Source organism: Spermophilus citellus (assembly GCF_964194105.1).
Source record: "Spermophilus citellus genome assembly, chromosome: 17".
NCBI classification, from domain to species: Eukaryota; Metazoa; Chordata; class Mammalia; order Rodentia; family Sciuridae; genus Spermophilus; species Spermophilus citellus.
Window position 1 is genome coordinate 49,757,228 of NC_138199.1, and position 286,960 is coordinate 50,044,187.

General features: G+C 44.7%; 6 protein-coding genes across 26 annotated transcripts; 4 read left to right on the top strand and 2 right to left on the bottom strand.

The window, feature by feature from the left end:
- The first annotated feature begins 40,485 nt into the window (after positions 1–40,485).
- PHB1 (prohibitin 1) lies at positions 40,486–49,937 on the top strand. Its single transcript, XM_081270470.1, has 6 exons — positions 40,486–40,597; positions 42,070–42,231; positions 45,263–45,405; positions 45,563–45,679; positions 47,889–47,984; positions 49,570–49,937. Exons 1-6 carry the CDS (start codon positions 40,510–40,512, stop codon positions 49,780–49,782), a joined length of 819 nt encoding a protein of 272 aa, XP_081126596.1. The 5' UTR covers positions 40,486–40,509; the 3' UTR covers positions 49,783–49,937.
- Positions 49,938–79,959: 30,022 nt separating this feature from the next.
- ZNF652 (zinc finger protein 652) lies at positions 79,960–164,156 on the top strand. Of its 2 annotated transcripts, XM_081271645.1 has the most exons (7): positions 79,960–80,389; positions 120,638–121,798; positions 124,212–124,359; positions 124,710–124,825; positions 125,293–125,436; positions 153,436–153,472; positions 161,632–164,156. In XM_081271645.1, exons 2-7 carry the CDS (start codon positions 120,893–120,895, stop codon positions 161,976–161,978), a joined length of 1,698 nt encoding a protein of 565 aa, XP_081127771.1. In that variant the 5' UTR covers positions 79,960–80,389; positions 120,638–120,892; the 3' UTR covers positions 161,979–164,156. The 2 variants fall into 2 exon arrangements, with proteins under 2 accessions (XP_081127771.1, XP_081127770.1); XM_081271644.1 differs by lacking the exons at positions 153,436–153,472; positions 161,632–164,156 and adding an exon at positions 134,084–137,443 and having other exon boundaries at positions 125,293–125,437.
- A 20,484-nt stretch (positions 164,157–184,640) lies between these two features.
- Positions 184,641–192,189, top strand: PHOSPHO1 (phosphoethanolamine/phosphocholine phosphatase 1). 14 transcript variants are annotated; one of them, XM_081272651.1, is made up of 5 exons: positions 184,641–184,970; positions 186,296–186,385; positions 188,664–188,775; positions 189,574–189,827; positions 190,423–192,189. In XM_081272651.1, exons 3-5 carry the CDS (start codon positions 188,731–188,733, stop codon positions 191,303–191,305), a joined length of 1,182 nt encoding a protein of 393 aa, XP_081128777.1. In that variant the 5' UTR covers positions 184,641–184,970; positions 186,296–186,385; positions 188,664–188,730; the 3' UTR covers positions 191,306–192,189. The 14 variants fall into 14 exon arrangements, with proteins under 14 accessions (XP_081128777.1, XP_081128776.1, XP_081128770.1 ...); XM_081272650.1 differs by having other exon boundaries at positions 184,641–184,949; XM_081272644.1 differs by having other exon boundaries at positions 184,641–184,841.
- A 144-nt stretch (positions 192,190–192,333) lies between these two features.
- On the top strand, positions 192,334–206,223 carry GNGT2 (G protein subunit gamma transducin 2). 6 transcript variants are annotated; one of them, XM_081272661.1, is made up of 5 exons: positions 202,611–202,699; positions 202,935–203,017; positions 204,391–204,475; positions 205,416–205,521; positions 205,978–206,223. In XM_081272661.1, exons 4-5 carry the CDS (start codon positions 205,438–205,440, stop codon positions 206,101–206,103), a joined length of 210 nt encoding a protein of 69 aa, XP_081128787.1. In that variant the 5' UTR covers positions 202,611–202,699; positions 202,935–203,017; positions 204,391–204,475; positions 205,416–205,437; the 3' UTR covers positions 206,104–206,223. The 6 variants fall into 6 exon arrangements, with proteins under 6 accessions (XP_081128789.1, XP_081128790.1, XP_081128788.1 ...); XM_081272663.1 differs by lacking the exons at positions 202,611–202,699; positions 202,935–203,017 and adding an exon at positions 192,334–192,664; XM_081272662.1 differs by lacking the exon at positions 202,935–203,017 and having other exon boundaries at positions 202,566–202,699.
- On the bottom strand, positions 192,534–202,409 carry ABI3 (ABI family member 3). Of its 2 annotated transcripts, none has more exons than XM_081272642.1 (8): positions 202,253–202,409; positions 197,375–197,542; positions 196,184–196,360; positions 194,620–194,705; positions 194,313–194,408; positions 193,982–194,112; positions 193,359–193,490; positions 192,534–193,021 (listed from the first exon to the last, which is right to left on the bottom strand). In XM_081272642.1, the coding sequence occupies exons 1-8, from the start codon at positions 202,367–202,369 to the stop codon at positions 192,858–192,860; spliced, it is 1,071 nt and encodes a 356-aa protein (XP_081128768.1). In that variant the 5' UTR covers positions 202,370–202,409; the 3' UTR covers positions 192,534–192,857. The 2 variants fall into 2 exon arrangements, with proteins under 2 accessions (XP_081128768.1, XP_081128769.1); XM_081272643.1 differs by having other exon boundaries at positions 193,982–194,115; positions 202,253–202,384.
- Positions 206,224–229,620: 23,397 nt separating the features above from the next.
- Positions 229,621–258,818, bottom strand: B4GALNT2 (beta-1,4-N-acetyl-galactosaminyltransferase 2 (SID blood group); the record flags this gene model as incomplete). The annotated part of the gene is made up of 11 exons (XM_081271750.1): positions 229,621–229,826; positions 230,380–230,599; positions 234,500–234,640; positions 235,487–235,674; positions 239,868–239,954; positions 241,539–241,719; positions 245,108–245,145; positions 247,549–247,655; positions 252,877–253,014; positions 253,749–253,928; positions 258,496–258,818. 11 exons carry the CDS (start codon positions 258,816–258,818, stop codon positions 229,621–229,623), a joined length of 1,809 nt encoding a protein of 602 aa, XP_081127876.1.
- Between the last annotated feature and the right edge of the window lie 28,142 nt (positions 258,819–286,960).

Here is a 286,960-nt window from a genome sequence, read left to right on the forward strand (position 1 = left end):
TTGGTGGACATGGCACATCCTGAATGGACCTTGGCCTTTGGTGGACACAGCAGCCCTCAACTAGAGTCACTGAGATGCTGTGAAATTGTGAGAACCTCCCCCCAAAAAGAATATTCCAGATAGTGACTAGTGAGGGAGGCCAGCGCCCCAGTGAGTTCCCTGGCAGGAGCTTTCTGTGGCGGGAAGAACACAGGCTTTGGACACAGAATCCAGGATTCCTATCCCAACCCCATGGCTGTCCAGCTACTGTGGGACCTGGGGTAAGTCACTCAGTCTCTCTGAACCTGCTTCCTCATCAGCAAAATGAAGAAATACTAGCGGCCGGGCCCCGTGGCGCACGCCTGTGATCCCAGCAGCTTGGGAGGCTGAGGTAGGAGGATCGCGAGTTTAAAGCCAGACTCAGCAAAAGCGAGATGCTAAACAACTCTGTAGACTCTGTCTCTAGGTAAAATATGAAATAGGGCTGGGGATGTGGCTCAGCGGCTGAGTGCCCCTGAGTTCAATCCCCAATAATCCCCCACTCCTGAAAAAAAAAGAAATAATAATAGCTGCCTTCAGGGTTGTTGGTGGGGTCAGGACTCAAACTAGGGTCTTGCTGCTTTCAAAATTAGTTTGGTTTGTTGCCCTGTGGTATAGGTCTCACCACCTACAGAGTTCTAGAAGTTCCCCTAAGGTAGGATTAAATATCCTCATTCCTTCTTTCCGTCCATCATTCACTCATTCATTCTAAATATCTATCTAGCATCAGCAAGAGCCAAGAACCAGGGAAACAGTGCTATGGAAAAGCAAGCGGGTCCCTGCCACTGCCTGGTGGAGCTCGCAGCCTGTGGGTGGCTGGTTCATTCCACACTGAGCAGCTGCTGCCGGCCAGGCGCTGTGCCGGGCTCAGGCCCTTCGTGCAGTGTCTGCAGGGCGTTTCTCCATCACGGGTTGCTTATTCCTGGGACAATCTGAGGAGACAGGAAGTAGATGGAGTACTGCCCCAGGTGGAGACACAAACCAGAGGTTCAGGAAAACTAGGTGGAGAGCTGGCCAGGGGACCCAGAGTGCTCGCCTCCCAACAGGTGCTCCCTGCGGCCTGCCCGCCCGGCCAGGCTGCGTTCACACGCCCTGTCTGGTGCACGGAGCTGGAAGTCATTTGTTTGCCCGCCCATTGACTGGCCCCTATTCCTCTCGGAGGCTCTGACCTTCCCCCCACAAAGCCCTCAGCCATCATTCCTCCAGCCCTGTTGGCAGGGTCCACGGGAATCGATTCCTCCCATTTCAGCCCTGCGCTTGTCCTCCTTGATAGCCCAGGAAATCCTTCCTGCACTTGAACTTGCACAACCTAAGGAACAAGGCTGTTCCCTCCCAGGGGCTTCCCTGAGGAAGGCCTAGAGGACTCAGTCCTCCCCAGGTGCCAGGGTGTGAGCTCAAGGCTCAGCATAGCCTGCACCCCCAGCCCAGGTGGGGAGAATCGCTGTGGGGGGGCGGGCGCCTGGGCCAGGGGAGGAGCAGGGTGGGCGCAGGGAGCCCGCGCACAGGTCTTCCACAGCCAGTGGGGCAGAAGTTGGTGTGAGAAAGGAGGGAAAGGAATGAGGGGGTAGAATGATGAAGCCCCCCATCATTTTACTGGGGTGTGGAAGCTGATGGCAAGATGAGATTCTGGAGGGAGGTGGGTGGGGAGCGATATCACCCAACATCCAACTTGCTGACATTTTAGATGAGGGTGTTCCAGCAGGGGTAGAGAGAGGGACAAATCCAGCATTCTCAAAGCCTGCTCTGAATGTCCCCTCCTCCCCCTGCCCCTCCCCCCCTCCCCCTCCCCCTCATCCCCCTCCCTCTCCCCGCCTCCTCCCCTTCCTCCTCTCCCTCCTCCTCCTCCAGGAAAATTTCTCAGCTCACCTCCACCCCCAGGAGTATTCCCTGTGTGTCTGGCCACTTGGTCCCTTTTCTCCTCTACCAAACAGGCTACAGGAGGGGGAGGTATCTGAGGAGCACCACCCCCTGCAGCCTCAGGGTGCAGAATCTCCTTTCATGCTCCCTCCACCTGGGTCCCCCCCAATCCTGGGGCCAGCGCCTGCTCCACTAGATCCTCAACTGTTGCCTGAGGTGTCCACGGCCTCTCTGCCCTGCTCCAGGCACGGAGCCCTCCACATGGACCCCGCCTCCTTTTTCACCCCCTGCCCCCATGCTACCAGCAGTATCCCTCCAGCCCTGTTGGCAGCAAACAATGGAATCTAAATGGTGCTTGGCACAGTTTTAAGTGCACATGTTCTCTCTTCTCTGTTCTGCAAGGATATGGATGATATAGAGGATCTGGGGTGGATCCAAGGCACAACCACTGACAGAGAGAGGAAGCCATGCTCCTCTGTCAGCTCCCTCCACGGCTCCCTCCATTCATCTGTGGCCAGGAGAAAGGAGAGCTGCTTCTTCCCATCTTACAGGTGAGAAGCCTGGGAGCAGGAATCCAGGTGCCGTCCTTGATGCCATCCATCCCCCTCCGGATCTAACACCCCTCCTTCAAGCCTGGACCACCGCTATGGCCTCCTAGTAGGTCTCCCACTTTCCTTGCTGTGTTCTGCCTAGATGAAGTGTTTTTGTTTGTTTGGTACCAGTGATTGAACTCAGGCACACCTGTAATCCCAGCAGCTCAGAAGTCTGAGGCAGGAGGATCTTGAGTTTAAGACCAGCCTCAAAAACTTAGCAACTTAGTGAGACCCAGTCTCAAAATTAAACATTAAAATAGCTGGGGCGTGGCTCAGTGGTTAAGTGCTTCTGGGTTCAATCCCTGGTACAAAAATAAAATTATTTTTAAACATGACTAAGAAGGTCCTGCATGGTCAGTCTCTGCCCACCTCTCTCTCCATATATTCCCTTGCTTTCTGTACTCCTGCCTCATCCGTCTTCTGTGATTGCCTGATGCCACAGGGCCTTTGCATGTACTGTTATCCCCACCTGGACAGTTCTTCCATCCCCTCAGATTTCGGTTCAACCATCCCTTCCTGGCAGAAGGCCTCCCAGCTTCCTTGGGGCTGGTCAAATCCTCAAATATACTCTCAGGGCACCAGGTTCTTCCTTTTCTTTGCACTGACTGCACTTGTTATTCTGACTACATTTCTGTGGCTGTTTGATGTGGCTGTTCCCCACAAACTGCAGACTCCGTAAGGGGAGAGGCCAAGCGTGCTTTGCGCTCTCTGTGTCCAGACTAGCACGGTTTCCAGCACAGAGTGGACACTCCATAAACAACACTCCATTGTTTGGATGCACGAGGCCCAGATGCAGGTTCCTGGTGGAAAATCACTCAGTGAGACCTGAAGGAAGCCAGGACCCGGGGTCCAGAGCCTTGGTTCCCAGGGGTGGGAAGATGGTCGGCTGCCACGGGCTAGTTGGGGAAGCCGTAGTCCACGCCCTCCTAGAAGAAAGCACCTCCATCTCTGCGCGGGGCCAGCAAGTAGACACTATTTGAAAAGAGAACCTACTACACAGCAGGGAGCACTCCCAGGGCTAGGTGTTCAGGGGGGGCCCTCAGCACAAAGGGATCAACCACAGCTGCTCTGCTGAGCTCCCCTTTCCCTGGTCTGGTCCCGGGAGCCCGGTGTTTGCTACTCCTTTGCTAATGGTCCTCCCCAGGCTCACCCCAGAGAAGTGGGAGGCTTCAGGCCCTGCTCCGAGGGTGGACATCCAGCGGGAGAAGGATGCAGAAGAAGGAAAGAGAGGACAGAAACATCTTTGAGAAACTCAGGACAGCAGGAGAAAGGCTCTGGGGAGGCAGGATGTTGCCCCAGGGGGACACCACAATCTTCCTCTTCAGTGTCCCTCGCCTGGGAAAGGAGGGGGGGAAGAAAGGGCTATCTATTCTCCAGACAGAGCCAGGCTGGCTCCTCTGAGCAGTCCTGGAGGACTTCCTGGAGGAGATCTATAGATTTGTAGGAGGGAAACAGTCCAAGTTCAGGACCACAGGGAGAGAGAACCACATCCCAGAGTAGCTGAGAAGCAGAAGGAGGAAGGGCAAGAAAGGCAGAGTGGCCAGGGGGGAGGAGAGAACTCGAGGGCGACACGAGTTACCTTGCACTGAGTTACCTTACAACCTGGTCACTCCGCTCAAATTCTTCTAGAGGCTCCCATCTTAGAGAAGAATGAGGGACCTTCCTCCAGCCCTCATCTCTTCCTCCTGCCCCTGCCTCCTACTGCTCCAGCCACGCGGGCTTCCTTCTGGTGCTGCAGCACATTGCTCTGCCCCTGATGCTGTCCCCTCTGTCTGGTGCATCTTCCTGACACAGCCCCAAGCCCACTCCTCACCTCCTGCAAGGTGAGGTGTGATTTCAAATCTCACCTCTTCCCAGCCCCCGCTGTAGCTCTCCCCATCTCCTCAGCCTGCCCCTCCTCTCCCCCACAGGACCTATGCTCTCTCCCAGGGGAAAACAGGCTCCGCAGGCAGGAGCTGTTGGTTTGCTGGCATAACATCAGCACCTAGGACAGTACCTGGTGCTCGGTAGGTGCGGGATAAAAATCAGTGGAATAAAAAGGGTAGAGGGGACAGCGAGGCTGGGAGCCTGGGAACAGAGAGGAAAATAATTCTTCCAAGCTCCTTGGTCGGCTGTGGGGAAGGAGGCCCAGGGTGGGTGATAGCCCCCAAGTAGCCACCCACGCATGCCAGGAACAGAGCCGTGGGTCACGGCCCTCCCTCCTCCCTCCCTTCTGGATCCTCCCTGGGTGAAGGCTCTCCTGGCATCTGGCATCCATCAGTCCCTTCCAGAAGTCCTGCGAAACAGAGGGGGTGGCTAAAGTGATCCCAGATTGGGGAGGCGGGAGTGTGTCGGCAAGCTGCCCCCGTTCCTGACCCCCTGCCCAGTCCTGCCCAGAGCCACCAGCCCGTCGGCTCACTACCCCTCGCACCCCTCGGGCCAGGGGGAGGCTGTTGCCAACCACACACAATTCCTGGCTCCAGATGTGAGGAAGCAGGAGGGGGGCCGGCAGGGGGGAACAGGGGCGAGCAAATGGGATCTGACAGGGGCTGGGCACCTCGGGCAAAGAATGTAAATAAAAATCAGTAAATATTTAAGGGAAATGGAGTGGGAAGTGGGAGAAGGAGGGGTTCGGGGGCTGCTGGATTTCCAGCAACATCTGGAGGGCAATTCCCTCCCCCCTCCAGTGCCCCTTCCCACTCCATGCGGGGCTTGCAATGTGAGAGCGGGTGATGGCTCCTGAGCGTGGGGGTCGGCGTCTGTGCCGGGCTGTCTGGATGCACGTGTGTGTTAGGGGACGAGCTGATGATATGGGGCGTTTGCCTGGCCAGCCTTCACTCACACGCCCTCTCCCAGGAGCCTCTCTCTGCATGAGCAAGGCGGTGGGGATGCCAGGATGGAAAAACAGGACCTCTGCCATCAAGGAGGGTCTTGATGGAATTGGCCGGGGTGGGGGTGTTGGCTGGGGATAGAGACAGAAACGGGGGGACAAGGAGGGCTTCCTGGAGGAGGAGGATTATGAGAAGGAGGGAGGCAGGAGTGTGAGGAAGTTCACTTCCAAGGAAGGGGTAGGAGTACAGGGACAGGGACAGCCGTGGGCAAAGAGATGAAGAAGCATGGAACAGGGGCAAAGGGAATCGAAGCTACGTCTACCCCCCACACTCGACCTAGAGGAGCCTTTAGGTAGAGGCTGGTGGAGCTTCAGAAAGGAGGAGCTGGGGGTGATGAGTCCATTGTCCTTTGTCCCCACGTGGGCCCAGGACTAAAGCACCCTAAGAGTCCTGGGTTGGAGACCCCATGAAGGGAGGATCCTGGGGGAAGATTTAAAAGTGTGTCCAGCAGGGTTTGGGAGGGCTGTGACCCTTGCAGGTGCCTCCGGGGCTACTGAAGAGCAAGGACGGGCACTGACCGCCTCCGTCTTCCCCATGGGTCTTCTATGGCGAGAGGCCACATTCCCTGCACACTCATCTCCACGAGGGGAGAGGGTTCTCATAGGCACTGTAATTCCTTTACCCAGACTGCAGACTGTCCTTCACCCTGATGAATTCAGACCTCCTACGAGGGAGAGGAGAAGACCTTACCCTGGGGAGGGGGGTGCGGAATCTAATTTAAGGGCCCAAATGGGGTGGGATGAGGGACAGGTGAGGTGCTTGAGGAGGTCTCAGCCTATGTACCCCACCTTTCCTGCCACCTCAATCAAAGTCACCTCCATGTCCATACTGATCAGATTTCTGGGAAAATCTCATTCAAAGAGTCCCCAATACTATCGAAAACAAGTTGAAAACTACTGCTCTCCCAGGGAATAGAAGAAAAGTCGTCCCCCCCCCACCCCCCAAACAGAGGCCAGTGTTGGAAGAAAAAGAAAGCAGAAAACCAAGAGTGTGGGCTTCTAGTCTCAGAGCCGTGGGCTTAGTGTGTGAAGACTGAGGTCACACCCCAGGAAGGACTTCCCAACAGGTTTCCCAGCTTTTCTCTTGCCGTCCAAATTAGGACAGCCTCCCTCACCCCGGCCTCACTGCCCGCCAGCCCACCCCATGCTGGGGCCCCATGGGCAGCAGAGCAGGGACTCTAAAAAGGACCCAAGGATTGGAGTGTCATCCTTTCCTCCTGCTTCCAGACTGGAAAACAATTGGCCTTTTGTCCAACAGAGGATGCCCAAAGGGTGAGGTCACCCCCAGTATGGCTTTCTTTGTCCCAGAGCCAGGGAGCCACCAAGGCTCAGCCTGGGCTTGCTTCCCCCATCCTCTGTCCTGAAGCCCCTGGGCACCAACCCTCCCCAGCCACCACCAAGGACCTCCCCAAGGTCACAGAAAGTGGCATTCAAAGGAGCATTCAAAGGCTGAGGTGACAGGCACAAGCGGGATGAGGATTAGAGGGGATAAGCAGGGAAGGGAACAAATTCCCCAGTTTAGTGGGTGACCTTTCCTCACAAGGAGCTCCAGCCACAAGTGTGGTGGCCTAACCTACAGAAGTGGCTCCAACCCCAAAAGGAAAGGCCAAGGGTCTGAGTCTAGAGGCTCCAGTTTTTTTTTCTCAACTTTGAACCATGAGGCTCCGGGAGACAAGAACGAATCCAGCAGGTACAGCCAGAGGGAGGGTGTGCTCCAGCAGCCTCTGCCCCAGAGGTGAGGGGCTCCCCCCCGGAGATGGGGCCTTCAGGGTCCAGAGAGCAAAAATGTCTGTGGCCTTACATTACAGAGGAGCTGAGAGGCCCAAGGGCCGTCAGGAATCTCTGTCATCAGTAAGGGCTGAGGAGGGACAGGCCAGGGCAGGGATGCTCTCAAGGCAGCTTGGAGGTCATCTGGTGCCAGTGAGCACTTGACTGGGAATCAAGGGCCCGAGATCTCACCTGGCTCTTCCTCCAGCTGTGGAGGAGTCCGGCCTGACTGCCTCCTCTCGAGCCTCTTTCCCCTCCTCTGCAATGGGATTTTCCTGCAGACAAAGTTCAAATAGTCTGGGCTAATGTTCTAGGCCGCAGGGTGCCAGAGAGCGGAACAGGATGAGGGGGAGATCAGCTGGTGGGACATGGTGGGACATGGTGGAACTTGGCAGGAGAGGAAGGATTCCCCCGAAAACTGCAGCTACGAGGGAGGAAGCAGGAAAAGCTTGAGCCAAACACAACAGTCTGGGCAGGGAGAATCATGGTGCCAAAGGAGGGGAATCCGGCTGCCCAGAGGCCACCAATGCAGAGGGGTGGGTCCACCCACAAGGCTGAATGGGCCAAGAGAAGACCAAGAGGATGCTGGGAGCACAGGCCAATGACAGGACACGATCTGACCAGGTCAGCCTCTAAATGCGGACTCTCAGGCTTTGAACGCTTCTCTCTCATACCCTGTCCCCTCCTTCGTCCCCATTCATTCTGGACCAGACCCACCCCATCTCACTGGAATGTGGTGTGAGCTGAGAATAGCCCGTTGCTGGGGTCAAGGAAGGGAGGGTCGCTGGGGACTAATTGCCCTAAATAAATGAGCAATTAAGGTCGTTAGAGGAAGTATCTAGAACCCCACCATCACCACCCTGAAAGATCACCATGGCAACCCACTGTCAGCTCCGCCCCAGGAAAAGCTGAACCACTTGGTTGGCCCCCATGGCTGTCATTCAGACAGCAGAGGATGGAGAGGGTGTGGTTTGAGTAAAGAAAGCCAGAAAAGGTAGAGAAAAAAGACTGCACTGGGAAGGAGGCCGCAGGGTGACTGGGGTGGCTTCTGGCTGAGGTTTCTGGGTGATTCCTCCAGGACAGGTACGGTGCGCACCCCACGGCTACTTCATCCGATCCCAGCAGTCTGCAGGACAGCAGCCCCTGCGGTGGGGGCTTGGGGAGGTGGATCTTGCCAGGAGTAGACTTTGCCAGGTCCCCATATCCTCTCAGCACCCCCGCCCCTCCTCCTACACTTCCTGTAATGGCGTCTCCAATGGGGAGGCCATTAGTCCTGCCCAGGGCAGCGGCTAAGTACTGTGGCTGGTAAATATAACATGAGCCCATCGATTAGAATCCTCCTAGTCCTGCAGCCACTCAGCTCCCTAATGGCTCCCCCTCCCTTCAGAGCCCTGACTACCCACTACCCCCACCCCGGGCTGCTTTCTTGGCTTACTTGGGACTGTGAGGCAGGCCGCACTACAGCAGGAGTGAGGAGTGACACACAGGGCCCATTCTAAGGGGCCAGGAGGTTTTCCGCCCTGTACAAGGTGGAAGACACAGCTCCTGCCTTTGAGGGGGCTCCTGGTGACTTTAACCTTGTCACCCCACCCTTTCCTTTCTCCCTCCCTCCCCCTCCCACCTTTCTTGGTGGTACTGGAGATTGAACCCAGGGCCTCATGCACGGTAGCCAGGCATTCTCCCACTGAGCTCCATCCCCAGCCCTTTTTGTTTTATTTCAAAATAGGTTCTCACTAAGTTACTGAATCCTCCTGCCTCAGCCTGGAGTCAACTGGGATTTTAGGTGCGCCCCACCAGGCCCAGCACCATACCCTTTTCAAATCCCAGGCATCTTCTGGCCCTTGCCATATGTGTCCTGGTCCAGCTGAGCAATCCCACCCCAGTCTCCCCCAGCCCTGACACTATCTGTCTTCATTTCCCCCACGACCACACTCTCTTCTCAGATTGGGGACCCTGAGGATCTGGGACCCTCTTCCTTGTTGCAGGGGCTGGAAGTCATGAGCTATCTCTTCCAGACTCCCAAATCCAGACAGGGGACTGCATAGGGTAGCATCTCCCTCCATAAGGTGATCAAACCAATTGGGCCTTTAGACCGTCACCCACCAGAGCTGGGAGCTGAGACAGCAGAGCTTTGCACACCCCTCCCCAGACCCCTTGACGCTCTGGCAGGCAGCTCAAAGACTTCTGCATAGACAGGCCCTGGCAGGAGGAGCCCGAACGGCTCCTGCCTGGGCACCAGAGGGGGCTTAGTGGGTGAGGGGACGGTCAGGTCTGGGCGGTGAGGCTGCGGTTTCGCAGAGCCGTGTCTCCGGGTGGAGGCTGCCCACAGAATCCTCTAACAGGAAGGCTGAGCCAGGCTGGCTGCAGCCAGGAAGTTAAGCCTTAATGTGCCTCTGGCCTCCTGGCTGCGCAAACTCACCGCTTAAACAGGCCTGGTGGGGATGAGCCACAGACCCGAATTCCTCAGGGGAGGGCTTGGTGCCACGGCAAGCTGTGTACCAGGGACCCTGTTTGTCTGTGCATGATGCCGTGGGTACTCTGGGGTGCGCATCTGCCAGAGTAGCTTTGCGAGAGACCAGGGGTGGGTCTGGCCCATTCTCTGCTCTATCCCCTACCTCTAGTCTGTGCCTCTCTTAACCTCTGGTGGGCGATCCAGCAAAGAGAGGCGTTTTTGTAGACTGGGGGCTGAGGAGCCATTCCTTTTTGCCTACATCTCTAGCTGTAGAGGTGGTGGTGAGGTTTCAGCCAACCCATGTGCATTGGGTGCGGAGATAAGGATGAACAATATTTAGGAAAGTGGAAGTGTATCCACCAGGGTTCTCAAAGAAACAGAACCAATAGAGATAGAGGTATAACTTTTTATTTTTTGATACCAGGGATTGAACCCAGGGGTACTTAACCACTGAGCAATACCGCCAGCTATTTTTTATATTTTATTTAGAGACAGGGTCCCACTGAGTTGCTGAGGGCCTCGCTAAGTTGCTGAGGCAGGCTTTGAACTCATGATCCTCCTGCCTCAGTCTTCTGAGCCATTGGGATTACAAGTGCATAGCACTGCACCTGGCAGATATAGGTATATCTATCTACACACCCACCTGAAAAGGAGATTTATTATAAGGAATTGGCTCACATAGTCATGGAGGTAGAGAAGTCCCACAATCTGCTCTCTGCAAGCTAGAGACCCAACAGAGGCTGTGTGGTATGGCTCCAGTCTGCCTCCAAAAGCCTGAGAACCAGGACAATGGTAATGTGAGTTCCAATTGAACTGGAGTCCCAGTTCAATCATTCAGAAAGAGTGGATTCTCCCTTACCCAACCTTTTGCTCTATCTGGGTCCCTGATGGATTAGAAACAGTGCTCCCATGTTACAGAGAGCTGTCCGCTTGCTCAGTCCATAGATACAAATGTTCATCTCATCCAGAAACACCCTCACAGACATACCCAGAAATAATGTCCAACTAACTATCTGGGCGCGCCATAGCCCAGTCAAGTTGACATGTTAGAATTAACCATCAATGAAGGATTTCTGGAAGGGGAGTTGTCTCTGGAAGAAATGGATAGATGCGTGATAAAGGGATGTGCAGACAATGCTCACAAGGTGCCTAGCTTGGGCTGCCAGGATGAAACACCATACACCGGGTGACTTAAACATCAACAAATCTATCTTCTCACAGTCTGGTCAATCAAGATTTTGGTGAGGGCTCCCTTCCTGGCTTGTAGATGGCCCCCTTCTTGCTGTGTCCTCACATGGTCTTTCCTTGGGGCATATGTTGAGGGTGGGAGAGGGACTGGGGAGGCTGGAGGGGGTTAAGGAGCACTTTCTGGGGGTCTCTCTCTCTTCTTACAAGAACACTAATCCTATCTATCCAACATGGATCAGGGACTTGCCCTTATGACCTTATTTAACTTGAATTACCTCATTAAAGGCCTTATCACCAGACTTAGTCACATTGGGGGTTAGGGCTTTAACAAATAAATTGCGGGGAGCATGGTTCCGCCCACAGCACAAGGTGAGGAATACCCTTTACGCCCCAATCTTGCACCCGACTTTTAGATGAGCTAGCTCAGATTCCCCTTTCCAGCTGACCAAGCAAACCATCCCTGCCTCTTCTCGCCTTCTTCTCCCCAGCTTCATCTCCAGCCCCTCTCCATTCTTGGGCTGGGGTAGGGACAAGCAAGAGGCCTCAATAGCCTGAATTCAGCCCCTAGTCCAGGCTATATTTAGCTGAGGGCCTCAGACACTGGACAAAGCCACTTCCAAGGGGCTGATGGGATAGAGTTGACAGGGGGATGCCCTTCCTGCCCCTTACCCTTCCTGATATGGATACCCCTCAGTTGCCCTTCTGGGGTTACCAGGAATGCCATTCCCAGGGCAAGGGCCAGGACTTCACATGAATTGCACTCTATTTCTAGATCATCCGCTGGGAAGGGAGCTCTGAGCTGATGCCCCCAGCCTGAATGGGCACATTCTGGAGTATCCCTTTCACATCCTCACTGTGTAGCCCGTCACCTAGGAAGCCTTAAAAACTGTGGATGCCCAGGCCCTACCCTAAAGATTTGGATTTAATTGGTCTGGGCAAGGCCCTGACAGCCCCACCCCCTCACTGTTAAACTCTCCCCAGATGCTGGACACAGTGGCATGTGCTTGTAGTTTCAGCTACTTGGGAGGCTAAGTCAGGAGGATTCCAAGCTCAAGGCCAGTCTGGGCGATATAGTGAGATGTTGTTTCAAAAATAAATAAATAAAGCTGGGCACGGTGGCACATACCTATAACCCCAGTGGCTCAGGAGGCTGAGGCAGGAGGATTTTGAGTTTCCAAGCCAGCCTCAGCAATGGTGAGGCGCTAAGCAACTCAGTGAGACCCTCTCTCTAAATAAAATACAAAAAAGGGCTGGGGATGTGGCTCAGTGGTTAAGTGCCCCTGAGTTCAATCCCTGGTACCCTAAATAAATAAATAAACAAATAAACAACTTTAATGTGTAGTTTGCATAGCAAACCACTGCTCTCTACATCCTTACCACTGAAACTGGGGACCCTGGATCAGCAGCATTAGTATTGTGGAGGAGGAGGGACTTGCCTTGTTAGAAATAGAAACCCTTAGACCCTACTCCAGCCTGCTGAACCAGAATCTGCATTTGACAAAATCCCCAGGGAATTCCCATGCAGACTCAAGTTTGAGAATCACTGTTCTAGAACCTTCTACTACCATGGGCAGGACTCCAGATCTGGGCTTCTCAGGGCTTCTGCAGAGACAGCCCACTGCTCCACTTCCCTGGCAGAGCCACTTCATTCATAGGACAGGATTCTCCTTCCTTCTTTCCTCCCTTCCTTCCCCAGCCCTATTTTGTATTTTATTTAGAGACAGGGTCTCACTGAGTTGCTTAGCGCCTCGCTAAATTGCTGAGGCTGGCTTTGAACTCTCGATCCTCCTGCCTCAGCCTCCTGAGCCACTGGGATCACAGGTGTGTGCCACCGTGCCCAGCCCAGGATTCTGCTTTCTGAAGACCCATATCCTGTGGGGGATGGCTGGTCCCCTTTTCCTAGATCCAAATCTAGACTCAAAGCCTTATCTATATCCTTCCTTTAGCCACTCCTCCACTGCGCGCTCACACACGTGTACCCCGTATCTCAGTCCCTAGCCCCAAACAGGCAGGATCTCCATGACACAGAGGCCAAGTGAAGGAAGGTCCTGGAATGTGCCTTGAGTCCCTGTCAGGAGCAGCTTGCAGTCCCAGCTCTCATTTCCACCCACAAGATATTCACCATCAACAATAGCTTCTGCCATTTCTCCAATCCCAATGTCCCCAATCACCCACATTCTCTGAACCCAGCCTAAATCTTCAGGATCTGTTGAACCAAGTATATCATTGGGGAATTCATATTCTGCTTCCCCCCAAAACCCTTTGCTGGTTGCCCATGGCCTGTCTAGAAGACAAAATGCAAAGTCTTGAGAGGAGTGCAGAAGCCCTGCCCTCACCCAGAGCTCACCCTGACCACCTCTGACCCAGCACCAGAGCCAGACCCAGCACCTCACTCCCGGCTGCTCGGTCAAGGATGCATCTTTTGCACTAGAGCACTTTGCCTTTGTTGCCCCCAAAGCTGGAACGGCTCTCTCTCTTCTTTCCCTGTCTGCCTAATAGGTTTCTATTGATCCTTTAAGTCCCAGATAAGGACACCTCCTCCAGGAAGCCTCCCATAGCAAGTGTTCCCAGGTCTGTGAGTACAGGTCCCTTCCCCGACCCCTATTCCATTGTATCTATTCATGTGCTTCTCCTTCCAAGGGTCTCCTCAAGCAGAGAGGCTCAGCCCACCTGTCTGTAACTCTGGCACCTTAGCCCAGCAGCCAGCAAGCAGCAGGAGTGTATCAACAGCTAAGGCTTATTGAGTGTTGAGTGTTCCTTCTGTACTGGGCACCTGGGAGCACACATTCTTCACGATAGATTCTTTCATTAACCCATTTTTTCAATGAGGCATCTGAGGCTCAGAGAGGTGAAGCAACTTGCCTCAGCTCACAGAGTGAATCATGACAGAGCCAGGATTGGATCTTTGTCCCTTAGGCTGCAGAATTCATGTTCTTAAGCTCTGTGGCCACTGCTCTTTGGATGTACGATGGAATCGATGAATGAACAACTCAATGCCTCCTTGGTAGGAATTTCCTAGAGTTACCCCCTTATCAATGCACCCTTTATTGTTCTGAACCGCATCTTTGTATCCTCCTTGCTCCTTCATCAGCAAGAATCCTTTGCAAGGGTCAAGCAAGTAATTGGTCCTGGCACAGGTGACCTGCTGCTGGAATTAGGGTTCTAAGGCTGGGTATTTGCTTTTGGTGAAATGAATCCTGGGGTTCAGACTGCTTGGGTGTCCAGATCCTGGCTCTGCCACTTACTACCTGTGGCACCTTGGAGCAGATTACTACACCTCTCTAAGCGGCTGAGCACACTGAGTAACCATTCTAGACCTCTGTTGTCTCTATTGGGATCATACTGCTACCTACTTCCTAGGATGGTGCAAGGATTAAATGAGATAATATATGGAAAGGCCCAATTCCCAGCGAGGGCTCAGTTAACGTTGGGTTGGCTATTAGTATTCCCCAGGGCCAGAGAGGAGACAGCGCTTCCTGCTTTAGACTTCATCTTCCTTCTGCCGGGAGATCAGAGATGGCCAAGTTCCCTGCACACTGATCTCCATGAGGGGAGGGGGTTGTCATAGGTGCTGGAATTCCTGTACTCAGACTCCAGGCCATCCTCCTCCCCCATGAATTCAGGAGACCTCCTGAGAGGGAGAGGAGAATTTGGAGAAGGGCAGAGCTATGTCCCTCCTGCTGACTCAGAGGACTAGGGATCGGGAGTGCAGGGAAGGGGGCAAGGGTGTGTGGGCTGTGGGGCCACCACAAGCTCCAGCAGGCTCTCCCCTGGATGGCCACCTGCCAGACCTCCACCCCCCGCCGCAGCACTGTGGAGGCTGTGGAGATCCCACCCACTCCCCCATTCTTGGACCTTTGTCCAAGACCCAGCGACTATTGCTCCTTGGGTCAGGACCAGGCCAGGGAGCCAATGTCCAGTCTCCTCCTTTGTCCTGCTCTGCCCCATGAGGAATGTGTCTTCCAAGACTCACCAGCTCCGTGCCTATTCTGGTTCACAGAGGGGCTATGTCCTGCCAGCAGAGCCTCTCTGAAACTCCCACTGTCAGGCCACAGGGGACAAGGCAGGCTGGGGCACATCTCAAAGGCCTGAATGATCTCAGAGGTAAGAAGGCTGAGAGGGTTTCCAGGAAGAATGAGGCCAGGAGACCCCTGGCTCTTCTCCATCTGTCTGCTCTGAACCTGGTCAGGAAGAAGGATTCCCAGGAAGTGGGAAAGTTCGAGGGGCTTCCTCTGCATTTGCCTGTCTTGGGTCAACCTGTTTCCCCAGAGGGGCAGGTAGACTAGTGAGGATTAAGAAAGAAAAACCTCAGGCGTGGTGGCGCACACCTGTAATCCCAGCAGCGCAGGAGGCTGAGACAGGAGGATCACAGGTTCAAAGTTAAGTTCGGCAACTTGGCAAGGCTGGAAGCAACTTAGTGAGACCCTGTCTCAAAATAAAAATGAAAAGGGCTGTGGATGTGGCTCGGTAGTTAAGTGCCTTTGGATTCCATCCCTGGTACCAAAATAAAATAAAAATGATATAAGCTAATTTTGTAAAGTCTATTGAGGGCCTGGCATGGTGCTGTGGCTGTTGCAACCTTCATAGTTCACTTTGAAGTAGCATGATATCATTTCTGTACTACAGATAAGGAAATGGGGCACTAAGATGCTCAGGTGACCTGCTCAAGGGTACATGGCTAATAAGGGGTGCAGCCAGTCGAACCCCGGAAGGTTGATTGTAGAGCACGTGTCTCTGATGACCATGCAAACCAGGGATGGCAGAGAGAGATGGGGAAGACGGAGGCGGTCAGTGCCCGTCCTTGCTCTTCAGTAGCCCCGGAGGCACCTGCAAGAGCCACAGCCCTCTCAAACCCTGCTGGACACACTTTTAAATCTCCTCCCTTCATGGGACTCTTAGGGTGCTTTAGTCCTGGGCCCATGTGGGGGCAAAGGACAATGGACTCATCACCCCCAGCTCCTCCTTTCTGAAGCTCTACCAGCCTCTACCTAAAGGCCTCTCCCCTCCAAGTGGAAAGCACTGGTGCAATTTATTTTCTGGGGCATGAGGCCAGCACTGCTGAAGGAAATAAAGGCCCGGAAAGGAAAACATAAAATGTCACTGATGGTTTTGATAAAAAGTGCCAGGACTCCCTCATCTTCCCACATGTGGTCCTTTTCTAAGCAATCTTCCCAGGAGCCCCCAGGAGCTCTGGCTCTCCTGGAGGAAGGCAAAGCTCTCTGATGTGGGGGATGAAGTCGAGTGTGGGGGACAGCCCCAGGAGCCACTTGAATCCAGCATGGCAAGAGAGAGGTCCATCCTCCATTTGGGCAGGTGAGCATCGTTCAGCACACAACCTGACAGGGGCTCACCTGTGCACAGTGCCAGGCTTCGGGGGCTATGGAGGGGATCAAAGATGACTGAGGAATCAGGACACTTGCCTTCCAGTGAGGAGAACAAGACTTATCCTGGGGAGTGCAGGGCCTCCTGTAGTCGGTGGGGAGCTTCCCTCTCTAGGTGGCTCTAGGACAAGAGAAAGAGGCAAGGAGGGGCCATCACAAGATTCAAAATCAAGCATACCTAAGAGGTTACCTCCAGCAGGTGGCAGGCGGTTTACAAAATCCAGGATGACAACCTGGAGGAGGTGGGTTTTGCCTTGGGCTTAAAAGGATAGGCAGGACTTGAGTTAAAGAGGGCGGGAATTCTAGGTAAACAGGGCAAGCTAGTTGGTGCTCTTTTGATTAAAATAGATAAATAAAACAAACTCTAGCCTAGCCTCGCAGAGCTGTCATGGTGGCAGGCAGGGGGAGGTACTCAAGTCACTGAAGGTTGTGACTGAGAAGTCAGACCTGAGTTTGCATCTGGCCTTGGTCATTTGTGTGGCCTTGGGCATGGGACTAATCTCTCCTAGTCTCAGCTTCTACTTCTGAAAAAATGAGGCAGATCACAACTGCTCTTAGAAGCTGGGTGCTCAGTGACTAGCTCACGGTGAAGGATTCAGTTGCTGTCAGTTCTGGTGACAATGGTCTCATCTCCTTAAGAGGTTCCTAAACAGACTGAGAGAGTTCTCAAAGTGGGGTCCCAAGCTATTCTATGGAGTTATTGAAAACAGGTGAGATGTCCCTCCTGCTCCCCAGCAGGGGTAGTGAAGAAGTAGATGGCCCCTTGGCTTCTGTCTTAGTGAAACCTATAAACCCAGCCTTAGCACATGGTCCCCATGGATGATTCCTGCTTCAAATGGTCCACAAATCCTTTGACGGCTTCTGCTCCTCCTCCTTCTTCTTCTATACTAGGGATTGAACCCAGATGTGCCCTACCACTGAGCTACTTCCCCATCTCCTTTTAAAACATTTTTTTTTTTTGAGACAGGGTCTCACTAAATTATAACTTGCAATCCTCCTTCCTTGGCCTCCCAGAGTTGCTGGGATTACAGGTGTGCAGCACCACGCCCACCTGTAGATTCCCCTGACACAGCTTCCCAACCTGTCCCCTTCTCTTAGCTCCACCGCAAAAGCAGCAGCCTCTTACATGATCCGCAGCCTCATCATTCCCCTCAGCAGGATCCGCCTGGAACGGAACACATCATACCTGTTCCCAGGTCAAGGACCTTCCAGGTCCCCATGGCCTGGAGGGTAAACCTTCGCTTCCTTAGCCTGGCGCCCGGAGGCAGGCTGCTACTCCCCACCACTGTGGCCTTTCCAGCCTCCTTTCCCACTACTCATGTGACAGACTCTCTAGTCACGTTATGCAGCCACCTCTAGGTCCCCAAACAGTCCCGCCCTGTCTTAGAGCCTTCTTTACAAGTTGCCCTGCCTTTCCCTTTGCTGAGTGTCCTTTCCGCCTTCTCGGACGGTTAAATCCTAGACAAGCTTCAAGACTCCTCCTCCCTGGAGTCCTCTCGGATTCTCCTCAGCAGGGCCCCTGGCTCGCTCCTGGCTGACTTCTTCTATAACTGGGTGTGGAACATGGGGCCACAGTCTGCAGCTGCCCAGGAGGACTGCAGGGGGAACACTTCCAGGGGCAGACATTGTTCCTGAAAGACTCCACCCGCAGCCCCCTTGGAAGAGAGAGCAGGGTGGAGCCGGAGCAATCTCCACGGAGCCTGGCACGGATGCCAGCAGCCCGGATAGAGCCCAGGCGGCTGGGTTGGCATGGCTCCGCTGCTGCCGGAGATGAGGGTGCGACAAACAGCAATTAGCCAAGCACAGGTCTGGCTCTCAAGGCTAATTACCAATTAGATGGGCCTGGCGATTAGCAACATGAAAGAGACAGTCAGCAAATAGTCCTGAGGACGGCAAAGAGGAAGGTGGGGCGCTCATCTGTTTCTGCCAACAGGCCAGGTCTCCTAATGGTTAGCGCGGTCCGGTTATAGGGGAGAGGGTTTCAGTAATGGAGGGCTAGGAGGGGGCTTCAGCTCCCTTGGGGACTTGGGCAGATATTGCCTTTTTGCAGGGGAGGGGGTCCCAGAATCATCCTCAGACTGGAGCTAAGCAGCCCTGCTTATGAGTGCTTTGGCATCCTTGGCCAGGTGAGCTCTCTGCAGAACCTGGAGCAGTTTCTAGCCCGTGCCAGACGCCCAGTGGGATGCATTTGCATCTGGAGCTTTGCCCAGGAGGCTGAGGGAGGGAGGGAGGGAGGGAGAGAGGGCCGATGGCTTCCTTCCTCCATCCCAGGCTCAGCACTTCTTCACTATCTATCTCCCTCTCTCCTCCCTCCTCCCCCACTGCCCCGCCGGTTATCTGCTTTGCCTTCTCTCCCTCCCCCTCATCTCTCCGGGGCTTGCATCTCTGGCTTTCCATCTTTGTCCCTGGCTCTTTTGGGGTCTCACACTCCCTCTCCCCAGGATCCCACAGTTCCCGCTGTCACTTAGGGTGGAGCCTCCATCACCACAGGAGGAATTGAGGTTGCACAGATACAATGACTCCCCCTTGTCCAGAGCCACCCTCGGGGGTGAGCTGTCCCTGGGGTGGGAGAAAGTGGGAATGGGGTATGTGGTTCACCTTAGGAGGCTGGCGAGGGAGATCCGGGATGTGAGTGGGCGATCCTGCAATGGGGCTAGATTGCAGGAACCCACATCCACCGCCAAAATCAAGTTCCACCCAGAGTTTGGTTACAAGCCTCCCGCCTGCTGGTCCCTTATCGATGTCCCTGTCTAGCTGAAGCCAGTCCTACCGGGCCTAGAGACTCAACCTGCCAAAAGCTCCCTGAGTCTGCATGGTGGTGACAGTGCTGGCCGTGCATCGTGTGCGTCTGGGGTGGAGGGTGGGCACCAGCAGACCAGTGCAGCCAGTCTCAGCCACCGTCTGGCTCTGGACGGAAGCCTAGACCCTCTCCTTCCAGGGAGGGGGGATGCCGCCAGCTGGGTGGGGGTGGGGAGGGGGTCCACCAGGGAGGGACTCACAGAGGAAAGAGAACTCAGTAAGAGGAGGGAGTGCTACTGGGGAGGGATGTCCAAAGGAAGATGACGGCTCGGGTCTGGAAACTAGTTTAGGAAAGCAGACCTGGCCACAAGACTCAGTTTGCGACTCCCAGCGACTAGCTTAATCTTGACAGCCTCCGCCCAAGCACACCGCACAGATCAAAGTACCCCGGGCTCTCATCCCAGTGTGGGTGGGGTTCCAAGGACTGCCCTGGCCCCAGGGACAGGTGCTGCATCTCTGCTTCCCCTCTCCGTGTCTGTGTCCGGAGGCTCCCTCCCCCGGAAGGTGGGGAGATCTGCCCCTCTTGTCTGGGGAGAAAGGAAGGGAGCATCTGCTCCCAGGAATGCGGAATGGGGAGAGCAGGGGCTGTCCCAAGAGTGGGGGAGGGAAAGGGGGTCTTGCCTGGATGCGAGTCCAATTGGGCTTTTAGCCCTGTGTGTTCACCGCGCACGCCTGCCGCTCGCCCTCACAAAGTGAGTTTCCAAGGTCCCCCTCCCAGCTTAGTGGGTCAACATCTCTGGGCTCTGAACTCACCCCTCAGCTATGCCCCCACACAATGGGGCTCTTTCTGCACAAGATGGGCACGAGGGACCTTGTCATGGACTTGTGACCTGAGGGACATGGCTGCCCCAGGGCATATCTAGCCTTAGTCATACTTGTGGTCACTGGTTGGCCTTAGGCCAGGGTGGACCTTGGGGAGAGGCAGGCTCTCTGGAGAAGGGGTAGTGCTCTCTCCACTCTTGAGACAGGCAGATATCTGGGGTTCCAACTGACATGCTCTGGCTGCTCAGCACAATCAGGCGCCTGACTAGGCACCTGCCCAGAACTCATCTAGCTCCCGTGTGTCAGCACTAAAGTGCCCGCGAATAGACACCAAGCGGAGTGCTGGGAGACTGGCAGAAAAAGAAGCAAATCCAGGTCTGGTGGGAGAGGTGCCACCCAAAAGACTGGCACAGAGAGGGCAATCTCAGCCCCCAAGGTAGCACAGCACAGGGGGAAGAAAGGCACAAGATTTTAGGGCAGGTTTCTGACTTAAACCCAAAGCCCTTTCACACCCTCTTCCCTGTTCCCCTGCAGCCTACGTACACCCCTCGGGCGACCTGGAGAGATCAGTGGGGGCCAGGAAGCGCGGTTCCAGCCGCTCTGCGCCCTCGGCGGCCGGACAGCTGTTCTGCGCAGCTGCTGGGGGCTCTGGGGGCTGCGGCGGATTTGATTTGATTCAGGCCCCAAAATAGCCATTGTAGCAGGAAGCGGGCCCCCTCCCCCAGCCCCTCCAGGACACTCCATCCGGGGGCCGAGTTGACACCTTGGAGGTTCTGCCCCCTCCCCTCCCCCTGCACTCGCCCCTGGTATCAGGAGACCCACTCCAGTTTTCCTCCCTGAGCCCGCGGCTGTTCTGCGCCCCACGCCTCCCCTACGTCTCCAGCCCATCATCTCCACGTTTGGCGCCTCCAGGAAGCCCACCCTGGTCACCCCTCCCGCTGCACCCGCAACCGCTAGGCGCCCACACACGATCCCCAGCCCCGCCCCCGGCTGCTCTTGGGGGTGTGGGGGGCAGTCCAGGACCCGGGGCCTGTGGCCAGGCACGGGCGGGCTGCGGAGGGCACAAAAAGACGCGGGCTGCCCTGGCCTTTGATGAGTAATCGCTGTTCCCCGGAGCCACGATTCCACTCGGCCGCTTTGGCCCCCTGCCCCTCCCCCCTCCAGCTCCTCAAATAAGACTCGTTTTTGTTCTGAGGACACAAAGCGAGAAAATGTCACCCAGGGGGCGTGCCCCCTGGCCCCAGCCCTGACAACCGGAGCTCTTAATCACCAGGCCTCCTTCCTCCCCAGCTTCCCTCCCCAGCAGCTGGCGGAGCTGGGGGAGGGAGTGGGAGTTTGGGTGGGGGGACTAGTTACCACCTTCTGGGGCTGAGGCCTCTTGCAGCTTGAGGACTTTGGCGCTCAGTTTTCTCTCCTTGGCTTGATGGCGGCGTCCTGTGCTCAGTTATTAATTCTGTTCTCTCCATCAAAACCTGCCAAGGGGGCTGGGGCTGGAGGGCTCAGTGGTGGAGCCCTTGCCTAGCACGTGTGAGGAACTGGGTTTGATTCTCAGCACCACACATAAATAAATGAATAAAATAAAGGTCCGTCAACAACTAAAAGAAAAAAATTAAAAAAAAAAAAAAAAAAACCTGCCAAGGTCCTTGAAGCAGAAGAGATGGAGAGCAGCCCCAGACATGCACCGAAAAGCTCTAGAAGGACGTGCACATGCCAGAGAACATGCAAGGCTTTGATAAGTGCTATAAGAAAAGAAAAAGCTGGTAGAGAGTGACGGTGGGAGTGCAGGAGGCATCACCACTCCAGCTAGGATATCAGAAATGCCCACCAGAACCATCTCTGAGCTGAGACCTGGGTGAAGGGAACAGTTGGTTTGCACTGATTGGGACAAGAGACTCATGCAAAGACCTTGTGGCTGGATGATGGCATTAGGACTGGCTTGGAGGGGCAGACCCTAGAATCCCTTCATCTTCCCCCCAAATAGTCACAGTCTAATAGAGAGCCCTGGGCTTGCTATGCAAACTGGCTTCCAGACAAGTTCCCTGGCTCCCTTCCAATCAAACGGCCACCCCTAAACCTCTTCTATCTAAAACTTCTGGAACTTTCACTGCTGAGGTCGTTTTCTGTTTTGATCTCATATCTCATATACCAGCCCATCTGTCCTGCTCTCCCTGCAAAACTGTGCCCACCTGCCACTCTCCCCTCTCTCCAGCTCACACCATCCCTCATCTGTGCACTTCAGCAGCCTCTATCTGCTCCACTTTTGTCCCCATGATGCATATTCCACAGAGCAGACAAAACCATCTTTATAAAATGGAAATCAAATCACGTCACTCCCTCACTTAAAAGCCTCCAAAGACTTCTCAATGTTTGGAAAATGAAACCCAGATTCTTCCATCAGTAAAAGGTAGGAAGGATGGAAGGATTCATATGTGACACACATTTATGGGTTCTCAATGTTGACCCCCCCAGAAAAATAGTCAGGTGATGATGACAATGATGAGGATGATGATCCTGTGTTACTCTCTGAGAAGAACCTGATGGATTAAATTTACATACCTGAGATCCTCACAAAAAAAGGAAAAAAAAAAAAGCCAAACTCTTTGTCTGGATCCACAAAGCCCTACCTGATCTTGTCATCACCTGTGATCTCATCTCATCTCCTGTCATTCTTCCTTTTCCCTTGCTCTGTGGGCTCGAGCAGAGAACAGGGAAGATCGTGCGGAGAAGCCAGAGTACAAGTTCCCAGGCCATTCGTGCATGAACATATCAAGCATTTGGGTTAGATATGGAGAAACAGAGACATGGGGAAACAGGGCTTATGATGTAGGGGGCAAGTTGGAGAAATGATAGAGAAATATAAGCCCTATGATGGGAGCTAGGTACTGGGACTGGCTGTAATCACGCCTGTAATTCTAGAGAGGCAGAGGCAGGAGGATTGTGAGTTCAAAGCCAGCTTCACCAACTTAGTGAGGCCCTAAGCAACTCAGAGAGACCCTGTCTCTAAATGAAACACACACAAAAAAGGGGGCGGGGCTGGAAGTGTGACTTCCCCAGTACCAAAAATAAAAAGTGCTATAGGAATCCTGCCTGGGACATTTGGGAACTTAAATATAGAGAAGATGGAAGGATTTGTATGATATAAATGTTTGTCCTTGAGGCTTGGTCTGCAAGGAGGGGTCTATGTTCACGAAGGAAAAATCAGGGTCAGAATTCTTGGTCAAGAGGGTGATGTTTGCAAAATCAAGAAAACCCTGAGAGAACATGGGCTGATCAGAGGGTGCGAAAAAGTGGGGTGTGCATGGGTGGAGGAGCATGCTGGGAAATGAGCTCCAGCTGGGAAGCAAGGGTCAGACCATGAATGGACTTGGAAGTCTCATTAGACTTTGGATATATCTTTAGTCCACAAGGCTATGGCCAAGATTTGAGAGTAGAGATGTGCATAATCATATTTGTGCTTTAGAAAGAGCTCTCTGGCAGCTGAGAGAGAAAGATGATAGATTGGACAGAGAACAGACTGGAGTCAGGAAGACCAACTGGTTCCGGAAAGAAATGATGAAGGCCTAGACTAGGATAGGGGCAGAGGGAGAGATGAGAGAGGGACACACAAGATAAGAATGCCTGGAATTCTTGGCCACACGATCATGGACAGGGCTCATGTAACAAGACAGGGGTTGATGTTAACAGCTGGACTTCAGGCTTGTGCAGTTTGGGGGCTCTGGGGATCACCTCTGAGATGGAAGCCTATGAAGAAGAGGAGTGTGGGGTGGGAGTGGGTGGCTCAGCTCGAGGTGTGTTGGGGTGCAGGGACCTGCAGGTGGAGAGGTCTGGTTGAGCACTGAAACCCAGTCTATGCTCTGGAATTAAATGTGCCCTGGAGAGAAGCCCAGGTAATGCCAAGATCTAGTGGAAGAGGCACTCAGTTTCCCAGAAATGCTGCCTCTTGCACCCGTCAGAGGAATGTCCCCAAACTGGGGGAGGAAGTAGAGGCAGGAAGCTCTGTATTGGAAATAGCTGGCGTGTACCTGCAGAGATCAGTGGAGGCCAAGGGTAGAGGGGAAAGGGCAGTGCTAGGAACTGGTAGACTTCAAAACCCCCCATGGTCGTGTCTTAGAAAACATCTGGCTAACTGAATCCTCACATTTTTTTTAATATTCATTTTTTAGTTGTAGTTGGACACAATACCTTTATTTTATTTATTTATATGTGGTGCTGAGGATCGAACCCAGGGCCTTGCACATGCCAGGCAAGCGCTCTACCACTGAGCCAAGACCCCAGCCGCACATTTTTTTTAAAATATTTATTTTGTAGTTGTAGTTGGACACAATATCTTTATGTATTTTTATGTGGTGCTAAGAATTGAACCCAGGGCCTCACCACATGCTAGGCAAGCGCTCTACCTCTGAGCCACAACCCCAGCCCCCTGAATCCTCACATTTTTACAAATGAGAAAAAGGAAGCTCAGATGGGTAGAATGCATTTGCGAAAAGCGCCTCTCTAAGTTGTTCACAATTCGGGTTGGGGAAGTAGAGTACATATTTGTTTTATTTATTTATTTATTTAAAGAGAGAGAGAGATTTTTCTTTAATATTTAACTTTTTAGTTTTCGGTGGTGCTGAGGATCGAACCCGGGCCGCAAGCATGCCAGGCGAGCGCGCTACCGCTTGAGCCACACCCCCAGCCCCCAGATTTGGTTTTGATTAATACAAGATCTTACTATTTCCATAGAACTGAAGCCCCATGGCCACCACCACCATGTGTGGCAGAGAAGGACATGGCCAGAGCTTAGGGTCAAAGGGAAAGTGTTCTGAGGGAGACCTGGAGACCCGGGACCGCCCTACCTTCCCACCCTTATGCTCCCAGTCCCTAGAGAGGGCCACCCTGTAGTCCACTCAAGGACACTGGCTCCTCCTAGCGGCCATAAGGAGCATTGCTTTGGGTCCCAGGCCAGCTGGAAGCACAAATCCCTGAAGCATTAGACCTGTTCCCTCTAACCAGTTTCCAAATTGAAACCAGTTCCCATAACCCCTGACCTGACAGATACTCTGCTTTTCCATGGAGGAGAAATTTGCTGTCACCAGAGATGAGGCTGACCCTGCCCCCCGCCCCCCATCCAGGTGCCCTTTCTCTCCAGGTCAAACTTGGAGACTAGAGGGAAGTGCTTCCCTGGCTTAAGGTGAGGGGCTGAGAAGCCGGAGCCCATCTTCATCCCCCACCTACTACAGTCAGCCTGAGAGCTCCCTGAGGACAGGAGCCACAGTGACTTTGCTGTTGTTCCATTTGGGTCTTGCACAGTGGTGCCTTGCATGATAGATGTCTGTTGGAACTGAAAGCCCGACCCTGCTCAACCATCCAGGAACTGAAAGTTAGTTCATACCTCACTCAGAACTGGGAAACTCACACTCTTTGGTTTCAGTTCATCTTGAAGTTCTGAAAAATTCCAGGTTCCTCTGTGTGGCTTAGTGGTCATGGGGAAGTACTTCTCTACACTGTACCTGGCTGCCTAAGAGGGTCTACACCCCAGACCCAACCCTCCTGCTCCTCTTTCTCTGCCCCCTCCAGGCCTCTCAGAGGGCAGGGGTGAGCCACACTACTCCCCAGCACCGCTCAGAGCCCAGCTGTTTCTTTCTGCCAAGGTCCTTTAGGAGCTGAAGATTTTTTTGTCTGCTTGGCGGTACCAGGGGAAAGAAAGTGGAACAATTTCCCTGACTCTTTTTTAGGTGTAGATGGACACAACACAATGCTTTTATTTTTATGTGTTGAATCGAACCCGGGTCCTGCCTGTGCTAGGCAAACGCTGTACCACTGAGCCTCAATCCCAGCCCTTCCCTGACTCTTTTGTGGAAGAGTTAGTTGTGTGTGGCATCCAACTCTGGGGAAATGTTTCCTCTCTCCTGGTGGAGAAGGCATTTCTGAGGGAGCAAGAAGAAAAGAGTGCTGGGTGGGCAGGGCACCCAGAAAGGGCTGGCATGTAGTTAGAACAGCGACTGGCATTGGCAGGAGCCTTGAGGTGCTTTCAGGCACCATTTTGGGACATGAGAGATCTTTCCATAGCCCCTGTTTTGCAGAAGAGGAAACTGAACCAGACGTGTTGCTCAAAGTCACAGAATCGGCAAAAGTGACAAAGCTGGGGTCTAACCAGGCCTCCCTGTTCTCATGATCAGTGTCCTGCCTCGAGTTTAGAAGTGCGCCTTTTATACAACCTGTGACCTTTTGGGAACCTGTTTGGTGATGACCCCAGGCTTGGTAAACTGGAGAGATGAATTCACAGGACTCACTCACACAAAAGATTCCTCTCTCCTTCCCTCCTCCCTCCCTCCCTTCCAACAAATCCTGCGATCTCTGTGTCAGGCATTAGATTTAAGGTCAGGAGATCCTGGAAGGCAAGAGCATGCTTTTGTCACTTCTGAGAATTGACACTGGCATGGTGCCAGGCAGGGAGTAGCTGAGTAGTATCTGTGTAGAAGGAATGGAAGAGCCAACTCCCCAATGGCTGGTCCTCCTAGGTCACTACCAAGGAGGTGCCCCCCCCCCCGGACTTCGCCACAAGTTGAGGGCCCTCGGATGATCAGGATACTGTCCTCCCCACTCCGTGTGTATGGACGACATGTGTGTATTGAAGGATAGAACAGTGTAACAAAGTCCCTTGAGAGCTAGAACCAGGAAGGCAGGGTGGCCCCTCCAAGGCTGCAGTTGTGCCACTGCCAAAAACAGCCCAAAGCAAGGGGCAGGAGGAAGAAATATTTGGACTCCTTCCCACCCATCTCCTACCAGTGCCTCCATTGACCTGACTCACCTGGGAGCAATTGGCAAATGAGTCTAGTTGATATGGATCAAAGGGACTTCCTCCCTGCTCACAGAGCAGGGCAGAAAATGCACCTGGGGAGCTGGGGTTCAACCAAGAGGAAGCAGCACACTGATGTGCGCTTAGCAGACACTCAAGAAGTACTTGTGGGCTGGGGATGTGGCTCAAGTGGTAGCGCGCTCGCCTGGCATGCGTGTGGCCTGGGTTCAATCCTCAGCACCACATACCAACAAAGATGTTGTGTCCACCGAAAACTGAGAAATAAATATTAAAAAAAAAAGAAGTACTTGTAGGGGCCTGTGTGGTGACGCACATCTGGAATCCCAGCAACTTGGGACACGGAGATAGGAAGATCTCAGGTTCAAGACCAGCCCCCTCAGCAACTTACAGCAACTTAGCAAAATACTGAGCAATTTAGTGAGACCCCGTTTCAAAATAAACAGGGCTAAGAATGTAGCTCAGTGGTTAAGTGCCCCTGGATTCAATCCCCAATACAGAAGAAAATAACTACTTGTTCCATGAATAAATGGAACAAGGGTAATAAAACCTACCCAATGAGATGTTAGGAGGATTAAAATAATAACTCTGGGTGTTTGCTGAGTGCCTGTGCCCTGCTAGGGAATTAGAGCTGGCTTGGAATAGGCTAGCATATGCCTGGACCAGAAGATGCTCACTAACCATGTTCTTCCCCCATCCTGAATTAATTCCCTTTAATCCAACATGTGCCTGGCATGATACCCTGTGCGTGGCATGATGTGGGCACACAGGACTCTAAGGTAATCAATGTAGTCCTGGCCTCCAGGAGACTGGAGTGAGCAGAACAAGCAAGCTGAACAGGAGAATTCCAGTGCAGAGACAGTTACCTGACCAACCCAGAAAGCACTCCCAGATTCCACTGTGATAAAGGCAGGAGGAGCCAGGCGCCACACACCTGTAATCCCAGTGGCTTGACAGGAGGAAAGTTCAAAGCCAGCCTCAGCAAAGGGAAGGCACTAAGCAATTCAGTGAGACCCTGTCTCTAAATAAAATACAAAAAAGGGCTGGGGATGTGGCTCAGTGATTAAGTGTCCCCGGGTTCAATCCCCAGTACCAAAAAAAAAAAAAAAAAAAAAAAAGAAGAAGAAGAAGGAGGAGGAGGTAGGAAGAGAAGGGGCAGGAGACTTCATCTGGGTACCCCCACCAGCTGGAGAGCCAGGTGGCCAAGGGAAGGAGACATCAGGGCAGGAAGAGACCTGGGCCCACCCTTACTCCAAAGACCCTCTCACCAATCTCCCAGTGCCTTGCTTCCCTCTACTCTACCCACCACCAGAAGTTCCAGCCTGGTGTCCCCCAGCGATGCTCTGACTCTCCTCCCCTAATCTCCAATCCGCCCTTCCTCCTACATATCTGCCTCCATCCTCTCGGCCATCGCAGGGCCTCTCTGGTGCTCCTGGTTTGTGATCTGCAAACTCCCTTTTACCTTCTGCCTTCACCTCTGCCCCAAATTCCTCCAGTAAGCCCCTTTTCTGCTAGGACTTGAGGGGAGGAGTAGGCAAGGAGAGGCCTCCTTTGTGTCCATTTTCTTTTCCTCCTCCTTCCTTATTTTTTTTTTTTTTTTGTACCAGGGGTTGAACCCAAATATATATGTTTAGAGGCATAGTCTTGCTGAGTTAGTTGTTCAGGCCTCACTAAATTGCTGAGGCTGGCTTTGAACTTGCAATCCTCCTGCCTCAGCCTCCAGAGCCACTGGGATTATAGGTATGCACCGCTGTACCCGACTTCCTTCTTTGTTTTCTTTTTGCAGTGTTGGGGATCCAACTCCGGGCATTGCCCATGCTGCTTCTCTCTAAAAATCCCAGATCCTGGGCTGGGGCTATAGCTCAGTGGCAGAGCACTTGCCTAGTATGTGTGAGACACTGTATTTGATCCTTAGCAACACATAAAAATGAAACAAATAAAATAAAGTCGTGCTGTCTGTCCATCTACAACTACAAAAAAAATTTTTTTTAAATCCCAGATCATTTGAAGATCCATTTACTTCCTCCCCAACTACCTGTCCTTCTACCCTACCTGTTTGAATCTTATCATCACCAGAAACTATGGCACCTCTGAAATCTCTAAATTCAAATACCCACTTCCTGATCACCACTTCCTGTCCTTCCAGCTTGCTTGCTTGGATCCCCTGTGGTCATCCTGCCTCAAACACATAGAGTCCCCAAGTCAGGTGTTGCTTTCTTGCTGTCCATCAGTTCTTCCTGACTTGCCCCTTCTTGCCCAGCCTGGATTCTAAGGTCCATCCTTTACTGTTCCTCGATTTACCACTTCTCTTCTTTCTAGTTTCACAACCCAGCTAACAAAAGACCAGCTGGATCAAGTCTACATAGGCGTGCTCTACGCCTGACCACTGCGGAGGGTCTCACAACTCCCTGGAGTTACTTGGTATTTATGAATATAAACCTCAAAACTGGCTCAGCTCTGCCCAGCAATTTTGCTGTGTTTCTCTGGAAGTCTGGCTTCTACCACATCCCATGCCCTCTCTTTTTTCCTCAAACCTCCCAGCTCTCCTCCTCTGGCTTCTTCTCAGTTGATGACCTTGTCACATATGAATGGAGAAACTCTCTGCATGACTTGGCCATTTCTCACCACTGACCTGAACCCCTCTGGCATCCATCATGTTCCCCCTCCTGTCCTCTTTTTTTTTTTTAAATTTATTTTTATTTCTATATGACAGCAGAATGCATTACAATTCTTATTACACATATAGAGCACAATTTTTCATATCTCTGGTTGTATACAAAGTATACCTCTCCTGTCCTGTTTTTCTTTTGTGTTTTGTTTTGTTTTTATACCAGGGATTGAACCCGGGTGTACTTAGTTAGCACTTAGTTACTGAGCCACATTCTCAGCATTTTTTGGGGGGGTACTGGGGATTTGAATTCAGGGGCACTCTACCACTGAGCCACAAACCCAGCCCTATTTTGTATTTTATTTAGAGACAGGGTCTCACTGAGCTACTTAGTGCCTCATTTTTTGCTGAGGTTGGCTTTGACCTCACAATCCTCCTGCCTCAGCCTCCTGAGCTGTTGGGATTACAGGCATGTGCCACCGCACCCAGCTCCCAGCACGTTTTAGTTTTTATTTTGAGCCAGGTCTCACTAAATTACCTAGGACCTCGCTAAATTGCTGAAGCTGGCTTTGAACTTGTGATCCTTCTGCCTCAGCCTCCTAAACTGCTTGGATTACAGGCATGCACCACCATGCCTGGCTTCTTGATGGTCAAGCCTCCACCTCTGCTCTGGAAACTGTCACCTCTGGCATTTCCAAAGACTTTGCCCCCTTCCTGAACCATCTCTCTCCCAACTCTGCATTCTCACCACCATGTCTACAAACAGGATCTAGCATCTCCCCTGGGTGGGCAACTAACTCTCTTTTTCTCACATTAATCACCAGCCCCTACCTCATTTTTCTTCTCCCCTTCCCAAAAGAAGCATTGACACACTCAATTTCCACTTCCTCGCTTCCATTCTATTTTTCTTCCCCCATGCTTACAAAGATGTAGTGCCTGGAGAATTCTCATGGGAGAATGTCAAATGAAAACAGTTCAGGACATCCAGCAGCATGGTTAGTCTGATTCCAATTATTTATACATTAAAAATGAAGGAAAGCCATCATATTCCTTAACAGTAATTATTTCTGAAGGTTAGATGATTTTTTTTGTTGTTGTTGTTGTAATACTAGACCAGTAGCCACATACCTTGCCAGTTTTGTATTTTATTTAGAGACAGGGTCTCACTGAGTTGCTTAGCACCTCACTTTTGCTGAGACTGGCTTTGAACTCACGATCCTCCTGTCTCAGCCTCCAAAGCTGAGCCACTGGGATTACAGGCATGTACTACTGCACCCAACTTTATTTGATTTTTTAGATTCCAAAATAAATAATTTTATGCAAAAAATATTCTTTTAGCTAAATGTCTCTTGTGTTTATACCTAAGAAAAACATGTCTTTTATTTATTTTTTATTTTTTATTTTTTTGGTATTGGTAATGGAACTCAGGAAATCTATACCACTGAACTACAAACCCAGGCTTTTTATTTTTTTATTTTGAGACAAGGTCTCCACTAAGTTGCCAAGGCTGGCCTCAATTTACCATCCTCCTGCTTCAGCTTCCCAAATCGCTGGGATCATAGGCAAGCATCTATGCCAGCTAGATAATGTACATTCTTCTTCTTCTTCTTCTCCTTCTCCTTCTTCTTCTTCTTCTTCTTTTTTTTTTTTTTTTTTTGTTTTGGTACTAGGGATTGTACCCAGGGGTACCCAACTACTGAGTCACACCCCCAGGTCTTGCTAAGGTACTCAGGGCCTTGTTAAATTGCCAAGGCTGACTTTGAACTGGTAATACTCCTGCTTCAGCCTCCCAAGCCACTGAGATCACAGTTGTGCTCCACCACACCTGGCTAGAACATGTGTATTCTCTTAAAAAAAATTTTTTTTTTTAAGTCTGGAGTTGTAGCTCAGTGGTACAATGCTTGCCTGGCATGTGTGAGGCACTGGGATCGATCCTCAGTACCACATAAATAAATAAAATAAAGGTAGATATACATGACAGTAGAAGGTATTTTGATGTATTGAATGTACACGAAACACAACTTCTTATTCTTGTGGTTGTACACGACATGGAGTTACACTAGTCATGTATTCATATATAAACATAGGAAAGTTATGTCTGATTCATTCTACTGTCTTTCCCACTCCCATGCCCTCTCCCTTCCCTTCTTTCCCCTTTGTCTAACCCAATAAACTTCTATTCTTCCCTCCCTGCCCCCTTATTGTGTGTTAGCATCTTCATATCAAAGAGAGCATTTGATCTTTGATTTCTTGGGATTGGCTTATTTCACTTAGCATTATAGTCTCCAGTTACATTCACTTATTGGCACAATTTCATTCTTCTTTATGGATGAGTAATATTCCATTGCATACATATACCACATTTTCTTTATCCATTCATTTGGTGAAGGGCACCTAGATTTGTTGCATAGTTTAGCTATTGTGAATTGAGCTGCTGAAAACATTGATGTTCTGAGAATTCTCATGGGAGAATGTCAAGTGAAAAATAAAAAATAAAATGTGCTATAGTATGGTGATTTTAAGTCCTTTGGGTATATGCCCAGGAATAAGAAAACAGGGTTAAATGGCGGTTCCATTTCAAGTTTTCTGAGCAATCTCCATACTGCTTTCCAGAGTGGTTGCACTAATTTGCAGTCCCATCAGCAATGTATGAGTGTACCTTTTTCCCCACATCCTTGCCAACATTTATTGTTACTTGTATTCTTGATAATTGCCATTCTGTAGAACATGTACATTCTTATACTGCCTAATTATTATGTCCTTGATCTTCTGTAGTTAATTAATTAATACTGTAAGCATTTTTTCAATATACACACATTGTGAGGCAATTACCCTACTCAAGTGAGCTAACACATTCTGTAATTCTCTTTAGCAGCCCAAGAAGACAACTTTGTCTTTTAACTGAGAGTAGGATGGCATGTATATAAAGATCTGTTGTAAGGTCCTTGCTTGGCATCTGGATGGCCATCTTAAATGGCAGCCACCATCTTGAGAAAAAGTTTCGCTTTCCCGCCCAAGGAGAAAGGCTCACCACTTCCTCATACCAACCCAACCCTTCATCATCCGCAGTCTTTCCCGCTCAAGGGTGTATCACCATTCCCTCATGCCAACCCCATCCTTCACCCCATCCTTCACTGCCTGCATTAGGACCCACCGGTTCTGATCCCTGAGCCTGTCCCAGAATTCAAACCTGTTTTGCCTCTCTCTGGCTCTGACAAATAAACTCTGGTGTGTATCTCTCTGCCTGGTCTCCGTCTTCCATTTCTCGCTCACCCATCTCCTGGTTTCTCGCTTTCCTTTCTTTTTTTTTTATATTTATTTTTCAGTTCTCGGCGGACACAACATCTTTGTTGGTATGTGGTGCTGAGGATCGAACCCGGGCCGCACGCATGCCAGGCAAGCGCGCTACCGCTTGAGCCACATCCCCAGCCCTCTCACTTTCCTTTCATCTGTCACTTACTTTTGCATTTGCTTTCTTCTTTACACCATATTTCATTCTTCCTCTTTTAACTTCCATTTTCTTTATCAAAGGCATACATGTGCATAGCTGAAGATCGCAAGAGTTCCAGAAAGTGGATAAAGGCAAATAGAAATCCCCAGCCTTTCTCTCTCTGCCCTAGTTCCTGCTCCACAAAGGGGAACACTTTTCAGTTCTCCTATCTATTCATTTCCATATTCCCTTCATGTTTCTAAGCAAGCTTCTACTACTATTGACAGAGTTTTCCACTGTAAATATTTTTTTTTTTAAAGAGAGAGGGGGAGAGAGAGAGAGAGAGAGAGAGAGAGAGAGAGAGAGAGAGAGAGAGAGAGAATTTTTTTTAATATTTATTTTTTAGTTCTCGGCGGACACAACATCCTTCTTTGTATGTGGTGCTGAGGATCGAACCCGGGCCGCACACATGCCAGGCGAGCGTGCTACCGCTTGAGCCACAACCCCAGCCCTGTAAATATTTTTTTATTCCCTTCCTAGTATGAAAGGTGAAGATTTAGCCCATACACATACACGTCCTTTTCTTCCTTTCCCTTCTTACCTAGTAGAGCTACTGTCCCATATTTATGAGACTTTGAAGTGCTTACCTCATGTGACTATGAAAACATTACCCAGCTCAGCCATGTGGTATATTACGATATTATTTCTTGTCTTTTTTTTTTTTTTTTTTTGTACTAGGGATGGAACTCAGGGGCGCTTAACCACTGAGCCACATCCCCAGCCCTTTTTTATATTTTATTTAGAGACACAGTCTCGATGAATTGCTTAGGGCCTTGCTAAGTTGCTGAGGCTGGCTTTGAACTTGAGATCCTTCTGCCTCACTTCCTGAGCCACTGGGATTACAGGCTTACGCTATTGTGCCTGGCCTATTTCCTATCTTGAATAACTTCCTATCCTTAGAATTAAGCTTGTCTTTTCTTCTAAAATGGCGCTTCGTTTCCTACGTACCTTTTGCTAATTAATCCCCACACACTCCAACGGAAGTGACAACCTTCTCTTAACATGTCAAATCACCTTTTTCCCCTCAAGATGCCCTTCCTGGAGTCCTTCCTCCTTCCGCTCCCATCTCCTCTGGGTGCTTCTTGGGATCCTTCACAACTCCTTTTGCCATCCTTCTAGCCACGCCATTTGCCTCTCACTTGGTTGGGTGTCCTGTTTTCTGAATTCTGTCTCATCTTTTTCAGTTTTTCCTCTCTATTTGCTGTAACTCATCCATAAGTAGTTTTCTCAGAAATGCATGAGAGAAAATTTTTGAGACCTTCTATTCTGAACAGTTGGGATTCTAGCATTCCACTTGATCATCTGGCTGGGTATAGAACACTAACTAGCAGATCAGATCGATTTCCCTTAGAATTACCACCCCCATCACCCCTTCACCCCAAGTCCCACCCTGGTGCTGGGGATGAAATCCAGGACCTTGAGCATGCTAAGCAAATGCTCTACCACTGAGCTACCTGTCCCCAGCCCCTCCCTTAGAATTTGAAGGCACTGTTCCCTTTTGCTGGCTGGGTCCTCCAGAACAAGGTTGAGGGAAAGTGGTGAGAGGGGGCACATTTGCCTTGTTCTTCATGTGGGGAGAAAACATTCCATCTTTCATGTTTTCCTCTTTTTCTTAGTAGCACCTTGCTCTAATTCTGTGAGTGGAAGTATTTTCCTCCTTATCTGAAAAAATCAATTATTGATTGGGTTTCCTTAATTAGATTTGCTATGCTCCCTGACTTGTCTGATTCTGCCAAGTTTTTGTTTATGTTGTTTTTTTTTCCTTCCATCTATGACTTTTCTCAAATGGAATTATTATCACTTGTCTGATCATATATAAAACAAGGCACTGCAAGTTGGGTGCCTGTGATGGTGCACGCCTGTAATCCCAGCGGCTCTGGAGGCTGAGGCAGTAGGATTGTGAGTTCAAAGGCAGCCTCAGCAACTTAACGAGGCACTAAGCACATCAGTGAGAGCCTGTCTCTAAATAAAATACAACATAGGGCTCAGTGGATAAGTGCCCCTGAGTTCAATCCCTGGTACCAAAAAAAAAAAAAAAAAAAAAAAAAGGCATGGCAGATGACTGGTTTCTGCACATTTGGCTGTTCAGGTAGAGAATACACTTCCAAGCCTGCTTTGTGACTACCTGAGGTCATATAACCAAGTTTTCACTAATAAAGTCAAACAGAAAATATACATGCTGCTTCCATCTCATTTACCTTAAACAAACTTGCTGCTCTCAATTTCCTATGTTCTCTTCCTGCAAGCCAGAACATAGATTCCATGACTAGATGAAGGTCATCACTTAGGGGATTGTAAACCAGCAAGATAAAAGGAAAGTGAGTCTGCGAAAGACCTGGGAAGCAAAAAGCAATTAACTTCTATCATCTTTAGTCCGCTGTGTTTTAGGTCTCCTTGGTATACGTCCCCACTAATACAAATACTGAATAACTGATTTTATGAAAGTCTACTTGCATGAGTGACAGGTTTCACTTCGAGGGAACAGATCTCCAGGTGTGATCCAGGCAGCTCTGGGAGTCCTTGAGACACTTGCAGGGAGCATTTAAAGTCATTTTCATGATAATACAAAGTCAATATTTACCTTTTTTATTCTCACTCTCTCCTGAGTTTCCGGTAGAGTTTTCCAGAAGCCACAGGACTTGTGATAAGCCCAGCAGATTAAATGAAGGATCCAAGCTTTACAAAAATGTAAAACAATGTCACTCTTTTCACCAAATAGTTTTGGGGGAATCTATAGTTATTTTTTCATAAAAATATGTTATGAGTTTCTTATTGTTATTTTAAATGGGTCAATAAATATTTTAAATTTCTCATTTTAATGTTGAATGTATAACCATCCATATTTTAGAAAGCTCTCTTAATAACTTTTAAGAATATATTCTACTGTCATGAATAACTAAAAAGAACAAATAAAAAATTTAAAAAATAACTTTTAAGGATATAAAGCTCTCTTAAACCAGGTGCTATGGCACATACCTGTAATTCTGGTGACGTGGGAGGCTGAGGCAGGAGGATCACATGTTCCAGGCTAGCCTAGGAAAATTAGAGAGCCACTATCTCAAAAAAAGAAAAAAATGTAGCATGGTGGTAGAGTGCTGGACTACTGAGGTTTAATCCTTGGGGCACACATGCACACACGCGTGAACACACATACACACGCATGCGTGCAAAAAAATTTTTTTTAAATGTCCTAAAATGAAAATCCAAGAGCCATTGTGCCAGGATGATCTGCCTTGATTCTGACATTGTGAAATTCCAACTGTCAGCATCTATATATTTTTCTTTTGGGTTAAATGTTTCCACCAAAGAGAATTTTCTATTCTGCTTTAAGACTCTCAGGGACTTCTCACTTCAATTAAAATCAAACAAAGCTTTTAAGCCAAGTTTACAACATCCTCCAAGTCTTGCTTATCCCACCACTGAGCTCTCCCACTCGCTCCTCATGCTTTGGCCACATTGGTCCTCATCTGATTCCTCCAGTGGACCAAGCTCTTATAATACTGGTCCACTTTATGCTTTGAAGATAGCTATTGTTGTTCTGCCACTGCAATTTATTTATTTATTTATTTAAAATATTTTATTATGATTATTTTTTTAGCAGTAGTTGGACACAATACCTTTATTTTATTTATTTTATTTCTATGTGGTGCTGAGGATAGAACCCAGGGCCTTGCATGTGCTTAGGCGAGCGCTCTACCACTGAGCCACAACCCCAGCCCCTGCAATTTATTTTTTAAATGGACATGTTTCTCTTCCTTTCTCCTTGCTCCTCCTTAATCTCCCCCTCTCCAACCCGCTAATCTCAGGGGAAACAGGATTACTTTTCTTCCTCATGCTACACAGAGTTATCGGTCCTTGCCCACATACCCACCACAAGAACCAAGTAATCTAGACTTTGGGGACAGCACCTGAAGTTCTCAGAAATGACTGTCTCCCAAATTAACAAGTGAATTACAACTCCAACAGAGAACTCGCCTTTGAACTACTTGTTTCAAAGCCTCTTGCTCCCCTTGATGGGAGCAAGAGGCTTTGAAACAAGCCTTGGTTTCTCTTTTGCTAGCCAAGCAATAAACCTTCTTTTCTTTTTCTCAAAACCATGTCCTCTTTACTGGATTGGCACTGGGCACAAGGACTGAGCTTTCGGCAATACTCTGACCTGCCTCAGTTTCTCTGCACAGTAGAGAAGTGGCTCCGCCAGAGTGTCCTGGCAACCTCGAACTCCCCACACAGTCCACCCGGGCACACCTGGAAGGAACCTCAGTTGAATCTACGTCTTGGCAGAATGCCTTTCGATCCTCCCAGAACACAAATGAGGCTTAAGAGGAGTTGCTACAGGCCATTTCTAACTACCAGGAAAGTTGCCATGAGCCGTCTTCTCATAGTGCCCAGTTCTCAGGAGGTGTGAGGCTGTCATCTCATTTCCCCTGAGGATACAGCTGCAAAGGACAGCTGCATCCTGGCCCTGACTCCTCAGCAGCAAGATCACCTGTAATCTGTGTTGCAGTCCTGTGGTCCTTTTGTTTCTGTGTCACCCTGCACAAGGGCCACTAGGAGCTAGTATCTTTGGCTACTCTTTTTTCTGTGTCTATGTAAGTAATAAACTGTCTGAATCTAAGAAGGACTCACTGTCTCTTTAGAACCTATCAGTCTTGCTTTGCCTTGTGCACATGCCCTTCCCTCTGAGTGCTCTAATATCATCCTTCCTACTTTTTTCTAAATATCACCTCTTTAGATCTTACCCTAAATGTCATCTTCTCATAGAGGCTTCTTTGGCCGGTTTGTACAAAGTAGACTCTTATGGCAGACACCATTGATTGCAATTCCAATATCCATTCTCCCAGTCCATTCTTCTTCCTTTTTTTTTTTCTCCCCCAAGTCTGGGGATCAAACCCAGAGTCTCACACATGATAGGGAAACACTCTATCACTGAGCTATGCCCTCAACCCTCCATCATTCTTCTTTACTAACAAGAACCCCCATTTTGACTTGTTAAGGTGTTAGGAGATTTGTTACATTTAGGAGAGGCCCCTCCCCAGTCCCAGAGCTTTCCTCTTGATACATAGAGTCCCAACATAGCAATCCCATTCCTTTGACTACAGCCTGTTCAATCAGCCACTTCAAAGCCCTACATCATTGATTCACTCAACAAAAACTGAGCCCTTACTCTGCACCAAGCTTTGTTCTTTGTGCCAAGAACAGAATAATTAAGAGATTGGACTAAACTTCCAGCTCTCTTAGAGTCTAAAGGTCTGAGGAAAAAGTTATGGTTAGTTTGGGCAAACCCATGCTACACAAAAAGTACTATCATGGGTATCTCTGCCCATTGATTATGACAAGGAGGGATAAGAAATCATAGAGGAGAGAAATGTATGGAAGTGGAATAAATCCAATCCAGAAATGGTTCTAATATTGTTACAATTATGTGTCCCTACATCATTTATGCAGTATCCCAGCTAAGAAATGCAAAACCTGAATTTAATCATGAGGAAACATCAGACAAATCATCTAAAATGAGAAACATCCTTTTTCCCCCCAACTTAATAAAGGACAAAGTAAAGCTGAGGATCATTTTTGGATGAAAGGGGACTAAAGAGATGAGAAATAAATACAGACGGCATCCTACACTGGAAGGGAGTTCTATAAAGTTTATTATTGGAAAAACTGACAAAATTAGAATGTAGAGGATAGATTGCATTTACTCAAGTAAGAATATGTCCTTACTCTTCGAAAATACACAATTCCTTCCAGAAAAGGAGAGGGTGGAGAGGAAGGCCAGGGAAAAGAGAGGGGAGGGAAAGAGGTAGGGAGAAAAAGGAAACAAAAAATTAAACCAATGGAGTTAACTGTTAACAATAGGTGAATTTGACAAAAGATACATGTGTTTTTTGTACTATTTTTGAAACTTTTCCAAATACAACTTTTTTTTTTTTTTAATTGTGTCCAGGCAACTGTATTCTAAGGCAGCCCCCTTGCTCACTTAGGGCACGGTCCTGCACGAATCCCTTCCTCTCGGCCTGTTTTCTGGTCCAGATGATTTCTAGGGTTCTCTCTGGCTCAGGCAATCAAAGCCTCACGACTCTACGGACATTTCCAGACAGGGCTTTGGAAAGAAGACGACTCTTGGTATCCTTCTGTCCAACAGTTATTTCACAACAACTTTCTTCAAAGTGTCCAACCGTCCTCTTTCACCAGCCACAAATTTGCCCCTGCCCTGTTTTCCAGACTCTCCTTCTCAGGCCCTAGGGGCTCATCTTCTGGCAGCCACGAGTAATGTAGAGAATAGGCACGTGTATTTATCCCCAGAGCACTACAGTCCCCAAGAGGCTTTGAGGCAACATCTCACCGTTTACCACCAAAGAAAAAAGGCTTTCCTGTGTGGGTCAGCCGCCGCAGGGCTTTTTGGGAATTGCAGTCCCTCTACTAAGAGCCGCAAGAGCGGCTCAGGGCTGCAGAACACGCTTCCCAGAAGTCATTGCGCTCCTCAACACCAATCAGAGGCGCTGGTCTTGGAGGGAGGGCGGGGAAGAAGAGCAGCTTTTCGGCGCACGCGCAGTAAGTGCTGTTGGGGGAATTCATGTGGAGGTCAGAGTGTAAGCAGGTGAGTATGGCTGGGGGTGGCCCAGGCTTGTTTCTGGTGGGGGGTCTCTGCTGCCCTCCTCTGCCCTCCTGTGTGCATTTTGGGCGAATAGGGGTGCGTGTGCGTTTCCATTTTGTGGGGGAGGGGAAAGAGCTAAACCCAGGACAAGCCAGGAGTTGCGCAGGTTAAGGGAGGTGTGTATGGGGGCAGGGTGAGGAAAAATCCAGAAGTCCTTAGAAAGGAAAAGGATTGAGTCTCTGGGTCTCAAGGAAGGAGCTAACGGGCGGGGAGAGATCAAGGTAGTTCTGGGAGGAGGGAGGGGGGATTTGAGGGTCTTGGGGCGGGGCATTAAAAAGTTTAAGGCTGGGGCTGGGGTTGTGGCTCAGGGGCAGAGTGCTTGCCTAGCATGTGTGAGGCCCTGGGTTCGATTCTCAACACCGCATATAAATAAAAGAACAAAATAAGGGTCCATCAATATCTTTTAAAAAAACATTAAAAAAAAGGTTTAAGGCAGGAGTGTTTTTTTAGTTGGGTCAACTGTACTCCTACCCGTGGCCTCGCAGCCCCTTGACCGTTATGCAGAGCTCTTCCTCACAGTGCAGCGGCAGTTTAGAGACTTTCCCCTCAGTTGGTTCTTGTGTTATCTTCATCCCAGAATGTCATTCAGCTCGTCCTAATCGGTTCTCACTACAGCATGTAGAGAAGTGGCAAGGTGAGGAGTTAAACCATACCTCCTAGAATTAGACCTCTGCGTTTTAATCCTGGTTCTGCCGCTTAGTGTGATCCTGGGCGTCTCAAGTCACCTGTATGTGTTCCTCTGTTTCCTGATCTATAATAATTACTTAATAGAGTAGCTGTGAGGGTTAAATAAACTGATATAAATGATGGCAGTTTACTGTTATTTATTTTTGTTGTTGGCATCACTGTTGTAGCACGTTCTTTTGTTATTTTTCTAAACAAAATTTTATAGAACCAACCATGTAGTGTCTCTTGGGACCTTTTTGTCTAGGAAATGGGAGTGTGGTTTAGTATGGTGCGAGATCCCTATGGGTATGAGGCCCATGCCTTGTTCCCATTATTTTGAACCAAGTGTCCCAGATTCCTTTCTTTCTTGGTTGAAAAAAGAAACTGCAAAAGAAAAAGGTTGAGGAATTGATGATGGCACTTTGCCAGATGTAGAGTTATTTATTAGGTTTCCTCAGTTGGTGATTTAGAGTTGTCAGGAGTGGGAAAATAAATAATAAGCTTGAGAAGTGAATGTTATGCCTCAGACCTTCCTCTGAGGGTTTGGGCTAAGTTGTTTTATTTTGTTTTTACCCCCTTAGGTGTGAGTGGGTCCAGAAGGAAACATGGCTGCCAAAGTGTTTGAATCCATTGGCAAGTTTGGCCTGGCCTTAGCTGTTGCAGGAGGCGTGGTGAACTCTGCCTTATATAATGGTGAGGCACTGAGGTGAGGGGTGGTGGGTCACTGCCCTTTACTGGAAGATTTCTGTTGGAGTGCATAGCCCATGACACTCTTGATGGTAGCGACTGTTTGTGAAGAGGTCTTACTATTGCCATTCCCCGCCACGTGCTTGTATTATTAGAGCCTCTGTTCAAAGACAGCTTCCCAGCCCAGTTGCTGGTTGGATGTTTTTGGCTGTTCTTATCAATTTTCAGTGCTGCTGCTTCACTTGAATACTGCAGCAGAGTATCAGGGGATTTGCATTGCTTCCTGAAATGGAGATCTTGTCTGTGTCTCATCTGCCTGTATGTGGAAAAACTCAGCAAAGACTTTAGATCAGTTTGGGTGATCCTTGTCCTGAGCAGCAGCTTTTACTCTGCTAGTTTCAAAGAAAATGTCTTTGCAGTGTATCGCCCAGCTTTTAACAGGGTTTAAGATAGCTTTTCTTCCACTTTACTGTGTGGTCTTAGGCAAGTTGCTTTCACCTGTAGGCCTCAGCTTCCTCATTGGTCAAGCAGTGAGTTTGAACGAGTTTAATCTCTAAGATCTCCTCTAACTCTGACATTCTTTTACTTTCATGCCCCAAACAATTGTAGATTGCTACACACCTGGCTGTCTAACAAAAAGATTGTTTTCAGAGTGAAGATATTTGGATCAACTCTAAAGTCTAGAGATGGAAAGTAGTTGATGAGAAAAGCCTACTTGGGCCAGGCACAGCAATAACACCTGTAATCCCAGGAACTCCAGAGGCTGAGGCAGGAAGATGTCAAGTTCCAGACCAGCCTTGGCAACTTGGCGAGACCCTGTCTCAAAACAAAAAACTTAAAAAGGGATGGGGATGTTGATTAGGGTAGAGCACCCCTGGAATCCCCTATGAAAAGAAACAAGCCTGCTTGGCTTATATGGCAGCTCTTGATACTGTGATCATCTTGGTCTCAATTATGTACATCTAAACAATGGTCTCCATCACTGAATTTCTCTCTGAATCAACAAGATAGCTCTATATCCCCTCCAAGTTTAAAAAAAAACTATTATAGTGGGACCTTCTGAATTTCAGGATTCTCCTAATGAGGATGCTACTGTACTGGGTTATGGTGGAACCAGGATAGACATATTAAAATAGTGAAGATCTGAGTTGTAGAAGTTTTAGGAGATGATTCCTAGAAGTATATTGTTGGGAGTTTGGGGATGGGATGGTTAATTAGAAAACCAACAACCAGTTTTTTCAAGGAGAAAGGGAACCAAGGAACAGATCCTATTACCAAAGACCTTGGGAGGCACATGGGACAGGAAGTGATTGCTTAGTTGTGTAGCTAATTAGAAACCTCTAGAGACCAGAAGTTCGGCATAGGGAGAGGAGATACTCAGTAAATGAACAGAAAGCAACAGGGATCTTTCAAAGTCAGGATCCTTGTGGTTTACAAGGAAAGGATCTTTTTGACATGTCATTATCTTTCCTTCCTAGTGGATGCTGGGCACAGAGCTGTCATCTTTGACCGATTCCGTGGTGTACAGGACATTGTGGTAGGGGAAGGAACTCACTTTCTCATACCTTGGGTTCAGAAACCTATTATCTTTGATTGCCGCTCTCGACCACGTAATGTGCCAGTCATCACTGGAAGCAAAGGTGAGTCTTGCCTTTGTTTTGGTAAAGCACGGAGTGTGGAGGGTTCTCTCTTTTCTTGGCTCCAGCAGCCTGTGTGGGATACTAGGATCCAAAAGAGGTTGAACTTAGGACTGGGGATGTGGCTCAGTGGTAGTGTGCTTGTCTAGCATGTGCAAGGCCCTGGGTTCAAACCCCAACTCTGCCAAAAGAAAAAGAGGTTGGACTTGACATCATAATTCTCAGCATGTTTGCCCTGGAGAGCTTTGTATGGATTCATAGAAGTGTATTCATAAGATACATACAGACAGCAGAACAAACTTAGAGATACATGTGAAGGTTTATTATGGACTGGGGATGTAGCTCAGTTGGTAGAGTGCTTGCCTCGAATGCACAAAGCCCTGGGTTCAACCCCCAACACCACACACACACACACAAAATTTTTTTAAAATAAAATAAAGGTTTATCTTAAGAGTTACACAGTGATATAATTTTAAAGAAATCTAAATTATTCCCTTTGTTGATCCTTCCCATCAGCTCTTGTTCCCCAGAGTGACTATCCAAGCCTGTCTCTGGCCATCTGTCTTTGTAACTGACTTATCCTTTGCCATATTTTCCATGGCCTCTGCTCCAGTGGTGTGGACCTCACATTGCTGTCTCATAGGCTGAAGTCCTAGTGACTGAGACATTCCACCGGGTTTCCAGTCAGATCCTGACGTGGACTGCCATCACCATTCCCCCCACCACCACCCTTAGACATATACAGACAGCACATAAAATTGCACATACCCAAAATGTCACAGCTGTGACATTTCTGGACATAAAGAAGAGAGGGTACGGTGGTGGTGGTGGTATAGTGGTGAGCATAGTGGGGAAGTTAGTTTTTATTATCTGGATGACATTTGGTGTCCTCCCTGTTATTCCTCAATAGATGTTTGCTTACGGTGATTGTGTCAGTCTTGATTCTATTTTGGAGAGTGGACTAGTTCAAAGAGGACTAAAATGGTTGCTGTGAAGGAGCTCAGTCTATGCAGGAAGACAGATGTGAACAAGAAATTACAGTAGAGTGTGGGAAGGACCACAGGGCCAGGGTTCTGTTGGGGAGCAGAGAAGAGAGTAGCCTACTCCCAGCCAGAAACTGATGTCTGAGTGGTGATCTGAAGAGTGCAGAGTGTGTGAGGCAGAGAAGAGGGTGCACGGAACGTTGGAAATCTGTCTGTGGCTCCTGGCCAGGGAAATAGCAGCCTTTTGAAAAGGGGCTGTCTTGTCTGCTTCAAAGAGGAAATAAGTTGGACAGGATTTATGAAGAAATGTTTTTTTAGTTACCAATGGACCTTTATTTTATTTATTTACATGTGGTGCTGAGAATCGAACCCAGTGCCTTGCAGCTCCAGCCCCTGGAGAAACTTAATTTAACTTAAGCCTGCTTCTAAGTTTCCCATCTTTTGTGGATTTCTTTCTGTACTGTTTTGCAGTTGTTCTGAGGATGCATTATGTACCTATTCTGAAAACTATTGAAAGGTACCTCCTGAGGTCAGGGGCTTATTATGTATGTTGATAAGTTTCCCACCTCTCTTGGCCCAATCAGGACTCCATTTCCTGGGCACTTGGTCCATACGTTGATGACTGCGGATGACCTGTGTCAGTGTGTTAGCTTCCCACAGGCCTGGTGTGTCTAAGGGAAGGGCTGATTCCCCCCAGAATCCTAATAAGGTCTATGACTAATCAGATTTTTTAAACCCTCACCCTACCAATGCCTTGCGTGCCTTCTCTTTTAAATGCTTTACCAGATCTACTCACACCTCTTGGGTCTTTTGCACATTTGACAGAATGCTCTTGTATCTGTTTTCTCCTCCAGTTTTTCCTGGATCATCCCCATTCTCAGACAAGGAAGTAAGTTCAGGTTATCTAAGGCTATCTGAAGCTGCATAATTTGTAGCCAGCAGAGTGGGACCACAGCTCAGTTCTGTGGAGTGTTAGTGCTGTGTCTACCAGTCCCACACTAACTTCTCAAGGTTGACTCATAGGCATGTTCACCTGGCCTTGGAAAGGCCTGATTCTAGAATTCTTAGTATTGACTTGTTATTTGTCCTAAAATGTTCAGTCTCCTAACATTTCATGTTACCCATGAGACATACTGTCATGACCCACCTGAGGTTTACTTAGTTTCTCTGAACTGGGGCAGTGAGTCAGATTAGAATTATTAAGCGGTATGAAAAATTTAAGAAATAACGACCAGGGGCTGGGTTTGTGGCTGTCAGTGGTAGAGCGCTTGCCTAGCATGTGAGAGGCCCTGGGTTCGATCCTCAACCCCACATAAAAATAAATAAAATAAAATAAAAATATTGTGTTCAACTAAAAAAAGTATTTTTAAAGAAAAGAAATAAAGACATAGAAATAAGTAAAATAGCGGGATCCGATGGGGACCAGCTCTGATGGAGACTGGATCTAATAACAAAATGGAGTCTGCACCCATGCACTTTATTTAAATGGGTGGAAACACCAATGGGATTCAGTGTGAAGAACTTCCTGAGAAAAACCTGAAGAAGATAGCAAAAACTGGGTTGGGGCTTAACAGGTTACGCCCACCTTCTCTACTTCAGGGCTGCTGGGATTTGAAGTCAAGGCTTTTTGAACTAGTGAGTTCCATGACAGCAGAACTTCCTTATGAACAGAAATCACCATGCAAATGGGTGGGCGTTCCCTGGGCACCCTTGTACCGCATTGTTTCACTGTCCAGAGTTTCACATAGTTCAAAGCAAAAATTTATCAGTCGCCTATGACACCATACCATGGTAATTGCTTTATCTGTGGTCATTGGGACACACTGAAAAGCTGGTGTCATCACCGAATCCTTTCAGACATTCCTAACTCTCTGCAGTGCTCTATGGCTTCTCTGCCAAGGAAACCGGACATATCTACTCATTGCCTTTTAAGATCTTACTAAATACCATTTTGCATTATAGCAAATTTGGGGTGGGAAAGGTCACATAAAAGGCCATTTGTTTCCCCTATGGGTTTTATTTTAACTCCAGTGTTTGTTTCTTACCCTAAGATTTGCAGAATGTCAACATCACACTGCGCATCCTTTTCCGACCTGTTGCTAGTCAGCTTCCTCGAATCTTCACTAGCATTGGAGAGGACTATGATGAACGAGTGCTGCCGTCCATCACCACAGAGATCCTCAAGTCAGTGGTGGTGAGTGGATAGGGCCTTCACCGTGAGCCCATATCACTGCCCTGAAGATCGCTAGGTGACAGGAAGAACTTGGCCATAGTGGGTTGGGATGTGGCTGAGGTTCTTTTCTGCTTTATCATTAGCCTGACTTGCTTTCTGCCTGTCCCTCTGAAACCAGGCTCGCTTTGATGCTGGCGAACTGATCACCCAGAGAGAGCTGGTCTCCAGGCAGGTGAGCGATGACCTTACAGAGCGAGCAGCAACCTTTGGGCTCATCCTGGATGACGTGTCCTTGGTAAGATCCTTGAGGAGTCTGAGCAAAGGGTTTTGGTTCTTGTCTGGTACCTCGCTCATTTCTGTATACACATGATTAGGTTTTGCCTTCCACTTTCCTAAATGTGAGACTTGAAAACAGAATCTTCATGGGAGTGTGAGGCAGTGTCCTTGCATCTGTTTTCAGTTAAGGGTTCTTTATCTCCCTGTCTCTCACATTTTTTTTTTATAATCTCTGTTCATCCCCAGACAGTCTCTAAATCACCAAACTATGACTGTTCCTCAGAAAGTGATGTCTTCTTATTAACCCTGTTTGATAAAGTAAGAAATTGCCTGGTAGAGACCAGAAAATAGCTTGGTAGTATTTCTCCCTAGCAGAGACTTCCCAGCCTAACCCCCTAAGAATTTTCTAACACTTAGGGTTTGAAGCTCTGTGAAGTTCTGGGAACCCCCAGGGAAAGGTGATAGAGTGCTAATAAATGGTTCTGTTTCCCAAGGCCTGGTATTGAGGACAAGGGACTTCTCTGAGGTGTAAGCTAGCCTCCAGAGACATTATAGTCTGTGTATTTATATGACATTGGGTGTCATAACTCAAACAAAGCAATACAGGCAGGATAGGGTTTCAGGTGGAGGAGGGTGAGGGGAAGGGGTCGTGTTTCTAAGATTCTCTGGGAAAAATCATTTGGAGTGATTTGTTCGGGTAGTGAGGTAGAGTGTTTCCTGTTCAGTTCTCCTGTGCATCACTAGGGAAAGGCACTGCTTCCTCTCAGCATCTGCACAGCTGTTTAAACAGAGATTCTCTAAGTACCCAGCCTTCGCCCTGAGGGCCAGGGCACTGTTCCACCTTCTGTTGCTCCAAGGGAAGGGCGTGTGGCTCCCTCTGCTGGCAGCATGCCAGGCTGCAGCCTTTGGCCCCTCCACCTCAAACTCTCCCCATTTGCTGTTAGTTAACCTGAGTCCCTTGGCTGTGAAAGCTCGCTAAGTAAAAACCTGGGGAAAACTTGGCATTTTACTTGACTCTGACCACATACTCCATTCTGGGGAAATGTGGGCTGACCACAAGAAACCATATCTAAGAGGTGTAAGAAGAAAATTAGATTTCCTGGGGAATTTGCTGGCCTCAGCTGGCTCTTTTTGAAAGAAATTTTATTCCTTAATTATACATTTCATTTTTCATTTCTCAGAATTGTACTTTCTTATCCAAACTTTGAACAAGAATCCAGAAATGGATCAGGCAAAGTAGAGCAGCTGCAGTGTGAGAGTTCGCAGTATAGTGTAAAAGCTTTGGAAAACAGTAGAGCCGGGATTGACTTCTCAGAAGTTTGGGGCTGCTTGTTTTTTAAAAAGCAGACATTAGGAGAGTGGAGGAGAAAATGAAACAAATAACATTTGATTGCAAAACCATTGCTGCTCTTCTCTTTATTTCTTCTTTTTAAATAAAAAAATGAATAATGAATAAGAGAATTGCTTAAGGCTAGGCATTAGGAGCTCTGAGTCTCTTCCCATTATCTGTACTATCTTTAGAGACAGTTGTTTCAGCCAAATCTGTTACTTGATTAGGGGAGGTATATGGATAATCAGACTTAAACCCTCACCCGGACCAATGGCTTTCCCTGCCTTCCCTTTCTTTTGAACCCTTTTCCAGAACCACTCATATATAGGAATACCATGATGTGCTCTCCATCTTGCTCCATCCTCTTCCTGTTTAGTGGTGGGGATGTTCTGCAAAAGTGGACTGGTGAATCCATAAGCAGAGAGTATCAAGCTTTTGGAACCCTGGGAACTGGCCGCATCCCCGGCTCTCAGGGGCTCACTTTTCCATCTGCCCTCCCTTGGGTCTTTGAATAGGCATCAAAGAAGAAGATGCCTTGGAAGAAATCTGGTCAGTGGTGGGGGTCCTGGAACTCACAGATCTCCTCCTCTAAGGAGGTGGTCTATTGAGTGAACACCTTCTGGTGGCCATGGGCCCCATCAAAAGCTGCAGATGCCATTTTCTGCATGAGGTGGCCACAATGAGGGTGACAGAAATTTGTAGGAACAGTGTTGACAGCCAAGGATTCTGGGGTATAAACTCAGTGTGGATGAGAATTTGGAGGTGGAAGTGTGTCTCCTAGTGCCTCCAGCTGCTAGAGCCATTCCTGGCCTTTTCCTTCCAGCAGCTGGGGAGGCCTCCCAGCAACCCTGTCTCAGCAATTACACTGCCTCAGCTTGTGCTTACTCTCTCCCCTTAGACACATCTGACCTTTGGGAAGGAGTTCACAGAAGCGGTGGAAGCCAAACAGGTGGCTCAGCAGGAAGCAGAGAGGGCCAGATTTGTGGTGGAAAAGGTGAGCATTCAACCAGATGGCAAGAGCCTCTTTTCCTTTCTCCTCTGCTCAGCTTTCCCATTTGCTGGGTGGCCTGGAAATTCATCATCTGTCATCTCTTCTTCCGGGATAATCGGAAGGGGATTGAAGGAACTGTACTCCTGCAATTGGTTGCAGAGTCTTTGGGGGCTAGTCAGGGACATGTGATGTTATGTTCCTAAATCACTGAAGGGTAATTTTTTTTCCATGTGCCCAAGATCAAAAACTTTCATACAAATAAAAATGTTACTCCTGGAATATTTTCAGCTTCACTGAGAAGTCATTTTGAACCATAGTTACATAGTGAAAACTTGACGTTGATAAAATGTTGCACCAGATGTGATATGGTCACTGGATATTTTTCACTAAATCCATCCAGATGTGTCAAGAGAGTGTGATGGAACACAGTATATTGGCCTAGCAGCCTGGTCTTGCAGATGTTTGTGAAGGTATATTTATTTGCTCTCCATTCCCCACCACTAGTATTCCTATTCTAAGGCCTTTTGGTCTTTCAAATCAAGAGAGAGATTTGATTTTGGAAACTGTAAACTTCATATGGGCAGGGTCTTGCTTTGCTTTGTATCTGCCATGAGTCCAGTAACAAGTCTAGCACTTTGCCTGATGATCCTAGATATACAACATTTGTTGAAAACATCCTATCAGTTTCAAAATTATTGGACCAGGGGTGTCACTCAGTGGCATAGTGCTTGTTTAACATGTGCAAGGCCTGAGTTCGGGCCCTGCATTAAGAGAGACAAAAAGAGGGTTGATTTCAAAGAAGCTCAATCCTATACTCTCCTCCCACATTCTGAAGGTCACTTGTCTAGACAGATGTTTTCGTGTTGGTGTTGGTAGGGCAAGCCGTGGAGATTCCAGGTACCAGCTGAGCTCACAGGCAGCTCCTGGCAGTCATAGATGCATGCTTCTCCTCCTCAACTCTTTTGTGGTGGTTCTGTTTTGTAGTGCTGGGGATTCTGAACCCAGGGCCTCATGCACTCTACCTCTGAGCTACAACACCAGCCCGACCAACTGGTTTTGATGGAAGTTGTTTTGGCTTAGGACTGGAGGGAAAGATGAGCCTGAGGATTGGTTCCACCTTTCTTTTTTCCTCCATTTTCTCTGGCCTGAATCCTTCTAGCTTAAAATAGAATTGTCTGGATCAGATCACTAGTAATGAAATAAGTACACTACTTATATAGCCAATTGAAGCATATGCCTGCAATGATAAGTGGGCATTAGAGGAAAGAGGAGGTTGGGTGGACATTGTGCTTGTCGACTCTGTTAACAACAGGAATGTAAGTTTCCAAGTGCCTTCAGAAACCTATGAAGGCAGGGCTAGGGTTGTGGCTCAGCAGTTGAGCACTCACTTAGCACGTGCAAGGCCCTATCCTCGAAGATAGATATATATGGAGATATATATATATATATTTATTTTCAAGTACAGCTTTAAAAAAATAATAAATAAATATTTAAAAAGAAACTGTGAAGGACCTAGGCTGGTCCTTGCTAGGCTCTAGTCTGACAGCACCCTGAGGTTTGTCACTCACTCTCCATCTCCACTCTTTAGGCTGAACAGCAAAAGAAAGCTGCCATCATCTCTGCTGAGGGTGACTCCAAGGCAGCTGAGCTGATTGCCAACTCACTGGCCACTGCAGGTGATGGCCTGATTGAGCTGCGCAAGCTGGAAGCCGCCGAGGACATAGCATACCAGCTCTCACGCACTCGGAACGTCACTTACCTGCCAGCAGGGCAGTCCGTGCTCCTCCAACTGCCCCAGTGAGGGTGCCCTGTTCGCACCTCCTCAGGCCACTTGGGCCACAGCCCCGATTCTGAATACCATCTTTCTTCTGCCCCCACCCCAGAAATCACTGTGAAATTTCATGATTGGCTTAAAAAGTGAAGGAAATAAAAAGTAAAATCACTTCAGATCTCTAATTATCAAATGAAGCTCTTTCATTCTTCTCACCTCCATCTACTTTTTTATTTACCTCCCTACCAAAAATTGCCAAGTGCCTATGCAGACTGGCTTTGGGTCCTGCAGGGCCTGCTGGCGCTCCAGCCTAGGCACTGGCAATTGGCAGAAAAGAAGGGCAATGAGCGTGATGGATGGGGGACCTGTAGCCTCCCTCCTGCCATTTATTGAAGATTTGAGGACAATGGTACACACGGCTGAACCAGGAAGGCAGGCCTCAGTTACTTTCCAGCCTGTCCCGCACAGATGCAGCTGAAGAGGTGCTGGGGAAGGTCAGAGAGGAAGTGGTCTGTCTCTTACCATAAGGCTGATTCCCTCCAACTGCGACCAGCGGAAGCAGGTGTGTGTCAACAGGGCATGGATTGAAGAATCTGCCCCTATTGAGGTGGGTGGGCCTGATTTTGCTACCCCCCAGGGTCCTAAAACTGGGATGAACTTGGATAGTGAGGGAGGAGGTCTGGACTGAGATGTAAGTCCTGTTGAAGACTTCCTCTACCCCCCACTTTGGTCCTTCTCAAATACCCAATGGAATTCCAACTTGAAGGATTGCATCCTGCTGGGGCTAAACATGCCTGCCAAAGACGTGTGCAGCCTGCGTTCCTGCTGCTTCAGACTGCCCTTCTCGAAGGCTGTGTGCCTGTGCTTTGAAGGAAACAATCATGGGAAGAAAACAAATGTGTGTAAACTGCTATCAATAAATGACACCCAAACTTTCCAGCTGTCCTATGGCTTTGTTTTTTGTTTGTGGGAGTAGTGGGATTAGAACAGAGTGTTCTAGTAATTTTTGTGTGTGCTTGTTTGTATCACCAGCTGGGATAGAATATCCAGCAAGGCAAAAGATGCTTTGGTTTCAGAAAGCACTTTGTTCTGTGTTCCTAATTGAGACCCATTGTGAAGTGAACCTCGGTGATGTTAAGTGAAGTTTCTCATGAGGTTATTCTGAGGAGGTGAGACTGTCTTCTGTGTATTGGTATTGTAAGGGTCAGGCGAAACGTCGGAGAAAGAGACCACGAGACTAGCTTCATGCAATGGCAAGGGGGATTTATTGGATCCATTCCAGCGCGCTGGGACTCTGTGCTCACTCAAGAAGGGAGAGCAGCCCAGAGCCCAGAGCAGAGGTCAAGCAGAGCTTAAGTACACTTTTTGGAGAGGGTGGGGGGCTTTGCATACATCAGAACAAATCATCATGAGGCGCGGGAAAATTGAACAACAACTCTGATACATGATTAGTCCATTCATTGGCGGGAACAGGCTGGGCAGGGGTGATTGGTCACTTCCAAACTGGGTACACATTCAAACTGATTGGTTCGGGCCCTGTGACGAACTGCACAGGGCCCTAGGCTGAATGGCCAGTAGGGCGTTGTCTTAACTATCTCAGGAATCTGGGTGTAACAGAGGAACTTAATAGTACCTAATCTTTTACATTTTAATTCAAACTTTCCAGCTTACAAACTTTACCCTTTCAGTATGACCAGCAGAGTGGGCCTTCCTGCCGCCAGCAACACCCTAACGGGAGGGAAACCATTGGCAAGAAGTTCACTGGTCAGTAACCCTTCCTGCCCTCTAGTTTGATCTTCATACACATTAGGTTACTTGGGTGTTATTTGATGTGTCATTCTACTTTACTGTGACTGATGTGGGAATGCAAATGCTTTGGCATTTTAAGGAGACCAGATTTATGCATTTTGGATGGTGGAGGAGAGCAGACCTAGGATTGAGAAATAACTGCCAGCCAGCCACCTCAAAGGCTTTTTAGGAACAATCAGAAGCGTGCAGCCAGGTGCGGTGGCATATGTTTGATGACTTGGGAGGCTGAGGCAGGAGGATCACAAGTTTAAGACAAGCCTGAGCCACGAAGACCCTAAACAACTTAATGAGACCTTGTCTCAAAAAATAAAAGGGGTTGGGGAATGTAGCTTGTAACTCAGTGGTAAAGTGCCCCTGGGTTCAATCCCCAGTACAAAACAAAAACGCAGTAAGGCCCAGACCTACCTGCGCCTTCACCTCTCCTCCGTATTCAACCCTGGGCCCCGCCTGGCTTTAGGGACCCTTCTGAGGACTTAGGTTGTGTTCTAATCTAGAGGGCCAGGGCCCACTAGCAGCTAAGAAGGAAGGGGACCTGATGCACAAATTTGGGGTGGAAATGAGGATTTAAGTTTTCCCAACAGTCTCCAGCTCACCTCAGGCCTCAGCAGGATCTGGTCCCCTGAGAGCAGACGGCAGTGTGACAGGGTACTGACCCTCTGCTGAACCCCAGAGCTCCCACCAAAGTCTCCCTTCTGGCCTTCTCCCTGCCCCTCCCCCAGCCTCCTCTATCTAGGCCTGGGGTAGCTCTTCCGCTTGTGTTTTTGCTGTAAGGATGGCAAGGCCTGCAGATGATGAGGTGCCTGGACTCAAAGCACATTAAAGACTGGAGCAGAAAGAGCATAATTCCCAAATAAGTTCCAGACTAACTTCCACTCTGCAGCCGTCCTCCTTTCCTGCTGTTTATTGCTTTGGACACCCTTTGGGGAAAGGGGGCAGGAGGCGCCTCTCTCCTTAGCCCTCCTCCCAGGCCTTTTTTTTAAAAAGCCCTTGTGTTTCCTGAATTCGGTGGGGAGATTGGGTTTCATCCTCCAGGTGTCTGTGGGGGAGCCCTGGGCTGAAATGCTGTCCAGTACAATGTCTGGGTTCCTTCTGTCCCAGGTCAGCCTTTTGGGCAGCAGACAGGCCAGGTCTCCTGCTGGCTTTGCCATTAGTCTCCCTGTCATGGGTGGCAGAGGCACCTCCCAGTGGCAGCCCTGGCGCCTCATTCTGCCTTGATTAACGCCAAGTAATTCTTTTTACAAATGTTCAAGAGCTGTTAATGGCTTCTTAGCCCCAGAGCCCCCTGATGGCCTCTGGGTTTCTCAGAGGCTGCCACAATGGACCTTTATCAGCTGCAGTTCTCTGGGCTTTGGATCCTAAGCCATCCCAAGGAAGGGAGAGAGTGGGAAGTGTCTTCCTCCCTCTCTCCTTTTGACAGGCTGAATAGTTCCCTTGTTTAAACTCTGAAGGGTTGCATGCTAAGAAGGCAGTGGACCCTGGATGGGAGGGGAGAGAAAAACCCTCAAGGGCTTGTCGTTTACCTCATGTCTGTGACTTTTAGGTGTGCACCGGTTGTGGGAGGGTTGTGACCATCCCAGATGGGTTTATTTGGGAGGTGGAGAAAGAAGAGAAAACATGGGTCAAATCCTGACTTAGCTAATGCCATTCTAATAGGACCTTCCAGAAATCAGCATTGGGCCCTTCCCTTGACCATCATCAGTAACTGTGAGTGAAACATCCACCCTGGGTAAGGTTACAGGATATTGCACCACCACCTCTTCCTCCGTCTCCCATTCATAGCACGCACTGTTTCAAACCTCATTTTGCTAAAGCAGATCTCCTCCCACCAAGGAGGCTTCAGTGGGCATACAGATGATCTCTTCTCCCCCAACCCCATTACCTCTCCCTTGCCTAAAGAACTAATTCATATTCCCATGAGCACTTAGCACTCTCTTCATTAAATTGCTGTGTGTGTGTGTGTGTGTTTGTGTGTGTGTGAATTCTCTCCTACCCTAAAATCGTAGAGAGCAGATACCCTTCCTTTTCTTTCCCCCTGATATTTTCCCAAGCCAAACACGCCTGGCTTTTGTGGGAATTACTGAGTGGATTGGAAAAGGATCTGAGTTTGAAATGAAGGCTGGGGGTCAAGGCTCCTGAGTTCACCCATGCTGTTATGGCAAGTTACCTCAAGCTGCACCTAATTGGGGTTCTCTGGAACCAGCAGGCCAGTCACACACTAATTGCCACCCCCACACCAATTCCTCAGAATCATCCCTCTCTCCCTTTATATGGCATCCATGTGGGAACTCTCCTTTGCAGTCACCTTCCCATGGCCCACTCTTTCCTGCTTCTTCCTGGAACACCACTCTGTTCTTTCCTCCCTCCTTCAATCCCTGTGTCTGTACCCACCACAAACCCAGCTTAAAATGCCCCTTGTCCAGGAATTTACCTCTGGCTGACCCCTTACAAGCTCTGCTTGTGTATAAAGTCTCCCTTTATAAAAGAGACATCGGCTCTGGAACTCTGGCAACACTGGGATTGAGAATTGAACATAAAAGGAGTGATGAGGCCTGCCCCAGCTGGTAGGCGCTGGGTGCCTTGGCAAGGCCCAGACACATATCTGGAAGAGAGATAGGATGGAAATGTACTGGGCCTGGGGAAACCAGTTTATAGCTGGAAGGGAAGGCCCTTGCCCATGACATGGGGTGGATGGGAAGAGGGTTTCTCTCTCCACCCTCCTCTAATCAAGCTACTTCTGAAGAGAGGAAAGCCAAAGACAAGGCTGCCATTATCCTTGGAGGTCAGGACAAACCTCCTGGATTTGCTAGAAAGGCCATGATCAGTGAAAAGCTTAGACAATCTAAGTTTGGCTGCAAGAGCTACAGACACTTCTGGGGGTTTGCAAACCACAGTGAACAAGCTTACTGTTTGTTTTTGTCTAGCTAAGAATAGTTTCCATACTTTTAAATGGTCAGGGAAAAAATCCAAAGACTAATGTTTTGTGAAATATGAAAACGATATGAAATTCCAGCTTCAGTGTCTCTACGTAAAGTTTTATGGGAACACAGCTAGCTATGCTCCTGTGTACTGCAACAGCAGCACAGGGTATTGTCACCGAGTCTGTGTGGCCTACACAGCCCAAAATACTATTATAGAAAAAGTTTGCTGACCCCTAACCTAAGGGATTAGACGGTCTCAGAAAAGGAAGAACTCTGGAATCCAGAAGTCTCAGACACCAGGAGGAATGGAAGGCTTCAAGTCAGACACTAATATAACGTCACCGAGTCCTTGATTGTGTCCAAGGCCATGGTGACCTGAGAGGCAAAGTCACACTGGGGTTCTGGTGTGCAGATTTATACCACCCAATCTTCTCTGTGGCTTGTGTGTGTTTCTGTAATGGCAGAAGATGAGAAGAGGGGTAGCAAACAGGAATTATGAAAGAAGAAGGACACTAAAATCTCTCAAGGTCTGAGGATTTCCAGGTGTGGGATAAAACTACCTTTTTTTTTTTCCCCCGCCACTGCTCTGCCCTCTAGGAAGCATCTGCAGTGATGAATTCCAGAAACGGTGACTTCTGGGTGTTTCAGATTTGGCCAGAGGAGTCTCTTAGCTAAGACCATGACTGTCTTGAACAACTGGAGATCCCAAAAGAACCTACATGGGCTCTTTAGGGTGGACTGTGCCAATTAGGGTCTTTACCAAGCATCTGAGAACAGACAGATGAGCTTTCTGTCTCTGGCCAGCAATCCCTTCTTGCCTTGGCTGCCCAGACCTGCTCCCCATGTGCAATGCCATTTCCTTCTTTCTGGTCCAGCCCCCTCCCCTCCTCAAGGTCCTCTTCAGCACTTCCTTCCTTCAGGACTCCTTTCCTATCTGCACCCTACTGAAATGGCAACAGCACAATTTGCAGATCCCCAGGAAAGCTGCTTCCTTTGGGAGAGGAGTGCCATGAGCCTTGCCTGATGTCCCAAAGGTGGTAGGTGACAGAGCCCCAGAATCTGTCTAGTGCTGCTTCCAGTCCCTCTCAGCCCTCAAATATTTCCTTGTGGGAAGCACTTTGCCAGGTAAAGCCTTCCTTCCCACTCAGAGGTATGGCTGAGACCACCTCTTCATCCCTTTCCTGGGTGCACTTTTATCCCCAGCTAGACTGGAATGGGTGGGAGGCAGAGACAATGTCTTCCCTTTGGAAGGCTCCTTCATGCCAGTGAGCTGCAGCAGTGCTTGCTGACATGATGAGACTCTCAGTTGGTCTGGACTTCCCAGACTTCTCACTCTAGAAGGCACAAGTTCTAGAACTGGAAATATTTAGATCTGAATTCTGACTCTGGTGAGACCTTGCGTAAATTACCTAAATACTTTGAGCATCCTCTTAAAACCCTAAGGTTATGAATATTCATGTCCCAGTGTTGTGGAAGACTGAGATGATAGGTGTGAAAAATCTCACAAGCAGAACAGCACTTAGCTTACTAGTCTCCTATAAAGGCCTTAGACAACCGCTCACCCCCGCCCTTGTTGTTTAAGGAAGGGTTCCACAGCTGCCAAAGTTTGGCTGTCCTGGTTCTTCTCAGAATTCCTCTCATCTCTATTGTTTCATATCATGAGCCAGGGGAGGCTTTGGCCTCTCTTCTCCACCAGATGGCAGCAGCCTGACTTCTACTGCAGGTGCCAGGCTCTGGGGACAGGAAAAAGATGTTCAGAAAAATATGCTAGGGAAGGGACTAGGAGATTGTTTGCAGCAACACCACAGATAAATACACAGGTTGAGGTGATCCTCTGAAAATGACTTCCTGATAGAGAATTCCTCTGGGCATCCGTGGCTGCAATCTACCTACTGTCCTGCCTAACTACCAGCCAACTAGTGCAACCCATCTCTCCACACCGGCTGGGTGGGGATGGGGGTCACCACCCACCAGCTCTGCTTTCACTCTCTCTTAAACCAGCAAGTCTCAGGGTGCTGAATACTCAGGCTTTAGGAGCCCAAGTTCAATTTTGGGAGTTTATCCAGTTGTTAATGAATCCATACAAGACCAAAGGGACATGAGATTTTCTTTCTGCAGCCTCAGGAGTTTCCTTCCAATTTCCCAAAGTTAAAGAGGCAAAATTTAATCTGATAGGCTAAGTGGTTAGGGAGGCTTGAGACCTTCTATCCTGAGGATGCTTCTCTGAATGAACAGACCTGAAAAGGATAAGTCTGGTATACACAAGTTGTTTATTCATCCATCTGGCCAGGGCTATAAGAACCTACTGTGTGCATTTCTGGGGCTAGGTATTTTAGGGGATTAAAAGCTGAATGGGATGCAGGTAATTTTAAAAGAGACTTAGTCCAAATGACAGGGGATTGGACCACCTATTTTGAAGTATTTTATGTTATTGTTTTCCTTCTTCTTCCTTCAGATTTCTGTTCTGTATTGTTTGACTCAGGCCAATAGTTAGATAATGAGGTGATGAAATGGGGAAGAAATATGGAAAAGGAGTGGTTAAAAGGGAGCCAGAGAGGCTTCCAGCGCTTGCCATAAGGAATCCACAGAGTGGAGGGTAGAATTGGCTGTGCTATTACTGATGTGTACAGATCTTCTTTTTTGGGAGGTGTGGGGGCCCTGGGGATGGAATTCAGGAGCACTCCACCACTGAGCCACATCACCAGCCCTATTTTGTAATTTATGTAAAGACAGGGTCTCACTGAGTTGCTTAGAACCTCACTTTTGTTGAAGCTGGCTATACACTTGCGATCCTCCTGCCTCAGCCTCCTGAGCCACTGGAATTACAGGTGTGGGCCACTGTGCCCAGCCAAGATCTTAAGGCAAAGCATTTCTTCCACCTCTGTCTTCAAGTTTCCTGGAGAAAATTAGCTGCATACTGCTTCATCTTGCAAATGCATGCTGGTTCCCCTCTTTCCCTCTCTCTCAGTGCTAAGTGTCAAACCTATCTTGGCCTTATGCATATTAGGCAAGCACTCTACCACTGAGCTACATTTTCAGCCCCTGCCTGATTTTTAAAATTGTCTTTAAAATAATACTTATGGCCACACATGATGGTGCATGCTTATAGTTCCAGCTTCTCAGGAGGCTGAGGCAGGAAGATCACTTAAGCCTACGAGATTTTTTTTTAATTTAACCAGGTATTGAACCTGGGGTGCTACCCACTGAGCCACATCCCCAGGCCCCTTTTGTGTTTTTGAGACAGGGCCTCGCTAAGTTGCTGAGGCTAACTTTGAACTCATGATCCTCCTGCCTCAGCCTCCTAAGCTGTTGGAATTACAGGTGTGTGTCACTGCACCCAGCTTTTGAGCCCAGAAGTTTGAGACTAGCCTGGACAACATAGTAAGATACTGCATTTAAAACAAAAGAAAACAAAAAACACCCAAAAAATGAATATTTGTGGTTTAGTACTTTTTATTTTCAATGACACAGAGAAGTATAAAGAATAAAACAGAATGAACCATAATCTCACGGCCCACTGGCAATATTTTAATTACATATTACATCACTGTAATGCAAACAGCACAGAAAGACAAATAATGAAAAGTGGGAGCCCTCCCCCGGCTTTTCTCTCATAAGTTCTTCTCCCTCAAAATAACCACTGTTAGGTTGCTGAAATTTCCTCCCAGAACAAAAAAAAAAAGTGATCCCTTCAGGATCACATATAACTCTGAGTCTATATGTACACGTCCTCTTCCATTGTAATTATTTGCACAAAAAGGAATCACTGTACACACTGTTCTGCACCTTACTGTTTTCATTTATTGAAATATCTTGGACATCTTGTCACCATAGCACATCCACCTCATTTTTTTTTTTAAATGGCTACATTGTTTTCTCTCATGTGGATCTGGGATGTTTTGTTACCACCAGTTGGCTTTTCTTGTTGCAAACAAAGCTGCCTTCCTTACATGCTGCCTGGATCTTAAAAGGACCCAGAGATCCCTGCTCATGGTTTTCCCATAGGCAACAGGATTATGCCCAGGGTCCTAGAAAAGGACCCTGCAGTGAGGGCAAGGGCAATGCTTGGGTTCCTGGAGCTACCCAGTGGCTTTCTATTGTGAATGTGTAGCTTTGACTTCTTTGGGGAAGTTGCCCTTCCTCTTCCTCCTGTTCCTAACAAGCAGGCTCTTGGCTGCTACCAGGCCAGCCCTCCAAGCACCGGCTACCCGGGAATGGAGTCCTTGCATCTCCCAGCTGGTTGAGGGCTTGCTGGATTAGAAGGTGAGCTTCCTGGGGTTCTTGGCTCAGGTCAGGGTTGCTCTGCTTGGTTGGTGTTCATGGTTGCACGGTGCAGCTCTGAGATTCACAAACAAACAGGAAGCCAGTCCACTTCCTCCTTGCTGGGGCTGTTCCCTTGTCCTTATCAGCTGGTTAGCCCAGCGAGGAAGAAGCAGCCCAGGATTCAGAGGGCAACTTCCTGGTAGAAAGATGGGGAATTCTTGTCCCACTGCCAGGATGGTCTCCTCTCCTCTGTAACACCCTGTTTGGCCAACTAACACGATCAAACTTAAGTTCAAATTTACCCCTGGGAAGCTTTTTTTTTTTTTTTTTTTTTTTGGATAAAGCCCACCCTGTTTGGATCCCCTTTGTCCCTTGGTTTTGAGACACAGTTTTTTTGAACTTGAGGTAAGAGCTCTCTAGGTGATGGTAGTATGAGAATATTTTATACTTTTTCTGCTTTCCCAGGGTCCACCCCACACAGCAATCTCTCTATTCACGGGGGATATTTGATAAATGTTTGTTGACTGAATGACCAATTCCCAAAGGGAAGCCAAACAGGGTTCCACACAATGGGGCCAGAAAGCATTGCTACATGGGACCCAGGGGGAGCTGAACAGAAGGGAGTGGTGAGGACAGTTATAAGAGTGTGAAGCAGAGGTGTGGCCCCGGGTGGAGGCTGAGATGAGAGCTACAGATACTCAATGTGGTCAACAATCGTCCTGCATGCCACCAGGCCACATGGAAAAGTGATTCCTTAATTGAAGAGTAACTGCAGACAGGAGACAGGGGGTACTGATTTTACAGGAATTTAAATTTTAAAAACACATTCAAACATAAATACAATGCTGAACACCTCTAATCCTTTGCAGTGTGACTCACAGTGTGGATTAGGATACCGTGGTGCCTCAGGCAATCATTATGACTATCAATTACTTTAGAGAACATTAGATGTGGGCCTGGCAGCCTGCATGAGTCACTGTCAGTTGTTTTTTGAAAAAAAAAATCTGATATCAACCTGTTTAGGTGCTACTGTTTTCTTTTTCAAGAAAGCTGGGTACAGAAACTGAACTCAAACAGACACTATGAAACCCTAAATGCCCAGTTATCTCCCAAATGCAGTTGTTTGGGTATCAAATGAAAGTTTCTCTATTAAGAACATGAATGGGGCTGGGGATGTGGCTCAAGCAGTAGCGCGCTCGCCTGGCGTGCGTGCGGCCGGGGTTCGATCCTCAGCACCACATACAAACAAAGATGTTGTGTCCGCCAAAAACCAAAATAAATAAATATTAAAAAAAAAAAAAAAGAACATGAATGTAGGGGCTAAGGCTGCAACTCAGTGGTAAAGTGCTTGCCTCGCATGTGTGAGGCACTGGGTTCAATCCTCAGCACCACATAAAAATACATGAAAATACTGTGTGTTCATCTACAACTAAGTACATGTTTTTTTTTTTTTTTTAAAGAGCATGAATGCAGGGCTGAGGATATAGCTCAGTTGGTAAAGGGCTTGCCTTGCATGCACAAGGCCCTGGGTTCAATCAAGAGGCAGGAGAATTGGGGAGCCCATGTAGGTGAGGGCGGAGTGGGGAATGAGGAGGGGTCAGTCTGGGGGCACAGACCTTCTGGATGAGAATGTGTAAGGAGGCTCTGGAGAGGGAGTATGGGAGTATGGAGCTCTCTGAGATTCATCTAAAAGACTGGGACAGAGCTGGGCCCAGTGGCACATTCCTGTAATCCTAGCACTCTGGAGCCTGAGGCAGGAGGATTGTGAGTTTAAAGCCAGTCTCAGTAAATCAAGGCATTAAGTAACTCAGTGAGACCCTGAATAGGGCTGGGATGTGGCTTACTGGTTGAGTGCCCCTGAGTTCTATCCCTGGTACCCCCACCCCACCTGGAAAAAAAAGCCAGCCTCAGCAACTTAGCAAGGCCCCAAGCAACTCAGTGTGACCCTGTCTCTAAATAAAATATTAAAAAGGGCTGGGGATGTGGCTCAGTGGTTAAGTGCCCCTGGGTTCAATCCCTGGTACCAAAAAGAAAAAAAAAATTAAAAAGACTGGGACAGGAGTTGGAGGTTCAGCTCAGTAGTACAGCAGTTGCTTAGAATGTGTAAAGCCCTAGGTTCAACTGCCAGCACCAAAAAAACCCACCAAAACAAAAAACTGGGGCAGAGGGCTGGGGATGTGGCTCAAGTGGTAGCATGCTCGCCTAGCCTTCGTGAGGCACTGGGTTCGATTCTCAGCACCATGTAAAAATTAAAAAAAAAAAAAAAATAAGGATATTGTGTCTACCTAAAACTAAAAATGAAAAAAAAAAAAAAAACTGGGGCAGACTATGAAGAAGCAGTTCTGAAAGTCCCCAGTTCCTCCAAAGGACACCATGCCTAAAATGGGGATCGGAGAGTGAACATGCCCCTGGTGCCTGTTGCTAGGATGTGTGAGGTTCAAGGTATTCCTTGCTCTTCCTCTAGCTCAATATACCATCTTGACAGCATCACTTGGAGAAGGTGAGCTCCTTACATGCCCTGAGCAGTTTCCAAATCTTTGCTTTGTTGCATGTTTATTCCAGAAACTGACAAGGGATAGCTCCACAGCAAGAGCAGGGCCAAACTGGGGCCAGGAATGAAGGAAGCAAACTGCAGCCTCGGAGGCTGGCCAGACACTCCCAGGCTTCCCAGCATGCCAGCACCCCTGCCCAGCCCAGTCCCCATTGGACAAGAGGAGATGAGTGAAAACCTCAGGTTAAAAATACCCAGTCTTTTTGTAAAGAGAAAGAGCCACAGGAAGGAAGTGTGTGAGGGGGGCAAGGCAGAAAAGAGAAAAAGCCCCAGAAGGAGGGAGAGTGAGATGTTGTTAATGGCCAGAAGCTGATCAGGTGGAGCCAGGGGGTGGACAGCCTCCAGGTATCTGTAGGGATGGTGGCTGCAGATGGGGTTTGATGAGCTTCACTTTCTTGGACATGGTTCACACAGTTCTTCCCAGAGAAATGATCTTGACCTACTAATACAAGGATTCAGATCCCTCTGAAGAGTCTTAGTTCAGGTTGTCAAGCAGGGGGCCCCCTCCAGGCAGTGCAGCCTGGGTACCCAAAGGAGAGTCTGTCATGCCTGTCACATTCTCTGGGGAGAGAGAACCATTGGGGTCATCAGACTCTCAGCCCTGGGCCGGGTGGAAAGGGTGTTCAGTTGGTCTTGGGAATAGCAGCCACTCTTGTCAGGGAAGGGAGAAGAGTGGGACAGCTGAATGCCACAGCAGAGAGTTGACCAAGCCACAGAGAGAGGTTGAGATCAAGACTCCAGGTCTGGGAAGCCTGACTCTGCCATTTTCTAGCTGCATGAACTTGCACTAACACAAAACTCTCTTATGCTTTAGTTTCCTCATCCATAAAAAGAGGATGACCACAGGTGGCCTCGCAGTATTGTGGAGAAGATTAAGTGAGCTAATATACTCACAGCGGTTGGAAAAGTATTTGCTTTTTACAAATTGGTTATTGGGGCGGGGTGGAGGGCAGTGCAGGTGATGGATGGAAAAGAAATCCTTGACACTAAGGTCAAAGGGAAGCTCTTCACAGGAGCCTGCTACCTACCAGACCTGGCCAGGAGGCAGCAGGTGAAAAGAGGGTCTAGAGATAAATAAGATCTGGGCCCCAAGTGTATTTGAACTACTAAGCAAACCCATTTCAGTGTAATCCAAGAATATTTAGCGGCAAGAGCGAAGGTGCAGAAAGAGGCGTAACTTTCTCAGGATTCAGTATTTGGAAGGGGCCAGGTAAGTTGCTCTGGTCCCAAAGAAAAGACCTGGAATGTTGTTCCGAGTAAGAGGGCACATGGTAGTTAAGGTGGCATCTTCAGGGTGGTTGGTTGGAGGTTTGGGAACAGGAAAGGTATCTGGGGGTGGCCAGTTTGGACAGGTCAGTAGGGACAGCCTTGCAATACCCTATCAAGAGTTTGTGCTTAGCTCGGTGTGGTGGTGCACATCTATAATCCCAGTGGCTCTGGAGGCTGAGGCAGGAGGATGTCGAGTTCAAAGCCAGCCTCAGCAAAAGCAAGGCACTAAGCAACTCAGAGAGACCCTGTTTCTAAATAAAATACAAAATAGGGCTGGGGATGTGGCTCAGAGGCTAAGTAAATTTAATCCCTGGTAACTAGCCGCCCCCACCCCCCAAAATAGTTTGTGTTTTAGTGTCTGGGTTGCATTCTCAAAGAGTTGCACTGTCCCATAGGCATGAGGCAAATGGAGAGACTAAAATGGGGAGAACCTGAACCAGATTTGTATCTGAAAGATTTTTTTCTGGCAGAAATGTGTAGGATAAATGATAGGGGAAGAGAACCATGGCCTGGAGGCCAACCGGTCCCAGCAGTGGTCCAGTAAGAGACAATGTGAGGAAGAGTCTTAGCAAGTGGGTTATTTAGAAGGATGACCAGGAGGAAGGAGTGCAGAATCTTCTGTGATTTGTAGTCCAGCCGCTGGGCATCTATTGGTGTCTTTAAAGTAAGCTTGAGATGACTGAGATGGCCAGGAGGGCATTGGAGGGGACAGAAATGGAAGCTATTGCCATGGGAATTAGGTGGGCAGGCCAAAGACTCCCTTCAGACCAGGTCTAGCAAAGTTTTACTATATTATTTTATATTGTGGTGCTAGAGACGGAACCTAGGATCTCAAACATGCTAGGCAAGTGCTCTCCCATGGAGTTACACCTCTAGTCACTCCAGTTATTTTAATGTGTGGATGAACACAAGAGTCAGAGGCCTTGTTCGGTATGTGAGGTGTCCTAAGGGAGGCACAGGAGAGGTGTCAGAGGGGCTGACAGGGCTCCCTCGCTCTTTAGTTCGTGGCCAGAAAAATCTCAAAGCATCTGGGTTTATTTTGCCTGGTTAAATGACATTACGGATTATATTATGTAATCTGAGCTAAATGAGCCTTTACAAAAACATGGGGTTTAAAAATACTTCTGCAAAGAAACTGCAGGTGAAGACCATCCTAAACCAGCAAGCATTAATATGCCAAAAAAACAAACAAACAAACAAAAAACCAAAACATACAACCTGGCCCTTCTCCTCACATGAGCTCTCTGTTGATCCCATTTACGAGATTAAAACAGTGATGATCTAGTCAGATCTACTATGAAGATGGCCAACATTTTTTTGTATTGTTACTATCAAGACAGTTATTTGAAACGTGGACCTCTGTGTCTTCCACTGCTAAATATGAACCTCATCCCACATCCATACTGTGTCTTGAGATACTAATGACAGCAGGTGGCTTATATAGGTTAGCAATAATCGAATATCTGTTTAGGGCATATACTCAAGTATTGTGACTGAGATGTCCCATTTGGGTTGGGGATTGTCATCTTACAAAGAATTTATTTTCGCAAAAGTTCTCAAGTCATGGGTTTTGGGTCCCAGGGAATGAACTGGTTTCCTGGTTTATCAGCTGTCCACATCTGCAATACTATGTGTTGCATTTACCTGAAAGAACAAAGGCTGCCTGTATTCTGCATTGTGGCTGCAATGGCTCACTTGTCTTTCATTGCCTTCATCCCTCTCTTCCTTCTAGAGATGAAGGAAAGATTAATTGAGCTCCCTGGAGAAAAGCTTTAAGTAAATACAATGCGTTGCCAAAGTTATTGTTACTATTATTGACAACACCTGTAGGCAGCGGTGGGATGTGCTGCTCCGGGGGGGGGGTTCCAATGCCCATCTAGGCCACACTCTTCCTCCACTTCATCCATTAACCATGTGAATCCACAGGTCCCTCTGGCCTGAGTCTTATGGACCATGGAGGCTGCTGGGGCTTAGAAAAACAGAAGCTCACAAAGGGTGGGATTGTCATTTTCTAAAGAGGAAAGACCCTACTTCCTGCTGCTCAGAGTCCCAGAGTGAACTGGATTGGTGACTGGTCGAGGAAAAACATTTCTTGTGTCAATCCAGGAGCAGAGACCTTCACTCAGGCTTGGGACCTGATCCTACCTGCAAAGGCATCTGGGAAAGGGATGGGACTTTCCTGACCTTTGCTCTCTTTTTTCTCTTCAAGAACACACAGCCAAAAGATTTTACTTTAAAATAATCATTTCTAACCGATGTGATTCTGCAATCTTTGTAATGTTTTGAACAGCCAATAAATAAATAAATAAATAAATAAATTAAATAATCATTTCTATTTTTTTCAAAGCACATCAGTGTGAGGAAGTTGACAGGGTAGGTATGATTATGCCCCACAACTTACGTCCAGCACTTATTTATTGAGCCTGTGCCTTGTGTGCAAGGTCCTGTGCTAGGCAGACGGAGACACAAAAACAGTGGAATTGTGGGGACACCAATGATCCTGTGGGCAATTTCAGATATGCATGTAACCACAGCACAAGATGGGTCCAGGGGCTTGAGAGGCTTAAGCCTAGAGGAACCACGGTTCCCCAGTGAGATAAGGATATGGGCACAGTTATGGAGGAGATGACTCTGGCCTGGCCTTAAAAGCTTGGAGGGTCTGGCCAAGTAGCAATGGAGGCAATGACATTCCCAAAGAAGGAACAAAACCCCTAAATGCAAAAGCATGGGCTATATATGCCCACCCGTGAGGAGTTACTTCTGACTGACCCAGAGGGTGAAGGAGAAACGTGGGGTTGGAGAGGTGTATTGGAACCAGACTCAGAACTACCACATGCTAAACGAGATCCAGAGTTTATCATCAGTGAGCAGCGTAAAGCCTTGGAAAGCTCTTGGGTGGGTGAGGCAACAAAGCCAAAGAAGTTAAAAACTAAACTAGGGTTGCCAGGGTCCTGTGGTGAATTAGTCTGTGGCCCAGCCAGGATTTTAACCCAGCTTTTGGATTGACACAAGCAAAACTTCTTGCCCTTGTGCTGACCAGACCTAGATGGGTCTGTGGGAAAGCGCTCCAGGCCAGGGGCGGGCAGGTTGCTTCTCTGGGAAACCCTAGAGCCTGAGTTTCCATGTAGCTGCGTGTCCTCTTTTGCTGTTGGCTTGGGTCTTGTGGAGCTGAATCCTCCCATGGGACCTGGGTGGTGGACAAGCCAGTGGCTGGACTGTGGTTCTTGGGAACCCAAGAGGGTTGGGCTGGGAATGGCAGAGTGTGGGATCACGGCAATAAAACACAGGGAGAGGAGTCCTTGCAGTGTCCTGGGGTGTGAGGCACACAGGGTGTGGGGCCCTGCATTCCTGGATGGTTAAGACGCCACAGCTGATGATTATCATCATTATTCCTGCTCTGACTTCTCTGAGCTTTCATCCTGCAGGACCCTGCCTTGCTGGGCCAGCGTCACCAACAAGCAAGGGGCGGGGAGGGCGGCTCCTGGCTGCGAGGGAACACAACAGGACCAGCTTTCTTCCCCAGTGCTGAACCTAACCTTGGAAGCACGTGCAGGAGAAACTGAGGCACAGAAGCAGGGAATGACTTGATGGAGGTGCTGTAGAAGAGACCACCTTCCCTTCCCTGCCACCACCCCCTCCTCAGTAGAACATGATTATCCTCCCTGAGTTGGGACAGATCTTAGCCTGGAGGGGAGCCAGAGAAGGTGTGGATTCTAGAAGAGAGAACTGGTCTGGGGCCAGAACAGCAGAGCTGGTACCCTCTGTGCCAGGTGCTGCGGGCATCATGAGGTCAGGCTCCTAGTTTCGCGTCTCTCTGGAAGAATCTGCCACATGGGTGGATCTTCCCCAAGCCCCTGAGGGAGGGCAATGCCGCAGACGTGCAAAATGACCAGCTCTCTCCCTTCGAGGCCAGATTCAGCATCCTGGGATAGGAAGAGCCTGGATCCCATAAAGATGGGCCAGGCCCAGGGGCAGAGAGCCAGACAATGGCGAAGAGACGGGGAAAGGCGTGTATGCATGTGTGTGTTGTGTGCACATTTGCTAACACCAGGCTTCCCGTGGTGACATGTCTCTGCTTGCTGAGATGAGATGAAAGAGAGAAAGACAGGCAGGGAATGTGAATGGCAATTTGAGGACTGGGTGAGGGGCTGAGTGGAATCCTACAGCACATTAGATCCTGTCCAGAGTGGGCACCCAGAGGAGAAGGGGGTGGTCTGCCAACTTCAGACTGAGACTCAGTTTCCTTCCTCAATACCTGCAGTCTACTTAAACAGTAGCCATCCTTGGGAACATCTTCTGACTTAAAGGAGAAGTGGGACACCCAGAAAAGTAAGAGGAGGAAGTTAGAGAAGGGAAAACAATAAGCAGGGCTTTGGTGGCCTCCATAAGCTCTCATATCTACCAGAGCCAGCCAGCCAGCCCAGCATTCATGTATCCAGAACTTACTCCGAAGCTACTATGAACAAAGCACTCTGCTTGGAGCTACAGGTACAGATGTATCAGACATGTCCTCTGCCCTCAGAGGCTCTCTGGTAAAGACAAATCTTCCTTCCTTGGTACTGAGGATTGAATCCAGGATCTTGTACATGCTAGGCAAGTGCTCTACCCTTGAGCTATATCATCAGTCCTTATTTATTTATTTAAATTTGAAACAGGGTCTGGATAAGTTGTTGAGGCTGGCCTTAAAGTTGAAATCCTCCTGCCTCAGTCTCCCGGAGGAGGTGGGATTACAGCTGTGTGCTACGGTGCCCTACTTCTTGCTGGTTTCTCAATACCCACCCAGCCATTCAGATCCCAGTCACAGAAGTCACCTCTAGCATTTGCCAGTGTGATTAGGAAATTCCAAGGCTCACAGTTCTTCCAGATCAAATATACCTTCAACCTCTAAGGCCTCTGCCTGCCTGCCTTCTGCTCTCGGTGACCTGAAGAACTTGCAGTGGTGACTCCCTGATGCTTATCAGACACAATTTGAACTTTTGGGGCTATTTTCCAGGACCCTCCCACACATTTCTCACTCTTATTACATAACAGTGTCCCTCCCCATCCCCAAGACAGGAGCATTTGTATTGTAACTCTTCACGTGTGAACAAGAAGGAACACCTGTTTGTTTGTTTGTTTTTCTTTTAATGTCTGGTATTATTTTATTTTTTTTTTAATTTTTGTAGTTGTAGATGGACAGCATACATTTATTTTATTTGTTTGTTTTTTTGTGGTGCTGAGGACCGAACCCAGTGCCTCACACATGTCAGCAAGCGCTCTGCCGCTGAGCTACAGCCCAGCCCTGCAACACCTGTTTTAAAGGAATCATTTTCATGTTTATCATTGATTTATTGAACAGCTCCTACGTACCAGGCACTGTGACAGGTACTAACACAGCTCTTTTGGTGACTGAGAGAGACAGGCCTCCTGCTCTGGGGGAGCCCATGATCTAGTAGGGAAGACAAACACTAACGATTGAAATAGAAGGTAGTGAAAAGACATACAGGGCAACATGTGGAGTCCCTGAGAGTCCTGATGAGCTTGGCTTTGGGTTCTTCACACTGTCGCAGATCATACCTTGCTGGGGAGAAATGTAGAATGTTCCAACAGGATATCCACATGGCAAGGCCCAGAAGGCACTGGTTGCCAGTCTGTTCTACCCCTATGGGTGAGGTCTCTCCCTTCCTGAATTCCTGTCCTCTGGAAGTGGCATAGAAACCAGGGACAGAATTTAGAATCTAAGAAATTCACATTAAAACAAACCCTTTGGACAATGAAATTATGAGAGGCTACAAAAGCTACTCAGGATTTCACCGTGTTAGGAAATACCAGCCCAGAGCACCTCCCCTGAAAGTAGCCATCATTCAAGATGTGAAATCTACTCTCCTCTGTTCTGACTAAACTGCGGTGACAGGTGGAGACTCACCCACGAAGAAAGCCTCTGACCCTTCGCATGCAGTTGTTTAATGGGGAGTCAGAGTTTAACCACTCTAATTGAAAAAAAAAAAAAAAAGCCTTCCAACTCTCTAACCAAGGTGAGATGCCCGAAATTCCACCCTCTTGCTTGTCTGCCATTGCCTGTGGAATGGAGAAAACAAGGCCAGGTTATATTGCCTTGTATATTCTCTACTCCAAATGCTCCATAAAAACTCTTATAAAACTGACATAAAAAGGCTTTGTGGGACTGGGTTTGTGGCTCAGCAGTACGGCGCTCACCTAGCACATGTGGGGACGCTGGGTTTGAGCCTCAGCACCACATAAAAATAAAATAAAGGGCTGGGGATGTGGCTCAAGCGGTAGCGCGCTCGCCTGGCATGCGCTGGGCACTGGGTTCGATCCTCAGCACCACCGAAAAATAAAAAAAAATAAAGATGTTGTGTCCACCGAAAACTAAAAAATAAATATTAAAAAAATTATATCTCTTAAAAAAATAAATAAAATAAAGGTACTGTGACCAACTACAACTAAAAAAAAAAAAAACCTTTTGTATGGATGATCCTCATTTTCTCAAGTGTCAACATCCCATATGAACATTTTTTAGAGGGTGGATGGTGATTGGAGAACAGATAGAGGGCTCAGACATGCTGACCCAAAGCCTCCCAGAGCTCTCCTGTGGCCCTCTCCTAAGTGGGAGTATTCTCACCCACCTGTTGCTTCTGTCACCAAGGCACATTGGCCCCCAGGTGGAACATTCCTGGTGGTGGAACTGGGATGGATCCCAAGTATGCCAGGGGAGACAGCACTATGCATATGAAGCATAGCTTTAAAATGTTCCTTTTTAGGTGTGCCTGGCAAAAGTGAAAGTGACTCAGGCTCCACAGTGAGAGGCATCAGAGAAATAAAGCGTTCAAAGCCTGCTGCCCTAAGTGCGTGGAAATTTCCTAAATCAAAGGGCAAATCTCTACAAAGCAAGAAAAGTTCTTCCTTCATCCTTTGTTTTCCTTCCTTCCTTTCTTCCTCTCTCCCACCCTTCTTTTTCATTTGGGGGGGGGGGTGCTCCTGGGGATTGAACTCAGGGGCACTCAACCCCTGAGCCACATCCCCAGCCCTATTTTGTATTTTCTTTAGAGACAGGGTCTCACTGAGTTGCTCAGCCATTGCTGAGGCTGGTTTTCAACTCGTGATCCTCCTGTCCGGCTTCCCCCTTGCTTCTTATCCTCCCTTCCTTCTTGGTTTCCTGTGTTTCCCCTTTACTCTTTCAGCCTCCACCCGACCATCCTGTCAGTTGAAGTGTTACCCACTTTATGCCACCTCTACCATGTAGTCAAGCTCCAGTTTCAAGCTCCAACTCTTTCTCTGAATTTCTACTTAATTACATCAAATTGTGCAGATTGATTATACCATGTCTCTTATTCTCCAGCTATACAACATGCATGAGTCTTGTCTCCCCAACCAGTTTGCAAAATATCTAGAGGGCTGAGACCATGCTTTATTTTACATTTGTACTGAGGATTGAACAACCCAGCGGCACTGCACCTTGGAGCTCCATCCCCAGCCCTTTTAGTTTTTTGTTAGGAGACAGTGTCTTGCTAAATAAATTGCTGATGGGTCTTATTAAGGTGTTTAGGCTGGCCTTGAACTTTTGATCCTCCTTGCATCCCAAGTCACTGAGATTACAGGCATGAACTACTGTACCTGGCCATGCCTTACATTTTAAAGTCCCTCAGAACACTGAGTACAGGGACATATACATAACAGGCTTTTATTGAGACCTTTATTTGCTTTTCTCTTCTCATTAAACTTGAGAGAATTCACACTGAAGAAAACATTCAGAGCCATAAAAAATGGACATCAGTCTTTATGGGATGGAGTAACTAACTATCCTATACATCAAAAGATTCCTTCTGGACATCCCCATCTCTGGATATGTCCATGGAAGAGTCCTCAGGGGAGTTTTAAAGTTTTAAAGGACACCTTACCCAATACTCAAGCACTGAATGTACTGACCGTGGGAAAACCTTTGCTTCAGATGATACCCAACATCAGCACACACTTTAGAGAGAAACTGTGAATACAAAGAATGTGGGAAAGTCTCCTCTAGGATCTTCACCAACCAGCACCAGAGAAGTCACCTGAGAGTAACAAGCAATCTCTATGCTGGGGACATAAAGAGGTGAGAAGCAGACATGGCTCTTAGCATCATGAAGCTTGCCTCTAGACCCGTTCCCCAGTCGAAGAGATGGAGACGTGGAGAGGAAGCACTATATACCGTGGGAACAGGTGGAATATCACACTTTGATAAGCACCTTTTTCTTCTTTGAAATGGAAGCATCCCATGTCTGGTTTTCTTTGTCCTCATGTCTCACTAGGGAAGGGAAGGGACAGTTCACTCAGGGCATGCCACTGATGGAGAAAGGGGGCCAGAGGGCAGTATTACTGGTCCAAGGCACACTGGCAGTCAGGATAAGAGCTCTAGTGCCTGAGGACCTTCATTTGATGTGCTGGGGACCATGCTGGGTATGAAAGAAGCCCGAAGATGAAAAGCATATAGTCCAGGGAGGGAACAGATAGGTCTTTAAAATATATAACTGCTGTTTTAACAGGAATAGATACAAAAATGCAGCAGGGGTACAGGGAAAGCAGTCCCAAGGCCCTCCAGGGGCAAGTAGGAAAGGTTTCCCAGAGGAGGCATTGTTTGAGCTGAGACATAAAGAATAAGGAGTGTGCCAGATAAACAAGTAAGGAGAGGTGTTCCAGGTGGAAGACACAGTACCCCTAAAGGCAAGGAAGTCAGAAAGGGCACGGTCACTTGAGGATGCTGGCGATGTTCTATTTGTAAAGCACAGAGGAGCCAGGGGAGATGAGACCAGTTAGGCAGCTAGGCAAGGACCAGATGGCACAAGGCCCTGATTGTCCTGCAAAGAAGCTCAGATTTCCTTCTAATCAGTGGGGAGCTGTATTCATTTCCTCCCTCTGCTGTAAGAAATCACCAAGAATCTAGTGGCTTAAAACAACACAAACATATTATCGTACAGATTTGGAGGTCACTCACTGGGCTAAAATTGAGGTGTTGGTAGGGTTGTTCTCCAGAGCCCTTCTGGAGGATGGGAGAGAGAATCAGTTCTTTGCCTCTTTCTGCTTCTAAGGTGGTGGTGGGAACATGCTTTTTGGTTCAAGTTCAGCTTCATCTTCAAAGTAGCAATCATACAACTTAACTTCTGTGCCTGTAGTCACATCTCCTTCTCTGATTCCAACACTCCTGAACCCCCTTTTCTAAAGACCCTTATAATTACACTGGGATCACCAGGTAATGCAGGCTAATCTCTGCATCTCTTAAATTTAAGCACATTAGCAAAGTCTTGTTAGCCATATTCACAGGTTTCAGAGATTCAGAGATTCAGGTGTGGGCATCTTGGGGACCATTATTCTGCTCACCACAGGAGCCACTAAAGAATTCTGAGCAGGAGCATGATGTAATAGAATTGGAGTGCTGTTTAGTATAGCACTGTTGTTAGAAGAGCTATTGCAGGAATCTGACCACCCAGGATCAATCCTGACTCTGCCACTTAACAGCTAGGTGACCTTATATCATTTCCTACTTACTTTCTCTGTGGCTTGGTTTCTTCATCTCTAAAACAGGAATATCTACTTTATTCCTAGCTGGAAGGATTGTATGGGATAACAGAGGCGACACTTAGGACAGCAGCACCTCTTGGTGCTCAGTAAGTGCTAAAAACCGAGACCTGCTCAGAAGATATTCATACTCAATGCCATGCAGAGCAGAACCAAGTTTCCTACGGGACTGGCATTATAGAGAAGGAGGTATCCAGGCATCAGGGAGTTTTGGGCACAGAGGAACACATGTGGCCACTCTGATTGGCACTGCACTGCTCAGGACAACACTCACCTGCTTGGGGCTGGGGCTGTAACTCAGTGGCAGAGCACTTGCCTAGCATGGGTAAGGTGCTGGGTTTGATCCTTAGTACCACATAAAAATAAGCAAATACAGACATTCTGTCCATCTACAACTACAAAAATATTTTTTAAAAAAGAAAGAAAAAGAAAAAAAAAGAACAAGGGGGGCTTGGGCTGTTGTTGTGGCTCAGTGGTAGAGCGCTTGCCTTGCATATGTGAGGCACTGGGTTTGATCCTCAGCACCACATTAAAAAATAAATAAGTAAAATAAGGGTGTTGTATCCATCTGCAACTAAAAATATTTAAAAAATGAATCAAGGGCTAGAATCTATTCTATCTATCCCTGTTTCATGGTGGGATTAAAGAGTATATTTATTTTAAACTTCCTTTCCTGAGATTTCCAAAACAACTTCTTGGCTTGACAACAACTTCTTGGGGCCAGTTAAAGACCAGGCACATCTTACCCAGGCACCCAGTGTGATGATGAGTGTGCTTCTTGGAGTCGGTGGACACCTGGCTCTGGCTCCTTCCTTCCCTAATACATGTTTTCTGTGCCCATTTCCTAGTTAGTATGGATGAACCTGTTAGTTTTTTCTCTAGAGAATTCCCAGGAGTGGGTATGAATCTCCTAGTGGTTTACCTGCAGGCAGTGTTGCCAGATAAAACAGAAGACACCCAGTTAAACTTGACTCTCAGATAAACAATGAATAATTTTAATGTAAGTATATCCCAAATATTACTATGGGTTGAATAGTACTTTGTTAGCCAGATTATTTAATTAACCAGAACATTCCATTCTCCAGCTTCTGCACTGAATACTTTACTGTGTGTTCTCTTATGCAATCAACAAGGTAGATTGGTTTTCAATCTCTGAAAGTTCTAGTTCCTTCTTACAGACGACTTTGTAATAACACAAGGAAGAGAGGGAAGGCTACGGTTCAAGAGAGATGGTGAAGATCTCAGGGCCAGAAGAGTGGGACTGGCCCCGTTCCTTTCATGACATAGGTTCTTCTGCTGCCCAACTCTGTTTTTCATGATATGAATTCAGACAAATACAGCTCCTGCTCTGGATCTCACCTGCCTCTTCATTAGTGGGGAGCATCATCCCTGCTCCCCATGATCTACCTACCCTCAGGATAGTCAGTTCTGTTGGAGTATATTGAGATTTTGTTGTTGCTCTTTTATTTTTTAAAAGGTGCTATACAATGCATGCTGTGTATTGCTGTCTTTGAAACCTGGCTAGAGCGACAGTGACAACTGTCACCACCTATGGGATGTGCACAGAAGTCTGTTCTTGGATTGGGTGCATATAATTTGTAGTAACTACTGTTTTGTTGTTGTTGTTGTTTTCAGGAGCATTTAACCTCTAAGCCACAACTCCAACCCTTTTTTATATTTTATTTACAGACAGGGTCTTCCTGCGTTGCCTAGGGCCTTGCTAAGTTTCTGAAGCTGGTTTTGAACTCACAATCCTCCTGCCTCAGCCTCTCGAGCTGCTGGGATTACAAGCGTGCATCACTGCACCGGGGTTGTAGTAACCCCTGTTATAGTCGAGTCTGCCAACCTTGTTTCTCTGGGCATGAGTTTTGCTCAGGTTTTTGCTCCCAGGTTCCTTCCCCTGCAACTCCTCCAAACTAGGAAAACAGAAACAAAAACAGACAAATAAAAAACCCTCCTCTTTTTACTTCCCTCCAGAGTTCTTTCTAAATTTCCCTCCTTGGGCTCAGAGAGTTTGAAGGCTGTCAGCCCCGAGCCAGTCACAGGGCCAGAGGTGGCTCTTCTCTGCCGCATAATGTTCAGCTGTGCTGTCAGATGGGACTTGAGTGGTCACATCAAAATTGTTTAGGCGTCTTGTGGTGGCAATTTCTACCCGCTATACTTTCAGATTTTAAATAATGCAAAAGATTCTAACAGTTTATGAAGCCCTAACGAAACCCTGAATTTTACTCCTGTGAAAAAGAATGAAGCTTCCCAGGACAGCAGACCTTGAGAACTGGCAATGGGATGCTCGGGGTCCTCAGGTGCACAAGGATCTCTTTGTCCTCTCACACCCCCACTAACTTTTTAGGAAAAGGTATCCCCTCAGGGCCAGGGGAACTAATGACTTAATGCCTAAAATCTCTAGGAACAACTTGCTCCAGATAAGGTCTCATTATCTTTAATTATTATTATTATTGTTATTATTGTTATTAACCCGACTCCTATGAAAAGCTGCCACAGCTTTGTTAATGACCTGAGGTCAGGGTTTTAATTTACTGTCTCTGAATGTCGACGCCTCAGGCACCATGTTTCGGCCCCCACATCCCCACTTCTGGGCTCTGCCTCCTCCGACTCTGCCCACAGAAGCCCTACTCTGGATGATCCTCTCAGCTCCTCCCCAAGGCCTCCATTATTCCTGCTCCTGCCAACCACTCCTCCTCCCCTTCCAGTCCCTCTGCTTCCCCACCACCTCCACAGACCTCCCCTTGACTCTTCCCTTCACTTTTCTGCAGGTACCTAGTTCCCCCACTCCAAACGGTTCTTGAAAGCCAAGACTTTTGGGGGTCGTGGAAGCTAGGAGAGGGACCCCCAAGTCCTACCCCTCTCCCAGCAGCCCCTGTTCCCACACTGCTTTACCAGGTCTGTCATCCCACCTTCATGAGAATCCCAGGGCTGTGCCTTGGGTGGTGAGGCCGGTTGGGTGGGTTGGCTGGTTTAGTGTTACAGAGTTTGGCACTCACTCCCAGCCCTGTGCAGCTGCCCTCTTTAATTAATTAATGCCATTTTTTTAAAAAACCATCTCAATTGGACCTCAGTGCATGCCTCTGGGGCATATGTCACATCAATTACAGACAACAATTAAGCGTGCTGCCTAAAAGAATCTGTGAGCGTCTTTGAAGACTCACACACACCTTGGGCCTTACTGCCTTGGATCTCGCTGCAATAGACAGACGGAGGCAGAACCCTTAAGGGAGGAACTGGGCTGCCAGCAGTTTACTTAAAGATAGGAAGATGTTCTTTCCCTCAGGTCCCAGCTCTGCTAACCCCAGGGTTCCTTTCTGCTTTTGCTTAGATATCCAGGAAACTAAGGTATTACAGGTGGGGTGATAGTGGTCTCATTTCTCTACGATGGGACTAATGTCTCCCAAATTCAAAAGTCCACCTAACTGGCTATCTGGCATGAGAAAGGATGACTTGCAAGCCTGCTAAAGACAGGATGGGTATTGAGTCCATTATTTCAGTGGAATCCATGGTAGTGCAGGGTAACTGACGCTTTCCTCACAGAGGTTTAAATTCAGGAAATGGCCGAAGATGTTGCTGGAGGGCAGAGATGATTTCTTAATGGCCTTTGATTCACCTTGTGATCTCTTACATTTGGTAGATGCTCAGGGAGTTTCATACAACATTAAAGAAAAGGAAGTAAATTCACAGTGCAGTTACAAATATTTTTCCATATGCAAAAAAGCAAGCAGGCAAAATGGGACTGGCCCCAAACCTTAGTCTTATTAACACTGTCCTTTCTACTCCCCTGGAATTACAAGAACATCAGTAGACTAGGTGAACATGCCTTGCCTTATCTATTTAGCTAATTTGTTTATTGGCATGTGTGATTCAACTGTAAATCACTTTGTCCTTTTATGTTTGCCAGCAAAAGGGTTGTCCATTTGAATCCAAACTTTCAGAGGTCAGAGACCACATCTGTTTAATTTGCTTTGTATGGTATCCAGCAAAGGGCTGAAGTATAGTGTCACAGAGAAGTCCTGGACTTGGACCCAGAAATCAAGGTTTTGGTTCTGGCCACTGACCTTTAAGATCAGACTTCCCCCCAGCCCCTGTAGGGATGGAACCCAGGGCCTGGGGCATGCTAAGCAAATGCTCTATAACAGGTCTGCATCCCAAGGCCCAGGGCTTCATTTTTATTGGCTGCTGAAAAAAAAACCCAACATTTTCTGTCCTTCCTACCTTACAGGGTTGAGGGAAGGGTTAAATGAAATAACTCAGGAGAAAAACTTGTAAAGATTGTCACATTTTGTGTGGGGGTTGCGGTGGGGGGAGAGTGAGTAACTAAAGATTGAACCCCAGGGAATTTTACCACTGAGCTACATCTCCAACTCTCCATCTCACCCCATCCCACCTTTTTTTTTAAAAAAAAAATTGAGACAGGATCTTGCAAAGTTACTGAGGCTGGCCTTGAACTTGTGATCCTCCAGCCTCAGCCTCCTGAGTTGCTGGGATTACAGGTGTATATCACTGTAGCAGCATAAATATGGTTTTCAAAAAATTATAAAAAATGCACTTTGATTATAAGGATACAGAGTAATTAAAATTTGAAGTCTGAGATGTTTCAAAGGGAGAAACAGATGCACAGGGAATACAGCTGCAGGGTATGGTCCCAGACTACGCTGCTATGCCAGCTGTCAGGAGAAGGGGGTATTATTAAGGTGGAAGGAAGCTACAGCTAAAACCAAACTTTCCACCTACATGACGCTGGCTTTTCCAACAGCCTCCTTATCTCTACAGCTACATTAATATATCCTGCATTTTTAGTGGATTCTCTTTGTTTCTTCTAGACCATCCTGGAATTTAACTTTTCACTAAAATTCAAGTGGGGCTAGTGAGAGGTGTGAGGGAACAGAGTGAAGGTACACATGGCCATGGCCCTTCAAGAATGGGTATACACATACACTGTGTAAGTGTACACGTCCACATACAAACCTTATGGCTGAAAAGACAAGAAAGTTCAGCTTTCTGAGCTGTCTCTGGACATTATCACTTAGAGAAATGAGAAAAAAGTGAGTAAAAAGGGGGACTCTAGGAAAGCTTTATCTATTCTATAAAAGCGACTGTTTACTGTAGGGAAGGGCTTAGGGATGAGAATTGAATAGTGATTCTTAGGCAAGAATAGAATTGCGATATATGAATGAACACAGTCATTCTCTAGTGTAAAATCCTAGGTATCAGATCTAGAGGATCATATAGTCCCCTCTTTTTACAAAGCCTAAAAGGTGAAATGATTGAGCAAAGGTCATGACCAGGACTCTGACTCCAAGTTGGTATTGTAGAATGGGGTGTATCAGTTGATAGGCAAACAAAGTCAGAGGTACTGTCCTTATATAAGTACAGGTGGTAAGAACTATGTTCCACCGAGGATACAGCCCTGGAAACTTAGCAATGAGGAAATGCAATGAGCAGGGAGCTTATATCAGTCTAACCAGTTAACTTTATAGGAGCCACATATCTCTGCTACTGTTGAAGTTACATGTATGAACATTTTAAGGAATCTCAAAGTGTACAGAACTTTTCAATGCAATGCTTTTAGTTAAAAAATGGGGTCTGCTGGTTTCTACCCACTGTCTTAGTGAAAAAAAGTTAGTGAAGAACTATCCAAGGCCAGGATACCAAAATGACAGAAGCCTGATCTTCCAATAAGGTCAGATGTGAGTGCTAAATGTTGATTAATGTCAAGCTACAGTGTCAACAGCTAGCTGATCAAGGGAGGCCCTCTTCCTCTGATGTGTTGAATTGGTAACACTGTTGGCAGCCCTCTCCCTGTGGTGGGTGGATGGAAAAGAGCTAGAGAACAGAGGAACTGGAATCTCTAAAAAGGGACCTTGCTAGATAGCCCTGAGGCCCAAAGCCTCCAAAAGTTTCACAGGGGCAAGAGAGAGGGAAGGAAGGGGTAAAAATTAAATAAAGAAGATGCAGAAGTAGATTTGAAAGTTAGAATTATTTTTACTATTTGTTAAGAACACTTATTTTCATTCCAAAAAATGTAGCAATTTTATCAGACCCTCTGAAAGACCAGCCCATTGGGAATCAGGAAACCCTGGTCTGGCTCCTTTGTTTACTAGGTTGGATGACTTTGGCTGAGCCATTAAAACATTCCTGGCCTGAACTTCCTTCATTGGAAATTATACCTGTCCTCTCTGACTTGCAGGATTATTAGGAGATCTGATGAAATGATAGGCATAACCTCCCTGCAAAAGCCACGAAGCACTCTTCAAATGCAAAGTAATATTATTACTATTGCAATAACTAGCAGTCCTTCAGAGAGTCATAGCACTTGGAAGGTCACTTTGTTTTTTGGCCATCACTCTGCATAACCCTCTTCCAAGCAGGATACTCTGATCTTGGTGGCGAGGGAGGGGGGCAATGGATCAAGTGTCCAAATAGACATCTCAAACATTCTGGGATCACCAACCCCCACAGGCACCAATTTCTTTCTTACATTGCATTAGAATCTCTCCTTTTATTACTTACACTTAATTCCTCCTGTTCTGCCTGATGATTTTTTTTAGCTATCTGATGAAATATAATTTTTAGTGTTAATCCAGTAAAATACTCATTACTGAAGAAAATGACCAAAAGTTGCCAAAAGTATGATCCCTGGAGTCTGGAGTTCAAGTGTAATAAAAGCCAAGCATCTGTTTTTGGAAAGGGCCAAGGATGGAGTCAGCTCTTGGACCCCTTTATTTGTAAAGTTTCAATCTCTTCCTTGACTTTGTCTGGACTCAGGTCATTTTACTCCCTGCAGGATTTTTTTGGGGGTGTTCTGTTTTGAAGAAAAGTAGCTGTACCTGTACTGAAAATGTTTACGTGTTACTGAGGTCAGCTTTAACGCAATAACATTAGTTGTGTGCTTTTAATAACGCAAGGAGTTTCAATTAAGACATGACTGGACAACTTCTGGGAATTTTGATTTATGGTGGGAGAGGGTCATCCTGACCTCAGGGTTACTGCCTTGGTCTTTTCTAACTTGACCTTCAGCTTGCCAAATCATTTCCTCTCCCTGTACCCTATACACTTTCAATTATGGACACTCTCTCTTGGCTCTGAACTTGGATAAACGCTACCTTGTTAGCTAATAGCATCATTAATTATATTAATGATTAATAGCTAATTAGTCATAATGCTGTAATACTTACAATGGAGATTTCCTTTCTTGCAGCATCTCTGGGTCTCCGGCACACACAGCTTTCCCTATTCCTGACTAAAGGACTAATGCAGCTCTAAACCTGTTTTTCTGACCACCCTGGCAATCTTTAAGTTGCTTCAGTTTTTATTAACCAACCCAGTCATCTCATGAACGATCACTACTGCTCGTATCTTGTATCTTGTTATCTCTGTCCTGTCACTAACTGCCCTCCAGTAATGAGGCCAGCAATCAAGTTTTGAATTTTTATTCTATAAGCGCTTTTACTTCCACTCGGCCCACTTTTCTATTTTTGCCCCTATTTTCACTTACCTTTCCCTAATCCCAATTTCGTGGAATCGCACACTGCCAGCACACAACTCCCTCCTACTCTGCATTTCGGCTTCCTTTCAGCAACCACGCCCCCCGACCCACGGGGACCAGCACGCATGCGCAGCCCACGCCTTTACCTGGGCGCTCGGGAGTGGGCGGAGTGGGCAAGGGCGGGGGTGGAGCGGATAGTCGGCGGTTATCTGCGCCGCTGAGCGCTCACAAAGTGGCAGGAGGGAGAAAAGGTGCGCCAGGGCCGGCCCAAGGGCTGCGCATGCGCGCCGCCGCTCCCCGCAGCCGGGATGCCGGGGGAGGGGGGAGGGGGGAGGGGGGCGGGGGGAGGGAGGTATCGGGATCCCTGCCGCGCGGGGGGGCCGGCGAGCGCAGGGGCCTCGGGCACGCGCGCGCGCGCTCTCTCGCCTCCCTCCCTGCCCCCCCTCTCGCACACACACATCCACACACGCACACCCCCTCCTCTGTCGCCCGCCCCGCGCGCCGCCCGCCCCGCCGGCCCCGCTCGCCCTCGCGCGCTCGGAAGGGAGTCGCGAGACGTCGGAGCGGCGGCCACGTAGCGCTGCGGCGGCGGCGGCGGCGGCGGCGGCAGCCGAGGCCGGGTCTGAGGAGCGGCCCTGAGCGCATACGTTGGGCAGGGGGGAGGGGCCGGCCCCGCCGGCGGTGGTTACTCGAGCGCCGCGGCTACAGGCCCCCCGCCGCAGGGATGGACCGCCGAGGCAGCGGTCGAGGCGGCGGAGGCGGAGGCGGCCGGCCCGGGTGAGTAGGGGCCCCTTCCCCCGCGCACTCGCCACCACCGCGGCGGCGCCCCTGGCAGCAGACCTTCCTCTCCGCCGCCCGCCGCGCCGGGCCGGGCTCTGGGGACCGGCTAACGCTGCGCCGAGGCAGCTGCGTGCACTAGGCCGGAGCAGCCCCCATCCGGCGGGGAGGCCCCGGCGCTGCGCTCCTCTGGCACGGAGCTTGGGCCGGGGGCGTCCCGCTCTTGCCCTTTCGCTCCCTCTTTCACGGACCTGGGCTTGGTTGCAGTATTGCAACGAGTCCGCTTGCCCTGAGGCCTGAGGGGAGGCTAGGGTGGCAAGGGTTAGCGGGCAGAGGGGAGGTTTGCACCGGTTCTCTTGCGAGCGTTCTCCTGCCCTGCAGCTGGTAGCTTGCACTCACTGCCTTCCCCGCCCTGTGGCTGCGCCCAAACCTCCAGCCCCCAGGAGTATTGTGCCACCAGGGGACAACATGCATCTGATGTACACCCGCCACCAGCAGCCCCACTCTCACCCCAGTGGGTAATGCAGACCTTTCTCCACCCCCACCTCCTCCTCCCCGCCAATCAGGCTCTGCTGAAGAGTCCCAGATCGGAGACACCAAAGGTAGTGACACCCCCGTTACTTCTCCACGTAACATGTTCATTGTCGAGGGATGCCTTCTGTACAAATAATAACTGCCCCTCCCTCACCTTGAAGTCTGTCTTAAGGATTTAAGATCCTGTGTACTCTTTTTTGAAGTGGACCACTCTTTGATCACATCTAGAGAATCCCACCTACCCACCCCCACACACATACAAACGCACACTTCCTGATTGCAGAGCAGCCCCTGTCATCGCGGATCCATTGTGAGAATGGCTTGTGCCAATCAAAGGAATGTGCCTTCGCCTTTGGAGGAGGGTGCTTTCCACAATCTTGTTACAGGATGTTCTTGCGTTTGTCGGTCTTTGATTGTCCTCAGATTGTCCCAGTGTTCAAGCATCATTATTATGGTATTTTCCTTGTGTATATCTCCTGCGGACCCGCAGCAACACCTGAGTGATGCTTTTCCCCCAGTTCATTAGATACATATGGTGCTGTGGGAATTTTATCCTTTTTGTTGTAATGTTTAACATCTATGGTCAAGGTGTAGTATAAAAGTCGGGTGATATTTTGGGATGAAGATCTCTGTTTTTCCAGAGGATGACCAGGCCGGTATTGTTCTGGGAATGGCAACTAGCACATGCTTTGTTGACAACATGTATATGTTTAGGGAAGGAAAGGTGCTGTTGCTGGGATGTGTGGTGTCGGTGCTGAAGGCAAGTGATGTACGAGTGGGGCTGTTCTGTGAGTGGTGCACTGCACTAATTGAGAGCACTCCCAGGTAGCTTAGTTAATTGTGTCTCCACTGTGCACATGTATTTGGACAGACACTGTCTTTAGTATAATTTTGCTTAAAATGTTCACTGCTAAGTTTCAGCAATTCTGGAAATGTTTCTTTCCATGGTTCCTAACCTTTCTTTGGGGTCATGGAAACCTTTAGGGCCCCTTTCTCAGTGAAATAAACACATAATTTTTTATGTGACTATAGTCATCTTGAAGCTGTTCCTGGGATCTCAGATTATGATCCACATTATGCAAAAGTGAAAGGAATTTGAGTTTTGTGTTTTGTTTTTCTTATAAGGATTAGTTACTTTGGCCCTGAGCGGTAAACTACAACAAACATATGTATGTAGCCTTGTGTTTTGTTCTTTGGTTATAGTGAGTTATGTATTATGTCTCTGTCTTCCCATTAAAAAGGGAATGTGAGTCTTTCAGAAAAAGTTAAAACTAGAGTCAAAATAATTTGTTTAAATGTGACCAATTGATACTGTATGTTCCTGGCATCTCCTTCTAAATGTAACAGATTTCAACAGTGAAGTAGTCTGTTTATAATGCCTGCCTGGAATCTTTATGTGTCGGCTAAATTAGATCTGATCTCTTAAAAGGAGGCTTTGTCATACCCATAATAAAGCACCTGCTCTACGATGAGAATTTTTTTCAACTTTGTTAAATATGATTTCATATCTTTATTAAAGGTAATAGTGCCGTCAAAATCATCCATTTAAAAATTTTGTTTTAATGGGAGGATTTTAATTGTAGTTAAGGAATTTGGGCTTCATGTTTGGAGTCTAGAGCTAGGGATGAACTTTGCACCATTCTATCAGTAAGATTGTAAATATCAGTTATTTTGCTTAAATTACTCTGTATTCAGCTTTTGTCTTTTAATAATGTTTCAATCAAGGGACATTTATTCTTGTGATAGTGTTAAGATGGGCAGTGATGTTAAATAAGCAGTCCCCAGCTCTCTAGGAGTTTATAATTTTGACAGTATTTTTCATTTTGAGGAATCTGTTTATATTTTCTTTTTGCATATTTTGGGGTTCTGAGAGTCTAAGGAATTCATGGTTTTAACTGGCACTTTGGAAGGCGAGGTAGGAATCTTGCATAAAACCTGTTCCACACACCTGAAGACTAGCATTTATTTCAATAATTATGAAGTATATCCTGTGAAATTTGAAAACATGCTGAGGTTGCATATTTGCATTTTTATTACCTAATGTAGATGCTTGAAGTGGCTTATATTACAGGTTACATTTTTTTTTGTTCATGTCACTCCTGAAGTTTTACTATCAGAAATTATTTGCCTATGCTAAACCCAAACCATTTCAAAGTTGCAAATATACTATTTTTCTTTGTCAACATAGTATACAGACAGACCATTCAAATCTCAGGGAACGTGTAGTTCCTTGGTGTTGTTTTGTAGACCCTCTTCTAACCAATCATTTTCCTAGTTAAAAACCATATGCCCATATAGAAGCTGATCCTATAACGCATGTGGCCGTGAGAACAGCATTCTCTCCCTGCCAGCTTCAGGGCTTGGAAGCTGGAAAACAATTGCATAGCAGTGAGATACTTTTTAAGAAGTAGTGGTGCCAGCAGTTCGTCCTCATTAATACAAGCAGCTTGCTTCAGTTTCTCCAACACTCCTCTTCAGACACCCTTCCCTTAGGAGGTTTCAGATCAGCAGCTCCTACTCAAGGGAAACAGCACCTACTCTTTGCGACTGTGGCCTCAAGATCTGATTCGACACCCAGAGCTGTTTCCATTTCTGCTCTAAGTATGGGAAGTACTCTTGTGGTGTGGTAAGAAAATACTTTTCAAGTCTGCAGGGAAAAGAAAGTTGGTTAATAATGCTACTGATGTGATTTTATTTTTGAGTGGCTGAAGTCTGTCAAAGTAAACTATAATGTGAATTGTTAAAAAAAAAAAAAAGTCACACTTTTCTCTAGGATTGTAGATAATTTTACCAAAAATGTGAATATATCTTGAGTTTCATTTCCCTTGTTTTAAAAAGTCAGTTGAGAGACTCCCCTCACTCCCCAAAAAAAGAAGTGGATGGTCTTCTATTTTGAATCATATCCTTTTGAACTAGTTATTCGGAAGTAGGTAACTACATCTCTTCATTGGTAACTCCTTGGTCTTGTGCTACTGTTTTAGGTAGCTATTGTCATCATTTTAGATGGTTATCACATGAATTAGCCTTGATAGAGGCAAACTGGTGTTGCAGTTAGTGTCATTAGCTAAAAGGAGATGGTTCTTTGGAGCCAGGTAAAACTAGCTTTCAATTCGACCTACACCATTTACAGGCTTTATGGCATTGAACATATCACCTTGACTTTTCTGACTTCAGTTTCTCATCAGCAGAATGAAATTTGTTTTGAGGACTTGAAATAAATGTTTGTGATCTCCTAGCATAGTTCCTGGTGTGTATTCATATTAGGAACTCAACAAATGGTAGAACACAGACACGTCAGAGTGAAACTACAGATCATTTTGGATTAAGACAAGATTTAGAGGTCCGGTGCTATGATTTGGCATTCTTTCATTTGTGCAGATTTGGGATGAAAAAAATTGCAATATTGGACTTGCAGCATACCTAAGTCTTGCAGGTGTGATGTGTTTATTGGAACTTTGATTTCTTACTTTATGGATGGTTGAACTTGGTAGAGACAATAAAACATAGCTGCAAATTCTACAGTGTTCACAGGCTGTACTTATTTTAAGCCTATTCAAAGCTTATGTGGTGAAAGAAGTGTTTTGGACGTTAACATATCTCAATGAGTTCTGTGTCTAGAGTTGAATCACGTGCAAAGACTAGTATAAATTTTCATGGTTAATGCAAACTCTAAAGTGCTTAATAGAATCAGTGAAGACATCAGTTGCTTGTTTTAGTTAATCTGTTTATTTATGTAGCAGTTGTGTATTAAAAATACTTATAAACATTTCTCTTATAGAATTTCCTTTGCTTTTTTGAGGTTTTGATAAGGCTACAGGTTTGAGTGCTTTGTACATTTTTGCTTTGGTGGGGGAAGGAAGGAAATGTAAGGTTTCTTTGCCTGTCAGATTTTATTGACTCTGTTTTAGGCCTAAAGATTGTGTTTCTAGCCACTTCTTTTTATCCTAAAGACAGTTTCAGGTAATAAGACATTCCCTTTTTCCTTTTAAAAATATCATTTAAAAGACTAATTACTTTGAAATGTACATTCAATGTATGTAGTTTATGTAGTACATACAACTTTAAAAATAGAATTTCTTTGGTTTTATGGAATTAAGTTATTCTGTAATTTTTGCAGCATTGTGATAAGTCTCTAAGCCCACAAGATTTACCTAAAGACTGTTCAGATAAGGGAGACACATCAGAAATGCCTTAGGATTTATTTCAAAGGAATTTGCTAATCCTTATTTTCTTTTACTATTGAGCTATCTAAAGGTTTGCCTATTGAAAGAATTAGTCACTAGTATTGGAAACTGATAAAGAAAGATTGGCAAACAATGGTCTTTGACTCACCTTAGAATTTGCAGTATATTTTGAAAACTTAATCTTGGTCAGAATATATACTAATTACATACTAGCCCAGAATGACTAATAAAACAAAATTTGGATGATTGGACTACATATTTTTTTCCTTAATTATAAAACAGTTTGATAAGTAAACTTTTTTGCGGGTGGGGTGCTTTTTCTTCTAAGCTTGGGGTGGCTGGTTGCCTTGTCAGTTTTTTTTTTTTTTTTCTTTGATAAACCAATGAGTGTGTGACAAGAACAGATTGTAAGGGTAGAAGAGAGAGGGAAAAAATGGCTTCTAGCCTAATTTCTTGATGTTTACTGTGCCTGTGGTATCAGAGGGTTAAACAAACATGTACAGTGTCTCTCTGATTCCTTTTGTCATTAATGCTAGTGCAAAATATAACATTTATAATTTTCAGCTTTGGAATTTGTATTCCTTTTTGGGGATTCAATGGAGCATAATTTTTTACTTACGCTGTGTGACCTACAAAATGAGAAGACTTATAACTAGGACCTTGTGAAAGTTTTTCACCCTTTTGAATGTGTCATTTTAATGTATTTAAAGTAATATCAATGACTTATGAACACTGAAACACATGCTAATTTTGGATTTTTGTTTTGTTTTTGCTGGAGAGGAATGTTTCTGATCTTGATTGAATGGATAAATCTATGTTTACCTTGGAAAAATGACTGGAATGACCGGGGACTTTTCTGTATTAATATACTATGAGATCTGGAGTTTGAAATTACCTTTCCTAAAAGTTCTTCATTGTAGGGAGCCCCACATTTTTCTCTGTTGTTTTGTTTTGTTTATGGTGCTAAGGATCAAACTCAGGGCATTGCTCATGATAGGCAAGCACTCCACCAATGAGCTACATCCCTAGCATCCCCCCATTTAAAAAAATATACAAAGTTATATAAATCAAAGTTAACTCTAAAAGTTTAAAAACAGCTTATATTCAAACAATAGGATAAATATTGCATAGCTGAAAAAATTAATGAAGACACTGTATATTGCTATGGAAAAGATCTCTAAAGTGTTCATGGAAAAAAAAAAAGGCACAGACAGTGTAGAGTGTGCAACTGTTTGTTTTATGGGAGAGTGAATATATTTGAGGATTATCCTGTATATCATAAAATAACTGTAAGAAACTTACTAGTTTTATAAGAAACTGATAATACCAGCTTCTGTTGCAAGCTAAATTGGATGATAAGGAACCTGGGTTGGAGTCACATGTTTCACACTCTGTGTGTGTGTGTATTGATATATGTTTTTTTTTTTTTAAGTGAAATTTTAATCACAGTACACACAGAAAAGTAGAGGCATCATAATTGTGCAGTCTAGTGAATTTTCTCTATATAATCAGCATCTATAATAAGAAACAGATTTTTAAAAAATATATTTAGTTGTCGATGAACCTTTAATTAATTAATTTACTTATTTATATTGATGCTGAGAATCGAATCTAGTGCCTCACACTTGTCAGGCAAGTGCTGTATCACTGAGCCACAACTCCAGCCCAAGAAACAAATGTTTGTGAGATCTCACTATGTTGCCCAGGTTGGCCTCCAGTTATTGTACTCAAGCCTCCCCTGTAGATCAGACTATAAGTGTGCGCTGCTGTGCCCAACTAGAAACACATTATTAAAGTTCCAGAGCCTCTCATGTCCTTTCCTAGTTATTGCTCTTCCAAACGGTTTTCATATCCCCTATCATCATAAAGTGGTTTTGCCTGGTTTATGGAAGTTTTTTTGTTTTTTGATTTTGGTGCTGGGGACCCAGCTAAGCGTATGCTCCACTGTTGAGTATGTCCTCAATCTCTTTTGTAAATTTATATAAGCAACATGTACTCTATATAAATGTACTGTATAAATGCAGCATGTATTCTTTTGTATCTGATTTTGTTATTAGTTTCCTATGAAATTAATAATAGTAAATAAATAATAAACTAATAATAATAGTAGAGTTTTAAATAAAAAAGACTTTAAAGTTTTAGTGCACCAGTCATCTTTTTTTTTTTTTAAACAGGCTATTTATAGTTTTCTAGTAGGTAAAACCAAATTATCTTGGAATATAGGTTTATATATATAAAAGGTATTCATAAAGAGAAATTAGTATTATTAGTTTTCCTATGAAACTAATAATACCCTATTATATGCATGTACTATATTTATTAATTCTATTATTGATGGAAATTTGGGTTATTTCTGGTTTGGGGCTATCATCAATAATGCTGCTCTGTTCATTATATGTTTTTTTTTCACTTAACAGGGTATATGCCTATTAAGAATTTAAATTTAAAATATATCCCTTAACTGATTTATAGGAAAATTTCAATGGTCCATTTTAAATTAAAAATTAAATATTTAGTTGCACAAAATAACTTCCAACTATTTTGAGGGTCTATTCTTAGATTTTCACAATATTAAGAGAAATCCCAGTGCAACCTAAGACCAAACCCCATATTCTTCTATCCTTAAATAAAGAGGGGTTAAATATGAGAGAAAATGTCTTTTTTTTTTTTTTTTTTTTTTAAAGAGAGAGTGAGTGAGAGAGAATTTTTTTTAATATATATTTTTTAGTTTTCGGCATACACAACATCTTTGTATGTGGTGCTGAGGATCGAACCCGGGCTGTACGCATGCCAGGCGAGCTCGCTGCCGCTTGAGCCACATCCCCAGCCCGAGAAAATGTCTTTAAAATAGTTTCAACACCTGAACTAGGGCATGGACCTGTAGTCCAAGCTACTGGGGAGGCTGAGGCAGGAGGATCCCTTGAGCCCAGGAGTTCAAGTCTGTCTCAAAAAAGAAAATAAAAAGTTATAATGAATAAAAAGTTATAATGCCCAAAAGATATGACTTTGTAATTGTTAAGTATTTTTTATGATATTTCATATATATATATGTATATATATATCACAATCCTGCCTGCACTGGTAATTATTAAACTATTTATATAAATTTTATAACTACACATATTTAACTTTTTTTTGGAGTTCCAAAGTTCTAAACAAGTTACAATATGGAATACTTTAGTTAAACTTGTTTTGAATATTTTAGGATTTGGTAGACCTGTCAACCAAATAAGATGGTATATAACTCTGTGTAGCCCTGCAGCTTGATAACTGTGGAGGCATCAGTGTTCCTATGAAAAACTGCATTTGATCAAAAATTTTTCCTTTATTTGCAGTGGTACCCCCATCCCCAAAACATGGAAATAATGATTAAAGTATGAGACTGTAAAGCAGTGGTTCTCAATCACAGTTGATTTTGCCTCCAGATGCTACTGGCATCTAGTGAGTAGAGGAGCAGAATACTGCTAAGCATTCTCTAGCACATGGAACAACACTTACCATCAAGAATCACCTAGAGTGCCGGCTGAGAAATCTTGTTTCAAAGCAACTAGCGACTAAGCTGAGGTACTAGGCAGGTAACAATTTTAGCATTGACTTTGTTAGATTTACACAAAACTCAGCTAATTTATCTCATTTAGAGCAGAAATAAGCTGGGTAATTTTCTAAATAGTAGTAGAATTTTAAATATGAAGACTTTAGTGTAAGTTTTAGGGCATCAGTCATCCTTTTTTTTTTTTTTAAACAGGATATTTATAGTTCCCTAGTAGGTAAAACCAAATTATCTTGGAATATAGCTTTTATGTAAAAGGTATTCACAAAAAGAAAGATTATATGTGTGTATGTGTGTATATATATAAAATATAGCAAAGACTTACTTTTTAAAAAGCAGATAATCTTCTGTGATTCTAGTGTGGCTCTTGCTTTATTCTAAGAGAAAATTGTTGGTTCTTTAACGGTTCTGTCCCCAGCACACTACACACACAAATTAAATCATGTATAATATGGTAAGTTAAGGAAAAAAAATTGCCTTCTTGGAGCAGATATTAGGCTGTGGGTTTAATCCCCCACCACTGGGGGAAGAATTGCCAAGTGAGAAAATGTTAAAATTAAATATTAGAATATTCATGCATAATAGAAAGAAAATACTTAATTTTAAATAGCAAAGTTCTTCCTGTAAGATTGTGGTAAAGAAATAAGCACTTGTGCATCCATTCCATGTTGTCAGATGTGATAATCCATATCCAGGAGATGTTTTTTTCCGCCTTCCAGTCTCTCCTCAGTCCTTTCATCACCTCATATGGAAAGTTAGATATTTTTTATTTCTTTGAAGATGACTTAGGTCTCTAAAGCCAGGTGGTACACTGAGTACTGAGAGACCCACAGCAGCTAACTGCTGTAGGATTGGGCTATTCCAAATCTAGAGATGATGTGTGTTTAATTCTGTCTAGCAGTAGTCCTAGCAGTTGGGCCATATCTGTAGAAAGAATCAGAACATGCATATACACTCTTCACTTACATTTACATCCACATCTGAAACAAAAACTTTGTGTCACTATCTGTGAGACAATATGGTAGTTTTTATTTAGTTTGGTTTCATTTAGAAAAATTGGTTGGGACAGGCAGTTTGAAAAAACATGACCTTATATAGTGTTTTTTAAAATGTATCTTCGTGAAGTAGATACTGAATAAATGTTTACTGGATTAAAAAGGGTGCAAGAGAGTGATAAAAATCATATTTATGGCCTTATTCCATATAGAGGGGTAATTCTTTAAAAACCTGAAAATCTGGAAAGAGTTTAAGTTGGATCCCATTTTGCCCAACATTTGAAGCTATGGTCTTCTCAGAGATAGTACACCTGTCATTGCTAAACACACGCATAACATCTGTGCACAGATACATGCATACACTGTCTAATGTTTATTATGTTAAGTAAAACTGGTAGAGCCAATGAATATGTAGAAAGAGATTTTCTTAAACTCTGTAGTATAACCCCCTTTAGCATCTTACTAAGATCTTGACTTGAGATAAAAAAATAAAAAGGTCTGAGGATGTAGCTCAGTGGTAGAGTGCCTGAGTTTAATCTTCATTATACAAACAAACAAACAAACACAAAAACAATGAACAGAGAGCCTAGTATTCCAGAAGGACAAAATTTCTAAATTTCTGTACCTGAAGTTGCATATGCAGTGTGTATGAATATGAATATATTTATTTAACAAACCTTTATATAGTATTTACAGTTCATTTTTCTTATAACCCTTTGAGGTAGTAGGTGTTATTTTTTTCCCCATTTTACCAGTAGGAAAAGAGAGACAAAGTGAGGTAAGGTTAATTTCCCAAGTTAAGTGTCTTTTTTCTTCGTACAGAGATTTTTAAAGAAAAGACCCATTAAAACATTTTATTTTACTAATTGAAAAATTAAAGAGAAGAAATTTTAAATCCATGAATACTTCTGGTTTTTAGAAACCAGAGACTGAGTAATTGCTTTACATTTTTAAATCAATGAATAGTAAATTGACATTTTTGTGTACATACAATTCTGGGAATGTTAGTGTATATGTAGGTTTGTGTAACCACTACTGCAGTCAAGATACAGAAAAGCTCCATCATCCCCCAAATCCCCTTTTGCTATTTTTTTGTATTCACCCCATCCCCTGCCCTCTATCCTGTAAACATTGAGCTACTTACTGTCTGTCACTATTGTCTTGTCTTTTGGAGAATGTTATATAAATAAGGATAAGTATATAACATTTCAAGGCTGGCTTCTTTCACTAAAAATAATGCCTTTGATATTTATCCAAGGTTTTTGTTTGTTTGTTTGTTTAATACCTTTTATTTTATTTATTTATTTTTATGTGGTGCTAAGGATCGAACCCAGGGCCTGGCACGTGCTAGGCGAGCACTCTACCGCTGAGCCACAAACCCAGCCCGATATTTGTCCAAGTTTTTTTTTTTTTTTTTTAAAGAGAGAGGAAAGGGGGGGGAGAGGGAGAGAGAGAGGGAGGGAGGGAGGGAGGGAGGGAGAGAGAGAGAGAGAGAGTTTATTTATTTATTTATTTTAGTTCTCGGCGGACACAACATCTTTGTTGGTATGTGGTGCTGAGGATTGAACCCAGGCCGGACGCATGCCAGGCGAGCGCGCTACCGCTTGAGCCACATCCCCAGCCCATGTCCAAGTTTTGATGTGTATCTTTTTTTCCTTTTTATGGCCAAATAGTATTCTATGATATGAGTGTATCGCTAATTGAATACCAATCATGATTTGAAGGCCATTTGGATCGGTTCCAGTTTTTGGTGATTGTGAACAAAGTTACTATAAACATTCACGGGCAGGTGTTGAGGTAAATATGTTTTCATTTCTTGCCGGTAAATACCTAAGAGTAAGATTGGTGTATCATATAGTATGTATATAACTTTACCCCAAACTGCCAAACTGTTTTCTAGTGGGTGTGTTATTTTGTATCCCCACCGGAAATATGAAAAGTTCCAGTTGATGGGGACGTTGGTAGGCATCAGTGACTTGGAGGCTGAGGCATGAAATCACAAGTTTAAGGCTCAGCAACTTACTGAGACCGTGTTGGGGATGTGACACTATAGTGGAGTACCTCTGGGTTCAATCCCCAGTACTGGGGGGGGGGGGCGGAGTTCCAGTCATTTCACATATTTGTCAGCATGTGTCATTATTAATATTTTATTTTTGTCCATTTTGCATTCTAATAGGTATATAGAAATAATTAATTTTGAACCTTGATCAGATTCTGGGTTCTTAGCCCAGTTCTGCCATTAAAGGAGCCTTGCCTTTTAACTGTGTTGAGCCTCTCATTTCCTTGTCTTTTATGTAATAGGGTTATATTGGATGCATTATGTTCTCTCAGCTCCCAAATTCACTGATACAGAAAGAATCTTTGGTAAGAGGAGGAGAGAGTTATGTTTACTTGTGCAAAAGAATCCATTGATTTATCTTTTCAGCTAAAGTACAAACATTATCAGCAGGGTGTATATTTATAAATGGAATCCATATGAAGTAACCTGATATATATCTATAGTTTGTCCTTTGGAGTTAAAATAAAATTGTGATCATGTCTATCTTTAAGATGAAATTATATTGTTAATGTTGCAGTTCACATTGACAACCTAGAATCCTTTGGCTGGTGTCTGATACTTTTATGTTTCTTAGCTTTCTAGGGTTAAAATTTACAGTAAGTTTAATAATAGATATTTTGCTATTTGTCATTAATAGGAATCACTTAAAAATTGTATATTTAGTTACTGTCCTTAATGTCTTATTTGGGTATTAAACAGATTGTTTCTAGTAACATTAAAAATTAATAGCATTATTATTTTTCTAAAAGATTACAAATGCATATTTAAGGAATATAGAAAAATATGAAAAAATGTATCCCCCTCCCTATCTTTACTGTTCTCCTGAGACATCTCTCAATGAGTATACCTATGCATGAGTATATTCATGGTTTTGCATATTGAGATTACATGATCCCATTTACACACATCCTTTTTTTTTTGTGGGGGGTGGTACCGGGGATTGAACCTAGGGGCATTCAACCACTGAGCCACATCACAAGCCCTATTTTTGTATTTTACTTAGAGACAGGGTCTCACTGAGTTGCTTAGCACCCCGCCATTCATGAGACTGGCTTTGAACTCATGATCCTGCCTCAGCTTCCTGAGCCTCTGGGATTACAGGTATAGGCCCACCTGGCTTACACACTTTAATGTTTTTTTTTTTTTTTTCATATGTGGACATATTTCTGTGTCAGTTAATGTAAATCTGTATCATAATTCAGATGGATTTATAGCATGCCTGTTTTAGTCAGTTTTTTCACTGCTGTAACTAAAGGACCTGATTAGAACAATTGTAAAAGAGGAAGGATTTATTTGAGGGTTCATGGTTTCAGAGGTCTTAGTCCATCGAAGGCTGGCCCCTCAGGGCTCGAGGTGAGACTGAACATCTGGCTGGAGAGAGTGGCTGAGGGAAGCAGTTAACGTGGTAGTCTGGAAGCAGACTCCACTTGCCAGATACAAATATATACCCCAAACCACCCTTCTCCAGCCATACTCTACCACTTCGGTTACCACTCAGTTTATCACCCATTGGGTTCAGACTCTCACAACCCAATCATGTCTCCTCTGACCCTTCTTGCATTGTCTCACACATGAGCCTTTGGGGGATACCTCACATCCAAACCATAACAATGCCTATGTCTATATGGGCCATTTTTTGTTTCAGGTTTTTTTTTTTTTTTTGGTTATAATAAATGTCCTCACACACAAATCTTTATATATTTCTAGTGGCAAATTAGTTATAACTATAATTCTGTGGCTGGGTCCGAAAGTATATACACCTTACAGGTAGGAAAATAGTGCTGAACAGCTCTCAGGAAGGTGGTTCTGTATTCACATAGTGTCATGAGACATAGCTGGCCATGCCTGTTATGCCCAAATCAGTCAGGTTATCTTGGCATTAGTCAGTTTGGGACTTATGCCATAAGACATATTTATACATGTTTGTACATGGATTCTGGTGAAAAACCAAGCCCACTTGCTAATTGATAGTCTTTACCAAGTAAACCTGACATTGCTTAAAAAATCAAAGCTTTAAAAAACATTAAAAATCAAATCTACTTTTGAGAAAAATCACCTGATAAAGACATCTGATTTTTTTTTAATTCAGAGAAAATCTTTTAAAGTAACTATAGTATTTAAAGTATCTCTAGTAGTGCTGTAAATTTTCTTTTAAAATACCTTTTGAATAATTTTAGATTTATAGAAAAGTTGCAGAGAGTAGCATGTAGTCCTTATCCAGTTTCCCTATTGATTCAGTCTTTCATTAACCATTGTTTGTTTCTTAGGATTAAGAAACCTACATTGGCATACTACTATTAACTAGACTTCAGAGTTATCAGATTTCATTAGTCTTCAACAAGTATTCCTTTTCTATTTGGAAACATATTAAGCTTTTCAACTGTATACTTAAGCTTCAATACCTGTTCACAAATTAATTTTAGTCATTATATATATCATACTTGTGTATGTACTATATGTACTGTATCTGGATGTCTGTATTTGTTTAAACAAATGTAAGTTATCTTTGACGTTAATATCTTTGAAAATTATCTTTTGACATTCACAGTTCTGCCCAAGGCAATTTTAAGGTAGGGCTGAGGAGTTTTCCCCGCCCTTTTTGTGTTCTTTGCGGAAACGAGATTTATAACATCTACAGTGTGTTTCTTGCACAGTGGTTACCCTTTTTAGCGTAGTTACAAGCCCCCATCTCCAGGACACATGGAAAATTTCCTTCTGTTTACAAGGAAATTAGCTATTGAGAGTGGTAGAGAAGAGTGTCTTATGCCGAATGGTTTCACTATCTTAATTTCTCCAGGTGTGGTAACACACCCCTGTAGTCCCACCCACCACTTGGGAGGCTGAAGCAGGAGGATCACAAGTTCAAGACCAACCTTGGCAAAGTCCAGTCTTGGCAATTTATTGAGACCCTTCCTCAAAATAAAAAATAAAAAGGATGGGGCATGTAGCTCAGCAGTAGAGCATCCTTGGGTTCTATCCCCAGTACTACACAAAAACAAACAAAAATATCTTTGTGGTTCTTGAAGAAGAAAAAGGTGTAGGTTTTGATAGGGTAATAGCTGGGTACCTTTCACTCTCATTCCACACTTTCTTTTTTTTTTTTTTTTTTTTGGTAGGATTGAACCCAGGGGCACTAAATCACTGACTCACATCCACAACCTTTTTATTTTTAATTTTAAGACAGGGTCTTAATAAGTTACCTAGGGCCTCACTAAGTTGCTGAGGGTGGCTTTGAACTTAAGAGATCCTCCTCCCTCAGCTTCACGAGTCACTAGGATTACAGGCCTGTGCTACCGTGCATGGGCTCACTCTGCACTTTCTAATGTGAAGAATTCCTTCTGGGAAAATCATCACACAAACTCACTATATTAATTTAAATCATTTCTAGTTTATGGCAAGGAAGGAAGGAATTGGCTTTTTCTTTTTTTGTTGTTTCTTGGTACCAGGGATTGAATCTAGGGGTGCTTAACCACAGGATCTGAGTTACTTAGGTACTTGCTAAATTACTGAGGTTGGCTTTGAATTCATGATGCTCCTCAGCTTCTTGAACTGCTGGGATTACACGCTTTTGTCACCATACCTAGCAGGAATTGGCATTTTTAAAAATCACTTTTCCAGGGCTGGAATTGTGGCTTAGCACTTGTCTAGCATGTATAAGGAAGTGGGTTTGATACTCAGCACTGTATAAAAATAAATAAATAGAATAAAGATTTTTAAAAATGCTTTTTAAAAAATCACTTTTCCTCACAGTTAAAGGGAATTCTTAAAGTATTCCTTCATTAGCATACCACTTAAAAAAAACTGAAAAAATTCTTTTTTGTATTCTAAGCAGCAAAAATGCAGAGCAGTAACATGAGAAAGCACACACTAGATCTGAAGTACATCTTCCTTTTGCGGAGGCAAAGAGGAAGGAAGACATGGCATTTGTCCTGTATGTCAGTTAAATTAATGAACTAGGGCTGGGGATGTGGCTCAAGCGGTAGCGCACTCGCCTGGCATGCGTGCGGCCCGGGTTCGATCCTCAGCACCACATACCAACAAAGATGTTGTGTCCGCCGAGAACTAAAAAAAAATAAACATTAAAAAAATTCTCTCTCTCTCTCTCTCTCTCTCTCTCTCTCTCTCTCACTTTTAAAAAAAAAAATTAATGAACTAATAGTAAAGTGGTCCTAACTTTTGCATGTTTCATGAGTGCCTCTGGGCAGAGCAATGCATTAGGTCTAATGAAAAAGTATAAATTTATTTTCTTTCTCTCAAAGAGCTTGTAGTGGGAGAAATACCATTTGTAGACAAACAAGTGCAATTTAGGATGTTGTATGTTAGATGACAGCTCTGTGTCACAGAAGTTTTGAAGGGGTGCTTTGTGTAGTGACACTCACCCATAATCCCAGCAACTCAGTGGTGGGGGCTGAGGCATGAGAATCACAAGTTCAAAGGCCAATCTTAGTAATTTAGCTTCCCTTGGTTCAAGCCCCAGTACCAACAACAACAAAAAGGAAGTTTGGGAGGAGAAATCCCTTCTGTGCAGGCAGTCATGCAAGGCTTCAAGAAAAAGTGCACTGGAGCTAGTTCTTGAAGGATGGCTGGGATTTTATTATAGTGATAGGGGGTTTGGAAGGTATTCTAGGTAGAAGGAAAGAATGACAAGATTTTAGAGGTGGAAAGTGCCATCGTATGCATGATGAGTAGCATAAATAGCATGGGGACATTAGGTGGGAAGGAGAAGATGAATTTTGGAACTAAGATTGGGCTCAGGTGGTAGAGGCTTTCTGAATTGTACTTTATTTCATTACTGTAGGAACCATTGAAGGTTTGTAGCTAGGGAGTTACATGATTCAAATTTTGAAAATCTCTGTATAGCATGGTTTGAAAGAGGGAGGCAGAAAGAGTATTATAATTGTGTGAATATGAGGTGATGAGGGCCTGAACCGGGGTTCTTGTTAGTAATTAGAATAGGAAGAACAGGATAATTTCAAGAAATGAAGCTTAGCTTATTGGATCATTAAATATTGAGGTAAGGGAAAGAAAGCAGTCCCAAAATGGACCTGAGGTCTGCAGCCTCACTCAGGCTACGCTTTATTTGGTTCTTTTGTAGATTTGATCATAAAATAACTTAAAAATCAATAATCTCAGGGACTGGGGCTGGGGCTCAGCAGTAGCACACTGACCTGGCATATGTGAGGCACTGGGTTTGATTCTTAACACCGCATATAAATAAATAAATAGAGGTTTATCAACAACTAAAAAAAAAAGAGAGAGAAAGAAAAGATGGGGCTGGGATTGTGGTTCAGCAGTGGAGCGCTCGCCTAGCACGGGCAGGACCTGGGTTCAATCCTCAGCACCACATAAAAATAAAGGCGTTGTGTTGTGTCCATCTACACCTAAAAAATAAATGTAAAAAAGAAAGAAATCAATAATCTCTCAGAAAAGAAGGAAAGTATGTGGCATTCTTGTTTTAGAAGTAATAAAATGTGCAAGTGTGTAGTTTAAAATAGAAGATACATGGCATTTGTTGGAAGGAATAAACCAGAGAAGGAAGGTGGGCTTACACTTGATGGGGAGTATTATGCTGATGGGCTGTGCTTTCACCTGGTTTTCCAGACCATTTTACTGTAGGTGACAGCAGTACAACATTGAATAAGAGAATCCTTGTTAACTCATGTACAGCAGATTTAGAAAACGATCTGAAAGGTTCTTCTGCTCACCCTTGAACCCTTGGATAATTGTCCCTTCACTGGGCCTAGGGAGTCAAAGGTGGTATGTATTGTATCCACTGGAGAAAAAGCAGCTTCAACACCAGCTGCTGGCAAACTGGCTGTGCACTGGAGCAGTATAGACCTAAAACTGTGCCTATGGGTAGATCTACATGAGACGTTCCACATGAAGACAGGTGGTTGGTTCCATTTCATTGTACTGTCCCTGAAAAATTAAAAGATAATTAGCATCTGGATATAATAGTTGTTACTATTTAGTATCTAATCCTCATTGAGTGATGAGAGTGAAATATAAGCTAGGCAGGAGAACTTCAAGTTTGAGCAAGATCTTCAGCAACTTAGTGGAACCCTGTCTCAAAATAAGAAAATAAAATGGGGCTGTGGATGTGGCTCAGCAGGAGAGCGCTCACGTAGCACATGTGAGGCCCTGGGCTCAATCCTCAGCACCACATAAAAATAAATAAATAAATAAAATAAAGGTATTGTGTTCAACTACAACTAAAAAATAAATATTAAATAAATAAATAAAACAAAAGTAAAAAAAAAAATAACCAAATATCTTTGGGCCAGGCCCTTGTGGGGCACGCTGTAATCCCAGTGGCTTGGGAAGCTGAATAAGGAAGATCATGAGTTCAAAGCTAGCCTTAGCAATTTAGCAAGGCCCTAAGCAACTCAGTGAGACCCTATCTCTAAATAAAATATAAAAAGAGGTTGGGGATATGGCTCAGTGTTAAAGCATCTCTGGGTTCAATCCCCGGTACCAAAACAAAGAACTATCTTTGGTTGCTCCAGCTACATACTTTAAATGTTACCAAACCCAGGCATAGTATCACACACCTGTCGTCCCAGCAGCTCAGGAGATTGTGGCAGGAATGCTGCAAATTTAAGGACAGCCTCAGGAACTTAGTCCCTAAGCAATTTAGAGAGACCTGTCTCAAAAAATAGAAATAAATAAAAAGGGCTGGGGATATAACTCAGTGATAAAGCAACCCTGGGTTCAACGTTCAGTACCTAAGATAAAATGTTACCAAAAAGTAGTGTTAGAAAATTTGTGTGAATGTGAACTAGTGTGAAAGTGCTTTGATTTGGGGGCAGGAAATATATTTAAAGATATTACAATAAAAATCCATATCATTAATAGAAAATTTTCTTTAACATTCATAGATGAAGAGGAATTAGACTTAGTCATAAATCCCCAATCTCCAGGCAGGTTTGGTCACATCATTGGCTTGGCTACCTTAACCATGCACTGCACTTGAGTTATGACAAATTTATTTTAAAACAAAAGCAAGCAAGCAAACAATACATTTACTAAGTTTTTTGACTGATTGCATCTATTTATAGACGTATGTTGTGAAGAGTTGTGGTTTTCTTAGATTAAAAAAGACGTTGTATAAAAATCATCTCCCCACATAAATGTTTCCTCCACCTACTCATTTGTCTGCAGGCCAGGAGTCTGGGCTGGTGCCTTTGCTGCTCATAGGCTCATTTTTTAGATATTCTGGTGCAGTTAAAATATAAATGTCTAATGTGTGTAGTCTTGCTAATTATTTTATAACCTAAAAGTAACTTCTTTGGAGTTTATGGGGAGATAGTGGAATTAACATATTGTTTTACATTCATATTCAGAAATATGAATGTTTGGGGCTTTTGCCTTACTGAAATATGCAGTTATTCACAATGCAATATAGAGAATGATATTTTGGGAAAAGATGATTAAGAATTCCATGTAGAAAGCTGGGCATGGTGGTTCACTCCAGTAATCTCAGCTACTAAAGAGTCCTAAGCAGGAGAATCCCAAGTTCTAGGTCAACCTGGGCAGTTTAGAACTTGTTTTAAAATAAAAATTTTTAAAAGGGATGGGGCTGTAACTCAGTGGTAGAGTACTTGCCTAGTATGTATGGGGCACTGGGTTCAATCCCCAGCACACCACCACCAAAAAAAAAAAAAAAAAAAAAGAATTCCAGTGGAAGAAACCTTTGTATATTCAAATGTCTTCCATCTGTTTTCCCAGCTCAGGTTATTAGTGAGCAATTATTGTGCCATGGAGCAAATAGCCAAGAATAATTTTGTGTGATGAGGAGTTTTTCTCCTCACACGTCATGTCATTAAACTGCATGTCATTAAACTGCCACACATTCTGTAGTTCAGCCTTGTGTTAAAATTTTAGTGTTGTGTTACCAGTAACTAATGGAGACTTGTTAATGTGATGTGTATATTCATGGGGAATATGTTTTTCTTCCCTTACAGTAGAGATATGTTGCAGCATGAAAATGTGTTGATCCATTGAAGTCCCCCTCCCCCTGCTCCCCGTCCCAACTGCTTTACCTGTTGTCTGGCATTTAATGAAAAAAAACCTTGCTCGAAAGTTACAGATCTCTTGAGGGCAGCAAATCCTACACTCAGAATGAAACTAGGTTACTGCTTCTGCAACATGCAGTGGTTTGTATCAAAAGCTGTTTTGGTCTTGTCTTTGAAATTATCCCCTATTCTTTGAAGTGGTCATATTTTTTTTTTTTTTTTTTTTTTTTTTTTTTAGAGAGAGAGAGAGAGAGAGAGAGAGAGAGAATTTTTTTAATATTTATTTTTTAATTCTCGGCGGACACAACATCTTTGTTTGTATGTGGTGCTGAAGATCGAACCAGGGCCGCACGCATGCCAGGCGAGCGCGCTACCGCTTGAGCCACATCCCCAGCCCAAAGTGGTCATATTTTGATTGGGAGTGGTTTTAAATTTTAGAATTTCCTGAATTGAACCTAAAATGTTTTATTATTTTCTTATGTGGTTGTTGTACACAAGCTTTTATAGAAAGCTTATCTCAAGATAACATACATCTTTAGTAAAAACAAAAAAATAGTTTTGAGAAAGTATTAAAGACAGTGTTTTAGGAGGGTATTAAAAATGGTTTTATGTAGCTAGAATATATATTTCCTTAGCTTTTAAAATATCTGAGTTTTATCAAAATTTTAGTACTTTGAGTTTGTATTTTAATTCTGGAATCATCTTTATATTATCAAGAGGAAACTAGGCATTTTTCCTTTACTATTTTTTACTTCTTAAAAAAAGTGTATTTGGGCAGGGGCTGTAGCTTAGTGGCAGAGCACTGGCCTAGCCTGTGCGAGACACTGGGTTTGATCCTTAGCGCTATATACAAATAAAATAAAGACATTCTGTCCATCTACAACTACAAAAAAATTTTTAAAAAATGTATTGTCTTTTTCTTTTTGGATGACATGGCTTGAAGTGAGGTGGAGTTTACAGCTGTTCCTTTATCATACTCTTTCTTCTCCATATAAGGTTTTTTCTGTTTGTTTTGTTTTTTGTTTTTGGAGGTGCTGGAGATTGAACTCAGGGGCTACTGAGCCGCATCCCCAGCCCTATTTTGTATTCGACTTAAAGACAGGGTCTCATCGAGTTGCTTAGCACCTTGCTTTTTGCTAAGGCTGACTTTGAACTCACAATCCTCCTGCCTCAGCCTCCTGAGCCACTGAGATTACAGGTGTGTGCCACTGTACCCGGCTACATATAAGTTTTGAAATCTTAAAAGTAACCTATTTTAATGAATTCCAAGATGTTTTTCTTCAGTGGTGTTGTTTTATAGCAAGAAATGATCTTTCCCTTTGACATTTAAATATGCTCAATGCTCTCCTATCTTTAAAAGCCAAACTCATACCTTTTTTCTATTTTATGTCCTTCTGCCTCTGCTGATCATCACCTTTTGTCTTGTCCTCACCACACTTAACTCTGTAGGGTTAAGTGGGCCCAGAAGGCAACCTTGACCCTTTTGCTAACTAACACAAGACTCCCATTCTCCCAGGGAGAAGAGGCTGGTAGGACAAAGGGATATTCATGTTAAGGAATTATTCTGGTACTATATTTTATGGTCATTTTTTTTCTATCCTCATTGTTTAGCAGCATTTGATACAGGTGACCAATTCTTTCCTGAAAATTAAAAAAAAAAAATATATATATATATATAATTTGTTTGTTTGTTTTTAATCACTTGTCTTCTGTGCTCTATAATTTAGTACTTTTATTTGGCCTCACTATTAATTTCTTCTCTCTTCCTTGGTAGTTTTGTCTCTCTTCTTTGGTAGCTCTTTCTCCTCTATTCTTGGAGTACACTATTGCTTGGTGTTCTGCCCATTTCTCTATTTACCTGCCTTCCTAGTCCCCAATTATATATATTTTTTTTCTGTATGCTGATGTCTCCCCAATATAAATACTATTCAACTTAGAGTGGCATTAGGTCCTGATGAACAACTCACTGTAGATTGAAAATATTATAAGCGAAACTGCATTTAATGCACCTCACCTACTGAGCATCACTGCTTAGCAACATAGGACTGTGTTGTTTCCCTTTGTGCTTGTGTGACTGACTGGGAGCTGCAACTTGCTGTTGTTGCCCAGCATTACAAGAAAGTATTGTCTGCATACCTGTAGTCCAGGGAAAGGTCAAAATTCAAAATACTTTTTTTTTTTTTTTTGGTGCAATGGGTTAAACTCAGGAGCTTGTGCATGCTAAACAAATGCTTTACCACTGGACTCCAGTGGTAATATCTCCAGTGAAATGTTTCTAATGAGTTTGTATCACTTTTGCATCACTGTAGATTTGAAAAAAATCTTAAATTATCTTTAACCATCACTATATAACTGTAATCCTGACTTCTAATTAGGAGACTCTTACATTTGACTACTTGACAACTCTACATAAATGTCTAATTTGCATCTCAAACATTATTATATAAATTAGGATGCTTTGAGCTCCAAATAATAGAAAATACAACTAAAATTTATTTGAAAACAGGAAAATTTACCCTCACCAGTAACAAGATGACTTAGTCTAGGATTGGTTTAAATTTGTGGTTTAGCAGTATAATTTGGGACTCATTCCTTCCACCTTTCTGCTTTGCCAGCTTAAACATGTCTTCCTTCTTCTGTGGTCACCTCTCATCATGGGTGCAAGATAACATCCAGCAGAAAGGGGTAGTTGTGTCTTCCATTGCTTCTTAAGAGTTAAGAAAGATTTCTTAGAAGCTTCTCAGTAGATCTACTTAAATTCCATTGTTCAGAACTTGATAATGATCCCATCTCTAAACCATTCACCCACAAGGTAAATATATACATACAATTTTCATACAAAATGGAATGATAAGTATAATAGAGATAGAACAGAAGAGTGGAAACACACATATAAGGAAGAGGTGACAGGAATTGGGGAATTTCATAAAGACCTTCCAAGATAGGTGGTGTTTGAACTAATTATTGAAGGATTAGTGAAATTCATTTGATAGCGAGGGACATAAGGGCCAAAGGGGCAGGGTATACTGATGACGGGTATACAGAAATTATATGACATGTTTGGGGAACACTGAATATATTCTTAAGGCTGGTACTTGGGGTCTATGGAGGGAAGGTGAGAAATTATGTTAAAAACATAAGGTGAGGAGTTTATTGTTTTTTTTGCATTGTTGGGAATTAAACCTGGTGGTGCTTTCCCACTGAACCACATCCCTAAACCCTTTTAATTTTTTTTTTTTTTTTGAGACAGGGTCTTGCTAAGTTTCTCAGGCTATGCTCATGCTTGCAATGCTCCTGCCTCAGCCTCCCAAGTCACTGGGATTACACCTGGCTGAGATGTCCAATTTTGAAGGAGGTTTGCTCTTAACTTTTAAAGTGGTTATCATTGTAAATAAATTTTTGCAATATTTAGCAAAAACTTTATCTGGTTATTATGCAAAAAACAGAATTAGGTATTATCTCTGAATTTGAGGCTTATCATCTTTAAAATAATAAAATAATGTGCCTTCTTATCTCTCCCGCCTATGTTTTCCCATTAAATATAGGTATGAAGTTCTAATTGTCTAAATTGTCTGTGATCCTTTTCTTTCTTCCCCGTTCACATCTAAAGAGCAGATTCTATTCATCTCCTCTTCTTGTTCTCTCTGCCACTGTCAGTGGTACCCATATTTATCAGCCTTCTAATCAAAAGTCTCTATTTCCTGTCCCTATTCTACTTTTATGACTTTATCACCTACTAATAATAAGGTGATAATGTCCTGTATGATTTCTTTAGGTAGGCCTGTATCTTCACCCCCTAAACAGACTGTGCTTAATCGTGAACATGACATCTCTACTCATAGAGTCCTCTCCTTAGCATAACATGTCTTTTAATATCCTCTCTGTCTTTTCAGATCTCTCCCATTCTTCAGGACCCAGCTCAAGTCTCTTCACATGGCATTCCATAGCATGTCCAATCTACATCCTTTATGACCCTTTAAATAATCATGTGCCACCTTTTTGAAAAAAAAATCAGCATTTGTTTTATTTGGTAATTGTGACTTTTTGTGTGTGTATAAAGTCTTATTTACCTACCAACTTTTAAGCTTGTGATACAGGGTGACTACCATAATTATTTGAAGGAATAAATTAGCAACATCTCCTGATATTAGATTCTTTGAACTTTATATTTAGATAATAGTAAAAGCTTATGAATGGATGGAGTATAGGAATTGAATAGAAAATGTTTATTGTATAAACCCATTTTATCTATAAACTTCACCTTTATATCAGAAAAGAATAAACAGTTGATTTCTCTAAGGTGGGGAGGGAAGATATGGGCATTTACATACAAGCCCCTGTGTGACTAGCATCAGTTTTAGTAACACAGTCCCATCACCACTTCTAAGACTGTGAGATTCTAGATGTCCTCTGAAGATTCATTAGCTATAGCTTGCTAGAGCCAAACTCTAGGAATCAATCTCTTCTCTGTGTTCAGCTGCACTTCCTGAAAGGTAGGCAGGATCCATTGGATCAGTTTACCAACACCCAATGTTGAACATCTTTATTTAGTACAGTTTTGCTCTGTGTTACCTATGGAGTAGTTGGGCACATTTGCATTTAATTTTGACAGTGTGGCAATGTTACCAGACTTTATTTTATTCAACCTATTATGTTCATTTTTAGAAAAGGAATGATTAGAGAGAAGTGGCAAATGGATATGCCAGTTAAGGCTTCATTTTCATGAATTTCTTCTATGCTCTATTTGGTACTTGATTGAATGCCTTTTTTTTTTTTTTTTTTGGAACACTGGGGATTGAACCCATGGTCTTGCACATGCTAGATAACCGCTCTACCATGAACAACATCCCCAGCCCTTTTTTTAAAAAAAAAAAAAATTTTATTTATTTATTTTTTAGTTTTCGGTGGACACAACATCTTTGTACATGGTGCTGAGGATCGAACCCGGGCCGCACACATGGCAGGCGAGCGAGCTACCGCTTGAGCCACATCCCCAGCCCTCCCCAGCCCTTTTTGAGACAGGGTGTTACTAAATTGCCCAGGCTAACCTGGAATTTGTGATCCTCCTGCCTCAGGTTCCCAAATCGCTGGGATTACAGACATGTGCCACCATACTTGGCTCTCAGATGCCTTCTGATTAAGGCAGAGGATTGAATAGAATCATCCAAGAAATAGTGTTAAGTGTGATCACTTCCCTCTTCTCCTTAAGAAAGTATGGTAAACCCAATATTGTTTTTGGAAAAACTTGCCTATTCCATGGATAAGGTTGTAGGCTCAATCCCAGTAGGGATCAAATTTATTTCAAGACTATGTTCTATTCCCTTTACCCAGGTGTCCCCAAACTGAGATTTATAAGCTAATTTTATGTTCAAAGAATCAAATGGAATTCATGGGAACACTTTACAGTTTAACCAAGACACTATGATTGGCTGTTTTTGTTAGTAAAGAATAAACAGTGTGGCTAAAATGTAAATTCTTAGGCAATATATATATTTTTGAGCAATAAAAGAAAGTATGGCAGTGTGAAGTGAGGTGAGGGGGAAATATGTCATAGCTCTTCATGTTAACAGATTGGGAATTACCTGTGTGGCAATAAGTGACCAGATAAAATAGGCAAGAGATTAGTCACCAATAGTCAGTACAAATTATGGAGCATTAAATGTCAGTGATGGGAGGGAATTCCTCAAGCTATGTTTGAAAAAACTGAAGGCTAGAAAGGGAACCTACCAGCAGTTTGGAAGAACCCCAAATAGAGCCTGTTGAGATCCTCTGACTCTCCATACACCCATGATGTTATTTTTCCTTCTGTCTCATTGCATCAGAGCTGTTTGGGCTAGTTTATACTTTATGAAATAGGCAGTAAATCAAGAATGTCATATTTATCATAATTTATTTTCACATAATTTAACTGCTTTAGATCACCTTTGGCCTGTTACTGTCATTTTACTTATTTCTATTGAGATATAATTCATATGCTATAAAACTTACCTTTTTAAAAAGTGTGCAGGTTTTGTGTGTATTCACAAGGTTGTATAACTGTCACCAGTATTTAATTCCAGAACCTTCAATTGCCCCCAAAGAATCCTAGAACCCATTAGCAGTCACTCACTATACCGTCCTAGCCTCTAGCCTCTGATTTACTTCTGCTTCTATGGATTTGTTTATTTGGGTCATTTCATGCAAGTAGGATCATATGATTATGTGGTCTTTTGTGTCTGGCCTCTTTCACTTAAATGTTTTCAGGGCTTAGCCATGTTGTACCATGTATCAGAACTTCATTCCTTTTTATGGCTGTTAGTCTTCAGTTGTATAGTTATACATATCCAGCTGAAGTATGTATATTTGGATTGTTTTTACTTTTTGCCTATTATGCTGCTATGAATTTTATGTTCAAGTTTTTGTATGAACATATAGTAATATCTTCAGGTCTCTTGGGTATATGCCTAAAATTGGAATTGGGTCATGTGGTAGCTTTTAACTTTTTGAGGAACTGCCAAACCTTTCCATTGTATATCATTTTATATCCCCACCAGTAATATGTGAGGCTTCAAATTTTTCTTCATTCTTGCCAATATTTGTTATTTTACAATGTTTTATTATAGCCATCATAGTAGGTATGAAATGGTATCTCATTGTGGTTTGGATTTATATTTCTCAAATGACTATTGATATTGAGATCCTTTCCTGTATCTTTGGTTATTTGTGTATCTTCTTGGGACAAATGTCTATTCAGATCCTTTCCCCATTTTAATCTGGATACTAGTGTCTAGATACTAGATACTTATCATCCAATGCTGCTGGGCAGGTTATGTTTCAGTTTTTTTGAGCCATGAGGGATTAATTCCTTATGAGATTCATTCCTCAAGGAATTCCCTTCCACCACTGACATTTAATGCTCTACAATTTATGCTGATTTTTTAATGACTAATCTGTCTAATTCATCTGGTCACCTGTTGCCACACAGTTTATGAAAATGATTTACAAAATTTTCCTCATTCTTGGGGCTGAGGTAGTGGCTCAGCGGTAGAGCACTTACCTAGCATGTGTGAGGCCCTGGGTTTGATCCTCAGCACCACATAAAAATAAATAAGTAAGTAAATAAATAAATAAAATAAAGGTATTGTGTTCATCTACAACTAAAAAAAAATTTCCCTATTCTATGTGTTGTCTCTACTTTGTTGATAGTGCTCTTTGATGCACAAATGTTTTTAATTTTATAAAGTTCATTTTATTTATATTTTTCTTCAACTGTTTCATTTCTAAAACTTCTCTTTCTTCTAGTCTTTCCCCTCGTTTCTACTACCTCATGTTCCTTGTGCAACAATGTTTGCAACAAATTTAAATTACATAAACCTCTGATCTGCCATCCAAAATTTATAACTTCTTTAGGAAAAGATCTTCTCAAATAGGAGAGGAAAAGGGAGCCAGCACTGCAAGCCTCCTCTGTAAGGAAGGAAGTGGACCTATGGGATCAGTTAAGCCTTCGAAACAGCCCTTAGAGGTGTAGGCACTCATATTTGAGTTTTATAAGGGAACACAAAGATTCCATTTATCTGTCCAAGGTCATAGGCCTGGTTGAGTAGCATATTGGGATTCATACTAATCTCTGAGGCTCTTCTATGCTTCCTCCCTAAAAACAGCATCTGCAGACCTTGTACAGACATTCCTGTTTATAGTTGTAAGCTTTTTATTCTGTTAATTCATTTCTTATTATATATGTGCTGTAGAGATACAGAGAATAGAAATATAGGGAGAGAAGGAAAAGTTTCAGTTTGCAAACTTCATCTAAATATACATCACAAATAAGGAGGGGTAAGGTCTGTTCTCTGACAGTTCTTAGCCTGGATTTTGGGTCCCTAGGGGATTTGTGGTGGGTGTCTGAAAATGGGCAAACTCCTGAAACAGCATTAAAATTTTGTGTTTATTTGTAGGAAGGGATTTGTAATATTTTTTTCCTTTTTTTTTTTTTTTTTTTTTTGGTACTGGGTATTGAACCCAGAGACACTCTACCACTGAGCCACATCTCTACTTCTTAAAAAAAAAAAAAAAATCAATAAGGTAAAAAAAAAGAATTTTTTTTTTTTTTTAAAATTTGAGACAGGGTCTTACCAAGTTGCCCAGATTGATCTCATATTTGCCATCCTCCTGCCTCCTGATTCATTGGAATTATAGGCGTGTGCCACTGCCTGGCTGAGAATTTGTAATTTTCAAAAGAATCTCAAAAAGTTTTTAGAATTGCTGCTAAGGAAAGAAACATACAACCTTTCTGGAAAGAAAATGCAAGTAGTGTGTTAACAATTTGTCCTTTCTATTAGCCATGTTTTGGGTACATTCTGGTTTGCATTAAATCTTCCCATCTGGTTTCAAATATTTTTGTTTTCAAGTATCTATACTTGTTGACTTAAGACTGTTAAGATCTTTTCAAAGTGTTACTTTTTGAAGTATCAAAACTTTCTTTGTTAGTGAGAAAGCAATAGCAACCCTTTGACTTTGTGTAGATCAACTATATCTAAAATTTCAACATTTCCTCATGTTATTCATACATCTAAAATATTTGTGATTTTTAAAAAAAATTTTGTAATATATAAGAATATAATGAAGGTGTTTCTTATTTTCATTTTCTACATGAGTTTTTAATTCAGATTTCTGATGATCCAGTCAAGATTGACATCTCTCGTGAGAGGTGATAGGCAGCCAGAGTATGAACATCTGTACCTGCCTGATGAATACATTTCAGTTCTACCCAAAGGTGATACCTCTCAGAGTTAGGAAAAAAAAAAAAAAAAAAGGAAGGGTCACAGACCTTTTAAGTCTGGTTTTTCTTATTAACATATATTTTGTCTATTAGAGTTAACAGTGATCAAGGATCATATAAGCCATCTTGAAATGAACTACTGTATTAAAAATTTCATTCCTGCCAGGCATTGTGGAATATGCCTGTAATCCCAGCGACTCAGGAAGCTGAGGCAGAAGGATTGCAAATTTGAGGCCAAGTTTAACAAATTATTGATGCGGGGTCTCAAAATTTAAAAAAGAGAGCCCTGAGGATGTAGTTCAATGATAAAGTACCTCTGAGTTCAATCCCCAGTGCCAAAAAAAAAAAAAAAAAAAAAAAGTAAATAATCTCATTCCAGAAAACAACTTTTGGTCATGTGGCTAGACTTGAGCTCTCTCAAGATTATTTGTTTTGCTGGTGCATGCATGCCTGTAATCTCATTGGTTCAGGAGGCTGAGGCAGGAGGATTGTGAGTTCAAAGCCAGTCTCAGCAATTTAGCAAGACCCAGTCTCAAAATATAAAACAAAGGGCTGGGGATGTGGCTCAGCACTTAAATGCCCCTGAGTTAAGTCCCCAGTACGTGTGTGTATGTGTGTGTGTGTGTGTGTTTTATAGATATGTTCTGGTGATTTTTATTTTAAAAAGTTTATTGTGAATTATAATTATACATAATAGTGGAATTCATTATGCTATATTTGTACATGCACATCATTTGATCAGTCTCATTTCCCAGTACTTTTCCTTTGCTTCCTCTCCTTCCTCTCTCAGATCCAGTTGCTTCTATTCTACTGATTTTCCTTCTATCATCATCATCATCATCATCATCATCATCATCATCTTTAAGGGTACTGAATTTTATTTAAGCTAGATTTTAGTGGAAAAGATCATGGTAATATACGCAAAACATTACCTTCCTTTAAAAAACAGCCCCTTTGGGCTAGGGATATGGCTCAAGCGGTAGCGCGCTCGCCTGGCATGCGAGCAGTGCTGGGTTCGATCCTCAGCACCACATACAAATAAAGATGTTGTGTCCACCGAAAACTAAAACAAAACAAAACAAAACAAAAAAACAGCTCCTTTGTTTAAATTACATTTCTACTCAAAGATGATGTTTAGGAATAGAATTGAATAATAGAAAATGTTTTGAAATGCATTGTGATCATGTAGGTTCTGCTTAGTGGTTGATTTCTTTGAGCCTGGTGGACTCATTGATGAAAGTTAAAGTTGCTTAGACTGTGTGATAAGTAATACACACAGTTTTGTTGTTTTGCATGGAAATATGGAAATTGTTGAGGATTGATAGCAATTAGGTAGTACCTAGGAGGAGCTCCTTGCTTACCCTCTTCTGGTAGCTGCACTTGCGTATTGTCAAAGAAACACAATAGCAGCCTCATTTAAATGCACATGTAAAAAGCTACAGTGAAATTTTATTTTTATAAAAGCTTTGTTTGAAACTAAAAGTGACAGGCATTTCTCAATCCATTTTTACAGAGAATGGGTTAAATGGACTGCTTAAAAATAGTTCTTCGACATTAAATTTTTATTAGATGAAATTACATTATTTTTTAGTTCTCGGCGGACGCAACATCCTTGTTGGTATGTGGTGCTGAGGATCGAACCCGGGCTGCACGCACGCCAGGCGAGCGCGCTACCGCTTGAGCCACATCCCCAGCCCCAAGATGAAATTACATTAAAATTAGTTGTTTTCAACCATTTACTGTAGGCATCTAAGAATATAGTGCTTATCCAAAATATGGCCCAGTATTGTATATCATTTGAGGGTTTTGTTTGTGTAAAGTAGATTTATGCATGTTAGTGTTGTAGCTTTCCTAGTGTATTCTAGATTGATATTGTGAACACCTTTGGAAATGAAGGACATTTATAAATAAAGCCTCTGCTACTGTGACACAGAACCTTTTTTCATTGTAAATTTTGTTTCTGTAACTTCTACTTTATAGAACATATTCAAAGCCCACAAATTTATTTTGGTTTTATACATTTTATTCATTTTGTTGCAAAATGAACTAAAACACAATTTAAATTTTAAGTCCTTAATTTGTCAAAAGTAAGCCAGGCATGGTGGTACATGCTTGTAAGTCCAGCTACTTGGGAGGCTGAGGCAAGAGGAGTGCAAGTCTCATAACTTAGCTAGACCTTGTCTCCAAATAAAAGAGCTGGGAATGTAGCTCAGTGGTAGAGTGCCCCTGGGTCCAATTCCCCAGTCTCTCTTGCACATACGCATGCTCACAAAATAATTACTATACAAAACAAACTGCAAGTGGATCAAATTGAAAATTGGCATGTATCCATGTGAACCAATCTTGACATTCAGGGCATTCAGATGAGAGGTGTGAATTCCACTAGCTGAGGATAAAATATAGACCCTTAAACACTATAAATTTTTTAAACTTTATGTTATTTAGTTTTATTTAAAACCTAAGTGGATCTTTTTGCTTAGCACTAACTGAATTAGGAGAGTATGGTACACTGGGACTAGGAATTTTCTAACCACGAGCCTTACACTTGCTCCATCACTTGCCAACAATGACAACGTGAAAATTGTTAAACTGAGTCTCAGTTGTGAAATAGAAACAACAGTCTAAGTCATCGTAGGGCATTGATACTTAAGGAAGTAAAATTCTGTGAGATTTCATTCCTGTCATTTCCTCCCTTCCTTCCTTCCTCCCTCCCTCCCTCCCTCCCTTCCTTTCTTCCTTCCTTCCTTCTTTTTTATGCAAGATGCCTACCTCGCTTCTCCCATCTATCTGACTTCTGCTTATCCTTTAAGACTATCTTCATCTTTGTCTCATCCCTGAGGCTTCCATTGACGAGTTCATTACTTTTTTTTTTTTTTTGGTACCAGAGATTGAACCTAGGGATATTTAACCACTGAGCCATATCCCCAGCTCTTTTTTTATATTTTCAGATTGGGGTCTTGCTAAGTTGCTGAGGCTGGCTTTGAGCCTGCAATCCTTCTACCTCAGCCTCCTGAGTTGCTGACATTACAGGCATTTGCCACTGTACCCTGCAAGTTTACTACCTTTTATGCCAGTTAATCACCTCATTTTCTGCACTGCCAAGATACGAGTTATATGGGCAGGTGTATTTATTTAACATTTAGAGTAGTGCTGTGACTGAGTACTCTCACATTCATACCAGTAATAATTCTATGAGGTAGATAGTGTTTATATCTCCTTTTTATAGATGCACAAAACAAGACATACATAGGTTAAGTAATTTGCCCAAGCTCCCCCACTAGTAGGTGTTGGAGCCATATTTTCTTTTGCAGTGCTGGGGATCAAATCCAGGACCTTACACATATTAGACAAGTACTTTGCCACTGAGCTACCTTTCCGGTCCAGGAGCCAGATCTATATAAGCCGTCTCGCTTCAGAGTTTTTGCTTTTAACCACTTTGCTGTTTTTTTTGTCTGTCTTCCCACATAGACCTTTGATCACCTTTATGGTGGTTCGGGCTTCTATAATCCCTAACACATAGTAGACAGTTAATAAATAGTTAACAAATATGTGATAAATGTGATTTATCATATTTATAAACTATATCACATAAATGCAAATTATTATAATCACCATATGAATTTTATAAGTCAGTAGAATTTACCAAGTCTTCTCAGTTTTGCAGTTTGTTTTCTTGGCTCTCATTTTTCAGGTTGGTAGACTACTAAAATATAACTTGGTAAAATTTAAGGATTGACTACCAAAAATTGAATTAGAAACGAACTCTGGTGCCAGCAGTGATGGCATACACTGTAATCCCAGTGACTCCTGAGGCTGAAACAGGAGATTCACAAATCTAAGCCCAGCCTGGGCAACTTAGCAAGACTCTGTCTCAAAAAATAATAATAATAAAAAATAAAAGGACCAGGGATGTATCTCAGTGTTTAAATAAAATACTCCTGGGTTCAATCCCCAGTGCCATAAAAAATAAAATGAAATTATACAGCAGTTTAGCATCTTAAGTAGTCTTCGAATATATACCCGTAGGTGTACTGAAAAGTTGCTTGTTATTAAAGATTATGTTTAAGGAAAAAAACCAGATCAGGGTGATATTTCATTCATATCAGACAAAGAGGATGTACTACATTAAGAAAAAATAAATAGGGGCTGGGGATGTGGATCAAGCGGTAGCGCACTCGCCTGGCATGCGTGCGCCCGGGTTCGATCCTCAGCACCACGTACCAACAAAGATGTTGTGTCCGCCGAGAACTAAAAAAAAAATATTAAAAATTCTCTCTCTCTCTCACTCTCTCTCCTCTCTCACTCTCTCTTTAAAAAAAAAAAGAAAAAAGAAAAAATAAATAGGGCTGGGGTTGTGGCTCAGCAATTGAGCGCTTGCCTAACACATGTGGGGGCCCTGGGTTTGATCCTCAGCACCACATAAAAATAAATAAATAAAGGTATTGTGTTCAACTACAACTAAAAAATAAATATTTAAAAAAAGAGGGGCTGGGGATGTGGCTCAAGCGGTAGCGCGCTCACCTGGCATGCGTGCGGCCCGGGTTCGATCCTCAGCACCACATACAGACAAAGATGTTGTGTCCGCCAAATACTAAAAGAAATAAACATTTAAAAAAAAAGAAAATAAATAAAATTTTACTGTGGATCTGAGTATTTAGCAGGGAAACGAAATATTTTTCTCATAAGAACACATCCTTATTTTTAGAAAGTTAAAAAATTAGAATTCATATATTTTAAATTGTCTTTTAGTCAATACTGATATATCACAGAATTTAGTATAAGAACATTTGTACTTACTTTTTTTTTTTTTTTTTTTTTGGTACCAGGGATTGAACCCAGGGGTGATTAACCACTGAGCCACATCCGCAGCCCTTTTTATTTTGAGACAGGGTCTTGTTGACTTGCTTAGGACCTCACTAAATTGCTGAAGCTGGCTGTGATCTTGTGATCCTCCTGCCTTCACCTCCCGAGTCACTGGGATGTGCCAATGTGCCTGGCTTCTACTACTGCCTTTTTAATTTTGAGACAGGATCTCACTAAGTTGCCCAGGCTGGCCTTGAACCTTCTCAGACTCCCTGAGTCACTGGGATTACAGGTGCATACCACTGTAGCTGGTTTATGCTTATTTTCTTCTACTTTAATTTTTTTTTACTTTTTAAAAAATATATTCTGTCTTGCCTAATTGTATATTTTTCTTACTGTGTTTGCTACTTTTGCAGAAGACTTCTCACTTCATTCTCCATATTAGAAAAGTTTGTTAATAACACATTTGCCAAATAACAACTATTTTCAACATCTCTGGATGGTCAAATTATTTTTTAACATCTACCATATGCAAAACAAATGGCATAAAGCAATGTGAAAGTTTAGAAGAGAGAAATAACATGTATTGGGGGGCAATCTGGAAAAACTTTATGAAGAATAGTACATTTCAGAAACACTTTGAAGGGTAGGTATTAAAATTTTAGATGGGCAGAAATGAAAGCAAACAAGTTCATTCCTAGCAAGAAAAATCAGAATGACATAATGGTGCAGGATATTCCTGAACATGTGGCAGTTTAAATTATTCAGTTAGCAAAGAATACAGGGCTTGCAGAAAGAAGAGATGGCCAGTTATTGGGGATGAGGATGCAGCTAACTGGTAGAGCACTTGCCATAGTGAGAAGTCTTCTGCAAAAGTAGCAAACCTTTTGAATAAAGCTTCAGACCATTGGACTGGAGTTTTGGCTCAATGGTAGAGCGTTTGTATATCATGTGTGAGGCACTGGGTTTGATCCTCAGTACCACATAAAAATAAATAAATAAAATAAAGGTATTGTGTTCATCTACATTTAAAAAAGTATATGTATATGAAAATAAAGCATCAGATCATTCCTATCACAACAAATAAGTGTCACCCTGTCCTTCTTCCTAGTGGATCATTCTCTTTGGAAGAACTCTGCTGATATGCATTTATTTTCCCCTCCTTGTTCCTTTTAGTTTCTTTATAGCTTTAGTTTTGGCTTGCTCCTCATGGATAGTTTTATGTTTTAGAAACTCATTCATCAGGACCAGGTTAGGGAAGGGCAGGGGTGGTTCAAGCTTTGAAAACAGATCAGTACAATTGGTTTGGAAGGAAATGGAATAAGCAGAGATAGCAGATTAATATGACTTACCAGGTTGCCCTTCCAACTTAGAAACACTAGTCCAAGTGGAATCTTTGGAAAGTAAAAGGAGGATGCTTAGGTATATATTTTAATAAGGAAAAAACAAAACTGTTGACTTTGGAAGAAATTAATTATTAAAGCTATCCAGGAAACAAAATTATTTCCCTTTAAATTTTTTTTTTGTCAAACAATGATTTTATTGCTTGAATACATAAACAAATTTATCCTACCAGGGCAGAGGAAAACCTGCTTGATCTTATGATATTGAGCCAATCAGTGAACACAGCTCTCTATCAGAATCAGATGAAATTTAGCATCCTTATCTTTTCTGTTCCTCTCAAGATGCCTTGGAACAACAATTGCTTTCTTAATTAAATGTTAGAGATTTTTAGGAAGATGAAGAGCAAGTCCTTTGGAGTTAAGGATTCTCAAGATTTTATTGCTGGTTGTAAATGCTGTGCAACATAATGTGAGCCTCTCAGGATCCCACTGACTTGTGAGTGAATCAGGCTCTTCTTGGTCAGTTTGTAAATCAGCTCCTTCGAATCATCAAATGTCAACTTCAGCTTGGTGTGGACACTGTCTTGCCTAATTGGGGCAGAGCCAACTGGGACAGGCCCTTCCCAGAAGCATGCATGTATAATGGTTGTGGTCTCAGATTCCCTTTTAAAACTAAATTTAAGTAAACTTTTTTTTTTTTGTACTGGGGATTGAACCACTGAACCACATTCCCTGCCCCCCCCCCTTTTGTTAACTATTTTATTTAGTTATCATTGGACACAATATCTTTATTGTATTTATTTACTTTTATGTGGTGCTGAGGATCAAATCCAGTGCCTCACACGTGCCAGGCAAGCACTCTACCACTAAGTCACAATCTCAGCCCACCACCAGCCTTTAAAAAAATTTTTTTTTACTATTTATTTTTTTTAAGCTTTTAGGTGGACACAATATCTTTATCTTATTTTATGTGGTGCTGAGGATCGAACCCAGTGCCTCATGCATGCCAGACGAGCGCGCTACTACTTGAGCCATATCCCCAGCCCTAATTTTTTTGTTTTGAGAGAGGGTCTCACTAAGTTGCTTAGAGCCTTGCTAAGTTGGTGAGGCTGGCCTTAAACTTGAGATCCCCCTGCATTAGCCTCCCAAGTTGCATGTGCCATTGTGCCTGGCTTCAAGTAAATATTCTTAAAGACAGTAAACTTGTTTTTTTTAGACTACTTAAAAAAATGGCATTGAAAAGAGCACATTCTGAGAAACTTTATTTTACTCTCTGCAATATACTATTGTATATTTTTCTTAAAATTGTATTTTTCGTAAGCTTTTAGAGTGCCAGAATTAGTTGCTTATCAATTTTTACACCTACATTTTACACACCACATTCTCCCACATCCCCACAAGTTGTTTATGTTAATTATAGCAAGACAGTAAGGCATGAACCACTTCATTTTGGAATTCATGTTATGATACTGAAGATGATCTGTAAGAAGAGGTGAACATGCTTTGTGTAATGCCACTATAGAGATGAGTTTAAATATCTTTAAGTTAAACAGCTCCCAATATCATTGAGGGTTATTTCTTATTTACTTTCTCTAGTATCATGTCTTAGAGCTCAATGTATTACTTAAAGAGTCTTATAAGAAACTACATTAAGGTGATCTGTAGTAAGTGGGATTGAGGATACATTGAGAAAGTAGGATCTTGGAAAATGGAAGGTCCTAATTTCCCTAATGTGTTTTTGGTTTTGTAAAGTCATTGTATTCTTAGGAAATGTTTTAAGTTTTCTGGAAAGAGAATAAAGGAAGATTATCATCAAAGCTCAAATAAGGGAAAAATTAAATGAAGAAAGTAAAATGTGGGCAGAATGTCCATGTGTTTTTATGTGAACCCTTAGACTACATCTTGTATTGTGATTGTGTGATTTATTCATGATTCTTTTGAGTTTTTCTGATTTTAATAGTATTGAGATGTTACTTTCATGTTCATGTGGGAATGTATATATGTGCTCATCCTTTAAAATGATGAATAAAGCACTTCAATTAGAATTTTTAGTAGAAACGAGTCTTATTATTTATTATCATCATCTCATTTACTTTGTTTTTTTGTTTGTTGGTGGCACTGGGGATTGAACCCAGCTCTACCACTGAACTACATCCCCAGCCCTTTTTATTTTGAGACAGGGTCTCACTAGATTGCTCAGGCTGCCCTCAAACTTGCCATCCTCCTGCCTCAGCTTTCTGAGTAACTGGGATTACAGTTGTATTGGGATTACAGTACCCATACCCAACTATTATCATCTCACTCATTAAGAAAGGATTCCCTGGGGCTGGGGTTGTGACTCAGTGGTAGAGCACTTGCCTGGCATGTGTGAGGCCGTGGGGTTCGATCCTCAGCACCACATATAAATAAATAAAATAAAAGATCCATTTAAAACTAAAAAATAGGGGCAGGGGTTGTGGCTCAGAGGTAGAGTGCTCGCCTAGCATGCATGAGGCACTGGGTTTGATCCTCAGCACCACATAAAAATAAAATAAAGAGAAGTAAATGAAGGTAAAATAAGATGTTTAAAAAAAAAAAAAAACAACACTAAAAAATAGTTTAAAAAAAAGAAAGAAATGATTCCCCTATGAGTTCAACCCTTTATATTTCTGATTTTTAACCTTGTACATATTAATTCCATTTTTTTCTGCTGACTAACTCAAGACTAAGACAATTAATATGTTATTATGTATATATGTGCACAGAGTACTACATTAGCTAGGTCATACTGTGGTAACAAGCATGACCTAGTTAATGAGGTCCAATCTAAGAGCTTGAAACAATGAAGGATTTCTTGAGAGCTTGTTTGGAGATTCTAGCAGGGGAGCGCAGCTACTCATATACCCTTGACCAAAGACCGGTCCTCCTCTATCCGGGAAGGTCGTCCTTCGGGAGGGACACACATGGAGCAGTGAGGGAGGAAGGGGACACCCGCCTAGCCAGCCAGATCAGCCGAATCAACCCTGGCGATCAATGGGGTGACAGATGTCGAAGCCAGATCGCCCTCACATCCAATGAAGGATTTCTTTTCTCTCACTACATCAGCTGGGGAGCTCTGCTTTTATCATTGGGCAGTGATGCAGGCTGATGGGAGGGTTGTAATCTTTTTTATATATTAGCAATTAAATACAGTAGCTCAGAAGTGACTAACATCAACAGTTTAAAAACCAGTGTACACTACTAGTCGTGTAGACCCATAACTTCAGGGAGGCCAGGAAGCATGGTACCTCTGTGCCAGGGAGACAGACGGCTGAAAGTACTTGCTGAATGACACATCTATCCCAGTCCATCTTTCTAGTTGTCAGATATTTGGTCTACTGACTCTTAAAGCAAAACTTACTTCTTCCCCAGGATAAAATACCTCAACTTCCTATGCAATCACTGCATTAAGCTCAAAGTCCAGAATCTCAGAGTTATGCAAGAGTGTGATGCTTAGTGGTCTGTTAGTGAGGAGATGATACATAGTAGTCTTTTCATTGAGTCCAGATGTTGCTTTTTTGATCCAGAAACTTTGAAAATAAATTGACAAATGATTTGCTGTTCCTAGTACATTAAACAATACACAGCAAACAGCAACAAAATAATAAAAATAAACATTCTTGTTTGAAAGAGGTGGAAATAGGAAACATAGGAGTCTACAAAAAATTCTGAAACCCTTCTGAGCAAAGAGAGTTCACTTATATGTTTTTTTTTTTTTTTTTTTTTTTTTTTTGGTACTGGGAATTGAACTCAGAGGCACTCAACCACTGAGCCACATCCCCACCCCTATTTTGTATTTTTATTTAGAGACAGGGTCTCCCTGAGTTGCTTAATGACTCTCTAAGTTGCTGAGGCTGGCTTTGAACTCACAATCCTCCTGTCTCAGCCTCCCGAGCCACTGGGATTACAGGCATGCTCCACTGTGCCTGGTCACTTGCCTTTTTTTTTTTTTTTTTTTAAATCCCTTACTTCATCCTTTGGACCCTCTATTTCTTCTTCCTTATCCTTCTTTTTCTTTTTCTTTCTTCTTTCCCCTCCTCCTTTCTTTTTCTTCTCTGCCCCTCGCTCTCCTCCCTCCTATTCCCTTTTCCTTCCTTCTTTCCTGTGACCCTCCTAAACTATATCTGAAATGGACAGTGGGTATTGTCTTTAGGAGGATGAACACTTAGCCCATTTCCTGCCACAGATGCTTGGAAACCCATCACTCATTTTGGTCTTGAGCAGTCACAGTCTTTTAGCTCCAGCTGGTGGGTTCTTATGGCAGTATCATCTTTGTAGGCTGCTTCTTTTTTATCTATGTCCAGTCACCTCCATGTTCCTTAGCCATATCCATGACTCTTTTCTAGCCATACTTCTGATATTGGCTGCGTAGCTCTGCTTCAGTGATTGCATACTTCTTCCTTCTCTTAATTTTGAGTACAGGTGCTTTTGCTCCAATGCCATATATATGTCTTCCTCAAAATATGCACAATTGAGCCATAATTTCCTCATTTGAATAGAAAAAAGTATCACTACATCTACTTAGATGTCAAGTAAAACCTGGTGGCATTTATCATCATTCTTTTATGAAATTCCATTAAGTGAAAGTAAAATAATTTCTTTTAGGAAAAAAAAATAAATCTCTGAGGTCAAAGAAATGGGAGAAAATGTGGAAGAGAAGACAATAACAAAGGCGACAAATAGTCACAAACTACACAGTCCCAAGCAGTATACTGATTTTAAAAGTTGTGATACTACTGTATTGTATGAGAGGAGAATTGAGAACAAAAAAAAAAATGAGAAAATTATAATGAGAGATGAGGTGTAGTGCCTGAAATCGGGGTGGAAGGGGAAGTCAAGAAATAGAAATATTCATATGTAAAAAGGTAAGAATTAAATATCAAGGAAGAAACAGCTAAAATTGCATTATTGTCTCTGAGGAATGGGACTCAAGGTAGCTAAAGTAGAGCCAATATATTTGATTTGTGAAACTATGGGTGCTTCTTTAAAATTACTTTGATTAAAAACAATCCCAAAGTTCTGCAGTAAGTATAAAATAGAATCAGTAAATCTTTTGCTGTGCCCATGCGTATGGCAAGCATTCTTCCCTTTTGTCAGCTCCACAGGGTCTGTGCTCACAGTAGTGTTCATGTGACTCAGCGGTTAAGTGGTTGGCTAAACAGCAATGTGAGGCATGTCACAAAGCAAATAGTGTGCCCTTCTAGTCTTTTTTTTTTAAAATGGATGGTTTTATTTTTCTTGGAATCATATCAACCTGATGGTTACTATTTCTTAGAATTTAGACCTCTGTGCAACTGACACATGAAAAAAATCACCTAGTTATTGAATAGATCTACTGAGTTTTCAGGCAACAAATTTTAAAATACTTAACAACTTTGAAGTCACTCTATTAAACCTGCAAACAATTACATCTATATCTAGTTATAAATTTTTTTAAAGCCAAGGGTATTTTCTTTCCCTTTTATAATTATATCAATTAGCTGCTTTATTTCCATGATTCCTAGGGCCTGTGCCACCACCACTTTTCTTGAAATCCCACTGTAGTCGATGTGGTGACTGATGCTGAAAGAAAGCCAGCTTATTTGAAGATCCTGAGTGTTTCATGATATTTTGTAACTGGGCTGTAGACTCTGTGCAGACACAAGCCTTGTATTCTGCCTTGTCAGTGTGTCTGTAGCATCTGGGATAACAAATGCTATGCATTAGTAGATGTTTATTCATCAGATCCATACTGTGTGATAGGCACTGTGCTAAGCTCTGTAGATATCTCGGTGAACTGGACATCCTAACAGAAAATATTTGTGGACTCATGTAAGCCAGTGAACTAATGGCCCATGCTGAACCATCTAACCATATAAAGCCTTGTGTATGTAAGGAGCTTAATAATTTTAACTTATGTTTGTTATGTTTTTAATTTTAAGTTGTTGTGATAAAAGCCATAAAAAGGAAATGGTGATATCTGATTTTTTTTCCTCTTTGTTTCTCTTTGTAGATAAGATGCTCCAAGTTCCTTGCAGCTCTCTTCAGAAGAAAATCACCTGAGCTCTGCTCTTGCCATAATACCAAACCCTTTTTCTTATGTTTTGGTGCTGTGACACTGGAAGAATTGCACAGAGGTTCCAGTAATATCTTTTTTTCGTTTAAGTGATTCTCTCTGAATGGAAAAAGATTTGAGTCCTAATAATTACTTTATTTTAAAATTAATTCTCTATACTCTGAACTGCTTAATAAATTGGGCCACTTACCCATGAGCCACACAGCCAGTTCTTGTCAGGAACTGGTTGAAAACTGTGCTGTGCATGTAGCAGGGATGGCACAAGAAGAGAGCCGCCGTGGTCAAGTGCCATCTACTTTTTATCATGGTGCCAACCAAGAACTTGACCTGTCCACCAAAGTGTACAAAAGGGAATCAGGAAGTCCTTATTCTGTGTTAGTGGACACCAAGATGAGCAAACCACATCTCCATGAGACGGAGGAACAGCCATATTTCAGGGAGACAAGAGCAGTGTCTGACGTGCATGCTGTCAAAGAAGACCGGGAGAATTCTGATGACTCGGAAGAGGAGGAGGAGGAGGAGGAAGTCTCTTACAAAAGGGAGCAGATCATAGTGGAGGTAAACCTTAATAATCAAACATTAAATGTATCTAAAGGGGAAAAGGGTGTCTCTTCTCAGTCCAAAGAGACTCCTGTTCTTAAGACGAGCAGTGAGGAGGAAGAGGAAGAGAGTGAGGAAGAAGCCACTGATGACAGCAATGACTACGGAGAGAATGAAAGGCAGAAGAAAAAGGAGAAGATAGTGGAGAAAGTCAATGTTACACAAAGGCGAACGCGGAGAGCTGCCTCTGTTGCTGCAGCTACCACTTCCCCTACTCCCAGAGCTACCAGAGGGCGTAGGAAGAGTGTAGAGCCACCTAAGCGTAAGAAGCGGGCCACAAAGGAGCCCAAAGCACCAGTCCAGAAAGCTAAGTGTGAAGAGAAAGAGACTCTGACCTGTGAGAAGTGCCCCAGGGTGTTTAATACTCGATGGTACCTGGAGAAGCACATGAACGTTACTCACAGGCGCATGCAGATCTGTGATAAATGTGGCAAGAAGTTTGTCCTGGAAAGTGAGCTGTCCCTTCACCAGCAAACTGACTGTGAAAAAAACATTCAGGTAGGTCTTATCACCGAGAGGGCAAACTTTCCAGGATAGAACCTGGCTATTCAGATTCATCTGGTGTCTGCCCAAGAGAATAAATACAATAGGAGGCTGAAGGGACAGATTTCACCAATTTATCATTTTAGAAGCTTCTGCTTGGGTCTTTTCAAAACCAAGGCTTAACATTGTATTTCAAAAGCATTACATTTAACTAATGCTGGACTAGTGGGAACCCAGGTACACTGGAAGGGGGATCTCTTAGAGATGATTGACGAGGACGTAAAGTCAGCATCGACTTTGCCCTGAGATTCACTGTTGTAGGACATGTGATATAATTCATTCTGGCATCTTTTCTGTCAAGGTGAGAAACGTTGAGTAAAGGTCAGGAGTAGAGAAAGCTCCCTTTCTATTTAAAAGGATGCCAGAATCTAGTGCAGCTGATGGGGACAAAAGCCATAATGACGCAGACCGGTGGAAATGGAAGACCTCCAGGAGTGAGTTTGCTTTTTACCAGTGGAGAAATGACAACACTAAATTTGTCAAGAGGCTGAGCCCAAGGGAATATGCAAACTTTAAACAGAGGCTGAGTTGGTTGAAAATGTTGCCCACCTGCAGTGGGATTTTGTAATGCTACTATACAGTATTATTAAGGTAACAAAACATGGTATTCAAACCAGGCTGGAGTCTTGAAAGGACTGTTGTGGTAGGTTAAGAGGTGTGCTAATTATGTTAGGTTGTGTGGATTGCAGCTATATTGTTTGCATATTAATGGATATTCATAAAAGGTAAGTCTTTGAAAGTCTAAGATGTGTACAGTAGAAATATTTTGTGCTGTATTTAAGCTAACCTTTTAAAAGATAAATTGTTTTACTTTGTTTTTTGGAGTGCTGCTCATGTTAGTGATCATTTTTAATTTTTACTTTTCTTTTATTGCTTTTAATCAACTGAAGTCATTGCCTTACTTTAAAGTGAATTTTTAAAAATATAAATTACATTTGCTAAAGATCCACTGTTTTTTGATCTATCAATTGTGACTTGATTTTGACACGTGGTAAATAAAAGAAGATTTGAGTCATGGCTCCTCTGTCTTTCAGCAACAGCCAGTGCCAGTGAGTGCCCTCTCTAGGGTGTGAATTGGTTACAGCGTTTAAAGCCAGCGGGAGGGTAATGCTGCACCCTAGGGGTCAGAATTGGATTCCTTAATGATTCATGTCTAAAAAAGGGTTCCTGATCTTTAGTTATAGAATACTTTGCTTAACTTTGCTTTTAGTTACAGGATAAAAAATATTTTAAAGATCTTTTTTTTGTATGTGACTTGCCTTGCTATTCCTCATCATGGTATGTTTAAACTTGTGTTTATAGAGTTTGCAGAGTCCGCTAATTGAACTTTCTTTGAATTCCTGAAGAACACTGCTTTGTTCGTATATATATGCTTTGTATAGATTCTGATAATCCCAATGACCTGGTAACAAGTGAAAAATCAAAACTCTGCCCTATAAGATGGCTTATGGAAGTGGTTTGTCCTTTTCTGGAGCATTTTCTAGCCAGGGACTTATCCTTCAACTCTGAATTCTCAGAGTTCTTGTTTCCTGTAGTGACAGTGATGTTCAGAGATCTTTATTTACAGAGAACACTAACTTGTTTTCTAAGTATTGCAAGGTCTATTGATTACCCAGAACTTTTGGATATTGTTTTTCTTTAACCAGAAATGTTTTATTTTGTTGCTCTATTCTAAGCTCTATGACATAAGAGACTAGGCAGTGTGATGTCTTTCCTATAGATACATGTAAGACAGATCTGGAACAGGGAGGAATGATGCTAACAGTTTAGAGGTTATACTAATTTGTACCAGAGGGAAATGTTTAATGGAGTAGATTAGATTTGGGAAAATACAACAAAATCTCACTTGTTAATGAGGGCTCCAAATGCATTGTCTAAGGTATAAAAATATTTTTGTACTTCTGCAGATCTATAACCATTGCTATATGTTGTTTTATTTTTATTTATCATAATTTAAAATTAGTTTGTGTTTTCTGGTCAACACCTATTAACTGCATAGTGCCTCACGTGTGAGAGGTAGCCACCCTGGGTAATCCACAGACTAAATAAACCTGAAGGTTCTTTTTGTAGGTACAACACTAACTTGATAATAGCAGTCACATCTTTGATATTAGTGGAACTTCCACTTCTTGTTTTACTTTTTGCGATTGTTATCATACTCCTAAAGGTTCTCTAAAAGATGCATCTTGTAAAATAGAACATACAGATGTTGGTGTTGGAATCTGGACTCCACGGTGGAATAGCATTTGTTTAGATTCCGGCCTTGTGCTGTGAATCTAAAGCACATCCATTTCATCTGCCAGGAGGCCAGTATGGCTTTCTGCCATAAATAAAGTAAATAAAGATTATTTCTATTTATCCTGCTCAGTGTGTTTCCTGTAACAAATCGTTCAAGAAACTCTGGTCCCTTCATGAACATATCAAGATTGTCCACGGATATGCAGAAAAGAAATTTTCCTGTGAAATTTGTGAGAAGAAATTTTATACCATGGCTCACGTGCGGAAACACATGGTTGGTAAGTTTTTTCTGCTTCTTTCTCTCACACCTATAATTTCCTCTTGTTCCTTGGTGTGCTTTATGCTCTGGATTGGGCAAGATATGTGGAATTGCTGTACTTTAATCAGTTTTGACATGTTGAGACTAAATACAGCATGTTTTCAGTAAGCATCACCAAATTGGATGGTGTAGTTTTCCACACCCAGATTTCTTTTTAACTTCATTATGTTTCTCTTCAGAGTATACTATTAAAGTGTCACCAAAAAAAAGTGTAAAAAGTTAAGATGGCATAGTTACAGTACATCTGGCTTTCAACTTTGAGCTTTTTTGGTAGAATTATTTTGAGTGTAAGTGTGTTCTATGTTGCAGCACACACGAAAGACATGCCATTTACATGTGAAACCTGTGGAAAATCCTTTAAACGCAGTATGTCACTCAAGGTGCATTCCTTGCAGCATTCTGGAGAGAAGCCCTTCAGATGTGAGGTAAGGACTATGTCACCCCATAGGCCAGGTCCAGAGCTAACGTTATATAGTTATATAGATGGTGCAGCAATGAGAGTGAGGTGCTGAGGTACAAGGTGCATGGCCACATTCCACAGAAGCTTCAGAGGCACACTGAGCTTTGTGTGCACTCTCACTTCCAGGAAGAGAAATATCCTATTTAACACATGGTTAACTCTCTTAGATTAACTTGGGAATAGCATGTAATGACTTATTTTTTTCCTTCTCAGTGATTCACAGAAGTTGAGTATGCTCCAGTAATAATTATATGGAAAAAATCCCTTTTATTCATAACTCAGCTGCAGAAACATAGCAAAGCCAAGTAGCTAACACGAGCAGGTTCTATTTTGAGTATGAGAAATAGACCTAATGTCAGAGATTGTGTTAGGGTGGTCTCAGGTAAAGCTTCTGTGATTGGCATTAAAAAATCTTTACTATGTCCAATGCAGAACTGTGACGAAAGGTTTCAGTACAAGTACCAGCTACGCTCCCACATGAGCATCCACATTGGGCACAAACAGTTCATGTGCCAGTGGTGTGGCAAGGATTTCAACATGAAGCAGTACTTCGACGAACACATGAAAACACACACTGGTAAGGATTTCTCAAGTACTTGTTGATAATCACCTGTGGGTCTACTTTGTTTTAAATCTGATCCACAAATTTTCATCCTAAGTGAAAAAAATTCAATTTTAAATAAACTAAATATGTAAAAATACAGATTCATAATAATTAAAAATTTAGCTTTCATAACTTTTAAAAGGTTTATTTGTGACTGCCTTTTAACTCTGGGTTTATTTAAGGAAGTGGGTTCTTGTGGTTCAGGAACTTCTGAAATCTTGCTTTGTATATACATATGTTATTTTTCTCAGGAAAATGTTCTGGGTCTTAAAAATTGAAGGACCCTTACTACTTCAAATAGAAGATCCTCTGATATTCCCAAAGTTTGATTGGATTTTTTAAAATTTATTTTATTATTATTATTTTTTAGTTGTAGTTGGTCACAATATTTCACTTATTTATTTTTATGTGGTGCTGAGGATCGAACCCAGAGGGTCCTGCATTTGCAAGGCCAGCGCTCTACTGCTGAGCCACAACCCCAGCTCATGATTAGATTTTATTCATTAAAATTTTGCTACCTTTCAGGAACACATTCATTAAATGAAGCTAAATAGATTTTAATCACTTTGTGGTTTTAGGGACATGGCTTCATAGCATGCCTTTGAACCCTGTCACCACTTGATTATTCAGATTGTAGGGAACTGGATAAATTAATAGCTCTCCACATAAATACTATCATTATTTTACAGTGTGAACTTGATGTTCTGGGGTTACCCATCTGCACAAATTGAAGAGCAGATTGAAGAGCATGAAACAATTTTAGATTTCTAAGTAAAATCTAATCAGCAGAGTAGCAGAACTAGAAAGAACCATAGGAGATTATCTTGCTTAGCCTGCTGTTCTTTTTGCTTAACTAGTGGTGAGGAAATTCTACCCATGGCTGGATCTCTTTAGTTCCCATTTCTCTGTTGAAGTCCAAAGAAAAATGCCTGCTTGGTAGCTTTCATTCTTATTCAGAACAGAGCACCCTCAGATTGTAAGCATTGGACAAGGTGAAGTCATGAAGTGACTTTATTTAGGGCTGGGGATGTGGCTCAAGCGGTAGCGCGCTCACCTGGTATGCGTGCGGCCCGGGTTCAATCCTCAGCACCACATACCAACAAAGATGTTGTGTCCTCCGAGAACTTAAAAATAAATATTAAAAATTCTCTCTCTCTCTCTCTCTCTCTCTCTCTCTCTCTCTCTCCCTCTCCCTCTCTCTCAAAAAAAAGTGACTTTATTTAGTTACATTAGACCCCCAAAATGATAATAACTGAAGATATAGCTCAAGTAAATAGCAAGATCTATCAAAGTATTTAACAGAGTCTCATTTTCACTGGCTCTTAGACTTAGTTCTAATTGAATCTCTTTAGGATTCAATTTTTCAGTTACTTGGCAGGAAACAATGGAACTAAACAGAACTTTTTTAATATATATTTTTAGTTGTAGATGGATACTTTTATTTATTTTTCTATCCATCTATTTATTTATTTATTTATTTTTGTGTGGTGCTGAGGATTGAAACCAGGACCTCATATGTGCTAAGCACAAGTGCTCTACCATTGAACTACAATCCCAGTCCAGAACAGAAGTTTTTCGACGGCAGAGGTTGTGTTGCATTCACAAAGAGTACTCAGCCCATAGGTTCTTGGTAAATGTTGCACTGTTGAAAATGACCCCCAACACTAAGTTTGCCTCTGCATTCACCTCTTCTCTGCATGTTTCCCTGTGTGTCTTTCTCCTTGCTCCTTCTTCCCTCCTTTTCCCATTTTCTTTCTTTCCTCCCCTTTATCTTTCTATTTATTCTTTAGACCTTTAAATGTCTACAATATGAAATCAAAGTGTATATTTTATAATTATTCTAGTTATAAATACAATTTTATGCTAAACATTTTTCTTTGACCAAATAGGCTAGCTGGGGCTGGGGATGTGGCTCAAGCAGTAGCGCGCTCGCCTGGCATGCGTGCGACCCGAGTTCAATCCTCAGCACCACATACAAACAAAGATGTTGTGTCTGCCGAAAACCAAAAAATAAATATTAAAAAAAAAACTCTCTCTCTCTCTCTCTCTCTCTCTGTCTGTCTCTCTTATCTTGAAAAAAATAGACTAGCTGAACATTTCCTATTTTTTTCTAAAGGAATACAATTCACTTAATTTTTTATCTTTCTCCTTAAAAGGGTGGTACATACCGGGCACAGTGGTGTTTGCCTATAATCCCAGCAACTCAGGACTGAGACAGGAGGATCACAAATTATTGCCAGCCTTAGCAATTTAATGAGACATTCAGCAATTTAACAAGACCCTTCTCAAAATAAGAAAGTAAAAAGGACAATTTAGGGAGGCCCTAAGCAACTTCGAGACCCTGTCTCAAAAATAAAACCTTAAAAAAAGGCCTGGGTTGTGGTTCAATGGTAAAATGCCCCTGGGTTCAATCCCCTGTACCCCTCCCTGAAAAAAATAAGTAATATACATTTATTAAATTATCAGAAACTATGAAAATCACAAAATAAAAATAAAATATTTGTTTGGTAGGGTATTGCACACCTGTAATCCCAGTGATTCAGGAGGCTGAGGTAGGGAATTCACAAGTTTGAGACCAGCTTGGGCAATTTAATGAGATCCTGTCTCAAAATTTAAAAAAAAAAAAATGAGATCTTATCTCAAAATATAAAAGGGCTGGAGATATAGCTCAGTGGTAAAGCTCCTCTGGGTTTAATCTCCAGTACCAAAAAAATAAATAAAATCTTGGGCTGGGGATGTGGCTCAAGCGGTAGCGCGCTCGCCTGGCATGCGTGCGGCCCGGGTTCGATCCTCAGCACCACATACAAACAAAGATGTTGTGTCCACCGAAAACTAAAAAATAAATATTAAAAAAATTCTCTCTCTCTCTCTCTCTAAAAATAAATAAATAAATAAATAAAATCTTACCAACAAGACCACTGTTAATGTTATAGCATGCATCCATTTTAAAAAATGTTCTAATTTTTAATACATATAGACATACATAGTATGCATATGTGTTTCTGTGTTGATATGAAAAGTAATGAAACAAGGGACTGGGTGTGGTTCAGTGGTTGAACATGTGCTCAGCATGCATGAGGCCCCGGGTTCAATCCCTAGCAGTAAAATAAAATAATATAGTCTTTATACACTAGTGTAACCTGTTTTTTATCTTACTATATCATGTCATTATCAGCAATGGAATTTAAATCTCTAAATAAGATTTCTTCTTATAAATTTGCTATAAGAGTAACTGTTATTTATTATTACACAAAATGCCAGGCATTACATACATGATCTCATTTAGTCAATAAAATCTTTACAACAGTCCTATAAAATAAAAGATGTTTCCTCCATTTGGTTAGCCAGTTCCTGTTGGACATTGTTTTTTCTGTCTCCAGTTTTTCTACTATTATAAACAATAGGGTGATAAACAACCTTGTAGCTTACACATCCAAAATTATTTCCCTAGATCAAATTCTGGAAGTAGGATTATTAGGGCAGAGAGTGTACACGTTTTTGACTTAGCAGCATGTATTGCAAAATAGCCCTTCACAAAGACTCCTACTAGCGGTACATGAAAATCCCCATTTCCCTCACCTTTTTTTTTTTTTTTTTCTTGTTTGGTATCAGCAGTACCTAACCACTGAGCAACATCCCCAGCCTTTTAAATTTTTTATTTTGAGACAGGGCCTTGCTCATTTGCTGAGGTTAGCTTTGAAGATGTGATTTTCCTGCCTCTGCCTCCAAAGCTGCTGGGATTATAGGTGTGTGCCACAGTGCCTGGCTTCTCTCACCCTTCTAACTGTAATATTTCTCACTTGATAGGTGAGAAGTGGTTTCTTCTTGTATTAATTTACATTTAATTAATATTGTATAATTGAATATTAAGTAATATTAACTAAGATTGAACATTTTTCACATGCATATTATCAGTGCATTTTCTTTTCTGATTTGCTTTGTGCCTTTTCTGTGTTCATCTTTCTGTTGCAGTGTTTGATTTTTCTTATTGTTTATAATAACTCTTTCTATATTAAATGTGCTAGACCTTGTTTAACATCCATATTGAAATACTTCTGATGTCCTGTCATCTACCTTGTAGTATTATTTGTAATACTTAAGTTGTGAAAAGCAGCTGGATGGTAGAGTTGGACAAGCCTGGACCCTGCCACTCACGAGCAGAATTACATAATATCTATAGGCCTCTAGTTTCTTGGCATCAATAAGAATGACTGGGAAGCAGAGTAGGGGAGAAGGGTTAGCTTTGGAGAAGGAAAAGGGAGCCAGGCACAGTAACACACACCTGTAATCCCAGTGTCTCAGAGGAGGCTGAGGTAGAAAGATCACAGGTTCAAGGATAACCTCAGCAGTTTAGTGAGACCCTCAGTAACTTAGCAAGACCCTTTCTTAAAATAAAAAATAAAAAGTGCTGGTAAAGGGCTGGGGATGTGGCTCAAGCGGTAGTGCGCTCACCTGGCATGCGTGCGGCCCGGGTTCGATCCTCAGCACCACATACAAAGATGTTGTGTCCGCCGAGAACTAATAAATAAATATTAAAATTCTCTCTCTGTCTCTCTCTCTCTTAAAAAAATTAAAAAATGTGCTGGTAAAGCATTCAATGGTAAAGCGTACCTGGGGTTCAATCCCCAGTACCAAAGGAAGAAATTATTTAAGTCTGGATAAAACTATATTTAGAGACAACAGCATATTTTGATGGGCATTAAGGCAATTGTGAAAACTGACATTCAGTGGGCTATTTCTTTGTAGATAAAGAGAAGTGAGGCACAACTAATCTAGGGAAGCTTATAAGCCACAAGGCAGGGCTTCCTGCTATGGTATGGACATGGGGTGAGTTCAGAGTAAAACACCTGTGATTCTTCTTGTACTGGGCAGAGTGTCTTGTGCTTAGGGACATAAGGATGAAGACCTGTTTTCTTCCCTCAAGGAGCCTACAGTCTGATGAATGATGATGGTGATAATAATAAAAGTATCTAAAATACATTGAGTGTCTGCTATTACCACATCCTGCTCTAAGCATTTCCACTTGTGTATTCTGTTACAATAACCTATTAGTTAGGTTATTATCTTTATTTTTCAGATCAGGAAGCTTAGGCTCAGGGATTAGACAACTTGTCCAAGGCAATATGACTCCAAATCATCCATTTAATGATTGTGATATAAATTTAATGAAGCAAGATAACAGGACATCAGCTTCCAGGATTTGTTGGAGTGCCCAAGCAGCTCAGGATCAGAGGAAATGATATGTGCTAAAGAGTCCTAATAACATGCAAATAAAATTGCCATTCTATTAAATTATGAATGGTAGATAGTTTTCCCCAGTACTAGTGATTGAATCCAGTGGCTCTCTACCACTGACCTACACCCCAGTCCTTTTTATTGTTTTAATTTTGAGAGAGGGTGAGAGGGTCTTGCTCATTTGCTGAGGCTGGCCAAGAACTTAGAATCCTTCTGCCTCAGTCTCCTGAGTCACTGGGATGACAGGTGTGCACCACCACAACCAGCTAGTTCAGAATTCTTAATGCTCTTTAGTCAGAATATTCTATGCTTAAGGAAAAATATATATTAGAAGATAAGTTATAATCAGAAGATTGTCAGGAACAGAGAAGTAGAACAGAGGAAGGCAACTGAATGATCTTAATAGTGAGTGCTATACATCATTGAATCCAAGAAGCCATCAGTTGAAAGACAAAATTTATATACTGCTGAGGAAATGCTATAAATTAAACATGATGTGTCATTGATTATAAAGTAAATGCCAGTTTCAGAGATCTTAAAACATGGGGGAAGAGATATATCTTAATTAACAAATATTTATTAAGAGTTTGCTAAATGGCACTACTAAGGTAAGCAAGACTGAGATAGTTCCTGGGTCCAAAGAGCTGTTGGTCAGGCTTGGGGGCAGGTGAGCAAGCATGACAGTGATTTGGCCGTAAAAGCACAGGGAGGAGTGTGAGGGGCAGGGAGACTGATCACTGTAATACTGGAGAGCATTACACAGGGATCAGATCACAAAGAACCCCTTATGCCCTGTAAAATATTTTGAACTTTATTTTAAGGACAGTGAAAAGAGAATGATTTTAAGTAGTATGTGACACAACTCTCTGAGAGTTAAGTCTGACAGTAGTGTGGAGAGAGGACTGGAGGGTGGGGAGCAGGAACAGAGATGGTAAAACTGGTCAAGTGGCTGTTGTGTAATCCAGGTAACAACTGTGATGATATGAACTGTAATGGCAGTGGATGAAATCTCAGCCATGGATAAGGTAGAGTCAAAGGAACGAGGTGATTGATTGGATATTGGTAATGTGGGAGCAAAGAATCAAGGGTTAGTCTTAGATTTGGGGCTTTATACTATTTTCACAGTAGGGAATAGTGGAGGGAGGAACAGATTCGTAGGTAGGCTAATTAATTTAATTTTGAGATATCTGTAAGACATTCAAGTGGAAATACCAGTAAGCAGTTTGAAAAGTAAGTTTAAAGCTCAAGAAAAAGATTCAGGTTAGGTATATAGATGCATATGTTTCTGATGCTCATCTATTGGCTAGATCATTTTTTCCTTGGAACAGTACAAAAGACAGCTAGCCAGACTCTTGCTCTTTGCAATCTTTCCTGTAGATTGTCTTCATTTATAGCATCCTTTCTCTGGGTTCCTCATAATAACTCTTTTCTTAATGTTAGGTCAGCTTTATTAGGTATGTCTTTGTGTATTGATATACATGCTGGTCTAGTTACTTTGATGAAGTTAGCTGTTCCTGTATCTTCTAGCAACTAAATATGGCCATGGAATGTTATACAAGTGGTTGATTTTCTTGGGTTTTTTGTTTGTTTGTTTGTTTTGGTATGGGGATTGAGCCCAGGGGCACTTAACCACTGAGCCACATTCCCAGTCCTTTTTTATTTTATTTAGAGACAGGGTCTTGCTAAGTTGCTGAGACTGGCTTTGAACTTGCAATCTTCCTGCCTCAGCCTCCCAAGCCACTGGGATTACAAACTTGTGCTACCATGCTCAGCTAGGTGGTCGATTTTAAATGTTTAGCCAGTTATTACATTTTATGCCCATGACTTGGGAGGCTGAGGCAGGAGGATTGCAGGTTGGTAAAAGGGATCGTGTCTGGTATACTAAGTAGTGATCAGTGAATCAGGTGGAAAGTATTTTCTCAGACCATGGTAATTCAAAGATTAGGTCCTTCAGCTCTATTTCCAGGTAGCTGTTGTGAGTGAAGAATACTAACTCTGGAGAGTCAAGGAGGAGGTGGTTCAGGGGGTTAATGAGTTATCAACAACTGTGTTTTTAAAACATTCCATTATATAAGTAAATTGTGTTTATTTTAGAAAAACAGAAGATACAGATAAGTGTTTATAATAAAGTCAGTATCACACATAATCCCATTACCTAGAGATAATCATGATAACATTTGTAGTATTTCTTTCCATATTTTTTTCTATGTATATTTTACTTGAAGGTAGATAATACCATGCATTTTAATAATATCAAGCATGCATTTTCACAATATCAAGCATTTTCATGCCTGTTTTATTTTATGGATTATAGATTTTCATGTTAATAATTATATTTCAATACTTTATAATGTTTCTAGTGATATTTTCCATCAGGTGGATATACTATGATTGATTTAATCACTTCTGTGTAACACAGAATTTGAAGTTTTAAAGATGATTGGAGGAAATGGATTTTAAAAGAATGAAAACAAGCTGAGCTAGAACTCATTCAGATGTGAGTATGAGTCACAGTGAGGAGCCTCAGTGCAGGGCTGGAATAATGGAAAGCGGAAAGATAAGAGCTACACAATAGCTTGGAAATAGCACTGACAGATGGAGCAAACTGGCCCCTTCCAACTCTTCAAACTGATCCCTCAGGGAAGCAAGGGAAATTCTGTCTTCTGTGGTAAAGACAATAGGAGATGTTAAGGTTTCTACTAGAATAAGAAAGTGGAGAGAAGAAATATGACTGTGACCATAGGACTTTGCTCCTAGTTATGGGGAGTCCCAAAGTGGAGGAAAAAGAGTAAGAAAACACATCCCTCTGTGTTTACAGAAATGCACCCAGAGTGTGAGTGCTCTGGTCCACATACAGACACAGACTTTGGAGCAAGACTTTAGAGTTTTCAATTTGGACCCTCTTCTAACAAACAGTCAGCAGCTTTCTTAACTTCCTCATATCACCTTGTAAGGTCACTGTGAGGATCACCAAGATTAGTAGATGTGAAGCGATTAGACTAGAACCTGGTATACTGTAAGTCTCAATACATGGAGAAGGAAAGGAGTGGCAACTGAAGTGACAGCAAGTGCTCCTAGCAGGAGTTAAAGGGACCTGCTAGTGTGAAGAGAAGAAGCCATGCAGCTGCAGACCCCTGCGCCGCCACCACCTTTCCCCAATCCCCTCTCCATTAACCAAACCAAGATGGTAGGTTGCATGTGAGTGAGTCGTACTTGTGACTGCTCTGATCTCTTAAGTTGCAATCTGGGTGACTCTTTTATGACTAGAATGTAAGATGCGTGCAGAAGAGAAGTGGTAATCTCCTTTGTAAATATGAGGAATAACATCAGCACATAGTTACTGCCCAGTGGGTTAATCCATTTCCGTGTCCGTGTTCATCTCAGGAGAGAAGCCCTTTATCTGTGAAATCTGTGGCAAAAGCTTCACCAGCCGCCCCAACATGAAGAGGCACCGCAGAACTCACACAGGCGAAAAGCCCTACCCCTGCGACGTGTGCGGGCAGCGGTTCCGCTTCTCCAACATGCTCAAGGCCCACAAGGAGAAGTGCTTTCGGGTGACCAGTCCCGTGAATGTGCCGCCTGCAGTCCAGATCCCACTCACAACTGCCCCAGCCACCCCAGTTCCTTCTGTGGTGAACACACCCACCACCCCGGCTCCTCCCGTCAGTATGAACCCCGTTAGCACTCTTCCCCCACGGCCCATCCCCCACCCCTTCTCTCACCTGCACATCCACCCGCACCCTCACCACCCACACCACCTTCCTATCCCTCCAGTCCCTCACCTGCCCCCACCACCAGCTCTCTTCAAGAGTGAGCCTTTAAATCACAGAGGCCAGAATGAGGACACCTTTCTGCGGCACCTGGCAGAGAAGAACAGTTCAGCACCGCATCATTAACATCCATCTCCTTAAGCACGTTCCCCAGTTGTGTTCCCACGGTGAGTTGGTGGAGCATTTCTGCAGTTCTCAGGCTCTCCTCAGCTCCCTCAGGGGCTTTGCCATTGTTGGGGTGAATCAGCAGACCCAAGGGAGTGAACCAGAAGACGACCTTGAGCTCACAAGGAAACTCATCTAAACCAGGGAACCACTGAACTAAAGCCCAATTTGCTTGCATTTTCTGATGACTTTTATAAATTTCAAATACTCAGACTTGTGGGATTTTATAATTTCATATCAGCTGATGAGGTATGCTTGCTTTTATATCCTGGACTTCTCCTCAAAGAGGGGATAGGCCTGGTCTCCTTTGTACTAATCGGGAAGGCTGTGAGATTAATCCAGAGCATTAATTGTATCACTGTGTATTGTAATGAATTCTTTTCAGCTTTTGGTGCTGGCTACAGAGTTAAGCTGGCCATGTTTCACAGTATATCAAGCATTATAGAGAAAGATGGAAATTTTCTTCTTTGTGTAGCTCTCCTAACGCACTCTTTATTTTACTACAGAAATTATTTTAGAGGTTTTGTATAGACTTCTTTAGTAGTCTGTTTCTAAAATGAAATGTATTTCAATAAGCGGTGTAATTTTTTCTGTGTAGCTAAACCTATGTTGTAAAATAGAAAAAAATTTTATAATCATCAAAATGTGATTCTTAAAGATGCATATAACTTCTATAATTCAAAGTTATTCTTACATCCGTACAACTCAAAGGTGCTTCAGAGACTAGATGTGTCTGCAAGGGTTGCCAGACCAGGTTCCTGCAAAAACTGAGGTTTTGCTTTCAGAGTGTGGTGTAAGTACTTGGTAGTTTAAAAATCTCTGCTTAGCTCTCAGATGTCCATCAGCCTCACTGACATGCTCCTCTCCTCCGTGTTGCTTTGGGCCCCGCTGTGCATTGAATGGATGATTTACAGAGGGTCCTGCCTTGAAAAGTCTTGAATGAAGTTGTTCACTGTTAGAAGGAAGTAGAGATTATTTCATCTTAGTCACATTTGTTTCTTACTCTCCTTAGGAACTGTATTTACATTTAACTCTTCTGGGAAGACAAATTAGAGTCTCTGTTTTTGAGGTTGCTTTATTTTTCTAGAATTGTTATGAAAAACTAAAATAGTAAACCAAAATCATAAACTTATTGCTGATAGTGGCTGAGAAATTTGAATGAGAAGACAAATTGGTTGAGTTTTATGTTATACATGAAATGTGGATATGCCTACAACTTTGAGCTATTTTAACTTAGTTTAAATTATAGTGAGGGGAAATTCCTAGGTTTTGCTGCCCTGTCCTCTGAAGATAGTTATATAACACCAGCACCCTTAGGTGAGGAAGAGAGCAGCACCTCTCCCTTGTTTTTCTAGGTGGCTTCCTTTTTCAAGTTTGGGGGTCTTCCAATGGGCACCATCAACCGGAGCTGATTACCTGGAAGGGAAGGTTGAACAGAAGGGCTAACACAATGATTGCATTTAACTGACCACATTTATCCAGACTCATTAGAAGCTACAAATTTTATATTTCTTCATCTCAAACAACTGAGTTCCCACACCCCCTCCTCCATTTTTTTAATCTTGAAATTTCTTCATTTCTCTTTCCTCGGGCTCTTAAATCACTGCCTGAATCAGAACTCTTTTATTTATTTTTTATTTTTATATGAAATGTGCAGATATGTGTCAAGCACTTTTCTGGATGATTAGCTCTGTAACAGGGATAAATGGAACTCTCAACTCAAGTTAGGTCTCTATTTTTAAACAGACCACTCTCTACTAGCTTTTTGGTTTAATGTTTCCAATTTTTTTCCTTCCGATTTTGCCTTTGTCTTCTATAATGCATAGGAAAATTTTGCAATGAGGCAGAAAAATATCTTAAGACATATTTTTCTTCCTGTTTTTGGATGTAAGTTTTAAAGAATGGTATTTTTAATATTTGTGTACATTCTTTGAGCCCCCAGGTACCCAAGCTGGTAAGGAATTTTAGTTCCTTGATTTTGACTGTTATAACTTTAGTGACTGTCTTCCCCTGACCTCAATAGTCTCTTTTGCATTCCATGACAAGTTTTTAAATCCACACTTTTATGTAGACTTTTATCATTATTTCATGGTCAGGCCTGTAATATTAAAATAGTTTTATAAAAAGATGTAAATTATACCTTAGTTAATTGGTTATACCTTATTTTGTTCTAAATAAATGTATAGAATTGGGCGGCAATTCTGAACTCTATAGACTTGAGACCATTGAATCAACTATTTCATGAGGTGTTCTATAATTATATACTGGAAAATTCAGGTGGTCATCTTTGGTTTTTCATTCAAGCAACTATAGCCATAAGAAAATATCTGTTACACAGACAAAAAATAGTAAGCAAATAGCCACCACTATTCTTACAGAAGGAAAAAAATGATTGAAAAAAAAAAAGAATTAACATTGTCACACAGTATAATTTTTAGTGAAATGTATTGTGGAACAATCTAGAAACTTATAATTTTCTCCCCTGGATAGGTGTACCTTTCCTTATTTGGGATTTGTGGTCTTCAGGAAAACTTCTCAGAATATGATTCCTCATCAGTGCCATTTTATGTATGAATAATGAAATGCATTAAGAATAGTCACGACATTAATGCTTCTGAATACAAGAACTATAGGATTAAGCCTTAAAACATGTATGTGCATCAGGTTTAATGCACTGAAGACTCAAACTCAGGGTTGAAAATTTGGTTGGGGTCCTCTACCAAAATAAAAGTTGCATATTCTATAGCACCCCATGAATTCTTCAAAGCCTATGACCTCCTCATTATCTGTTTAAAAAAAAAAAAAACAACTCTGGAGGAGTTTGAGTCCTCAGCCCTTATCTGTACTTATATCTCAAAGACAATAAAGGCCGCATTTCAGCATTATATAGATAATGAGGCTGTCTCTTATTACTATATCTTATACTGTCTTTAAAGGCTTGTATCATTGCAAGGGTTACTTATTTGAGGAAAATTTCCCAAGGACTTTCTTGAGTTGACATTGAATTTTTGGTAGTTAGTTAGTTGGTTTTTTTTTTTTTTTGCATTTTCTATTCTTTTCTCATAGATTTATCATTCAAATGTAAACTCTTCTTTAGCCCTAATAAAAGGTTCCTGTTTTCTCAAATTGAGTCAGGTAGGCTTATACTGAGGTAGGTTTTTAAATCTGAATGAAGAAAAAAGGATGAAGAGTTTAAAGGCACATGGCCTCCTTTCTACGTATCTACCTTTTACACTAATCATTCTAAATTAATGATTGAGCATAGAAGTTTCCATATTTTTATACCATCTTTTAAAAAAAAAAAAAGAAAAACTACACTTTATTGGAAGTACCTTTTTATTGTAGTTAGAATGCTCCCTGTAATTTGATTGTCCCTAGCCCACTAACTGCAGGCAAAATGCTTTGAAGAGGAACTTGTAAACTTTGAATTTTTTACTTCTTAAATTTTTTTTCAGTTTTTATTTTTGTTGAATGGATGTGTGTGTTTGGTTTCATTTTTATTTCACTGGAAGTTTTAAATTTTGAGAATCTGGAACAAAGAGAGAAATTCTTTGCAGATGTATAGGTAAATTTAGCCCACCTTGCAAATTTTTATACAACATCCTGTGGTAGGTAGGTTTTTATTTTCACTTTTTTTTTTTTAAGTGTTCATATTAGATGAACACTTCTGTTTGAGCTACTGTATGGAAAAGACAACTCTTGTTGCATTGTTGGTCCACATGATGATGTTCCAGACTGGGGAGGATTTAATTAAAATGGGGATAAGTTATACTTAAGCATTTTATCGGTTAACTATAATTTTTTTAAAAAAATCGGCTCACTTGGAATTCTTTCAACTGTAAAACTGAGCAAGTAAATATTGGGTCTTAATTTTCCTTTGCCTGCATCAAGATAGGAATTTCCTAAAAGACCATTTTTTTCAGGAATGAAGTTATAAGCCATTAGAGATCGTGGCATCTCATGCAATAACAACGCCCTAGCTGACTTGCTTTTGTCATCTGTAGCATTCATAAGAGATAATGACAACCTTCTAACCATGGACACTACCTCGATAATGCAAACCAGAGGTCCTCTCTACACTTTCTATGGAAGCCATAAAAGTTGCCATCAGAATATTCACTTTCATAGTTCTATACTTTTATACTCTGTAGACATTTTTATAGACTTTATGACCAGATCTTTTTGTCTTAGAGGATAGGCTTTGCAAGACTTTAAGGAAAATCAAACTCCTAAGTTTTCCCAATGTTGAAGCTTCAGCCTCAGTAAATTTGTTTAAAAAAGTAGATAACTTACCATTTATCAAATTTGTTACTTAATTCAAACTAATTTGCAGAATTGCATATCCAGAAAACAAACTTTTCTTTCTTGTTTCCTAAGTAGAAGCTATGTTGTTGTAAGAAATGACTCATGAAGTGGGTTTCTTTCTATCTTGTCAACTCTGTGGATCACTCCATGATACATGTCTTGTCCCTGTGTGCCTGGCATTGTTTTTGTTTGTTTATGACAGATAAAGTGAGAATATGCCTCTCTGTCTAGGGCTGTGATCTCACTGCAGCTTCAGTCTCTCTCACTCTGTTCTTGAGTGCCTTCAAAAAGCCAGCATCCTGGAGCATTATTTTCCTGGTCTAAATCCTACCTCTGATTATTTCATTCTGCATGAGTATTGGGATCCACCCTTGCTCTGAAGGGTTTAACTCTACAAACTGGCTAAAACCTTGGACAAGAATTCTGAACACATTTTTTGGTTGTTCCTGCATGTTGTTTTCTGTTTACCTTTTAAACTTTGATTTATATCTTATTCATATATTGTGTCACTAGTGTTGAAAGATATTATCCTTATCTTGCTCTTCACCTTCTTTTCTTTCATGAGAAGCTAGATGTTCCTTTAAAGGTCCTTGAGTCTCTTTTGAACATCATTTTCTCATCTGAAGTCTTCCTGAATGCCTGCCCTTCCTGACAAAGGGATTCTGAATGCTGCTGTTGCTCTGCACCCTCTTCTCTTTTGCAAATATTTTGCAAGGTTGTACCCATAACTTTCTTTTAGTCAAAATGAATTTAAAATTGCTCTCTGGATTTAACAGAAGACCTTCACTGATTTCTTTCTTTTTAATCTGCCTCTCTCATCTCTCAAAAACCTCTATTTACTTTCTTTTCTAGTTATTGTCATCATTTAAATTCATTTAAAAAGTATGATTGATACATAATACCTGAAGGATGTAATAAACAGAGGATCAAAGTGTGTTCTGTCTGTGATATGGGCATTTCATTGATAAAATTTATTTTAGCAATTGGCTAATTGTTCACAGCCAAAACTAGTCTGTGCTGTGTACAGGTTGATTGCTCCTAAGTTCTCCTCCAAAGGTAAAAACAAATGAACCCTTTAAAATGAGAAAAATGATCAGGCGTGTTGGCCCCCACTATGATCCCAGGTTCTCTTGAGGTAAGGCAGGAGGATGGCAAGTTCAAGGCCAACCTCAGTAATTTAGTAGGATCCTGTCTCAAAATAAAATTTAAGAAAGGGGTTTAGGGACGTGGTGGTGGAGTGCTCCTGTGTTCAACCCATGGTGTCACCAAAAAAAAAAAAAAAAAAAGGGAAAGAAAGAAATTGGGTTCCATTTTGTCAGCAAATAAAACTATTGCATATTTTGGCCTTGGTCAAAATCTTTGCTTTCTGACCCAAAGTCTCATCTCTCTTCCCTTAAAGTTATTAGTATTCAGGTTTTCAAGGCTAATAACCACATAAGGTGGGAGTCTTTAGGTAGCTGTTACTAGATTCTTAGCCCCTGTTGGCTGGTGATAAACAGTATGTTATTCATAAAAATTGGTTGTGAAAATTAGGTATATACGATAATGAATAAATTCAAGCTATCAAAAGGTTTCACTATTTGGAATGGAAAGACAAGTTTACAAAATATAAGAGGTAGATTTCTGTATTATAGAAATCAGTAATGAGTTTATTGTTTTAAATTCTTTTCACTTCAGTTTGCCTTGCTAATGCCCATTATTGACCTAAAAGTTTGCTACTTGAGTACAACTGGCTGTCTAAAGTATGTTGCTTTCCAGAGTCCCAGGCAATAAAACAATAGAGAGCCATATTTGCCTGTCATTTGGAGGAACCATGTCTTTTTTTTTTTTTTTTTTTTTTTTTTAGTAATTAGCGGGCACAACATCTTTGTTTGTATGTGGTGCTGAGGATCGAACCCGGGCCGCACGCATGCCAGGCGAGCGCGCTACCGCTTGAGCCACATCCCCAGCCCGGAACCATGTCTTTTGAGACAGACTGCTGCCTTGTTTTTTGTCTTCAGTAGGAAACATTTAGTGCAAGTATCAAAGGGAGTTCTTGCCCCCCCCCCCCCCCAGAAGTGTCCCTACAGCTCCAACTCCAGGTTGCTTTCATGCTATTTTAGCTTCTCTGGTAAGATTAGGGATGTTCAAATTACTTGAAAATGATTCTTCAAAGGACATGTAGGAAATGGAAACGGGGCAAAAAAAAAAAAAAAAAAAAGGATGGAGCCTGGATTTTGCTTACTTCAGAAGGAAATTTGATACTTGCATTGGATAGTTGGATCCACAGAGCCTGTCTCTGTACTGGATGTGCCAAAGAATGGAGTTCTTTCTGAATGTCTGGCTCCTGTGAATGAACACAACTTCTGCCCCACCTTTTACAGGTGAAAAGGAGCCATGTGATCAAAAGGACACATCCTGCATAAGACTTGAGACTGGTTCCCTATAGTTGAAAGTTGGTGGAAAGTATTTTATCCTCCTAGAACTCTTAACCCTCCTAGAAACATCTTTCATGTCTTGATTATTCACCTCATTAGGTCGAAAAGAAAAACAATGTGGCATAGTTTTAATGTTTACTTCTACAGTTGTATTTTTGAGGGTATATATGTGGCCTCAGAAAATCAGATGAGTTCTCAATCTTCCAATAATTCAAGTATGCATTTTATTCATTTCTGGACATGGGCATATGCAGTACTGGCTCTTTCCACAAGGGGGCAATAAGGTACTTTACCTTTATTCTCAGCTTATAAAGATCCCTTTTTAAGTCTTTTTCTGTAGTGCTGTCTCTTGACTCAATGCTTATTTGTGTATCTTGATTATTTAAGGCATTTTCCCTCATTACTAAGACCAGTAGTTGCTTAGCCTTCATGATGCAAGCAAAGATTGATGCGCAGGTCTATGGTCCTTGTGGGTCAGGCAGTTCAATTAACTAGTCTTTGTTAATAGTGGTGACCAAGATTACAAGCCTTGCCTTGAGGGATCTGAAGTGCTGAATGCACAGCAGGAAGGCGACCCTCCTTATTTCCTTCTTCCACATCCCACCTGCAGCAACAGCAGCTTGGACCTCCTTGTCTGCTAGTCTTCCAGGTAGGGTGGGGGAGATTTCCTGCAGCAGGCACTCCTCTAGTTTAGAACTCCAGCTGTGCTCTCTCTGTAGGGTGTGTGTTGAGGCTTCTCCCCTCATTTGAGCTCATTGCAGCAGCATCTTCATAGTGAACATGTCAGTCATCAATTAAGGGAAAACACCAGGCTGTGAATATTTACCCTGCTGAGCCAGGAAGTATTTACACCTGGGAAGGCCTTCTTAACTGATTTCTGCCTGGCCCCCTTTTCCCTTTTCCAACACTTCACAAAAAAAAAAAAAAAAAAGAAACTGAAGCTGTGATTGGTTTAGGTATCAGGTGCCCAGGTGCAACTTGTTTTTCATTTTGTTTTCCCCAACAGTACTGAAATCACTTGCACTTTTCCTCATTTCTTCAAGAAAAGAAAATCCAGTTTGCTTGCCAGGAATTGTTTAGCGTTAGGTTTACAAAGCTTGTTGTTGAATGTTGAATATTGTCCAAAGGAGTTTGACAAAATAGAAGCTGCTTGGTCCCTGTTCTGCCTGCTAGGTCATAAGGATTAAGGCCGTGTGGCTGGGGTACTTATGTCAAGTCCAGAATGGGGCAGTGTCCCTCTCCTACCTCTCTGTGGAGATGCTGTTGAAGATCAAGTTGGACTCAGTGTAGGGAAAGTATCTGTCATGCTGCAAAGAAGTTTAGAGGAGTCTTTCAATGACAGGTAGGTAGGACAGGATCTCTTAAGATGGGAAAGACCAGGGAGAAGAGGGCTGCTTGGCCCAAGGGAACTGCAGTGGGGTGGGCTCCTGAACCAGCTGGCACTGCCTGGCCTCCCTGGGTCATCTGTTTCCCCACATCCTGTCAGATCCCTCGGTGTGCTGATTTTCCCCCATGTGTTAACTATACCAATATTATTTTTTTAGCAATTGAAATGCACTTTTTTATTTCAACTCAATCATGATTTTAAGTATAAAAAATTTATAGATTGTTAAAACTACTTTTTGTGTATTTTTAACCACTCAATGTAGCATTGTATATTTTATTCTTGTGAGACTCTGGTACAAGGTGTGCCGTTTAATGATTTTTTTTTTTTTTAAATGCTGGGCCTTTGGATGTGTACGGTAACCAACTTAATGCTAATGTTCAAAGTAAAAAAAAAAAAAAAAAAAAAAAAAAAGCATGTCCCTCCTGTGTCTTTCTTCATTTCTTCCTTATTCCTGGTGAGCATTTTTTAGTTCCCTTGCTTAATGAATTTCCCTTTTAATATAAAATGAACAATCCTACAAGCCTTACTAGAGTGAATGACTATTGTCTCTGTGATGGTTATGGGCGGCCCCAGACCACTACCCTGCCTCGTCCTTTGGGAATAATTTGTCTTCAAGGCCATTGAACAAAACTAGACTGATTGCAGTGCTGCCTAGCTCCATGCTCATTGGTCCCACTAACATTACTCTGTCCATTGGAGTGATAATCTGAAAATGTCCTTGGGAAGAGTACTTGGGGAAAGGATCAGGATTTGGGTTCTGAACCAGTTTGAAGAAAAATAAACAAAGATGCAAACAGCATACAAAATTTAGTCCGTGAGAAGAAGTGATTGTAAAATAGTTGGGATGAGACTTCTGTCCCCACCCCTGCCACCATTCATTCATTTAGTTATCCTGCATGTTTGCTGCTGGGAATTCAGCAGTGAACAAGACAGTCCCTACTCCCTGACACTTGCTTTCCAGTGAAGGAAACCCCATAATAAACAAACAATTTTCAAATACAGTGTGGCCCACATGGTCCCTTGTAATGTGTAATCGCCTCACAGGCAGGAATGCACTGAATGAGAGAGCAACTAGTTTGTGTCCCAAGCTCCTCCACTCACGACCCACCCTGCTTTGTTCCTTCTAAGGATCTCAATGAGGGAGTTCAGTGCTTAGGAAGGAAATCTTATTGTTCCAGTTTCCCTTTGTATGAAACCTCTTAGAATGGAACAAAATTGGCCAAATCATAGAATTACCATTGCATCTCTGTCTAGAGATGTGTTAGCACATTGCTCATCTGTACCAAGTAAATACTCTTCAGTGTGAACTAAATCAGTACTTTCAAACTCCGGCCCTGAGTTTAATCAGAAATATATTTCACCAATATTTTGCTATCTAATACACTTATATGTGTTTTTTTTGGGGGGGCAGTAGTGGGGATTGAACCCAGTGCTTCCTGCATGCTAGGTAGGCAAGCGCTGTGCCACTGAGTTTCCATTTCCTTAAAATGTTTTCTTTTTACTGGGGATTGAACCCAGTGATGATTTACCACTGAGCCACATCCTAGCACTTTTTATTTTTTATTTTGAGATGGGGTCTTGTTAAGTCGCTGAGGGTCCCTCTAAATTGCTGAGGCTGGTCTCAAAGTTGTGATCCTCCTGCCTCAGCCTTCCAAGTCTCTGGGATTACCGGTTTGCACCACCATACACAGTTTATATATTTATGTAAATGAATAAAATTTTCAAGAAAAGGGGCTGGGGTTGGGCTCAGTGATAGAGTGCTTGCCTAGCATGTGTGAGGCACTGGGTTCAATTCTCAAGATCACATGTAAATAAGTAAAGGTGCATCGACAGCTAAAAAAATATTTTAAATAAAATTTTCAAGGAAAAATAGATGTATGTGCACAGTTTGATATTTTCTGTTTTTTAAAATGCTGATCATGAGCCACTAAATTTTAAGGCTCACTAATGAGTCTGACCTGGAGTCTAAAATATCTAAGGCTTACTGGTTTCTATTTCTGACTGCATCCAAACTCTTGAGAGTCCCTGCACAGATGAGCTGTTGTTTACTCTAGTGCCTTCAAATCCCAGACACAGGGTAGTCCTTTCTCCAGGGGGCCTATAACCCGCTGCTGGTATCACTATAGGTAACTATAGCTGCTTCTTTGAAATATACACATAAACTCTCTTTTCAAGGCCTCCAAGGTATATCATATCATCATAATAGTGATTTGTGATGAGCCACACCTCCTTGTGTCCAAACCCTTTTGTGTGGTGTCCTTGCCCCTTCCACCAAGTTTCTGGTAAAAGGCCTGGCCATCTCCACACCCTTGATTAGGCTACTCTGGTGTCTTTTTTTTTGTACCGGGGATTGAACCCAGGGGTGCTTAACCACTGAGCCACATCCCCAGCCCCTTTTATTTTTTGAGACAGAGTGTCACTAAGTTGCTTAGAGACTTGCTAATTTGCTGAGACTGGCCTTGAACTTGTGGCTCCTCCTGCCTCAGCCATCTGAGACGCTAGGATTACAGGTGTGTGTGTGCCACTGTGCCCAGCTGGCTGATGACTTCTTTTACCAACAGAATATTGCAAAAATGATGTGCAAATCTTGGAACCTGTGGGACAAGACACTTTGCAGCTTCTGACTTTATTCCCCTGGAACATGCATGACGGCCAAGTAATGAGAGTTCTCAGTGTCCCTGCCAATCCCAGACATCGGAAGGGATATCTCAGACCCTACAGCTCTGCAGTTCCAACAACTAATTGCATGCTTAGGAGCCTCAGTAAGATTGGCAGAGTAACTGCCCAGCCAACCCACAAAATTGCCAGATGCCAATTGCTCTTGTAAAGCCACTAATGCTTGGAATAGTTGGTTATGCAGTAGCAGATAACTCGGTGGCATATGGAGGTACATGCCAATAGTTTCAGAGACTTGGGAACCCAAGGCAGGAGGATTGCAAGTTTGAAGCCAGCCTATGCAACCTAGTGAGATCGTCTCAAATTAAAAAGGACTGGGGATGTGGTTCAGTGATAAAGTGGCTATAGGTTCAATCCCTAGTACCAAAAAAAGAAAAAAAATTAGCCCACAGATTTTGTTCTAACATGGAGATCTTTGTGCAGACCCTTCTTAGGTCAGAGGCGACTCTGGGGATCCAACAAATCCGGTCTGACCACTCACCCCACCAAAAACCAAATGGAAAATAATGGTGAACGGCGGGGAAGAAGTTTTAATCAATGTAGGTCTACCAGGAGGACAGGGTTATCCACCTTTGAAGGGTTAACATTGACTTTGAGGTTTTTCTAGGAAGGGAAGTGAGGGCAAGGGCTGGAGGGTTTGCACAGCTGCCAACACAGGTGCTCTTGATAGGGGTGGTTTGTCCATCCTTATCTCAGGATTTGTCAGGTCTTGTCAGGTTAAGAAAGTTGATCTTGCCTGGGGCATAGTTTTGACTCTTGTCCTTAGACTTCTTGTTCCTGAAATCCAAGGTGACTGCAGGAGAGAAAGGCTCAGGAGAACTCAGAAAGACAAAAAGTCAAAGTCAGAAAGGCAAGAGGGAGTCAGGGCTGAGTTAGGTTGGTGACGAGGTCCTCCTTCACCTTGTATAAGAAGCTTAACATTTTTTGGCCTCAACTATTAGTTTTAGCTCAATTATTCCTATTCCGTTCATTTTTTACCTCAATTTCAATCCATAGTTGGTCAAGGAGGGTTTCCATCTGACCACGGCATCCCTCACCAATGGCACAACCGTTTCAGGATTGCTTTCTACCACGTTTTTGTTGTGCTCTTCCCTGTTCCTGACCGTATTCTTGAACTTGTAGATTATGAGATGCCTCGTTTAGAACCTGCTGCCTGATGTATCTCGCCCTTAACCCATCCTGCAGTCCACCCTGCACTGGACACACAGTAGCCTTGATCTGACATCACTGTTCTGCAGCAAATTTAATCCTTCCCAAAATGTTATTGAAGGACATACTTCAGCAAAGGAATTAGAAACACGCAGGCTTGTTCTCAGAAAGACTGGGTTAAGGCTTTTCTCTCCCAATGGTGACTGGTGTGGCTATGAGTAAGTAATCTAACCACTTCGAGCCTGTTTCCACACCTGCAGATAGGGATCATTGTTAACTACCTTCAGGTCTTCTGGAGGATTAAAGAAAGCGATGCAGGTAAAAGGCTCAGCTCAGTGTTTGAGAGGTAGTGTCAGGGACAGGTGAGAAACTGATGTGACTCCATTTTTGAGAAACCAGCCTCTACCTCAGAGCAGGTCCTGTCCAAAGGGGAAGAGGAATGACCCTTTGTCCTTGGAAAACCCATTCCTAGGCACATAGCTAACCTGCTGAGTCATTTGTCTGTACCAGACACCAGACGTCCTTGACTCAGCAAATGCAAGTTCCTGAAAAGACCAGAAGAATGCTTGAGAACTAATTTCGGACCATAGCAACAACCAATCAGAGTGAGACAGGGAAAATATCTGAAATGCCAGGTGGCCCTCCCTGTAGTTTCTGTGATTGATAATATGATTAGGCCACCCTACAGTTTAGTGTATACACTCTTGCAACCCCTTGTGGCCTAAACCAATCAGTTCAAATGTATCCACCTCTTGAACTCACCAGTCACCCTTACCTGACTTGTTCCTGCCAATGAATGTGCTAATGGATGTTAAGAGTTGTTGTTTGACTTTCCTGCAGTGTGAAATGATTTGCTGTGTGATATTGTGACACATAGAGTATCCCCCCCAAAAAAAACTATAAATCCTCACTGAATTAAGGGCCAGGACTCACTCCTCGCGACCGCTGCGTTGGAAACAGTTGTGAGTCCAGGCTCGAGCTTGCAATAAAGACTCTTGTGTGATTGCATTGGATTCAGCTCCTGGAGGTCTATTGGGGTCCCACGAATCTGGCATTTCACAGGCAGCTTCCTCAAGGATATCCCCAGTGATCCCCAACCCCCTGGTACTCATACCCTTGTGTAATCCCGCCCCCACCGTGCTTGTTCTGGGCTGGACTTAGTGATTTGCTTCTGACAAATACAATATGTCAGAGGTGATAGTGGTGGCACACACTGTAATCCCAGTAACTCTGGAGGCTGAGGCAGGAGGATGGCAAGTTTGAGGTCAGACTGGGCAATTTAGCAAGACCCTGACTCAAAATATGTTTTTTAAAAAGGGATGGGGGTGTAGCTCATTGGTAAAGTACCCTTGAATTCAATCCTCAGTAAAACACACACACACACACACACACACACAGATGGTATGTCACTGGCACGATGAAGTTAGAAAGACACTCTTGGATGTGGTTTCTTACTCTCCTGTCCCCAGCTGCCATGTCATAGGACATAGGCAGCCGATGGAGGACATGCTGCAGAACTGAAGCCTGCCAGCAACCCTGTAGGTGAACTTGGAAGTGGATCTTCTGAGGCCTGCTAGCAGTCACACCAGATAAAAACTGGAAATGAGCTTCCAGCTACAGCAGAGTCTGGAGGGGATTCTGGGGCAGGAGCTTGATGGCAGACACACGGCTAAGCCAAGTTCAAATTCATGGCCAATAGAAACTATGAGAAAACAACAAGTGTTTGTTGTTTTAACCTGAAAATTTGGTCCTCGTCCCTGGGGTCCATAACATGACACAATTTTGGGAAAAAGGGAAAAAGTTAAGTTTTATTGCTTCGCTAGCAGAGTTAGCACAAGGGACTCCTGTCCCAGAGGCTGTGACTCTGCCCATCCCGGGGAACAGATGGTTTTTAAAGAGGTGATGTAAAGGCTACATTCCATGTGTTCTGTCTGGAGTTGGAATTCACTTGTTAATTGGGGAGGTAGTCATTTCTGAGATCTTGTGTTGCCATCCCCAAAGTCTGGATTACTTCCTTCCTGTGGTATGTGTGTGTTCAAGGGCAGATAACGCCTCCTAGCAGGGGGAAGAAAGGCAATGCTGTTTCCCCTGAGATTAGGGAGGGGGTGAGATTAGGAAGGAGGAGGGAGAAGAAGGCAAGAGAAACATGTCCTTTTAAAAATAAGTCACAGTGGCAGAGCAGCAAGGGCTATATTCAAAGCATAAAGTGGACCTCTGTCAGGAAGCCACTCCATTTGGTGGGTAATTTGTTGTGCATCAATAGCCAACTAATAAAAAGTAAAAATAATAACTATCGGAAGATACAAAAAAAAAAAAAAAACCACATGAGCCAGTTGCTGTGGCACATGCCTGTAATTCCCGTGGCTTGGTTACTCAGCTTGGAAGCTGAGACAGGAGGATCATGAGTTCAAAGGCAGCCTCAGCAACTTAGCAAGGCCCTGTCTCAAAATATAAAAAGGGCTGGGGATGTGGCTCATGATTGAGTTCAATCCCTGGTACCCAAAACAACAACAACAAAAAACCCAAAGCCAACTAGGATAGTGGGGCGATGGGGCACTGCACCAACTGCTCCTGGCTTACTCTTGGCCTTACCTCCCCAGCAGTTGCTCTCAGGAAGATGGTCTCCTCCCCTCCCCAGGGGCAGCCACATCCTTGACTGGTTGATGGAGAGCTTTGCCTTGGAGGAGCCTTTCCTGAACGCCTGTGAGGTCATCCTTGGTCCTTGTTGTGATAGCAGCTCAGCTCAACTCCATCCTTTGCCAGTCCTCTTCCTTCACCCCCCAGGTTTGAGTTCTCAGTGTTGGAGCCAGTGCTTTGGGAATCTGCTGGGGCACCTTGGTTAGTGCCAGGAGTGGTTCATGGAAGCAGATTCCAAAGGGGGGAGGGGTTAGACCCAAAAACTCGCTAGCCCACTGATAATGAGGACTCTGTCATCACCACTGATGGGCGGAACTGAGCGCCCTGCCAACTGAAGGATGGTCATTTGGACTGAGTGGTGGGCCTTTGGGGATGCACTGGGCTGCCATATCACAGACCCTTGAGATGAAGGAAGTACTAATTCTCAGCTAGTTCAAGGCTCTTCTTGATGCCGCTGATGCTTTAGAGGAAGATGATGAAGGGCTGTGATGGTTCAGTCTCTAGTTGAAGGCAAGAGTGAAACGGCCTCAGGTTTCACTGCCACCGTTGTGATCCCTGTTACACAGTAATAGACAACTAAAACAGATGTGGGATCTTGGAACAAGGTGACATAACACACATCTAAAAATGTGAGAATGACAGTTAAATTTATAATCCCAGTGACTTGGGAGGCTGAGGCAGGAGGATCTACAGGTTGGAGGCCAGCCAGCCTCCTCAGAAATTTATCAAGGCCTTAAGCAACTAGCAAGATCCTGTCTTAAATTTTTAAAAATTTGGGCTGGGGATGTGGCTCAAGTGGTAGCGCGCTCACCTGGCATGCGTGCGGCCCGGGTTCAATCCTCAGCACCACATACCAACAAAGATGTTGTGTCCGCCGAGAACTAAAAAATAAATATTAAAAATTCTCTCTCTCTCCCCCTCTCTCTCTCTCCCCCCCCCTCTCTCTCTTTCTCTCTCCTCTCTCACTCTCTCTTTAAAAAAAATTTTTTTTTAAATTAAAAAGGACTGTGGGATGTAGTTCAGTGATAAAGCACCCTTGGGTTCATTTCCAGTACAAAAAAAAAAGGGGGGAGGGAATGGCTTTAGAATTGGACAGGTGGGTGGAGTGTGGAAGAATTTTGAGAAGTTTGATAGAAAATACTTAGATTCCTTCAATAGAACTTCAGTAAAAATATGGACACTGAAAACATTATTGATCAGAAGACAAGAGGATTATAAATTCTATAGAATTTGCAGAAATCCTATTTTTTTTAGAGAGAGAGAGAGAGAGAATTTTTAATATTTATTTTTTAGTTCTCGGTGAATACAACATCTTTGTTTGTATGTGGTGCTGAGGATCGAACCTGGGCCGCACGCATGCCAGGCGAGCTTGAGCCACATCCCCAGCCCTGCAGAAATCCTAAATTGCCTTAGAGAAAGCCTCAGTCTCCAGGAATGGTCCAGCAGTAGAAGTCTGTCTTGACAAGCTATGAGAGCCTAGGAGAAGTGAGGAACAGGTAGCTGTTGGAAGCCACAGGAGGGGGACTTTTGTTAAGTGGCAGCAGCAACCTTATCAGAATTTTGCCTAACTCCTGTATGGAAAACGGAATTTAAGGTAGGCATAGCACAGACACCTGTAATCCTAGCCACTCCAGATGCTGAAGCAGGAGGAGGAAGGCAAGTTCAAGGCCAGCCTCAGCAATTTAGCAAGACCCTGTCTCAAAATAAAAATAAATAAATAAATAAAGCTGGGTGTGGTGGCACATGCCTGTAATCCCAGCAGCTTGGGAGGCTGAGACAGGAGGATCGGGAGTTCAAAGCCAGCCTCAGTAATGGTGGGGTGCCAAGCAACTCAGTGAGACCCTGTCTCTAAATAAAATACAAAATAGGGCTGGGGATGTGACTCAGTGACTGAGTGCCCCTGGGTTCAATCCCTGGTACCAAAAATAAATAAATGAATGGATAGGGCTGAGAATAGATAGGGCCCATTATCAGTGGACTAGCACACTGGTATAGTACCCCAAGGTTCAATGCCCACTACTGCAAAACAAAAAAATGAGAATGAAGTTCATAAGCACTTGGATGTTTAGCCAAGGGGATTTTCTAGGCAAAATCTGGTTTCTTTTTGCTGCTTGTAGTAAAGTGTAAGAAGGGAGAAACAAATGGAGGAAAAACCTATTAGACCAAAAGCAGTTAGAACTTGATCTGGGAAATTCTTAGCCAGATTGTAAAAGATACTAAAATTCGGAAAAAAGCTACCTCAAACTGGTTTAGCAATAAGAGCAAGTGTGGGGCTATACAAAAATTTTTTCTGAAATGTCAGATCAAAATGTCAGAAGAAGGGCTGGGGCTGTAGCTCAGTGGTAGAGTGCTTGCCTAGCATATGTGAGGCACTGGGTTCTATCCTCAGCACCACATAAAAATAAAGAAATAAAATAAAGTGTGCATCTACAACTAAAATATTTTTTAAAAATTCAGAAGAAATTAAAAGTTGTTATTAGTTTCCTAAGTTTTCCATCATGAAGTGTCACAAACTGAGTGGCTTAAATAACAAATATGTACCATCTTAACATAATTCTGAAGACTTCAGGTACAGGATCAAGATGGCGGCAGGATTGGTCCTTTCTGGAGTCCATGAGAACCTGCTCCATGCCACTCCCTTCACCTCTGGTGGTTCACTGGCAATCTTTAAAGCTCCTTGACTTGTAGAGCAGCCTTCCAACCTTCACCTTCACATGAGACTCCTCTTGTGGTGTTCAAATTGCCTCTTTTTACAAGACCCCAGTCCATTGAATTAAGGGCCCAACCCTACTCCAGTTTGACTTCATCTTACGAATTATCTCTACAATCACCTTATTTCCAAATAAGGTAACATTGAGGAACTGGGTGTTGGGACTTCAACATTTGAATTTGGGGAAACGAGATTCAACCTCTACTGAGGATAGTCCGCCTAGATCTTATTCATTAAACCACAGGGTTCTAGGAAGCTCACAAGAGGTCATCCTTGGGACTGGTGATGTGACAGAGAGATAGAGTGCTTGCCTGGTATGTGTAAGGCCCTGGGCTTGATGACCAGCCCCATTAAAAAAATTGTCCTTTGGGCTGGGGATGTGGCTCAAGCGGTAGCGCGCTCGCCTAGCATGCGTGCGGCCCGGGTTCGATCCTCAGCACCACATACCAACAAAGATGTTGTGTCCGCCGAGAACTAAAAAAAAATAAAATATTAAAAATTCTCTCTCTCTCTCCTCTCTCACTCTCTCTTTAAAAAAAAAAATTGTCCTTAGTGTTCTCCATAGAAAAAAATATTAAAAAATATAAAGATCATTCTAGAAAGATGTGGGGAAGAAAATTTTTGTCTAATGGAGTGAATCTCTGCAAAATCTATACAAAGTCCATAAGGTCCTTAAAAAATTTATATCAGTAGGAACACTGTGAACTGTACTGAGAGACAAAATGAAAGATTTTTGGTTCCCCCAAATTTTACTGGTAAGAAGCAGGTTGATCAAACTCAGTGTAAACATGTGGTATCTTTTATGAAAAAGGAAAGATGACTCAGGGTGGCCCCAAGAGCCCAGAGGGCAGAGTCAAGATCCATAAAAGATCATTCTCCAGGTCTTGAAACCTAAATGGAGTTGATTTTTTTTTCCTTCAAGCCTAATGGAACTTGTTCAACTGCATTTAAAAACCGTTTTGGATGGGTGATATTTCTCCCTTGTTGAATTAAATATAATTGCATCCGATGGCTTTTTTTTTTTTTTAAGTAATAGAGATTGACCCGGGAGCACTTCACCACTAAGCCACATCCCCAGCCTTTTTTATCTTTTCTTTTTATTTATTTATTTATTTATTTTGAGACAATGTCTCCCTAAGTTGCTGAGGCTGGCCTCAAACTTGCAATCCTCCTGTCCCAGTCACTGGGATTACAGGCATGAGCCACTGTGCCCAACACTATCCCACTATTGTCTATCGGAACTCTCAGAGGGTCTAAAGTTTTTTTTTTTCTTTAATTGCATGGGCTCATAGCTGGAGAAGAAATGTTCTTGGGAGATGCACTTAATAGGTTATACTCAGAAGATTCTTCTGCGCTTGATTCAGGTAACAAAATTTTGGACTTTTGAGCTCATGATATATAGATGGGATTTGGGGCTCTGAATTGATATTGAAATTGGATGAGGTTCTTGGGCATCTTTCGAGGAGGAGAAAAAAATAATACATATATATATACCTTTATTTTACTTATTTTTGTGTGCGGTGCTACGGATCAAACCCGGTGCCTCACACATGCTAGGTAAGTACCACTGAGCCCCAGCCCCAGCCCAAGGAGAATGTATTTTGCATTTGATGGGGAGGGGATGAGAATCTTTTGGGGCCAGAGGGTAGACTGGGGTAGGCAGAATTCTAGAAATGGTTACCCAGGATTCTATACCCTAAGTTCCTAAGCCTAATGGAACTTGTTCAACTGCATTTAAAAACCGTTTTGGATGGGTGATATTTCTCCCTTGTTGAATTAAATATAATTGCATCCGATGGCTTTTTTTTTTTTTAAGTTAAATTGATGGATGTTGCTCCCTTGATTATGGCATAGTTAACCAAATACCCTAAGCAGAACCCAGTCAAGCCTGCTCAGGCTCTGGGCCCCTGGAACTATATGACAATAATAATAAATAGATGTTGTTTTTAGCTGCCATCTGTGGCAATCTGTTGTCCAACAATGGAATTAGTGCTGCTGCTTTACAGTGTACAAGGAGAAATTCATCTCCTGCAGCCAGAAGACAGAAAAGTCGGAGACCAGGCCTGGAACATAATTAGGAGCAGCAAGACTACAGAGAGAGCTGAATTCTCCTCTACTGCAAAACTGCTATGACAAGAGCAGGGCCCTGGCTGGGAGGGGTGGGACCCTGAGATCAGGGATGGGAACATCTGAGTCCACAAAATCCCAGCTCTCCCTCAACCCTCTGGCACTCTCCACAAGGTCCACTCCTCCCTGGAGGAGGCTAATGTTCCCCTCTTGATTGGAGATGCAGGAGTCTGTGCTTTGCAAAAACGCACGTCTCCTGAGATCCACCCCATCCCTGCTCCTTGCCATCAGATCAACTACCAGGGTCAAGTTGCAACATAACCCAGCTACCGGTTTTTTTCTTTTCTTTTCTTTTTTCCTTCTAAAAGAAGTAAAGGACTGAGCCAGTTGTCTTTTAATCAATTAATTTTAATTAATTTATTTATTTATTGGCTCTTAGCTCCAAACACATCCTTCATTGTCTTCTCTGTGAAAATGAATCTGAACCCTCTAAGTATTTCTCCTCCATCAGTTGGCATGATTTCAAGCTTTGTCATCAGAGGAGACTGAAGAAACTTGGCAGAAGAAAAGTGCTTTCCTTCCTAGACTCTTGGTGGGTTCCTGTGGCCTACTTGCCCCCAGCTCCTGCAGCATGGGCAGCTTCTCCACTGGCCAGCCCTAGTGTGTGGCAGGCAGCCATTCCTGCTGGCCAGCAGCCCTGTAGGCCCAGGGCTTTCCCAGGCACCCTAGAGGGTGGGTTTCTGGTGAGTTCTACAGGGCAGATGGGTTCAGCGCCATAGTGACTTTTTGCCATCCATGGAGCCTTGACCTGTCCTGACAAGATCTGAGCTCATCCTTGGGATGGCTTCTTCCTTGAGTGCTCTTTCAGCATTATTAGTAGTGGCTGTTCCTAGATTTTGCTCTTCCTAAATCGTTTAGAGTTCCTTTTATTTTTTATTTTATTTTTGGTACCACGGATTGAACTCAGGGGTGCTTAACCACTGAGCCACATTTCTAGCCCTTTTTTATATTTTATTTAGAGACAGGGTCTCCCTGAGTTGCTTAGGGCCTTGATAAATTGCTGACTTTGAGCTTATGATCCTCCTGCCTCAGATTCCTGAGCCGCTGGGATTACAGGTGTGAGTTCCCGTTATTTTTTCCTAACCAATCCGTCATTGCTCTAATTTCCCATCATACCTAGTTTACTATCAAACTTCCCCTTGGCAGTACTTTGTTGTTGTTGTTGTTGTTGTTATTGTTGTTGTTTGTTATTGTTTGACCCTTGACTGGACTCCCGCCTGATTCAGGGTCTATGTCTGAAGGAGTTACAGGAGCTAGTGGACATACACTGGCAGAAGCCAGGATGCTGTTGTGGAATGGGATTGGGTGTGGGAGGGTCAGGAAGGAGGAAAGTGGTGTGTAAGTTTGGGGACTAACAGGAGGTAGTTCTGCTAATGAACCCCAGCAAAGATCCCAGAAGATGGTTCTAGTACACTGTTAAGATGATTTTGGGAGAAAGCCGTGGCTCACACTAAGTGAAATACAAAAGCTGAAGCTGCTATGGAAGACATTTAAATAAAGATGCAAGAGATGTGAGCCTGCAGGAGTGGACATGCTGTGTCCATCCTTTAGATGTGGTTTGCCTGCTCAAAACTCACATTGAAATTTGGTCCCCAATATAACAGCACTGAGAAGTGGTGAGCCTTAAGAGGTGATTAAGTCATTAAAACAGATGAATGCCTTTCTCACAGGGGTGAGTTCTTGCTCTTCTGGGCCTGGATTAGCAACTGTGAGTCCCTCCTGCGTGTGTCTTCCTCAGGCGCCTGCCTGCCCTTCCACTTTCTGCCGTGAGTGGAAGCAGCATGAAGCCCTTCCAGTGCATGTTCTTGGGCCTCCCAACCTCCAGATCCACGAGCCAATAAATCTCTATCCTTTAAAGATTACCCGGTCTCAGGTGTTCTATTTTCGCACAGAAAACAGACAAAGACTCTGTGGAAAACTGAAAAACCTACTATATAATTATCTTTCATAGGAAGACCTGAAAGACAAATCCTTTTATTAAAGGGATAAGAAGTCTCTGGTTGGGGCTGGGGTTGGGGCTCAGCGGTAGAGCACTCGCCTAGCACATGCGAGGCCTTGGGTTCAATCCTCAGCACCACATAAAGATAAATAAATAAGATAAAGATATTGTGTCCAGTTACAGCTAATATATATATATATATATATATATATATATATATATATATATATATATATATATATATATAAATTTTTTTTAAAAAAAGAAAGAAAGAAATCTCTGGTGAGAGGGACACCACCATCATTGAGAGGCTCAATGTGCTGTCCTCTGTAGACCAGAGCTGGTGTTGTAGAACTAGGCTCCCTGAAAGCAATGAGAATGCTAGGATCCTTACATAATAAAGGCCAAATGGCACCCCCTAAACATTAGAAGCAAGACGGGTTCAATTATCCCAATGGATAACCATTCAGGGTGGCTGATTCTCAGCTATGGAGGTGGTAAACAGAACACAGCAGGAATAGTGGTCTCCTTTATATTTTTATTAAATTTACCCATCTGGTCCCTGCAAACATCAAACAGATCCCAAAGGATTAAAATGGACTACTGCAAACTTAATAAGCAGTAGCCTCTGCTTGAAACTGCCGTGCCAGATGTGGTATCTTTGCTAAAGCTGATTAACACAGACTCAGATCCATGGTTTGTGGTCATGGATCTAGTGAATGCTTTCTTTTCCTTTTCTATCAAGGAGAATCAGGAAAAAACTGCATTCACTTTATTTATTTATTTCTTTATTTTAGGAAAAAAGTATACAATTATGATCATATTCTGTGGCTGCCAACACCTATCCCTGCCTATGTTGTCTCTCCTGTCCTCTGATATAATGTAGTCCAAAAGGCTCTGTTGGAACATCCTGAAGAACAATGTAGGCCCAGAGTGGTGGCATATGCCTATAATCCCAGCTGTAATCTCAGGGGCTGAGGCAGGGGGATCACGAGTTCAAAGCCATCTCAGCAATGGTGAGGCGCTAAGCAACTCATTGAGACCCTGTCTCTCAATAAAATACAAAAAAAGGACTGGAGATATGGCTCAGTGCTCCTAAGTTCAATCCCTGGTACCTAATTAAATTAAATTAAAAGGCCTGAGGATGTGCCTTAGTGGTTGAATGCCTCTGGGTTCAATCTCTGGCAGCAAAAACAAATAATAATAAATAAATAAGGGGCTGGGGATGTGGCTCAAGCGGTAGCACGCTCGCCTGGTATGCGTGCGGCCCGGGTTCGATCCTCAGCACCACATACAAACAAGGATGTTGTGTCCGCCGAAAAACTAAAAAATTAAAAATAAATAAATAAAAAATAAATAAATAAGGATAATGGATGCCATTCAGTGGTAAAGTGCCCCTGAGTTCAACCCTCAGTACCACAAACAAAAGAAAAAAAAAACTGCAGAAAGCTACTCCATAACAGGAAAGCAGGTTCACCATGGTACAAACACTACCGTTTGCCAATATGAGAATATAACTGTGGTATTAAAGATGTCTTTGAAGAAATTATGTGCATTTTGTGGAAAGCCCAAATAGGATTTTGTAGATAAATAGGGTATTTATGTGGGTCCATGTCACCCACATAAGATTATTATAAACTTTTTGCAAAAGACCTTCTGAAATGCCACTGGTCTCTAGGAGAAATGGAACAGCTGACCATGGTTATCAATGTTGATGCAGCCAGAACTGCCCACCCTGAGCTCAGTTCTGCCAGACTTGCTAACTTACAAAATCAGGTGATCCCAGCAGCTCTCCAAGAGGCAAGGAACATAACTGGAACTGAACCTGAGCAAGAACGAGGACACCAGCACAAGTAAATTACACAAGCACGCAGACCCCATGCCCCCAACCACATAGCTCTGGTACCTCTCCTATAGCTTGCATGTAGGGTGCCCACGTGGAAAGTGAGAATCCTTTTTTTTTTAAAGACTTCTTCTTCTTTTTTTTTTTTTTTTTTTAGAGAGAGAGAGAGAGAAAGAATTTTTTTAATATTTATTTTTTAGTTCTCGGCGGACACAACATCTTTGTTTGTATGTGGTGCTGAGGATCGAACCCGGGCCGCACGCATACCAGGTGAGCGCGCTACCGCTTGAGCCACATCCCCAGCCCCGAGAATCCTTTATGATCACCTGAAAGAAGGAAAAAAGCAGAGCATGGTTCACAGGTGGGCTGGCCCAGTGGATGCCAGCTGGGAACAGACCTTGCTGCACAATGCTCCTGCTCAGATTGTCCTGAGGTACAGAATATGACTTGATTGGTAGGTCATAGGCTTGAGAAAGAAAGATGGGAATGTCAGAGATAAGGAAGTCTGGCAAAGAGACAAGTGGATGTGGATGAGAGGGGGTGTGGAGGGTGAAGGTCTTTGCACCACACACTAAGGTCCATCCAAGAGCAATCACCATAGAAGATGCACCACATAACTAAGTAGACAGAATATCTAGGTCAGGGGATATTAGCCAGCCTCTGAAGATCCCCACCAGTATTCAAACATGGGGCTCCACCCTGATGACCATCATTCCTCAAAGAGATCAACTAGCACACGATGACAGGTGATTACATTGTTCAACTTGGTTCTCCCACCATGGCTAATTGCAATGGTAGAATATGGTTTGCACTGCTGAAACTCCCCAGTTTAATACTCATTAAAACATAAAGCTGTAACTGGGCCCAATGGCATGGGCTTTCACTCACCTAGACTCACCTTGATACTGCCAACCAACTAGCCTATAAGAGGCGAATGTCACACACCTGATAAGGGACCATCATTCCTCAAAGTGATCATGTAGTGATTACATTGGATGTCAGCATCACTATCTGCTATAGTTTGAACGCATGTGTCCCTCCAGGGTCCTTCTGTGAGAACCTAAACCCCCAGATGATGGCATTAAGAGGTGGAGTCTTTTGTGAAATGATTAAGTTACGAGGACTCCAGCCTCGTTAATGAATTAGTGCCCTTATAAAAGGGACCGAAGAGAGGGCCCCAGCACCTGTGGTCTTTCTGGGTGAGGACTAAGCATTCATTCCCACCTGAGGATGCAGCAGCAAGACCCCATCTTGGAAGCAAAGAGCAGCCCTTACCAGCCACCAAGGCTGCACAACTCCAGGCCTCCAGAACCATGGGAAATGTCTGTCCTGTATAAATGGCCCCCACTAAAGTGTTTTGTTAGAGCCACCCAAGCCGAGTCACCATCTGAAAGTTTATAGAAGAGGAGGAGTAGTGGCAGTAATCCCCCACTCCCAAATCACTTGTTTCCAGGAGCCTGACCTTGGTACTGAGGTCTTATCATGTGACATCCTTTAACCTGGACTTGTCGTTCAAGGACAAGACCCATGAAGAAGAAAACCATATTTGGAGTCAGAACTCTGAGCTGGTAATCTATGCTGCCCACTGATCTCCAGTGAGCATCAATAGCCACAGATGGCAATAAGTCACTTTTTGTAATGTTGTCAGTCGATGACAGGAACAGTAATCACAGAGTGTGGCCAGGCTGGGGGGTGCAGGTAACAGATTAATCCAAAAAAGACTTTGGCCAAGAAGTCTTCCCCTTGAGTAAATGAACAGATGATATTTGGCGTGGGGATGGGAGGTCCCTGGAAATTCAGTACAGAAGCACAGGTCCCTGTCCGTAGGTCCCACATGTGTGAAATGACCAGGTCAAGCCCTGAAAGGGATCAGAAGTGGAGGAACGATAGATCTATCAATCAGGGTAATGAGGGATGCTGCCCTGGAGTCAGGAATATTGAACTGAAAAAATGAGAACAGTCGGTATTCAGCATGTGAGAATTACTTCTCTGGCTTTCTGGTTGTGACTCTGTGACAATCAGTTTAGGAAACCACGCAGCTGCTTTGACTGATGCATTAAGGTCACAGCTGGAGTTTTCCTCGCGCCTGGGCTCCAGGTGAGAGGGTATTCATTAGTGGAGGCCAGCATCGTGGTGGATGAACACGCAGCCAAGTCGCTGGGACAGTGCCAGCCTAGGGCAGGCCTGGAGCAGTGGGACTTCTCCAGAGCAGGAATGTAGGAGGCGGGGGTGAACCATGGTGGCCTGGGTTAGCAAATAACATCCCAGACAATCTGAGACCACAGAGCAGTGCTCACCCTGGAGATCTGCAAAATTAGAACTTCAAATACCAGCTAGTTACAAATTAGGACTCCTTTATTTACCTTCCTAGCCCGCAGGGGACCACATCTTTCTGCCCAGGTCACTATGGCAAGGAGAATGAATAGAATTAGGCCTGTTGGGAGGATGCGACGTGTTTGGGTTGGGCCTGGTAACACCCACACCCACTGTGTTGAGTGAGACAACTAAGGGCCTTTTCAAAGGAGGTGGCTTTTTCCATCTCTTGGTGATCCAAGTTTCCCAACCCCAGGGAAGGTCAAGGGGAGAAGTGGGAACTTGAGCTGAGGGGACTAATTGCTGAGAGTCTGAAAACCCCACCGAACTTGGGGTCCCACTTTAGTAAAATGTCCCCAAAGTTGAACCGTGGTCTGGGGCTGTAGCTCAGTGGTAGAGCACTTGCCTGGCACGTGTGAGGTCCTGGGCTCGATCCTCAGCACCACATATAAATAAATAAAATAAGGGTGTTGTGTCCTTCTACAACTAAAAAAAAAGTTGAACCACAGGTTGTAGGATTGATTGATAGGGGCACTATCAAGTGCAAAGACTGGCAAAACCCTCCTCAGGGCCTTCTGCCTCTTCTGCCTGCCCCAGACCAGCCCTATCACCACCAGATGCCTCCCCTCTACTGCTCTGAGCCCATGCCACCCAAGGGCCTGTCCACATGCTCACCAGGCCTGGACCCAAGCTTGGTCTTTCTCTCCTCCTTTTCCTCCCTCTGCTTTTATTTTTTGGTACAGGGGATTGAACTTAGGGGCACTCAATCACTGAGTCACACCCTCAGACAGGGGCTCTCTAAGTGACCTGGTTTTCAACTTGTGATTCTCCAGCCTCAGCCTCCCAAGGCTCTGGAATTATAGGCCACCATGCTGGGTTCTAGACCATCTGCAGAACAATCACCAGGAGAAGCTGCTTTCTACTGTTCATAAAATCAGGCAGGCTTTAGGACAGAGCTCCGAGTCAAAACCCCATTCATACATGCCTTGGTGTCTCACGTCTCCTTCCCTACCCCTGGAGAGAAATGATCACTGCTGGCCCCATGGAAATTTGTGGCAAAGTTGAGGCGCTCATCCTTTCTCTTGTGTGCTAGTATCTCTCTTGCTCCTCTCCTTCAAAACAACTCGAAAATTCTGATGTGTTCATATGTTAAAGGAGTGAAGCATCATAGGAATTGATCCAAAAGAGAGCAATAGGTCCAAACTCATTTTTATTGTAGCTGGGCATGGTGGTGTGTTTCTGTAATCCCAGCAACTCCTTGAGGCAGAAGGGTCACACATTTGAGGCCAACCTCGGCAACTTGGACCCTGTCTCTCAAAAGGGCAGGGCAGGCCCTGGGGATGCAGATCAGAGGTAAAGTACCCCTGGATTCAACCCCCAACACCACCCCCAAAATTCATTTTCATTGGATAGTCATTCTGTAATACCAGGGAACACAGCAAGTTTCCCTTCTGAGTTAGGTTTGTCTTGTGCTATGACATTTGCTTCCTCCAGGCTTCCCATGCCAGATGGCAGGGAGAAGGGACTCTGGGAAGCAGTTCCTCCACCAGTGGGTAAACCACACACAGAGTCAAGAAGCAGATGTTCTGATTCACCAGGATCGACTTCTGGTGCCTAGGAACAGACGGAAATGGAAACTGCCTCTCCTTCCTTGCCCAGGACAAATGGAACAGCTAACCAGACCACCTAGACCCTGGTTTCCACTGGGGTATGCCAAGGTCGGAAGCACTCAGACCTTTACTTCTGCTGCCTCCCACGGTCTGTCTGCACGGGAGGTTGTTTCTCACCTCGTTTCCCTACTGCCCAGGCAGGTCTGGCCCTGCCATGGGTGCTGGGGCTAGGCTGAACGTAATGGCCTTTCCCAGGCTTCTGCATGGAGGCCTGATTCCCCCACCCCTCCACCTTCAGGCAGCTTCCCCAGCAAGTCATCTCAAGGTGATAGAAAGTGACCATGTAGGGAAAGAGCACCAGTCTAGAAAAGTGGGTTCTTGTCCTCTCTCCCAGCTCACCTTTCTGGGCCAACTGTTGATCCCCCAACACCCAGCTCAAGCGTCACCTCCTCTGTGTATGATTCTTCCCCAAGCAGAGATGGTACCTGCCATGGTTCTTATCCCATCATTTAGAATTAGCCTTGAACTTGTCTTTTGTCCTATGATTTCCTCAACCGAAGAAAATTGTCTAGATCATCTCATGGTTCTAGATTTACATAGAGTACTAAATATGCAAATAAATAATTATGGAATCTCTCTAAAATGAGAGGGTGGGGCTAGATGATCAATGAAGATAACTCCCTTACTTAGGACTCTGTGATGAGCCGGGCTCTGTGGCACACACCTGTAATACCAGCAGCTTGGTAGGCTGAGGCAGGAGGATTGTGAGTTCAAAGCCAGCCTCAGCAAATTATCTAGGTTCTAAGCAACTCAGCAAGAGCCTGTCTCTAAATAAAAAATATAAAAGGCTTGGGGATGTGGCTCCATGGTCAAACCCCCTGGGTTCAATCCCTGGTACCCAAAACAAACAAACAAACAAAAAAAGAGTCTGGGATGTTCCTGCTCTCACTTCCAGGAATGGACCCTAATGTCTGAGAGACACAGAGAAATGAAAGACCCAGCATTCTTAAATCCTCAAATCAAATATGCTCGATCCAAGTGCCCCAGCCTTGGTCTCCAGGACATTAAGTATGTATGTACATGTATATGTTCATGGATATATGACTGTTCAACAGACAGATTTGGGGGTTAAATCCACCTCTCTTCCTACTGTGAGTATAGATCAGTCAGCTGAAGGCATTTGGAGGTCTGTCACACAGTGTCCCAAATGAGATGGGTACTTCTCAATAGGTAAGGAGATGAAGGCTAAGAGGATTGATCTGCTCAGGCACACAGGCTGAGGAGGGATCCAGATTCTCAGCTGGTGTTCCAGTTCCCCCTCTGGGTCACCCTGACCAGTCTAGGATTTGTGATCAACCACAGCAGGGTAATTGGCTGTTTCCTCTCCGCACTGTTTGGGGCAGAGCAGAGATCTAGAAAGAGCTAGTTTTGATGTGGGGCTTTTAAGCAAATGACACTCCTTGGTGTGGTCTGAAACAATGCCGAGATGTGTTTGGATTCTGGCTACATTATCCCTCCATAAAGACTGGAAATGAAGTGATGTCTAAATATAACCATAGAGGACACGTTCAGCAAGACCGGAGCAAGATGGCAATTCTGGGCAGGCAGTATGGGCTGATTTTGCCAAAGAAAACACAGCAGCCACACCCTGTTTTGCACAAACCATCATGTTCAGGAATGATTCTGGTGAGGGGGAGGAGTCTGTGGCAGATGGGGCGTGAGTCTGCAGCTATGGTCCTGAGAGGAAGACAGTGTAGAGCCACTACACATGACGGACAGATAACAGCACAGCAAGAAGTGAGCCTTTATGTTGTATGAAATAATAATAATAAACGAACCTGACTGTGGGACAAAGTTTAAGGACTGTGAGTAGAATAAAGAACTTCATTTAGAGGTTTGAGACAGTAATAAAATCAAATCCACTTATCTCTACTTTCCAACTTTGGGCATTTAAAAAAAATCTTTAATATTAATTTATTTTCATGTGGTACTGAGGCTTGAACCCAGAGCCTCACACGTGCTAGGCAAGCACTCTACCACTGAGCCACAACCCCAGCCCTGGGCATTTGTTTTTAAACAGGCTTCATTCACTTTATTTTTTGTTTCTAAAAATCCTATGTTGACTGGGTACAGTGGTGCATACCTTTAATCTCAGTGACTCAGGAGGCTGAGACAGGAGGATCACAAGTTTGAGGTCAGCCTGGGCAACTTAGTATGGCCCTGTCTCAAAATAAAAAAATGAAAAAGAGGTGGGATGCCCAGAAAGATGGTGCATCCCTATATTCACAGTGGCTGGGAAGGCTGAGGCAGGAGGATCATGAGTTCAAAGCCAGCCTCAGCAACTTAGCAAGACCCTGTCTCTAAATAAAAATTTTAAAAGCTGGGGGAGGGGCTGGGGAATGTGACTCAGTTGTTAAGTGCTCCTGGGTTAAATCCCTCATACTAAAAAAAAAAAAAAAAAAAAGGTGGGGGGTTGGGGATGTAGCCAGTGGGTAGAGCACCCACTGGTTCAGAACCAAAAAAAAAAAAAAAAAAAAAAAATCTAGGTCATAGCCACAGCCTGGGTCTCCAGTGTGGATTTTTACAAGATGATAGATGAATTCCTGATATTGAGACTTGGTGACCATGGTTCCTTTCTAGAGGTCAGGGGTTAGGTATCTAGGTCTTTGAGATGTCATCAAAGAAGGTGTCCTTGACAAAGTTGCCCAGATGGCAGTACAGTCTGTGGGAGACCAACCTTACATGCGACTGGGTTACACTCCCCGGCTGGGTGCCGAGGCTCAGTCGAAGAAATGTGGCAGAGCTTTCTCCACCCTTCTTGGGTTCCAGGGTTGGTGTCTCCTGCATGGGTGTGTCTTACTACAGCCCCATGGGTGAAGCTACGCTCACCTGTTCCTTTGTAATGTAACCCTTGCCCTGTTTAAGATAGAATCTTCCATGGAAGTGCATTGTGTGTGTCCCCTTCTCTTCCTGTGCCCTTGGGTGTGGCCTACCCAGGTGTCAGTCAACCTGCTGACAGTGGACATCATGAAGATACTCAGCCCCCTGAAACCTGACCCCTTGCCTCATTTGAATAGCTTCCCTCAATAAAAGGGGTCAGCGCGTGCTCTCGCTCTCTTTCTTCGGACCCTTAAGGTCAGAGGAGCCGTCACAGCCACCCCAAAGAAAAAGGTATTTGTGTCTCTTGTGTGGTTATTTCGTGCAGCCCAGTTATCCCAGTTTAACTGGAGTGACCCCTGAGCCTTTTAGTCGTGAGAACAGAAACCCAGCAACAGTCCCTGGCCAAGGTGTAGCAGTCATCAATACCAACCATCAGTAGCAGTTTTCTGAGCATCTGCTACAAGTAAAGAAAAAAAAAAAAAGACCATAAGTTGGGCAGTGTTCTCTTGGCTGTGGTAGGTGTTTCAGGCCTCAACTAATCCCCATGTGAAAAAAGAGTTAATGTTTTGGGGGTACGTGCTACTGCAGACTGGGGGCTAGCCACAGACTATCTCATTCTCAGCATCCTCTGCCACACTGTAGGGAGAGAGCACTATTTACAGATGGGATCAAAGAGGTCAGAGTGCTGGTCCAAGGACACACAGCTGATAAGTAGCAGGCAGAGCATGCATTCAGCCTCCCAGGATGGAGATGGCTATCCCCTCCCATCCTGCATCACAGAATTGTAAAAATGAAAAGATGATGAACCAGAAAGCACATCTTGAAAGAGGAAAAAAAAGATGAGCCCAGTGGTGCACACCTGTAATCCCAGCAACTTGGGAAGCTGAGGCAGGAGGATTTCAAGTTCAAAGCCAGCCTCAGCAACTTAGCAAGGCCCTAAGCAACTTTCTCAAGACCCTATCTCAAAAAAAAAAAAAAAAAAAAAAAAAGCAGGGGCTAGGGATGTGGCTCAGTGTTTCCGCACCCCTGAGTTCAATCCCCGGTATAATAAATAAATAAACTAAAATAAAGAAAAAAAAAGTTTCATGAGTGTAGAGGGTGATCCTGTTGTAGACAGCCCTGACCCCTTACACAGCCACCTGAAAGATCCTAGGCAACGTGGCACTGATGGCTGACTCTCAGGACTGGATCCTGTGGAGACACGGAATCTCCATACAGGAAACCACAGGAGCCTTCCAAGCACTACCTTGAGCAATTTTAGAAACAGGAATACAGAAGGGTCCAAGAGAAGTGAAGTCAAACCAGGTCTTTGGGCATTTCTGTCCCTTCCAAATGCCAGAAAAGAAAATGCCCTGGTGTCTATGTGGCCGGCGGTGAGGGGAATCTGGAGCAGCGATGTCAGGCAAGGTTGTGCAGGTGATGTGTGGACCCGGTGGATGAGCTTCATTACACCCCGGGCGGGTGGAGACGTCTTTTATTAGAAACCTTTCATTTTTCTGGCATTTTCCTAATTGAGCCAAACCACTCTTGGCAAAAACTCTGGGTGTCCTTAGCCTAAGGGTAGATTTGATTTAATTTGAGGTGGGTAGTGGAGTGTTGGAAAAAGGGCCCGGGACTGGGTGTCAAAAGTGGGGGGGGGGCAAATTCCAGTCCTGGCAGGGCCATAACTTACGGTGGGGCATCAAAAATCAGCCCCCTCTAGGGACCTTAGCGTCCTCCTCAGTGGAAACGGAAGGGTTGATCCCTAGGCTCAGGACACGGCTTCCCCATCGGATGCCACAATTAGCCCTAAGGGACAGGGGTTTGTTGGCCCCAGGCCTAGGAACGCTGGAGACCCAACCCGGGGCAGCGGAGGGGGGCCCCGGCTGAAATTGTCGCAGCCCCTTCCCCAGCTGGCTTAGGGCCCCCCAGTTGCCAACTCTCGGGGGAGCGAGTGTCCCGAGCCGTAAAGGGGTCGTTGGTGAAAGACAACGCGCCCTCCCACGGCGAGCTGCGGTCGACGCTCGGGGACGTCCCGGACCTGGCGGGAGGGGGTCACAGCGGAGCTCGCGGGGCTCGGGGCTCTCCGCCCGCCACACACGTCCCCGAGCCCTGGGAGGGCGTCGGGCCCAGGGCGCGCCAGAGCCGGGACCGGGACGTGGCGCCTGCCGAGGCGTGGCCGGAGCTGGGCGGGGACCGCTGCCTGCGGGGCGCCGGGTCCCAGCCGCCGAGCAACTCGTCCTTCCCGGACGTGTCCGGCTCCGCGCTCGCTGGCCCACAAACAAGGAAGCCCGGGAACGCCCGGCGGGCGCCGGGGCCGGTGCGAGGCCGGGTGCCGCGTGTGCCAGAGCCGCGCCAGGAGGGGCTGCCATGGCAACCCGAGCCCGCGCGACACGCCGCCCGGCACTCGCCGCGCAGAGGTCCCCCGCGCCGCCCCCGCTTCGGGGCCGCGGAGCTCTCAGCTCCAAGACCAGCTCGTCGGATGAGTGTCCAGACATCTCTTTGGTCCTGGGGGAGGAGAAGAGATCTGTTTTCAGGAAGGGCCGGGAAGACAACCTGCCCCTCTTTCTCCATCCCACAAAGCCGCGCCAGCCTGTGCGCGAGGTGGGGAAGGCGCCCCAAATCCCCGATGGCACAGCGGCGGGGACAGCAACCTAGCAAAAAGGAGAGAATCCTCACCCGTCCACTGCCAGGCCCTGGAAGGCCCTGTTTCTGGGATCACAATTTGACCGGCTCATCTCCCTCTTTCTAGCTGCAGCCTCTGGAAAGGGAAAGGGGGGCTTCAGGGATCTCCAAACTCTAGGGGAGAGACCACAAAGGTTTGGGTTCCCGTTCGGGGCTCTGTGCTTCCTTTTGAAGGATGACTCCACCCTCCCCTCATGACTTCTCCACACAGCCCTCAGGGCACAGGACTGGGTGAAAAAAATGTGGGCTCTGGTTCTAGCTGGGCCATAGCTTACAGTGGGTACTAGGATTTGCACCCAGGGGTGCTAACCACTGAGCCACATCTCCAGCGTTTTTAGTACTTTATTTAGAGACAGGGCCTCGTTAAGTTGTTGAGGCTGACTTGGAACTTGTGATCCTCCTGCCTCAACCTCCTGAGGTGCTGGAACTACAGGTGTGCGCCACCGCGCCTGCCTCGTCTATCGCGGGATTTTGGCTTTAGTTTCTCTGCTGCAATCCATCAGGATTAAAGGCTAAGGACTAATACTCCGGCTTTCTCATTAATAATTAGAATTACAAACGACTCAAGTGTTTCCGTTTGTGTAACTTGAGCAAGTCCCTTCCCACTCTGGACCTAGGTTTTCCCATCTATTTAAGGATTGGGGGCTGGGGCTGTAGCTTTTTGGCAAAGTGCTTGCCTAGCATGCGTGAGGCACTGGGTTCAATCCTCAGCACCACATAAAAATAAATAAAATAAAGGCATTCTGTCCATCTACAACTACAAAAATTAAACCTGCCTTCCAGCACTAATATTCCAAGGTTCACATTCACATACTTTATCTGCAGGCAACAGCCTGTCATAAGAAGTTAACTAATTATATTTGCCTTCCCAACAACTGTGCATTTAATAGGTAGTCAAAAAGGTTGTTAGTGAAATATAAAGGTCTTTTTGCCTGTCCCCTCTCAGCCAACAAACTCCTAATGATAACCAAAAGAAAGATGAGAAAAGTGACATGGTGATGCATCCCTGTAATCCCAGGGACTCAGGAGACTGAGGTGAGGCAGGAGGATTCAAATTCAAAGCCAGCCTCAGCAATTTAGCAAGGCCCTAAGCAATTTAGTGAGACCCTGTCTCAGAAAATACAAAGGAATGGGGATGTGGCTCAGTGGTTAAGTGCCCCTGGGTTCAATCTCAATCCTGTGTACAAAAAAAAAAAAAAAGGAAAAGAAAAAACGAGCAGGTTTATCAACTTGATCAAAGATAGAACCTGTACATCCAGAATGGGATGGTGACTCCCAGTTCCTGAGGTTTGTGGGGCTGCAGAAATGTCATAGACCAGCCACGTGCTGTGAACTGTAATCTTAGTGAGTTGGGAGGCTGAGGTCTGAGGATCACAAATTCAAAGCCAGCTTCAGCAACTTAGCAAGGTCCTGTCTCAAAATTAAAAAAAAAAAAAAAAAAAAAAAAAAAAGAGAGAGCTGGAGATGTGGTTCAGTGGCAAAGTACCCCTGATTCAATCCCCAGAACAACAACAACAACAAAATCTCAGAACAGAAGCTAGCCCTCCTTGGGTGCTTCAGAACATGTGGCCTCTGGGAATCCTGATTCTTCCTTGTTGCCTGGCTTGCGGATGTATCAGAAACCATGGCTCCCATTTTTCCAGTGACAAACCCAAAGAAATGACATGATTCGGCCACATACACACCACAAAATAAGAAATGGTAGATGCAATATCACTTTCCTCATTTGTTCAATGGAGATAATAGCAGTAATGGCAAAACCTGCTTTATGGGATTGCCAGATGTTTGTCTTCAAAACAAAAGAGATCAGTTTGTAAGGGGCCAGCTGCTAGTTGTTGGGCACAGTGGCTGCGGCAGTAACACAGAGGCCTGGCATGGAACTATGAAAAGCCCTCCTTCCTCAGACATTTACATCCAGGTCTTAAACTGGGCTGGGCACTGGCCCTTGGACACACAGGATGAACAAGATACTATCTCTCTGCCTTGGAGGCACTGACAGTATGTGAGAGGGGGCAGCTGAATACACAGATCAGTACAATCCCTCCAGGCAGTTTTTTTTTTTTTTTAAGGTGAGCTGCCAGTGTTCTAACTCGGGCACCTCCCTGGGTGCTGGGTGGATTTGCTGTTTTGTTTAGTTTTAACCTCTCTGCCATCTTGAGCAGCTCCTGCTCCCTTCACCCAGCTTGGGTGCCACATGTGAGAGAGAGGTCAGTTGGCCAGCTCCCTGGACTCCTTCTCCTTGGCTCTCAGGATGACCCTGAGTGACTTGGTCAGGCGGCAGTGGACACACTTCCTTGGAAATGTGCTCTCCAGCTTCTGACTGCTTCAGTTTCCACCTGTGCAGGGAGATCACAGCAGGCCGTCATACTCGGGTGTTGGGTATTTGCCTTGTCTTTGAACAAGGCTCTAAATGTTTTAAATTTATTTCTGAAATAAACTAACAATCATGCAAACATGTGGTACAAATTTCAAAAGGTACAAAGAAAGAATTCAGTGAAAAGGAAATCTTCCTCTCGCCCCCCACCCTCAATCCCCCTCCCCAGAGGAACCACTTTTATTCCTTTCTTATATATGTCCTTCTAGAAAGCAAATGTTCTCTTCTAGGGATTTTCCTAAAGTAAAGTTTACCACGACTTGGTCTATGGACCACCTGGATCAGAATCACCCAGATTGCAATCATTAAAGTGGGGAAACTGGTTTGAAGAATTTGCCAGTGGGGCTGGGGATACAGCTCAGTTAGAGAGCTGCCTTGCATGTAGAAGGCCCTGGGTTCAGTCTCCAGCCAGCTATCATGCTGGGGTGTGGAAGATATTTCCAGATGTCCTTATTTCTAGATAAGGAGACTGACCAGGCCAAACCTGGTCAAATTCATAGCAGTCTAGAACCAGAGTTTCCAACACGTTCAGCTACACCAGTGTTTTGCAAGCCCTGTAGGTGTGCGTGTTGTGGAACCGTATCTGGGCACACAGAAGTGAATAATGAAAGCAGAGTTCCTCCTCTTGTTGATGTGGGGTGGGGTGGTGTGGGCAGAAGGTCCTCACTAAGCTTCCTCTCCCACTGCCTTATTGAAGCCCTCCTTGGAACCCAGGGGTAGTAAGATCACAGACTCACCTTAGGTGATGTTCTAGAGGTGATATGAATTTAGTATTCACAAGGTCAAGTTCAAGGACAGAAAAGAGAAATGGGCATCTCCTGCTCAACTCTTTTTATGTGAACCCTGGAATTCCCAGCACTTGCGATGCCCACCAGTCCTGCTCTGTAGCCACAAGCCCATGAAAGGCTGTCACAGGAAGAAGGCAGCTTGTGGTCATGGGTCCCCAAGAAGAGAGGTGGCCTCTGGTGAGCATCCACCATCCCAATCAACTTCAGCATATTTATTAAGACCTCAGGGTACCCAGTGCATTAAACTCCAAGAAGTTTTAAGCTAGTCCTAGTCCCCACCCTCTGATGGCTCTCAGTTTAGCTGGAGAGAGATGTAAAAGGAAGTGATAATGACATTATGGCAACTGCCAAGCGAGGGTAAAGCGAGGTGGGTGAACAGATGAGTGGTCTCTTGGCTGGGCATGCAGGGGAGTAGAAGGATTGGGGAGGGGAGCAGAGCAGGGCAGAAAGGAATCCGGGTGACACTGCCTTGCAGGGGAAGCCTGGCCACTCTCCCTTGAGAGCCTCGGAACAGCAGATTGGGGCTGAGCTTTATCCCAGCTTAAAGAACTAACCGGCTTGAGGCACGTGGGTTGGAGCTGAGGAGGATCTTCACGGTGGAAACTTCCATCCCTCAACCTGCTTCTGCCTGAGTCACAACTCTGTCCAGCCGGTAACTCCATGGGCTTCCGGCTCTGGCCACACACCGAGTCCCCACTGCTCTGGAACACACCACCATCAGGACACACCTGAGTCCCTGCTTTCCTGCAGGACTGGATCCCTTGCTGTTTGCCCTCACGGCATTCAACACCTGGTCACCAAGTGTTCTCTCACAGGGCGTTGGTGAGAAGGGAATGTCCCCCTCATGCCTCGTGTTCTCCAAGGGACACATCATCATCTGGCATCCATGAATTTCCTTGTTTCTGGCGTCTCCCATTGAATGTGAGCTCCCTGAGGGCCCAGAGCAGCACTGGACACAGAGGCAGGCATGGAGAGACGGAGCGATTCTCCTTCCTGGGAGGAGAGGGCACTCGCCTTGGGTAGGAGCATGGTCTCTCGCTTGGCAGAGTCCCGGGCCAGTTTTACCATGCTGCGGGCAGTTGTAACAATGCCATTACGAATAACACCCCAAGGTGCCAGGTGCCAGGTTGAAACAGCTCCTTGAGGTGACCAGTGAGGAACCTGGGGGCAGGGGGAAGAGAAGGCCTGGCCTTGGAAAGGGAGCCCCACAGGGACTGGCAGGAGCAGGTGGAGGGTGTGGTTCCCAGCTCCCTGCATGGCGCTTAGTCACCGCAGACAGAAAGGTCAGAACCTAGAGAGGCAGAGAGGAGTCTGTCCTCAGGATCAGAGTGCCCATGAAACTGCAGGCCAGGTTGTTCCCTCCTGTCCCCAGACTGGGTACCCTTAACCTGTCCTTGGCTTCCCAGATGAATCAGCAAATTCCAGACTCTGGGGTTCATTGCAGTACATCCCCTGGGGCATATTAGAAGATCTTGCCTGACATTAAGTAATACATGTGGGAGAGCAGGAGGTTCAGAGACCAGCAGCAGCCTGAGGTCAAGGTCATCTAGAGCTGAGGCTGTGTCTGTCTGGAGCCTCCAGCCAAAGAGAGAGCTGATGCTGGGAACCTGGGGAGGAGTGGGGTTCCCCAGCCTCAGCTGAAAACCAGCAGCTTTGACTACAAACAGTTGCCAAGATGGTTTCAAGGCAGAAAATCCTCAGAGAGAAGGAAAGCAGGTGTGCCTTGCTCTAAGCCACCCCTTCTAGGAAAACTGAATGAAGAACGGGGCAGGAGCAGTGGTGCCGGGTAATTCGGGAGGCTGAGGCAGGAGGATTGCGAGTTCAAGGCCAACCTCCACAATTTAGTGAGACCCTGGGGATGTGGCTCAGTGGTAAAGTGCCCTTCGGCTCAATCCCACTACAAAAAGGAGAACAGAAGGAAGGGACAGGGATATGTCACACAGTGTAATTAGCTAGGCCATGGAGTTGATGCTTTTCCCAGCACATCCTACCACTGTGCCATGTGGTTCTGACTACAGCTCTAGAAGTCCATCCAGAACAGGGCAAGAGACTGTGATCCCACCTGACAGATGAGCAACTGAGACCCAGAAAAGACTCCAAACAGATGACTGTGGGCCCGGCTCTGCAGTCCAACAAACCTGGGGTCATGTTGGCCACTCCCCAGCTCTACGTGGCAGGCTCTGGACCTCTGGGGCCTCAGTTTCCACATCTGTAAAATGAGGATAGTGACACATGTGGGGCTGTGTGGTGAACCGAGGCAGTGTGTGTCACTGTCAGAGCAGCCTGACACATGGCTGCCCTTAGCCTGTCACTCTTGTTATTTTTAGAGTATCTCACACTTTTTTTAAATGTATGAAATATCCACAGGGACCTGTGATGAAGCGTCTCCCCCAGGGGCAGGCCAGATGTCATTCCCCCGACATCCTGTCCCTACTCTCTCCTGCTACCCTCACCCCTTCTAGAAGGTCACCCCAGGCTGGGCTCCCCTAACCCGGAGGAGCTCATGGCCACTGCTTGGTTCCCCCTCAGAGCAGCAGGGCTGCTGTGGCCAAGAGGGAATGGATCCCCCACCGCCCCGCCTATCATGTGGTCACCCAGCCTCCGCCTGCGGCAGGGCCTGGAGCCTGGAGGAGCCTGGCAGGCTGCCAGGGCTTCCTAGGGAGGACGCCCCGCCACACCCTCTGGGCCCCTCTATTCTAGGAGCTGTAATTTAGACAGCCTTCCCCGCCCCAGTTGCTATCTGGGGTAGCAGTCATGATTCCCCAGGGCCTGCCCACCGGCTCCGCAGCCTTTTCATAAACAGCTCCCAGGCTGCCCTGTTATCTTGGGCACCCTGGCTCGGGGAGGAGGCCCTTGCCACCTTGGAGATACAAATGAACTCCTCATCCTAGAGACAGACTGGTTCAGTGTAAGCAGAGGTGGGATGGAGGCCTCACCCACCAGAGCCCAGTATAGCAGTCCTTGAACCTGATCCTGAAGCCTGCTGCTTGCGGTGGGGTACAGAGAGCTTGTCATTATCCCCACAACACCCTGGGGACTGGGTCAGTCTGGGCTGTGTTCTCTCCAAGGCAGCCGGAGAGTCATCAAAAGTGTGTGTGTGTGTTTGCACACACATTTGTGTGTTAATAATACCAAAGCATCAATAATACCAAAAAAAAAAAAAAATTGTGGCTCCCCACAACCTCTAGGGATGAAACTCAAAAGACCCTTTACTGTCTGCCTTTTATATCTCCTCTCCCACCTCAGGACCTTTGCACAAGCTCTTGCTCTCCTCAACACCATTTTCCTTCTCACCTAACTCCTATTTATCCTGCGGATCTCAGCTATAAGCCATTTCTCATGGACTCCTCCCCTGACATCACAACACATACACCAGCTTTCCTGGTCCTTCCCCTGGCCCAGGATGGATGGCTCTCCTGACTTCACAGAGGCACCGGGTTCTTACCTGTGCACTTGTCTATCTCCCTAGCCAACTACAAGTGCTCCCAGAGTAGCCCTTCCGAGCACCTGGAAAATAGTAGATGTTCAAGAAATATATATTTTTTTTTCTGATTTTTTTTTGGGGGGTGGTGGGGGTGGTACTGGTGATTGAACTCAGGGGCACTTGACCACTGGGCCACATCCCCAGCCCTATCTTGTATCTTATTTAGAGACAGGGTCTCACTGAGTTGCTTAGTGCCTCACGGTTGCTGAGGCTGGCTTTGAACACATGTTCCTCCTGCCTCAGCCTCCCAAGTCGCTGGGATTACAGGCGTGCACTACCGCGCCTGGCTCAAGAAATATTTTTGAAAAAGGGTATGAATGAATCAGCAAATGATTCCTCTACCCCTCTAGGATGTCTGGTCTCTTAGAGGGTATTTGGCTACTTGATTCTATTTTCCAGGAAAGCCCAGGCCTCCCTGGTTCTCTAAGTACAACTGCAGGCTTCCTGGCACAGTCTGTCCATCCTGATCTGTTAAATCTGGTTGCCATGGTCATGGGCCTGCTGATGGGAGGCCCCGGAGCTCCCCTTTTCCCTCCCTGGAGGCTCTGAGGATGTTATTGGACAAGGCAGGCACCCTTGAGTTGAGAGGGAGGAGGGTGTGGAAGGGGAAGTCCCCAGGCCCTGAGTCACTTACAAGAAGGACTCTGCTACTGGGAGGGAGATGGGTGTGCACCAAGTCAGGTTCCTATTTTGAACTTTTTGCTGAAATAGAGATGCACTCTGTATACGGTTTGCCCCAAAGAGGGAAATGGCAAAGATCAACAACTACAGCCGCTGGGCCCCAGTTGGATTATTCTGTTGCTTCCATAAATAATTGGAGGACCTGTGAAATGTCAGTATCTCTGCATCCAGATTGCATCTCCCTCCTAACCTCTCACCCTGCAGCTAACCTTGAATTCATCTTAGGCCTGCTCCAAGTGTGGACTGGGAAAATACGGCCGCCGGATTTGGCGCCACCTTCAGACTCACTCCCCAGAATGGAGCCAGGGAGCCAAGGTGGAGGGCCTGGGCCTTCAGGGAGAGAACATGAGAAGTGGGGGACCCAGCACCCCACCGTCCCACTTCTAGAAGCTTCATAGTGAGTGACCACAGCCAAGTTTGGCAAGGACAATAAATCTAGTGGCAAAATATACAAGGTCCAACCAGGTGTGGTGGGTGCACCCCTGTAATCCCAGTGACTCAGGCTGGAATTCCCAGTGCCACATGCACAAACCCCCCCCCACACACACACATACACACAAAGACGAGCCCCATGATCTAGCCGTGTCCCATGTTCCTCTCTTTTTGCCGTCATTCCCTCTGCCTGCATGCTCTTCCCCTCTGATCTTTTTTAAGATGGGGTCTCAATGGCTCTTGATGTGGCTCAGTGGTAGAGTGCTTGCCCACCATGCTTAAGGTCCAGGATTCAATTGCCAGAACCTAACACAAAAGTAGGGGAAGGGTCTTGCCATATTTCTCAGGCTCATCCTGGGCTCAAGGGAATTTTTTTTTTTTGTACTAGGAATTAAACCCAGGGGCTCTTAGCCACTGACCCACATCCTCAGCACCCTTTTATTTTTAATTTCAAGACCGTGTCTCACTAAGTTGCTCAGGGCCTCACCAAGTAGCTGAGGCTGCCTTTGAACTTGAGATCCTCCTGCCTCAGCCTCCCGAGCTGCGGGGATTACAGGGCGTGGGCCACTGCACCCAGCTTCCCCTCTGATTTCTATGTGGCTCATCTGCTTCCTCTTTGCTTGAATGCCCCCTTGTCACTTGGCTCCTCCCTGATCACACTGCTTAAATCGAACTTCCCCCCTCCCATCCCACTTCCCTGCTTTATTTTTCTCTAGCGCTCGCTGCTGTCTGGCACACTGGGGTCTTTAACCTATTCATCGTGTTTACTGTCTGCCTCTTTTCCATGGAACGCAAAAGCACTGTCGATTTTGTTTACTGAGGTCTCCCTGATTGAGTTTTCTATTATTGGGTAACAAATTACCTCCCAATTTAGCCACTTACAACAAGCATTTCTTGTTTCTGTGAGCCACCGTCCTCTCAGGTCACAGCCATCTCAGGGCCAGACCAGGGCCGGGGGTCTGTGTCCAAGCCCACTCATGTGGTGATTGACAGCCCCAATTTTTCCACTGGCCAGAAACTTTGGGGCCTCTTGGTAGGCTGCTCCCCACATGCCACCTGCTTCCCCCAGAGCAAATGATCCAAAATAGAGGGAGAAGGAGAGAGCATCTAAGACTGAACCAGTCTTTGATAATATAATATTGGAAGCGATGTCCTTTGCCAGGTGTGGGGGTGCTTGTCTGTAATCCCAGCCAATCGGGAGGCTGAGACAGAAGGATCACAAGTTCAAGGCCAGCCTTGGCAACTTAGCAAAACCCTCAGCAACTTAAGGGAGACTCTGCCTCAAAATAAAAAGTAAAAAGGGCTGGGGGCAAAGCACCCCTGGGTTCAGTTGCCCTCCCCTCCAAAAAAGGAAGGAATGTCTCTTGACTCCCTGGTCCAGTGTTTTTTGGGGGTGCAGGGGGTTTTCTGAAGTGTAGACTCTTGGAGGCTACCATGATCCCCAACACTTACGTGACACATAGAAGATGCTCAAGAAATAGTTGTCGGAAAAAAGAATGCAGACAGGAATGATTTTAGCACAAGTCCTCTAGATCTCAGTTCTCATGGGGATTGAATAGTTGTGACCACTGACCCAGCCCTGAAGGATCTAATCCAGTTTTCCTCCCACCACCACCCATAGGCCCTTCTAGAACTCTCCTCACCTCTTCCCAGCCATGCTGTGGGGATGCAGATAGGAGCAGGTCAGCATCAAGGTGCCTGACACAGGCAAGCCCTCCACACACGGCCACATGACCAGTATGGGGGGCTACTAATGCTAGAGGGGAAAATCAATCTCCCCGGGGTCAGGAGTAGTTGCAGAGCTGGGGGCATCAGTGGTGGCAGTGTGTGTATTTCTATTTTTGATCTTCCCAGAGGAGCTGTCCCAGGGCAGTAGTGCTGGCCCAGATACCCAGAGCCAGAGATGCTGTCATGTGGGGGCTTTAATCACCCAACCAGGTAGGGGACTCGGATGGGGCTGGGGTGTAGCTCAGTGGTACAGAAAGAAGAGAAAATATATATAATAAACTCAAGCCATTCGCAGACCCTAGATTGAAAATGCCAGCACAGAACTCTGGCCCACCAGAACTTGTATCTCCTGAATGAATTAATAAATGAATCAAACAATTACCCAAAGGACCAGAGTCTTAGAATCTTTTCTGGTTGGCACAGCCTTTCCCCTCATAATAATTGCTTCCAGAAAATTGGCTGAATTTCAAAAGACCTGCCTTCAAGCTTTGCCTTGGCCACCTAACTAACTACATGACCTTGGACTTGACACCTGACCTCTCAGCCTTGTTTTTCCTCATCAGGAAAATAATGTGAATTACAGAGATTGTTTTGTAGGCTCCAAAGCCCACTGAAAACATGAGGGACTCTTATTTTGGATGAAATCTGATTTTGGCAGGTATATCAAGAGGGAGGCAAAAGGCATTGAATGTTGGGATCAGCCTGTCCTGACAGCCCCTTGCTCCCATCAACATAGACCTGCCTTGGGAATGGGAAGATTCCTAGTAGTGCAGTTTGCTCAGGAGAAGGTGTGAAAATGCTTTCCACCAGACCTGTCCTTTGCTAGCATATCATAGTCAGATGGTTGGGTTACAGCATGACTGAGGTGGGGACAGCTGGCTTTGGTCTCATTCCAAGCCCAAGACAACACCCTCTGCAATGTGACTAGGTAGAGAATTCTATAGTCATTCAGGCAACACATATTTATTTAGCAGCTACTCTGGACCAAGCTTTGTGCACAACACTACGTTCCCTGTCTTCTAGGAGCTGGCAATATTTTCTTAATTTATTATTATTATTATTATTATTATTATTATTATTATTATTATTATTTTTGGTAGTTGTAGATGGACAGAATGCCTTTATTTTTACAGGGTGCCAAGGATCGAACCCAGTGACCCACCCATGCCAGGCAAGCGCTCTGCCACTGAGCTACAGCCCCAGCCCCAGAGTTGGCAGTCATCAATCAGTTAATTAATCACCTGGGAGAAATACAGGGGGCTGTGGAGACATCTAACAAGAGATCCTGAGCAGGACAAGCTTCCTTGTGGAAGTGACATAGGAGCTGAATCCTGAATTGGTGAGGAGCCATGGACGGGGTGGGAAGTCTTCTGGGCAGAGGCTATATGAAGTGCAAAGGGCCTGTGGCAACACATTTGAAAACTGGAAGAAAGCTGATGATACATTCCACTTACATATAGAATTGCCGCAGTCTGGCTGGGCACAAAATCACGAGCCACCACACACCTTGTAGATTCAAACAGCAACTCTTTATTCCCGAACTCACACCGGCACTCTACAACTCTACACACGTCCTGGGGAAATCCACGTTCTGGGCCAAATCCACATTCTCCACCAGGCTCTAATCTGCAGGATACGCCCTATTCCGGGCAGGGTACACCTTAAACCTGGAACCACCCTAAACCCAAGGAGCGGGATACTCCCTAAAACCGGAACCACCCTAATCCAGTAGGATCCTCCCTAAACCCGGATCCACCCTGGTCCTTGAGCAGGGTCACCTTTCTCAAACATACATGCAGTGTCACTGCAAATGTCCAGGGCAAGTCCATTTCCACGAGTCCTTCCTCTAAGCAACATGGGGTATGCTGGCAAGGAAATTGTCATACCTACTTGGCTAATGGCTCTCAGCATAGAATTACAAATTATCACAAGCCCTGTAAAGGTAAAGAACACAATGAGCGGTAACTGTGGGACCTACACAGGAGATGATAGTTATCAGTGAACACATCTCTCATGTGAAGGAACCAGGGCGTCATAGTAGGAAGAAGCACACTCAAAGCTGAAAACAGTATGTGCAAAGGCTCTGAGGCCAGAAAGAGTTGGTGTGCTTGTATTCAAGGAACTGAAAGAGGACACTGGGTAAGGCCTGAGAGATTGGCCGGGAGTTGGACCTAGTAGCTGCAGCCTTAAGGGAAGTGATTTGTTGTCTGTACTGGATCCCAACAGCAGTAGGAGGCTATTGAGGGGCGAGCAGGAGGGTGATTAGTTTCTATTTTGCAAAACAAAGCTGACTTGATTGGCATCTGATGTCACTTGTCACAGCAAATATCCTCTTAGAAGATTCTCTGAAACACTGGTTTTTGGGGAAGCCAGTTTCCCCCTCCTCCACTTCTCTAGATCCTCCTGTAGGTCAGTCCAGGGAAGGCAAACCCTTGAGCAGGAATCTCCACTTGCCAGACTCCAGAAGGGCCTTGAAAGTCTGTTAGTGGGTAGGGTATGAGCAACACTGGAACCTGGAGGCCGTCCCTTAGCCACACTGCACCAGGAAAATATGTAGGACACTTAAAAAAAAAAAAAAAACTAGGGATTAAACCCAGGAACACTTAGCCACTGAGCCACATCCCCAGCCTTTTTTTTTTTTTTTTTTTCCATTTTGAGACAAGGTCTTGCTAAGTTGCTTAGGGCCTTGCTAAATTGCTGGGGTTGGCTTTGAACTTGGGATCCTCCTGCCTCAGGCTCCAGAGTTGCTGGGATCACAGCTGTGCACCACCATACCCAGCCAAGGATCTTCTGATACAATATATGAGACCTTCCACATCCCTCCCCTCATCTAATTTGATAACCTCCTTGCAGGGTGGGCAGGGTAGCAATAGACTCACTTTGCATTCAAGGAAATCGAGGCTCAGACACCGAGAAGACTCTGTACAGAGCTATGGAGGAACATGCCTGGTCCTCAGACTTGATTTCATTGCACACTTCCCATCCCACCCCCTCCGCCATCTGATGGCCCATGATAGCTTCTTACTGAGGGAGGGCAGGCTGAGTCTGTTGTAGGGAGAAGGGGGTGGGAGTGGGGAAGGCAAGGAGGAGGGGGGCATTGGGGGCGATGGGACCTCTCTGGGGGACCCAGCCCCTGAATAATGGTCTTCTCTTTATTCTGGAGATACCTTGGGTTGCAGCTGCCTGAGCTGCTAGAGGATGAGACAGAATTCCTGGGTCGCCACAGGATCAGCAGCTCTTCCCTAACTTTTTTTTTTTTGGTACTGAGGATTGAACCCAGGGGTGCTCAACCACCGAGCCACATCCCCAGCCCTTTCTTATATTTTATTTAGAGACAGGGTCTTGCTAAATTGCTGAGGCTGGCTTTGTACTCGCCATCCTCCTGCCTCAGCCTCAGAAGCCGCTGGGATTATAGGCGTGCACCACTGCAACAGGCCTTAACATTCTTTTGGGAAGTTCCTTTTCTTGTTCAAGTTCCCTGTAGAAAGACTGCAAGCTCCCCTGAGTCAGGGTCAATGTCTTGTTCAACATCTTATCTCCCAGGGCCTGAAGCAGTTCACTTTTGTTGAATCAATGGGAACACAAAAATGAATGCAGCCTGCTAGTGATGCCTAGAAGAGCCACAGGGTGTAGACCCTACACAGCTAGTGATGGGATCAAGCTCTGAAGTTCTGAGCCCAGATCTATGTTGTTATCAGATTCTTCCAAGGGCCAGATAAGGGTGGGGCAACCTATTTGGATCCCACAAGAGCAAAACTCAGAGAGGTCTAGCAAATTAGCCAGAATCACACAGTGTGTGAGCCAGGGCTAGAACCTGGAGGGTCAGTTCACAGCCCAGGGTTGGAAAATGAAAATAAGAACCTTCTCCCATGGGGGCAGCGGGCAGGGGGCAGACTTGAGGAAATGCCCCAAGTGCCACAGGGGAAGCAGACAGGCTTCTGCAGGCTTGGGTGAGTCCAGGGACTCCAGCCAGAATATTTCAAAAATGTTTCTCACCTTGCCCTCCTGGGGTTGTGGACCCAGGTGGCTGGGCTGGCTGCTGCCTGGGCAGAGAAGGGAGCAGAGATATTCCCCTCCCCAGCGTCTTCTGTGCTAGCTCAAAGCCTCAAGCCCGCTCCCTGCTCCTGTCCACACCCCTGCTCCTTGAAGCACCCCTGGCTCTGGTTTGGAAATGAGGGTTCTTGGAGGCGCTGTTTGGCCTTTGGATTGTTGAGGAGCCCCAAGTCTCCCTCTCTGGTTTCCATTATAGCAGACCATCCTCAAAATTCCTGAGTTCCACCCAAGTAGGGAAATGAGGTTCCAAGGACAGCCACCTGCCTGAAGTCATGCAAGTTCACACCTGGTATCCTGATTCCAAGTCAGACTGCTCTGGAAGCCAGAGCATCAACTTTCCACGTTAATAGACAGCAATGGGTAGGCCAAAGACTGTGATCAGTAATAAAAATACCTAAGAACACAAGTCTCCCTCCAATTCCCTTCTTCAGGGCTGGTACCTTTATTTTTGTGGGGGAGGGGTACCAGGGACTGAATTCAGGGGCACTTCACCACTGAGCCACACCCCCAGGCCTATTTTGTATTTTATTTAGAGACAGGGTCTCACTGAGTTGCTTAGTGCCTCGCCATTGCTGAGGCTGGCTTTGAACTTGTGGTACTCCTGCCTCAGCCTCCTGAGCTGCTGGGATTACAGGTGTGTACCTTTTCCTTATCCTGCAGAGGGACACTTTCTTTTGGATAGGACATGATTTGGGATGGGAATGTAGGCCACTTGGGTTTAACTCTTCCTTCTGCCACTTCCTAGCCCTGTGACTTTGAGCAAGTTCATACCACTCTGTGTCTCATTTTTCTCATCTGTAAAATGGAGAAACTATTAGGGTAGAGAGCTATATGAGAATGAAGAATTGAACCTTTTATTTTCCCACCCTGGCCATCCCCACTTATTGTGTGGATTCAACCCATGTGCTTTACCACTGAGCCCAGCCCCAGCCCTCTTTAGTCTTTATTTTGAGATAAAAAATTTATTTAAGGGTCTCACTAAGTTCTTAGAGTCCTGCTAAATTGCTGAGGCTGGCCTGAACTTGGAATCCTCTGGCCTCAGACTCCTGAGTCATTGGGATTACAGGTGTGCAGCACCACACCTGGCTCAAGGTGCTTTCCGAATGTTCCTGTGCTCCAGCTTTTTCATTTGCAAAAATGGGAATACTAAATATAATCTGCCTTGTTGTGGGGGGTGGTTGTGGGGAGTATGTGACCAGCACCCCATTGATTTCCAGACACATTTCTTTGCCTGCAGGTGAAGTGTGAGGACTTAAATGTCCTGTCCCTCCCTCTCCTCCTTGCTCCTCCCACCGAAAGACACCTGGAGAGTGGGAGCAATATTCTTGGATTATTGGCCTCCTTTGACTCTAACCCCGAGACACTGGGCAAGTGACTCACCCTCTGGAAAGAGCAGGTGGAGAGCTCATCCCTGGCTGCCTGAGTCAGGGTTCACCAGAGACTTGAGCAAGCCCTGTCACCTCAGATGACTCCTGTTCTCACAAGCTCTATGCCATGTCAACTGAGTAAAGTCCTAAGGTGAAAGAGAAAGGGAAAGCAAGATCCACTGTCTGTGTGCTGGGCAGAGGCCTCTACCAGTTGGGAGGTAGACTTCCCATTCCATTTCTGTCCCATCTTAGGTACATGGCTGGCTGGTCATCTGGCTTGCTTACTGATTGACAGTAAGAAGAGAAAGTAAAGAAAGTGGAAGGAGAAACAGTTTTGGGTCCTGAAATTAGCGCAGGGAGAAACAGGAGTTTCTACACTTATTTCACAAAGGCATCTTGCACTTAGCACCTGGAAGGCAGAATTGGGTAGAAAATTTGGGCACTGATGCCAACAGGAAGTCATCTGCCTCCCCCTCCCCCAATCCTATCATTTGGGAACAAGGTTGAAATTGCATCAGAGAGTCAAGATTTGACTCAAAAGCTTCCCCAACATTTGTGTGACACTTGGCAAGTGGCTTGATAATTTTGAGTCTCGATTTCCTTGTTGTAAGATGGGAATAATACCAGAGAAGCCTGTTTATTATGAAAATTAAACGAGGAAACACAAATAGAGTGTAGGAGCTGGAACACAGCAGGGGACTTGTTTCATTCAATAGCAAATATCTAAGACCTACTGTGTGCCAGGGTCTCTATAATAGGGGCTGGGGGCCACATTAATAGGATAAACATGGTCTCCACCTATTACTTACAGAAGAGGAGGGGTGACAAACCTTGAATGAGAGGGACTGTGTGGAGTAATGGTTAAGCCACCGGGTTGAAATCCCAGCCCTACCATTCATTCACTAACTGGGTGAAGTAAGCAAGCACAAGGCTTTAGACTTTGATTTACCAGCAGTAAAATGAACCTGAACAACACCCACTTCACAGAGGGGCGAGGGTTACATGAGCTGACATGTAAAACTATTCCCAGCACCGAGTAGTACACATAGGACCATCGTGGGCTGCAGGATTGTAACAGGCAGAGAGCGGAGATGATGCCAAGGCTCAGAAACATGCCATCGGGAAGGCACAGAGGAAAGCTGGTGCTCCTGAAGGAGGGAGGCCCCAAGGAAAGCAGGGGCAGTGCTGAGGATGCTGGGGAGCAGGAAAAAGGGGAAGGGGGTGAAGGTAAAGAGGAACAGCAAGATGGTTTAAGGATCTGGGGCACCGAAGCTGGTCGGGGTTTGAAGGGAAAGAGTGGCAAGATCAGTTTGAAAGCTTTAAAGTGTTCCTCCCACTTAGCACATGAGGAACCAGGACAATCTGGCTCATTTATTAATGAAGCCCCAGGCCTGAGTACCGAGACGGGGCGATTCCTTGATGACTCTCATTCCCGCTAGGACTTCCAGATTCACCAGCTTTTACATCTGGTTTTTCCAAGAGTGAAGCAGGCAGGGAAAGATTTAGGAAGGACTGAAGTTAGAATCCGGACCTGGGACGCCTACGTGCTCACCCCCACACTCCTTTTGCGACCCAATGGAGTCAGGTGTCCCTGGGTTTGAACTCTTGGGCAAATCATTTCTCCTGGGTGTTGTGAATACTCAGTGACATACGCGGCCATCTAGCCTGGTTCATATCATGTTCTCGGGAAATACAACTTGCACCTCTTTCCTCTCCAATCCTGATCTCCTCTCCGTTCCTTCACCAGAAGGCGGGGTGGTCAAAACCGGAGGAGGAGGGGTGTGGCTGGGAGCGGACTCGGAGGAAGCTGAGGAGAAAGTGCATTTTTAAAATGTACAATACCATTTGCAAAGGGACAAAGTGTTCAGTCCCTAAATCAGTGTTTACGAGGTAGGGGAGTGACAGAGTCCCACCCGCGGTAATCCCTCGGAACCCATAACCTGGGAAGAGGGTCCCCAGGGGCGGAGCCGGGCATCGCGACTCCGCCTAGAGGGCAGATGACACCAAGCTAGGCGCACGTGGAAGGGGAACTGCTTTCCCAGGCAGGGTCAAGCGAGGCCTCCGGCCAGGTTTAGGGACAGTGTGCGGAATAGGCTGGAGGGGGAGGTGAATTTCTGAAAATCCCAGAAAGCAGAGCCCTGGAGGCGGAGGCGGAGAAAGCCCACCGCCCTGCACTGCTAAGCGCGTGGATCTGGACTTTGGCGTAGGCCTGCGGCCACTCTAAGGAGGGTATCCCCCACCCGTGAGCCTCAGATGGGACGCGCCCCATCTCCCACCCTTGCCCCTGGGCCCAATCCCACCTTCGCTCCGGCTCGCACAGCCTCCGGGAGAGCCGGGAGGCGTGATCTGTGGGCGGCCCGCCCCTTTGATGTGCGCCGGCGCCACTGTGATTGGACAATCGCTTGTGACGTACGGGGACTGCGGTGGGTCCCGGTGCTGCAGCAGCCGCAGCGCCGGCCGCGGCTCGGGCTCCCGCTCCCGGGCATTTAAAGGGGACGCGGCGGCGGCCCGGGGGGATGGGGGTCAAGTGGAGGGGACGGCTCAGACGCACATCATCCACGGTCCCTCGGGACTGGAGGGACTCGTGAGCCGAAGCCAAGAAATCCGGGGGTGGATAAGACACCGCGTCCCCTTCCAATTCCCGTAAGCACCGCTTACTCCATCCTGCGCCTAAATACCTTACCTAGACCCCTCCCCACTCCTTACACTTCAAACTCTGCCGGGACAGAGCTCTGCCGCCACTGTTCCCACGTGAGTCCTGGGCTCCGCGAGGTGGGGAGGGCTGGGGTCCCAGTGTAGGGTGGGGGCTGTGTGGAGTTTCAGGGCTCTCGCTCACGCCCGTGGCGGTGGGGGAGTCCCTGGAGCAGAGGAAAGAGTCCTCTTACGCCCCCAAGAACATGGTGCCCCCGTGTCCCTTCGCTCCAGCTCTGGCAAAGCCATGGAATAGGTGCCTTCTTGATCCCTGTCGCCCTCTCCCCAAGCCGCGCACCCCCCGCCCGCATTAAAGCGAAGCGCCCGCCAGCTGGGGGTGTGCCAGAGTGCCGGCTTTCCAGTCACCTCTAAAAATATCTCCCCCCACCCCACCGCAGCTGCCACCTCTCTACCCCTACCCAGTGAGGATCTCCTCTCAGCTTGTCCACCCGGGCGGGGAGAGAGCCCAGAGGTGACTCCTAGTCTCAGATTCTCACTGGCACTAATGCACGATCATTGCCCCGAGAAACTCTCAGGACGGGGAGCGCAGAGCCTAAGGGAGCCTCCAGGGCCATAGGAGAAGCTCCAGCTGCAGTTTTCCTAAGAGGCTCAGAGACCCCTGAGTTCTAATCCTGATTCTGATGCTGTGTGATTGCCCCCCTCCCCATGTGTGATGTTAGCTTGACCTCTCTGGGCCTGTTTTTCCCAGTTGCTGTTGGGGGTTGGTGAACAAGAAAGGTGGTGAAGTTGGGGATGCTGTGTGGGGAGGGAGGGACTTCTAGCTTTAAAATGTTAACTCTGTTTTCTAGTGATATGAGACTTGTTTTGGGACAGAGAGGGCTTGGTACAGAGGGATTTCAGGAGTCCTCAACCCCTTTCCCATCCTGTGTTTGCCCTTTGCAAAACTGCCCCAAAACTTTTTTTTTTTTTTCTTTTTGGTACCAGGGATTGAACTCAGAGGCACTCCACCTCTGAGCCAGATCCCCAGCCCTATTTTATATTTATTTAGAGACAGGGTCTCAATGAGTTGCTTGGCAACTCGCTGTTACTGAGGCTGGCTTTGAACTCCCAATCCTCCTGCCTCAGCTTCCCAAGCTGCTGGGATTACAGGCCTGTACCATACAGTGCCAGGCTCCCCCAAACTTTTCCTGGGGGCTTCATCTACCCACTAGAAGCGGGAATTTCAAGTTTAGGGACCAATTTCAAAAAGGATCCTTTTTCTTCCCCATTCCCAGGAACTCTTCCACTCTCTTCACATATATTTAATCTTTGAGTCAAAGATAGGAGGAAGCTGGCAGGAACCTATGATCCCAGATAAATCAAGGAGTCAGGCACTAATCTTACATGGGACTAGAAATGGACTCCCTGCCACTCCCAGAAACTCTACTCTCTTCTCCCTGCTCTAGCCTGAGAGAGAAACTTAGAGATCCTGACCTCTTTTGGAGACCCTCTTGGTGACCACAAGGATTTGATCACTCAGGACAAAGCTGCCAGAGGTGAGTGAGCTTTTGGAATTTACAGGAGCCAGATTCTAACTGGGGAAGGCCCCTCTAATTGCTTTGGGTGGGGTGGGGGTGTCACAGCATGGACTATTCAGTTTCCAGGGAAGATGCTTGGCTTTCTGCTTGGAAGATGAAAAGAATCAAGGGCAATCTACCAAACAAGTGTTTAACTGATTTACCTAAATACTATTAGTGAGAAAATGTAGCTATGCCTTTTATTATGAGAAATGAGAAGTTTTGAACATAATTAAAGATCAGAAGGATATATCAAGCCAGGCGTGGTGGTGCATATTTGTAATCCCAGCAACTCAAAACGCTTCCTGGAGGATCACAAGTTCAAGGCCAGCCTGGGCAGCTGAACCAGACCCCCTCTCAAAAGAAAAAAGGGTAAAGGATGTAGCTCAGTGGTAGAGCACCCTTGGGTTCAATCCCTGGTTTAAAAAAGGAATAAGAATATTCCAAAAAAGAAAGGATACAAGGACAAAGTGATGAGACCCTTTTCTGTGGGATGGAAGTTGGTCTCTGTCACTCTCTCTGGCCACCCCATCGTCTTCCTATCTTTCCTTTGCTTCCCTGCGTGCCTGACACGTGCCTATCCATGTTTGCTTTGCAATGGGAGTGGCATCCTCTGACCTTTCTCCTTGACTCATCTAGACCCAGCAGACTTGTAATATCACCCAGGATTCTGACTGGGGACACTCTCCCACCAGCCTGCCATTCCCTTGCCCCCCATGTCTTCCTCCCTCTCACTTTCTTCTTAACCTGTGTCTCCTTTCTCAACCTATCACACTCTTTGCCAACTGCACCATTCAGCTTTGAGCCCTCTCCCTATTCCCAATTAAAAGTTGTTGGGGGAAAGTTTAAACCCATATCCTCTCCTCACTGAAATGGTGATGCACGCGTGGTCAGGGGATGGGTGGGCAGGGCATGCTATGAGATGGAAAGCCATAGAGCCTGTGTTCTGTCCCTGGTATGATCCAGTCTCTGTAGAGGCCAGCAGCTTCTCCCTGCTCCCCTGGGATGGTCAGGGGAGAGTGTCACCTTGACAAAGTCAGAGGCATTTACAGTGTCATCCATTGTCACCAGCAGAGGGCAGCAAGCAGTCAGATCTTTGCTCCTGGTCTAGTCTCTTGGCTCTTAGTAGCTTTCCAGTTGTCCCACATGCCTCTCTCTGGTCTCTCACTCAACCCTTGGATGGAAGGGGTTACGGGAGCAGAGAGGAGCTGGCAGCTCTATGTGGTGTTCTTTGTAGCTGCATCGGTGTAGGCCTCAAAGAGGCCAAAGCTGGTCCCCAAAGGCATGCAGTAAAATCCAGCAGAGATTTCAACCTGACTCCTGACCTATCTGCTGGATCCCAGACCTCTGAGAGCACTAAAGAGGCCATTCGCAGGTCACTTGTAGAACCCGGGGGTCTCAGTGCCCCCAGTTTTGATACAATAAATGCTGATCACTGGACCTTCCACATTATTGTATTATTTTGGTGTGGTACTGGGGATTGAATCCAGGGGCGCTTTACACTGAGCTATTTCCCCATCCTTTTCTATTTTTATGATCTACTTTTGTGTGTGTGTGTGGTACTGAGATTGAACCCAGGTTTGGGCATATGCTGGGCAAGTACTCTTCTATTGAACTAAATCCCCAGTCCTTATTTATTTTTGAGACAGGGTCTCGCTAAATTTCCCAGGCTTGTCTTGAACTTGTGATCCTCTTGCCTCAGCCTCCCAAGTTGCTGGGATTACAGGCATGTGCCATAGTGTCTGGAGACCCCTTAACCTTTTGAGGGCACAGGGAAGACAAAGCTATGGCCAAGGGTTCATGAACCAACCTCTACCCCATGTAAACAGCATGGCCTTGGGCAAGTAAGTCAACCTCTGAACCTTTATCTGCTGATCTCACCAGACTGAATAGTGAGAGAATGAGTAAAAGTGGTTTGTAAACTATGATGTATGACCCTACATGTGTAGAGGGCAGTGATCACACCGGAGAACTGGACTCTGGACTCTGAAATATGGTTTTGAGATGCCACTGCCACTCACAGTGGCAAATCAGTTGTGTTGGTCTCTAATATAACGCCATCTGTGACCTCTCTGGCATGCTAGGGGACTGTAAGAGGATTGCTACCAAGGTACATCTGTAAATGCTGTGCCCATTTAAGGGCTTGCTTTTGCTGAGAACCTGGGAGTGGCTACTGGGGCTCAGCAAGAGAACAGGGCCAAGTGGTGGAAGCAAAGCCAGCTGACTGGGCCCAGTAAATGGACTTTTTGATTGTCAGGAGCTCTGCAGAACAGCTGGAGGCCAACAGAGTCCCTAGAGGCGGTGCTCAGGGTGATACAGTGACGATGAGTGGGTGTCTTCCAGTTGCTGGCCTCCGATGCCTGACTAGGGTAAGTGGATCCCTCTGGGATGGGGCTTCAGCCCACATTTTCCCACTGTGGAGTGGGAGGAGCCCTATCCAGCCCCTTTCAGGCTTGCCCTCACCTCCATCTGGGCTCCACTAATCCCTGAAAGCTTCTATCCCAGGTGTGGGATACCTTACATCCTCAGCTCCAGGGATCCTGGGCTGACACTCCCAGATGGATGTTGGTGAGAGCAGAGGATGACTCTAAGGATGAGGTCAAAGGGACCATTCAGTCAGGGAGGCGAGTAACCAGGTTCAAATCTTTAAAATGAAGAGTTGAGGCTTTTGTTCTACAAGGTCTGCCAGGCCATCAACATACCAGGCAGATTAGGGAGAGGGGAAGGAAGAAATCAGACTACATCAAGATAAATTGGGGTGGGAGGTGGGGTGGGGGAAGGCAATGTGGTGGGTATTCTGCAGCTGTACAGGATCCATTTATGCTGTCCCTCACACTTAGCTGCTGCTGGCAAACAAGTGCCGAGGACTCTCGCTGTCTTCATTTGCTTGCCTTTCTTTGTGCCCTGACACTTCCCCTTTGCCCCCATCCTTTCCCATGCTGTCCACACAACCATCACCACCACCACCATCCCTCCGTAACATGACTGTGGCCCAAGGTCTCACTTCCTGGACACCCCTCTCTGTCTTCCTGTTCAGCAGTCTGTCTCCACATTCCACTAGCATGACTTCCTCCTAGTCCTCCCCTCACGTGCCCACTGCCTGCCCCCTCCTCCTCTGCCTTTTCAGCCACTGCTGCTCTCTTTCCTCTCCCTTACCTGTCTCCCAGGTATGCCGTGGCCTGGCGAGGGAGGCTTCTACCTTCCCAAGCCCCACTGCTTCTCCTGCTGCCCGCTTGCTTCGGACTCTGGCAGAAACCCCACCTGCTGACACGTTCCTCCCAGGGAATTGGCAAGTGATTAGTGATCAGCTGTCAGCACAGGGCTCTAAAATCCCTGGAGAAGCTCTATCTCATCCCTGGACCCCTATCCAGAGCCATCTGTCTGGAAGCAGCTCCCAGAGAACCCCCCTGGGTCTTATGTGGTCAGTCTACCTACTTGGTAATTCCAAGGGCCCAATCCAGTTCTCTGGCCAGTGCAGAGGCCCAGGCACCTAACCCTGAGGCCTGGCACTCAATATCTACCTGCCTAGGAGGATGCCCAAAGAACCTTCCCTGGAGCCTGGCTCCTTATTGTCCATCACAGTCCCATAAGCCATTGATCCTACAAGGACCAAAAGGAAAATAAGGAGGTTACTCCAGCGGGGTGCATGGGTAGTCCCCCTGTCCCCCAACTCTGCTTGTGTTGAGAAAGGAGGATCTATTCCTTTCACCCCCTTTTTTTCCATACCAACCACAAAGGGCCACTGGAAGTCTCTAAATTATTCTTGACCAGGAACCTCCCAAAGGGACAATCCCTAGGAAACTACTTTTCTAAATTGACCCTTGCAAACCTCATCCAGTGACCCTGGATGAGATTAGCAGAAACAGGAACCAAAGAAACCCTTCAGGGCTAGGATGGTCCCCTGGGTGTGAATCCTAATATGGCTAACTAAGGCGCAAGAGGGTGGGCGGGGAAGGCTGGGTGGGGGTCAGCTTTGTGTACTCCTCAGAGCTTAACCAGCCTTGGGTCCTCCTCAGGTCTTGGACGTGCCAGCGCCTTTGGCCGTGGCCCGCTAACCAGCCTCTCCCTGGCCGGCTCCCGCCGCGCCCCCTCTCGCTTGTCCCTTCTTCCTCCTCCTGCTCCCCTCCCTCCTGCTCCCAGGATAGCGGGATGGCTGCTCAAGGCACACCGCGCTTCCTCTTGACCTTCGACTTCGACGAGACCATTGTGGATGAAAACAGCGACGACTCCATCGTGCGCGCTGCGCCAGGCCAGCGGCTGCCCGAGAGCCTGCGAGCCACCTACCGCGAGGGGTTCTACAACGAATACATGCAGCGCGTCTTCAAGTACCTGGGTGAGCAGGGCGTGCGGCCTCGGGACCTAAGCGCTATCTACGAGGCCATCCCCCTGTCTCCCGGTATGGGAGACTTGCTGCAGTTTGTGGCCAAGCAGGGCTCCTGCTTCGAGGTTATTCTCATCTCGGATGCCAACACCTTTGGTGTGGAGAGCGCCCTGCGCGCCGCCGGCCACTACGGCCTGTTCCGCCGCATCCTCAGCAACCCATCTGGGCCTGACGCTCAGGGACTGCTGGCGCTGCGGCCCTTCCACACGCATAGCTGCACGCGCTGCCCAGCCAACATGTGCAAGCACAAGGTGCTCAGCGACTACCTGCGCGAGCGGGCCCACGATGGTGTGCACTTCGAGCGCCTCTTCTACGTGGGCGACGGTGCGAATGATTTCTGCCCCATGGGGCTGCTGGCGGGCGGTGATGTGGCCTTCCCGCGCCGCGGCTACCCCATGCACCGCCTCATTCAGGAGGCACAGAAGGCCGAACCCAGCTCCTTCCGTGCCAGCGTGGTGCCCTGGGAAACGGCCACCGAAGTGCGCCTCCATCTGCAACAGGTGCTGAAGACGTGCTGAGCACTGCCGCCTAGAGGGGGCGCCCGGGGCAAGAGCGGGGAGGAAGGGCGGGGAGGGGAAACTGGGAAAGACAAACCTAGTTTTACTACTCCCTTTCCCCTTTCGCTTTGCTATGTCCCTCCGGAAATTTCTGGAATTTCGTTCATTTGGGGGCCGGGAGAGGAGTTCGGAACGGTCCCTAACTATGCAGTTAACCCAGATCGGCTGCTGTCCCCTGCAGCAAACCGTTTAATTCTGGAGTCTGGTCCTTGGGGGAGTGGCGTGCATACCTTTTGAAAGACAGCAGTGTTTCCAAAACCCTGTGCTCTGAACTGGGAGGTGGGGGCTTCTTGACAGATAAGAAAAGGAACACCTCCCACTGCTTTAACTGCTGCCTCGGGCTGCGTAACCTCCCCTTCCCCCAGTCTTTCCTCAAGGGGGGACCCAGGATTCCAAACTCCTCGGGGCACCGGACTCTCCGTGGAGACAGATGATCCTCTCTGCTGACAGCTCCAGGCCTCTTGGATCTTGGTTCAGCCCCGGAAATCTCACTATTTCTGTGCTCTCAGTACCTTGCCGCCCCCCTCCTACCCCGTCAGCACCTCTACACCGTAAAAAAGAAAAAAAAAAAAAAAGCCAGCAGGATAGTCGTCTCCTAGTGAGGTAGCACACCGTCCACCTCAGGTTAACGCCAGCCAGGGACTTCACTGCGTGCGAAGGTGTCTCCTTGCACCCCAGCCTCGTCTATGCATCAAGAGCCCAGGGACTTCACCAAAGTCGTCCTCCACGTCCCCCTCCTTCCATATGGAATAGGAAGCCATGATGTTTTTAAGCAGAGCCAAGGAAACCCAAGCCCCTTCTCCCTCTGGTGTTTGAGAACTATAAAGGAGGTGAAGGGGGACAAAGTGACTAAGATCTCTACTGCGCCGCCGTCTGAGGGTTGAAAATGAGATGTTGTTTGCTCTCAGCCTCTCTTAAGTGAGGGAGGTTGTCCCCGCTATTCAAATAGAGGAATCAAGTCTGAGCACGCGCGTGCGCACGCGCGCGCGCGCACACACACACACACACACACACACACACACGGAGGGAGGCACAAGACCCACTCACTGCCAAAGACTTGGTGGACTGGTGGAAGGAACACTAATGAGGACTGAGGAGGTGGAAAGGCACTGCTACTGGGGCATTCTGCAGGGCTATAGCAAGAATGAGTGCCTTTCAATCCCTCCCCTCTGGTCCTCTAGCCCTGCAGGGCAGTCATCAGGTCATCAGTTTTATTCAAAGTTGGTACTTGGAGCTGGAGACCCCACTCTGCATGGATTAGGGGGTCCTCTGTGGACAACATCACCAAATTCTTTGACTTCCAGTTCTTTTTCACTTGCAGTAAGTCTCTGGGTATCTTCTGTCTGTCCCTAGGACCTCTTCCCGGCGACAATAAGGGGAAAGAAACAACACAGCTCACAGACTAAGAGGTGGCCAGGCCTAGTCCAGCCTTGACTGGAGCAGGCTTTGTTCTGGGGCTCAAGACACCTGCTCCCTGCAGAGCTTGGGTGGGTACAGGGAGATCCCTGAGCTGTCAGCTGCTGGGCTCCACATAATTCCCTGGGAAGAATCCAGTCCCCTCCGAGCAGACGCCCTCGCACCAGCCATCGGAGTAGCGGCGGGTGACGCAGATGACCGTGCCCTCAGAGAAGGAGAGCTCGTTGTCCTTCTGGCGGGTGTATGGGTACAGTGTCACCACTGCAGGGCAGGAGGAAAGGGTGCATGAGTTGTGCCTCCTGCCCGCTCTTGCGTAGAGATGGAGGGGCCAAACACTGGACTCTAGGGGAGCACCTGGGGGAGAAGGCTGCGGGGAGTAGGAGTGCCTTCGGAGCTTTCAGGCCCCTCCCCAGCTTAGTTAATATTCAATACTAGACCAGCTGCTTCCTATCCAATCACATCACGGGGGGGGGGGAGGCGGATAACAAGTTCACACCTTTGCAGAGGGAGGGGAGAATGCCTTTGGGGTGGGAGAATGTGGGTCAGGGCAAAAGAGGGCGGCAGGATCTGGTGCCCCTCCGTTCTAGGACTCAGGTACCTTTTTCCAAGTATGTTTCAGGGACCCAGCTGGGTTCATCCGGTCCAAAGCCTGGCGGGGGTGGAGGTGGCAGCCCCAGGTCCTCTACTTCCAGGGGCGGAGGAGGGGGCAGGTCCAGGGTCAGGGGCAGCTCTGCGGCAGGGAGGGAAAGCAAGGGCTGCCTCCGGAAGCCGCTGCTCCAGAGGAGGCCCAAGATCTATCCATTTCATGCTGTTTCCCTCCAGGGCCCACCCATCCTCCCATAATTTCTATAGCATGCAGACGGTGCTCGGAACACGCTGAAAGATCGAGCAGTTTAGAGTAGTAAGACTTTGCCATTTAACTGGGTGGCACTAAGATCTCCCTACATCGGAGTCACAGCTTTTTCGCCTGTTAAGTAAGAGTGTGAAGATTCTCTCGGGTTAAGTTGAAATGAGAAGATGGGAGAGAAACTTTGAACCTGGGGCCTGGTGTTAAGTAGGTGCCAGTTCTTAGTTCACTCGCTCTGCCGCCTTTCGCTCGGGTCGGTGTAACAGCCACGCAGCGCTCACAGAGGCTGGTAGGGTTAGAGCCAAAAGCTACCGGGTGCCGAGGTGTGACAGAGACCTCGCGACAGCGACACCGGGAAGGGCGGGGCTCCTTACCTGGTGGGGGCGGGGTCAGCTCCTCGAGTGGAGGGGGCGGCAGAAACATCTCGGCGGCGGCGGCGGGTGGAGGAGGTGGAGTTGGGGGAGCCTGTCCCTTGGACTGAGGGACCCCACCGACACCTTCGGCGCTGCTGAAGCCCAGAGAAAGCCGGGTTGGGACACTTTCTGTAAGACGGACCCCAATAGGCCCCGCTCCTCCCATCCGAAACCCAGCCTCCTAACTTTGCCTCTGTGATCCCCCCAAACTCATGGTCACGGTGATGACGGGCCTGGGACCTTATATCCACAGCCCACCCACCACCCTCTCGGGCTCGATTGTGGGGCTCACCCGGCGGAGGTCAGGGAAGAGGCGGAGGAGGCGGCCGAGAGTTTGCCGTCAGGCACTACTGGGAGCTGCACGGGCTCCGGGATCCGGGGTGGTCTCCTGGGGAGGGGGTAGCATAAGGGGGAACAGTTCTTGGCCGGCAGGGCTCGGTTCTAGGAGGAGGGGGCGACTGGCGGAGGGGTGATTGGACGCAGGGCGTCAAGCACAGCACCGAGAGCAGCGGGGCGCCAGGTACCGGCGGGGGCGGGGGAATGGTTTCGGGACCGCGCGCTGCAGCCCTGGGCTGGTTAGGAAGCGGTAGGAGCCTCACCCCAGCGTGGTGGAGGCAGGTGTTGCAGGCGCCTTGATGCTCTTTCGAGACAGGGTCCCAGTCCGTGACAGCTGCGTGCTCAGGTCCTGCCAGGAAGGCGGGTAGGGCTGGCATCTGGGGTGTGGGGCGGTAATCCCCGTCCTCCTCTCGGAGGAGGGGGGTGGAGGGGCGGACGAGAAGTAGGAGGGAGAGCGGGGCCTCTGCAAGTTCCCTCTTCCACTTCCCAGCTCCTCTCCTGCCCTACCCACATCTCCACTTGCCTCCTGTCATTGCCCGGTCCCCAGGGCCTTAAGTCTGCCACAGGCCCTACTGACCGACCGAGTTGGAGTTTCTGACTGAAAGGCAGAGCATAGACGTCGGAGGGCCACTTCCTCTGCATAGCCACAGTGACTGAGTTGGCCCCTCAGCTTCACCCTTCCCCCAAACCATCCCAGAACCGAGGGAGCTGGGGTGCCTAGGTGGTTTTTAACTTTGATTAGATCTCAACCCCAACATAAGCTGAGAAGTGGACAGGGCATTCTCAGAAGGGTCTCACTTGTCATTTTCATAGAACTATGGAAGTGATTTCTCAGAGTTCAAGACAGAGGAGCAGGACCCAGGACACTTAGAAGGTAGTGTGCAAATGTCAGGGTGTGAACCATTACAAGAGGGCACTGTTGTAATTGGAATTTTGTCAAAGAGTGAGCACATGAGGAACTAGGTTCTCTGTTTGCTGTTCTTCACTAGGAATAAGACAAAGGGAACTTGAATTGAAGAATAAAGAATAAGTGGAGGGGCTGGGCTGTAACTCAGTGTTAAAGCACATGTTTAGTATGTGCAAGAAGGCCCTGGGTTTGATCCCTGGCACCACCAAAAAAGAGTGGGGTGGGGCGAGAGAAATTTAGACAACAGAAAGAACTTATTGGTGCAGAGAACTGGTGACGGATTCCCCTTTTGGGAGAGCTATATATTAGGGATGTTGTGGGGGTCATTTAGACACAGAAGAGCTTGTAATCTAGTCTGGAGTGATGAAGTGTGGAGACAGGAATTGACAAAAGGTGTGTGAGTGTGTGTGTGTGTGTGTGTTCTCCTACCTTTCAGAAAGAGATAAGCTGAAAGGAAAGCACCCCTCTCTTCACCATGTTCCTGCTATGTGGCTGCATCCTGCTCCTTCCCACCACCAGCAGCTCTGGGGTGACTGCTCAGTTCAGTAACCTCAAACCCCCAGACAGAGGAAGTCGCTGTTCTCATGTGGTTGGGGAGCTGTTCTCATGCACACTCTGACACTCTCCCTTCCCCCTCTTCCCCTTCACACACACACACCCAGCACCAAGTGTGGAGGGAGGTGATCAGGATCTCTCAGCAGATCATCTGAGTACAGGGTAAAGGTCAGTTAGGGAGGAGAGGGTCAAGGGAGAATTACAAGATTTGGGGAAGAGGAGAGGACTCAGGGTGTGGCTGCAGGGAGTGGGGAAAGAGCGATTGCAGGGTAAACCAAGAACATGGACAAGAACTGGGGTCCTAGAGAGAAAGGAGCCTTGAGTCAGGACAGGGCAGGTTGTGGGAAGGGGGGCTCCTTTTCTACCTTGATTCCATGGCCAATGTCATCCAGGCAGCCAAAGTTGAGAGGTCTCCTGCAGTAGGGCGTGAGGGGGGGTAGGCTCTCGGGAGCGATGACTTTCTGGCCAGGGGACAGCCTCTGGACAGTGGCTAAGGTGCCGATCTCCCTTCGGGCCACCTTCTCCATATGCATGTTCACCATCTGCATGACAGGGTTTGAGGTGACTGGGGGGGGCAGTCTGTGTCCAGCATCCTTCACTTTAAGGGAGGAAGAAGCTAGAGACATTGGGGTGGGAGTAGGGAATCCCGAGAGGCACTGAGGCCCGGAGGAAGAGTGAGTTTTGTGCCCAAGGCCACACAGTAATTGGGAAAAGAGTAGCCCGGGAGGATGGAGTCACTTTGGAGCAACTTCCTGGTGGAAGAGAATGAGGGTTATTATTAGCTGAGCAGGAAGGGAGGAAGAGAGAAACAACATCCCTGGGGATGCTGGGAAGGGACTGAAGGACAGGGCTGGCCTTGGAGCACAGGGAGATAATGTGGAATTGGCAGAGAATCGTGGCTGGATAGGCTTTCCTCTTTGGGGACAAATAAGTGAATTAACTTCCCCTTAGAATCTTCCATAGAGAAGCCTACATCTCTGAGAGGGTGGGAACTGTGGTCTGCCAGGCTGAGAGAAGAAGACGTACCCCATGCACTGACCATGAGAGGGATGCAAGGCCAGGTCCAAGGTACGACTGGATTTGTGCACAAGCTGTTTGGGACAGTGCCCTTGCTCAAGGTCCCGGGGAGGAAGGAGGAGGGTGTACATGCTGGAAAGGCACGGGGCTTGACACTGGTGGCAGTGCCTCCAGGGCTAAAGATGACCTTTGCCAAGCAAGCGCTTGAGTCTAGGACATTTATTAAGTTACTGCTTGTATTTAGATACAAACCGTGTCCATTTGTGTCTCGCCTGTACTGTGATTGGCAGGCATTGTTTTCTGATGTCAAGGGTAGCATCCAGAGAAAGAAAATGCTTTGCCTTCAGGGAATTCAGCAAAGCCCACCACTGTGACCTAGCTAGAGATAAGGAGCCTCCCAAAGCTTAGAAAGTGCCAACCTTCTGCAGTCAAATTGGGCATTGGGACATGAAGGAAGGCAGGAAGGAACTTTTGCTGCAGAAAATGTCTGAGTGGGGCTGGAGAGCTGGGGGCTGATCCGAAATGTTCCGCACACTTACCTGGCCCAGGGTGCTCACGCGGGCTTCCACCTGCCGCAGGGCAACTCCCTGCAGGTCCAGCATACGCAGAGTGTGCCCAGCCAGGTTGCCCACCTGGTAGGCCACACTGGCCAGTGCCTGGGTGGTGAAGGCCATGGTCTCCTCTAGTGCTTTCCGCTTGTCTGTGGCCTGAAAAACAGACAGTCCTGGCCTGAGTCCAGCACATTCCATTGGGTGTTTGGTTGGGTGGGATGGAGTGGGAGGTGATATAGAGAAGACAGGAGCAGAATTGGGAGAAAGTGGCAACTCTTAGATGTTGAGGTGGCTTCTGGAAGAATGATATAGGAAGAGGGACTTGGGGCATGTCAGGAAAGAAAGTCTGCCGCCTTGTGGAATGGGTATGGGGGCAGAGAAAGATAGCCTTTCTCCAGTAATCAAGCTGGGGATGGAGCTGAGATGACCCTGCTGCCTCCCTGAGGACTTCAGCGATAAATGTCCCTCGGAGGTTGGGAGGTGAATAGTAGAAAAGAAAAGGAATCCATACTGGCTGGAGGAGATATCCTTAAATTTAAAAGGCAATCACAGGAAGATTTGAGGTCAGCCTCAGCAATTTAGTAAAGCCCCAAGCAACTTAGTGAGACCCTGTCTTAAATAAATAAATAAATAAACAAGGGCTGGGATGTGGCTCAGTGGTTAACTCCCCTGGGTTCAATCCCTTGTACAAAAAAAAAAAAAAAAAAAAAAAGCCAACCAACCTCATTCTCCACCCCCTGACCTTTAAACTGAAATTGTCTAAGAGCAAGACCAAGGAATCTGTACCTGAATCTTCCTAAGGTGGCTCTATGCTCCTTGTTGAGCCCCAGTCTATGGTTTGGTGCTTGGGAACTCAAGTAAGAAAACTGTAACCCAGAATGGAGTGACCTCATTCATTCATTCCTCTAATAGCTTCCTAATATGCTGAGAATAAAATCCAAACTTCTGACCAAGACCTGTAGACAGCAGGTCTGGCTCCTGCCTTTTTCTTCATCCTCTCCTCTACCACTCCCCTTCTCACTTACTCCCTTGAATCTAGCTCCAGGAACTGGCCACCGGGGTTCTTTTCCTGGACAAGCTAGATCATTTCTACCTCAGGGCCATTGCATTTTCTGTACTCCTTAGAATCCTCATTAATTGGTTTCACCTCAGAGACACTTTCCCTCTGTTGACTATCACATTTTCCCTGTTCTTCACAGCATTCAGTACTATCAGATATTATTTTGTTATGGGGTGTGGTGGTGCACGCCTGTAATCCCAGCAGCTTGGGAGGCTGAGGCAGGGGGATTGAGAGTTCAAAACCAGCCTCAGCAAAAGCAAGGTGCTTAGCAACTCAGTGAGACCCTGTCTCTAAATAAAATACAAAATAGAACTGGGGATGTGGCTCAGTGGTTGAATGCCCCTGAGTTCAATGTGGGTACCCCCCAAATAAATAAATAAATATAATTTGTTTATTTACCACTATATTATCTATTCCTCTCCCCGAAATGTAAGTGCTATGAGTGTAGGGAGTTTGTCTGGGTCTGGAAGAAGGCCCAACACACAGGAGATATTTAATATGTGTGGTGTTTTTATTATTTATTTATTTTTGTACCAGGGATTGAATTCAGGGGCAATTAACCACTGAGCCACATCCACAGCCTTTTTTATATTTTATATAGAGACAGGGTCTTGCTAAGTTGCTTAAGGCCTCACTAAGCCACTGAGGCTGGCTTTGAACTCATGATCCTCCTGCCTCAGCCTCCCAAGCTGCAGGGATTATAGGCGTTTGCCATCACGCCTCGCAACAGATACTTAATAAATATGCATTTGTAGGAGCCCAAACGCTTGCTGGCCACCTGTCAGACACGGTGTGGGGCACTGTTGAAGGTTATGAGCAGAAGGTGGCTAAACACAGTAGAGGAGGGATGAGCAGAAGGTGGCTGAACACAAAAGACATCTTTTGTCAGTCCCAGATCAGGCCGTGGCAGGCTGGGGCAAAACTTCTCTGGTCTTTTGCTTCCCCTGGCAGCTTTGGCATCTCCCATGGGGTCCTGAGCTTGTTGACTCTACCCTGTACCTTCCCCGGGGGGCAGGGCCCTGCACTGACAGGAAAGGCCACCCTTGGGGTCTCCTTGCTTCAGCTCTCAGATGCTGCTCAGGACCTGTTAGTGGGGAACAGACCTAGACATTTTCAGAGTCCTGAGAGAAACCTGGCTGACTCCCAGAACCTTCTGGGAAGCCCTCATTCTGGTCCTCTCCTCCCTGCCTTTCTGCTCCAACAGCAGGAAAATAATGCTCCTTTGCATGCCAATTTACATCTAATCCACATATGTAACTAAATTTACATCTCATCAGCATGTCACCAAAAGACTTTGAATAGGCAAAGAAATCAATTCAGGATGTTAAACCAGAAAGGACTTGTTCAAGGTCTTGTTCAAGCTCAAGATCTTCCCTCAGTAAGTGAGGAAACAAGCCCAGAATGAAACTAACTACTCCTGGGTCTCCACCCAAATTTCTTAACTCTTCTTCTGGACAGTTCCCTCCCCAGACTGGCATGTGAAACTGTCAGCCCAAACAGGAAAAGTGTGTGAGCCCAGCTCTGCTTGCCTTAAGCCTGGACACTTTCTGACCCCCCAGCTCTGGTCTTAGTCCAAAGTTAGGGCTGGAGGAACAAGGGTCTGGAACCCATCATCAGGGCCGCCAGCTTGTTCACCATGCAAATTACTCTGTCTGTAAAGTCAATCAACCCTGACTGAGAACTCTGCAGTTGACCCCAGTCAGCTTTCTCCCATTTCCCATGAATTTCCTGTCACCATGGTTGGGGTAGGAAGAGAGAGGTTGAGGTGGAAAAGAAAGGGCCAGGAATGAGGCCAGAAAAGGTAACTGGTTGCATCTTTAGTAGTTAGTGCTCTGCATGAAGAAAGCAAGAGTCCAGGGATTCTGAGGGGCCAGGGCTCCCAGTATCTGGAGTGGTTTTTATTTTGTTTTTGTACCAGGGACTGAACCCAGAGGCACTTAACCACGGAGCCACATCCCCAGCCCTTTTTATTTTTATTTTATTTATTTTTTTAAATTTTGAGACAGGTTCTCGCTAAATTGCTTAGGGCTTCACTTAATTGATGAGGCTAGCTTTGAATTTACAATCCTCCTGCCTCAGCCTCCTAAATCACTGGGATTATAGGCATGTGCCACCGTGCCCGGCTGAAGTGATTTTGCAAGGGCTGTGTCATCTCAATAGAATGGAGTTTTTTTTATTCATGTGTACCTTTCATCCTTCTAAAGGACAATACTAACAGTGATGAGAATAACTGCTATTTTTCCTGCCCTTCTTAAGCAGTGGGCACTGAGCTAAATGCTCTAATACAGTTAAAAAGTCAAGGTATAAGACTCTGAGGGGGAATTTGCCCCAGGTCCTGTGATTGGCAGGTGGCAGAGGTAGAAATTGGAATCAGGTCTTTGTGACCTCAAATCCTGAGTGTGTCCTGTATGTGCAAACAAGAAAGAACCAATCTGGAAGAACTTTACATGTGTAGAAGTTATTGAAGAAAATGGAAAGGAGTGTTTTTATCCTTGTCCATACGAGCATAGTTTTAATGCCAGGAGAACAGAGCTGTTTATCGATCCATGTTCCATCTCATCTACAGGCTGATCAGTCGGCACCTACACAGACTTGTCTTAGAGTATTTTCAGCTCAGGTTTGCTCCGTCCTCACCCCCAACTCTCTTATTATGCCAGGAGGCCCTGGGGCAATTCTCTAGAAAAGTTTTGCCCAAGAGGTAACAGGCATAGCCATTCAGTCTTAAAGTAACAGAGAAAAGCCACCTGTAATCCCAGTGGCTGGGGAGGTGGAGGCAGGAGGATCATGAGTTCAAAGCCAACCTCAGCAATTTAGCAAGGCCCTAAGCAACTCAGTGAGACCCTGTCTCTAAATAAAATACAAAATAGAGCTGGGGATAGGGCTCAGTGATTAAGCACCCCTGGCTTCAATTCCCTGTACAACAACAATAACCACACACACACACACACACAAAAAAAAAAAAAAAAAAAAAAAGCCATGAAATTAATCAGAGGACATGACAGGGAGGCAGAAGGGTGGAGAGGAAAGATATTGGCATGGAAAGTCAGGGAGGCCAGGGCTGATGCTCCGCTCAGCAGTTTCAGAGCTGGGTGACCTTGGGCAAGTCACCTCACCTCCCCAAGCTGCTGTTTTCAGATTCGTAAAAATAGGAATTTTAATACTTTTCTCCCGAGGCAGTTGTGAGGGTAAATGAAAACACAGAAGTGTTCAGTCATTCGGTTCCTCTGCCCCTCTTCAAGACCCCGGAATCTACTTTGTCTGTCCTGAGACAACCGCGCAATTTAAAAAAGACATTTCTACAATGCCACTCTCCTCACCTTGCCTGGGACCTGCTCCCAGCAGCCATGTCGTAACCCCCTTCGTCTTCATCAGCCCCCTTCTCTTTAGGTGAGCCTGCTCTGACTTTTCTCCACTCTCAAATATCAAGGAACAAATCCCCTTCCTTAGTCTGTGTTAAGTTCACTACAGCTTCCGGGGAGGTCTTCTGACATCTCATCTAGAGCCAGACTGAAATGGAATGTACCAGAAGGACAGGGTCTTTGGGCCTCTGGAGCAGGGGTTCTGAGAGACATGAGTCTGGGGTCTGGCCCAAGAACAGGATGTCCCAGACCTCTGAGGCTCTCCCAGGAGAAGGGGCCCAGTTGTCACTTGAGTAGCTGAGCTTTGGGGCCTGGGCTGAGGCCAAAGCCTGGAGTGGAAGTCAAGGCCCAGAACAAGCACCTGTCAGATGGCTGCCACGGCCCCTGAAGCTGGGCTGCAAGGGCCCTGAGGGCCCCGGCGTCCTGGCCTGCGCCCACTCCACCTACCTGCACATAGTTGTCCTCGCAGTAGTCAGCCACCCGCAGCAAGGCATTGTGGTTGCCTCTCAGAGCCTCCCGGCCCGTGGGGATCTCAAACTCTTGTAGCTGCTGCAGCTCCGACATCGCCCCCAGCCTCGGTGGGGCTCCCCAGGGAGCCCGCTGGTTTTGAGCCTCACCCTGCCCTTGATTGGTCGCTCTGTCTGCCCTCCCTCTTACTGCTTTTGGTTTCCTCTGCGTGAGAGACCCAAACCTGCTCGCAAAGGGCAGGCAAGCTCATTCCGGGACAAGAGGAAGTCAGTCCCTGCTCCCTGAGCCTGTGCCTCTCTGTCCCCAGCCCAGAGGAAGGGGGAAGCCAGGGGGGCCTGTTTGGGGGCCCAGCCCCCAATCCCACCCAGAAGAGGAAGCCAAGGTCCAGGAGGCTGTGATTGCTCCCTGGTCCTGGAGAGGAAACTGGTCGGTGGGGGGATGGGATGGGAGACTGAGGAGGAAGGGGGCTGGTCTGCTATGGGGGTGTGGATTTTCCACTCATGGAAGAGGGGAGGAAAGGGCAGAGGGTGGGGGCTTCCTTGGGAAGCCCTGGGATGAGTCACCAAAGGACAGGGGAGTGGAGGGTGGATACGATATGGAGATCAGTCATACTGGGGGGGTGGGGACTGTGGACAGTGACAATGAATAACAACCCATGCAGCAGCAAGAGAAATCAGGGTTAGACACTAGGAAGACACAGCCAGAAGTTCCTGGAGAAGTGTTACCAAGCCTGCGAAGGGTCAGGTGAGATAAAGTTTTGCTATAGAGACTCTGTGTCTGATGGAGGTTGAACAAGACGAAACTGACTGAGTGTGACACCTGGTGTGAGGGACTCAGAAATCAGACAACAGGAAGGATTTCGATTTGAGACAACATGAAGTTAAAGTTCCAGGTTAACTTGTGGGTTTGGGGCAGTAGTGATGGACAGAGCATGGAGCCTCCCTCTAGAGCCACGGGCTCCATCCAGGTCATGTCTTCACAGGGGAGCTGACGGCTGGGGATGTAGCTGAGTGGTAGTGTGTTCGCCTAGCACATGTGAAGCCCTGGGTTTGATCCCCAACACCACAAAAAAGTAAACAAGAGGGGAGAAGGTGAATTCTGGGATTCTGTCTAATTCTCAGTGTTTGGTGGGGCGTGGTGGCACACGCCTGTAATTCCAGTGATTCAGGGGGCTAAGGCAGGAGAATTGCAAGTTCAAAGCCAGCCTCAGCAACTTAGCAAGGCCCTAAGCAACATAATGAGATCCTGCCGGGGATGTAGTTCAGTGGTAAAGGTCACTAGAGGGGTGGGGCTGATGCAGAGTCCCTTGGTTCAATTCCTAGTACCCCGCCAAAAAAAAATTCTTAGGGTTCACAACTTTATGTGGGTCTTGGAGTGGGCATGGACCTGCCCCTCTCACCCCTAGTCTGTCAGCCCCAAGGCAGAGAACAAGAGGAGAATGCATTGGTTCCTTAACACCTTCTCCTTGAGAGAGTCTCTTGCATTTGACAGGTGTCAACCAGCGGCATGTGCTGGGAGGATACCAGGAGAAAGACCAGGATGTGGGCCCCTTATCAAGGACTACAGTAGATAAGGGAGACTCACACCTAGGGCTCAGGCCAGGAAGCAAGGACATGGGCACTAGGGTGGCCGTCGCCCCTAGGCCTAAGCGGCACTGTATTGTACACGAGAATTTTTTTATGGAATGAATGAATGAAGAGTGAGCCAGGAGCCCCTGCAAGGTGAAATTGTTGGGAGTCAAAGGAGGACACAATGGCTTCCAGATGAGGGGAGTCAGGAGCTGGTCTGGGTCTTGGCCCCTGGGCAAGAAGAGCCTGGAAGCAGCTCAGAGGTGGGGGACGTCAGGCAGGGGCAGCTAGGGCTGGGGGCAGGGAGCTGGGGAAGGAGAAGGCTGAGGGTCACTAGAGGGGTGGGGCTGATGCAGAGTGCCAAGGACAAAGCCCAGAGGCACACACTGAAGGTGGCTTCTGTTCCCTACTCTATGGGCAGAATGTCAGCCTCTCTGCGCTGGTGTAGCAGTCTTGGAGGCTCAGGCGGTGGATGGGCTTAGAACCTGAGCCTATGATCAGCTTAGGCATCAGAGATTTGGGTTTCCAGACCATCTGCTTTATCCAAAGATTTTCAGCTGATGAAGAGCTAGGAGGCTCAAACACCATCTTGCCTGGGTCTTGGAGAAGTGACTTGGAGTGCTCTTCTCGGCAGGTGAGGGGGTTGAGGTATTACTGGGCGGGGATCTAGACTTACTATGATCGAGGTTAGGCACCAGGCAGGTCTTTTAGATTACCCTGCAGTGATGATAATAATGACATTGTTATCAGTGATGATAATAAGGAGAAATGTGTTATGTTCATTGTGTGCCAGCTAGTGTATTAAATATTTCATATGCATTAGTTCCTTCTCCTTCTCCTCCTCTTCCTCCTCCTTTTTTTTTTCTTCCTTGAGACTGAATCTCCAGGGATGGTATACCCTGATCCCAGCCCTTTTTATTTTATTTTTTTATTTTTGTGAGACAGGGTCACCCTAAATTGCCAGGGCTAGACACAAACTTGTGATCCTCCTGCCTCAGTTTCCCAAGTCACTGGGATTCAAGGCGTGTGCCACTGTGCCCTGCCATATGCATTATTTTTCTACTTCTCACAACAATCCTGTGAGGTAGGTACTATTATTATAATACCTATTTCACAGATGGGGAAACTAAGATTCAGGGAGATTGAACGTCTTGCCTTAGGCATGCAGTGAGGAAGCAGCAGAGCTGGGCCCCTGCTCCTAACACTAGGCTGTACTGTCCCCTGCCAGGACTGGAGACAACAAAAATATTCACCTGAATCATTTTGTGGAACAGTGGATATGCTTCCCAAATCTTCCTTGCTGAAAGAAACTCATTTTTTCTTCCTTCTCTGTTTCCTTCTTAGACAGGTCCTTATGCAAAAGCAAAGATTGTGCCTCCCCTATCAGACTGAGGGCTTCTTCTCCTCCTGACCCTACACTCAGGATGGGACAGTGGGTGGAGGGATGGAGTGAAGACATATCTAACAATGACCTGACCTGAGGGATGCTGCAGGGGAGAGGATAAAAGTTGAGGTACAGAGGGAGTTGGAAGAGCTGATGGGATCCATAATCTTGATTGCTGAACCCTTTCCAGGGCCAGGTCTCTTTAGGGCAAAATGGCGCAAGATCTCAGTGAAAAGGAGTTACTGAAGATGGAAGTGGAACAGCTAAAGAAAGAAGTGAAGAACACAAGAGTTCCGGTAAGCCTCCTCTTCCCTCCCTCCTCTCCTTTTCTCTGTTACTTCCTGTTCTGGATGGATCTGTGATATGAAGGAGGAAGTGACGATAAGGGGATAGTGGGGTCTTTCCTGGGTAGCAGAGGAACCAGGAAGTGCCTCTGGGCTGGGGTAGGATGTGAAAGGAGGCTGGATTTGATCCGTGGGAAAGGTGCCACAGTCCCCAGGGCACAGGAGAGATGACCATGGAGCCCTGTGTGTGTCCAGGTCTGTCTCCAAGCTGGGCCTGGCCAAGCATCCCAGAAGGTCGGGTCAGGGTTTGAGGGCCAGGTCAAGGCCTCCTACCTACCTGGCCCTTTCACCTTTCTCCTTTTGGGCCTCCATCCCTACCTGGCCCAGAAGCCTGTATCCCTGGGACTGACCAAGTCATGGATCCTGAGAAATAAACACGGGGTATGATCATATTTTGTGTCCTCACAGATTTCCAAGTCAGGAAAGGATATCAAGGATTATGTGGAGGCCCAGGCAGGGAACGACCCTCTTCTCAAAGGCGTCCCTGAAGACAAGAATCCCTTCAGGGAGAAAGGCTCCTGCGCGATAAGCTGATGGCTCTGGGCACCTCCCCTTGCGTGTCTGTCCCTCCTCAGCCAGGACCAAGTGTTCTGGGAACCCAGAAAACTAGTGATTGTTCACCTTCTCTTGTCACGGAATCAGTAAAGATACTTGAATGAACGCGTTGTGAATCTATTCCCTGGCCCCACCTTCCTCCCTGTCCTCCTGCTGGGTCACTGAAGACCCCACTTTCAAAACACCCTGAGCTTTGCCTGAGGAAGTACCCTGAGGCCCCGGAGGACAGTCCTGGGAAGCATTAGCTACTCCCCAAACCCCTCCATGCTTTCCCTTCCCCCTCTTTTAGGGAAAAAGCTTTTCCACATGGTTTGGGTTGGGAGCTGGGGTTGGGTGGTCCTTTCCCACATCTCATGTCCTGCCTGTCCTGTGATCCTCTTTCTAGTCATTTAGACCACCCCCCCCCCAATGGCCTGATGACACAAAGTTTGTTTTTTGTTTTTTTTTTTCTCTTTTTATTTTTGGCACTAGGGATTGAACCCAGGGATGCTTTATCACTCAGCCACATCCCAGCCCTTTTTATTTTTCATTTTGAGACAGGGTCTTGCTAAGTTGCTGAGTCTCCGTAATTGTTGAGGCTGGCCTGGAACTTGAGATCCTCCTGCTTCAGACTCCCAAGTTGCCCAGATTACAGGCGTGTACCACTGTGCCCAGCCGACAAAGAGTTTGTAAAGTTATGATTTCGTGATTTATTTAAAATTGCTGAGGGTCTTATGTGCTGAGCATTAGGGTTAAAAGTATAAGCAGGACGAATATGGTTCTATCTTCATGGAATTTGGTGGAGAAGACATGAAACAATTTACAATTAAATCAATAAATGCTACAATGGGAAAAGTCAAGAGCAGTGCAGGAACAACAGTAAATGGACACTCAGGGCAATGAACAAGGTCAGCATGGATGACCCTGGAGGGACTATAGAACGAAGCTGGAGAGGGAGATCAGGGTCAAGTCTTGAAGGGCCTACCTGAGAACTCAGTTAAGAACTTTGTGTGTGTGTGTGTGTGTGTGTGTGTGTGTGTGCCAGGAATTGAACTCAAGGGTGTTTAAACTCCTGAGCCACATCCCCAGACCTTTTTATTTTTTATTTTGAGACAGGGTCTCAATAGGTTGCTTATAGCCTTGCTAAGTTGCTGAGGCTGGCTTTGAACCTGTGATCCTCCTGTCTCAGCCACCTGTGAGCAGCTGGAATCACAGATGTGCAGCATCACTTCTGACCAAGAACTTTCTTCTTCATTTGAAGGACAAGAAGAAGCAGAGCAAAGTATTTAAGCAACCAAGGGACAGGCTTCATCTATCAGAAGAGGCTGGATCATGCCAAGGGCTGGGGACACATGGTGGGTGAAACTGACTATCTGAAGGGACTACAGACAAGCAGACACCCAGGGAATCATGTGCATGTCCTGTGCATGGAATAGGCCAGAGCCCGCAGGAGAGCTACCTAATCCAGCTGAATGAGTGCATTAGATTCTGGCAGGGAGGGCAGGAGAGGCCTCCAGAAGGAAGTGATGGGGGTGGAGGGTTGTAAATGAGTGGCCAGATGGCACTTTGGCTGAAGGGGCAGTATAAGCACAGGCATCGTTAGGAGAAAAAGTATAATTGTGGTTTGAATGGAAACAACAAGCAGGTTGGAGTTGGAATATCAGGAGAGAGGCCCAGATTCTCAGGATACGCTGCTAGAGAGGTCGGGCTGGAGGTAACCAGGGGAGGGTCTCACTTGCTGATCTCAACAGCCTTATCTGCTGGGAGTGACTTAGTGGCCTCAGAAGGAGATTTGCTCTTGACACTATAGATAGAAAGGGGAAAGAGGGAGGGGCAGAGAGGCAATTAAGGAGGTGACCATTCCATTGGGGAGAGGTGAGAAAGCCTGAATTAGGACAGTGGCCGTGTGGCAGGTTGTTGGGTGGTAGGTTGAAGAGTTGGAAATAAAGTTTTCAGATCTCGATATCTTATCGAGTGGTGAGTTTTCAAGGATGGTATCCAAGCCCCTGGCTTGGAGAATTTACTAGATAGGATTGAAAGCAAATGTCTGAAAACAAACCAAATGTACACCATGATCGTAGGTACAGCTGCAGTCTCAGCCTCCCTTCCCCACAGCCTGAAGGCAGAGTAAGGGTAAGTTTAGGTGAGGTCATGGTCAGAACCCTGTATCTCCACTTCACGATAGCATCCTGGCTCCATCTCGCCACTGTGCAACCCAGAGTGAGTTCAGTCAGCCTCAATATACCCAGTTGAAGAGAAGGAAAGGAAGAGGACTGAGAACAACATTTATTGCAATAATTCTTATCTCAGAAAATGGGAAAGGGAAATACTCCATATGGTTCCATTAAGAAAGGAGAAAGAGGCTGCTCTCTTCCTCTCCTTTTCTTCCCCTTTGGCATCCCCCCAATAAAATCTCTTGGTTGAAAAAAAAAAAAAAAAAAGAAAGGAGAAAGAGATAGGGCCGGCCTCATGTCGTCATAGGCCACGTGGCTATGCGTCTTTCTGCCTACCTGGCCTGGCCCTTCTCCTTCCTTCAGGCAGAACCTCCTCGAATGGGTGCTTGGTCCCAGAGGTGACTGTAACTTTCTTCCTGAGAGGTTGGAGCCCTCCTGGGACTCCGCACAGAGAAGTGGTTTATTCAGCTTGCTTTCCCTCAGAGTGGCCCAGATGATCTCTGGCTCCTGCATCCCTTTCCTGGTCACCCTGAGTTATGGTAACAGCCTGAATCTCAAGACAGGATATCAGTCCAACACTCTGACTCCTTTCCTGTCTTTTTTTTTTTTTTATTTGTTTGTTTATTTGCCATCAAAATGCCAAGTAGAGATCTCAGCCTCCATTTGAAGGAATTACAATGCTGTGTCTGACAGCAGCATTCCTTCCTGCCATGCCCACACCCCACACGGCAGGGTGAGGATGGAACTGACCATTCTAAGAGTGGGCCATTTTTTTTAGAAGGGGCGGGGGGCGGGGGGCGGGGGGTTCCGGGATCCAGGGGGCACTTAACCACTGAGCAACATCCCAGCCCTTTTTATTTTGAAACAGCGTCTTGCTTAGTTACCTAAGGTCTTGCTGAGTTGCTGACTTTGAACTTGCTGGGACTAAAGGCGTGTGCCATCAAGCCCAGCAAGAGGGGGCCATTGTTGTCATCCAAGACATCCATCCCTACCTTGATCCCAGAGATCCTTAAATATTTTAGGTGTGAAAGGAAAGCACCGTTTAGGGCCAGAAGTGTAGCTCAGTGGTAGAGTGCTTGCCTAGTGTGAGCAAAGCCCTATGTTTGGTCCTCAGCACTAGGGAAAAAAAAAAAAAAAGAAAGAAAGAAAGAAAGAAAGAAAGCACTGTGTGTTGTCACTGGCTCAATTCAGAACACATCCAGCAGATTTTCAGACAGCACCTCACCTGTGCACAGCAGGGTCTCCCAGCTGGGCTGGTGGCACCACATTGGATCTTTTTTGTGGGGGGCAACAGGTACCAAGGATTGAACTCAGGGGCACTGGACCACTGAGCCATATCCCCAGCCCTATTTTGTATTTTATTTAGAGACAGGGTCTCAATGAGTTGCTTAGCGCTCTGGTTTTTGCTGAGGCTGGCTTTGAACCCCCAATCCTCCTGCCTCAGCCTCCCAAGCTGCTGGGATTATAGGCATGCACCACCATGCCCGGCCACACTGGGTCTTTACCAGGCCATCCTATCACTCTCTAGGCCACCTGCTTCCAGATGCTGGACTCATGATAAGATTAGTGAATGCTTTCAATATTACCCACTTTCTTTCTTCCTTTCCTTCCTTTTTTTTTTCTTCAGTGATTTTATTTTGAAATAATTTTAGATTTACAGAAGAGCTGCAGAGATACCATGGAGAGTTCCCCTATGTCCTTCATCTGTTTTCCCTGATGTTAGCCTCTTACATAACCATGGCACTTTCATTAAAACTAAGAAATTAACACTGATCCAATGCTATTAACTAAGCTCTAGACTTTATTTATACTTCCCCAGCTTCTTCACTAATGTCATACTTTTTTCCCCAGGACTCACACTACATCTAGTGCTTTGCTTCTTTTGCTGGGAAGAGTTTTTTGGCTAAACATAGTATGGCCCAAGATGCCATGGCCATTAGAAGGCATTCCATAAATCTGTACATGTTGGTGTTGGCAGGAACATAGCACAGAAAATGCAAACCCAATTTATTTTCTTTTCTTTCTTTTTTTTTTTTTTTGGTACCAGGGATTGAACTCAGGGGCACTTAACTACTAAGCCATATCTCGGCCCCCCTCCATTAAAAAAATATTTTTAGCTGTAGATGGACATAATACCTTTTTTTTCTTATTCATTTATTTTTATGTGGTGCTGAGGACCAAACCCAGTGCCTCACAAGTGCCAGGCAAGTGCTCTGCCACTGAGCCACAACCCCAGCCCATCATCCCAGGCCTTTTTTTTTTTTTTTTTTTTTTTTTTTTGAGACAGGGTCTCACTAAGTTGCTTATGGCCTTGCTGAATTGCTGAGGCTGCCTTTGAACTCATGATCCTCCTGCCTCAGCCACCCAAGCTGCTGGGATTACAGGTGTGGGCCACTGCACCCAGTTAAACCCAGTTTTTGAATAAGTGCCTACTCCAATGAGGACAATTTTCTGTTCCTTCCAGGGAATTGGCTGGTTGAGCTGAGGTCTGATACTGTAAGAGTGGCTCATGGCTGTCACCATTGCTGGCTCAATAGATAGTGGTAGAGCCAGGGTGGCCATAATGAAGACAATTCCAAACTCTTCTTCCCATGAATAATCTCCTTTCCTGCTTCTCTAGCTGTTTAGTTTCATGAGAACTAGCCAGCCCAGTGGTCACCAGGTCTCTGAGTTAGGAAGAGCCTCCTCTGCTGGGTTCTTCTGGGAAACATCCACAGTATAAATACTTTCAGTCTGTGGACTTGCCTTAAAGTGAATTCAGCCTCAATAGCTCTCCCCAGGTCTCCTGTCTTCTGTCCTTCAGTTATGCTCCAAGACCTTGATCACCTAACCAGAACCTTAACTGCTTCCCAGGAGTCAGACAGGAAGCAATTCTTTTCTCTGCTGAGTGCTAGGGCAACTTAGAGAACAGCAGTTCCCAGAGAAATGGGAAGAATTATGATCCAGCCACTCAGATCAGGAACTGAATTGGGCAGGTAGAGTTACAATGGAGAGGTGATAACTAATTAGAATAAATTTTAAAAGTTAAATAAAAAGAATGGAGAGGTGACAACTGAAGAAATCATCAGGAAGTAACATTTCCAACATTTTTTTTTTTTTTTTTTTTGGTGGCAATGGGGATGGAACGCAGGGCCACCATCTTTAGATTAAATAGAGGACAGAGAGAACATCTTTATCAAGGATGCCTTTACCAACTTAATCATTTCTTCCTGGATGACTGGGTGAATGGTGATGTCACTAAGTGGACCTCCATCCCCACCAGGTGATTCTCTGTGCCTCCCGTGGCTCCTCCTCCCTCCCCTAGGGCCCCCGTTGAGAATCACTGAGAGGTGGTAGCTGGCACTGCAAGAGTGGCCGAGATTGCTCAAGAGGGCTGTATGTGTGACAGGGGCCAAGAATAGAACTTGAAGGAACCCCAGCAGCTGAGGCTGGGTGGAGGGGGAAAAGAGATGAAGAGGACCAAGACGGGAGGGCTGGAGGTGTGAGTGAGCCAAGCAGAGACCCAATAATCGACATTTAGATGATCCCAGTCAGTAAAATGATGTCAAGCCAGGAGGAAGGAGGAAAACGGAAGGAATGCTCTTGAACTCTGGAGTTCCTGGTCAAATAATACAGACCCAAGTTTCAAATTCCCTATTACCTTCCTTCCACACCCCACTGGGGACTCCCAGAACAGATCCCTTGGTGTCACGGAGGAGAGAGGGACAGCGGAGTGGTTAGAGTGGCCTCAGCTCGTGTGCAGATGAGGCAGTCTCACCCAGGAAGCTGGAAGGGGAGAGATGTAAAATGTTAGGAAGTAACATTTCTTGTTCGTGGGACAGGACTGTGTCTGTGTGGCACCTTGGTGCTGTGGGCAGAGGATGATTAATCCACCATGACATCAGGCCTGAAGAAGGTCCATTGTTGCCCTCTGCCCCACCTCCCCGATTCTCTACCTGAGCTTGATGCCTAGGACAGACCAACCTCATGTGTATTCCAGCTGTGGGGTTACACAGGGCCCCATGCTTAGAGGGGCCTATGCTAGAGGGGGATGGAAAATGCTCTACTGTCACTGTCTGGAAATTCTCAATAATTTTTGAATAAGGACCTTACATATTATATAAAGTATATAACTATATAATGTAATATATTATATGATATGTCTGGTCCTACGTAGGGGAGATAGATGCCCCAGGTGGATGGAGGTGGCAGGATGCTTATCCAGGGACTGGGTATAAGGGGGACTTCTGGTCAGCATGAAAATGACCCTGTTCCTGGGCTCCTCCAGCATTTCTGACAGTGTTCTTGGGAGAGGGAGGAATGGGGAGGTGGATACTCCATGGGCCCCTCTGATTTCTGACTCTCCACAGACCAGGGAAATGGAAGGGGTGCATGACTCATCCTCCACAGTGTCAGGGCTGAGGAATTAGGAACCAGGAGGCCAGGAGAACAGAGAGCAATGAAGAGTCTCACGAGGATTTGGCTCTTCCTGGCCCCTGCCCCCATCTAATCATGCTAATTCCAAACCACACTAATTCCTGTTGATTCTACCTTCTAAAGCTCTCACACATTTATCTGTTTATAATTTTGCTCCCTCTGCCTTGCCCTTAAAGATCCATGACCAGCTCCCAACCCCACTCATAGTTCCAGAGCCTCCTGAGAACTCCCCTCTGGCCCGCCAGCTGCAGCCTGCTCTCCACCTGGTGGCTAGCATGTTCTCTGTGGCTCCCTTGCTTAAAACCCTTCTTGACTCTCCACTCTATAAGATCAAGTCAAGGCTCCTAGGGACCAAGGACATCCAAGCCCTACCCCATGGGGCCCCTGCTCACCCTAACCCCTGGCCTCCACTCATTAACATGGAGCGCCTTTCAATTTCTTGACAGATTCATGCATTAAACACCCTTTATCCTGTGACTTTTCTTTATCTGGCTAATTCACATAGTAAGTCACAGCTAAGTTAAGCATCCTGTGAGCTTCCTCTGGCTCCCTGAGTACCCGAGACTTTGTGACTGAATAGAGGAACTCAAATGGTAGATGGTTCCAAATTCAAGAGGTGCAAAAAGGATGCAGTAGCCAGGCACAGTGGTGCACACCTGTAACCCCAGCAGCTCAAGAGACTGAGACAGGAAGATCACAAGTTCAAAGCCAACCTCAGCAATTTAGTGAGGCCCTAAGCAACTTAGTGAGACCCTGTCTCTAAATAAAATATAAAAAAGGGTTTGGGATATAGATCAGTGGTTAAGCACCCTGGGTTCAATTTCCAGTTTAAAAAAAAATGTCTGGAGGGGGTGCCGCAGACAGTCCCTTTCTCTTCTCTCTCCCTCTGGTTTCATTAGAGAAGTTGTTCCAGATTCTGTTGTAACCTTCCAGAGATGTTTTGTGCAAACATAAGCCAATCCAGAGAAACACTCCCTATACAAATGGCACACTTATATGCTATTCTGAGATTTTTGTGGAGGTTTCCTTTTTGAAAGCTCACCTTGCTGGATTTCACCTACATTTGTGCCCACATATACTCCTGAACCTACCGTTGTATGCTGTATGTTAGTCTTTGTTTTCGATCAAGATTTCAAATTCCTTGGGCTAGGCTTGTGGTTCAGTGGTAGATTTAGTGGTAGTGGTTCGTCTCCCATGTGTGAGGCACTGGGTTCAATCCTCAGCACCACATAAAAAAATAAGAAATAAAAATAAACAAATAAAAAGATTTCAAGTTCCTTGAGGGCAGGGATCAAGTCTTGCTTTATTTTGTATTTCCTCAAACCTGGTGGGTGCTTGACTAACTGTTGTGAAACTAAGCATTCTGTAACTCACCCTGCCCCCTGGCACTGTGCACCAGGAAGTGTGAGTGTTGTACACACATTATCTCATGTGCAAATGAGCAAACAAAGAAGATGAAAACTGGACAGCACTGGGAACCCAGCAGAAGGGAGAGTCCAGACTAGGCACAGACCTGGCTGGGCTGTTGGTCCTGGATGTCAGGTGCTGCCCTCTGCTGGTGACTCTGATCAGGGACGACGTACGGAAGGTACTACTGGGGCTCCTAACCAAAATAAAACCTTTGGAAGGGGCTCCTTTGGAAGGGACTGTCTGAGGGAGAGAGAAAAAGAAAGGGGAGAGAGGGAAAGGTAGTGGGAGAGGGAGAAGGAAGGAAGGAGGGAGGGAGGGAGAGAGAGAGGGGTGTGTTCTCCCCTCAGCTATTGGGGATAGAAAAAGAAGGAGATGAGGGCTGGGGATGTGGCTCAAGCGGTAGCGCCACACCTGGCATGCGTGTGGCCCGGGTTCGATCTCAGCACCACATACCAACAAAGATGTTGTGTCCGCCGAGAACTAAAAAATAAACATTAAAAATTTCTCTCTCTCTCTCTCTCACTCTCTCTTAAAAAAAAAAAAAAGGAGATGAGAGCTTCAGATAATCTGGAGCTAGGAGGAAGAGGACAGTGGGGACGATGGTGAGCTCCCAAATGTTTTGCAAACTGTGAGCTATAAAATCAAATTGGTAAGTTGTGAGATCGATAATATATATAATATTACATGTGTAAGGGCATATATTATTTTCTTAAACTTTTGTTTCTGTTTTGTCTCTGTGTGTATACGTGTGTACAGGCTTGTGAGATAAAACAGATGATATTATTGAGGGTTTTGGTGCAAATGAACAAACAAACAAACAAAATGGTGAAAGTCCTGGGAGAACGAAATGATGAAAAAGCTCATGTTGAGGAAAGCCCTGAGCTGGGGGTGAGAAGTCACAATAGAAAGGAACTTGGCAAGAAGGCAACATATCTTTTTTGGAGCCCAATTTCCACCTTAGAACAGAATTTTCCTACAGGCACACTGACAAAGTGTTTCTTTGAGCCTCCCTAGAAGATTTCCAATCACTAGAAACCCAGTATTTCTCAAGACTGATGTGTTGATGGACAACTTGAATTGTTAGAAAATTCTTCCTATTTGTCCCTCAAACCTGCACTCCAAACCAAGATTCATCTATTTTATTGCATGTAGTTGCTCATTTGTTTTTGTTGTTATATAATATCAATTTATGCATAGGCATTCTGCTACTTAAGGACATTTAAGTTCTTTTCTAATTTTTGGTTTTTATATTGCCAATAACATTCTTAAACATGCCTCTAGGTGGACATGTACACATATTTCTGTATTTGGACTGGAATGAAATTCTAGGTCATAGGGTATGGGCATCTCCAACTTTAGTAGTAAATGTTGAAGTGTTTCTCATCAATATGCTCTTGTGAGGATTCAAATTATTCCATGTTCTTGATAACCTTCAGGTTGTAACCTGGTGACTGTGTAGTGGTATCTGGTTGAACTTTTAATTTGTATTTTTGTGTTGATGAATGATTTTTTTTTTTGTGTGTGTGTGTGTGTGTGTGGTGTTGGGGATTGAATCCAGGGCCTTGTGCATGTGAGGCAAGCACTCTACCTACTGAGCTATATTCCTAGCCCTGCATCTTTTAATATGTATTTTGGTTATTTGGGGTTTCCAATAGTGAAGTCCATTCAAACCTTTTGCTACTTTTCTCTTGGTTTTACTATTTTTCTGTAGGTCTTTTTTCTTATTCATTTTTAAGGACTTCTTTATAAGTTATGCATTAAAGTATCTTTCCCTATTCTGTGTCTTATTTTTTCAATTGTGTGTGTGTGTGTGTGTGTGTGTGTGTACATGCACTAGGGATTGAATCCAGGCTTCCGGTGGCTTGCATGCTCTACCACTAACGTCCATCCCCAGCTTTTTCCACTTTCTTTTGTTAAGAACATAGAGTATCACTCTAGTATGATGAAGTTTAGCAAGCCTTCAGAACCTTCTGTATCTTTTACAAAGCCTTTTCTTACCCTGAGATCATAAAGATATTCACATACCTGGTCTTTCAAAAGCTTTTTGCTTTTTCTTGGAATTGAAGCCTATACTTTCTGGGATTTATTGCTGTGTTTAGGACAAGTTAAGGAGGAATCTGATATCATATGGGCACAATTGTCCTAGAACCATCTATTTAAAATCAGGTCCTTTCCCCCATTTCTCTGTTGTGCCACCTTTTAAATAAATCAATTGTCCAACTAGGAGGGGCTGTATCTTGATTCTCTTCTATTCTGTTCCATTGGTATATCTATCTATCGTTACACGAATATCACACTATCTTAATTCCTATGGTATACAGTTGATAATAAGTTTTACTCTCTGGCACAACAAATCCGCCCACCAATCATGCTTAGATATTTTTTAAAGCTGGGATCGCTCATACACGCAGATCCATTCAAACGTTTAAGGAGTGTGTGGGTCGGGCGGGGAGGAGGGGTGCTCAGGGGAGAGATGGGGAGACCAAGGATCCTGTTTCCATGGCATCCTCCCAAGGGTGGGAACAGATAACCACAGTGCCAATCACCCTGGAGGGAGATCATAAATGCGTCAACCAGCTCCCTTGTCACTTATCCCACAGAGACGAACACTTTTCAAAACCCAGTTGCTAATCCAAAGAAGAAACACTCTATTACATCTCTTCCACACTGACCTAGAGGTACGCTCTTTCCCGCAAATTACATGCGCCTTGTCCGCATCCTCAATTGCGCTCCTGGACAGATTTGCCACAGGTGTGCCGGACCCTGCTGGGGATCCTTTAGAGATTCCCGTCCTCCGCTAGGGAGAAACATCCCATGGATATGAGACCGGCCACCAGAGACATCCTGACGGGGTTAGACGGGGTAAGCTCATTCTCTACGGACCTGCGTTACAACTGAACGACACAGACAATCTCGTAGGCTGAGCAGGGTCAAACTAGGTGAACACTGTCTCCCCACACCACCATACACACAGCTTTGTGGAACCAGAGCCTGGTTATTGCTTGTGACCAATTGGAGTCCCGCGAGCGCCGTTTCCCCGCCTCTGGCTCTATCCGGCAACTTGATTGGCGGCTCACAGAGCACTCACGTATAGAATTTGCACAGTAGCCAATAGGAGGAGGAGTCCGGCGGCTCTCGCGTAAGAGTAGGCCTTTAGGCGCGCTGATTGCTGCAAGGCCCCGCCCGGAGCTGCAGCTTCGGGATCTTTCGGGTTCTTTCGGCTATTCCCCTCCAGGGTAAAGTCACGTTCAGTCTCCGATCAACACGTTTATTTTTCACGCCCGATTCTCGCGCCTGCGCACTGTAACACCAATGATGGCCCTGAAATGAAAGTGTGTTGAGGGGGCGGGGTGTGACCCTAAACAGAGGTCCACCAAGTCTGGGAGCGCAGGGCAAAGCCCGAGGTAGTCCCTGCCTCCCGCGGTCCCCAAAACAGAAACTGTAAGACCAAAAGGTTTACTGAGGTCCCACCGAGATTTGAACTCGGATCGCTGGATTCAAAGTCCAGAGTGCTAACCATTACACCATGGGACCTGCTGGCTGCTTTAGGCGGCCGGGAGTCTTCTCAAGCCACGTGGCCTGCTAGGCGGCTTTTCCAAAGTGCCACCGCCTAGGCGGCTAGGTGCTGAGCTCAGGGCCAGACTGGGCGTAAGGAAGCGCAGCAGGGAAACCTTCCATGTCCAGGCGTTCCTGAGCCGGGAGTGTCATCTTTTCCTGCTGCTCTTCCTGCATTCCTTCAGGGATCAGGCCCTGCGTCCCAAGAGTCCAGAGGCCGTGAGTTGGCGGAGACGCTGGGTCGGACTGGGTCAAGAGAAAGCCCCTGGCCGAAGGAGTGGCACACGCAGTCTGGTCTTCGTACTTTTTTATTTATTCATTTATTTATTTATTTACATCGCGACCTCTGTGCGCGGGACGTTTTGGCCCAACGAGGAGGGAAGCGGACTGGCACGTTAGTGGGACAGCGGTTCAAACCCCAGAAGCACCTGCGATGGGCGAGTGCGCCCCGCCTGGCTCCTGGGCTAGTAGCTTGACGCCAGGATAACAAGATTTGCATTTATGCGCCTTCTCCACTTTTGCTTGCGCTTTCAGAGTCGCTCAGAGGGACTCTTGCCCGCCCCCCCCCCCACCCGCCCAGCAAAATGCTCACCTGATGGGCGACCTGGCTTTAATCGCTTAGGCTACGACAAGATCAGTTGAAGAAGACACTCTCCCCTCTGGCCTCGCCTTTAAGTTGACTGAGATGTAAACACGTTTCTGCAGATCAGTCTGGCAGCGGATAGAATTTCGTGTGCCATTTGACTCAACAATTTCACCTTTGGACTTGATCGTATTGGCATGGTAAGACTAGTGCCAAGATATACGTTCAAGGATCTTCTCAACTATGGTGTTCATTATAGTGTCAATTGGTAAATAATGAAAATATCTATGCAATAAATACTGTGTGAATTTTAGGGAATATTTTATTGTATTGACATGAAAGACATACGTGCCTAAACAAACCAGACAGAACCAAAAATCTATTTACCAATTAGCATATATAATAAAATCCCACTTATGTAGAAACAGAAAGGCTATACACACGTGTAACAAAAACCTGCCATTTATTTTGCCGTATGATGTCTGACTCACTTTCTGGAAAAATCTGACTTTGTGTGGGTAGAGGTGACAGCAGGGCTGTGCCCCAAAGTAGATATACTCACTCTCTAGGCTTCTGGCACTCAGAGCAGAAGTGCATGTCCTTAGTGTGAGCCACCTGGATTTGTAATCCTGATGCCTAGAAGCAGGGGTATTTTAGAACTTGTTCTGCTGGTGATGATGGCTGTGGCACCCAACGTCCACAGGGCAGTGTGAGCAGCCATGCCACGTCCACTGGAAACACAGCTGGCATCTTTAGGAGACTGCCCAGTATCCTGACCTTAGCTGGTGGGTTCCTGGCTGCCTGGGTCCCCTGAATTCTTGCCCATTTTCCTGAATTTGTTTTTTTAGTCTTCCTCTGATGGTTATGAGTGATCTGATATCTTTCTAATAAATCCCTTTGCTGCATAATTCTTTATTATGTCCTTTAGTCAAAACCCAGTTAGCCCAAATCTGAAAAGCTCTGTTGATGATAGTTATCACTGAGAAGTAAATTTATGAGGGTCTTTATGTTTTATGATTGAAAACATTCTTATAACTTTTTTCTTTTTAAAGAGAGAGGAGAGAGAGAGAGAGAGAATTTTTAATATTTATTTTTTAGTTCTCAGCGGACACAACATCTTTGTTGGTATGTGGTGCTGAGGATCGAACCTGGGCCGCAAGCATGCCAGGCGAGCGCGCTACCGCTTGAGCCACATCCCCAGCCCTCTTATAACTTATCTATTTTCAAAATAAACATTAAGGATTTTTCCTTTAGAGGAACATCCACCCCCCCCAAAAAAAAAAAAAAAAAAAAAAACTATAGCAAGGAGTGTTCTTCTATTAAAACTGGGGTTGGGGGCTGGGGTGGTGGCTCAGCGGGGGAGCACTCACTTAGCATGTGCAAAGCCTTGGGTTCAAACCTCAGCACAACATAAGAATAAATAAAATAAAGGTATTGTGTCCAACTCCAACTAAAAAATAAATATTTAAAAAAAAAAAAAGACTAGCGGGGAATGTCTACCTTCTCTGAAGCTCAGCTTCCCTGTTTACTTCTTTCTTACAAAGCCTCTGTGAGTACAAGTGAGAGTATATTATCATTAATTTCTCAGAAGCTACTGTAGAAATCCTGGGGTGGGGGAAGAATAGAAGTTGAGTGGATTAGTAAAGGAGAATGAAGGGAAGAGTGGGGGATAGGGATATAAAAGACAGTGCAATGAATCTGACATAACTTTCCCATGTACATGTATGAATATACCACAGTGAATCTCAACATCGTGTACATCCACAGAACTGGGATCCTAATTAGAATAAGATATATTTCGTGTTTCTGAAAATATATCAAAATAGATTCTACTGTCATGTATAACTAAAAAGAACAAATTAAAAAAGAAATCCTAAAGAGCCAGGATTATATCCTTTGACAATGTATTAGACATATTTATTCCTTTATCATATTTAAAGATGACCCCCACGCTCACTTTTTTACCTACTCACTTGCCCTAGTTCTTCCTTTGCCTTCCCCCCACCTTCTTTCTCAGCTTGAAAAAAAATCTTCCCAGCTCAAGTGAGATAATCACTGAGATTCCCCATCATGCATTCTCCAGGTAGCATAAAAAGATCGCCTCCCTTAGATTTTTGTCTTTACTCGCTGGAGTTAATAGGTAATTGTGTAAACAACAAGGCTGTCCCTGCCAACCTTCCTCCCTCTCCACATTGCAGGACTGAATTCTTAAGGGCTGGCTCTAGGGTTTATTGGTCTTTGAATGTGGCTTGTGCCTTTCCAATCTTGGTCACTGAATCACTCCTTAGGGATTCAGGAATCCAGGGGCAAGAAGAAGCCTTACAGTTTTGGGATTCAGAGACCTTTTACATCACATTAATTAATTTTAAATAACATGGAAAATACAAAAACAAACTCTAATCTTCTTTCCCTAGCATAGCTAGTTTACTTGAACATAAATCCATAGTGTATGACATCCTAAGATGGCAGAATATTCCTGGGATTAGCAATTTTTAAAATATTCTGTTAAGGGCTGGAGATGAAGTGCAGTTGTAGAGTGCTTGCCTTGTATGCACAAGGTACTGGGTTCAATTCCCAGCACCACCTAAGGAAAAAGCAAAATTCTACCAAGTTTCTTGCTCGATAAAATTCCACTTTGGAATAGTTGAAGTATTCCTATTGACTTACTCTCAACCTATCCTGCTCTATGTCCTCACCACCTAGGTTAGGTGATATATGCTACAAATCACCCTATTTCCCTCTTAGAGCCCTGTTTGAACTAGACAAGCCAACAGTGCCTCCTTGTGCTTGGTGACAAGGGACGTTCTGAGTCTTCCTGGACAGCCTGGCTTACTCCTTTTTTTTTTTTTTTTTTTTTTAACAAAGCATGAATCCACATTTCATTTTCTTAAATGTTTTCACTTTATCTTTTAAAAATAATTATGTTGGGGAGGGGGGAGTATGTATGGGGAGAGATGGTAGAATGAGATGGACATTATTACCCCTATGTTTGGATATGAATGCATGAATGGTGTAACTCTATGCCATGTACAACCAGAGAAAAGAAAAGTTGTGCTCCATTGGTGCAAAAAAATAAAAATAAAAATTATTTTAAAAAATTATGTTATCTTTTTAGATTATATAGGTGAAACATTTATAATGGTAAAAGTAGAAAATGCAGAAAGGCATATCTACCTCTTTGGCTAGAGAGCTGGGATCTTTGCAAGCACAAAGGCACAGCAAGGGGACATATGCAATTATACAGATTACTCAATTACATTATGAAAACCTTGATTATCTCTTGGCAAAATTTAAATACGAGAGAATTAGAATTAGTGCCTAACATTGAGACACTAAGCAACTCAGTGAGATACTGTCTCTAAATAAAATACAAAATAGGGCTGGGGATGTGGCTCAGTGGTTGAGTACCCCTGAGTTCAATCCCTGGTACCCACCCACACACACATACAAAAAAAAAATGATAATAAAAGAGCTGTGTGTCAATGTGAATCCTCTATGAAGGCCATTAGACAGAATAGGGCTAAGTGGAAGAGGCAGGGTGGAGGGTTACGGACCTCTTGGAATGTTAATGATCCTGAAACTGTTGCTAATATCTGGACAGTAAGTCTGTCAAGACTGTTGAATTTGGGGCAAGGGTTGTGGCTCAGCGATAGAGCGCTTGTCTGGCATGTGCGGGGCCCTGGGTTGATCCTCAGCAGCACATATAAATCCATAAACTAAAGGTATTGTGTCCAACTACAACTAAAGAATAAATATTTTAAAAAGACTGTTGAATTATGGGAAATGGTAATGAGAGGGAACAGAGAGATGTGACTAGCAGGAGATTAAGGGAATAATTCTATAAACTGGGTATACTATGCTGACTCACACGTACTTTTACTTTTAAAATGCAATTTAGCGCAGCCCTGCCTGCAGGATATGTTACATTCCTCAGCAAACTACCTGTAATCAGCAGGAAATGCAAGCTCGAACAAGAAAAACCCAAATTACCCTAAAGTGAGGGACTTTGGGACTTTTGCAACCCTTCCACAGACCAGATCCCAGAACTCAGGGAAATAGGAATAATCCTTCCTCACCGTTAAAAAATCTGTAAGAACAGGCTCTATTACTCATTTATTTTATTTTTTTTTTTGGGGGGGGGGCCCTGGGGATTAAACCCAGGGACTCATGCCATGCTAGGCAAGCACTATACCATTGAGTTGTGTATCCCTAGTCCAGGACTGGTTCTAATTAAAACTGGTCATCATGGGCCAAAGTGATCTAGAATTGTCATGGTAGTAGGGATTTTAAAGTCTGATGTCATCCTACTGTCTGTCAAAAGTCAAGAGATGGGGTCAAGTACTGTAGCACACGCCTGTAATCCCAGCAGCTTGGGAAACTGAGGCAGTAGGATCCTGCGTTCAAAGGCAGCCTCAGCACCATCAAGGCACTAAGCAAGTCAGTGAGACCCTGTCTCTAAATAAAATACAAAATAGGGCTGGGGATGTGGCTCAGTGGTTGAGTACCCCTGAGTTCAATCCCTGGAAACCCCCCCCCCCAAAAAAAAAGTCAAGAGATGAACCTGGGTGAGACTCTGGAAACTTTCTTGGGACCCCCAATAAAAACTGGAGGGTAAGAGAGGCAAACTGTCTCTTTTTACTTCAAGAGGACTCACTCTCTTTCTTGAGAGTGTCCCCTTTTCCCCTGTCCTATCCCTTCTCAGAAACTCATGCCTTTCACTCTGAGAGACATCTGAAATCTTCTTGACATGACTGCAAAAATTAGGATGAAGGAGGGCTTTTTGTGCTGCCTCCGACTGGCAGAAGTCCCCATGCCCAGTAGGGAAAAAACCAGAATAACTGCATGTTTCAGTGATTTCACGCAGTGTTTAGAATGGTCCTGTAAGAGAGACAAACTTTATGCTGAAGGTGTCCTCTTTTAAGGTTTTAATTCTGATCAGAGTGCCCTGAAATACCAGTTTCCTGGCAGGCTTATAACTGAGTCTTGCAGACCGCAAAAACTGACTCTGCTTCAAGAGAAAGTTAGCACCAGCAGAGACAGGGGACTTCACAGGAGAATAATTTAAGCAAGAGACCAGCCTGCTGATTGCAATGTCTTAAACATTTTCTGTCCACAAAGAGGAAAAATGGGGCAAAGAGTACAAGACAGAGGCCATTCAACTGAGCATAGGTCATGCCTGTGGTTATGAGAACAGATAGATATTCCAGTCTCAGAAGTGCACAAATGTCTGGAATTGACTGAAAATGACAGGGAATCTTCAGCTTCCTCAATAACCTGACTAATTACTGTGAGTTTTTACTCCTTCTGTCACTTCCAGGCCCTTCAACATCACTAACAGGAAGGAGATAGGTGGTTATAGGACTCAGAAAGGTCAATCTGCCCAATGCCCACCAGATGTGGATCTGGAAGATGAAGATCAAGGGAGCACTTCCCAGGGAGAATCTGGAGCTGCCAGGTGGACTGGCAAGCCACCGCTCCACTGCCAACACTTGAAATCCCTTCCTTCCCTGTGGATCATAGGACACTGCCATCTGCCTCACCTCTAGGCTTTAAATTATTTGAGATAGTTTAAGACAGTTTGGGCCAAGTTTCTGGTGCTTGAAGGTGAAAACATCCTCAAAGATAAACTTATTGTGGTAGCATTTTGTATTTTGTATCTTTCAAAAATCAAAAAACAGCAGGGCACAGTGGTGCATGCCTATAACCCCAGAAGCTGAGGCAGGAGGATTGCAAGTTCAAAGCCAGCCTCAGAAAAGCAAGGTGCTAAGCAACTCAGTGAGACCCTGTCTCTAAATAAAATACAAAATAGGGCTGGGGATGTGGCTCAGTGGTTCAATGCTCCTGAGTTCAATCCCCTGTAACTCCCCTCCTCAAAATAAAAAACAACCATGTTAATTGTAATGCATTCTGCAGTCATATATAAAATTAGAATAAAAATTAAAAAAAATAAATAAAACAATCATGTTTGTATAAATATATCAAAATAGATTCTACTGTCATGTATGTCTAAAAAGAACAAATAAAAACAATAAAACACTAAAAAACATCAAAAAACATATGGTATGGAGGCACATACATGCCTATAATCCCAGCAACTCAGGAGACAGGAGAATGCCAGCCCGGGCAACTTAGTGGGACCTGGTCTCAAATTAAAAAAAAAAAAAAAAAAGGGTGGGTAGGTGGGAATGTAGCTTAGTGGTAGAGTGCCCCTGGTTCAATTCTTGGTGCCACAAAAATTCCAAGCTGGGCATAGTGACACACATCTATAATTCCAGCATTGGGGAGGCTGAGGCAGGAGGATCACTTGAGCCCAGGAGTTAGAGATCAGCCTGGGTAACAGAGCAAGATTCCCCCAACTCTCTTTCAAAAAAGGGGAGGGAAGAGAGAAGGAAAGGGGAAGAAGGAATAAAGATATGAAGGAGAAAAATAGAAAAAGACCATAACCCCGTAGCCAGTAAGTAAGATTCCTCTCTTTGAAGATCAAAGTAACTGGAAAAAGGGCTGGGGATGTGGCTCAAGCGGTATCGCGCTCGCCTGGCATGCGAGCGGCCTGGGTTCGATCCTTAGTACCACATACCAACAAAGATGTGGTGTCCACCAAGAACTACAAAATAAAAATATTAAAAATTCTCTCTCTCTCTCTCTCTCTCCCTCCTCTCTCACTCTCTTTAAAAAAAAAAAAAAGTAACTGGAAAAAAAGAAAAAAAAAAAAGAGTAGTCAGGAACAGAGAGGGCAGGCCTGAGCTCTCTTGGAGGCCCACACAATCATTTGGATATTTGTACCTAATTTGTCTTGGAATTTGGAGTTTAGTAGAAGGACACTTCTGTCATCAGTTTGGTCCAAGCTGTTGGTTGTATCTGAAATTCAAGGCTTATGTGGCTGTTATTATGACCTGATTTTTGCTTCCAAACCACTCGAGGAGAAAATCTTTTGTTCCTTTGTTTTGAAAACAGGCACACATCAAAAAAGCTGTGTTATTTCGGATACTGGTTATTTGCAAAAGGAGCCAATTCAAGTTAGGGTAAGCAAAAAGAAACTAAACGGCACGTGTCTTCCAAAACCCTAGGGCAGTAAGATCCTTCCATTTGAAAGTCAAAAAAAGTGGGTAGGCAGACCTCCTCCCTGCTGCTCTCAGTACAGCTGCTGAATTCTTCTCTAGTCACAGAATGGCACCTCTGCCCCTCAGTCCACACAGTGTCCTGCCTCAGTCTTGGCTGGGCACAAAATCACGAGCCACTCACAGCTTTGTAGATTCAAACAGCAATTCTTTATTCCCGAACTCACACCGGCCTCTACACACACGTTCTGGGGAAATCCAAGTTCTGCCGCACAATTCACATCCCAAAATACTTTCTCAATTCTCAACGGGAACTCAGGCAGCAGGATACGCCCTATTCCCAGCAGCAATAACCTTAAACCTGGAACTGCCTTAAACCCAGATTGTTTTAAACCGGGAACGCCCTAAACCCAAATTGTCTTAAACCGGGATACTTCCTAAAACCTGCAGGATACACCCTAAACCTGGATCCACCCTCGTCCTTGAGCAGAGTCACCTTTCTCAAACACACATGCAATGTCACAGCGAATTTCCAAGGCAAGTCCATTTAACATGGGGTACGCTGGCAAGGAAATTTCGATGCGTCATTCCTATTTGGCAATGGCCCTCAGCAGTGTCCAGTGCTCTGCAGCTCCTAGGTGTAATGTCTCCAGTGCAACCACCCACCAGCCAGATGTGGTGTTTCTCAGACTCAACTCCAATTCCAAGAAAAGACCATCTGCTCAGACACAGGATCAGGATTGTGCCTCTCTTGTCATATACGTTGGAGCTGAGGAGTGAGTCACACAGTTCATGGTAGCTTCCTGGAGGGGGGAATTATTGGCTCACAGGATAGGCAGCTCCATTTTGACTATTCCTCTCGACCAGATCTTGGGATAGAGAAGAAAATGTGTCTGAACACGATAATACGTTAACTATAGCACTTCAAAGGGCCCTAATGGGAGATGTTAGAGAAGCTATAATTGCCATAAAGGGCACAAGGTTATCACTTAAGTCAAGAATGTGAGTAATCAGGAAGCAGACATTTATTATGGAACTAGGCTTGGGATAAATGAAAACCCACACCCTTATGTTTAAATATTTAAAGCTATAAAAAATGAAGCTAAGAAGCTATTAAAATTTATGTTCTATCCTCTTACCTTTGTGGTAAAATGGAAAAAAAATTCTGTACTGGGAATCGAACCCAGGGGCACTCTTATCACTAAGCTATCTCCTCAGCCCTTTTTTATTTTTTATTTTTGAGACAGAGCCTTTATAAATTGCTGTGGCCAGACTTCAACTTGGGATCCTCCTGCCTTAGTCTCCTGAGTGGCTGTGATTACAGGTGTCCCCACCATGCCCAGCTGAAATGGAAAATATTTTAAATCTGTGGTTTAGGTGATCAAAAGTAGGCAATAGAATTTAACTATTATTGTGCGGGCTAAGGATGTGGCTCAAGCGGTAGCGCGCTCACCTGGCATGCATTCAGCCCGGGTTTGATCCTCAGCACCACATAAAAACAAAGATGTTGTGTCTGCCGAAAACTAAAAAATAAATATTAAAAATTCTCTCTCTCTTTAAAAAAATAATAATTTATTATTGTTCATATCTGGGGGTTTAATTGATGGGCTGTTGATGTTTAGATGAGCAAGAACAACACACATACATGCATATGTAAAATTTATAAATGATTATATATTTATCCCATTCAGTTTAACTTCCTTGCTTTCATTTCAGCAACATCCATAATTATATTTTTATAATCAAGTTTTTTTTTCATATAACTTGTACTCTAAAAATAGTTCTAGTCTAAAGCAAAAAGCCACAGCCCATGGGCCACAGGCAGCCTGTGGCTTGTCTTTGGATGGCCCCTAGAGCTCTCAGAATGGGCTCTACAATGTTTTAACAATAACATAAGACAGCTTATGTGGCTCAGAAAGCCTAAAATATTTATTATCTGGTCCCTTACAAAAATGTTTCCTGACCCCCTAACCAAAAGCAAGGCTACTCAAAGTGTGGTCACTGGTATGATCTCTGAGCTGTGAAGCTGAATGTCAGTAGGGAATATGTTCCAAGACCCCAGGGGATGCCAGAAACCATGGTTAGTACCAAATCCTTCATATACTATGCTTTTTCTTATGCATAAATATCTATGATAAAGTTTAATTTATTAATAGAACTCAGAAAGAGATTAACAATGATAGCTAGTAATAAAATAGAACAGTTATAATGACATACTGTAATAAAAGTAAATGTGCTTTCTAAGTATCTTAATTTCTCACTGCTCTTAGCAATTATTTTCAGACCGCAAGTAAACATAGAAAGCAAAAACTCTGATAAGGAGCCCACCATACATCCGTAAGCACGTAAGCACAACTCTTAGTTGAGCTGACATTTTTTCATGGAAGACTTTCTTGATGAAGGAAGCTATATACTAATTAATTCAGACAAGGGTTTCTTATCTCCTGTGGACCAGCACTGAGCAATAATTATCTAAGGAATTAAAAAAAATTAAGTGTAACAATGGTCCTAGGTCTACAGAATTGACCTCGAGGGTTAATTGAAGCAACTCTAGGAAATTTAAAACTTAGCATTCCTTTTCACATTTTTAGAAATTATTTTTCTTCTAGAATATTCAAAGTTATCCATTAAAAGAATTTACAATTGGGGCTGGGGATGTGGCTCAAGCGGTAGCGCCCTCGCCTGGCATGCGTGAGGCCCGGGTTCGATTCTCAGCACCACATACAGACAAAGATGTTGTGTCCGCCGAGAACTAAAAAATAAATATTAAAAATTCTCTCTCTCTCTCTCTTTCACTCTCTCTCCTCTCTCACTCTCTCTTTAAAAAAAAAAAAGAATTTACAATGAACAAATATCACATTAAAAAATCTAAATTACTTGAAGCCAGGTGCAGTGGTGCACGCCTGTAATCCTAGCGGCTCAGGAGGCTGAGGCAGGAAGATTATGAGTTCAAAGCCAGTTTCAGCACAAGCGAGGCACTAAGCAATTCAGTGAGACTCTGAATCTAAATGAAATACAAAATAGGACTAGGGATGTGGCTCAGTGGTCGAGTGCCCCTGAGTTAAATCCCCAGTACACCCCCCAAATTACTTGAATAACATCTTAAATATACTTAAAAAGAATATTATTAAAATATTTTTTATAAAAATAAGATTATTGTAATTTTACCTTGTAGAAGAAAATCTAAGGCACAACAAAAATTTAAAGTTTATTTGAAGAAGAAGCAATTCACATAATCATATGTTCGTTGGCTGCTTGTGGTTAGCCAAGGTTAAGTTTTGTTTCTGTCTAATGTAAGCATTTACCAGAAATGACAGAAGTTTCACTTGTATTTTGCAGTGTAAGCAGCGTTATGGCCGTCTTTAAGATCCAGTCGGTTTTGTTTGTGCAGGAATTCTTCAGGCCTGGTATCCTGCTTGAATAGCATTCAACAACTATCTGATTGCCAATGTCAAGTTTGGTGTCATACCTCATGAATGACACATCTACACCTACACACACTCATAGTCCTTACCCACCAGCTGGTGCATCAATGTGCATCTTATTAGGAGTTGTTTTTTGGCAGCCCTAACCACCAGGTCCACTGCCACCTGAACCAGGCTACAAATTCCTCAAGTCAAGGCTGCTGGTCATTCACTTTTTTGGAGTCCACAAGAAAGAACCAAATAAAAAGATGTGTGGATGATGGTGAAGCTGGATATGATGTTTCTTTCTTTCTTTTAACATTCTTTTTAGATATACATGACAGTAGAGTGTATTTTGACATACATACATGGAGTGTAACTCCCATACTTGTGGTTGTACATGATGTGGAGTTACGCTGGTTGTGTATTCACATATGGACATAAGAGAGTATGTCTGATTCATTCTACTGTCTTTTTCCTATTCCCATCCCCCTTCCCTTCTCTTTATTCCCCTTTATCTAATCCAATGAACTTTACCCCCCCACACACACATGATGTTTCTGATTGTCATATGATTTGCATCAAATAATCCTCAAGGATCCAGCAATTGTTCTCTTGACCGAGGACACCAACCAATATATTCTTTTATGTGAAATCAGATGTGATGTTGTGATATACTCCTATGTGAAAATGCTTCATAAAAGGGAAGGCATCATACAAATATTTATTGTTATTAATGTAGTCTCCGTTGCCCTGATCATTGAGAATGACCCTTAACCTTTGATTAAGACATCCAACTTGCCCTATCCACAAGCAAATTCGCTGATATTCATCTTGTTAGGAGTCCGCCTTCAGGTAGCCCTTGCCAGTTCCACCCACAACCAGTCAGTCTAGAGCTTTTCCTGTGCGCTGCACCTTTATGTGGAGCACTGGAGATGGTTCTTGAAGTAGTGGAGAGCCAGTTTGAACTGGACCCCAGCCCTGGTGTTGGTCCTGTATATGCTGTAGGTCTTCTCCAGGGCGGCCAACTCCGAGTCCTCCGATGGACTGCGGGGCTGATGACCGACAACCACATCTGGGCATGAGCCCACCAGCAGACTCCCCAGCCCATCAATAAAAAACTCTGTGAAGAGAGGGAGAGCGGGAGAAGAAATGAGAGCTGCCTCCAGAGAGCCCGAGTCCTCCTGCGGCTCTGCGAGGGCAGCCAAGGGAGAAGCTAGAGAGGTCCAGCTCCGTGTAAAGCCACACCCCGAACTCCAGGAACCTGCCTGTCCCGATGTGTTGGGAGGCAATAAACTCATTTCTCAGGCAGAGAGGCATGATCAGGCTTCTACGGAACAGAACTGTGGGCTCCAGTTTGGAAGGATTGAGAGAGAAAGGCAGGGGTAGTTAAAGGCAGCAGCGCTTTAATAGGAGAGGACTTCAGGGGAAAAGACTGCAAAGCAGAGCAGAACTGTAGGGGAATGAAGGGGAGGGGCATCTCAGATGGGCAGGGACAGCCTGGGAGAGGCACGGAAGTGGAAGACAGGTGAAGAGAGAGGGAGGCAAGAAAGATCATGAGCTCCCTAGTTTGGGGTGAAAGAGGAAGGAGACCCACTGGTGTGGCTCTTGGTGAGAACGCGCTGCGGAGGGGTACGCCCAGCCCGGCTCCCTTCCCCGCTTCTTCAGCCTCCCACCTGAATGCGCCACACGTTGCAGGCGGGGATCAAAGCCAACTCTGAGGAGTCGCTCGGTGTGGGCCAGGAAGAAGTTGATAACGCCACTGGTCACCACACAGCGGGGGAAGCCGTCCAGGCGCTGGAACCATCCGTTCCTCTTGTGAAGACAGTCACCAGCCTCGCTCTGTTCCAGCAACAGCTTGAACTGGAACACGTTCCCCATCACGCTGCCACCCACTTAGCCAGAGGGCACAGAGATGTGGTTTGAGAGCATCCTGCCTCTTCCAGGAAGCTCCACTGGACGACACCTCCCGTGTGATGAGAATCGCACCTATTCTGGATTTGCCCTTCAAACCATCTTTCAGTTACTCTCTTCTTGCTCTGCAACCACAGTTTGTACCATACTGCTGCGGGGCCTTTTGGAGCTTTGCATTCCTGCCTTCCCTGATCTCCTTGATGTGAACAGCATTTCCCCAAGTCCAAAAGTCAGGCAACTGCTACCTTATGTTCTGATCACAGGAGCGGGAGCTCTCCTGTCCTGCAAGATCACTCAGCACTCCCTTCCATTATCTAAGTTCAGGCAAGAGGCAGCCTATTCTCAATGGTCCATTTGTGAAGTGTGCATTTGCCAGGTCTCCTTACAGAAGGCGATGTACCTAAGCTGCCTTCCTCCCTTTCTGTCTCATCCTGGCTTACCTCTCTATGCTGCCTGTCCATGCACCAATGGGGGATAAATGCATTTAAATATTTGAGCTTCAGCAAAACAGGATGAGCAAGTACATTATCCTTGGTATCCATGGAGAGACAGTTCTCAGACCCTCTGCAGATACAGAACTCCACAGATGCTCAAATCCCTTGTATGAAATGGCACAATTTCTGCAAATAACCTAAGCACATCTTCCTGTATACTTTACATCTTCTCTAGGGAAGGTGGTGTAGCTCAATGGTAAAGCACTTGCCTAGCTGAGGTCCTGGGTTCCATCCCTAGCACTGAAAAAAAAAAAAAAATCATCTCTGGATTTCTTATGGCACCTAACACAATGTAGTTGTTACACTGTATTGTTTAGGGAATAATGATAAGAAATGAAAATTTGTACAGGTTCAGTATAGTCGTGACCCTCGAGTGGTCTAACTACCTAGTACATGTCAGCAACAAGATAACTCAACCCCATGCCATTTTTGATCAGAGGTTGATTAGGTCCTCTGTTATAGAACTCACCAATACCAGGGGCAGACTGTATATCTAGTCCTGAAATAATCACCATCATTTAAAGGTGACACACTGAGGTCTACTTGAGGTTCCTTCTCATCTTTTCCTTCTTCCTTCCTTTTTATAAATGAACCCTCTGAGTTTTTAAGTGGAATAAGTTAAAGTCAATTAGCCAACTAAAGATGACATTTCCCACACCCCCTGGCATCAAAGTTTAATCTGGTGGCTAAATTCTGACTGGAGGGATATGATTTAGAACTAGTGTGTGCAACATCTAGATCATGTCCTTAAAAGAAACCTTTGCAGGCCAGGCGTGGTGATGCACACCTATAATCCCAGAGGCTTCCCAGGCTGATGCAGGAGGATCAGGGTTCAAAGCCAGCCCCAGAAATTTAGTGAGACCCTATGGAACTTAGCAAGACTTTGTCTCAAATTTAAAAAAAAAAAAATTAAGAGGCTGGGGATGTGGCTCAGTGGTTAAGCGCGCCTGGGTTCAATTCCTGGTACACACACACACACACACACACAAAAAAAAAAAAAAAAAAAAACAGAAAGAAAAGAAACAGAAACCTGTTTGCCCTGGACTTCCTTCTCCCCCTTGTTTCTGGCCTGCGAGGGTAGGGTAGGGGGATCAAGTGGTGACAAGAGGAAGCAGTTGTCTAGGATGCTCTTGGAAGCTGACCAGACTGCCAGCATGGAGTTTCAAAAGAGCAGAAACTACACCTTCCCTCTTGTGTAAGCTACTGTGACTTGTTGGTATGGGGAAACCAACATGGCTGAGTTCATTCAGATGCTCTGGGGATTTTCCACTGTGGTCATGCTACCTTACCTTAGGATCCATTTCCTTGTTTTCTTCTCTTTTCTATACTTAATTGAAAAACTTTTTTTTTTTTTTTTTTTTTTTTGGTACCGGGATTGAACGGCTTAATCACTGAACCACATCCCCAGCCCTTTCTAAAATATTTTTTTTTGTAGTTGTAAATTGACACAATACCTTTATTTTGTTTTATTTATTTCTATGTGGGGCTGAGGATCTAACCCAGTGCCTCGCACATGCAAGGCAAACATTCTACCGCTGAGCCACATCCTCAGCCCTCCAACCTTTTTTTTATATTTTATTTAAAGACAGGGTCTCACTGAGTTGTTCAGTACCTTGCTAACCTGCTGAGGCTGGCTTTGAACTCGAGATCCTCCTGCCTCGGCCTCCCTAATTGCTGGTATTATAGGTGTGTGCCACTGTGCCCAGCTCAGCTAATTGACTTTTTGTTTGTTTGTTTGTTTTTGGTACCGGGGATTGAACTCACGGGCACTCAACCACTGAGCCATATCCTCAATCCCTTTTATATTTTATTTAGAGACAGGGTCTCACTAAGTTGCTCAATGCCTTGCTAAGTTGCTGAGGCTGGCTTTGAACTCAAGATCCTTCTGCCTCAACCTCCAGAGCCGCTGGGATTACAGGTGTGTACCACTGTGCCTGGCTAGTTAATTGACCTTTGATGTTTTTATTATTTTCCTCTTTTTAAAATGCCACTGGGGTCATGTGGCTTTTAAAATTTGTACTACAGGTTTTAAAATTTGTACTAAGCTTTCCTAATACTGAAATCTGAAATCCTAAATGGTCCACAACCCAAAACATTTTGAAAGGCAACATGACCCTACAAATGGTAAATTCTATACCAGGAAACTTTGCCTCATGCACAAAATTATTTAAAATAGTATATAAAATTGCCAGCATGGTGGTGCATGCCTGTAATCCCAGCAGCTTGGGAGGCTGAGACAGGAAGATCTCGAGTTCTAAGCCAGCCTCAGCAAAAAGCAAGGCACTGAGCAACTCAGTGAGACCCTGTCTCTAAATAAAATACAAAATAGCGCTGGGGATATGGCCCTGAGTTCAATCCCTGGTACCCCCACTCCCAAAATAGTATATAAAATTATCTTCAGGATATGTGTATAAGGTATATACGAAACAAATGGATTTCACGTTTAGATCTGGGTCCCAGCCAAGATATCTCATTGTGTATATACAAATATTCAAAAAGTTGGGGCTGGGGGCTGGAGATGTGGCTCAAGTGGTAGTGCCCTCACCTGGCATGCGTGCAGCCCAGGTTCGATCCTCAGCACCACATACAAAAAATTCTCTCTTTCTCTCTCTCTCTTTAAAAAAAAAAAAAAAGTTGGGGTTGGGGTATAGCTCAGTTGGTAGAGTGCTTGCCTCACATGCACAAGGCCCTGGGTTCAATCCTCAGCACCAACAAACAAAACAAATATTCCAAAAGTTTTAAAAATCCAAATTACAAAGCACTTCTGGTCTCAAGCATTTAGATAAGGGTGGCTTTACCCTGTTTAAAAAAAAAAATTTCTGTGACAGAACCAAAGCACAGATCTTTTTAATCTCCCATAGGTCCTCTGAGGGAGTTGGAAGTGATGCACAAACACACCATTTTAAAAGTAGAACAACTGGGGCCAGGGATGTGGCTCAAGCGGTAGCGTGCTCGCCTGGCATGCGTGCGGCCCGGGTTCGATCCTTAGCACCACATACAAACAAAGATGTTGTGTTCACCGAAAACTAAAAAAATAAATAAATATTAAAATTCTCTCTCTCTCTCTCCTCTCTCTCTCTCTCTCTCTCTCTCTTTAAAAAAAATAAATAAATAAAAAATAAAAGTAGAACAACTGTGAATTTTAAGGGGAGGGTGTATTTGCTCAAAGAAAAACAAGTGTGGAGGCAAAAGCAGAACTCACATCTCCCGGTTCCTTGGTTCCTTGTGCAGTGCTCTCAGGCCCAGAGCTGTGCGGACTTATTCATCTGTCACCTGTGGCATCAGCTTCTCTCCCTCCCTCCCTCTCCGTGCCCTTTCCTCTCTCCAGCCCTCCCCTTCGCTGCCACTACAGATTGCTGGGGGAGTAAAATTGGTAACTGTCCCTTACCACATCCAACTCGGTTTTCTCCAGGACATCCACCAGCATCTCAATCTTGGTCTTGTTGTTGAAAACAAAGTCATCGTCCACCCAGAGAACATATTTGGTGGTGACCTGAGATATGGCCAGGTTTCTACCGGCAAACCAACCCTGTAAGTGGCACAAATTTAGATCAGCAGTTGCCCACCTTAGCTAACAAGGAGAATCGCTGGGGATGCTTCCCAATAACCAGGCTGTACCCCCTCATGGATTATGTCAGAATCTGTGGGGGGTGAAGCCAATACACAGCCAAGGTTGAAAAGCTGGGCAAAGGGAGCCCATATCTTAGGGAAACACAGTAAGAGACAGTGACTTTCTGAACAAAGAAAAGTTAGAAAGTCTTCATTGGGAGGTTGGGGTTGTGGCTCAGTGGCAGAGCGCTTGCCTCACACATGTGAGGCACTGGGTTCGATCCTCAGCACCACATAAAAATAAATAAACAAGATAAAGATATTTTTAAAAAAGTCTTCACTGGCCTTGTGGACTCCATGAATGGACAGAAGAACTTTTTCACCTCACAGAATTCCTGTGATTCTTTTTCTACCTCCTAAGAGATGTCAAGTTTGGGGGACATCTGAAAAGTACTATACTCATTTCCTCCTTTACCCATGCAGGAAGGCATGTGGGGAAGAGAGAATTCTCTGCTGTTGGAGCTACACTTCAAGAATCCTTGGGATGTCAGAGACAGCAAGTTATTTTTAAAGACCCCTTGTCATTTCCACACCAAATATGAAGGAAAATGAAATAACCGCTTCTTAATGAAGAAATATGAGGGTGACCAGATTTCTTTCTGAATCTGGAGTTAGCAAAGGGACTCAGGGAGAGACTCCAGGCCCTCCCACTCCAGGACTCCTCTTGTCTTTGGAGACCACTATAGTAGTCCCATCAGGGCAGAACTTGACTCTGGGGCCCTCTTGTCCAAGGAGCAAAGTTCCCCCAGATCTGAGAGGGACATACCTTCCCAAAGGGCATTGTATAATACTCCACATAGTCATCTTTAATTTTCAGGGGCTTCTTGCCATCATCAGCCACGATCACAGTCACATCTGGGTAATACTCTCGAATACTCTGGAGTAGGACCTTAAGCTTGTGGGGACGGAGGAAAGTCTTGGTGGCAATGGTCACCAGATTTCTGAGCTTCTTCTCTGAACAAAAAAAGAGTAGATGCAGAGTTTTGTCTTGTAGGAAGCCTCACTGTCTTGACTTGCTCTCTGATGTTGCTTGGTTTTATTTTACCAGTGCTGGGAATCGAACCCAGAGCCTTACACACTAGGTAAGTGCTCTACTACTGAACCACACCCCAGCCTCCTGAGGGCTTCTTCTTTTCTTCCTTTTTTTTTTTTTTTTTTGGTACTGGGGATTGAACCCAGGGGTCCTTAACCCCTGAGCCACATCCCTAGTCCTTTTTTGAATTTTATTTGGAGACAAGATCCCGCTAAATTGCTGAGGCTGGCTTTAAACTCACAATCCTCCTGTCTCAGCCTCCAGAGCCCCTGGGATTACAGGCGTACTCCATCGCGCCTGCCCTGAGGGATTCTTCATGCCACATGTCACTTGATTGGAAACTGAAAGCATTGACAACACCCAACTTGTTGAAATTTTACATCTTTTCCTTTTCCTGGTTCTGTGAGCTCTGCTATGCCACCTTCCTACTGTCTGTTAGACTGCTTCCTTTTTTTTTTCTTTCCACTCACTCCTTAGCATTTTACAGGCACTCTGCTTCCATCTTAATACTAGAAGTTAAGATGCTCAGAGCTTCACCACTCAAGAGGTCCAAGGAGGAGAGTCACAGACCCCAGGTCTTAAGAAATTGAGACCTGTTCCTGCCATCAGATCCAAGCCCTAGGAGAAGCCTACCTGGTCATTCTCCTCAGGAAGATATGGAAGGAAAGAGGTCCACTTGGAGACTGCAAGGCCTGGACTAAATTGTCCATCTTGAGGCACGTGACTTACGTAAAAGACTGGGGAAAGGTCAGCTTTTCCAAGGAGAAGATCCCATGATGAAACAACTGGAGCCGGTAGGTGGTCTGGAGTCAGCCAGTGGAGGCGGAGCCCTACCCCCCAGCTGAATTTAGGGATGTCAGCAGGGCTGGTTTGGATGGAGTTAGCTCCCGCTGAAAGCCCACCCTACTACTGTGGGTAGGTGAGCGTGCATAACCCCAGGCAGAGCCACTTTTTCAGAATGACAGAAATCAGAAGTCATTCCAGAATCCCCTTAAAAATGTTGTCTTGCACCTTTACTTCAGCTCCTAGTGAATCTGATGGAGGGAAAAGACACCAGTGGAAAGAGGCAAGTAAAGCGTCCTCAAGCTGGGGGTGGTGGTGCAATCCTGAAATCCCATTCACTATGGAGGCTGAGGCTGGAGGATGGGGAATTCAAGGCTAGCCTCAGCAGTTTAGCAAGGCCCTAAGCCACTCAGTGAGACCCTGTCTCTAAATAAAATATTTAAAAAGGGCTGGGGATGTGGCTCAGTGGTTAAGTGCCCCTAGGTTTTATCCCCAAACCCCATACCAAAAAAGAAAAAAAATTGTTCTCAAGACCCTGCTGAACCAATCCTCCCTCCCACCCCCTTTAAAGCCTTTAAAAATGTTTTTTTTTTTTCTTTTTTACCAACCTAGATGTCCTTCAGTAGACAAATGAGTAAAGAAAGTGTGGTATATATACACAATGGAATATTACTCAGCATTATAAGAGAATAAAATTATGGCATTTGCAGGTCAATGGATGGAGTTGGAGAATATCATGCTAAGTGAAGTTAGCCAATCACAAAAAACCAAAGGCCGAATGTTCTCCCTGATAAGTAGATGCTGATCCATAATGGGGGAGGGGGGCATGGGAAGAATGGAGGAACTTCAACTGGGCAAAGGAGAGCGAGGAGAGGGGAAGGGAGTGGGCATGGGGGTAGGTAAGATGGTGGAATGATAATTACCTTAGGTACATGTATGACTGCACCTATGGTGTGACCCTACATCATGTACCACCAGAGAAATGAAAGTTGTGCTCCATTTGTATACAATGAATCCCTCTCTTCCTTCCTCTTTCCTTCCTTCCTTCCGTCCGTCCTTCCTTCCTTCCTTCCTTTGTACTAAGGATTGAACCCAAGGTTTTGGTCATTCTAGGTGAGCACTCTACCCCCGAGCTACTTCCCCAGCCCCCCATATGCACTTTTTTTTTTTTAGCATCAAATATTTTAATCAATCTATCTATCCATTTATTTATTTATTTAATATTTTTTGATACTAGAGATTGAACCCTGGGGTGCTTAACCACTGAGCCATATCCCCAGCCCTTTAATTTTTTTTTTTTTTTTTTTTTTTTTTTTTGAGACTGGGTCTCACTAAGTTGCACAAGGCCTGGCTTTGAAATTGTGATCCTCCTGTCTCAGCCTCTGGAGTCTCTGAGATCACAGGCTTGTGCCAGCACATCTGGATTGAACTTTTTTTTTTTTTTTTTTTTTTGTACCAGGGATTGAACTCAGGGGCACTTAACCACTAGCCACATCCCCAGCCCTTTTTTGTGTTTTATTTAGAGACAGAGTCTTGTCGAGTGGCTTAAGGCCTTGCTAAATTGGCTTTGAACTAGCAATCCTCCTGCCTCAGCCTCCTGAGTCATAGGGATTACAGGCATGTGTTTCTGTACCCAATTAAAGCATATATTTTAATCACTAAAAAAATTGTGGAATATATTTTTTTTTTGTGAACTGAGTACTTTACCAAAGCCTTATTGGATGTTCTTTCCTTACTAATTTATAGGTGTCCTTAAGTAAAATTAGACTTTAATGTGTGTTGAAGATGTTCATTTCCCCCATGTATCCATTGTCATTTGACTTTGCTTATGGTGGGCTTCTGCCATAAAAACATTCTAAAATGTTATATATCTTTTTTTGGGGGGGGTACCGGTGATTGAACTCAGGAGCACTTGAACACATCCCCAGCCCTATTTATATATTTTTTTAGAGACAAGGTCTCACTGAGTTGCTTAGTACCTCACTTTTTGCTGAGGCTGGCTTTGAACTCATGATCCTCCTGGCTCAGACTCCTGAACCACTGGGATTACAGGTGTGGGCCACAGTGCCTGGCTAAAATGTTGTATATCTTATGGTTTTAGTCTCTAGGCTTTGTGTCATGCCTTACATGCCAATATTACTTTTTAAACTCTATGGGTTATTTTTTAGTACTTTAAAAATACTTAGATATGTGATCTATTTGAAATTTATCTTGCTATGAGTTGTGATATAGATTCAACTTTTTACCTTTCACATAGCTACACAGTGATCCCACATAATTTCTTGACTAATCCATCTTTAAATTGTTAATCTGCCCCATTTAATTTGAAAAGCTACCTTTATCACACTGTGAAATTCCAACATGTATTGGGTCTATTTCTGGGTTTCCAATTTTATTCCAAAGTGTATCTGTTCATTCTCCAGTACCACTATTTTTATTACTATTACTTATTAAAATGTTATAAATCACCAGACAGTCGCTCACACCTAAAATCGCCATGGCTCAGGAGGCTGAGACAGGAGGATGACAACTTCAAGGACAGCCTCAGCAACTTAGCAATGCTCTATGCAACTGAGTGAGACCCTGTCTCAAAATATAAAAAATTTTTAAAAACATGGTGGGGAGGACTAGGGTATAGTTCAGTAGAGTGCTTGCCTAGCATGTGTGAGTCACTGGCTTTGATTCTCAGCACCACATAAAAATCAATAAACAGGGGTGACATTGTGACTCAGTAGCAGAGCACTTATCTTGAATGCGTGAGGAATTGTGTTCGATCCAGGGCACCACAATATTAAACAAACAAAATACAGATCGTGCCCATGTATAACTTAAAATAAGCAATTAAATAAATAAATAAACCATGTATAGCCAAAGGAATGAGAAGCTGAACTCCATTTGTGTACTATGTGTCAAAATGCAATCTACTGTAAAATAAATTATATAATTTTTTAAAATTATGTTACTTGCAACAAATAAATAATAAAGGTATTGTGTCCATCTACAACTAAAAAAATTTTTTTTTAAATGAGGGAGAATGTGGCTCAGTAGTTAATTGCCCTAGAGTTCAATTCCCAGTACAAAAAAATAAAAAATAAAAAGGTATAATTTTCTTTTTCAAAATAAGCAGAAACCACATAGTAAGTAAATACAGTGAAGCAATACTAGGGGAATGTGTTCTAAATTTTTTTTCCCTTGAACAAAACTTGTGCTCAAGAATCCCACCAGCCCTGTGGTTGTGATCAGTTCTCTCCATATCAGAGATATCTCCTCCAAATTTCAACCAGTAGCTCTACAAGATACCACAGTGGAGCTCCAAGGACAAGGGCCTTACCTGGTCCGGGATCATGCAACTTGGGTATGACCGGATGGCGGATGGTCACTGGGAACTTGGCCACTGAGGATTTGGATGTCAGAATCACTGAAGGAAGAAAACAGGTCAAAGCCTGAGCAGCACCACATCTGGGTGGAACTCCACGGTGCCCCCAGGAAGCTGACTTGATGGGCTCAGGTGAAGGTGGTGGGGTGAGTCCTAGCAGAGACAAGATTGAGGACTCCACAGAGCCTATGGCCTGTGGGCTCCTGGCTTGCCCCTAGGGCAACCTGATGAATGCCTCCAAAGCTCTCATTCTCCCCCTGTGAGACTGTGCTGGGGGGAGTGGGCTATGGATCCCAGAGTCTGGGTTAAGATTGTGCCGTGTACTCTCTGAAACACCTTGAAGAAATCACTTCACTGCCTTCTCTGCCTACAAAACCAGGATAACAGTACCTGCTCTGTTTCACCTCACAGGGCCATTTTATGAAGGGAAATGTTTTAAAACTTAAAGGTGAGAAGAACTATCTTTTTAGCTAGGGGTCATGAGTGATCTGTCCCATGTTGCATTTGTCTTCTGTTGGTGTCCTGGGAATGCATCTTGTGTGGCTAGTGAAGAGAAGAGGGTGATTTTAACTGATCCAGAAGGAAACCGAGGCTGCCTTGAAGATGGCAGGAACTGTTCTCCCGAGGTTTCCGGAGCGGTGAGAGGAGACAAAGTCACTGCCCTTAGAACTGACAGTTCCCCCACATGTCCTCTTTCTGCTAGAGCCCAGGCCAGTATATTGATGTACAGACTGGCTCCCTCCTCTCTCCTCTCAAAGCTGAAGACTGAGCTTTAAGACCCGGGGAATAGGAGACAGAACGGATGGTGCTTTGGTTCGGGTCTCTCCCAAAGAAAATGTGCTGAAGGCTTGCTTACCAGTGTGGCACCACCGGAAGGGGAGGAGCCTTTAGGGGACGGGGCATGGGGAGGTCTTCAGATCACTGCAGGTGAGCCCCTGAGGGGATGGTGGGAACATAGCCCCTGCCTCTTCTGTTCTCTTTTGCTTCCATATGCTCCATGCCATGATGTGCTGCCTCCCCACAGACCCAAAGCAAAGGCCCAACCAGTCATGGACTGAAATCTCCAAAGCTGTGGGCCATGATAAACCTTTCCTTTTTATAAGTTGATCATTTCAGGTATTTGTTATGACAGAACACTAATACAGGCGGTTTCCTCAGCGAGCCCACTGTTGTGTGATGGGAGCCTCATGAATGGTTTGTTCTGTCCTTGAGTCACCCTACGGGATCAATGGCAATGTAGGAATAGTATTGGATACAGTAATTGGGAAGTCTGGTATTAGAAATAAATGCAGGGCTGGGGATGTGGCTCAAGCGGTAGCGCGCTCGCCTGGCGTGCGTGCGGCCCGGGTTCGATCCTCAGCACCACATACCAACAAAGATGTTGTGTCCGCCGAGAACTAAAAAATAAATATTAAAAATTCTCTCTCTCTCTCTCTCTCTCTCTCTCTCTCTCTCTCTCTCTCTCTCTCTCCTCTCTCACTCTCTCTTTAAAAAAAAAAAAAAGAAAGAAATGCAAATGAAGAATCTTAAACACAGGCGGGCTTCCCGGAGAAAGAAGACTGAAGAGGAATCCCAGTGGTATTTTTTAGTTCCTTAGACATTTGCGGTCCAAAGACAGGTTCTCACCCATGTCCACTTTGTGGTGCTGGTATCCTGTGCTGGTATATGTCACATGCTGGAGAATGAACTTCAAAAGCTCCCGGCTACTGGTTGAAATGGTCAGTTGCTTCTGGCCTCTGCCCTGCACAATATCACCTGCGACATCAGGGAGAGTGTTGAATGTCCCCAGAGAAGCTGTCAGGGTGACCTAGGGTAGTATTAAGTTTATTCACATTATTATGCAACCATCATCCATTTCTATAACTTATTCACCAATCCCAACTGATTCTTTGTATCCATTTAACAATAACTTCCCATTTTTCCTTCCCCAGGCCCCTGGCCCCTGGCAGAAAGATGCTAAATGCCAGGATAGGAAAGTATCTGTTCTCAGGAAAAGCACATGCACAGGATGACCAGCAGGGGGCAGAGCAAAGAAGAGCTAAAGACAGGAGGGCTGAAGGACATTGTAGTTCTAGTTTTGCAGGGAATGGCTGCTGCAGCTGTATCCTCTCCACCCACTAAGTCTTAGGACTCCTGTGTGTTTAAGGAACTGTTTCTGCAAACATAGGGTATTTCTTGGCTTGCAATGTTTCTTCTTATTCTTCTTACTAGATTTGTTCTTGCTATTATTCTGTGTTACTGAGATCAAACCTAGGACTTCACACATGCTAGGAGAGTATTCTACCTCTGAGCCACACCCCCAGCCCTACTCCTGGTTTTTTTTGTTTTTGTTTGTTTGTTTTTAAATATTTATTTTTAATTTTTTTTTAGTTGGACAATATCTTTATTTATTTATTTTTATGTGGTGCTGAGGATCGAACCCAGGGCCTCACATGTGCTAGGCGAGCGCTCTATCCCAGCCCCTGTTTGTTTGTTTTAAGAGTACATTTTTATGTTATTATTTTTTATATACACACTTTTTTTTTTTTGCTGGTGGTTTTTGTTGTTGTTTTGTTTGGGTTTTTTGTTTGTTTGTTTGTTTGTTTTTTGGTACTGGATGCTTAATTACTGTATATCTCCAGCCCTTTTTTGGTATTTTATTTAGAGACAGGGTCTCTCTGAGTTGCTTAGGGTCTTCCTAAATTGCTTATGTTGGCTTTGAACTCACAATCCTCTTGCCTCAGCCTCCTGAGCTGCTGGGATTATAGGCATGAGCTACCATGCCTGATCTTACTGCTGTTTTTGACTAAAGGGAGACTTTCAGAACTTGGTTGGAGACCCTTTTCCCTTCTTACTTTATACTTTCCTGCTAAAGGATTTCATCCATTCTTATTACTTTAAAGAAACAATTATTTATGAATGGTTTCAAAACCAGCTCATGTCTTTAGCTGCCTGGTTGGTGGTCCTGCTAGGAAATTTCCCAAGCAACTCCAACTCAGTGTCTTAGACACTGAATTACTGATAGTTTTGATACTGATAGAAACTACTGGATAGATACCCATTGCCCACTCACCCCCTTTCTCCCTGCCTGATGAATGGCATTTCATCCACTCACCTGCTCAAGCCCCCCAAAGGAAGTTTTTCTTGTTCTCTTCTTCTCCTCTCACCTACAGCCCATCGTGGGCAAGCCCTGCCAACTCTCCTAGACATGCAGCTAGCTGTACTCCTCTTCTCTCCACCCCCACTGCCACCCTCCATGCTACTCTCTGCTCTTGTCTTCTGCAATAATCAAGTAGGTTTGTTTGGTTTTGGTGCTGGGGATGGAACCCAGAGTCACTTTACCACTGAGCCACATCCCCAGCCCTTTTTATATTTTATTTTGAGACAGAGTCTCACTAAGTTGATTAGGGCATTATTAAATTGCTGAGGCTAGTCTTGAACTTGCGATCCTCCTGTTTCTGCCTCCTGAATTGCTGGGATTACAATTGTGTGTCATCACACCCAGTGATAGTCAGGTATCTTTATGAAAATACCTAAAGGATTTAAAGTCAGCATACTGCAGTGACATAGCCACATCAATGTTGACAGCAACTCAATTCATAAGAGCTAAGCTATGGAACCAACCTAGGAGCCCCTCAACAGATGAATGGATAAAGAAAATGTGGTGTATATACACAATGGGATATTACTCAGTCATAAAAAAGAATGACTTTATGACTTTTTTCCAGTAAATGGATGGATATGGAGACTATTATGCTAAGTGAAATAAGCCGATCCCTCAAACCAAAGGTTGAATGTTCTCTCTGATCTGTGGACATACAACAAGGTGTGTGTGGAGGAAATAGAAGTTCACTGGATTAGACAAAGGGGAATGAAAAAAAGTGAAGGGGGACAGGAATAGAAAAGACAGAGGAATGAATCTGACATAATATTCCTAGGTACATATATGAATATACCATTTACAACCACAATTCTAGGATCCTAATTAGAATAAGATGTACTCCATGTTTGTATAAATATGTCAAAATATACTCTACTGTCATGTATAATTAAAAATAACAAGTAAAAAATCAATTGTAGGGGCTGGGGATATAGCTCAGTTGGTAGAGTACTTGCTTTGCATGCACAAGGACCTGGGTTCAATCCCCAGCACCACACACGCGCGTGCACACACACACACACAAAGAATAAACTGTAATCCCAGCAGCTTGGGAGGCTGAGACAGGAGGATCCTGAGTTCAAAGCCAGCCTCAGCAACTTAGCAAGGCCTTAAGCAACTCAGCAAGATCCTATCTCTAAATAAAGCTCAGCATTTGAGAGCCCCTGGGTTCAATCCCTAGTACAAAAAAAAAAAATCAACTGGATTGTCACTCCTGCTGAAAACATGATTTAATCAACAGATACTCTCTGAGAATGAACATGGTATTCCAGTGAGGAAGACATCAACCAGCACAGAGCCACACACAGTTACTCAGCTACAGATAAGGACCATAAAGAAGGTAGCAGAAGGAACTGGGGCATAGCTCATGGGTAGAACACTGGATTCCATCCCCAGCACTGCAAGCAAAAAATGTAAAAATAAAACAAAACAAAAGGGGCTAGGGATACAGCTCAGTTGGTAGAGTGCTTGCCTTGCATACACAGGCCCTAGGTTCAATCCCCAGCACCAAAAAACAAAAAAAAACAAAAAAAACAAAAACAGTGCAACAAGAAAGTGACAGTAACAAGGTTGGGGATGTGCTCAAGGGGTGGGGGAACCAGAGAAGACCCACGGAGGACAGAATTAGCTCACTCATCACCATTCCAGCCTCTATCTGGCATGCAGAGGTAGGAAAACTAAAGTTACCTTTCACCCAGGGTACATCCCACCAATAAGATATCCCTTCAAAAGATCTCAACTTGGAGCATTCAGTAGGGAAAGAAGGACACTGAGCACTGTTTTCCTGCCAGCCCTGACCCCAACAGAGGCCACACAAGCCAGAGGCCACACAAGCTAGCAGCTTTCTCTGCAGCAGAAATAGCAGCCTCTGTGGTGGCCCAATGCTTTGTGTGACCTTGGGAATTCTCCCCACAACTCCAGCCACCCCCAAGGCTGAGAAGATCATGCTTCTACACCCATCCTCCTCATGGCCCACCTTGGGCTCACGGGCTATTTCATCTGGATAAGGGCAGTAACGGCAGGATGCCCAGTGCAATGCTGGGAAGGGGAATCTTACCTCATAGACTGGGGCATCTGGACCTTCAAACTGGAGACCTGGAGAACACAGGGAAAAGGACAAAAAGCGCCATCTGAGAGGATGCCAAGGATCCCTGATGCTCTCCCCTAACTATACATGCTTGAGAGACTCTAAGTGTCACCAGCTTTCCAGAGTGTTGGCTGACAAACCTCTTCTCTCCAAAGCTGTCAGATGGTGCCACAGTCTTTCACAAACCCAAGTGGTTCTAAGGCCTCCAGGGCCCTTCCTCAGCTTTGGATGCTGGGAATTCACTCAGCTCCTTCCTGGTACTGAAGGGAAGGCAGCAATGGAGACATCCTTAGACAAGGGATCTGGATTCGTAAAATTCACAGAGATAGAAAGGAGAATGGGAATTGCCAGAGGCTGGGGAATGAGGAGTTGTTGTTAAATGGGTATATAGTACCAATTGTAGCTGGGTACGATGGTGCATGCCTGTAATCCCAGAGGCTCCGGAGCCTGAGAAAGGAGGATCCTGAGTTCAAAGTCAGCGTCAGCAACTTATCAAGGCCCTAAACAACTCAGCAAAAGTCTGTCTCTAAATAGAATATGAAAAATGGGTTGAGGATGTGGCTTAGTGGTTGAGTGTCCCTAGGTTCAATCTCTAGTACCAAAAAAAAAAAAAAAAGTACCAGTTGGAGGGCTGGAGGTGTGGCTCAGTGGTAGAGTGCTTACAGAGCATGTGCAAAGCCTTGAATTGCATCCCCAGCACTGTGGAAAATAAAAATAAAATAAAAAGTTTCAGTTGGGAATTGTGAAGAAGTTCTAGAGATGGGTGATGGTTGTACAACAGTGTGAATATACTCAATGCCGCTGAACTATATGCTTTAAAATGGTCAAAATGAGGGTCAGGGTTGTAGCTCAGTGGTAGAGTGCTTGCCTCTCATGTGTGAGGCACTGGGTTCAACCCTCAGCACCATATAAAAATAAATAAAATAAAGTTATATTTTAAAAAGTTATCTTCTGGAGCTGGGGATATAGCTCAGTTGGTAGAGTGCTTGCCTTGCATGCACTAGGCCCTGGGTTCAATCCCCAGCACCAAAAAAAAAAGGTTATCTTCTCAAAAAATGGTCAAAATGATAGTTTGTGTTGTACATATTTTACCATAATAAAAAGTATCATCCCAAATAGAAAAGCGTTTTTAAATAGCTATTCAAAAGCTGGGGATGGTGGCACACACTTGAAATCCCATCTACTTGGGAGATTAAGGCAGGAAGATCTGAAGTTCAAGTCCAGCCTGGGCAACTTGATGAGACCCTGACTCAAAATAAAATAAAAAGGGCTGGGGTTGCAACTCAGAGTTAAAGCACTTGTTCAGTATATGGGAGACCTTGGGTTCAATCCCCAGCACCAAAAAAACAAAAAACAACAACAACAACAAAAAACTATTCAAATCCATTATCAATTCACTCCAAATGTATTTACTTTAAAATCTCTATTTTTGTAATACGTTTAATTGTAATTCAGACACACCTTCTTTATGTGGCCCAAGTAAGCTTACTAGACTCTTATCGTCTAGGGAATTGGCAATATAGATAGAGTTTATTTCAGGGCTGAGGTTGTATTTCAGCTGTAGAGCGTTTGAAAAGCATGAGGGCAGGAACAGAAATGAAGGGAGCCGGCTCACCTGGAGGAGGGGCTGAGGCTCAGCCCTGCTACTCCCTTCCCTTTGTCCCATCTGGGAGGCTCAGCCCCAGCTCTGGTACCTGCCTCTGGCACTTACTCATTGTTCCCTGTTTGACTTGTGACTTTAGGTAATTTGGCTCTTGCTCATTGATACAGGACCTAAAGAGGGCTCATCTGGCTCCAGGAGACATGCCCCATCCCAGCTGTCATTGCCACCCAGCATATACTTGAAGAGTTCATGGTGGGGCTGTTTGCCTCAAGATCCCAGAGCAAAAGAGTCCATCAGCCCAGCCCACTGAATCCACCATCTCTGCACTGGGGGAAGACATGTGCACATGCAGGCTCATGCTTCTTGTCTCTTCTGGTAACATTGCACTTGGCTTTGAAAAGGGATGTGATGCTGAACTAGAGGGATGTGTAAAAATCTACCATGGAGGAAGTTCTAACCAGCAGAAATAAGCTTTTCAAAATGCCCTCCTTGGAGACCGGCTCATGTGTTGCCTTTGCCCTTCATGCTAAAATACTCCCAAGAGTCAACTTTGCCCTAAGATTCTTAGAGACACACAGCTCTCTGTCCTCTTCTATATTTTCTTTGTTCCCCAGGAAGATCACAGCCACTAAGGGAGATTGCCAGTTGTGGAACCAGGGAGGTTAACATTAAATGACATCACACCAAGCTTCTTGAGTTGTGCTGTGTATACAGCTGGCACTCAATGAGTGACTCCTTCTTCTCCCTCCTTTTTCCCTAAGGAGAGTAAGAATAATGTCTGCAGCCTCTAGGATGCTGGTATACCTACCTGGGATGAGAATCGTGTGCAGGGGCATCACCTCTACTCCGTGCACTGGGTACCCAAAGGGGATGTTGGGCTGGGCCAGCAGGGGTGGTGGGCGTGGCAGCCCTTCTCTGCAGGAGAATGCAAACATGAGCAGCTGCCCTGATGCTGGTCCTGTGGTTGGTCCTCAAAGTGGTCCCTGCACACACAGCTTTGCCCTTCCCATGTTGAGAAATCAAAAGTAGATTGTTCCTGTCACCCTCCCCCATATCTTTATTTTCACTCCTCACCTCAAGCTCTATTCCACAAAGGTACTGGGGCAGTATACAACAAAGCACATAAATATTAAAAATCATAACAAAAAAATGAAATTATCAGATGATGGGGGTCAACCCTCCTGCAGTAGCTCAAAACCAAGGTCATATCTGAACTTCCTGGTAGCCAGGTATAAAGTGATTGACAGTACACTGTCCTTATTATCAACAGGGAGATGCAGATCCATTCTGGAAGGGAAGGAATCTTTATCCAGTATTAAACTAAAAAATTAGCTATATCACAAGAAACTTGATTGTGAGTGGTTGTTATCTCAATATTTGTAGAGCAAACCCAGTAACTATTTTTATGGTTTGCTATAGTTGATGATATCCTTCAGTCAATGGCAAAAGCATACCAATCCAGGAAGAATGAGTCTTTGAGGGACAAAACTGTGGTTAAAATGTAACTTCGAGGGATCCAGTTTACTAAGCATATCACTTAAATTACCTTGGGAAAAATTAGACCATTCCAGTGAATATGCATGCAAATAAAAAAAGGATAAAATTTTTAAATGAAAAAGGGCATAAATAGGCAAATGACAATAAACATGTGAAACATGCTTCACTACCATATCAATCAAGAAATGTGTATTTAAAAAATAATGAAGGGGCTGGGGATGTGGCTCAAGCGGTAGCGCGCTCGCCTGCCATGCGTGCGGCCCGGGTTCGATCTTCAGCACCACATACCAACAAAGATGTTGTGTCCGCCGAGAACTAAAAATAAATATTAAAAAAAAAAAATTCTCTTCTCTCTCTCTCTCTCCTCTCTCACTCTCTCTTTAAAAAAAAAAAATAAATAAAAAAAAATAAATAAATAAAAAATAATGAAGGGGCTGGGGATGTGGCTCAAGCGGTAGTGCGCTCGCCTGCCATGCGTGCGGCCCTGGTTTGATCCTCAGCACCACATACCAACAAAGATGTTGTGTCTGCCGAGAACTAAAAAATAAATATTAAAAATTCTCTCTCTCTCTCTCTCTCTCTCTCTCTCTCTCCTCTCTCTCTCTCTCTTTAAAAAAATAAAAAATAAAAAAATAAAAATAAAAAAATAAATAAATAAAAAATAATGAAGCTTGTAATCCCAGTGGCTCAGGAGACTGAGGCAGGAGGATCGCAGGTTCAAAGCCAGCCTCAGCAATTTAGCAAGGTCCTAAACAACTCAGTGAGGCCCTGTCTCTAAATAAAATCCAAAAAAGGGCTAGGGATGTGGCTCAGTTGTTGAGTGCCCCTGAGTTAAATCCCCGGTACCCCCCCAAAAATAAATAAATAAATAAAAATAATGAAATACTTTTCAAATTGAAATTTTAAAATGGTAAAAGCAGTGGCTGGGGAATGTGGCTCAAGCGGTAGCGTGTTCGCCTGGCATGTGTGCGGCCCGGGTTCTATCCTCAGCACCACATACAAACAAAGATGTTGTATCCGCTGAGAACTGAAAAATAAATATTAAAAAATTCTCTCTCTCTCTCTCTCTCTCTCTAGAAAAAAGGACTGGGGATGTGGTTCAGTGGTTAAGGGCCCCTGGGTTCAATCCTGGGTGCAAAAATAAATAAATAAATAAAAATGAATACAGTGTAATGAGAAAATGGTAACAAATACTCAAACCTCATCACTTCTTAAGTATTTTATTATTAACTGATCTTGAACCTCTTTCTGTACAGTGGAGATATTTTAGAATTGTGACCTACTAGATGTCTCTTTCCAACTCCACATCCAGTAACTTAAAATCAGCTATGATATGGGTATTTTTCCACCAGGGAACCTGGCAAACACTCCAAATCAGGGTGGCCCTGCTTGGAGGCCATTTAACAACACCCTCAATAAATAACACTCACACTCACGAATATCCTTTAGACTTTTAAAAGCACAAATGATGGTATACTGTGAAATCTTCTTACATCTTGCTTTTTTTAACCTAATAGAGCTCTGTTCCCTACCAATGCATCTAGATTTACCAAATTCCTTTTACTACCTGAAACTTTTGTCCTCAGAATTGCTCCTCTGTGCTGGGAAGTGAACCACACTTAAGAGTTCTGCCCAGAGTCCCACATTATTTAATAGCATCCTGTCTGCCAGGCCTGTGCTAAACTGGAGACACAGAAATACACGAAGCCCCTTTCCTGGAAGAATGGGAACCCAGACCCAGGCCCAGATGCCAATAATGAGAACACTAAGCCATCTTTTCAATAACAAAGAGAAAGCTGGGCTTTGACTGAAACTTGTTCTCGAATATTCTTTTCTCAATTATCAGATATGGAATCCATTCTCCCTCCCAAGATCTTCCATGTCACTCCCTCTAACTACTATGATAACACTGAGCTTTGAGTTGAACTCTTGAGCTTCCACCCAACTTGTTAAATACATTCCATGGACCACTGACTGTTCACATTCACTCACAATTCAACACTGGGTTCCGTCACTCTGTCGCTATAGGGGCACACAGGGAGTGTTAATGTGAATAGACACTTGATTATGGGTTAGGGTGCACTTACTATCATAAGCTCTTTGAGTGCAGGGTCTGCATTAGATTTATCTCTATACCTAACTCACACCTTGCTCAAAGCAGGCATTCACTGTATTTCAAGAGTTAAATAAGAAAGATGTGAGGAGTTGAGTGTGGTAGCACACATCTGTAATCCCAGCGGCTCAGGAGGCTGAGGTAGGAGGATCCTGAGTTCAAAGCCAGCCTCAGCAAAAGCAAGGCCCTAAGCCACTCAGTGAGACCCTGTTTCTAAATTAAAATACAAAATAGGGTTGGGGATGTGTCTCAGTGGCCGAGTGCCCCTGAATTCAATCCCCAGAACCAAAAAAGAAAAGAAAGAAAGATGCAAGGAACATCATGGAGGAGCTGAACTGAGCATTTCTCTGCCCAGCTAATTTTTACTTTCTTTCCTCACATAATAATTGCATCATGATTTTGGTATAGAATAATATTCACTGTGTATATTATTGAAACTATGTTCACATTAATCATGAATAAGCCATAGATTGTTTTTTGCCAACTGCTACATTTTCTTTGCCAAACTTATACTTCCTCGTTTGCTTAAAAGCTTTCTGTATGTCATTGATACTTGACCTTGGAAGTCTGAGCCAATAGTATAAGTCTCTCGGTATATTTAAATGTATTAAGCAGTGTCTGTTTCTCCTCTGTCACAGATATGTCTCCTACAGCCTTATTTCTGTCCCTCTGTTGACCACTTAGGCTTTGCTTGATGCATACCTGTCTTCACCACCATCCACGTCAACCATTATTATTGGGCTCTGTTGGCTTTTGTTCATTCCTATATTGTCTAGTATAATCCCAAGAGCACTGGGCATTTCCACAGGGGGAGGAGGGGAAGATTCGGACATGCCCAGGAACTTCTCCAGCTCCATAGCCTTCCCTGCTTGGAATCAGTCTCTTCTGATAATTCCTCTGCCCAGCTCCCTCCACCCTAGCACTCCACCCAGGACCCTTAACCTTTCCCTGGCTCTCCCCATCTCACCCCCCTGGGACTCTTCAAACACCTTTCTCTTTTCTTTCCTTCCCCACCTGGGATATTCCCTCCTGGTGACAACCAACAGTTCCCAGGGTGGAGGCAGAAGCTGGCTAGGAGCATGTCCCCTGTGCCTCCCCTTACACCGTTCTCTCATTTTGTGCATGTTTACAGAGTATTTCTTTGTGTCAGCCACTGTCTAAGGTCTGGAGTCTCTGTGTACAGAAATGTCATGAATCAGTGCCAGAGAGAAACTGGGAGACAATCAGACATATGGTCTCAAGGTGAGAACTTGTCACACCAATGTATGGCCATCTCTATACTTAGATTGTTATTATTTGTTTATTTGTTTATTTTGCAGTACTGATAATAGAACTCAGGCCTTACATATGTGAGGTGCGTGCCCCACCACTAAGCTGTATCTTCAGCCCTTTTCATATCTCCTCACTGTCCTATAATCTCACAGAGAACAGAATGATCATGATGAAGGTGTTCAATCATATTACAAAGCAGATACAGTTTTAAGCCCTTTCCATTTATCAACTCCTTAGATCCTTAGGATGACCCTGAGAGCTAAGTACCATTATTGTGTTACAGAGAAGGCTAAGCAGATTGGCCAAGGTCGCTAGCAGAAGGTGGAGGCTATAGGACCTGAGTGCAGCTGGCCTGCCTCCCATGCCCCACCCAGCCCCATTGCTTTGCACATAGTCAGATGTGCCAGGTTCAAATCCATGGCAGAATCACCTGTGTATCCCATTGGCTATGTGGTTTTCAACACTCCCTTCCTACTGGTGCCTGAATCTCTCTCCCAGGGACTCCTCTACTTGCATGTGATTTGGGGATAGTGGCTCACTCCAAAAATCAAACACAGAGGGATTTGACTGGGTCCTTCTCTTACTTTTGATTCATGACTTTGGCTCAGTCAACAGAACACTAAGGCAATGACCTGGGGACAGTATATTGCAGAGTTAATGACAACATAGACACCAGATGGCTCTGGGGCCTGACCAGACCTTTAGTGTCCCCTTGGCTCTTGTCCAGCTTCCAGCCTGCCCATTTTACCATCTAGGGATTTGGTGAAACCCCAGAATCCTTTCCACCAATTCCCTCTTGATATCAGCCAGAGAATCAATTTCTTCCCTTTTCAACTAAGAGTCTTGGTTGATACACCCGCTGAATGTTTGCACCTCTTGTAATTAAAAAAAAAAAAAAAAAAAAGTGACATGCCCCCTTGCACAAATGGCAGGTGAACTGTATGTTCCCAATATACAAATGAATAAAATAGTGCAACTTGGTGATGAGTACAGAGCGACCCGCTGAGATGCCTGGGTGCATGGAGGCTCTCCCACCATCACCCTAACAACTAGTTTCAAAATACCTCCATTCCTTTTTCTTCTTCTGTTATGAAATATTTTATACATGTTCTATAAAACTTCTCTTAAGGACCATGTCCTCAATTCCCTTCTCATTTATTCCCGATAGCTCCTGCCAAGAGAAGGAAATCCTCTTTTTCTCTTAGGATCCACTCCAATTCTCCCCAGATCCACGATCCCCCCGGCCCGCATTACCTCCTCTGAAAGTGTTCAAATTCAGCCTGTCTCCTTGCCTTCACCGCTGGGAGCTCGCTTTGATTATAGGCATCCTGAAAGTTATAACCTCCTTGCCGTCGGGTGGTTTCACATTTGCACTGCTTTTTAGGAAACAGCCTAGAGGAAGCAAGAGGGCTGTGAACTTGGGTTGGGTGGGAGGGAAACCTGAGGTCCAATTCAGTGTGTCCTTAGCCCTAAGGATCTCCTTTATCACACACTTGAGATCCTGGAATCCTCCAGCAGAGACACAGGTAGGGAGGGAAGGGAGGATTGAAGATTCCCTCCTCTCTCCTCTCTCTCATGATATTGACATTGATATCTCTCTCTCTCTCTCTCTCTCTCTCTCTCTCTCTCTCTCTCTCTCTCTTTCTCTCTCTCTCTCTCTCCATATATATCTCCCCATCCATCCCAGGCTGGGGTTGCAATCCTCATGCCTCAACCTCCCAAGTCACTGGTATTACAGGCATGAACCTCAGCATCTGGCTTCCCCTCTCTTGAATTGTCCCCTTCACCTGAGAGCCACAGGAATCTCAGCAATGTCCCAGTCCCATGAGGAGGGGAGGGCAGAGCAATAGGAACGAAATATCTCCCTTTAGTCTTGGCCCATTTGGTCCTCCAAGTATTAAGGGATTTTGCTGAGTGCTACAGAGAACAGAGATTGTGCTCTGTAGACCAGGCTCTCTCCTGGTAGACCAGGCTCCTACAACTAGGAATCACTTTAGCAGATCAGCAGAGGTTCAAGGCAGGGAGCTGTCTGTACACTGGGCATAGTGGGGATCTGTATACCACAGGAGAGGCAAGGAAGAGAGAGCAGGAGGGCGAGGGTGGAGAGAGAACACTCAATGGCTCACCAGATTCCATCATAGGAAAACAGTTTCCGGAGGCGCTCCTCAGGAAGAAGTTTCAGCGGCAGGTGTGCATGCTCTGGCTTGAAGCTGCCGAATGCTACTGGAAGGGACACACTTCTGAATACAACTAGGACAATGCTAAGTACCAAGATGAAGGCTGACGCCTTGAGGAGCCACAGATATCTAGAGATGATGGAAATACAAAAAAGCAAAACACTTTAACAACTCTTCCTCCTCCTCCTCTTCCACTTCTTCTTTCTATTCTGGGCAGCTGGGGATGGAACCCAGGGACTCTGCTCTTGCCACATCCCCAGACTCATTAAAATCTCTCTTTTTTTAAACTTCATAATAAATGGCCTGGTTACATGATATAAATGAGAACAGTAACTTGAGGAAAAATGCAAGTTGAACCTTCTTCTTATACTGATCACCAAAATTGGTTTCTGATAGAGAGTGAAATAATCAAGTTGCAATAAAAGAATTCAGAAACATTTCAAATAAAAAGTGAATAAAACTGTCTCCAAAAAATGAAGAAAAAAATATAACAGTGGTCCACTTTATACTGTGAATATAGCCCTTGCTGCTCTGACACTCTAACTTATTTTTTAAATGGACGTGTTTCTTTCTGTTCCTCTCTAGATCCTCCCTAATCCCATGGGCAAACAGGATTATCTTTCTTCCCCATTCTAGGCAGAATTATCTGTACACACACACATGCCACAGGACCAATGTAATTCAGACTTAGGGATGGAACCAGAAGTTCTCAGAAACGACTGTCTCCCAAATCAACAAGTGAATTACACCTCCAACAGAGAACACATGGACTGTAGCCTTTGGGTCACCTCTTTAAAAACTGCCTGCTCCCCTGGATGGGCAGAATCACAGGCCCTGGGACAGGAGTTCCCTGTATTTTTCCTTTGCTAGCAAAGCAATAAGACTTCTTTTTCCTTTTACTCAAAACCTTGTCCTTGTTATTGCATGGGCATCAGGGACAAGAAGCAAGCTTTTGGTAATACTCGCCTAATATGTGCTAAGCCCTAGATTTGATTCCCACCACAAAGAAAAACAAAGATACCTTTTGATTGTGTGTTTTGTCACCATATTCATTTTATGATTCATGACACTTTGACAGCACAGATACATCTACAATGGAGTTGGGTGTGGTAATGCACACCTGTAATCCCAGCTCGCTACCACAGAGAATGAGGTTCAAGATCAACATAGCGAGATCTCCAGTCAGAAGAAGGAGGAAGAGGAGGAAGAGAAAGGAAAAGAAACACCTTTAATAGGTGTAAGGTCCTTGCTTAGCATCTGGGTGGCCATCCTAAGTAACAGCCCCCATTTTCCTGCCCAAGGGAATATTATCACTCCCTCAAACCAACCTCACCCTTAATCACCCACATTCGGACCCACCTGGCTCTAATGCCTGAGCCTCTCTCATAAAAGTCCCAGAACTCAGAGCTGGGGTGTGACTCGGCAGTAGAGGGCTCGCATAGCCCATGCAGAACGCTGGGCTGGCTCCTCAGCACCACATAAAAATAAAATAAAGGCATTGGATCCAACTACAACTAGAGACAAAATATTAAAAAAAAAAAAAAAAAATCCCAGAACTCAAGCTTGTGTTGCCTGTCTCTACTATGGAGGGATGTTGCTTTTATTTTCAGCTCTGACAAATAAACTTTCTCATGTGTATCTCCGGCTGGTCTCCGTGTTTCATTACTTGCTCGCCCATTTCCCGATTTCTCCCTTTCCTTTCAATAGGAAAGTCTAGATGTTTAAATATGCATCAGAACTTTTAAAGATATCTGCACGGTGAAAAATAACTCTGAAGTAAGAAGAGTAATGTTGCCAAAATCTTGGTCCCGGTCTCCAATGCCAATTCAATAACCAGGACACGGTTTTGAGAAAAAGGAAAAAGAAGGTTTATTGTTTTACAGGAGACTTCTGTCCCAGAGGCTGTGATTCTGCCCAACAACAGGAATAGGGGTTTTTTAAAGAGATAATTCAAAGGCTACATTCTACTTGTTCTCTGTTGGAGTTGTAATTCACTTGTTAATTTGGGAGATAGTCATTACCACTTACTTCTGGTAGGACTGACACAAGTGTACCTCTTAAGTTACATTAAAAAAAAACAAACATTGTTTTTCCTTTTAAATGTCCATGTAGGACTGTGCTCAGGTTGTACTCTCCTGTCAGGTGTTTAAGACCAGGTTGGTCAAAACTGACCTTGTTCGTATCTATCCTTAAGAGTCAGCTGAGGGCTGGGGTTGTGGACTCAGCAATAGAATGCTCACCTAGCATGTGTGAGGCCCTGGGTTTGATCCTCAGGTCCACATAAAAATAAATAAATAAAATAAAGTTACTATATCCAACTACCACTAAAAAAAATATTAAAAAAATAAAAGAGTCAGTGAGATTCCTCAGAGATTACTCTTGGGGACGTGTGAGAAGTCTCTTGGCTCCTTTAACCAGTGGTGCCATCTTCCAGGATGGGCCAGTGTCTTGTTAACCATACGTGACTTCTCTTGGAAGCATCAATGATACTTCCATCTCCAATGACTGTCTTCTTTGCAGAATGTGCACTGGTTGGCTTCCATGGTCCCTTCTTTTTTTGGGGGGAAGATATCTTTTCAATTGTTTTTCTATTTTTTCTCTAGGGTCCTCCTGGTCAGCAGATTGGGTGACTCATGAGACTTGCAGGGCCCAAAGAGGGGTTCCTTCATTTTCTGGATTCTGGCTTAGGGCCAAAGTAAGGGCAAGGCCCAAAATGTCGGCTGCATTTTCCTCAGTCCTTTTACTTCCTTGACTTTGGTCTCCAAGTGTTTGGTTTTAAACACCCAGCAGGTTAGTTTCAACATTCTTAAAGTGGGAGTAACAGCTTATAACTTCAATATCTATGATTTTACAGTTACCTATTGAAAGGACACTTGTAGAGTCCACACAAAGTCCAAAGACCACACTATACACCAGAATCTCATTCAAGGGGTCAGGGAGGGTTTCAGGTGGGGGCAGAGTCTCTGGAGTCAGAGGAGTTGACCATGAATCATAGGTCTCTGTCTTGGGCATCAGGGGCTGGGAGAATAAGTAGGCAACAGTTCTAAAATGTACAAGGAAAATACTATTATGGGCAATGACCAACAGACTCCATTTTGCTGAGACTCCATGCCATATAAGAAATGCTTCAGGGGCTGGGGATGTGGCTCAAGCGGTAGCGCGCTTGCCTGGCATGCGTGCAGCCCAGGTTCAATCCTCAGCACCACATACAAACAAAGATGTAGTGTCCGCCGAGAAGTAAGAAAAATAAATAAATAAATATTAAAATTCTCTCTCTCTCTGTCCTCCTCTCTCTCTCATTCTCTCTTAAAAAAAAAAAAAAAAAGAAAGAAATGCTTCTTCCATGGGAAGGCCATGCCTCTGTACCCATCATCAGTTGCTTAGCATAGCATGTTTGACAACACAAAATGGCAATTCTTATACAAAGTAAAAGTGTTCTCTCTGTTTCCCATTTTTCTTGGACTACATACCCTGTCAGAGATTGATTGTCTAGATGTTAGTAACCATTCTTTTTTTAAAATATTTATTTCTTTAGGTTTTAGGTGGACACAGTATCTTTATTTCACATATATGTGGTGCTGAGAATCGAACCACGAAAGAAGGAGTCTATCTCTGTTGCACATGCTTGTAATCTCAGCGAGTCAGGAGGTTGAGGCAGGAGGATCACAAATTTGAGGCTAGCCTTAGCAACTTAGGGAGACCCTGTCCCAAAGCTTTAAAATAAAGAAATAAGCTGGGGATGTAGTGCTAAAGAGGCCCTTTGTGCCGTTCTCCTGCAGATTTTTGTGCCTGATTCCAATTGTTTATAAAAGGATTAGTTGGCATCAGTTTGAGTTTGGAGCCTGGGGCATTGAGTTCCAGCTTCCTCCTCAGTCACCTGTTTAGGACGCGGTAAATGTTGGGGGAATGTGTGAATGAAAGTTAGCCAGGAACATGAGTAAATGCAACCGCTGCCTTCCTTCCCTCATTCTCCACATCCTGTGTTCAACGTGTGCTTCTTTCTAATGTTTGTAAAATGTCACCTCACGAACGCGTTTTTTTTTTTTTTTTTTGCATTTTCACAAGATGACTTCCTTGTCCGTGTTTAAAGATTGTTCTAGAGTTTTGAGAAATATAAACAAAGTATGCTTTGGGGAAAAACAAAAACCCGCAAACGATTTCTTCACAGTCTATAAAACTAATTTACACTTCCAAGACTAGTTTTCTGCGTTAATTATTATGCTAATTCTTAAAGACGTGTTAGCGCTCCGGCTACAGAGCGGACTCTCAATCTGTCTTGTGGATGTACGCCTGGATCTGAAAACCAATTTTTTCAAAATCCCAGGCTCTGAGCAAGATGCTTTCAAAAGCTGCAGAAGGGACAAAACCAGCTCCTGGACTGCCCAGAGCCCGCGCGCCAGGGGACTGTATCCCTCTGGTGGCCACTTGGTCCTGGGCACCGGAAAGAAGCCCCAGCCCAGCTCAACGCTTGTGGGTTCCCAGGCTTCGAGCCGGGTAGCCAGTGCCTCCAAGGCCGAATGCCATGCTCTAATTCCTCCACAGTGCGTTCCTGGCCACGAGAGGTTACCTCCACATCGAATTTTCTCACGGAAAAATCAGTTCCCTATTCGTTCCTGCGGGCGCCGCGTTGGGAACCCAACCTGGACTGCAACCGCTTCCAAACGCGCGGTCCCCTGTTACTGAGGCTGCCACATACCCGCGAGACGCATTGGACTTAACACCAATTCCCCGCTCTGACTGCGCTGCGCCTGCTGCGCCCACGTCTGCTCCTTCCGACGCAGTGCACCCACTTTTCTCTGCTTCGGGGACACTCACTTGCTTAAAGTCATCCCGAATCACGCCGCTCTCCGATGGCCGAGATCGTGGGGCGAGGCAGCCACTCCACCGACCGCCCAGGGCTGGTACAGACTCAACCAGGTTCTCCGGAGGCCCGGCAGGTGTGGGAAGCCGCCGGAGCTTGGGGCGGTGCACGCCCAGGTCCTGGATCTTCCTGTGCGCCCAGGTTGTTCCCTGGCTCATGGAAACATCTTTGTGCTTGTTTGGATTGGTTCTGCTGGACTTCCCGGTGCAAAGAGCCGCCACTGGCCCACGCGCGACAGAACTCCTTAAGGTAATGACGATGATCGCGGACCTTGTTTCTGCTATTTACTAGACAAGTAGTGGACAGGGCCCTAAAAACTTTGTCCACTTGTCAGTTATTCATTACAACAGCCCTAACCGGTGAGTACAGATGTTAGCCCCATTTTTCACTTGAGGGAATTGAGGCTATGTGGGATAACCGGATAGTAAGTGGGATTCAAACCGAATCTGGGTGACCCTGAAGCCCGCAAGCCGAGCGCTTTCTGTCCCTCGGACCCAGGGCTAAGAAAACAAGACGCCTTCGCTCTGCTTAGTGGTCTGAGTGGAAAGTTCGGGGACTCTCTGCTGGGGACCGCGTGTTTTCCAAGTATTTCCCAAACCTCAGGATCGAGAGGAACAGGGTGAGACTGGGTAGGCGGCACGGTCCGGTCCCCACTTCCCACAAGTCACCTTCCTTCTTTTATTGCTTCTAGGCGTCCACCCCAGGCTTCGGGAGCCCGTCGCACCCAGCGGTTATCGCCCGCGCCTATACAGCTTCCTCATTTCTCAGGTGACAACTCTGCCTGACCCCGTATCTATCTGAGGCTTCGTTATCCTTTTCTGTGGGTTAATGGGTTTCCCTTTCCACTTTACAAAGAAACAATTCCGGCGCGCACTCCTAGTTTCCCTGCCCTGCGCCTACCTGTCCTTACTGGCTAGGCTCGGTCCTTGTGCCCACCCATCTCTCAGCCTCGCCCACAGCCCAAATTCGTCCTTTGCCCTACCTCCACCCTCTTCGCCCTACACTCCACCGAAGCTGTCTGGAGTGGAAAACTGAAGTGCGTTGTAATTCTTCTAAAAGGGACCTGTGCAGCCACATAATTCCTATATGCCTGGAAGAGTGAGTGGTGAATCTTGGACGAAATTAGCATTTTCTCATTTACAATAAGCGGGGGTGCAGGGGTGAAGAATAGAGGTATTTTGGACTAGACAAAGGTGAGTGAAGGGAGGGGAGGGGACATGGGGTAGGAATGATAGTAGAACGAATCGGACATTATTACCCTAGGTGCAGATATGATTACATGCCGGTGTAACTCTACATGGTGTACAACAAGATGAATGAGAAGTTATACTCCATTTATGTATGATGTATCAAAATGCATTCTACTGTCATGTATAACTAATTAAAACAAATAAAATGTATTAAAAATAAATGAGCATTTTCAGGACCTTTTTCATAAGCCAGCTCAGTGTTGGGGGTTCCAAAAGCCATCTCTACTGTAACTGTACTGTATTTTATTCTGACTCAGCTAAGTGGAAAACAGGATTGTTTTTCAAGTAGACACAATGATGGCATGCAACATTGCCATGCTCCCATGTGTATATTTAATTATACCTTGCCAGTGTCCCAAAAAGGATGTAAGATAATGAAATATAAAATACAAGGTAGTGTAACTAAAAGATAAAAGTGGCAATCAATAAGTTAACCAAGTCTGAAATTAGTGCAATAGAAAGATTCCCAGAATGATCTAAACCTTGGTGCCAGTGAGTTCCAGAATCCCTTGGGAATTTCTCTTTAGCCAGCAGACAAGATATCCAGCTAGAAGGGAGTTGGAAGTCACAGTTGCAGATAAGTAATTTCCCGGTTCTGGACTGAAAGAGGAATGTTATTCTCTCTTTGACAAGACCAATCAGCAAAATGTTGTACTGACCATGTGTGTGCATTAAATAAAGAATGTTGGTGCAAGACCTCCTTGCTTACTAAGGCTTTCCCTAACATTATTTGTTATTCAACACTCCTAATAATACTGCCAGGGAAGACCCAACCTGTGAGAGATTGTAAGATTCATTTGGATTTTTGTGGCCAGTGAAGGGACCAGTGTTGGCTCAGCACTGTCAAAATAGAAAAGCTCGGGCTGGGGATGTGGCTCAAGCGGTAGCGTGCTCGCCTGGCATGCGTGCGGCCCGGGTTCGATCCTCAGCACCACATACCAACAAAGATGTTGTGTCCGCCGAGAACTAAAAAATAAATATTAAAAAAAAATTCTCTCTCTCTCTCTCTCTCTCTCTCTCTCTCTCTCTCTCCCTCCCTCCCTCCCTCCTCTCACTTTCTCTTTAAAAAAAAATATATATATAGAAAAGCTCTTTGCCCTATCACCTCTTCTTGTGACTTGGAAGTGGGGAAGGGGTTAATTCAGCCCTAAACTTCTACCTCAAAGCAGTGCTGTGATTGGCAATTGTTCTGTGGTTGCTGAGTCTCTTCCTGCTCCAGGGAAGAATAGAAAAGAAGAGAAGGTGAAGGTCAAGTGAGGTTGTTCTTTTTCTGCCTGAATAGGGACTCTGCATCTGTTCTCCCTGACAGAGCCAGTTGCCCTCCCAGAGCCAGGTGGTGTCTACTGCTGCTGATCTGAGGACTAAAGGGGCCTCAAAACCCTTGGAGCCCCAAACCTGCCATGTCTGTGCACATCCCGTTAGTCACTCTCTGGGATCAGCCCACAGGTAGCCTCTCTCAGTGGCTTCCTTATCGCTATAGCTGGTAGTAATGTATCACCATATGGACTTCCATTTCTGCAAGGCTGTGGGCATTTCTGGCTCTCACCTTGGCAAACTGACAAATTCTTAAGTAATTGGAAAATTGCCTGGGTAATTTCAGCTACTCCCAGGGCCCAGAACACCTGCCTCTAACATTAATCTTGCTAGGTTAAAGGGCAAACTCTGTTCTTTTCTTTCCTTCCTTCCTTCCTTCCTTCCTTCCTTCCTTCCTTCCTTCCTTCCTTTCTTTCTTTCTTTCTTTCTTTCTTTCTTTCTTTCTTTCTTTCTTTCTTTCTTTCTTTCTAAGAAATGGTGCTTCACTAAGTTGCCCAGACTGGTCTCAAACTCCTGGCGTCCTCCTGCCTCAGCTGCCTGAGTAGCTGAAGCTACAGGCATGAGCCACCATAACTAATAAGGTCAAACACCTTGTGTTTCACAGTTGGGCTCCTGTCTTCTTGTTCCTGTGGGAGAAACTTCGAGTGGTCTGCATGGTACTCAGATCCGTTTAGCAGATCCTGGTGTTGTGACTGAGTTTTCTGACAGGTGTTCTTGGAAGACCAAATAAACTAGCTTTGCATTCCAGTCCAGTTAAGATAGCACTTTCTACCAAGAAAAGTGTTTTGGCGGAAAAGGGAAGTCAAATAATTTTTGCCATACCACCAAAGAGATTTTTGTTTGTTTGTTTGTTTTGTTTTGTTTTGCGGTACAGGGGATTGAACCCAGAGCCTTGTGCATGGGAGGCAAGCACTCTACTGAGCTATATCCTCAGTCCAGAGTGGGGCGTTTCTGAGTCAATGTTCAACGCCAAGAGACTTGCACAGGTCTGACTCAGAGTGGGCACCATTTATTGACTGACTGAATGAATAACTGCCAGGAGTGATGGGGTTGTTTTCTTAACACATAGTCTTTAACCTTTCTTATTCCCCAAATCCAGTCCTTGCTGATGCTCAATAATGTATGTTGAAAGAAAAATAAGGTGATGTTCTTCATCAAGGGTATGTTCTTCAGAGGACTGAAGGACAAAATGCCCTGACTTGTCATAATCCTTAAGAAAAGGAAGCATTGTCACTTGCTCAAGGATAATGATTAAGCTATGGATGTGCGGTACAAATAGCATTTGATTTTTTTTAGAAGATTAATTTTTTTAATTTTTATTTTTAGTTGTAGTTGGAAGGTATTCAGGTACTCCCAGTTACCCGAAAGCAAATAATTTTCTTTTGCATCACAGCCTGGTCACAATACTCTCCAGAAAAGAAAAAAAAAATTAAATACCTTTATTTTATTTATTTATTTTTATGTGGTGCTGAGGATTGAACCCAGCACCTCATACGGGCTAGGTGAATGCTCTACTGCTGAGCCACAACCCCAGCCCCAACATCTGATTTTATGATATAGATAGATAGATAGATAGATAGATAGATATTTTAGTTTTGTTTACAGTTCCTGTTCATAACTCCCTCCCAAGGCAGGTGATTGAGATTCAAATTTCTTTTTCTGACAGAGACTTCTAGAAATGTTTATCTTTCCTCCCTTTTTCTGGTCTACTTTGTCTGATAGTAGATAAGACCCCCATTTCAGAAGGGATTCTGTCCCATTCCCAGGAGTAAGAAATACTATGCAGAGAGGTTGAGAAGAATCTGAACAGACAGGCTTGCTGGTTTTTCCCACCCAATCTATTAGAGTTGAATATGTAGTAAATTGCTGAGGGCCATTGCCAAATAGGAATGACGCATCGAAATTTCCTTGCCAGCGTACCCCATGTTAAATGGACTTGCCTTGGAAATTCGCTGTGACATTGCATGTGTGTTTGAGAAAGGTGACCCTGCTCAAGGACGAGGGTGGATCCAGGTTTAGGGTGTATCCTGCAGGTTTTAGGAAGTATCCCGGTTTAAGACAATTTGGGTTTAGGGCGTTCCCGGTTTAAAACAATCTGGGTTTAAGGCAGTTCCAGGTTTAAGGTTATTGCTGCTGGGAATAGGGCGTATCCTGCTGCCTGAGTTCCCGTTGAGTTCTCATGGAATTGAGAAAGTATTTGGGACGTGAATTGTGCGGCAGAACTTGGATTTCCCCAGAACGTGTGTGTAGAGGCCGGTGTGAGTTCGGGAATAAAGAATTGCTGTTTGAATCTACAAGGTGTGTGGTGGCTCGTGATTCTGTGCCCCGCCAAGACTGCGGCAGTAAATTGTCCCTAAAAACTCAAAAGGAGAGAAATCCAGGTAGCTAACCATGTGGAAATTCCTACGAGAAGGCATGAAATCTCCATGCCCTTCTCCCACACCCTGTCCTATACATCTCTTCATCTGTATCCTTTGTAATATCCTTTATAATAAACCTACAAGTGTTAAAAGCTCCCCTGAGTTGTGTGAGCCTCTGGAGCAAATTAGTCAAACCCAATGAAGGTATGCTGGGAAGTACAGGTAAAAAAAATCTGTGGCTTGTGAAGGGTATCTAAGGGGACCTGGGGGTCTAGGTAGCTTAGTAGTAATGTTAGGCAAAGGGATAGCCTAAGAAGTCAGGATGAGGCTTTGTGACATTTTGACATGGGTTGGAACATACCCAGGTATTTGTCTCACAGACTAAGAAAATATGTACCTTTGAATTCATATACAGTTGCTGAACTTACAAATCAGATGTACATCCAACCAGATCTGAGCTAAGAATTGTAAGATTATTATAAACACCAACCTTGTTAGATTTCCTCTAGGTAGTTGGAGATAAACCCTAATCAGAGACCCTGGAGTCTGGTGGGGGTCGGGTATGTGGGAGGGGGGGTCGGAAATGCAATTGAATCTGAAGGAGCCTGCTGGGGTATATCCTCCAACACTGGAAGGTATTCAGGTACTCCCAGTTACCCGAAAGCAAATCGTTTTCTTTTGCATCACAGCCTGGTCACAGTACTCTCCAGGGGAAAAAAAAAATTAAATGATCAGAAAATTAATCTCTTAACTATAATATATTTCAGCTTGATTTTTTTTGCTCCATGAAAGGGCAGGAAAGTGAATCAAGATCCCTTCTATACAGAGCTTCATGGCTATATATCAGAATCAAAGTTTGAAAAAAAATGGGCTATTAAGCTCAGAGTTTAAACTGCCTACGCTAGAAAGTCTTGTGAATAAGGAGGAGCTTTTATATGCCAGAGGGGGGAAAAAAAAAAAAACTCTGAGTCCCAGGAAACAGCCTCTGTCTCACCTGTAGCACTACCACAGACAAGTGATACGGGGGAAATCTTCCCCACCTATTCCCCAGACTCTGCTGTCAAACCCACAGCTCCTAACTCCTGCACAGATAGAACCTAATCCTTTACTCTCCCTGCCAGCAGACCCCAGCCCAGACACAAGGGTCACCTACTGCCCCAGCCCTCCCCTGCCTGACAGTACAACTACAATAGGCACGAGGGATACGTTATACTGGAAGCTGATAGAAATCTAATCAAAGTGCACTTGCCTTTCACCACCTGAGATCTATACAATTGGAAAGCCCCGACCAGTGAACAAGAACAAACCCTGAGGACTTCATCACTTCGATAAAATCTTTTCCATTCATAACTCCATCTGGGCAGATATCCAAAGGCTTTAGATGACCCTCTTCAAGGCTGAGGAAATGTCAGCAGTTTTGGCAACAGCTAAGAAACTAACCGATGAAGAGTCCAACAGTCTGGAATCAAGAGCACGGGTGCTAAAGCAGGGAACTGGGACCGGTGATTCGGGACACAGGGAGTCATGAGAGAGCTACCTCCCAGAGCTGTGAGAAAAATAAGCAGATCTTGGGTAAATTTGGGCAAACCAAGGGAGGAAAACTCTTCTGTCTTCTTAGATTAAGGGAGTGTCTCAAGCAGGACCCTTGTGCCTCAGCTAGTTGGGTGCTTCTATCTCTGAGTGATCCACATATCAGCAGAAAACTGCAAAAGTTGTCCATGGGTCTGATATTGATTCTTCCCTATTGATAGAGGTGGCCCTTTAAGGTTTTCAATAACAGGAATATAACTGAAGATAAAAAAGAAGTTTTAAAAAATGAAAAACTAGGCTTCCCTGCTGGCTGTTGCCTCCAGACTACTCCAGAAAGGGACAGGAGGATGCCCTAGGTGAATACTCTCAGCCTCCAGTGTGGTCCTGAGAACCACCAACAAGTTTGGTGTGTTAGTTTGTTGTGGCTGTGACCAAAATATCTGGAAAGAACAATTTAGAGGAGGAAAAGTTTATTAGTCAGTGACTCAGAGTTTCAGAGATTCCATCCTCATCCAAGGCAGAGACATCATGGCAGAAAAACATGGCAGAGGAAAGCTGCTCATCTCATGGCAGCTGGGAGGGAGAGAGGAGAGAGGAGGTCAGGAACAAGATATAGTCTCCAAGGGCACACACCCAGTGACCTACCTCCTCCAGCCATGCCCACCTGCTTATAATTACCAACCAGTAGTCCAATCAGATTATTAATCCATCAAATGCATGTATTCACTGATGAGGCTACAGTTCCATAATCCAATCTTTTCACCTCTGAACACTGCGGCATTGCCTAACACATGAGTTTTTTAGAGGACATTCCTAGATCCAAACCATAGAGTTGGAAGTCTCACCAATGTGCTTACTGTAAACGAGAGGGACATGGAAATAGAAGTGTCCAAACTGTCCCCAGAAAGGGAAGGAAGGGGCCAGACCTAATATTTACCAGTTGCCCCTGATCTACCCAGAGGACTGATGGGGACTTGTGGTTTCACTAAGATCTATCATAATTTCTCCCAAGTAGTCCCAGTTTAATTTGATAAAGCTGGAGAGAAAATTACATTTTTGCTTAATATAAGAGTCACTTATTCTGTGATGGTGAGCAGAAAGCCTTCTTTTTTTTAACATTGATTTTTTAGTTTTCGGGGGACACAACATCTTTGTTTGTATGTGGTACTGAGGATCGTACCTGGGCTGCACGCATGCCAGGCCAGCGCGCTACCACTTGAGCCACATCCCCAGCCGGAAAGCCTTCTTTGACTGACAAGAGATGTAACATAAAAGGAGTATCAGGAAGAGGAGGGACTCAGTGATTTGTAGAGCAACTGGGAACTGGGAACTAGGATATTAAAGCACTCTTTTTTATATGTGCTTGAGTGATTAATCCCATGTTGGAAAGTACTTGATGGTTAAATTAGAAGCTACTGTAAACCTACAACATAACAGGGGAGGCAATTTACACTCCTCCTGCAAAGGAAATTCTCAGCCCCATCCTTTTTTTTTTTTTTTTTTTTTTTTTTAAAGAGAGAGTGAGAGAGGAGAGAGAGAGAGAGAGAGAGAGAGAGAGAGAGAGAATTTTTAATATTTTATTTTTTAGTTCTCGGCGGACACAACATCTTTGTTGGTATGTGGTGCTGAGGATCGAACCCGGGTCGCACGCATGCCAGGTGAGCGCGCTACCGCTTGAGCCACATCTCCAGCCCCCCCCCTTTTTTTTTTTAAGAGAGAGAGGAGAGAATTTTTTTATATTTATTTTTTAGTTTTCGGTGGACACAACATCTTTGTTGGTATGTGGTGCTGAGGATCGAACCTGGGCCGCACGCATGCCAGGCGAGCGCACTACCGCTTGAGCCACATCCCCAGTCCTCCCAACTATCTTTAATCCCTTCTTTGCCTCTCTACTAATTTGCCCCCTCCTATTTAGAGGAAGACAAAAAGAAACATAAAAGGAAGGATTTCAAATGGGTGTGGTTAGTAAGTTCCCAAGGCAAATTTTGACTCCCAAAGAAAGTAGTTTAGGAGTAGTTGTCAGTAGTTGTCCACCTGTACCAGATCATCCCTGCCCCTGCATGTGATCTCAAGTGACTACTCCTTGGTGAGTAACCCTTTGCAAGGTTACTTCCCCTTCCTGGTATTCTAAATTCTAAAGACTAATCACACCAACATGAGTAGAATGTTTACAGTTCAATAGTCTTTCTTTAGCTTGACAGATCCAGAATATCTGGATTACAGTACAATATATAACACCCCTCCTTAGTTTTTAGTTCTGTGCATTCACTAACAGAAAGCATGTAAATTGCTTTGAGGTTCAACTTGCAAAAAAGTAATACTTCCATCTAAAGAACTACAGGCTAGCCCCAAGAGGTCAAGGTCCATTGGGGTGCCAGTCAGAGAAAGGGGGAAAAAGGAGACACATTCCCTGATGAGAAAAATTTTGCCCACTACCCCCTGCATTTTATTTCTCTCCCTATAAAACCCTTTTCATATTCCTAAGTTCCACAAAATGGAGCTTTAAAAAGGACAGCCCTCTCCATCTCCTAGGATGCAAACCCTTAAATAAAACTGATTTCCTTCATACCAACTCTTGTCTCTGTAATATTGTCTGTTAAGTGGTGACCTCCAGACTTGGGTTCAGTAACAAATTTGGTGAGCCAGCCAGGAGGGTGCCTCCTGAGCAGCACAGCCTTCTTGGTTTCTATGATGAGGAATGATGATTGCTCATGAAAATTCAGCTGCTCATGTGTGACAAGGGGACCACATATTTGGGATTCTGGGGACTTCCCAGCAGCTTTTGGGAGTCTTTCATCTCAGGGGTTTTCCCTTCTCTCTTCCTTACAGCACCAGCTACTTATAAATGGAAGAGAACAGTCTGTGATCTTTTGGGGAAGTCAGTGGATTACAGGATGGGGAAATCGTACCTGTGTGCACACTGGGAATCCTCTGTCTACCCTGGTTGAGACTTAAGTAGCCATTTGGACAATGCATGGGTCATTTGTAGTACCAGTTGATGTCAGATAAGAGTCTAAGAACTAGTATTCCCAGGTTCTCCTTTGGGGAAAATGTATTTGTTTGGAGAGTATTCCTTTATTTTGTTTGACTTTTTCTCTTTTTTTGTCTTATAACCACCTGTCCTCTGGGTCACATGCTAGCTGACTGAAGAACTTATAGCTGTAATCCTCTTACTAAAAAGAATTGGAACTCCATCACAACACTGCTTGGCCCACGTATGTGCTAGATTCTGATGAAAGATGACAGCTTCATGGATCGTCAGATTATATACTATTTTACAATAGGAATTGTTCTGTCAAAGATCAATTCAAGTAGGGCTGGGGCTGGGGCTCAGCAGTAGAGTGCTCACCTAGCACGTGCGAGGTGCTGGGTTCAATCCTCAGCACTACATAAAAATAAATAAAACAAAGTATTGTGTCCATATTTAAAAAGATATTTTAAAAGATCAAAACATATTTAAAAATATCAGCGGGCTGGGGTTGTGGCTCAAGTAGTAGAGTGCTCGCCTAGCTCATGTGAAGCACTGGGTTCGATCCTCAGCACCACATAAAAATAAAATAAAGATATTGTATTCATCTAAAACTAAAAGAATAAATATTTTTAAAAAGTCAGGTAAATAGTATGAAATCCCTTATATACAAGTTTTCATGGATTTGCGTAATGAGCATTCCAATGAAGAAGGAAATAGGTTGATTATTCAAATAGGAAGGGAAAACAGTTCCCCTTCCCAGATAGTGAAACTCAGGAGGAAATGGAAAATGAAGAAATTGGTCTTTTAATGCTTCAAATCTGCCTCCCTCCAAATGGTCCAACAAGGTCAATGGACAAGGAGTGGGTCACTGGAGCTGCATCCCTTGACCATCCCACTGTGAGGCAGGAATGTTCTCCCCTTTTAAGACCCAACAGGCCAGCCCCAACAAGGGTGCTTTTAAGGCCTGTGTGTGTGTGTGTGTGTGTGTGTGTGTGTGGTGCTGGAGATTGAACCCAGGGCTTTGTGCATGAGAGGCAGGCACTCTACCAACTGAACTATAGCCCCAGACCTAAAGTCTATTTTTAATAAACAAATAAACCCAGGACACAAAGTTACATTACATAAAAATAAAAATTCACATAACTCCAGGTGCAGTGGCACACACCTGTAACCCCAGCAGCTCAGAAGGCTGAGGCAGGAGGATCTCAGGTTCAAAGCCAGGCTCAGCAATTTATCGAGGCCCTAAGCAACTCAGTGAGACCTTGTCTCTAATAAAATACAAAATAGGGCTGGGGATGTGACTCAGTGGTTGAGTGCCCTTGAGTTAAATCCCTAGTAACCCCCGCAAGAAAATTCACATAACTAGTTCTTATAAGGAATGCTCTCCAGAGCCTAAAGGCAGAACTACTATAGATTTATTGAACAAAAGAGGGTGTTCTAGCTGGGGCTATAGCTTAGTTGGTAGAATGCTTGCCTCGAATGCATGCACAAGGCCCTGGGTTCAATCCCCAGCACCACCACCACCAACAACAACAACAACAAAAAAGTATTCCAAGGTGAAGACATCCTGTCAAAGACCCTGGAGTGATCCTACTGATCACATCTATTATCCTGATTGTCACACCACAAGAAAGACTCTCTCAGTGAGACTGGGTCCCAACCAGTGAGTGCTATGAGAAGATGATAAACATACAGTATGTGTGTATTCATGTTTGGCTGTTGCGTAGAAGCAGTTATTGGAAACATGGAAATTAAAATAGCAAGACAAAAATGATAAAAACATAAGCATCCAGGAAACTGCATGATGGAACAGGAAGTCAAATCCAAAAGTCCCTTGCATTATGCATCACTCAGAGAAGCTACAAATCTAGATTTGTATTTCCCAGAGCCCCAGATGAAAAGGGAATGGAGCAAGGTATTCAGCACAGCACCCTGAGCTGTGTCTCAGACCTGCACAGCTGAGGGCTTGCCCTTGCTTGGGAACACCTCTCTTGCCTGGGAAAATTGAGAAATTTCAGATCCTATTGAGGCATATGGAAAGGAGTTGTATTTTGTCTTGAGTGACTTGATGTTTTAAGGGTTTTTGTTGTTGTTGTTCTTTCTAGTTAAACATGACAGTAGAATGTATTTTGACATATGTTGTATACATGAAGTATAACTTAAAAAAAAAATCCAACAGGGCACTGTGTTTGGCCAGAGAGCATCCCATTTTAGGGCAGGACAACATCCTCTAAGACAGGCTCCCATCAGAGAATAGAACCATACCAGCCAGCCGGCAGAATTGTATTAGAATTACCCTCCATTCTCAACTTCAGATTTGTTAAATTGAAAAAATTCTAATCCACAATAAAAAGGCAACTCGTAGAAAATAACCAATTTGTTTATCTCTACTTTTGCCTCTCACCATCCTTCCTGGGTGGATATCCAAGATTTTTTAAATGTTTCACTGACTGCAACTTACAGAAGGCTCATGTTAGACATGAGTCTTATGTGCCCAATGCAGAGGCACAGAATCTCCATCAGGAAGATCTCAGAGGAACACCCAGCCCTTCAAGAGCTGTTTCATTAATAGCACTAATTGGAACCCAAAAGATGGAGGGATGATGATTCAATTAGATCATGATAAATGATGCCTCCTGGCAGGATTAAGGAAAGGGGTGCCTAAGCAGAGAAGTTCTACAAAGTACAATCAATCCAATAAGAAGCAAATGAGGGGGCTGGGGATGTGGCTCAAGCAGTAGCGCGCTCGCCTGGCATGCGTGCGGCCCGGGTTCGATCCTCAGCACCACATACCAACAAAGATGTTGTGTCCGCCGAGAACTAAAAAATATTTTAAAAAAAAATTCTCTCTCTCTCTCTCTCTCTCTCTCTCTCTCTCTCTCTCTCTCCCCTCTCTCACTCTCTCTTAAAAAAAAAAAAAAAGAAGCAAATGAGGATCTCTCAGAATTTTTAGGAAGTATTTACTGATCCTGTTGAAAGTACATGGATGCTGATCCAGATAACCCCAAAGAATATAAGGACAGTTGTGATGACTTTTATAGGGCAAAGTGCCCTCAATGTCCACCAATTACTTTATTGCTTGAATGTGACAAAGAAATACTAATACAATGTATCTGAATTATCATCACTATATTTAACTCCATGCTCCTCTGGAGATAAATCAACTTAATTACTAAGAAAACAATTTCTCTGTGCCCAGCAATACCTAGGTTGGCCATTGCAGTCTGAGTTGCCTATTATATCCAAGGAAATTTTTTTTTTCTTTTGATGGTACTGGGATTGAACCCAGGGCCTCCCGCATGCTAGGACCTGGGAATTTTTGACTGGAATGTTAAACTTGATCTTCCCTGCTTGACTCACCCTCTTTCACTACTAGGAATTGAACTTGTGGGGACTCTACCACTGTCCTTTTTATTTTATTTTGACAGGGTCTCATTAAGTTACCCAAGCTGGCCTTAAACTTGGGATCCTGCTGCCTCAGCCTCTGTGTAGACTTATATTGTTAAGTCTCTAAAAGTTTCTTTAATGCTATTTCATTCACTTCTTATGTCATTCTCTCATAATGAATCTATTTTTTTTTAGAGAGAGAGAATTTCAATATTTATTTATTTTAGTTCTCGGCGGACACAACATCTTTGTATGTGGTGCTGAGGATGGAACCCGGGCCGCACGAATGCCAGGCGAGCGCGCTACCACTTGAGCCACATCCCCAGCCCTCATAATGTCTCTAAATGTGCATTTTTCTCTTTCTTCCTAGGCCTGAACGCACCTGATCAAACCTGCATCTCCAAGGAGATGCTTGGACTTACACAACCTTGGAAATAGCATTTTCTCAGAGTAAGATGAGGTTTATGGTTTGAATCACAGAGTACAAGAGCTGAATGGCCCAGATTCGAATAACATCATTCTAGATTTTTCTACCAATACTCATTTCTAAACAAAGAATGAGATCTTCCTCAGAGACAAACAGACAAGGGATAGGTGAAAGGAAAGCAAAGAACCTGGAGACGGGTGAGTGAGAAATGAAAGATGGAGACCAGGCAGAGACACACAAATTTGTCAGAGCTGACAAATAAAGGCACATCTCTCCCCAGAAGGAGAGAGGCAAAACAGGTTTGCAGTTTGGGACTTTTAAGGGGCAGGCTCAGGGATTAGAGCTGGGTGGGTCCTAATGCAGGCACTGAAGGGTTGGGTATGAGGGGGTGGTGAGCCTTTCTCAGAAACGCCAGTGGTCAGGGAAGCAAAATTCTTCTTAAAATGTCAGCTGTCACTTAAGATGGCTGTCCAGGGCTGGGGATGTGGCTCAAGCGGTAGCGCCCTCGCCTGGCATGCCTGCGGCCCGGGTTCGAACCTCAGCACCACATACCAACAAAGATGTTGTGTCCGCCGAGAACTAAAAAATAAATATTAAAAATTCTCTCTCACTCTCTCTCCTCTCTCACTCTCTCTTAAAAAAAAAAAAAAAAAAAAAGATGGCTGTCCAGATGCTAAGCAAGGACCTTACAATAGGAAGGTGGCTTCCAGGATTTGGGCAACATCACTTTTCCGTTTGAAGCAAGCACTAGCAGTTCTAACCTTGGGTCAGAATGCCTGAAATTGTTTGGAATCCTAGCTTGAAACTTTCGCTGGAAAGAAAGGGCTCCTCTCTTTGGACCAGACTTTTCCACGTTGCTTAGCCTGAGGCTAGGGAGAAGCTTAGGGAAAGTGTGCTCCCCCCCCCCCCCCAGTGAAAGATTCTCCCAGGTTAAGAGAGACCCTCAGCCTCTGTGGAGGTGATGAGCCCCTCCCCCACTCTCCCCATCTAGGGACCTGTTGCCTTAGCCATTATGTGATGAAAAGAAATACCAGGGCTGGGGATGTGGCTCAAGCGGTAGCATGCTCACCTGGTGTGCGTGCGGCCTGGGTTCGATCCTCAGCACCACATACAAACAAAGATGTTGTGTCCTCCGAGAACTAAAAAATAAATATTAAAAATTCTCTCTCTCTCTCTCCTCTCTCACTCTCTCTTAAAAAAAAAAAAAGAAAAGAAAAGAAACACCAGCCTGGGTGTTTCAGAGGGAGAACAGCTTGAGCTTGGGTCTCCTGAGAGTCACCTTCCAGGAACAGGTTTCCCCAGCTTTAGGCAAAGCCCATATCAATGACCCAGCTGTTCAGCTATTTAAGCAAGGTGTTAATTGTAGATGTAAAAAAAAAAAAAAAGCACTTCATTTTTATGACCCTGTAGTTGGCTCAGCTCTTAGATATCCATCTGTAGATGACACACTAGACATGAAGTAATTGAAAGAGTAAAGTATAAAGAGGAGTTCAGGAGCCTCCACAGTTTCTGATTGGGGTGATCAGTGTCAGCAGAGTAAGTGTGGCAGAGTCCTAAGCCAAGATGTGAGAGACCCAATTCAGACTCCAGCTCCAGCTCTCTGTGTGTCCTTGGGCAGGCCACTTCATCTCTCGGGGGCCCCATTCTTTCCCTATAATATGCAAGGACTCTTTTATATATATCTTTGATTGATTGATTGATTGATTGTTATGTGGTGCTGAGGATTGAACCCAGTTCCTCACACATGGTAGCTAAGCGCTCTACCACTGAGCCATAACCCCAGCCCCATGCAGGGACTCTTAAAGTCTATTCCTTCTTCTCCCATCAACACTCAGAATTGGGATAAAGATAAAAAGAATAAATTCATGTTTGTGAGAATGTGTAGATGATTCCAAGACCAGAGGCGTAGCTACTAGCCTAGAAGATAGGAACAAGACGAGTGTTGGCTCTGTCCAGTTATGCCTGAGCCTATTCTGATGAACTTCATAGGGCTGAATGTCCAGAGGGACATGCAGGTGCATGCTAGTGCTCCAGGACAGGAGGAGGGATTCTGCATACCTGCAGTGAAAAAGACAGGGAGCTGGTGTCACCTCAAAGTTCATCATGAATCAAGGGTGCGGGGCCCCTCTCCTATTGACAGTATAAGTTTTACCCGTTTCCTGGATCCTTCCCTGCAGCCTGGTCAGGGCCTCACCTTATCAACCCCCTCTTTGTTTCCTGGATGTTCAATTTCCCTCTTCACTGGACTCTTTAGCACTATTCAAACACGCTCACACCTATCATTAAAAAAGAAAAAAATCCTTCCCAGTTCTTTCTCCAGCTACTGTTCTTCCTCCCATCACAGTTCCACAAGATGGTCTGTCCTCATTCCCACCCCGCCTCCGCCTGCCACAGTCCTCCTCCGCCCCTGTGGATTCTACCCCACTGGTCACAAACACCGTCACCGATGATCTTCACGTTGTTGACTCTAACAGTCCCTTCAATCTTCATCTTTCTCAGCCTCTGGGCAGTGTCCCGGGAGGCCAAATCCAGAGAATTGGATCATACACATCTCTTCACACTCAGCCGCTGATGACCATACCACAAAGAGTAGGTGGCATCAGTGTTCCCGCTTATTCACCCTTCTTTGGACCTGTGCCCTCCTGTAATGTGACTTCGAAGCTCCTCCCTTTAGAGGTGGCCTGTACACTCCACTCCACTGGTGTAGGGATTGGCCATATGATTTAGGTTAGCCAGTGCAGTGAGGGAAGACGTGACCGTGTGCCTGAAGGAACCCAGGACGTCAGAGGCACTGTGTGTTTCTCTTAGCTTTGTTTGTGCCACAAACATTGTCATGGGAAAAAAATGCCCTGATTCCAGAAGAATCAGAGTAACACAGAACAGAGTTGCTCTGACCAGCCTGTGAGCATGTGTGTGATAGTGAAGGCTTACTGTTGTAGCCCACCCAGAGTGGGGTAGGTGGTCCCACAGCACCATTGTAACAATGGCAGCCATACACCATGCCCTCCCCAGGAGACAGTCATGGACCTCAAAGAGCAGACAGTTGAGAAATTAAAGCTGTTGACCAACAGTTTTCTTAAGACTCTTTTTCCATTTCTCCTCTTCCTGTATCTTAGCAATGGAAGAAGAATGGAAGGTTCTATGAAGAAGACTTGTCAGCTTTTGAATTTTATTTATTTATTTATTTTTGGAACCAGGGGCATTTGACCACTGAGCCACATCCCCAGCTCTATTTTGTATTTTATTTAGAGACAAGGTCTCACTGAGTTGCTTAGTGCCTCACTTTTGCTAAGGCTGGCTTTGAACTCACAATCCTCCTATCTCAGCCTCCCGAGCTGCTAGGATTACAGCCCTTTTTAATATTTGATGTAGAGACAGAGTCTCACTGAGTTGCTTAGGGTCTTGCTAAGTTGCTGAGGCTGGCTTTGAACTCTCAATCCTCCTGTCTCAGCCTCCCAAGCTGCTGGGATTGCAGGTGTGCACCACCACGCCTGACAGCTTTTGGAATTTTATGATATTTCCACATCAGAGTTTGAGATCTGGAATTTATGGGTCTGGGCCTCATTAGAAATGACCTCGATGATTAACATCACAGTGTTTTGGTCCAGGAACCAACCATCTGGAACTGCAGGTAACTGGGTTTTGTTTTAGTTTTCCACACATGGGTACCCTTTTATTTCCTGGGTTATAATTCATGACCATAAATTCCCAGTGGTTGATGTTCATGAACATGAGCAAAGTTTCCCATACTTCTGAAAACAATAAAATTTCATTATTAAATTCTGAAACCCCATCCAACAGTCTCTGGTTTCTGAGTTATAGACCACCAGCCTGGGAGTTCTGTCAGTCAGCAGCAGTTTCAGTCATATTGCACAGTGAAGGGATCTGTATTTGTTTAAAAATTTCTACATTATTCCATTTTTGCAATCCCAAACTAGCATTGTTCTTAGTGATCTTTCTCTAATCTATGTGGCCCATTCCTAAAAAACTTGTAAGGTAGAATTGAACCGGCTTCCTATAGAAGAGCCCTTCATATATATAAACTTGACTCTTATACATGAGCTTGACTTGTCTGCCTAGCCATAAAGAGGATTTCCATGACCAAATGAGAATATTAAAAGCCACATTAGGTTAGAATCCTTGTGTCAGAGATGACTAGTGCTCATTGGTATCAGGAATATCCTCTTCTTGACACAGCTCAATAATGTCATGTCTTCCAGCCTCCCCTGCAGTAAGCAGCCACATGAAATTTAATATGGGGTTACCCTTGTGGCCTCTTCTGTTTAGCTGTATTACCCATTTTGATTGAATCAGAACACCTGACAGGTGCCTACAGCCCTTCACATGTCTGCAGTCCTGTGTCGTGGGACCACATGGTTTTTATGTCATCATGCCCATGAATTTCAGTACGTTTGTCAGAATTTGAAATACTAATTAAATATCCACTCCATCCATAAATCTCCAACTCTCCATTTACCACCAACTCCAGGTTCTACTCATAGTCCCTGGGCATGTATAAGAACTTCTTTTGGTATCTCAGCACCGAGACTCACGTAAGTGGTTCTGTTCTGCTTTGTAGAACAGGCCCAGACAGAGAGGCAGGGCAGAGATATTTGAGGAGTATTCGTTTTCATTCCCTGGACCTGGCATCCTCCTTCTAAAGCTCATAAAAGAAAACATGATGACAGATGAACCAGTCGCAGTTACTACACAGCTGCCCAGGCAGTTTTTATCCATTACCCAGAGATAATCCCATTGACTTCCAACTTTTCTAGTGTCAGGGTGCCAAGGAACGAAATGACTCTCACCCAACAGGTATCTAATGGCACGTCTGCCTGTAAACTGACATTCCTGGGAATCTAACACAACCGGATCTATGCTATAGGTAATTCAGAGGCTGCATTGAGAATTCGGGTGGCCAGGCAATGAGTGTAGAGAGTTTGCAGTTCTTTGTGAGCATATTTTCTACCTTCACAATTTACAAAGGTTCTTCTTCCAACCAAATGTCACTGCTTAAATCTTAGGGAATCCAATACCACAGTATTTGATTGGGTACCTGGAACAGTGTCTCAGGCCTGGGAGCAAAAGAAAAATCAGATGATAAGCTAGAGCAGAGTTGTGTATTGTTCAGTTTTAGTCATAGGAAAACTTCTGGGCACTTCTGACCACACGTTTTTATCTGTAAAAGATTAGCCAGGACTCATCTGTTCCCTTATTTAGTCTTGTATATGCCCTGTCTTGGCTTATACACACATCCTCCGGACCTCCAAGCAACTTAGCCAGGCCCTGTCTCAAAAGAAAATATGGCGTTGGGGTTGTAGCTTAGTGGTGGAGCACTCAACAGCATGTGTGAGGCACTGGTTTGATCCTCTGCAACACATAAAAATAGATAAATAAAATAAAGGTATTGTGTCCATCTACAACTAAAATTCTAAAAAAGAAAATGAAAAAATAAGCCCAGCAAGGTGGCACATGCCTGTAATCCCAGCAATTTGGGAGGCTGAGGCAGGATGATTGGAGTTCAAAGCCAGCTTCAGCAACATAGTGAGGCCCTAAGCAACATAGCGAGACTCTGTCTTAAATAGAAATATTTTAAAAATAAGGGGTGAGGACGCAATTAAGTGGTCAAGTGCCCTTGGGTTCAATCCCCAGTACAAAAAACAAAACAAAACAAAACCTCTCCATAACCTCGTGAGCTATTATGGAAATGACAAACAACTCCAAATTTGATCTCCTGGCTCTGAGCCTTCTCGAATTCTTTGATCTCATTGGTCAGCATCTGAAGACCCTCCTATAGCCAATTTTAAGCAACAAGTTTTAGAAGGTTTAGGCCACAAAAATACAAAACATTAAAAAAAGGGAAGGAATCCAGTCTGTATAGTAGACTTGAACTGATAAACATAATCTCTTTAATTCTATCATTTTATTGAATCAAAGAAAACCAACTTGTCTGTAAAATACTTCTGTCAGCTTTTCACTGAAGAGTACCTGTTAGCTAGGGTCCTTCTTATGCAAATCAGTGTTAATCGACATCTGGGTAGAAAGTTCAACATCACATTTTATAACACGTTTAGAATGTTCAGTCGGGTGTGGTGGCTCAGGAAAATTTCGAATTCGAGACCAGCTTCGGCAAATTAGCAAGGCCCTAGACAATTTAGTGGGACCCTGTCTCAAAATTTTAAAAAATGAAAAGAACTGGGGTGTGGCTAAGTGGTTAAGCACCCCTGGGTTCAATCCCCAGAATCAAAAAAAAAATAAATTTATGTACATTCCAAAGAACTACAATAACCTTGAACAGTCTGCAGGAATTAATGTCAGCCCACTAATTAAGAACATACACATACTCAAATGTATTTTGTAAACTAAGTCACAATGCAAATAGTATAACTGAGAAAACCTTTTAAAAATAGCCAATCTTATACATATGCCAAGATCTTTAGCCTTAAATTCATTTTGAGATAGAGGATGGATAAAACAGGATTTCCCTTTAGGAACTACACAGACATTACTCATGAGATCTAAAATAACTGTAAACATTTAAGGTATTATTATTACATAGAGAGATTAGCAACTCAGCAAAATAATTTAGTTACCTCTACAATATGTTAAGACAATAAGCATGATTTACAGCATTACATTTGGGCTATCAGACTTTTTTTTTTTTTAATATCTTTATTTCATTTTTATGTGGTGCTGAGGATCGAACCCAGGGCCTCACAAGTGCTAGCCGAGCGCTCTACCGCTGAGCCACAACTCCAGCCCCATATCAGACTTTTTAAAGGTTTAGAGTATTTATATCCAGAAAAATATTGATTATTATAAAATAGTAGTTTATTTAACCAGAGTTATAAACCAAAAGGAGACTTTAGAATAAAGAATTGAATAAACTATAACTCCTGTAGGATTTAGTTTATCCTTTTTTATTTTAGTTAAAATGCCTTTATTTATTTTTTATGTGGTGCTAGACTCACTTGCGAGGCAAGTGCTCTACCACTGAGCTACAACTCCAGCCCTTAGTTTATCTTTTAAGCAATCAAAACCCTAACAAAAGGGCTGAGGACATAGCTCAGTTGGTAGAGTGTTTGCCTCTCTTGTATAAGGCCCTAGGTTTGATCCCTAGCACCACACACACACAAAAATCCTAACAAAATCAGCAAAAAACATAGGAAATTATCTTGATAAAACATAAAATCTTTGTTCTTTAAGTCACTTGTTTTGTAAACTTTCTTAAAAGCTGGTCAGTTATTGCCAAACTGTTAGAGCCTACCTATAAATGTATTTTTAAAGCTACTTTAAGTTTTTCTGGGATTTAACCATTAATCAAAGCGCCAAAACATACATACATATATATATATATATATATATATATATATATATATATATATATATATTAGTTGTTGATGGAAATTAATTAACTAATTAATTTGTTTATATGTGATGCTGAGAATCAAACCCAGTGCCTCAAACATACTAGGCAAGAGCTCTACCACTGAGCTACAGACCCTTATCCTATATATTTAGGTAATTAAAAATGGAGAAAATACGACTTTTTTTTTTTTTTTTTTAAAGAGAGAGTGAGAGAGGAGAGAGAGAGAGTGAGAGAATTTTTTAATATTTATTTTTTAGTTCTCGGCGGACACAACATCTTTGTTGGTATGTGGTGCTGAGGATCGAACCCGGGCCGCACGCATGCCAGGCGAGCACGCTACCGCTTGAGCCACATCCCCAGCCCAAATACAAGACTTTTAAACTAATACAGATCCTCAAGAAAAAACAGGCATGATGACATTATTAGAAAGATAGATCTACATTTACTGTCAAAAGAAACAATATTTTTTTAGTAAAAAAAAATGTTCTACAAAATTCAATAAAAGTAAACTAGATTTTTTTTTAACTTCAGACATAGCATAAGATCCATTTCACAGTTTTTAGAGTCATTATATGAAGGCAGTTAATCATCTTGCTGATTAAAAACATAAAACCCAAGTAGTTTGTACAGAAACCATAAATCCAGTGTCTGAGTTACTTTATAAGCAACACCATATAAACTCCTTTTAATTCTAGGTTAACAAAGAGACAATGTTAGTTTACAGAGAATTGAGAACAGGCTTTTAATCTGTTTTATTGAGGGATAATGAACATCAACATTATTTTTAACAATCACAAATTTAGGACCTCTGTATTTCAATATGAACTTTTTTTAAACAAGGGAATGACGAAAATAAAAATGGCAAACTAGTTTTAAAAGCTAATGTCTAAAAACTTACAAAACATTAAATTTCTCTTGTACACAATATAAAGAAAACAACAATCAAAATTCTGGAAGTAGGCTGGGGCTGGAGCTCAGGGCTGGAGCACCTGCCTAGCATGTGTGAGGCACTGGGTTCTATCCATAGAACCACACAAAAATAAATAGGTAAAAATAAAGGTATTGTGTCCATCTACAACTAAACAAATCTATATATTTTTTATTTTGGAAATGTACATGAAATTTAGGTTACTGAATGAAGGTAGACTGATAGTTAATTTTTGAAAGTACTGCTAGAATTTATAATCAATTTGCAACAATAACAAAAAATATATATAAAATTATGCTATTCCAAAAATCAGAAACAGAAACCACCAATAGGTAATTAGCATTTTAAAGTCATTAATTATTTCTTTTGGCTTATTATGGGACTGAACAAAGAAATACCAAATAAAATTTAAAACTTTGAGTTTTAAGAATTCTACTAATACATTCTTAATAAAATTTAATTATACACTCTTTTCTTATTCAGTCCAAACTTCAGTCTAGGCATTTTAGTGCATAAACTCACTTGTGAATTTCAAGATCTATTAAACAATTAATATCTCAGGTAAACTATGAATATTATATATAGATGTAAGAATTACACATTTATCAAAAAAAAAAAAAAAACACAACATATTTGATGTGTGAAAAGTCTAAGACTTTTTATCTCTGAATCAAGTTTTCCAGGCCAAAAGATAAAATATACTACCAATTTTTGAAGACATTCTAATTACTAACAAATTGAAATTAACTTATTTGTCACAGATTTGCTAAAGTTATGTGAATCAGAAGTCATTTAGAGGGGCTGGGGATGTGGCTCAAGCGGTGGCGAGCACGCCTGGCATGCGTGCTGCCCGGGTTTGATCCTCAGCACCACATACAAACCAGGATGTTGTGTCCGCTGAAAACTAAAAAATAAATATTAAAAATAATTCTCTCTCTCTCTCTTTAAAAAAAAATAAAGAAGAAGAAGTCATTTAGGCTAACTTAAGTTTTAAGTTATGGGCTTACTTTTCTTATAAGCCAATTTGGTACCATGCAACAAACAACTTATAAGCATACAGACGTATAGGCACAACAAGACAATTTCAAAACTTATCATTTGCCAGTTTTTATTTTTTTTAATTTGTTCTTTTTAGATATACATGACAATAGAGTGTATTCTGACATATTATACATACATGGAGTATAACTTATTCTAATAGGATCCCAGTCTTGAGGTTGTACATGATATGGAGTTTCACTGGGGGTGTTTTCATATATGAACATAGGAAAGTTATGTCTAATTCATTTGCTGGTTTTAAAAGCCAGATTGTTGCCAGGTGTGGTGACACACACCTGTAATCCCAGCAGCTCAGGAAGCTGAGATAGGAAGATTGGAAATCCAAAGCCAGCCTCAGCAAAGGCAAAGTACTAAGCAACAGACCCTGGGCTGGGATGTGGCTCAGGGGCCAAGTACCCCTGAGTTCAATCCCCGGTACCAAAAAATAAAATAAAAGCCAGATCATGATCTGATATCACCCTAAGCAGTCCAGAAATTTTAGGTTTTTATTGATAAAGGTAAAATCCTTAATTGAGACTAGGTAGAAAAATTACATCTGGAAGATTCAGGTCGGCAAACTTAAAATAAGCAGTTTTTCAGAGAGAGAGAGAGAGAGGAAAAAAACCCCTCAAGTAGACAGAGAAAATGAAAAATTTTTAATCAGGAAAAACAAAAATGTATAATTTAAGCATGCAAAATAAAAAGTGAATTCACGGGGGTGGGAGGGGGAGAGATCTTAAGCTCAAAATAAAGCAACTGCATATAAAATTTGTCCACTTTTTGACAAAGGCTCTTGTGATGACTGATGCAAGGATCATTCTTGGGAAAAATGAAATTCCCTATCTATGCAGATAAATCTGTTGCTGTAGTCATTGAAGTTTAGCCTGTTAAGCCAACTGTCGAGCTAATGAACACAGAAAGCAGTCGTATTGACCCAGAATGAGCTTCTAGACATACAGACCATGTTGTATTAATTTTCTTTGGTAAAAGCAAAATCTAACAAACTCTCCAAATGAACAAATCCACATAATTGCCAGGCATGTTAGCCCTTTGAATTATACCCTATACCGACCTGTACCCCAAAACCAAATGGCTTATTCAAGCCCCAAATATAGAGAGAGGAGGCGGGGCGGGGGAGAGAATGAATCTGCAATGTGCACCCTGCGGTGACATTCAGAGGAACCTGTAGATCCCCAGATCCCCTTTTTCCTCGCCAACAAAGCGTTGATGCTACGGAGAGAAGGAAGCAGGGTGGGGGGAACGGGATTTTAAACGTCTCTGAGCAGCTGCTGCTGTTTCTCCCTGAAGCTCCCAGGGTAGGGTCAGCCAGCTGTGAGCGCTCCAGCCCCCTCTTTCTAGAGCTCGCTGCTCTGGGCAGACCCTACCCGCGAGCGTTCTCAAACTGAAACCCGGTAGGGCCAGCTTTACCGCTGGTCGCGCTCCACTAAAACTCTTGGGGGGCAGGTTGGCAGAGGGAACAAGTTTTATTCAAAGTTACCTTTGCGAAAGATAGAAGAGACTTTTTTTCTTTCATCTTCTGGGACTCTGGGAGGTGAGGAGGCGCAGTGGGACAGAGGGCAGGAAATACACATAGGTAGACTTGGCTAGACTGTATTCATCAGAAACATGTCACAGTCAGGGCTGGGGACAGCCCCTCAGCCTCCATTCTCAGTTTGAAAGTCGGAAGTTAAAACAATTTAGAGTTTGGTGTTGTTGGGGTTTTTTGTTTGTTTCTTTGTTTGTTTGGTACTAAGGATTGAACCCAGGGGTGCTCTACCACTGAGCTACATCCCTCCCCAGCGCCCTCAACACACTCCCACCGCTGTCTCCCCACCCCCAGACAGAATCTGGCTAAATTGCTGATTCTGGCCTCAAAAATCCTCCTGCCTCAGCCTCATGAGTTGCTGGAATTACAGGCATGTACCTGGTAGGAGTTTGTAATCTTAAAAGGGGTCTGTTTCAGTCCCTCCAGCTCCCACTCTTTTTCCTAGGGTGACTCTTCATCCTCTCACATCATGGTTTAAGTTGAAGCATTTTTAGCCGTGAGAAGGGAAGGAGGGAAGAAAGGGCCAGTAACAAAGGCTGAGATGTAGGTGGATACGGTGGTGCACACCTGTAATCTCCAGAGATCCTGCAGGCTGAGGCTGGAGGACCACAATATGTCCCTGGCCCAACTCAACAATTTAGTAAGGCCTGAAGCAACATAGGGAGACCCTGTCTCAAAATAAAAAGTGAAAATCACCCCTGGTTCAATCCCCAGTACAAAATAAACAAACAAATTTTAAAAAGCTGAGATTGCCAATTGAGCCTGCCTCAACCATCCAGTGACTCCCAGTGATATCTCATTAGCCAGAATCATGTTACAAGATAGGCTGGGAAGTGTGGTTCTTTTTTTAGCTGATCTTATTGACACCCAGAATAAAATGGAGATTCTCTTGTGAAGAGAAGAGGGGAGAATGGAGATTAGAAGACACACACAGTCCCTGCCACCCAAGAAAAAACTCTGACCCTGGATTCGGGGATACACACACACCTAAGAGGAGAAGCCCACTCTAATTTCCCTAAGAACTGCCTACATTTTGCCCAAAACAGGACTTGAATTTGAGACTTTTATTGAACATTTACTTTTTTTTTTCCTATAAAGCCAACTATATAACTGTTTTTAATTATTTGCTTCCATGGACTATATGTGCACTGTTTACCTGTGAGAACCCCAAACCGTCAGATTAATGTAAAATGACTCAGAACAGGCAGATTCTGTATAACTCCATAAAAAGGTACAATAAGGACATGTTTATATGAGAGACAATCATAAAAATGTACAATAAGGACATATTTTAACAGGATAGTCATGGGACTTCCACAAGAAGAAACATTCAGATACCCACCCAAGTTGAACCCATAAATAAAAATTATGAAGCATATGAGGAGGGGCTGGGGCTGGGGCTCAGTGGTAGGGCGTCCGATGTGCACGTGTGAGGCCCTGGGTTCGATCCTCAGCAACACATAAAAATAAATAAAGATATTTAAAAAAAGCATATGAAGAAACATGATTCCATAATAAATAATTAGCAAATGTAATAAATTGTGAACTAGAGCTAATAATACAATTTGGAATATATTTTAGAGTGTATTTTCATTTTTTCAAAGAGAATAAAGAAGAAATCTCAAAGTTGGACCATTATAGAAAAACATTTCATAATAGGCAGATCTGAAAAAGATTCAAATGGAAAGTCAATAAATTAAATATATCATTAAGATGAAAACCTGTAGAAATATAAAAAAACAATTTGAAGTTGACCAAAAGATTATATGAACTGGAATATATCAGAAGAAATTCTCCAGAAAGCTGCATAGTGAATTAAAGAACTTGATTTTTTTTTTTTTTTAATGCAAAAGAAAGTAACTGAGCACAGTAGCACACTCCTGGCATCATCCCAGCAACGTGAGAGGCTGAGACAGGAAGATCACAAGTTCAAGGCCAGTCTCAGCAATTTAGCCAGACCCTAAGCAATTTAGCAAGACCCTGTCTCAAAATAAAAAAAAAAAAAAATTAAAAGTGTTGGGAATATAACTCAGTGGTAAAGTGCCTCTGGGTTCAAGCCCTAGTACAAAAAAAAAAAAAAAAAGCAAAAAATAGGTTAAGAAGCATTAAAAAATTATTATTATTATTTAGTACTAGGGATTAAAAATGGGGGTGTTTTACCACTGAGCTGCATCCTCAGTCCTTTTAAAATTTTTATCTTTTATTATTTTTTTTGAAACAGTGTTTTGCTAAATTGCTGAGATTAATCTCGAACTTCTGATCCTGCTGCCTCAGCCTCCCAAGTCCCTGAGATTACAGGTGAGTCGCATCACACCTGGCAAGGCATGAAGATTAAATGAGAAGTTCCAGAAGACATCTAAGGGATGTTCCAATAGAAAAGAATAGCAATAATGGAGTGTATTAGCTTTGTATTACTACAACAAAATACCTGTGGAAGCCAACTTCATAAATAGGGAAAGGTTTATTTACGTCACTGTTTAGGAGTTCAAGGTCATGGTGCCTGCATCAGCTCAGTTCTCTTGAGGACTTCATGGCAAATGGTAGATAGCAATGGCAGAAGTGTGCAAGAGAAAGCAGGCATATCGCAAATCGGGAAGCAGATAGAATGGAAAGGGCCAGACTTGCTTCCTTTTCCAAGAATTCAAAAGGCCACAAGAGAACTACCTTCCAAGGGCAAGCCCCCAGTCACCCAAGGACCTGGTTGGGTGACTCCCAAAGTTTCCACCACCTCCCACTAGCAACACTGGCAGACCAAGCTTTCAATCAAAATGGACCCTGGAGGGACCAGCCAAACCATAGCAGAGAGTCACAATATTCAAAGAGTTAATGGCTAAGAATTTTCCAGAACTGAGGAAAGGAGTACACACCCTCAGTTCAAAATTTGGAGCAGGATAAATAAAAGCAAATCAATATATTATAGTGAAACAATAGAAGATCAATGATTAAATAAAAAGCTTCACCAGAAAAGGGACAATACTAAAGGATTTTAACAGGAAAAAAAAAAGATATGCAGAGTTGCAGCCACTTCCTGTTTATTAGCAGCAATTGATGTCAGAAGACAAGAAAATGGTATCTTCAAAGTGCTGTCAGTTTAGAAACTTCTACGCAACTTTAAAGATGGGGCGAAACAGACGTTTTCAGACTTAGAAAGTGTAAGAGGGCTTTTTTGGGGGGACTCCCAGATTCCCTCTGAAATCCCTACTAATAGAAATACTTAAATGAAGGAAAATAAATCCAAAAGGAACTTTGGTGAAATACAATGGTAAATAGTAGGCACAGAAATCAATAAAATAAACTGGCACAGTAATTTCCCCCTTATCTGTGGGGGAAAAGTTTCAAGACCCCCTGTGTATGCCTGAGACTGTGGCTAGCACTGAACCATTTATATATACAGGTTCTGCCTCTATATACATACCTATGGTAAAGTTTCATTTACCAATTAGGCACAGAAAGAGAACAATACCAATAATAGGCCAGTCATAAAGATATACTGTAACAAAGCTATGTGAATGTGGTATCTCTCAAAATAACTTACTGCACTGTACTCGCCTTTCTTCCTGTGATTCTGTGAGATGACACAGTGCCCACTAGACGAGATGAAGTAAGATGAAGGCCGTAGGCATGTGGCACAAACTTGCCATACTGAAAGAAACTCATCACTGAGATGGATAAGCCACCTACAGCATGGCTATGCTGGACAAAGGGAAGTTCACCTTCCACAAAGGGTGGGGCAGGACAGTGCGAGATTTCACCACAATGCTCACAATGATACACAACTGAAGACGAGAATTATTTATTTCTGGAATTCTCCATCCAATATTTTCAGACTACTGTTGATAGCAGGGAACTAACCCCTGGGAAAGGGGACTGCTGTAATAGTTAGAGATTATAAATAATGACGAATTTGGGTGTGCCTAAAAACCTACACTTAAAATATGTAAATATTTGAAATTTAAATATTAGAAAACAAAGCATAAAATATAGAAAGGGAAAGTTTGGGATGAAATTTAAAAAGAAAAAGAGTTAAGAAGAAAGCTGCTCGCTGGAGGCAGTGAGGCACACCTATAATCCCAGCAGCTTGGGAGGCTGAGGCAGGAGGATTGCGAGTCAAAGCCAGCCTCAGCAAGGCAAAGCACTAAACAATTCAGTGAGACTCTGTCTCTAATAAAATATAAAACTG

What these genes read in the sequence shown, in the direction of transcription:
- PHB1 (XM_081270470.1), top strand. Translation starts at nt 40,510, where the DNA reads ATGGCTGCCAAAGTGTTTGAATCCATTGGCAAGTTTGGCCTGGCCTTA. An exon ending in GAACTCTGCCTTATATAATG is followed by an intron (nt 40,598 to 42,069) that starts GTGAGGCACTGA and finishes TTTCCTTCCTAG; the next exon opens with TGGATGCTGGGCACAGAGCT. An exon ending in CCAGATTTGTGGTGGAAAAG is followed by an intron (nt 47,985 to 49,569) that starts GTGAGCATTCAA and finishes TCCACTCTTTAG; the next exon opens with GCTGAACAGCAAAAGAAAGC.
- ZNF652 (XM_081271644.1), top strand. Translation starts at nt 120,893, where the DNA reads ATGAGCCACACAGCCAGTTCTTGTCAGGAACTGGTTGAAAACTGTGCT. An exon ending in AGAAGCCCTTCAGATGTGAG is followed by an intron (nt 124,826 to 125,292) that starts GTAAGGACTATG and finishes TGTCCAATGCAG; the next exon opens with AACTGTGACGAAAGGTTTCA. An exon ending in ACACATGAAAACACACACTG is followed by an intron (nt 125,438 to 134,083) that starts GTAAGGATTTCT and finishes TGTTCATCTCAG; the next exon opens with GAGAGAAGCCCTTTATCTGT.
- PHOSPHO1 (XM_081272651.1), top strand. Translation starts at nt 188,731, where the DNA reads ATGAGTGGGTGTCTTCCAGTTGCTGGCCTCCGATGCCTGACTAGG. An exon ending in GCCTCCGATGCCTGACTAGG is followed by an intron (nt 188,776 to 189,573) that starts GTAAGTGGATCC and finishes CCTGTCTCCCAG; the next exon opens with GTATGCCGTGGCCTGGCGAG. An exon ending in ACCCCCCTGGGTCTTATGTG is followed by an intron (nt 189,828 to 190,422) that starts GTCAGTCTACCT and finishes GGTCCTCCTCAG; the next exon opens with GTCTTGGACGTGCCAGCGCC.
- ABI3 (XM_081272643.1), bottom strand. Translation starts at nt 202,369, where the DNA reads ATGTCGGAGCTGCAGCAGCTACAAGAGTTTGAGATCCCCACGGGCCGG. An exon ending in GCGAGGACAACTATGTGCAG is followed by an intron (nt 197,543 to 202,252) that starts GTAGGTGGAGTG and finishes TCTGTTTTTCAG; the next exon opens with GCCACAGACAAGCGGAAAGC. An exon ending in GCGTGAGCACCCTGGGCCAG is followed by an intron (nt 196,361 to 197,374) that starts GTAAGTGTGCGG and finishes CCTGTCATGCAG; the next exon opens with ATGGTGAACATGCATATGGA.
- GNGT2 (XM_081272663.1), top strand. Translation starts at nt 205,438, where the DNA reads ATGGCGCAAGATCTCAGTGAAAAGGAGTTACTGAAGATGGAAGTGGAA. An exon ending in TGAAGAACACAAGAGTTCCG is followed by an intron (nt 205,522 to 205,977) that starts GTAAGCCTCCTC and finishes GTGTCCTCACAG; the next exon opens with ATTTCCAAGTCAGGAAAGGA.